Source organism: Lepisosteus oculatus, chromosome 1, assembly GCF_040954835.1.
Source record: "Lepisosteus oculatus isolate fLepOcu1 chromosome 1, fLepOcu1.hap2, whole genome shotgun sequence".
NCBI lineage: Eukaryota > Metazoa > Chordata > Actinopteri > Semionotiformes > Lepisosteidae > Lepisosteus > Lepisosteus oculatus.
This window is the reverse complement of record NC_090696.1, coordinates 20,003,353-20,286,953: the sequence shown is the minus strand read 5'-3', so window position 1 is coordinate 20,286,953 and position 283,601 is coordinate 20,003,353. Positions and strand designations below refer to the sequence as shown.

Sequence of the window (283,601 nt, the reverse complement as noted above, 5' to 3'; positions counted from 1 at the left end):
CAGAAGCCCTCCAATCATCCGATTTGAAATTTAACCTCAAACCAAAAAATATCAGTCTCAAACAATCCAAACGCGTCTCAAAACCTCTTGGAAATGTATCTTCTTTAATCATCTGTCTTCTTTAGGCAAATTTTCATTGAGGTGAAAAGTGCTGTCAAATGGTTTATACATCTGCATGCTTTTGATGCCTGGATAGGGTTAGGGTTACAAGAACCATAGATTTTTGCCCGAAGTTACACTTCTAGCTGCACTTTAAATGACAAAATGAAGAGAGTTCACCCATTAGAACAGGTATTCTTCACACTTTTCAACTGGCTCACTTTTGGGATCAAATCAATGAATGGGGCAATAGTCAGAAAGGTGCCCAAAACTGCCCGAAAACTAAAAGTGCAGATAGGTGGAAATTATCACTCATCCTAAAGATAACTGGGGGCCCACAATGCAGCGCTGATAGTAAAAAACTTCTACGTAGTGTGGGATCGCTAACCCTAACCCTAGCTAGGGTTTAAAAGTGCCCATTCCTGCAGGGTGTCTCAGAAGCCCTCCAATCATCCGATTTGAAATTTAACCTCAAACCAAAAAATATCAGTCTCACACAATCCAAACGCTTCTCAAAACCTCTTGGAAATGTATCTTCTTTAATCATCTGTCTTCTTTAGGCAAATTTTCATTGAGGTGAAAAGTGCTGTCAAATGCTAGATACATCGGCATGCTTTTGATGCCTGGCTAGGGTTAGGGTTACAAAAACCATAGAATTCTGCCCGAAGTTACACTTCTAGCTGCACTTTAAATGACAAAATGAAGAGAGTTCACCCATTAGAACAGGTATTCTTCACACTTTTCAACTGGCTCACTTTTGGGATCAAATCAATGAATGGGGCAATAGACAGAAAGGTGGCCAAAACTGCCCGAAAACTAAAGGTGCAGATAGGAGCAAATTATCACTCATCCTAAAGATAACTGGGGGCCCGCAATGCAGCGCTGATAGTAAAAAACTTCTACGTAGCATGGGATCGCTAACCCTAACCCTAGCTAGGGTTTAAAAGTGCCCATTCCTGCAGGGTGTCTCAGAAGCCCTCCAATCATCCGATTTGAAATTTAACCTCAAACCAAAAAATATCAGTCTCAAACAATCCAAACGCTTCTCAAAACCTCTTGGAAATGTATCTTCTTTAATCATCTGTCTTCTTTAGGCAAATTTTCATTGAGGTGAAAAGTGCTGTCAAATGGTTGATACATCGGCATGCTTTTGATGCCTGGATAGGGTTAGGGTTACAAGAACCATAGAATTTTGCCCGAAGTTACACTTCTAGCTGCACTTTAAATGACAAAATGAAGAGAGTTCACCCATTAGAACAGGTATTCTTCACACTTTTCAACTGGCTCACTTTTGGGATCAAATCAATGAATGGGGCAATAGTCAGAAAGGTGCCCAAAACTGCCCGAAAACTAATAGTGCAGATAAGAGCAAATTATCATTCATCCTAAAGATAACTGGGGGCCCGCAATGCAGCGCTGATAGTAAAAAACTTCTACGTAGTATGGGATCGCTAACCCTTACCCTAGCTAGGGTTTAAAAGTGCCCATTCCTGCAGGGTGTCTCAGAAGCCCTCCAATCATCCGATTTGAAATTTAACCTCAAACCAAAAAATATCAGTCTCACACAATCCAAATGCTTCTCAAAACCTCTTGGAAATGTATCTTCTTTAATCATCTGTCTTCTTCAGGCAAATTTTCATTGAGGTGAAAAGTGCTGTCAAATGGTTTATACATCGGCATGCTTTTGATGCCTGGATAGGGTTAGGGTTACAAGAACCATAGAATTTTGCCCGAAGTTACACTTCTAGCTGCACTTTAACTGACAAAATGAAGAGAGTTCACCCATTAGAATAGGTATTCTTCACACTTTTCAACTGGCTCACTTTTGGGATCAAATCAATGAATGGGGCAATAGTCAGAAAGGTGCCCAAAACTGCCCGAAAACTAAAAGCGCAGATAGGAGCAAATTATCACTCATCCTAAAGATAACTGGGGACCCACAATGCAGCGCTGATAGTAAAAAACTTCTACGTAGTATGGGATCTCTAACCCTAACCCTAGCTAGGGTTTAAAAGTGCCCATTCCTGCAGGGTGTCTCAGAAGCCCTCCAATCATCCGATTTGAAATTTAACCTCAAACCAAAAAATATCAGTCTCACACAATCCAAACGCTTCTCAAAACCTCTTAGAAATGTATCTTCTTTAATCATCTGTCTTCTTTAGGCAAATTTTCATTGAGGTGAAAAGTGCTGTCAAATGCTAGATACATCTGCATGCTTTTAATGCCTGGCTAGGGTTAGGGTTACAAGAACCATAGAATTTTGCCCGAAGTTACACTTCTAGCTGCACTTTAAATGACAAAATTAAGAGAGTTCACCAATTAGAACAGGTATTCTTCACACTTTTCAACTGGCTCACTTTTGGGATCAAATCAATGAATGGGGCAATAGTCAGAAAGGTGCCCAAAACTGCCCGAAAACTAAAAGTGCAGATAGGTGGAAATTATCACTCATCCTAAAGATAACTGGGGGCCCACAATGCAGCGCTGATAGTAAAAAACTTCTACGTAGTGTGGGATCGCTAACCCTAACCCTAGCTAGGGTTTAAAAGTGCCCATTCCTGCAGGGTGTCTCAGAAGCCCTCCAATCATCCGATTTGAAATTTAACCTCAAACCAAAAAATATCAGTCTCACACAATCCAAACGCTTCTCAAAACCTCTTGGAAATGTATCTTCTTTAATCATCTGTCTTCTTTAGGCAAATTTTCATTGAGGTGAAAAGTGCTGTCAAATGCTAGATACATCTGCATGCTTTTAATGCCTGGCTAGGGTTAGGGTTACAAGAACCATAGGATTTTGCCCGAAGTTACACTTCTAGCTGCACTTTAAATGACAAAATGAAGAGAGTTCACCCATTAGAACAGGTATTCTTCACACTTTTCATCTGGCACACTTTTGGGATCAAATCAATGAATGGGGCAATAGACAGAAAGGTGGCCAAAACTGCCCGAAAACTAAAAGTGCAGATAGGAGCAAATTATCACTCATCCTACAGATAACTGGGGGCCCACAATGCAGCGCTGATAGTAAAAAACTTCTACGTAGCATGGGATCGCTAACCCTAATCCTAGCTAGGGTTTAAAAGTGCCCATTCCTGCAGGGTGTCTCAGAAGCCCTCCAATCATCCGATTTGAAATTTAACCTCAAACCAAAAAATATCAGTCTCAAACAATCCAAACGCTTCTCAAAACCTCTTGGAAATGTATCTTCTTTAATCATCTGTCTTCTTTAGGCAAATTTTCATTGATGTGAAAAGTGCTATCAAATGGTTGATACATCGGCATGCTTTTGATGCCTGGCTAGGGTTAGGGTTACAAAAACCATAGAATTCTGCCCGAAGTTACACTTCTAGCTGCACTTTAAATGACAAAATGAAGAGAGTTCACCCATTAGAACAGGTATTCTTCACACTTTTCATCTGGCTCACTTTTGGGATCAAATCAATGAATGGGGCAATAGACAGAAAGGTGGCAAAAACTGCCCGAAAACTAAAAGTGCAGATAGGAGCAAATTATCACTCATCCTAAAGATAACTGGGGGCCCGCAATGCAGCGCTGATAGTAAAAAACTTCTACGTAGCATGGGATCGCTAACCCTAACCCTAGCTAGGGTTTAAAAGTGCCCATTCCTGCAGGGTGTCTCAGAAGCCCTCCAATCATCCGATTTGAAATTTAACCTCAAACCAAAAAATATCAGTCTCACACAATCCAAATGCTTCTCAAAACCTCTTGGAAATGTATCTTCTTTAATCATCTGTCTTCTTTAGGCAAATTTTCATTGAGGTGAAAAGTGCTGTCAAATGCTAGATACATCTGCATGCTTTTAATGCCTGGCTAGGGTTAGGGTTACAAGAACCATAGGATTTTGCCCGAAGTTACACTTCTAGCTGCACTTTAAATGACAAAATGAAGAGAGTTCACCCATTAGAACAGGTATTCTTCACACTTTTCAACTGGCTCACTTTTGGGATCAAATCAATGAATGGGGCAATAGACAGAAAGGTGCCCAAAACTGCCCGAAAACTAAAAGTGCAGATAGGAGCAAATTATCATTCATACTAAAGATAACTGGGGGCCCGCAATGCAGCGCTGATAGTAAAAAACTTCTACGTAGCATGGGATCGCTAACCCTAACCCTAGCTAGGGTTTAAAAGTGCCCATTCCTGCAGGGTGTCTCAGAAGCCCTCCAATCATCCGATTTGAAATTTAACCTCAAACCAAAAAATATCAGTCTCAAACAATCCAAACGCTTCTCAAAACCTCTTGGAAATGTATCTTCTTTAATCATCTGTCTTCTTTAGGCAAATTTTCATTGAGGTGAAAAGTGCTGTCAAATGGTTTATACATCGGCATGCTTTTGATGCCTGGATAGGGTTAGGGTTACAAGAACCATAGAATTTTGCCCGAAGTTACACTTCTAGCTGCACTTTAACTGACAAAATGAAGAGAGTTCACCCATTAGAATAGGTATTCTTCACACTTTTCAACTGGCTCACTTTTGGGATCAAATCAATGAATGGGGCAATAGTCAGAAAGGTGCCCAAAACTGCCCGAAAACTAAAAGTGCAGATAGGAGCAAATTATCACTCATCCTAAAGATAACTGGGGACCCACAATGCAGCGCTGATAGTAAAAAACTTCTACGTAGTATGGGATCTCTAACCCTAACCCTAGCTAGGGTTTAAAAGTGCCCATTCCTGCAGGGTGTCTCAGAAGCCCTCCAATCATCCGATTTGAAATTTAACCTCAAACCAAAAAATATCAGTCTCACACAATCCAAACGCTTCTCAAAACCTCTTAGAAATGTATCTTCTTTAATCATCTGTCTTCTTTAGGCAAATTTTCATTGAGGTGAAAAGTGCTGTCAAATGCTAGATACATCTGCATGCTTTTAATGCCTGGCTAGGGTTAGGGTTACAAGAACCATAGGATTTTGCCCGAAGTTACACTACTAGCTGCACTTTAAATGACAAAATGAAGAGAGTTCACCCATTAGAACAGGTATTCTTCACACTTTTCATCTGGCTCACTTTTGGGATCAAATCAATGAATGGGGCAATAGACAGAAAGGTGGCCAAAACTGCCCGAAAACTAAAAGTGCAGATAGGAGCAAATTATCATTCATACTAAAGATAACTGGGGGCCCGCAATGCAGCGCTGATAGTAAAAAACTTCTACGTAGCATGGGATCGCTAACCCTAACCCTAGCTAGGGTTTAAAAGTGCCCATTCCTGCAGGGTGTCTCAGAAGCCCTCCAATCATCCGATTTGAAATTTAACCTCAAACCAAAAAATATCAGTCTCAAACAATCCAAACGCTTCTCAAAACCTCTTGGAAATGTATCTTCTTTAATCATCTGTCTTCTTTAGGCAAATTTTCATTGAGGTGAAAAGTGCTGTCAAATGGTTGATACATCGGCATGCTTTTGATGCCTGGATAGGGTTAGGGTTACAAGAACCATAGAATTTTGCCCGAAGTTACACTTCTAGCTGCACTTTAAATGACAAAATGAAGAGAGTTCACCCATTAGAATAGGTATTCTTCACACTTTTCAACTGGCTCACTTTTGGGATCAAATCAATGAATGGGGCAATAGTCAGAAAGGTGCCCAAAACTGCCCGAAAACTAAAAGTGCAGATAGGTGGAAATTATCACTCATCCTAAAGATAACTGGGGGCCCACAATGCAGCGCTGATAGTAAAAAACTTCTACGTAGTGTGGGATCGCTAACCCTAACCCTAGCTAGGGTTTAAAAGTGCCCATTCCTGCAGGGTGTCTCAGAAGCCCTCCAATCATCCGATTTGAAATTTAACCTCAAACCAAAAAATATCAGTCTCACACAATCCAAACGCTTCTCAAAACCTCTTGGAAATGTATCTTCTTTAATCATCTGTCTTCTTTAGGCAAATTTTCATTGAGGAGAAAAGTGCTGTCAAATGCTAGATACATCTGCATGCTTTTAATGCCTGGCTAGGGTTAGGGTTACAAGAACCATAGGATTTTGCCCGAAGTTACACTTCTAGCTGCACTTTAAATGACAAAATGAAGAGAGTTCACCCATTAGAACAGGTATTCTTCACACTTTTCATCTGGCACACTTTTGGGATCAAATCAATGAATGGGGCAATAGACAGAAAGGTGGCCAAAACTGCCCGAAAACTAAAAGTGCAGATAGGAGCAAATTATCACTCATCCTAAAGATAACTGGGGGCCCGCAATGCAGCGCTGATAGTAAAAAACTTCTACGTAGCATGGGATCGCTAACCCTAACCCTATCTAGGGTTTAAAAGTGCCCATTCCTGCAGGGTGTCTCAGAAGCCCTCCAATCATCCGATTTGAAATTTAACCTCAAACCAAAAAATATCAGTCTCAAACAATCCAAACGCTTCTCAAAACCTCTTGGAAATGTATCTTCTTTAATCATCTGTCTTCTTTAGGCAAATTTTCATTGATGTGAAAAGTGCTATCAAATGGTTGATACATCGGCATGCGTTTGATGCCTGGCTAGGGTTAGGGTTACAAAAACCATAGAATTCTGCCCGAAGTTACACTTCTAGCTGCACTTTAAATGACAAAATGAAGAGAGTTCACCCATTAGAACAGGTATTCTTCACACTTTTCAACTGGCTCACTTTTGGGATCAAATCAATGAATGGGGCAATAGACAGAAAGGTGCCCAAAACTGCCCGAAAACTAAAAGTGCAGATAGGAGCAAATTATCATTCATACTAAAGATAACTGGGGGCCCGCAATGCAGCGCTGATAGTAAAAAACTTCTACGTAGTATGGGATCGCTAACCCTTACCCTAGCTAGGGTTTAAAAGTGCCCATTCCTGCAGGGTGTCTCAGAAGCCCTCCAATCATCCGATTTGAAATTTAACCTCAAACCAAAAAATATCAGACTCAAACAATCCAAATGCTTCTCAAAACCTCTTGGAAATGTATCTTCTTTAATCATCTGTCTTCTTTAGGCAAATTTTCATTGAGGTGAAAAGTGCTGTCAAATGGTTGATACATCGGCATGCTTTTGATGCCTGGATAGGGTTAGGGTTACAAGAACCATAGAATTTTGCCCGAACTTACACTTCTAGCTGCACTTTAAATGACAAAATGAAGAGAGTTCACCCATTAGAACAGGTATTCTTCACACTTTTCAACTGGCTCACTTTTGGGATCAAATCAATGAATGGGGCAATAGCCAGAAAGGTGGCCAAAACTGCCCGAAAACTAAAATTGCAGATAGGAGCAAATTGTCACTCATCCTAAAGATAACTGGGGGCCGCAATGCAGCGCTGATAGTAAAAAACTTCTACGTAGTATGGGATCGCTAACCCTAACCCTAGCTAGGGTTTAAAAGTGCCCATTCCTGCAGGGTGTCTCAGAAGCCCTCCAATCATCCGATTTGAAATTTAACCTCAAACCAAAAAATATCAGACTCAAACAATCCAAACGCTTCTCAAAACCTCTTGGAAATGTATCTTCTTTAATCATCTGTCTTCTTTAGGCAAATTTTCATTGAGGTGAAAAGTGCTGTCAAATGGTAGATACATCGGCATGCTTTTAATGCCTAGCTAGGGTTAGGGTTAAGAGAACCATAGAATATTGCCTGAAGTTACACTTCTAGCTGCACTTTAAATGACAAAATGAAGAGAGTTCACCCATCAGAACAGGGATTCTTCACACTTTTCATCTGGCTCACTTTTGCGATCAAATCAATGAATGGGGCAATAGACAGAAAGGTGGCCAAAACTGCCCGAAAACTAAAACTGCAGATAGGAGCAAATTATCAGTCATCCTAAAGATAACTGGGGGCCCGCAATGCAGCGCTCATAGTAAAAAACTTCTACGTAGTGTGGGATCGCTAACCCTAACCCTAGCTAGAGTTTAAAAGTGCCCATTCCTGCAGGGTGTCTTAGAAGCCCTCCAATCATCCGATTTGAAATTTAACCTCAAACCAAAAAATATCAGTCTCAAACAATCCAAACGCTTCTCAAAACCTCTTGGAAATGTATCTTCTTTAATCATCTGTCTTCTTTAGGCAAATTTTCATTGAGGTGAAAAGTGCTGTCAAATGGTAGATACATCGGCATGCTTTTAATGCCTGGCTAGGGTTAGGGTTACAAGAACCATCGAATTTTGCCCGAAGTTACACTTCTAGCTGCACTTTAAATGACAAAATGAAGAGAGTTCACCCATTAGAACAGGTATTCTTCACACTTTTCATCTGGCTCACTTTTGGTATCAAATCAATGAATGGGGCAATAGACAGAAAGGTGGCCAAAACTGCCCGAAAACTAAAAGTGCAGATAGGAGCAAATTATCACTCATCCTAAAGATAACTGGGGGCCCGCAATGCAGCGCTGATAGTAAAAAACTTCTACGTAGCATGGGATCGCTAACCCTAACCCTAGCTAGGGTTTAAAAGTGCCCATTCCTGTATGGTGTCTCAGAAGCCCTCCAATCATCCGATTTGAAATTTAACATAAAACCAAAAATTATCAGTCTCAAACAATCCAAACGCTTCTCAAAACCTCTTGGAAATGTATCTTCTTTAATCATCTGTCTTCTTTAGGCAAATTTTCATTGAGGTGAAAAGTGCTGTCAAATGGTAGATACATTGGCATGCTTTTAATGCCTGGCTAGGGTTAGGGTTAAGAGAACCATAGAATATTGCCCGAAGTTACACTTCTAGCTGCACTTTAAATGACAAAATGAAGAGAGTTCACCCATTAGAACAGGTATTCTTCACACTTTTCAACTGGCTCACTTTTGGGATCAAATCAATGAATGGGGCAATAGACAGAAAGGTGGCCAAAACTGCCCAAAAACTAAAAGTGCAAATAGGAGCAAATTATCACTCATCCTAAAGATAACTGGGGGCCCGCAATGCAGCGCTGATAGTAAAAAACTTCTACGTAGTGTGGGATCGCTAACCCTAACCCTAGCTAGAGTTTAAAAGTGCCCATTCCTGCAGGGTGTCTCAGAAGCCCTCCAATCATCCGATTTGAAATTTAACCTAAAACCAAAAAATATCAGTCTCAAACAATCCAAACGCTTCTCAAAACCTCTTGGAAATGTATCTTCTTTAATCATCTGTCTTCTTTAGGCAAATTTTCATTGAGTTGAAAAGTGCTGTCAAATGGTAAATACGTCGGCATACTTTTAATGCCTAGCTAGGGTTAGGGTTACAAGAACCATAGAATTTTGCCCGAACTTACACTTCTAGCTGCACTTTAAATGACAAAATGAAGAGAGTTCACCCATTAGAACAGGTATTCTTCACACTTTTCAACTGGCTCACTTTTGGGATCAAATCAATGAATGGGGCAATAGTCAGAAAGGTGCCCAAAACTGCCCGAAAACTAAAAGTGCAGATAGGAGCAAATTATCACTCATCCTAAAGATAACTGGGGGCCCGCAATGCAGCGCTGATAGTAAAAAACTTCTACGTAGTATGGGATCGCTAACCCTAACCCTAGCTAGGGTTTAAAAGTGCCCATTCCTGCATGGTGTGTCAGAAGCCCTCCAATCATCCGATTTGAAATTTAACCTCAAACCAAAAAATATCAGTCTCAAACAATCCAAACGCGTCTCAAAACCTCTTGGAAATGTATCTTCTTTAATCATCTGTCTTCTTTAGGCAAATTTTCATTGAGGTGAAAAGTGCTGTCAAATGGTTGATACATCTGCATGCTTTTAATGCCTAGCTAGAGTTAGTGTTAAGAGAACCATAGAATTTTGCCTGAAGTTACACTTCTAGCTGCACTTTAAATGACAAAATGAAGAGAGTTCACCCATTAGAATAGGTATTCTTCACACTTTTCAACTGGCTCACTTTTGGTATCAAATCAATGAATGGGGCAATAGACAGAAAGGTGGCCAAAACTGCCCGAAAACTAAAAGTGCAGATAGGAGCAAATTATCACTCATCCTAAAGTTAACTGGGGGCCCGCAATGCCGCGCTGATAGTAAAAAACTTCTACGTAGCATGGGATCGCTAACCCTAACCCTAGCTAGGGTTTAAAAGTGCCCATTCCTGCATGGTGTCTCAGAAGCCCTCCAATCATCCGATTTGAAATTTAACCTAAAACCAAAAAATATCAGTCTCAAACAATCCAAACGCTTCTCAAAACCTCTTGGAAATGTATCTTCTTTAATCATCTGTCTTCTTTAGGCAAATTTTCATTGAGGTGAAAAGTGCTGTCAAATGGTAGATACATTGGCATGCTTTTAATGCCTGTCTAGGGTTAGGGTTAAGAGAACCATAGAATATTGCCCGAAGTTACACTTCTAGCTGCACTTTAAATGACAAAATGAAGAGAGTTCACCCATTAGAACAGGTATTCTTCACACTTTTCAACTGGCTCACTTTTGGGATCAAATCAATGAATGGGGCAATAGACAGAAAGGTGGCCAAAACTGCCCAAAAACTAAAAGTGCAAATAGGAGCAAATTATCACTCATCCTAAAGATAACTGGGGGCCTGCAATGCAGCGCTGATAGTAAAAAACTTCTACGTAGTGTGGGATCGCTAACCCTAACCCTAGCTAGAGTTTAAAAGTGCCCATTCCTGCAGGGTGTCTCAGAAGCCCTCCAATCATCCGATTTGAAATTTAACCTAAAACCAAAAAATATCAGTCTCAAACAATCCAAACGCTTCTCAAAACCTCTTGGAAATGTATCTTCTTTAATCATCTGTCTTCTTTAGGCAAATTTTCATTGAGTTGAAAAGTGCTGTCAAATGGTAAATACGTCGGCATACTTTTAATGCCTAGCTAGGGTTAGGATTACAAGTACCATAGAATTTTGCCCGAAGTTACACTTCTAGCTGCACTTTAAATGACAAAATGAAGAGAGTTCACCCATTAGAACAGGTATTCTTCACACTTTTCATCTGGCTCACTTTTGGGATCAAATCAATGAATGGGGCAATAGACAGAAAGGTGGCCAAAACTGCCCGAAAACTAATAGTGCAGATAGGAGCAAATTATCACTCATCCTAAAGATAACTGGGGGCCCGCAATGCAGCGCTGATAGTAAAAAACTTCTACGTAGCATGGGATCGCTAACCCTAACCCTAGCTAGGGTTTAAAAGTGCCCATTCCTGCATGGTGTCTCAGAAGCCCTCCTATCATCCGATTTGAAATTTAACCTAAAACCAAAAAATATCAGTCTCAAACAATCCAAACGCTTCTCAAAACCTCTTGGAAATGTATCTTCTTTAATCATCTGTCTTATTTAGGCAAATTTTCATTGAGGTGAAAAGTGCTGTCAAATGGTAGATACATTGGCATGCTTTTAATGCCTGGCTAGGGTTAGGGTTAAGAGAACCATAGAATATTGCCCGAAGTTACACTTCTAGCTGCACTTTAAATGACAAAATGAAGAGAGTTCACCCTTTAGAACAGGTATTCTTCACACTTTTCATCTGGCTCACTTTTGGGATCAAATCAATGAATGGGGCAATAGACAGAAAGGTGGCCAAAACTGCCCAAAAACTAAAAGTGCAGAAAGGAGCAAATTATCACTCATCCTAAAGATTACTGGGGGCCCGCAATGCAGCGCTGATACTGTAGAAACGGAGTTTCAGAAAAAAAAATTTCAGCTAGGATCACGAAACCACTTTTTTTATGCTTGATTTGGGCCAAAAATCAAACCCTGAAAATAAAAATTCTGTAAGTAGTGTGTAACTGCTAATCTTTACCCTACCTGGGGTGTCCACTGATCATTTCCGTGAACTCTATTTGAGGTTCTCTTGGCATAGGATTTTGACATCTTCCTCAAACCAAAAAGAATGAGTGGGAGACAATCAAGACCACGGAGAGAAGCACTTGCAATTGATTGGGTTGTAATAATGATTTGTTACTCGTGTGATCCGAATGACTCAGGTTTGGAATACAACTGCCGCGTGGTGGAACAAGACATCCAGGCCTCCCAGAGTTTCAGAAAAAAAAATGTCAGCTAGGATCACGAAACCACTTTTCTAAATCTTGATTTGGGCCAAAAATCCAGCCCTGAAAATAAAAATTCTGTAAGTAGTGTGTAACCTCTAATCCTTACCCTACCTGGGGTGTCCACTGAGCATTTCTGCGAACTCTATCTAAAGTTCTCTTGGCATAGGATTTTGACATGTTCCCCAAACCAAAAAGAATGAGTGGGAAACAATCAAGACCACGGATAGAAGCACTTGCAATTGATTGGGTTGTAATAATGATTGGTTACTCGTGTGATGTGACTGACTCAGTTTTGGAATACAACTGCCGCGCAGAGGAGCAAGACATCCAGGTCTCCCGGAGTTTCAGAAAAAAACTTTTCAGCTAGGATCACTAAACCACTTTTCTTAAGCTTGATTTGGGCCAAACATCCAACCCTGAAAATAACAATTCTGTAAGTAGTGTGTAACTGCTAATCCTTACCCTACCTGGGGTGTCCACAGAGCATTTCCGCGAACTCTTTTTGAGGTTCTCTTGGCATAGGATTTTGACATGTTCCCCAAACCAAAAGGAATGAGTGGGAAACAATCAAGACCACGGATAGGAGCACTTGCAATTGATTGGGTTGTAATAATGATTGGTTGCTCGTGTGTTCCGACTGACTCAGTTTTGGAATACAACTGCCGCGTGGTGGAACTAGACATCCAGGCCACCCAGAGTTTCAGAAAAAAAAATTTCAGCTAGGATCATGAAACCTCTTGTCTTAAACCTGACTTGGGCCCCAAATCCAACCCTGAGATTTAAAATTCTGTAAGTAGTGTGGAAATGTTGATTCTTACCCTACCTGGAGTGTCCACTGGGTATTTCCGCGAACTCTCTCTGAAGTTCTCTGGACATAGGATTTTGCCATGTTCCCCAAACCAAAAGGAATGAGTGGGAAACAATCAAGACCACGGATAGAAGCACTTGCAATTGATTGAGTTTCAATCATGCTTGGTTGCTTGTGTGATCCGACTGACTCAGTTTTGGAATACAACTGCCGCGTTGTGCACCGCGACATCCAGGCCACCCAGAGTTTTTAAAAATAATGTCAGATAACTCTAGAAAACCACCCGTCCTAAACCTGGCTTGGGCCAAAAATAACAGCACTGAGCTTAAAAATGTCTCAGTAGTGTGTGAATGCTAACCCTAACCCTACCTGGGGTTCCACCTGAGTATTTCCGCGATCTATACCTGAGCCTCTCTGGGCATCGGATTTTGACATGTTCCACAAACCTAAAGGTATGAGTAGGAAACAATCGAGAACATTGGTCTTAGCTCTTGCAATTAAATTATATTCTATAATGCTTGTTGACAACTTTTGATCCCACCGACTCAGTTTCGGCATAAAATTACTGTGCTATTTACAGAGCCATCTAGGCCCCAGTTTCTGAAAAACAAATTTCAGATAGGACTACAAAACCACCCATTCTAAACCTGACTTGGGCCCCAAAATCCAGCTCTGAGCTTTAAAATTGTCTAAATAGTGTGTGAATGCTAACCATAACCCTACCAAGTTAGCATTTCTGTTATCTATTTCTAAGCCTCTCTGGGCATCGGATTTTGAGATGTTCCCCAAACCTAAAGGTATGAGTGGGAAACAATCAAGACCTTTGATCAAAGCTCTTGCAATTAAATGAGATTCAATAATGCTTGGTGACAACTTTTAATCCCACTGACTCAGTTTCGGTATACAACTACAGCGCTGTGCACCGCGCCATCCAGGACCCAGAGAGTTTCTGAAAAAAAAAATTCAGATAAGACTACAAAACCACCCATTCTAAACCTGACTTGGGCCCCAAAATCCAGCGCTGAGCCCGATGGCTTTGGGGCCTGGTGCCATCATAAGGGAGCTCTGGTGTCTGGAGCTCCAGAGGTCAGTCAACCAAGCACCTCCGTACACACACCAGGTCTAACCTTTGTTGCCTCAGACGGCAGCATCCTGGCATGAAGATAGAAGGTGTGTGTGGCATTCTCCACCTGCAAGAGTAAGTTCCTTCAACTATCTACTCATTAGAGTATTTCAAGTGTCTAATACAGTCCATAACAATCTGTTGCAGTGAGGTCTGGGCTTCAAAGATGTTATGAGATTGGGAGAAACATCCTACAGCACTACACACAGGTTACACTGCAAAAACATCCTTCATATGCCCTACTCATTAATGCTTAAAAAAGATGGCTAAAATACTCAACTAAAATGTGATGGCGCTCTTGAGACCACATCTCAAACCAGACTGCTGCCTGGTGCTAAATTACACACAGGTCGAATGTCTGACCAGTGTTAGGGTGAGCACAGGTAGGCTTTGAAATAGTACAGGCTCAGTGACCACAGCCTGGACATAGAAACTGGACACAGACACACCTGGCTGTACAGAGAGAACAGGCTCAATGACCACAGGCTGGACATAAAAACTGGACACAGACACACCTGGCTGTACAGAGAGAACAGGCTCAATGACCACAGCCTGGACATAGAAACTGGACACAGACAAACCTGGCTGTACAGAGAGTTTGGGCTCAATGACCACAGCCCGGACATAGAAACTGGACACAGACACACCTGGCTGTACAGAGAGAACAGGCTCAATGACCACAGCCTGGACATAGAAGCTGGACACAGACAAACCTGGCTGTACAGAGAGTTTGGGCTCAATGACCACAGCCAGGACATAGAAACTGGACACAGACAAACCTGGCTGTACAGAGAGTTCAGGCTCAGTGACCACAGCCTGGACATAGAAACTGGACACAGACAGACCTGGCTGCCCAGAGAGGACAGGCTGTGCTCCCACTGCCAGCAGGAAGAGACAGAGATGCACTTTCTACTGCAGTGTGAGAAATATTTTGGGATGAGACAAACATTCTTCCCTAAAATAACAAATGTAATCCCAGAATTCCCACTCCCGCCACAATTAGAAGAGCTTCCGATCCTACTGGGTGAGGAAACTCAACAGAGCTGTAGCCCAGTATGTGACCTTCTGTCACAGAAGCCTGAATGAGCCACCTTCTGCTGCACTGCTGTTGTGATAAATATAAAGACACCAGGGTTTTATCTCTCCCCAGACTAAAAACTCACTTCCTTGAAATCGCTGTCCTCGCAGCCTGTACAATGATAAGGCTAGCCCTCAGCATAGACGAGGAAAGGATCAGTATGGACCCTGTACCCAAACTCCGTGGAACTACAGCCATTCCCAGTGTGTAACAGGGGCCCAGTTTAATCTGTTTTTCTTTTGCATAGTCATAAAATATTGATTTAAAAGTAAAAATATTGACGCAAATATAAAATATTCACTTGTCAGTGTTGTTTCTTTTTACTTCCATTTATTATCTGCTTTTCTCTTTCATTTTTGTCGATACAGCGACTGAAATTTGGTATTTGAGAACTACCGTTCTGGATCAGAAGTCATTTTGCAGGCCCGTGATTGGCAACCGTTCCTGTTTGTATCCAGGGGCCGATTTCGGTTGCATGATTAAATGCAACTTACGCGACACCTGCTCCTGTCAATAAACCCCCTCCTGTTAAGTTGTTTAGTTTTTATGGACCTTCCCTTTCTTTCGCTGTTCCGTCTTCTGGGCGACGTTGGTTTGACCCTGCTGGGGATCGTCTGTATTAATCGGAATGTGTTACCATCATCCGGCCAGCAGGGGTCGCACTGAATCCCGATACCAGCTTTCCTACCTAATCTCTTCACCGTCGTTGAGCGCGGCGTCCCTCTGCGGTTGACAGCCCCTGCTTACACAGGCAGGTAAGTAAAACGAAGTTTGTATTTTAAATTTCAGTTAGATATCATATATGGGTTACATTTTTTTTCGATGTCCGGTTTCTAAAGACTCTTAGAATCGCATTGCCAAGCACATTATCATCTAGTTTCTAATTCTAATAATTGTCCTCATAAGATAACGAGAAAAAAAACGTGAGACATATTGGTCTATAATTACATGGTTTGGGTATGTCAGCCTTTTTATGGATGGCAGCTACATGAACAATTTTGCAGTCGGTGGGTATCACCCCTGTCTCGAGACAGCTGGAAGAGTTTCGTTAACCATCTGCAAAGCATCTCGAATTTCCTCAAGGACGACTGGTAGAGAGCCATCAGGCCCAGTGGGTGTGTTTGTCTGTAAGTCTGCCTCTTCTAGGAGAAATACCGTCAGTACGGAACTGTGTCCCTCCTCAGCTGCAGGTGCGCTGTCAGTTTCTTCCTTTGTGAACACTTGAGTGAAACATTAATTTAATACATCGGCCAGCCCCCTACAGGCATCCCCATGATCCCATTACAATCTGAGACTCTGCATTTCATTCTTTATTGCTCTTCTGCTGCTCTAGTACTGAAAGAAAAAATATTTTGGCTTCCACTGCAAACTTCCTTCCTCTCTCTTAGCCTCCACAGTGACCCATGCTTGCAGTTCATCATGCTTTTTTTCCCTCCAGCTGGATGAGTCTGTAAAGCACCCTCTTTCTCTGCGTGGTTCTGGGTTGATTTGATAAATTGTTTGGGCCCCCTGCTTTCTAGCCTTTGATTTCTGACTCTCTCATTTTGCTTTCCTGCCCGGGCCCAGGAGGGGGCGCCACACCGGCCCTGTGTCCTGGGACCCTGACACTGAGGTGGAGTTGGGGGAGGGGGGACAGGAATTGGGTACCTTTCCCAGAGCCTTACTGACTTTCTGTCTTTCTGTGTGCAGGAACCCATCTCTGACACAACAGCTCTTTTAAGAACACGAGAACAGTCACAAACAAGAGAGGTCTGCCCAGCCCGTTTCTTGAAAGAAGCCAGGGTATCGGCTTCAACCACATGGCTGTGTAGGTTGTTCCAGATTCCCACAGGCTTTTGTGCAAAGAGGTTCCAAGAGGCCTTCTGTTCTTGTTTCAAATTGACTTCCACATAGTTTCCACTTGTGAACTCGAGTTCATGTTTCACTGCCGATTGTGAAGACGTCCGCTGCATTGACTTTGTTAGTGCCTTTGAAGATTTAAATACTTGTGTCAGATTGCCTTTGTACAAGGCTAAAAAGGTTCATTTTCTTCAGCCTGTCAGTGCAGGAGACTCCCTTCAGACTAAAGAGTGTCAGTTCCTTCAGTTTGTCAGTGAAGGACATTCCCTTCAGACTAAAAAGAGTCAGTTCCTTCAGCCTGTCAGTGCAGGACACTCCCTTCAGACTAAAGAGACTCAGTTCCTCCAGCCTCTCAGTGTACGACACTCCCTTCAGGCTAAAGAGACTCAGTTCCTTTAGCCTGTCAGTATAGGACACTCCCTTCAGTTTCTTTAGCCTCTCAGTGCAGGATATTCCCTTTAAGCCCCAGAATGAATCTGGTTGCTGTTTCCAGACCCTAGAGCAGCAATAACTTTTCTGTAACATGGTGACCAAAAGTGTTTGCAATATTCTGAATGAGGCCTCACTGGTGTGTTATACAGCGTTAACACAACACCTCTTGTTTTAAACCCTGTGCTTTTAACAATAGATCACAGAATTTTGTTTGCCTTTTTTAATTCCTTCCTCCATAGTGTCTACAAGATGTAAATGATGTGTCAACACAAATGCTTCATATGTCCTGCGGGGCTCTGTGTTGTCTGAAGTGGTCGGGCCCCATGGTTTCTTTGCTCATCCTCACTCCTGAAGAGTGAGCTGTGCTGGATCAGCCTGGACTGGTCTGGTCTGGCTCAGCTGGGCTCGCCTCAGACCCAAGGCCCATCTGTGTGGACCAGTTCTCACCCCTAGCTGCTTCCCAGTGGGGCAGTAGTCCAGAATATGCAGTATCTCGCTGCTATTGTGATGACAATGATAATAAAAGCAAAGATTTTCAACACTGTCGTTTTCCCATCTTTGTTTAGCGCCGCTGCCCCTGTCCTTGTGAATTTGTGTTGTTTCGCCTGCGGTCCATGTTCACAAGCACATTTCAGTTTGGAAAGGAGTTCCTGTTTGAATGTGTTAAACCAGCTGCTTCTAGGCAAAGCTGTGGGTTGAATGACTAGGAAATATTCTCACACACTTCACAGCCCAGGCTCTGCTTTAACGGCTTGAAGGCCAAGTGTTGTGGGTGGGATTTCCAGCCATTTTCTAACCACTTCTTCCAATTCTTGGGCGCGGCAGAGCCAGAGCCTGTCCCAGCAAGCATTGGGCAGAAGGCAGGGTACACCCTGGATGGGATGCCATTCCGCCGCACGGCAGAGAGACACAAACACACACACTCACACCAGGGTCAGTTTCCCCAGAAGCTATTCGACCTACCAGCATGTCATTGGACTGTGTGAGGAAATCAGAGAACCTGTAAAAAAGCCATGTGAAAATGGGGAGAACACGCAGTCTTCACACAGAAACCACCCCAGGTCCAGAATTGAACCCAGGGTCCCAGTGCTGCTAGGCAGCAATGCTAACAACTATTGCTATTGCTATTTGGTTTTGCTAAACCAACTACTGGATCCTGTGTGTCCTCAAAACTTTATTCCAGTAGTTGTTTTAGATTCAATGACTGCGACAGATGAAATATGTACAGAGTATTGGACAAGATTTGACTAGCTGAGGGAACTGCAAGGAATGAGCCATGCAGCTGCTGCTGGGGTGTAGATGCGGGTCGGGAGAGATAGGCAAAGGGAAGTCTTGGGTGCGAGATTAGGATTTAACCTTCCCCACCGGCACACTGTGTGCTGAGAATTATATATGCCCACCCATATAAGGGAAAAAAGGAGGGAATAACAGGTCTGATATTATATGTCCTGTATCTGTATGGGCACCCTACATGAGACTGGCTACAGTCCAACAACATGCATGTTTTATTCTGTTCAGTACTGGTTCCACTGGCACCAAGCCCCCCCTCCTCTCATGAGGAAGAGATGAGTAGCCGGCGATTTAGAGTAGCCAGTCTGCTGACGGCCTGTGAGCTGGGGCTGGAGCTGTGAGCTGCGTGTGTAATATTCCTTGAAAATATTAATCTGAATAAATAGTATTTTTCCTGATTCTCATGGTTGTGTGGATTTTCTCCTGTGCTCCCAGCAATGTTTCCAAATGTTCCCGACGGATTATTCCGTCTTGAGTCCTGCACAGGATATGCCTGTAATGGGAGATGGAGTACCTCAGGAAGGAAACTCCATTTCAGAGACTGGAGACTGGACCCCCCACCCCCTTCCTCAGCACCAGCCATGTCCTGTTCCCCCATTCAAATCACTGCAGAGAAATGCACAGCCACCAAGCGTCAGTCTGCGTTATTCTGGAAGCAGATCTTCTCCCACCCACTGCCTGGACCAGACCGATCCAAGGATCTGCATCCTGTTGAAAACTAGGGGAAACATGCAGTTCTGTTCCCTGCACACTGTTAACTTCTCTTTACAGCCTCAGATGAAGGAGATCCTGTTATAATGGGTTTTAATTGGACTCTTCAGCAGGTTTTATAGGTCTCTTTAAATCTTCAACTTCTTAAGAAAATGGAAAGGATACAACTTGTCCAATTAAGCATATAATAAGTTTAGGTAATTGAGCATTCAGTTGGAAAGAAATCCAAAGGGCAGCAGTGAGGTGATGGGATCGAGCTCTCCAGTGTCAGCAGTGAGGATCACTGCAGTGAGGTGATGGGATTGAGCTCTCCAGTGTCAGCAGTGAGGATCACTGCGGTGAGGTGATGGGATCGAGCTCTCCAGTGTCAGCAGTGAGGATCACTGCGGTGAGGTGATGGGATCGAGCTCTCCAGTGTCAGCAGTGAGGATCACTGCGGTGAGGTGATGGGATCGAGCTCTCCAGTGTCAGCAGTGAGGATCACTGCGGTGAGGTGATGGGATCGAGCTCTCCAGTGTCAGCAGTGAGGATCACTGCGGTGAGGTGATGGGATCGAGCTCTCCAGTGTCAGCAGTGAGGATCACTGCGGTGAGGTGATGGGATCGAGCTCTCCAGTGTCAGCAGTGAGGATCACTGCGGTGAGGTGATGGGATCGAGCTCTCCAGTGTCAGCAGTGAGGATCACTGCGGTGAGGTGATGGGATCGAGCTCTCCAGTGTCAGCAGTGAGGATCACTGCGGTGAGGTGATGGGATCGAGCTCTCCAGTGTCAGCAGTGAGGATCACTGCGGTGAGGTGATGGGATCGAGCTCTCCAGTGTCAGCAGTGAGGATCACTGCGGTGAGGTGATGGGATTGAGCTCTCCAGTCTCAGCAGTGAGGATCACTGCGGTGAGGTGATGGGATTGAGCTCTCCAGTCTCAGCAGTGAGGATCACTGCGGTGAGGTGATGGGATTGAGCTCTCCAGTGTCAGCAGTGAGGATCACTGCGGTGAGGTGATGGGATTGAGCTCTCCAGTGTCAGCAGTGAGGATCACTGCGGTGAGGTGATGGGATTGAGCTCTCCAGTGTCAGCAGTGAGGATCACTGCGGTGAGGTGATGGGATTGGGTTTTCAGGTATTTTTTTATATTTATATTTAAAAGGACACTAAAGTTATTCAGACCTGGGGAGAGAGGGGGGGTTCCTAATAGTGTTTTTAGAGCTTTTTGAAACACAGAGCCCCGTGCATATTTAAAGAAGGGTGTTCTTTGAGGAGGCTTTTTCGGCTTCGTAGGAACTGTAATCTAAAAAGGAAAAGGCTCCCTCAACAGGAGACTTTCAGCGCTCTCTGTGTCTCTATCTCCCCTGAACAAACTTACACATACGCACTCACACACAAATGTGCGCACGCGCACGCACACACACTCGCGCACACACACACACTCGCGCACACACACACTCGCGCACACACACCAGGCCTCACAGCTGCGCCTGTGCTTTGGAGAGAGGCCAGCAGTTACGCAAGATCCCTGGGATTTCATACAATATTAAAGACACGGCTTCCGTATTCACAAGAACAGGATACAGATCAGGGGAAAAGAAGGCGTGTGTGTGTGTGTGTTTTTAAAGGGGGAGGGGGGTGCTTCGGAGGGAAGAAACAAACAAGCAAACAAACACATTTGGGCTTCTGGGGCAGAAACGACAAGCTCTCCGTGGCCATCCGCCATGAAGAGACGGAGAGGGGGGCATCTTGGAGCAGGTTCCAGGACAGAGGTGCTGCTCCCTCCTCCCATTTGGCTTCAGTCTGTCCGATGTGGCCTCTGTGGAGCCCTTCCGTCTGGCAGTGAGCGCCCTCTCCACAGACCACGCTAGAATCGCCACAAAGGATTGTGGGAGTCAGGAAGAAGCTGCCCAGCCTCTGAAGCTGGTACCCTGCTTTCTGTCAAGAAGCAGGTGGATGAGATCTACTGATCGGTTAGATACTGATTACCAGACGTGCCAGATGGGCTGAATGGTTCCTCTAGTTTGTGACCTGACTTTAGGTTCTTAAATTGCAGATTCCCACTGTACTCATGCCGTTTCTCTACTGTTGCACACTGTGCAATGCTCCCATAAATCCCATGGCATTCCCACCTCTGAAACGGAGAACTGCCCAGTCCCACCAAAACTGCATGCCTTTTTGGGAGGAAAGTGGACTCAAACCCGGGACACCTGCAGCACGCTGCTGTTACCCTGCACGCCCACACGCTTGCTGACCTGCTGGGTTTCTAGGGACCTGAATGGAGACGAAGACCTGGAAGGTGTGAGAAATCCAGACCGATCAAGTCTGCAGCTGATTCCATGAAGTCCAACACTGCACTGCATGTTGTATCCACTCCTAAAAGGAGCTTCTCAATTAGCATTTAGTCAGAATAACAGGTTCATTAACTTTACAGGCCCCTTGGCTTCTGGCCCACATTAGTGTTAAGAATTTAAGGTCATAGGTGGCATGGATATTACAGGACAAAGGGGTTCCCAGCCCCACTCCTGCCCCACTTCTGGCAGTTTGTTACTTAATTGAACTAACGGGTTGCTCAACCGGAACCTTAGCACATTTTTTTTCCCTCTCATAGACAGACTTCCTGAGTTGCATGAGGAATACAACAGTGCAAAAGCACTTCATATAGACGTTTAAGAGCTGAAAACAAACCTTTCAAACTCCTGTTTTGGGGGTCAGTTAAGGGTTTTATCATGTACCCCGGCTGAATGGAAAGGGGTCAACAGGCCCAAGATTGGGAACCCCTGCTGGAGAGGCATTCAAAAGAAGGCAGCGGGATGAACACTCAACCACACCTCTAACAGAATGGGGATAAATACAAAGTTTTTAGACGTCAATGCACTCTCAGGAGGTTGGACTGCCAGAGGACCCCGGCCACCCTTGCCAAGGAAAGCGGCCGGAAGCGGAGTGGGCGGATCACACGCGCCGCGCCGCCCCGCCTGGCTCCGACCTCGAGATCTGGGCTCGAGGGGGTGGTGCGCGCGCGTGTGCCGGTGCAGGAGGAGAAGGCACCAGCAGTGGTGACGGGGGGGGGAGCGTTGCCGAGACGGACACGGACTTCTCGCGAGGCTTTGGCCAGAGGGGAGAGTGTCGGATTCCAGAGAGCGAGCGCGAGCGAGGGAGAGAGAGTGGGGCTGCTGGGGTGAGTTTGTAAACATTCCGTTACTGGTGTCCACACGACCCCCCCCCCCCCCGCCGCCACCCCAGGCTGAGACCGGGAGAAACGGGCGCCGTGAGCGTCGCTGGGTAGGTTTTGTTTTTATTTTTAGTGAGGTGTGCGGGTTAACAGACTTGTTGGCGTGTCTGCGTGAGTGTATTTGTTTTTCTAACACCCCCCTCCACCCGCCTCCTCCTTCTTTTCTCCCCTCCAAGTCGCCACCGACTCACACGCATCCTCCCCTCCGGTCCTGTACTCGACCGCTGCTGCCGGTAGGGGTCTGGAGCGGAGTGTGCGGCCGGGCTGTCACTGAACGGGGGCCGGCTTGCGGGTCCCGTTGGTACCAGTGGGAGATTGGGGCTGTGATCGCCAGTCTGCCAGACTCCTTTACCGAGAGAGGCCTGCTCGGGTGACGCTCGCTCTCCGGACTGGTGGAAAGGGGGAAATTCCAACCCTTCACTGGCAGCTCAGTCGACCAATCAGGACCAACTGTCAGGTTCTGTTGACAGCTCTAGGACCAATGATCGAGGAGGGCCCTCCTGATTGATTTGTGTGTGACCAATCGGTTTGCACCGAGGGGCGGGTACTGGCGGGAAGGGGCAGGGTCAAGCTAGTCTATGCTTGTTTCTTGTAGACGGCCACAAAGTACGAATCGGTGGTGTTTCGCTATTCGTTTATTATTATAATTTCTTAGTTAAGGATTTGCATGATAAAGTTTTTCCGTATAGTAGATTCAAGACCAGTTCTTAAAGGGACAGCGAAGTAAGTGGTTTGTTACTTTAATCTTCTCTGGGGCAAACTTGTGCAGGGAAGCATGCATTTCGGTGCACAGAGTGTCACATTTTACAGGAAAGTGCTTCGCATAACAAACGTGCTTTAAAAGTTGATTGGAATTGGATGAGCACGAAGGCAGGTCTGTATTTGGGAAATGTGTTTTAAGACGTAAATAAGCCTGCATCACGTTTAACTTCAGGCAGGAGAGCGATTAATCTTAAAGTTAAGAGAAGATGGGCCTGTGCATTGGACTAGGGCTTTGGTCCTAATGTTTTTCTTTTAGAAATCACTTGAAATGAGCTGCCCTCCCCTGTAAATTACTTTTCATAACGCAATTTTAGTTTTCGCTGACTGTTTTTATAGTCTGAGCGAGGTGGAAATCTTTCTATTAACTTGCTACTTGGAGTAACTTGGACGTTTAACGGGATTCATCCGATAGTATATAGCAGCTTTTGATTAGTTGTGAACATGTGAAATCAGGCTGTCGTGCTGTTTTATCATCTAGCTTTTGTAGTTCCTGTTTGATGGGAGGATCAAGTCTGGAGCCTTCACTTAGGCCACGAGAGACGTATATCAATATATCATGTTCTGTCGGTAACAAATTACCAGTCTGTCATTATACTGTATCCATCTATCTGCCTGTCTGTGTGATCCTGTCTCTAGCCTCATCGTTTGTCTGCTCTTCCTGTCTGTATCACTGCATAACCACACTACCATTACCCACCCATCTACACAAGCAGGCAGCTGGATCTGATCTTTATGTTGTCTGTCTGTGTCCTGTCACTGAGGACAGTGTGTTCTGCTTGGCTATTGTGTACGCCCTGTGGGTTGAGGGCTGCTTAGGGCCTCCCGGAGTCACTGTGCAGGTTAAGGACCTGGCAGACTGATACCCTACCAGCAGCTGCTGTGATTGTGGCGGTGAGGAAGGCTGCAAGTACATTGAAGCCATGGATTAAGAGCGAGAAAGATGTGGAGCTTGAACTGGACTTGGGTCTCCTGACTGTCTTGTCTGGGGAGCGGGAAAAGGAACTCCTTTAACGATTCTAAGAGTTTGATATAAACGCCCACGCATAACCATGGCCATCCTCCCCTACCCGAAAATAGAACCACTGTCATAACTGGTGAGTTGTTTTTTTGGTCTCTCGGGCACGTAGGAGATGCAAGATGTAAACTGACTCAAAACAAAAGAGGTAAACTACACTTCCACGTCCTGTTTGTTGCCAGCTGGCTTCGTTGTGGAAATAAAATCGCTAACATTCCAGACAACACTCCTTCACCTCTGCACTTAAAATGTGAAAACAATCATTAAGAAGACCAGGGGTAGTTTTTTTTTATGGGGTGGGGGGAGGGTGTTACAATTCTCAATTGAGCCCCCCACCATCCCAAATTACGGTTTAACAGGACTCCTAAGAGTATCTCCAGGCTGGAGTACAGTAAATATCGAATGTAAAGAATGTGCTCTGCTCCTCAGAAGTTGTTAAAAGCCTTTTTCTGGCATAGTGCCAGCTGGTATTGTCCAACCATCTTTTTAATCCGGAGAATGTGAGCTGTGTGTGCTTTTTTATGTTGTTTTATCAGTCCTTGTTATTTTAACTCGAAAACTGAAATTTTGAAGTTGTCATTGCCCAAATTCAGAATCCATGTGTCCATCCCTTTCCTATCTGGTTCATCCTGTTCAGGTTTGTGGAAGTGCTGGAGCCTATCCCGGCATGCAGCGGGCACAAGAGGGGATGCACCCTGGATGGGACACGACACAAGTCCATCGCAGGACACAAACGCACACACTCACGCTAGGCCAAATTTCCCAGACAGGCAGCACCCCCTGTTCGGAATTGGACCCAGGGCCCCAGCAGTGCTAAGCATCGTCATGCCTAGAGCAGAATCTGCCTCCAGAATCCTGTTGGCATTCTTTCTCCATAGTAAAAGCCAATATTTTCAAGCCTATTTCTCTAGTAGTTGGTGTGGCCATATTTTGTTCTTTTTGCAGCGGCAGCTGTTAGTGTGAGTGAGGTGCTGGCAGCGATGCGAACCCGTGTGGGTAGAGACGTGAAAGAGCACACCTTCAAGGCGTGTGGCCTAGGAGAGAAGCTGCTCTAGTGAAATCGCACACCTCTGATTACAGCAGCTGCCGTGGGCTTGAACTGTGCTCTTTCGTATTGGACCTCAGTGAAAGCAATATACTCTTCACTACATCACAGTCAGTTATATCTACCCTGAATGTGTGATGTGTAGTCTCTGTTCTTGGAGAACCCCAATCCAGTAGGGTTTATAGGTCACCTTTCGTCATTTCTGATTCAGTTTCTAAAGAGGTTATTGATCAGCTGGACAATTAATTTGAACTCTGTTGTTTGGAATTTCACGGCTATTCAGAGTTGTTCCAGGTGATAGAAGTCATCTGCTTAATTGATCACGAATGTCTTGTTCTGAGTCTTTAGAACCCGCGCGTGTCTCTAAAGAGTAGGAAGGGTAGGAAGGTGGTCCAGTGGTTAGCCTTGCTGCTGCTTAGCGCTGGGTCCCCGGGTTCACATCCGGACCTGGGGTGCTATCTGCGATGCGTTTGTATGTCCTCGCTGTGTTTCCTCTTGGTGCTGATGTTTCCTCCTACAGTCTGAAGACATGCTGGTATTGTTCCAATTTTAGTGTATGTGCTGCCAAAGAGGTGCTGATAGGTTAGTTGGGTTTTGGGAAAATTGTGAATTTGTGTGTACCCTGTGATAGACTGGTGTCCCATCCAGGGTGTACCCTGCCCTGTGCCCACTGTTTGCTGGATAGGCTCTGGCACTCCCATGACCGCGTATTGCATAAAAAGGTTCTAAAATGGATGGATGGATTTTAATGGTTATGTGTGAAACATTCTGGCTTGGATTCTTCTAGGATCCTTCCTCAGGAGACCTCTAAGAGGAAATGCACACACAAGACATTTTCAGGCGACATAAGGAAGTTTCTGCACGTGTTCCAGCCTACTGCAGTCCACACCTTCGGAAAAACCAGCAGATTAGTTATGCTAAGTAACATCTTTTTTTTGTGTAGCTGGAAAGTTTAAAAACCAGAGTTACTGAAGCCCTTCTACCCCTGCTTTCAGACTCCAGATCTGTTTTGCTTCTAGATCCTCGATTTCTGAGTTCAGGTGATTGTGCATACCAGTGATCACTACCTCCTGACAGGCGGGATGTTGGAGGAGATGTGGTGCACACATGCTTTTGTCCTTATACAACTTATACATGCCAATTCACCTCACTCTTACTGGAGAGCAGATTGCTGGTTGTCTGTTTAACAGTCCCTACTCACAAGTGACAAATGCAGAGAGAGAATGATTGAGGATGTAGCTCTTGAATCTTTCTAGTAAGTAAAAGGGAACATTAAGTGTGAGCATTCGTAGTGGACAAGGGTGTTTACAATAGTCAATTACTGAGACCTGCTTGACGTTAGATGCACTTTCATGTTTTTCTTTTACTAAGGTTTTCCTTGCAGAAGGAAAGTGTTGACCTGCATTTTCCAAACACATTTGATATCCCGGTGGCTTTGGTTTGGAGACCTCAGGACACAGTCATTAAGCATCATAGACAAACTGTACAGTATGGAGCTCTAACAGTGAGGGGCTGAACACACTATGTTTTCAGACTTTAGTGCAGCAGAATTTAATGCTGCAGCCCAGAACTCTAACACTGAGGAAATGAACATCCTGCAGCTTGGTATTGTATCAGACCTACTGAACGCACTGCAACTTGACACTCTTAAGCACGTGGCTACTGAACACATTGTAGCCCAGCACTCCATTCTGTTAGCTACTGAACACACTACAGCCCAGCACACCATCCACCACAGAATTATTGAACGTACTGTAGCCCAGCACACCATTTTGTGAGCGACTGAACACACTACAGCCCAGCACACCGTCCACCACAGAACTAATGAACACATTACAGCCCAGCGCTCTTGCACTAAGCTACTGAACACACTGCAGGCCATCTTTTCTTTCTTTTTTTTCCTTCTGCCTTCCCCTTGTTCCCATCTCTCTGGCTCCCTCCCTCCCTGTAGCGAGCAGAGTTCCAGCTCATTCCTGGCGAGAACACGATCTATTAATACAGACTGTTTAGTCAGTTTCCTAGCAGGCTGTCTCAAACACTGGGAGCCAGGGTGGCGGACCGCAGCTGGGTCTGTGCAGTGCAGGGGAGCGACCGTGCAGGGCTGTGAAGATACACCTGCTGACCAGGAGTGATCCAAGTTTACATGAGAGGACTTTAACCAGGACTGGGTTAAAATTACATTGTACATTTCTGAAGAAAATGTTGTGAAATGAAAACTATAATAACACTTCAGCGACTTTTACATTTGATTTTAGATGTTGGGAGGCATACTGTAATTACGGTTTTATGTTGTTGAAGCAGTGACCCCCGTTACTTAATCAACTTCTCATTTCTTCTCCAGATACAGACAGTTTCCATACCACCCCTCCTTCCCCTCCGTTTCCTGGAACAAATTTAAATTCTTGCCATCGTTAAGTGTGTTGTGTCTAAATAGAACAGCAGGTTCCTTTTACCAGATTTGGGTGCCCTTTTGGCATGGATGTGCTTGGTGTTTCATTCTGTTTAGGTCCTAATACTCTGGGACAAGTGGAGCTTTGGCTGGTTCTTGGGGGTGTTTAGTTTGTCATGGCTGTAGAGTGTAGCTACTGTAGTTCTCACTGCTCCCAGTTGTGCTCTCTTTACAGCATAACAGCAGTGCTGTTCCTACATTTTGGGGGTGGTAATGAGTGCATTTCAAACCACAGTGTAAAAAAACTACCACACACACGGTGGTATGTACAGCCTCCAATTTACATCTCGTAAGTTTCAACGTCATTTTTGCCGTCATTTGTCTTGAGATCCAGAATGAGGCAGTTAAACTTCCGGCGATGTGAAAGCAGCCCTATTACATTATAAACATGCTTTAGACCAAGTGGTGAACTACATTAAATTAAAATGTTTTCATGAAAACTGACACATTCAAGGCAATGTTTTTTTAGATACTTGATCTTAAGTATTGCAAATTAAAAGAGCAGCCTGCCAAACAGCTAATATATAGTCATATTTATTTTCAAAGTGTGCAGAAGTGCTCTGTCATTTACATTGTAGTGATTTTGTGGTAAATTTAATCTAAAAGAAAAGTTCTAGCAGGTCTTGTATTTTTGTAGGACTTGCTGCACCATTACCAGTGCCGTCATCGAACAGCTGATTTGAATGAGTGTCATTGAACTGTATTCAATATATCAACTTTGAGATGGATTTTCTGACAAATACTACTTGTTAACTCCGCGTGCAGATCACCTTGGAACATTTCTAGGGTGAAATGTCTGCTGCACAACCTGTACTTATTCATTCGTATGTCATGCTGAATCTCATTGAGAAACTTATCGATGGGACAGGTTTATTACCCATCTCTTGGCTAGTTCAATATCCCTTGGAAAAGGAAACAGTTTGACGCTCTGCTGATGGGATCCCCTGTTTTGTGTCACCTTTATGTTTTGAACAGCCAAACGCTTGACAGTAAGGAATCATTTAAAATATATACATAAGTTCAAAAAAGAATTAATGCTGTTAAGAAGCCATGTTTCTCATTTAATTACAGCCACTAGTGAGCCACAGGGACTTTTGCTTCCCAATTCACGCGAACTCTCACTCTCACACTCACCCATGGCCAGACTAGCAGTTTCTTGTCTGCCAGCAACAGCATGGCAACCAAGTACTTTCACAAAGTTCTGCAATATCATTTATTTAATTTATTTTGTTACCAAGATTTAATACCCTGAGAAACTGGGACTGTAGTTCCCCTTTAATTGAAGAGGTGTATACAAAGATCGTAGGACCGTGGACTTGATAGGCCTGGAAGCATCCTAATATAGTTGCCGGGCAGCACATGTACGTGTGTGTCCATATGCATGCTCTAAGTGTGTTGCTGACATGCGGGTTCCCTGCCACTTGGCCACTTCGCTCACGTGTTTTCAGATCTTGAGCAATGCCTCCTCACACCGGGTTGCTGGGGGTGGCTGATGAAACTTTAATGCTCTCTTTCCCTCCTCCTGGTAGTGATTTAAATTTAATAACCCTTTATTTAAAAAAATAATTGCTGTTTTTCTCAAGTGGAGCATTTCAGGTTTAAGAAGACCCGTTTGAAAACGGGAATAAGAATGCGGGGGTGCAGGAAAGGAGAAGAGTCATTTTTGTAAAGCGCCAGAGATGCTGAGCCAGCGGTAGTGCGTCATGGCAGAGATCCAGAGTTGTAACCTACAAACTCCATTGGCTTCTGGATATTTAATAAGATGTGCACGCTGGCGGATCTGGGATATTGATTTATAATGCCACGATCTCCAATCGCAGTCAACTGGATCTAAAAGCTGAGGTCTGTAACAGGTTTTATAGTAACTACAGCTCCATAAAACCTATAAAAGCTACAGCCCATCAGGTTTTATAGGCAGAAGATCACATTCATCTTGGCTAATTAAGCCAGTTATAACCTCAATTAAGTAATTAGAATGGAGTCTGGTAATCCATGGCCTTGAAATCCCTGTTCTAAACAAAAGAAAAAATACAAAAAGCTGAATTCTGTTTTTAAAATGTTTTTAGAGCATTTCAATATAGAAGAGGAGGTCATTTTCTGGATTGTCATGGAAATCAACATTGTACTTGGTGATAGAGGAAGGCTGGTTAGAGCTGAGAGAGGGAGGGAGGCAGGCAGGCCGGGTGGGCCAGTGGTTAGAGCTGAGAGAGAGAGGGAGGCAGGCTGTGTGGGCCCGCAGTTAGAGGTGAGACAGGGAGGGAGGCAGGCAGGCTGTGTGGGCCAGTGGTTAGAGCTGAGAGAGAGAGGGAGGCAGGCTGTGTGGGCCCGCAGTTAGAGGTGAGACAGGGAGGGAGGCAGGCAGGCTGTGTGGGCCAGCAGTTAGAGGTGAGACAGGGAGGGAGGGAGGCAGGCTGTGTGGGCCAGCAGTTAGAGGTGAGACAGGGAGGGAGCCAGGCTGTGTGGGCCAGCGGCAGGCAGGCCGGGTGGGCCAGCGGTTAGAGCTGAGAGAGGGAGGGAGGGAGGCAGGCCGGGTGGGCCAGCGGTTAGAGCTGAGAGAGGGAGGGAGGGAGGCAGGCCGGGTGGGCCAGCGGTTAGAGCTGAGAGAGAGAGAGAGGGAGGGAGGGAGGCAGGCCGGGTGGGCCAGCAGTTAGAGCTGAGAGAGAGAGGGAGGGAGGGAGGCAGGCCGGGTGGGCCAGCAGTTAGAGCTGAGAGAGGGAGGGAGGGAGGCAGGCCGGGTGGGCCAGCAGTTAGAGCTGAGAGAGAGAGGGAGGGAGGCAGGCCGGGTGGGCCAGCAGTTAGAGCTGAGAGAGAGAGGGAGGGAGGGAGGGAGGGAGGCAGGCCGGGTGGGCCAGCGGTTAGAGCTGAGAGAGAGAGAGAGGGAGGGAGGGAGGCAGGCAGGCCGGGTGGGCCAGCAGTTAGAGCTGAGAGTTGCTAGGTTGAGTACTGACTGAGGCTACTGGTTAGAGCTGGTAAACTGAGGGAGCTGGAGGCAGTGTGAGCTGCTGGCTTGAGCTGAGGGACTGGGAGCCAGTGACCGTGTAACAGTGCCCGCTGAGGTGTTAACGAGCTCTTGGCTGGGCACGTCAGCGGGCTGCAGCTGGTGCTGATTGGCTGGCGAAGGTGCGTAGCGGGAGGGGAGCATCACCAGGGAGACCTCGACAGCAGCCTTTTCTTCCTGCTGGTTTATTTTTACACACTGCCTCCTCTCTGTGCGGCTGCCGGTACAACTTGAGGCATCTCCATACTTTGTCACAACAGTGTCTCAGGCTGGGTTTTTTATTTAATACAAAAATGTTCTCTTCTCCTTTCCCCCAGTTACACTGCAGTCTGCTTGCAAGAATGGGGGACGACCGGCCTTTCGTGTGCAATGCCCCTGGTTGTGGGCAGGTAAGTGTGCTTCTTTTTCACTTTCTTTTCCTGATTAATAGTTATGATAAGTGTTTTCATTGTCACTAATTACGCTACTGATAGTGACCTTGGAGTCAGTGTGTGGTACAGCAGGCATATGAGTCTCACTCCTGATTCTGAAACTGGAGCAAATTCTGGCCTGGGGTTCGGTTCTGGCTCTCCGTAGTAGTCTTCATCTTGGGCTTATAGAGATCAAACTAATAAGTGATTTTCAGTGGATACGTTTTGTGGGTTTTGTTGTTTCAGAGCTTAAAGTGTTGTGGTGGTGGGTGCTACTGCCTGCATTAGTGCATTTTCCTTGGATGATGGATTTCTAAAGCAGTTGTACTGCATCCTTTTTTGTATTCTTTGTAACCATGTTAAAGCTCAGCGGAAGAAAATCAAAATACACTCAACTTCTGCTGCAGGGCCTGAGTCCTGCCTTTCTTGCAGACGGCAAGCTATCTGACAAAGGTCAGCTCAGATACGGCTGATTAAATGCTTTTAGACTTGGAACTTGTTGTCGATCACAACCAGTTTTTTTTGTCGGTGCACGTACTAAACATTTTTTTAACACCTGTGCGCTGTCAGTAAAAAAAGTTGTCAAAGGTCATGACTGCAAGAGCTAGCAGGGTTGCTGTTGAAAGAATCTGCCCTGCACGCAAACCTTTTTTTCCTGTTACTTTGCTCATAGCTGATGGCTTTAGAACTCTTCGTTTGCTTGAGTTGTGGTGAAACAAAATCAGCCATGAAGCCAGACGGACACTATAGATATTAGTTCAGAACAGTAGCCTATGCTTTTAAATCAATTTTCCTGCCATTGCGGGTGTTAGGAGTAAACTGCCCAGCTGTGCTTCTGAAGCAGATTGCCAAGGGTCCTGCAAGAGATGACTGGACAAGATTTATGGATCAATAAGATACTAGAAAGCAAATGAGCCAGACAGGCCAAGTGACCTCTCCTGGTTTGTAAAGCTTTCTAATGTTTTCTACATCGGGGTTTCCTGAGACGGTGTTAAGTGATGGTAGACTCTGGTGTGTCATTAACTGACATGTGAAGACTAATTGGTGATAGACTTCCCACTTTTATCTTTGCCCACCTGAGTTAAGAATGAGCTCTGTCTCTTACTGAGCGGATGGAAAAGCTCTTCTGGGTTGTGCAGCTATTGCTGCTGTGTTTTAGTGCTTTCTAAAAATACCCCCCCACACACACACACACTTCAGTGTTTACACTTTCTCGCTTGCAGAACTGTAGCTCATGTTGTGCCAGAAATAGCTTGGAGATGTGCAAGTGTGGTGCGCGCCTGCTCCCCTCCTCTTCCTCGCTTGCTGTGCTTCTTCAGTTTAACCTGCAGCCTGTCTTCTCAGCCAAGGGGGGCCTTTGTGTCAGTTTCCAGCCCTGGTTGATACCCCTGAAATGACCTTAAAACACAACAAGAAACAGTTAGGTGCATTCTTGACATCACCTACTGTAGTAGGATTTACATTGCTGTGATTTTAGATTACTTACCAGATTTCAGTGCCTTCTGACTTAATTATTCTAGTTCATTTTAACATGGGAGTTTGCCATTGTTTAGACAAAAATGCCATTGATTATTATTTGCATGGGAAGGCATATGTTTAAGATGTACAGTACCCTCCATGCGTATTGGGACAGTGAAGTCAAAATTGCCATTTTGCTGTATGCTCAAAACGATTTGGATTTGAGGTGACTGAGGCAAAAGTACAGCATGTCACCGTTTATTTCTGGGTGTTTCAGCGCTTGTGTGTGATACCATTTTAGAATAATAGTACTTTTTATGGTCAATACCCCTATTTTAGCTGAGTAAAAGTATTGGGACAATTGGTCGCCAGGTTTTTCTTATCAGGTTGATGTTTCCTGTTGCACCGATTCTGCACATTAAAGAGCTGTGAGTGTGTAGTGTTGATTTAGCCTTCACTCTTCCCCTTGCTGTCGGCCTTTAGAGGCTGTTGGCCTAAACCAACATGGAGACCAGAGAGCTGTCTGTGAAAGAAAGCAAGCAATTTGGATGCTGAAAGAAAAGAAGAATTCAACCAGAACCACAGCACAGAAACTGGGCATAGCAAAATCAGCAATCTGGAATATCTTGAAATGGAAAAGAACACTGTTGTGCTTAGCAAAAAGCAACAACCGGGTCAGCCAGGGAAAACAACTGCAGTTGATGATAGAAAAATTATCAGAGCTGTGACGAAAAACTCTAAAACAACTTTTGATGAAATTGCCAGCAATCGCCACTGTGCAGGGGTGAGAGTATCACAATCTACTTTTCCCAGCAGACTTCAACAGCAGGATTATAAAGGCTGCACCACAAGATGCAAACCTCTCATCAGCACCCAAAATAGAAAGGCCAGGTTACAATTTGCTGGAAAGTACAGAGAGGAGCCAGTAGAGTTCTGGAACAAAGTGCTGTAGACAGATGGGACAGATGTCTACGAGAGTGATGGCAAGGTGCAAGTGTGGAGACCAGAACAAAGGGCAGACGATCCGAAGCCCATAGTCCCACTTCCCTGTGAGCGTGCTGGAGGTGGTGTGGGGGCTTGGGCATGCAGGCCGCCCCTGGAACTGTCTCACTCGCCTTTATTGACGACGTAACCAGTGATTGTAGCGGCAGAATGACTTCACAACTGTGTAGAAACATCCTGTCTGCCTGTGACAAAAAACTGCCTCCACACTCATTGGCCTGCACTTCCTAACACAGCACGACAGTGACCCAAAACACACTGCCGATGCCACCAAGGAGATCATCAGGAGAGAAACAGAGGAGAGTCTTAGACTGGCCATGTCAGGCTCCCCATTCACATCCAATCAAGCGTACATTTCACTTGCGGAACTGAAGTCCAAAAGCCCCTAAAACAAACAGCAAAGGCTTGGCAAAGCATCTCGAATCAACACACCCGGAGTTTGGTGATGTCACTAGTGTTGCAGGATTGATGCAGTTATTGTGTCCAAAGGATTTGTAACTAAATACTAAGTTTTATACTGCTTTGAGTTAATTTGTCCCAATATGTACGCTCACCTAAAATGGGGGAATGGACCACAAAAAGTGGTATTCTTCTAAAACTGTACAACATAGAAGCACAGAAATACCCAGAAATAAAAGGTAGCACGCTGTACTTGCCCCATAGTCATCTTTATAATTAATAACAGGGAATCTTAAGCAGGATCCGAGTTACTTATTAGTAATAAGTGATTAATTTCAATTCCATCCATCAGAAGGTAAGATAGATTTTGCTCAAAGGCCCTCAGTGTGAATTTTGCAGGTAGTTGGGCTTTGGCTGAGTAGTTCCAGAATAGCCCCTTCAAGATTCACCCAGATTGATAAGAGTGTTTGAAGACCTCAGAGAGCTGGTGTCCTTGCTGAATTCTTGTCAGTGCTGAGTCCCTTTCAAGGAACAGATTGATACATCTTTCTATCAAACGCCCCCCTTCACCCCCAAAATAAAACGGAGATGACCTCAGCACAGCATTGGACTTTGTTAAGGAACTTCTTTACTGGGGAAGCAGGGATCAGAGTCTGCTGTTACAGCAAACGTCCCTGATTTCCGATTTGTGATTGTGGTTAGCATTACTGTCTTGCAGCGCTGAGGCTCTGGGTTCAATTCCAGACCTTGGATGCTGTCTGCATGGAGCTTGTATGTTCTCCCTGTGTTCCTGTGAGCTTCCTTTGGGTGTTTTCCTCCCACCATCCAAAAACATTGCTGGTGGGTTAATTGGCTTCTGGGGAAAAATTAGCTCTAATGTGAGTGTGTGTGACTCTCTGGCCTACAATGTACCAGTGTTCTGTCCTGAACCAATAGGTTCCAGCTCCCCTGAGACCCTGAATTATCAGAAGCAGTTAGAAAATGGATGGATGGGTGTATTTTAATACAATAATAGTCAAGAAACTGTTTGTTAGAATCTGGTCGTGTTTGGGCATTTCTATGATATCCGAATCATATGATCTCCGGAAGACCTTTATGGATCATGACTGGAAGAAGGTTCAAAGGAGCAGATGTGGACTTCCAGTGCCCTCCTGGGGGATTCTTGATCCAGTATTGTCTGTTCTTTGTTTCTAAAACATTATAACACTCACTTTGTCAGATGCCCTAATAATGTTTGGAAGTGCATTCCAGTTTCCAGGTGCATAGACACAGAAGCAGGGGACAAGCCATATCAAACTTGGGAAGTCAGAAGTAAGATTTTCCAATTCAATTCTGGACTTGAAGCCAGGGAATTGACTCACGAAGAGAAGTAATATGACCATTGGACCGTACTTATGTTGTTAATGCTTAGAACAGTTACAAATGAGCCCATCTGGTGTGTTTGGCTCCAAGTAGGTAATTGATCTGTGGGCTTTATCAGCAGGTTTCTTGGAAGATGCCAAGGTATCGGCTTCAACAACATAGTTGGGCAGCTTGTTACAGACTCCCGCAACCCCGATAATGATTCTAGTTTCAGACTTTTGAAGAAGCTTTGGGTCAAAGGCAGTCATAGAAACCACGGGAAAGGGGACATGACAGCAAGCCAAGCATACATGAAATTTCACAGATGTGGACTTTCGCTAAAATGAGCACTGCTTTTGCCCTGCTGTTCAGCGCAGTGCTTTAATTAGATTTTTAAGTTTTGTTTTTGCCATCGCCCTGATGTCTTGCAGAGGTTTACAAACGAAGACCACCTGGCTGTCCACAAACACAAGCACGAGATGACCCTGAAGTTCGGTCCTGCCAGAACAGATTCTGTCATCATTGCAGGTGAGTTAAAGTGGGTTGGGGGCACTGGAGAAAGGCAGCTGGGCTGCGGATGACGCACATCTTTTCCCCACTGTTGTATTTATTCCATATATTAGTATAACTTTTCATCCACAAAGGGTATTGTTATAATCATGTACATTTATTATTTGCTGATGATTAATTGCATTGATATAGCCCCTTTCATCCCAATGAGTCCCAAGTGCTTCACACAAAGAGAGAGATGCACCACGTCTGCCACTGAAGTACTGAAGTGTGTCCCACCTGGGTGTCCGCCTGGGGTAGCCCCTCTGCACAGCCTCTCGGGGCAGGAGAGAGAAGTTGTCGCACCTTCTGAATGAAGGCTTAACTAGGGAGAACAGACTGGAATTTAGCCAGGACGCTGGGATTAACACTCCTACTCTTCTGAATAGTGCCATGGCGACCTTTTTAAACTTTTTAAAATTTATTTAATGAACAGTTTTCATGTCAATTATATAGAGGTGTAGCTTTTTTATTCCCCTAAAACTAAAAAACTAAAGAAACTATTCTTTAGTTTACAATTACATTTTTTAGAGCTGTTTACGTTGTGCTTACAGAGACGTGATCAAATACAGAAACATTTTCCCTTCAAATGTACTGGTGTCATGGCAGACTTGTCTAATGATTTGTTTAATCATTTTGAAAAACACAATGACGCAGTAAGATTTACACAGAAATATTACAGCATTTTCCTTCACATAGTGAAATCAGGTCTTAATGGGGACGTCGTTTTTTTCATTTGTTAAAGGTTTCTGACTGTAGATTGAGAATGTTATCTTTTCTCATTCACAGTATCAGTCCACTGTTCAGTTGCTGTAGGTTCTGTAATGCACCATTTTCATGTGAGTGCTTTTTAACTAGCAGCTAGATGAACTCTCAATATACAGTATATCTGCCTTTTGGTTTAATGTCGATCACCCAAAAAGTTTCCCAAATACTTAACTGAGAATTCAAAAGATATACTTAAGTTTGCTAACTTATTAAAGGTTATGTGTATAAACTGCCAATGCCATTGTATCCATGGGCAGGTCCATAATATGTGAGAGATATTTGCTACCTGCTCTCAGTATAACCTCCAACACTGTGTTCACCCACTTATAGGGAACGTCAGCTGGGTTTAGACCGTAGTGAGAGAGGTTAGTTTTGCCCTTCTCATGATGTATTGTTGCAGTAGAAATCTTACTCGATATTAGAGGAACAGCACATTCATGCTTTTAGTTAAGTGTCTGTGCTTGGATGAGGAGAAAATAGCGCAGAGCTGCCACCTGTGGGATTCTGACTTAGAGAGCCTCTAAGTCTAACTGCCCCTTTTCTTTAACTTGTATTTTGGGGCTGATTTAAAAAAAAGAATCAAGATTATGAGCAGAAGACTCTCCCTATATGTAACCCTGTGGAGCTTTGCCCTGGGGACCTGTCATGACCCAGAAGTCAAGTCCACGCCTCAGTTTGCCTTCTCAGGCAGCAGTATGGTGCAGTGACAGGGGCCCTGGTCTCAGCACTGGAAAGCTCTGGATTCAGGTCCCAGGTGGTCAAACTGCTGTCGTACCTTGCTCAAGTGGACATCACTCGGATTCCTCCCAGTATAATGCCCAGCGGTGTAAATGGGTACAGCAGTTGTTTTGGATAAAAGTGTTAGCCAAATAGTAAACCAGGTGTCTCCGTTCCCTATACTGGGATGTTAGTTTGACAACTGTGGTCCAGAGGTCTAGGAGAAAAGAGCAGCCTTCAGATCCACCAACAGGCTGAGCTGATTGGTGCTGAAGGGTGAATAACATCATGTCAGTGGTGTTCTCGCCTCTTACAGTCTGAATAGTTAACTACAATCTGTATTACTGAACAATTGGAAAATTAAGTGATCTAACTGTATATCTCTCTCATGGCCTAAAGGCTGTTTCCATACCGTCTTCTTCTGCCTCCCCAGACCAGACCCCCACTCCCACGCGTTTCCTGAAGAACTGCGAGGAGGTGGGGCTCTTCAACGAGCTGGCCAGCTCCTTCGAGCAGGAGTTCCGCAAGGTCGTGGAGGACGAGGAGGACAAGCGTGGCAAGCCCCTGGTGAGGCGGGCAGCGGCGGGGGGCGGGGGGGGGGTACTGTTTATTCACCCCCTTTTGTTTTTTCAAAACTCCCTTCCTCATTGATCCACCGCTGTTATAGCTCCTAGTCTGTTTTGATTGGTGTCAGCGGCTGCATACTCCGAGTTTGAAAGCAGTTCCAGTCAGTGCCATGCCACAGAGACAAATGGGAATCTGATTTCTCTGAAAGTGACTGAAGGATCGAAAGTTTTTTAAAATGGGGTTGTCAGGAGAACTGCATGGTCCCGCTTGCAAAAGTGATAGCATTGGAGGGCTGGCTGAGCTCTTTGGCCCAGACGTTGCTGGGTTGAACCTAGGTCATGTCACTGGACTGCTGTTCCCCTACTGTGATTTCCCAAGTGGCATCAATCCTATACAAGCTCAAGAGGGAGTGAAGTATGCTTCCTCTGATGTTTTCTCTTGTAAGAGCTGTTGTCTTTTGTCATGCCTCATTCTCTCCTGAGATGGAATGGGGATTGTCATTGGGCAGTTATGTAATAAGTATTTGGTGATTCTAGATTTTGATATTGAATAAAGTGCAGGGATGGAAAGCCAGAGAGGAAGATCTACATCCAGGGGTTAACTAGTTCAGGGGGGTCCTGTGTCCTTTATAAATAACATTTAAATCAGTAAATGAAAATTCATTCCCATAAACCCCGTAAAGTTACATAAACTTTGCCAATAGATTTTGCCAAGTTTGTGAGCGTCGATTATTTTTCTTTGAGTACAGCTGGCCAGCTCCCAGCCTGGTGCCCTGGACATGACTTTGACGCCCCCTTCAGAGGTTAAAGTCAAAGAGGAGGAGCCTGTGGAGGTTGACTCCTCTCCTCCGAGCAGTCCTGACAGTATGTCCTCCAGCATGTCTGACTACAAGGAGCCGCAGGTGAGAGAGGTTTGACCGTTCGTCTTCGGCCATGTTCTTCCCCTAGTTTTGCAGTCGGGCTTACAGAGGCTTGTCTTACTTCCAGATCAGCATTGACTCTGGAAATAACATTACACACAAACCAAGCTAAAACAGCAAACGTGGTGGTACCTGGTAGTTAAGCCTTGCGCATTGTACAGGACCTCCTTGAGCAACTGCGAAGGTGGGTAGTGGTAAAATCCATGATCCAGTATATTTTAGCTACACAGGAGTTACGCAGAAAAGATGAATTGTTAGACTTAACCCTACATGGGTCCACCATTGTGTTTGCTTGTGGGCTGGAGAGAGGTTAGCGATGCTATGTGGTGTTTGATTGCATGAAACTGCAAGGCAATTGACTACAGCGTAACCTTACTACATTGCCTTTGTCCACTCTCCCTAGGAGAATCCCCCCAAGCCGGCAGTCAGTTCTGCCCCCACCCCCACCATCGTGCGTCCAGGCTCGCTGCCCCTGCACCTGGGCTACGAGGCCCTGCAGCCCACCCTGCCTTCGCCCACCTCTGTCATCACACAGGCGCCCCCCTCCAATCGGCAGCTCGGGTCAGTGCTCCAGGCGTCTTCTGCTTATCGTGCCCAGTGCTAAGTCAGGGAACCGCTGAACATCGGACAGACATTGGCAGCAAGGCGGTATTGGCTTTAGAAATGCAGGCAGCATACAAAAGGAAAACTGTATTTCTGTATCTTTGTCTCTTCATGGCAGTATATAAAAGTCTGATTACAAAAGCAATTGCATTTGGGATTCCCTAAGTGGCAGTGCGCAGCCATACGAGTGCCTACAGGAGGTAGGGCCAGGAGTAGAAGGCCAGACCAGACTCTCTTGGCTCCTATCAAATCTGCAACTTCTGCAGCTTGCCAGGCACCTGCAGGCGTGCAGTGGCGCCAGATGGCGCTAGCTCCCTGTCACGCATGGTGGAGCTAGTGGAGCTAGTGGCCTGCCAGATGGCAAGTGGCAGGCGAGCGTGTCGGAGGAGTGCGTCCACTCCACGCATCATTCTCTCCAGAATCGTTGGCGGAGAGCCACGTGAAAAGAAAACAGTTTGCAATTCCTGTCTGGGTGGGTATGTAATAAGAAAATTAAAAAAGTGTTCATGAAAAGCCAGTCTCTCTGGACCGCTGGTGAGCTCATTTTCTTTTGTACGGAGAGTGCAGTTTGCTCACTATTTTTGCGGACAAGAGTAACATGTTCATGAAGGAGACAGCTTGCGGGCGTAACAGGCTCAGTGCTCGGAAAGAGCTACAGAAGGGAAGTCTCCCCTCTGAAATCCAGACAGTACCGAGCTCTGCCATAGCAGAGCACCGGTGTCTTGGTGTAGGGGAGTTATCCTCTGACCAGGGAGAGGCGGTGTGCGTGCTTGGGGCCCGTGAATGACAGGGATTGAATCCTGACAAGGGCAAGGAAGAGCTGTGCTCTTTATATGTTTCGAGTCCCACGGTGGCAAGAAAACAAGCAAAAGGAAAACTTGATAACTTGCTACTAATGTGTGCCTTAATGTTGTCTTATTATTCAGTTTGTTCTATCTTTTTTGCAGTTGTGCAGTAGCCTTGACACATTCTTCATTCAATGATACGTCTGCATTACTGCCTGTAATCAGGGCCACTCCCTCAGACTGTAACCTGTCTCTCATTCCTCCCTCTCTCTTGCCCTTGCTCCCTCTCTCTTTTTCTCCCTGTTTTTGGTCACCTATGACTTTTCTATTGCTTTCTCCTTTCCATTCTATGTATCTCTTTCCTGGCTTTCTCTCACCCTCTCCAGGTCTCCCACGGGCCCCTACCCAGTACTGATGCACCTACCCAATGGTCAGGCAGTGCCAGTCCTTCCTGGGCCCCCTGTGCAGATGCCCTCGGTCATTTCTGTAAGTGTCCTGGGCAGCGGCAGCTGTCTACATACCTTAGTTCTCTGACACGGCAACACACTAAGAGTATGGTGCTGTATAAGATAAACCTTGAACTGGGACTGAAGAACTACACAGTTTGCAAATGAAGGAATGAAGGGAAACTGTCTGGCTCATCCAGCTTTTTTGGCTGTGGTTGTCGCTTTCACAGCATTGATGGCAGCTTGTTTCACTCTTCCTCAACCCTTTGTGTACAGAACGCATTAAGTTGTAAATGCGCAACCCCATACTTCATATCGTATGGTTTTTGTTTCGCTGTTACGTCTGCACCTGTCATGACAGGCCATTTATGCCTGGAAATGTATCTGGTCGCTCTTCTCTGGGCTGCAGAGGATTTTGTTTGCAACATGATGACCAAATTGTACTTTTTAGATTTAATAAATTGTACAATTATAGCTTCATAAGCTTCATTATATGAAGTATATATATATACAGTATATAATTATAGCTTCATTATAGCTTTATAACGTTCTGATAGCCATTTTTTTATGTAAATAACGTGTCAGCATAACTACTATGTTTCTCGGAGACGTGGGGATAAAGGGCCTTCCTGACGTAAGATCAAGGAATCCATCATCCAGGAATCAGTCACAGTCTGCATATCCTGGGTTTCAACCCCAGCTGTCATTCCTGCTGGCTGTAGCTAATGTTAGATACCATGATTTGTGGCATTGAAGATTAGATGACTGGAATGCATTACAAACCATATCATTTGAAAGTGGTTTTAACTTTAAACTGATGTGGTAATAATGCTGTGTCTGTATCTGTGTGGCTGTGCAGCTGGCCAGGCCGGTGTCTATGGTGCCCAACATTCCTGGGATCCCCGGCCCTCCCCTGGGTAGTAGCAGTGGCTCATCCTCACCCTCCGGCCACATCCAGCACTCCGAGGCCAAGATGGTGAGCAGCTCAACTGCAGCAACCTAGGGGCGGTGGATTCCAATGTAACCTTGCGTTTGTGATAACGAATTCAGAATAGTCAGCTCCCTCATACCAGCTTGTCTGGACGTATTGCAGCTCCATTCTTTGTTATTTTCAGTGTTACTCTTGGATCTCTCTGTAACTTGTCCCCAGAGGCTGAAGGCGGCGCTGTCCCAGCAAGCCCCCATGGCCCCGAACGGAGGGGGCATGGCCATGGGTTCCAGCCCCATGGTTCCCCAGAGACAGGAGCAGAGCCAGCTTTTAGTGCAGCACCCTGATGCGCCATCTCCTGCACAGCCTCAGGTAGAGGGCACACGCTGTACATTCACCCAGTACACACAGAACCTGGCTCACTGCACAGCCTCAGCTAGAGAGCACACTCTGTACATTCACCCAGTACACACAGAACCTGGAGCATTGCACAAGCTTAATGAAAGTATCATAAAAGATACACTTGCCCAGTACACACACACGCTGGAGCACTGCACAGGTGTACTGAGAGTAACACACTCACGGTACATACACACTGGAGTACCCTAACGTGCCTTCTGTCACACAGTCATTGGCACACCAACAGGCAGTGTACTGTACCCTCTCTCTGTAAATCTACACGCAGCTTCTCGTGTATGTGCTGCAACACAGTCTTCACCTCCTCTGCACATCCTCAGGTATCGCAGTGCCCTTGGCTCAGTAGACACACACCAGACACACCTTATAACTGTCTCGCACAACACTGCAGATCCTTGAGACCTTCTGTCCTGCTTCCAGGTGGGCTGACCCTCACTCACTCCGTTCTGTCCACCCCCCCCCCCCCATGCAGGTGTCCCCCGCCCAGCCCACAGGTGGGCGCCGGCGGCGGGCAGCGGACGACGACCCCGACGAGAGGAGGCAGCGCTTCCTGGAGAGAAACCGGGCTGCTGCTTCCCGCTGCCGCCAGAAACGCAAATTGTGGGTCAACTCCTTGGAGAAGAAGGCGGAGGAGCTGACCTCCATGAACGTCTCTCTGTCTGTGAGTCTGGCCCCCTTTCCCCCTTTGAACATAGTGTGGGGGGGGAGTTTTGTCAAGTGATGTCTTTTAGCAAAAGGTTTTGTGCTAGAGTGTTTTCACTTTCCTGAAGCGGTTAAGTTACATGAAGAGGTTTAACCACAAATCAGAAGGAGTTAGTGACGCTATTTCTATGGATTATTTTTTATGCATTATTGCTACATGTATATACCTGTGTGTGAACGGTACATTGCAATCCTGTCTCAGGCTAACTACATAATTGCTTATAGATATTAATTCTCCTGAGCTATTATATTTAGGAAACTAACTCTAGCTACAAGTAAATGCACACTAAATCTAATTCATTGTTCTAAATCTAATTTAACCTGGCTTCCATCCACTTTCTAACCACTTCTTCCAATACAGGGTTGGGGGGGTAGCTGCAGCCTATCCGGGCAAGCAGCAGACACAAGACAGGGTACACCCTGGACAGGACACAGTCCATCGCAGGGCCGACAGACACAGATGCACATGCTCACACCAGGGCCAATTTTCCCAGAAGCCAATGAACCTGCCAGCATGTCGTCAGGCTGTTGGAGGAAACCCACACAAAAATGGGGAGAACATACAAACTCCATGCAGATAGCACCCCAGGCAGTGAACCCAGGGCCCCAGCATTGTGAGCAGTGCTAGCCACTTCTCCACTGTGCTGCCCTTAATCTTGACTTTATTTAGTTAATTCCTATGGGTAAAGCCTCCCGCTTTAAGTCGCTGGTCAAAGTTTATGCCCTTGGGGTCCTGAACCTTACATACTTTCATTTGTCTTATGGTGAAAATGTTCCTTTATATGTCATTTCCCTACCAGTTGCGACTTTCTGGTCCTTAACCCCGATGTATAATGGGGACCGCCAGTACTAGCAACTAAAGAGCACAGTGAGTGCATTGGTCTCCTCCTTTGTAAGGTTTGTTAAGGTGCGCTCACACCACATGCAGCATGGGTTCACAGGTTCTTCCTTCCAGTAGTGATTGGATGAGAACGTATTAATATTCATGCCCAATCGTCAGTGGGACAACGATTAACAACTGACCAAACTGGAACAGTGTTCCCTCTGCAGTGAACGTAAAATTGTTTGACTTGTGTGTCTAAGAACTAAATATTAAAGCAGTTTCATGAAAATGCCTTGTTAATGGGAAAGTTAAACAATTGCTCCTTTAACATACTTTTCTTCATGGATATTTTCTAAATAGGATTTCTACTGCTGCTTTTACTACTATTAAAACTGTAGTTCTAATCTAAAATAACCAACAAAAACCTGATTTCAGTATAGTCTGAGTTACAGTGACAGCCTGTTAGTCTCAATGCAATCGGATTGTGCTTATGCTGCGATTAATTAGCCATGTTCCGTTTTCTTTGCATCAGAATGAGGTGTCGTTGTTGCGGAATGAAGTGGCCCATCTAAAGCAACTGCTCTTGGCTCACAAGGACTGCCCTGTCACCACCCTACAAAAGAAGAATGCTTACTTAGGTGAGAGAGGCAGGAGATGAGCTGGATTTTGTTGTGATGTGAGGTCAGGGGTGTTGTTGTGGTCTTCTGACCTCACTGCCCCTGTCTGGGGTTGTCCTTCCCCTTGTCCTGGAGAGCCTACGTCTAGTTAAGTTTTCATAGGTCATCTGTTTCTGAATCCTGGGAACACCTGTAAGTTATTGATGCATTAAGCAAGCCATGTATTATTTTAGGAGATCACTGGTGCTTTAGGGCTGAGAGGCACGAAGGCTTAAATGCTCTCAAAATAAGTTAATTCAACAAATCACCTGCTTAGCTGATCACATTGTTCCAAACCTTTGAAACCTGGTGATTTCGTCGTAATCTGTAAAACCTGCTGGATTGAGGCTCTCCAGTACCAGTATAGAACACCTCTGACCTGTGTAATTATTATAATTCATATACGGCATTCTACAACTTGAAATAGATTTTGCGTAATCTTCAGAGAAACTAACAGATGATGATAAACTGTCTATAAGTATGTGAATGCCTGCCTGTCCTTTGGTTTGTCAGATTTTTTATTCTTCTGGCTGTCCTTTCCAGTGAGCTCACTGTGTCCATTTTTCTGTCCGTCCAGTGGGAGAGGAGAGCCCTAAGGACCCCTCGGAGCCTACAGGCTCCCCTGCCCCGGTCATCCAGCACAGCTCTCTGTCCTCCAGCCCAGCTGCTCAACCCAATGGGCTGAGTGCACGCGCCGCGGCCGAGGCGGTGGCCATGTCTGTGCTGGCGGGCATGGGCAGCCAGCGGGCCGAGCCTAACCCCGCCCACGTCATCATGGCCCCACAGTCGCAGCCTGCTGCCAGATGATGACCGCAACCCTGCTGATAACATCAGAGCCTAGAACTAACCAATGGCCAGAGACCTGAGGAGGGCTAGAGGGTAGAGGAAGTGCCCAGATTATTTTTTTTTCCTCACTATCCCTCCTCTGCTCTCCACCTTACACCCCAGTGCTGTAACATCCTATCCCATCCCTGGCCTGGAGCACAGCGGCAACTGGGAATGAACTGGGACAACTGTGGAGATTCCTGTTAGTGTTGCCATAAACATCTGGGACTGGACTCTTTATCCCTCCTACTGATCCCCGACCTCTGACCCCTCCTCACCTGTTCTTACTAGACCGTACAGCTGTATCACTCCCCCTGCGCAGCATGTACCGAACATCGTACCGTTATACATGGATCCGCAGGCGCACATACACAAGTTTTTTGTCTGATTTGCTGCGGATCTTCCCTTTCTTGTCTCCCGTGATGCCGGTACCATCGCAAACCTTCACAGACTGTTCATGTCCCAGGCATTGTGTACGTAACTCCGAAATGCAGATTGCCCTTCAGCATCTGGCACCTCTTACAGCACACAGCATCCCTGTTTTTTATTGCAGGAGTCCTTCCAAAATGAGGTGCTATGTTTTGTTGTTTAGTGTTTGTTTCTCTTTATTTACTATGCAGGACGTTGCCATTAACAGCCACCACCGCTGCCACCTCTTTTGTCTTCAGTTACAGCTGTTCTAGCCAAGCTCCTCGTAAGCTGCAGACTGGGCAGTCCTCCTGTTCTGAAGGGTTGGGTTGACAATCGGATTTGTTCTGTGCAAGGAAGGATTGAAGACCAGAAGAAATGAATACAAAAAAATACATCACAGATGGGGATCTTAAGCACTGGGCAGCTCCCTGCATGCACACGCTGGAGCCGAGTGTAACGTGCTCTTGTTGTCGTTGGCACACACCTCACTGCCTCCTCTCCATTAAGAAACCCCAGCCTGGGGCGTGCAGGGGGGAGGAGGAGAAGGCAGACTCGCAGATCCTTGGGTCCTCCTGTGTCTTGGAAGTCGTTGTGGTGAACCATGACCTGACTTTTAAGAAAAGCGTTTTTCTTAACTGATCAAAACGGTTTAATTTACTTCCTTTTTTACCCTGTTAACCGTTTTTAACCCTGTTTAATCCTGGCTCCCTGAGAAAGACGACAATCTCCTGTTTTTGATTTTGATTCTTACCCTGATCCCTTACCAGTGGTTTCACAGACCACTAATCTTGAACAAAGTAATATTATTCCGCGTAAACTAATTTAGGAGTATAGCTAATCTTGGTCCGTTGAACCAGCCCTTAACTTAATATTGCCGTAGTCTAATTGTGTACGGTTACTGGGTTCTCTCTGGCCTCTTTGAGGGTTTGAAGTTCTTTGCTATGGCTGCACAGGGCCAGGAGTAGTGACCTGCAGTGGCTGTGGACAGACGCGGGAGATTTGTGCTGGTGCCGGGGGTTGGAACAGCCGTGTCACAGTGCACATGTGTATGCATCTTGAGATGAACGGTTACAGCCAGTCAGCACAAGTGCCCAGGGATTTTGTTTTCTTTTGTGATCAATGCGCTGCCTCCCTGTGGTCATTTTTTTTGTTTGTTTTCTACCTGATGACATGCGTGAATGTACAGTTTGGTTCTTTGTTGTTCTTACTTTTTTAATTTAGAATTACCCATTATCTTTTTGTTCCACGTGCTGAATCTGGAATAGCCAGTTGAGTGTGTTTTGGGACCTTGACCTCTGTGACTGCACACAGGGTAGTGCATGCAGACTCCTCCCACCCGCTCACGTTCCAGCTACTTGTCCTTATCACATTGCAGACAGCACAGTACCGTACCTTGGGCTCAGTACAGACTGGAGGGGAGGCACGTCCCTCACCCACAGCACAGTACCGTACCTTGGGCTCAGTACAGACTGGAGGGGAGGCACGTCCCTCACCCACAGCACAGTACCGTACCTTGGGCTCAGTACAGACTGGAGGGAAGGCATGACCCTCACACACAGCACAGCCCCGAACCAGTGGTTTGGTACAGATTGGAGGGGAAGCTTGTTCCTCACAGATAGCGCTGCTTGCCTGCAATCACTCAGGAGTCCGCAGGGCTAGCCGTGTCACTGAGGAGCCCAGGCCAAATGATCCCACCCACAGCTAAATGTGCGCTGCTGTGTGAGGAATCCCGGTCACAGAGTCCCAGCTAGTGATGTACGGTAGTCCAGGGTTGAGCCCGCGATCATAAAACTCAGCCTGTGCTCAAGATAGTGCCTTTACCAGTTATGCCCCTCAGGAGGCCCCTTCATGTCTTTATGGACTGCAAGTTATATATACACACAGGGTTCAGATAAGTGGCAAGCAGGATTTTATGAAATCCAAGGCTCTTTTGCCTGCAGCTGAACTGTTGTAAACCTGCTTTCACCCCCCCCGGACTTCAGTGTCAGAGATCAGCTTTAGCACACAAATGTTTTACTTCCTTAGGTCTTTTTTGCAGACTAGATTATGAAGATTGTTTGAGCCCCCTGTGTAGATGTACATAAATACACAAGAAAGGCATTAAAAACGCAACGCATGCAATCATTTTCCACTTCAATGCCTTTTGGTATAGAAACACGGAGCCTTGCCAGTTCTGCATCCATACTGATGGTATGGATATCTCTGTCTGGCCTTCTCTGATGCACAGTGCCCAGTGTGCCTGGGATACTGGGCACTGGTGTGTTTGTGCTTGCTGCGTTTCCTTCTTGGCTTTGGGTTTTCCACGTTGAGGCTACTCAGTGTGGCTGATGACCGTACTATTCTATAGACGAATGCAGTTCAGGTGCAGGCTTCTCTGCACTGCATATTTGCTATGTTTTAGCCAAGGGAGCAGAGCTACTCTGTGTCGCCACTCCCCCCTCCACACCGTTAACATTGACAGTGGCCCCCAGCATCACCTCTGCAGCAGCTGTATAAAAAAACGTTTCGCCTTAAAATGTAAAATCACACGTGTGCCTGTTGATCCTGTCAGTCTTGAGAGACCAGGCTATAGCCCTTTGGAGTGGCAAGAATGGGTTAATAGCTTGCTCCTATTATACCAGTTGAAGTCAATCTAATCGGATTTCATCCCTCGCCTTTTTTTTTGGTGCTTGAAACGTTTCCCAGCAATGTTTAAAAAGGACCACAGCCACTGTTGCTGTTCTTCATTGTCATCAATGTCTGCTAGCTGGCATGTTTCAGCAGGGTTTAGTGACACAGGGCGTTATTTTACAAGCCTGGTATTTGCCTGAGTCCGTAGGGGTTTTAAAACAAGTTTTAAAATGAAGAAAATGTTGCAGCTGTCAAAGCACTTAGTTTGAAATGGCATTTATGTACCTTTCCACTGTAGGCCTGGCATTTTAACAATTACTGCGGAGTTGCAATAGGCCCCCAGCAGATCAGACAATAGTAAAACAATACTGCTTTACTTAAGCATTTTCTAGCTCATCATTTAGATGCTGACATAGTGATACAGTTAGTAAAAATAATTTGATCCTAGTTTATTATTTCTTCCTTCCCCCCTCCCTCAGTTCGAGAAAGAGTCCACTCAGTGGTTTTTGAGCTTAGTTCTGTGGAGGTTCAGAATGAGAAATACATCAAAAAATGTTTTGGTTGAAGTCCAGAAGGTTGTTAGTGCCTGAATTATTGTGGCACAAGATATTCGTGTGACATTGTTCTGCTGGTTTAACTACTTTAAGTAGTGTGTTTGTATGGCTTAGGTTAAAAAATGTATATCTCTGTCTGGGAAAAAAATGGCACATTTATCTGAAATATATTCAGATTTTTTGTTAGACTTTTTTGGTTTCAAATTTTAAGAAGTCCTTGTACCTCTGCCACTTCTTATACTTGATTTGCCCTGCTACAAGTAGAAGTCAAGCTTTTCTGTGCCTCGCACTTTGTGCTTGTGAATCAAGGATGAGTTGGTTCCTGCTCAAATGCGTTTGCCGTTGGACTGGCATTGCTGTTCCCCAAGTCTCCCTTGTCTGGAGTGCCCCCTTCCCCCCACTGACAACTACACATGGGACAGTAGTCACTGGCACCCCATCTGTTCCCTGAAACCTCTGTATTGTAGTCTTGGAAAAAATGAGAAAAACAAAGAATATTTCATTCAGCTTTCATATTAGCAACTGTCATTGGCACTTTTATTTTTATTTGCTTTTGTTAGGATGATACCAACACACTTAGAATAAAATGCTTTGCTGATGTATTTTTGGTTAAGATAGAACTGCATTTTTTAAAAGATGAACTTGCAATTAATTTGTTAATTTCCTAGGTTCATAATGTATCTGTGACTGTTAAATTGTAATTATTTTTAAATACTAATAAGTCTTTTGATGTTTTTTTCTTGGCCCGTTGGGTTCTGCAGGCAGTCGTGACCTTCTCTTTCACAAGTCTGTGTTGCCCTGTGATACACTTCAATATCTTATTTATTATGCAATTAATTTCAAGGGAGAACAAAAACCCAAGAGGTTTTCGGGCGTATTGATGCCCAACAAGTTTGTAATACTGTATATACCCCCCAATCAACCCCCCATTACATTAATAATCAGAAAAATTTAATAATTGATGCAAATACCATCTAATATACTGTTAGTGTACAAAACTATTTTGTGTGTAAGTGGCTTTCCCCCCTGTCTGGTCTTGTAATTTTAGACATTTTCAATGTATTGTACATATGTGTACTATATATATCTTTTTTTCTCATGTATGCTGAAGTGAAATACTATCAACACTTACCGTGCTGCAGTTTTAATTAAAAGAGAAGAAAAAACAAGTTGCAGTTTATTAGAAATTGGCACTTTGTGATTTATTTTTTTCAGAAGAAAATGGATATTTCTCCGAATAGAATTTGGTTCAAACGTGTGTAAATGTTTTTTTTTTTAATTTAAGATACTGAATTGGAAATAGAGCAGAAAACGTGATTTATGTTTTTCGCAGAGGGATTCCCGTGAACCTGCTGGGCAGTGCTGATAGCCTTCTGCAACAAGGACTCTCCACATAACAGTGCTGACGGCAATTGGCTTCAGTCAGCCAGCGTGTCCTATGTGCGCCATACAGCAGCAGCAGCTTCTGTGGATGAGGGGTATAGTTCAAGAATGTTCACAACCAAGAGGACATTCTGCCCATCCAGCCGATGTGTTAGTAGTTTATTGTACCAAGGGTCTCATCTACAGTAGGTGTTCTTAAAGCCAGGGTATCGGCTTCAACCACCTGGCTGGGTAGCTTGTTCCACACTCGCCACCCTTTTTGTGAAGAAGTGCTGTCTGTTTTCAGTTTTAAACACAGTTCCCCACAGTGCTCACTGATGTTCTGGTTCAGGTTTCATTGATTATAAAGAAGTCTGCTGAGTTAACTTTCTCTGTGCTCTTTGAGGATTTTGGATACTTCAATCAAGTCCCTTCGTTGTCTTCCCTGTTTAAGGCTATTTTGTGCTCAGAATGGTGCCCTGTTGCAGCGTTGGCTGTGATCTGGCCAGCGAGAGATGTCTCAGTCCTCCAGCTAATGCTCATTGTACCTCAGTTTGTTTGGCACCTCGCTTGTAAGATAAGGTCACATCCTCCTCCTCAGAAGCTGAATTTTCCTGCAGGGAGAAACACTCTGGCTCTGATGCCAAAAGTGCCTGTGAGTGTTCGTGATCGAATCCCAGCAGGAGCAGGGCTGTCCTTGTTACTCTAACTCTGCTGTAGGTGTGGTGGGATTGGAAGCTTGTGTACCAATGGTAGCTCTGATGGAGATGCGAGGCTCATAGTGGTCAATTTGATTAACATTTGCTTGATTACATGTGGGTTTTTCATACAGCGATTTACCATTTTCTTCTGTAAGTGACATTTGTAGGGTGACAAATGTTGAAAAGCTGATTCTACAAACAGGATTTCCTTGCTTTGAGCCATGAAGGTCAGGTGACCCACTGGTCGTGCGGCCAGTCCTTGAGTAAGTGGTTTTGTTTAGCTGCCCGGGCGCTGTGTGGATTACTGGGTGCTAGGAGACCCTTGGAGACGGTGAATCAAATGCCATCTGGGGACAAATTGCTCATGTAAAACTTGGCAAATTCTGCTGTTGCTTTGGAGCGAAGAGGCTTTGTTGTTCTAACAGCTGACAGCAGATCACTTTCCCATGCAGTGCCTTGAGGACCAGCGCATTTGCTTGCTGCGTGTTCAGGGACTTGAGTTCTGACCTGCTGCTGGACAGGTCAGAAGTCACAAACACCTTGGTGCTTCTGAGGGCTTCTCGAGGTATGTGATCCAGCAGGCCTTGGGGGGTATGGGGGGCTACCAGCTGCATGTGTCACAGAGAGTGCAGGTTGAGCTTGGTAGCTTAGCTACTGTTGCTTGCGGATCTGCCAAGTTGTTGCACCCAATTGACAGGGTGCCTTACGACGGTGACATTCAGAGATGTTTTCATCCTCCTGTAGGCACTGAGTCTCCTGTAAGATGCTGGGAATCTCCCAGTGCCTCAAAAGAAGTGATCTTTGGGTGCCACTAGGTCCTCATTTTCCCTTATGTAGTGGACCATGGGCACTGTACCTTTTAAAATAATTTGATACACAAAGTTGAAAGCCAGGCTGCATTATTTGCATAATAGAAGAGGTGTTAGTGGGGCCAGCGGGGGGCGCTCACCCTGCGGTCCATGTGGGTCCTAATGCCCCAGTATAGTGACGGGGACACTATACTGTAAACAGGCGCCGTCCTTCGGATGAGACGTAAAACCGAGGTCCTGACTCTCTGTGGTCATTAAAAATCCCAGGGTGCTTCTCGAAAAGAGTAGGGGTGTAACCCCGGCGTCCTGGCCAAATCTCCCATTGGCCCTTACCAATCATGGCCTCCTAATAATCCCCATCTATGAATTGGCTTCATTACTCTGCTCTACCCCCCACTGATAGCTGATCTGTGGTGAGCGTTCTGGCGAACTATGGCTGCCGTCGCATCTTCCAGGTGGATGCTGCACATTGGTGGTGGTGGTGGAGGGGAGTCCCCATTACCTGTAAAGCGCTTTGAGTGGAGTGTCCAGAAAAAGCGCTATATAAGTGTAAGCAATTATTATTATTATTATTATTATTATTATTATTATTATTATTATTATTTGTAATTCTACTGATGGCTTTTATCCAGACCAATTTATTTGTACCCGTTTATACAGCCAGGTGTTTCATGGGAGCAATCTGAGTGAAGCAGCCTGCTCAGCGGTACAGCAGCTGTGCCCCCCCATCTAGGCATGGAACCTGGGACCCTCCAGTCTGCACCCTTACCACTACTCCTATTTCTGCCTACGAGTGATGTTTGGATAGAAACCTTTGTGTTCTCAGATGTGTTTTCTGCTTGTTTTGTAGTTTAGAAAGAGTAGGAAAGCTCCTGATCCATTTTGGGCGGAAAATAAAAAAGTTACATCCCACTTCCAGCTGTTCATGTTGTCTGGCAATAGATGCCGGACTATTTTTTTTTTTCAGAGACAGAATCGCAGTGTTCCTCTTTGCTTCAGTGTTTTATTCTGCCAGCTGAGGGCAGGAGAGGGACAGTTTGAGTTTGTTTTCAGTCTCCAAGGGAAACAGCTGCAGTAGTCTGCAAGGCTCGGCCTCAACTTGAATTGTGGGATTTGTAGTTTCTGAGTTTGTGTGTGCTGTGCAGAGGCTCCCATGGTTAGAAATTAGGTGCAATGTAAAACTTTTAATCCTAAAGGCCCTAGAGGCCCTGCATCATCTTCCACTGAACTGTTGCCTCCACCTCAGTTTTGCAAGGCTGCATTTCTGCACCAGCAGCCCCACTGATCAGTAGCCAGTGGGTAAGGAGGGAGAAATTTCCTCAGCAATTGAATGAAGGAAGAACTTTCGGGACATCCCAGAAACGGGGTTAACACCTCTTTTCTTGTGAACAATAATATGAGATCTTTAGTTACCAAATAATCAGTACCTGTTTTACACTTCATCTGAAGGACAGCACCTGCTTTAGTACAGTTTCCTCTATCACTATCCTGGGGCATTGGATTAGAGATTCTGGTCCAGAGCAAAGAGCCCCACCTACTGGTCCACCACCAGCATACTCAACAGCAGGCCTGGCTTTGTTAGTCTTGTAATGCCTTGAAGGCAACTTTGAATTGGGTCCAGCTGTGCTTGTAGCGTTTTGCATTTTATAATTTCATGTGCAACCCAATTGAAATTATTTGATGTTGGTTTTGTGTTTTATTACAAAATGGTAACATAATGGGGTCAGTAATGCACCATAGTTTAAGAAGCAAAGTTCACAACCAGTCCACTCACTGCAGTCAGGGCATTAGCAGGAACAAAGACACTGTTAGTACTGCTGCTTTGCAACACAGGGTTCAGTTTCTAGGGTGCTGTCTGTGTGGAGTCTGCGTGTTCTCCCTGTTTTTGTGTGGGTTTCCTCCCATCCACGTTGTGCGCTGCCCTCTGGCTGTTGCTCGCTGGGATAGACTCTGGGTCCCCCGTCCCCCTGAATTGGATTAAGCAGTTAGAAGGTGGAAGGAGGGGCACTGAAACTGCAAACTACTTTCAATTGCTGAGGCAATTTCTCCCTCCTCCCTTTCATCATCGCAACAGTGACAGCAAGTGAAAAGCATCCCGTGCATCACTCACACCGTCACTGGGTGAAAAACTGGGGGCTCCCACTGTGTCATGTGTTGGCCTCTGAATGGAGCAGGAGAACCCTGGGAAAGACGAGCGCTGTGCAACTCGAGGACCTGAACTGTCCACCTGTCCAATTCCCTTCTTCTGGCCTGGTCCAACATCAACCCTGCGCCTGCAGGCCTCCATTCCAGCGGCACGCCTGCAGCTCCAGGGCTAACTCGGGATTTAATTGGTCTGTGGGCTGGTTTAGACTTTTAAATGGTTTTCTTGGGACAGTTGTGTCTGTCAAAAAGTACAACACAACTCTTTAAAACTACAGTTCAAAGGTACAGTTTCCAACAACTGCAGCACACAGCCACACCTCAACCTGCTGCCCAGTGTTTCTGGCTGCACAGATCAGTTGATGAAGAACGGACACAGGTTTTTTTTAATGTTTAATGTTTCTTTATTAGCCCTATACAATTTCTTGCATTAGGAATGCGTCTTTTCGCATACCCCAGCTTTTCTCCAGGGAGACACAGACACAGAGACAGGGAGAGAAGCTTGGGGTCAGAGCGCAGGGTCTGCCATTGTACGGCGCCCCTGGAGCAGTTGGGGTTAAGGGCCTTGCCCAATGTAGGATTCCTCTGCCGGCCGCGGGATTTGAACCGGCAACCTTCCGGTCACAGGCGCAGATCCTTAGCCACAGAGCCACCGCTCCGCCCGTGAGGGACAGTTCCTCAGCCAGGCACACAGCAGGTAGTGGCATTGTATAGGACACACCACCAACAGGGTGTCCTGTGAAATTGTGTTGTATTGTCTTTATACATGAGTGACGCTGTCCCGGGGATGTCCACAGTGGGTGAGTGAGACGTCGTATCTGACACACCCACAGGAGGGAGTGACACTGTATTGCGCACACCTTTAGGTGGGTCACACGTCAACAAAAAGGGCATGTCCGATTTAGTGACACGATTGCTTCGTTTTGCAGGTTGAAATGTTTCTGCTTCTGAAACCGGCAATAATGACGCATCCTATTTCGCCTTTTAAGAACTGAAAACAATTGTACACATCCCTCTCAAATAGAAAGCTGAAATCTCAGTTGTAGCAACAACCAGAGGACAAGGACCAGGACTGCTTTGGCCAAGTCCTTTCACGTAAGGCTGTGGTCATGGTCGTCAGGGGCGATAAACCTGCAAGCTGGGCAGAGGAGGTGACGGAAGTCTGTTTCATTCGCCGGTTCAGCCACGCACCGAGAGGGTTTATTCCTTCAACCGGCGGGAGGCGACGTGGGGTCGCGTCGGGCGGTTCCTATTATTTGGGCCGTGGGGTGAAGAGAATGGGGATGGAGAGAAAGCGCGCTGAACCCCCCGGGGCCGCCAGGGGGCAGCACCGAGCGGCCGGGCAGGCGGCGGTCACGTGACGGGAATCGCTGGCGAGTTGCTCTCTCAGTATGGCGGAGCGAGACTAGGTGCACGGATGGCTTTTAATTCCCGTTCCGCGTCGTGAAGAAAGGACTTCTGTCATCATTTTTTTTTTCCTATCGTGTTTTGTTTTGTTTTTTTGCCGTGTTCAATTATTGTTTGTGACGGGCGCGAGTGCTGTCGGTATCCGTGGAAGGGGGATGGCGGACCGCGGTGTGGATCTCTCGGCTCTGCCCAAAGACGTGAAGGACCAGCTGGCCGAACTGGACCTGGAGCTGTCGGAAGGTAGGAGCCGAACCGGACACATCCCCGACCTGCCAAACGCCCCTGTGTCTCGGCAGGGGTGTCTAACGGTGTATTCCCCGGCGTCGCTTTTGTTTCGCCTTGACACTGGTTTTTGTATTTATTCGTGTTTTGTTTATAAGAAATCCGGGTCGTCTGGTGAACCGGGGTGACACTAACGTACACAGCGAGTCGGATTTGGTCTCGCTGTTGTAAATAAATGTATAAAATGACACACAAAGTTACAGAGGTGTTATTGCACGGTACCGTGTCGTACTCATCTTTAATTATCCTGGCCCCTTAACTCCTCTTACTCCCCCTCCCAGATTGTTCTCAAGTAACCTGTGTTATTCGAAATATTAATACTAAAATATTACAATGTGATTGAGGCTGTCTGCGGTGCAAACGGCGACGTGCGCTGTGCCAGACGCCGCATTAACTTTCCGCTGTTGGGCTGTGGGTAGATTATCTCGTCTCTTTATTATTCGCAGCCGAGGTCGTTTTCGTGGGCTTTCGCCGGCCGCCGCGTTAATAATCGGTAGTTCGTGTTTCTCGGGGGTCGTTTCGCGACAGGCCCGGCTGCCGGCTGGCTTGTCGACGGTTTTGACTTGCAAACGTGCCCCGGCTGGCTTCGAACTCGCAGCTACGGGCGGCGCGACGGACGACTCCGCCGTTTCGCTAACTTTGTGCCTGAACTTGCGGGACCGGGGAAAGCGGGTGGGATCTGGGATCTGGGATCGGGGATCTCCGATCTCCCCCCCCCCCTGTGATTTGAAGGTCTTGCGGGCTGGCACGGCGGGTGGTGGGGGGGTGTTGTAGGTGTGTCGCACCCACGTCACCTCCCGGATCCGTGTGCCGGCAGCGTGGGTCGGAGCTCTCGCGTGTGCTCCCGTCACGTCTCCGATGCACGGCTATCTCCGCGGCCCGTGGGTGCTGGGATAGGGACGGCAGCGTGCGAGGGAGTTTTTGTGTTGCGGGATAGTGGGTCCCGGACTGACCCACCGAGGGAGTCGCTCAGGCCGTGTCTCGGGCGAGCGACACCCGTCACCGACTCCCCCTCGGGTCAGGTCTGCGCGGAACGGGCCGGGCCTGGCGCTGTGCCCTGTGTGTGGAGCAGATCGGGCCTGGACATTGCGGTGCAGGAGATGAGGTGCAGAGAGACCAGCCTCCTCCTCCGGCCCCCAACCTCCACCAACAGCGTTTTTTACAATGTTTTGTTCTTTTTCCGGAGGGGCGCAAGCGAGGGTTTGTCCTTCAGGTAAGGTTCGGGTCACCTTGCCGGGCGAGAGGCTTGCTGGCTCCCAGCCCGATCTCAGGGGTGTTCAGGAGCCCTAGAGGGCCAGTGAGGGTCAGAGCAGCTGGGCGCCCTGTGTGGAGTTTGCACGTGCCTCTTCGCCCACCCCTGCGTTTCAGTGGGATGGCTTTCCTTTGGGCCCCCCGGTCTCCTTCCACCTCCCGGGACAAGCTGGCCAGCCTGACCGGAGTCTCTGCATTGTGCCACTGTGTGCACGGCTGCCTGCTTAGTGTCCGGGGAGCCGTCAAGACCGTCTCCTGGGATGCCACGCCAGGAAGCCGCATCTTTCTGGATGGATTCAGTAATCCGTTCAGCCATTTTCGACTCCGCTTTGCCCTGCACAGGGTTGTGGGGGAGCTGGAGCCTATCTCAGCAAGGAACGGGTACAAGGCAGGGTACACCCTGGATAGGACGCCAGTCCATCGCAGGACACATACACACACCAGGGCCAGTTTTCCCAGAGACCGCCATCATGTCTTTGGACTGTGGGAGGAAATTGGAGCACCTGAATGAACCCTACATGAACACAGGAGAACATGCAAACTCCACACAGACAGCGCCTCAGGAATTGAACCTGGTCCCCAGCGCTGCGAGGTTGAGTGGAAGTAATACTCGTTCTGCTTGCTCTGCGCTGTCTGTGTAGAAAAGCCTCAGAAAAGGTGTGTGTGCGAGCAGTGGAGCAGCGTGTCCCCCAGGGTGGTTTACAGACACAACCGCCTCTCTCAGGCAGCCCCGCTGCTGGGGCGAAGCGTCAAGGCTTCAGATCTGTCGTCTTCTTCGAGAAGAGCCACTGTGCCCTGTGCTGGACACACCGACCTGCTTCTCATGTGGACTGACGGTGTCAATAGTTCAGTGTGGGAGGGTAAGAATTGTTCAATTGGCGTCACCCAAAATGTATTAAAAAACAGCGTTTCATGAAGGGCCGTCAGTTTCCAGAGTTTGACAGCCGCGGATAAGAGAGAGTTCTGCTGGGATTTCATTGCGTGCCCCGGAGAGGTGCCTGCAGTATTGAGCCCGCCGCCTGGCCGCTGTGCGCCGTGCCTGGGCAGAGAGATTGCCTGCTCAGCGCTTTCTGCTCCGGCCTGCTCAACGCCCCCCCCCCCTCACCCCGGGCAGCAGCCTACTTCTGCGCTAAAGCCGCGACACAATGAGAGCCTTTCAGCTCACTTGGACCGCTCGACGTCACATCGCCACCGGCGCTCGGCCCGCGGATGTCGAGACTCTGAGGAACAAAGGCTCGGAGAATAGAATACAGTGTGTGTCTCCGGCGGCGCTCCAGTGTCTCCAGTGTCTTCATCCACCAGCGTGAGATCACCTGCCCACCCCCTCTCCCCAGCGCCGATTCCATATAAAACATGCTCCTCCGGGACATTCGTGAACGAGCCCTAGATTGGCCGGATTATGACTTCAGTGCCGAGATTTCACAGTGCCGGCGCCTGTCTTCTGTAGATCCGGCGGCGTAACGGCGTCGTTAATTGCCAGTTAATTAGTCAACGAGCCGGGAGTGAAGGTGAAGCCTGGATTGGAGCGGATGTGGGGGGAGCTGGTGTTGAAGTATCTCCGCTCGGTGAGAGTTGCAGTTATTGCTTAGGAATGACCAGATAAAGATAAGTCTTGTCCTAAGAATGTGAGATGTTAAAATATCACGTGCCTGGGAAGTCGAAATTAAATTCCTAATTTCCCGGCTCTCGGCTGAAGTCCAGAGGCTTACCTCATCCCCGAGGGAAGCAGGATGTGTGTGTTTCTGGAGGAGTCTGTTGCCAGTTGTTGGCAAGAGGGCCCCCCAGTGCTGCGCAGCTATCAGCTGGTGCTGGCCGCCCCCTGAGCTCTGGTGCTCTTCAGCTCTTGTTGCCCCAGGCGACTAATGGCTGACCCGTTCCGCAGAGTCAGTCCTCCCATCCTGTTTCATGCCGCTGCTCCCTGACTCGCGGGGGGCGCGCCCACTGCTGTTGCTTCGCAGATTAAAAGCAGGGCTGTGTTTTTTCAAGGGGAAATGTGTCACTGTTATAAAATAAAACAGGAGGTTCGAACCCCCCCTCCGCTAACGCGGCTGTCGGGCAGTGGTCGCAGAGCTCCCACCTGGACTGCCGGCTGAGAGAGGCGACTCTGCGCCCACGGCGTGGCTCGGCACTTTGTTCCCCCCAGCCTGGCGCTCTGTCCCGGGTTCAGGTTACTCTGGGCTTCCCCGGCAGTGGATCTGGCCCTGGCCTGTGTGGGCAGCTAATTTAGATCTTCCCTGTAAGTTTTCCTTGAACTACAGAAAGTTCCCAGAACTACAGAAATCCTTGCAGCACGGGCTGGCGCTTCACCCGGATCATCATCGGCAGTGCCGGCTGGCCTGCGTGCGTGCGGAAGATCCCTGCACAGCTGCCAGTCCGCACTGTACCGATCACATCCCGACTGGGCGGGTGGCAGGGCGGATTCCTGCCAGCTCGTTGTAGTGTCAACACTGCCACGCCACATTCCCGGCTCGTGTTCCGCCCGAGCGGACAAGAGCTGGGATTCCCGTGTTCCTGCGGTGTCTGGAGGCTGCAGTCTGGCGACAGCGCAGAAAATCCCCTGCAGATGCTGCACGCCGGCCAGCAGCAGCAGCAGCATCGCAGCGCTGGCGTTCGGAGACGGCCCTTGCTTCTGCTCGGTCGTTTTTGTTATTTAGAGGGCTCATCTTTCAATTAAAAATTCTTTGACGCAGCGTAAATGCAGAAAAAATTGCCGTTAGCCTTTTCAGTTCATGCTGCATCTTTGGCCTGGGATGCGGAGTGTCCGAACGGAACAGACTCTGCCCGGAGTCTTATTGGAAGGTTGCCATCGCGCAGTTACAGGCGCATGTGTGATGGTGAAGCTTGGCTCTGGGGGTTCTGCACAAACGGGGCTGGTTTCCTCTTATTTTCACCGCTTGCGTGGCAGGTGGGGGCCAGGCTCTGCCCCAGGGATAGAACTGCCCTGCTCCAGTGTTTGCAGAGCTGAGGGCTGTGCATAGCTCTGGTTTTGTAGGTATTTTACTGGTTTCCTTGTGTTTCCAACGTCTGCAGAGTTGAGACGGGTGGTCGACTCGCGTTTAACTCCTCGAGTGGGCAGGAAACCTGCAGGGACCACTGGCTGGCCTGCGTACCGGAGCTGCGTACTGCCGCCCTGCTGGACGGACATGAAACTGCACCCAAGGGCGCATTCTGCAACTGGTCCTGGGTTTGACTCAAAGGGCTGTGCGGCATCTGTTTTTTTTTGTTTTCTTGTCCTGTGAACTGGTGGATAGCTGTTAGTTTTCAAGGTCAGGGATCCTCACACCACGAGCTCAAGATCCGAAGGCAGGTTCTGCACAGGAAGGGGCTGTTCAGCTGTTCGTCTTGCTTGTGGCTGCCAAGAAATCTCAGCCCGGACTAGCTCTGTGACACAATCAATGAAGCCATATTATTTAGCGCTCCGTTTGTGTCATTGAAAGTAGCATTTGTGCTTCTTTCATTTGCGAGACATAGCACCTTATTTTTTGGGGGATGTGATGTCTCTCGCCCCCCAGAACGGCGCAGGAGAATCAAACCGATCTCGTTCGTTTGTGCTCCGTCTGTGCTGGATTGTGGCGTCTGAGGTATTGAGGTGTTCTTTTTGGGGGGGGGGTCACTTGTAGCTGTTGCAGAGGGGCTAATTGACGTCGCACCCCAAAGAAACAAGGTAGTGTATCTCGGGAACGAGAGCAGTGCAAGCCGACGCTGGCGGATGTGGAGGGTTTTAGTGTTTGTGCTGTTTGCCGGCGGGGGCAGCTTGGCAGAGCTCTGCCTACTTGCTGCTCCGGGAGGGCAGCAGGTGTCTGCCGGTTTCGACAAAGCGAGACCGCTGACGGTGAGAGGACGAGCCATGGCTTATGCACCAGGTACTCTGCGTCCACAGGGAAAGGACGGGCGCGGGTGTTGGCCTCCAGAAGCCCCAAAGAAATCCGCGGTCTTTTTCATTGAAACGCTGATCCCTAGGATCTGGAGTCCTGGGGAACCCCAGTCCTTCTTCATCTGTTTTTCTTTGGCTTCTCATCGGGATGCTGTTCTCTGACTCCTGTCCCAGTGAGATGACAGCAAAACGTGACTCTGCGGTTACATAATGCCCCTGGGCTCCCAGGCCCTGCTGCTCGTGAATTGTTAATAAGGGCTCCTGGACTGAGGCCGCATGGCCTTCCCTGCGCTTCTTAAGGGAGCCTGAATAATTAACACTAAAAGGTACTGGCGCTGACGGACATGTCTCTTTCAAACGATCCACAGGGAGATGGGTAAATACTCCCAACGCGCAGTAGCTCTGTTATTTCCAGGTTTTCCCACCTGCGAGGCTCTGCAATAAAGAAGCCAAAAGACGTTCTGCTTAATAACTAATAATTCCTTATGCTGACACAGGGCTTTTCTGGACACGCCACTCGAAGAGCTGTATAGGTAATGGGGATCCCCTCCACCACCACCAATGTGCAGCCCCACCTGGATGACGCACCAGTCTGCTCACCACACATCAGCTATCAGTGGGGAGGAGAGCAGAGTAATGTAGCCAATTCATAGAGGGGGATTATTAGGAGGCCATGATTGGTAAGGGCCAATGGGAAATTTGGCCAGGGCACCGGGGTTACACCCCTACTCTTTCCAAGAGACACCCTGGGAGTTCTAATGACCACAGTGTCAGGACCTTTTTTATTGTTTTATTTCTCATCCGAAGGACATCACCTTTTTATAGTATAGTGTACCTGTCACTATACTGGGGCACTAGGACCCACACAAAGAGCACCCCCTGCTGGCCCCACTATCACCTCTTCCAGCAGCAACCTTAGTTTCTCCCAGGAGGTCTCCCATCCAGGTACTGGCCAGGCTCACACCTGCTGAGCGTCAGTGGGCTGCCAGCCGTGAGCTGCAGGGTGATACAGCTGCTGTTGAAGAGGAGCACAGGAAAGTGTCCAGGCGACAGGGACCCCCATTCCAGCCCATTCTACTCAGTTTGGTTGCCACCAGGATCTCGCCAGGCTGACTGACTCTTGAAAAGATCCCGGGGAGGCGGCACTCTCTAAGCAAATGTATTCAAGATAAGCAGTCGGGCTCGGTGCCGGCCTGTGTACTGGAGCAGCCCTGCAGCTGGTCACATCGGGCCTGGGTCGGGACTGCTCTGCAGCGGGAGTCTCTGCCCGCGGAGGAGGCTGTTCAAAGGTTTCCGCGCGGCGGGACTTCATCTGGAGAGTGACTCTGATTTCCAGATACGCTGACCTTTACCCTCACGTCGCGCCTCTCCGCTGTGTGTGTTTAATCCTGGTGGAGGAGAGCCAGCCCCCCCGCCCCGCGGCGCGTGTGTGGTCGCCGCGGGGGGGCCGCGCTGGGTCAGGGGAGAGCGAGGGCAGTCGCTGCGCCTGTCCGCCAGGCTCCTGCTGGGCGCCAGATCTCTGAGGCGTGCGGGCGGGCCGCGAGATTGCTGCCTCGAGTGGTGGTTTTTATTGTGGTGGAAGTTGGCGCAGTGACTGTTTTCGAGAGATCTCCCCCTGCACAGCTGCCGTCGCTCAGTCAGAGTGTCATCGTCGGCCGGTCTGGCGCGTTCAGGGCAGCTCTGTCTGTGATCAGCAGCCACAGCAGGGCGGCTTTCGTCGAACTCCACGGGCCTGGTCTGAACTACCCCCCCCACCCCCCACCCCTCCTGACGTAATGATTCCCCCTGATCGACGTCTGGAAACTTGACCCGGAGTGTCTTCATGAGGAGCCCAGCCCTGTGTCACAGTGACCCACTTCTGACAGCCGGCTCTCGGGGAAACTCGAGACGCCTGTGAAATTGCACAAGCGCCAACGCGGAACTACAGCGTTCGTCCTGGGGGCGCGCCCGAGGGCCGGTTGGGATGACGAGGAAGGAAACAAAATCCCCCGACAGTGCTGTCGCAGACTAGACGAGGCAGGTCTGTGTCGCCCACTCCAGACGCCTCAGAGGGGCGCCAGGGGCCTCTTAATTCCTACTGCCCTGTACTGAGACCTGTCTCAGGTTTGTATTGTTCTTGTAGGATCATTATCTTGAGCCAGGAGCAGGTGCGTCCGGTGGACCGGGCAGGAGGGATGGTGGCGCAGTGGTCGGCATTGCCGCCTCTCAGTGCTGCTCCGGGGTTCAGTTCCTGGACCGGGGTGCTGTCTGTGTGGAGTTTGCGTGGGTTTCCTCTGGGTGCTCTGGTTTACTCCCACAGTCCAAAGACATGCTAATAGGTTTATTGACATCTGGGAAGGTTCGCCCTGGTGTGTTTGAATCCGTGTGCCCTGAGATGGACTGGTGTCCCGTCCAGGGTGTACCCCGCCTTGCGCCTGTCCCTTGCCAGGATAGGCTCCGGCTCCCCCTGCCCCTTCCTGAATTGGAAGAGGCGGAGAGGAAATGAATGGGTTTACGGATCAGTGCTGACATCAGAGTGAGGTTGAATGAATAAGCCGTCAGCGTTTGCCTTACCTCCTCTGTGTGTGCGGCGGAGCAGGGGCTGCTGGTGGCGCTGGCCTGCGTTGTGAGTTCGCTCTCTCCCCTGTCGAAGGCCAGTGGGTGAAGATCTCGGCAGAGCCTGTGTTTCTGTGGGCTGCAGAGCTGAGAGCGTGGAGCCGGGCTCGGGGTGTGTTCTGTGCCCTAGGCTTCCTTGGCAGCCGGCCAGCCGCTGCCTTTCCAACGGTTAGGAGTGCTGACATCAGAGGCTGGGGGAGGTTATGGCTGTGTGTGAGAGAGACTGAGAAGTGGGGGCTCTGTGCTTTTGTGTACCGGCATGTCTGTGTAATGCCACCCTAACAGGGTTCCTTTCCGCTAGCAGTGTTCTGAGCGAGAGAGGCCTTACCTCTGCCACTTGCTGCCTCGGTGCTGCAGGGAGGGTTGCGGCAGTGAGCCAGGGTGTTAGAGAATCAGGCTCGGCCAGGAAGAGGGTGTCTCTCGACCCTGATGGCGCAGATGTGGCTGGTTTGACCCTGGCCAGGTGGCAGAGCCTTGCCGCAGGCGGGGTCAGGAGGGGACGGCCAGGATCTTCCCAGCCCTCAGCCGAACGGCGGCTGCTGGACCTGTCGCCCGCAGCGACGTCGACAGGCGGGCGCGTCCTGCTCCCCGGGCGCTGCCGGGACCCCGGGCCTCCAACCAGACAGGCGGCAATTCCAAGCTGGGCGCGTGTGCGTCACCATTAACAAAAATAAAAGAGTGGCGGTTCCTAAGGGATCGGGCACAGCGGCAGCGTGGGATTCTGGGGGGGAAAGCCGCCAAAGGAAGAGGGAAAGAATGAGCGGCCTGGATACGAGGCAGCTGCTCTGACCCTGGAGATATTGCTACTGTGGTCCTGGCTCTGGCCGCGACGGCAGGGTTGTGGCGAGAGAGCCTGTCGGCCTCTTGGTGGGCACCTCTGCCCCCCCCCGCCGTACCGCGAGCCCAGAAGAGCCGCGCTCGGTCGCGCCGCCGCTGTGCTGTTTCCTGCAGAGGCGCTTTGGAAACAGTCAGGGGGCGCGGGGTCTGCAGGAGGGGTCTGCTGCTGTAGATTTGTCTGTTATCGTTAACAGCAGCGGCTGTAATCGCAGCACTAGAAGTGCCATTGGGATAGTGAAGGAACAAGTAAAGGTTTATTCTGTGCTGAAAAGACAACGCTTCGGCTGCAGAGCCTTCTTTGGGTGGGGGTTTTCTTTTCAGCAATGGAATAAACCTATTACTCGTTCCTTTGCAGTCCACGCATGCTGCCGCAGCTACACACCTGAACCAGTTGGGTAGTGACCGTGAAGATTAAGCGAGATACTGCAGATTAACTTTATACTCGCTGGTAAGTTGGGAGCCAGATATGTCTTCTGGGTTTTAGGGAGTGCTCTCGTATAAATAACCAGAATTATATTAAAGCTCGCGAGCACTGATCGATACATCTCCCAGCTGCCACTGCTGGCGAAAAGAGTCAGATTTATCCGCGTGGTTGTGATCGTTACATAACCGGCCGCACGCCCTAAAGCGTGATGGGAATGCTGGGCCCTGCAGCAGTGCAGATGTGCAGTAGGAGTGCAGTAAAACTCCCGTGGAAACTGCAGTGTTACCTGGCCAGATTTCTTGTACCGAGCTGTCATCGCTGTTAGGAACTCCCTGCAGTTACTGACGGAATAAAAGCTTTCCACTGTTTCAACATCTAAAAAAACTAGACAAGCTGCTCCCTGCGTGTGGAGTCAGGTCTTTGTCTATTGGGCCCTTGTACTGTGAATGAAGTTCCTTCAAGTGGAATCTCTCCTCTTAACCCAGGTGCTCCTGTTGAGTCGGACTGTTATTGATGAGTGTGTGTGACAGAGAGAGTGGAGAAGCAGGAACATCCGCAAAATTCCTGGAACAAAGAAGCCTTTGTCCCAGCGGGGCGACTGTGCGTGAGAGTGCAGCGTACTGTCTGACACTGCTGTACTGGGCTGTGATGTTCTGTACTCCCTCACAATACTGTACTCTCCTGCAGTGTGCTATAAGTCAGTGTGCTGTTGCTTGACCACAGTGCTCTCCACTCTCACAGTACTCTGCTTTCCTGTAATTGAGTAGGAATTTCAGTGAACTGTATCACTAATGTACTACGCTGTGACATACTGCACTATCACACTATACGGTACTCTCCTGCAGTTTAGTGTAAGTCACTGTGCTGTCTCATACTGCTATACTTTGTTGCAGTGTTTCACTTTTACAATAGCGTCCTCCTGTAGCGAAATATTAATCGCAGTGTACCGGCTCTGACTACTGTGCTTTACTGCAGTGCTCTCCGCTCTCACAGTACTCTGTTTCCCTGTAATTGAGTATAAATGGCAGTGAACTTTACCACTGCTGTACTAGGCTGTGATGGTGTGTACTATCACACACTCATGTGCTGTAGTTCAGTCTACATTGCAACTGTTGCCCAGAATTGCTGAGCTGGTCTGTACTGTAGCATGTACTGTACATTTGAAATTTTAGCCCCATTAACTCTTCAGTGCTCTGTGCTATGATGTAGTGCATTATTCTTTAGCCAGCTGCAGTGTACTGTAATTCGCACCCGGCTTGCTGCAGTGCTCTGTGCCAGGATGTTGTTTACTGTCTTGGAGCTGCGTGCTCTGAGCTGCGCCTGCTCAGGTGAGTCACGCTGCCTTGTGCGAGACAAGCCAGCATGCCTGAGTCATGCAGCAGGCAGAGTAACCTGCTGACAGGTTGGGTGGAGCAGCAGCCCCTGTTCTGTGCTCGGAGTGTGTGTGGCTGTTGGTTTTTCCATTCCTGTGCTGTGTTGACATGACTGCCAGCGTTCTGGTAGGAGGGCCGCTGTAGAGATTTACTGCGAGGGGGGAGGGGGAGGAGGTGGGGATCGGGTGGGAGTGACAGCCTTCACAAAACCTCTGCTCTCTGAGGTGCTTTCTGACTGCACAGCTGCCTGCATGTGGATAGAAATGTAGAGATGTCACCGAGCTAGAGGAATCAGTACGAAAGAGAAAAATCCTGAGAATAAGTTCAGATGCTGCCCACCTTTGAGAGTTTGAGCAAAACGGAAAACAAGCTCCCTGTGAATCCCTGTGTGTGGAGCAGGTCCTGTTTCCCAGGCTGGGGTGTTGTGGGGAATGGGAGGGAGGATCCCGTATCCTGCAGGACGTGGGGATCCGCCTGGCCTGTGTCGGGACGGGCGGAGAATCCGGGGGGGGGGGGGGCGTTTCCTGCCCCCGAGGAGATACCTGGGCTGTCACGGGCGGGGGATGGGAGACCGTGCCGGTTAAACCCGAAACCCCAAATCCTCCTGAAGATTACAGGGCTGGCTCACTGAGCGCCCCCCCCACTGGTGTTGAGTTTCGCCTGTGTCTCTTGGCCGCCGGTCTCGCATTCCCAGCCCTCCGCTCGGTTTCTGCTGACGGAGCAGGTGGGGCTGATGCCTTGGGATCCCAGGCAGGTAGATCCTTGAGATCCGTTCCGGGGTTTGCTCTGCCACGGCCCCTCCGCCCCCAGGTGCCGAGCCTCCTGGCGCTCCGGCCTTCAGAAGAGACGTCGCACCCGGGTCCCGTTGGCTCTGTTGACGTGGGGGGGGGGGGGGGTGTACGGCACATGGAAGTGTGTGTGAACTGATCACAGCGCTTGTGAGCCCCAGCTGCAGGCTCTTGTACTGATTGCACTGATGAGTCAGGGATGGGGCCGCTTGTCAGATTTCGCCCCTCTCCTTCCTGCTTTGTGCAGCTGGTGTCAGCCTGTACGCAGGGGCCCTGCAGCTCGGAGAACCTGGAGTGGATCACACGCCTACGCGGTTGGGTAGCGATGTGTTTGGGCGCCGCGCCCATGGAAGTGGCCCCTGATCATGGTGCCCTCTAGCCCTCGTTTCGTGCCTGCAGTGGGCTTCAGACAGCACTGAAACCCCTCTTCACTGTGGCGGTGGCTCCTGCTGCGCGACGACGTGCTTCTGTGCCGGTTCTAGGGGTGTTGATGGCTGTGAAGGTGAGGCGGGGTTCAGGCGGTATCGGATGTGAGCAGGAGGTCACTTTAGTGGGTACCTGTGTCCCGTAGGCAGAATGCAGTTCAAATCGGAACGGGTCAAGTCGAAACGTTCTTCTCGGCCTCTCGTGAAGTGACCCCGGGTTGCCCTTTGTTTTAAAGATGTGCAGAATCAAGGTTGAGGCTGATATGACAGCGCTGCTGATGGCGAGGCTAAACCCGTCCCTGTTCACAGAGCTTTTGTCTCCGTGGTGACATCGTCTCGGGAGCTGTGGGCGCCGTTCTGGACGCCCGGCTGGACGGTTGAGGTTTTCAGTCCTGGGTGGAGGGGGGGCACAGCTGCCCCCCCAGCCACCCTTGAGCCAGGTTCTTCACCAACTCAGATTGACTTAACTGTCCTTCCAGTGCACCACACATACTATGAAGTACTGATACACTTGGCACAGCCATCACCTAGTGCTGTACTGCTTTGTTCTGGTATTTTAAGATGATGTCCATTCCTTTCAAATGCAATTGACAGTTACTGCATCGTGATTAGATGTCGACTGAGTAAATATTACTCCTTGCCTTCTGATTATGGCATGTTTTTTAGCATTATTACATTATTTAAGAAATACGGTAGTTATGATTTTTAGGTACTGCATAAATCACTCTTCTATTGAAAAGAACATTGTCTGGACACCTCATTCAATGCATGAGCAACAGCCCACAGCTCCCTGTATGAGTGCTCTGTTTCTGTACCTTGGCTACAACGAAGCCACTTCCCTTTGTAGCTCCTTGCCTGGAGATCAGGCTTGCTTAGTGGTTTTTAGCGTAGAACTAAAACTATTTTTCACATCATGTCAGCGAAACACAGGGCTTGTGCTACAGGTGTTAGAAAAAGAGGAACTTGTTCCCCCCCCACCCCCCCCCCCTTCTGATAGGCTTGAAGCGGTAGAAAAGACCGAATAAGGCGAGCAGTCACAAGACATTTGCATTGCCTTCAACTAAACTGCTGTGCCGTTGGAAGAACATGCAAGCTCCACGCAGATAGCACCCCAGGAATTGATCCCAGGACCCCAACACTGCGAGGTAGCAATGCTGACCACTGTGCCACCCATTAATTACTTGGTTAAAAAATCTCCTGCTGATATAATTGCCCAGTTAGGCGGTTAGGTAGACCGGCGGTGGCTCAGCAGCTGACGGCGCTCCGAAGGGTGTGGGAGGAGCTGGGAGGAGTGTGCACACAGGCCTTGCGGACTCACTTCCCTCTCAGACTGGGTCTGTGACATCATCGGCGAGGGGCTCTGCGATTGGATAGAGGCGGAGGGGCGGGTGAGACCGATACATTAGCACTGCTGGCCGGACACATGGTCTTGGCGGACTGAACCCAGCCCAAACCCGTGTAGGTTTGGTCCCTGTGCCCTGCGGGAGAAAGGGGGAACAGTGACGGCCAAGGCCAGCCCACTACTAAACTAAGAGCTGTCTTTCGTCTCTGGGGCGGGGGCAGTGGGACAGGTTACTGCTCTCCCCGAAGGAAGAATCACAGAGGCCGGTGTCACGAAGTGAACAGTGGATCCGGGTCGGAAAGAAGGAGAGAAATTGGATTCCCAAGTCCATAAGGAGGGAGACTTCACTCCCTCCTTGGTATCGGACCTTCTCTTCGCTGTTCTTCCTGCTCTCTCTCCGAGATCCCAGGATATCTCTGCAGGCGCTGGCCGGCTCCCTCTCTCTGTCAGCTGCGAGCAGGAATGCGGTGTGAGTTTAAAGCCCCGTGAATAATTTACTGCCAGTTTTGTTCCAGGGCTGCTCGTTTTGTGCCGCAGTTTCCCATTACCGGCCCGGAGAGAGGGAGCCGGGCACTGTCCCAGCATGGCCGCTCTCTCAGTGGGGAGGAGAGAGCCCTGACCCCAGGCTGCTCCTCTCCTCTCCCTCTCCCTCCCGGCTCCAGGCTGCTGCTCTCCTTTCCCCCCCCCCCCCACACACACACACTGGGGGCGCAAGAGCCCTTCCTGGGGCTTGAGCCATGCCCAATTTTATACGATAGTAAATCATCGCACACACCTCGCACTCCCCTCCCCTCACCGCAGCGCGTGGGGATGGGCAGCTTCCACACCGGAGGCTAATCAGGGCTGCGCTTTAAAGATCCCCGTGCGCCCGCAGACGGCGTTCAAGCCGAGAACCGAAGGTGTTCCCAAGCCAGCTACACAACTGATAGCTCTCAGCTACGAGAGGATTAATTCTTCTCATTAAGAAACGATTCTCTCAACAACCAGAGAAGAGTCGCCTTCCCCGAAGACTACACACCAGCATGCCGCGCAGGAATAAGAGGCAGCACCCCGTCGAATCCGACTCCATCACATTGTGTCATTTTACATGTGTTCTGAATATGACCGCAGTATACAAAAGAAATTATTCTCTGTTTCGTGCTGCAGTTATGATCTGTCTGAGGTTTTAAGGACTGACCTACCTCAGCAATTCAGGGTCAGGGGTGCGAGAAGCTCTTTGAGAACCCAATGGCTGCAGGCTGCGGTGCGGGTGATGAACCACTGCAGCTCAGTCAGAAAGGCAGGTAGCTCAGAGAGGTGAGCCCCTGGCTGTTGGGCATTAACACAGCATCGCTCTGCACGAGGCCCTGCGTCATGTACGAATTTCCCACGCTCCACTGCCCCTCCTTTGTTGAGTCCACCCCCACGGTCCCAGAGCTCTCCTAATGGACTTCTCACTTCGGGCTAAAAATAAAGGGCTGGAAATCTTTTCTAGCGAGTACCTAGGCTGCCAACTGGCACAACAAGTGGTGTTTTATTTTGGGGCTGGCACAGACCAGGCTCTGAAAAACTGCCTGGCTGTGGCAGTCTGTCTCACCAGCTCCAGGCTGCTCCTCTCCCTCCCAGCTCCAGGCTGCTCCTCTCCTTTTCCCTCTCCCTCCCAACTCCAGGCTGCTCCTCTCCCTCTCCCTCCCAGCTTCTGTGCTGCTCCTCTCCCTCCCAGCTCCAGGCTGCTCCTCTGCCCCCTCTTCAGTGCTGCCACTGTGAGATGGTATTCCTCTGGAAATAGGCTGGCCTGTACAGTCCAGACAGCACCTGTCCAGGTTGGGGCTGTCCTTAGTGGACTGCGACTGGGGAATGAATCCGTGTGCAGATGTGCGCAGCTGTGAGCTGGTACAGCAGGAAAGGGTGCTAAGTGGTGGTGGTATGTGGTGGGTGAGGGGATATCGGTGTTGGGTCTGTCCTAGATCTGTGCTTTCTGGGCAGTGGTGCCCACAGGCTCGCAGGGACATCACTGAGAGCTCTCCTGTGAGACGCCACAGAGCGTGTGTGATGGTGAACCTTGTTCCCTGCGGGAAAAGGATTCCCGTGGGTAAACATCAGAGCCCCTAAACCTGATGTCCTGATATCAAGCTGACTATTGTCGCTTTCTGCTTTGTTTGCCCTAATTAGTTTTCCAGGATATTGAGACTAAATAGTAGGGAGTAAGTAATTGCTGGTAGGAAGAAATGGTGTGGGGAATTAATTACTCTGCAATTTGGGAGTTTCTGTCGCATTGGTTTGTGCTCTTTTGTTGTGAGGAGGAGAGAGGGTTGGGTGGCAGAGGGAGAATTAGTTGTCAAGAGGGCTTTGTGTAGAGGCAGCTCCGGCTTCTGTATAGTGCCTTTTATCACAGTAGAGGCCGCCATAGCTCCACACTGATCTCATTCCTCTGGCTACCTCCCTATCCACAATGTTCCCTGATCCCTAACTCTGTCCGAAAGCTTCACAATAGTGCTGTGTCCTTTCCAGTCCCAGACTCTTATTTCCAGCCCTAAGCCCCTAAGCTAACTCCCAGTTCAGACTGGCCAGGTGCTGCAGTACAGGAGGAGACACTGCTCCAGGAACTGTGTGGCAGCTGTTGTAATGGACTGGAGGCTTCAAGGACGCATTTCATTGATCTACATTCATTCCAAAGCTTTTCAGAAGAATTCAGGCGCAACGTCCTTGCATACCTTTTTGCATGTGCTCTCACGTGGTTTGTGGCCGAGTAGAATCCATGTAGAAATGCTCTCGTCTCCATGGGATGCCGCGGGGAAACCTCATCCTGCACGAACCGGATGGAGAATCTGTTCCCAGTCCCTGCCCCCTCTGGCTCCTGCGGTCACTTGGGATTTCCCATGGAGTGCTGCCTTCTCCTCCTCTGGGGATGCGCTGGACTGGATGTGCCAACAACACGGTTTAATCTGGGATTTGTGGGAAATCGGAACAGTTTCAGATTATGATATGACACAGTGACTGGGGGAAAAAATCAAATGAGAGTTTTGAACTACAGGAGCTCTCCTCGTTGTCCAGCTTCAGTCGTTTCTGTCTGCGCTGAGTTTGTTGACCTTGATTTGCAGTCCTGGTGCTGCAGTGTAGTTAAGAGGCTCCAGAGCTGGAATGAATCACCTGGGATTTTGGAGGTTTAGCCATTCTGCTGTTTACTGTGGTTTACAGCTTTCACCATGATTTCACAGGGCTTTGTGGCACTTTTAAGATAAGATCACTTTATTGGCCATATACAATTTCTTGCATTGTGTCGCATACCCCAGCTTGCTCTCCATGCGACACACAGACAGGGAGAGAAGCTTGGGGTCAGAGTGCAGGGTCAGCCATTTATACGGCTCCCCTGGAGCAGTTGGGGTTAAGGGCCTTGCTCAGGGGCCCAGCGAAGTAGGATTCCTCTGCCGGCCACAGGATTTGAACCGGCAACCTTCCAGCCACAGGCGCAGATCCTTAGCCACAGAGCCACCACTCCACCCCAGTGCTTGCCTTAATCATACTGGGGTGTACTACAGTGTGCTGAAGTTTTCCCCACGATTTCACTGAGCTTTTCTTCACTTGATTATGCTTCCTCCTTTATCTTACTGGGTTTTACTCCAGTGTGCTGCAGTTTTTCCCATAATTTCCCTGAATTTAGCTGCTCCCTGCTGTGCTTCCCCCATGCTCCTGCTGGGTTTGACTACAGTGTGCTGTAGCTTTTCCCATGATTTCACCGGGCTGTGCTGCACTTGCACTCCAGTGGACCTCAGTAAGGTTTTAGGAGGCAGGAGTCTTGGGAGCCCTTGAGCTGCAGTTGCGCTGCGGGCTGTGCCCCAGCTGTGCTGTTACGAGAAAGGGGGGGCGCCCCCTTTGCGGACCTAATCTGCTGCAGATTGATTACAGCACGCTATCGGTCTGCTCTAATTGCGGATAAGCGCGCTTGGCTGAGTGCGTGGGATTAGGCAGCATCTTGGCAGCATGCTCTCGAGTTTCTTAGCCTGGCAGGAGGCTGACAGTGCAGGGCCTCTGCAGAGCTGGAGAGAGCGGAGTTCATCGGTCAGGGGAGCTACAAGGGGGACTGTGGGGACCCACCAGGTCCGAACCGCAAGTCTGGCTTGTCCCATCTTCATCTCCCCTGCTCTTCGACGCCTGGCGCACGGTCACCAGCAAGAAGAGGCCGTTCGGTCCATCTGGCCCGTTTTGGTAATTAGTAATTAGTTTGGTAATTTGGTAATCTTGAAAGAAACCAGGGTAGGGGCAGCTTGTTCCACACTCCCACCACTCTGAGTAAAGAATCTGCTTTCAGATTCAATCTGCTCTCTTTTTTTTAATGCACTTCCCTGGAGTGTCCACTCGTGTCTTCTGGTTGGTGTTTCGTTGTCAGGGCCCTTGAGGGTTTTGACAAGCTCTTCAACGGGATGGGTTTAAAACGTGCGCTCGTGTTGTCCTCGTGTTTGTGTTAAAGGCAGTTATTGTAGTTGGGCCTGAGAGGGAGCCTGTTGCCTTTATCCCGCATGGGGGTCTGGGGAGACCACTGTCATCCTCGGGGGCACTGCAACCCCATTAAAGAAATCTTCAGTCTGGGGTTGATGGGGGGACACCTTGAATTGTTCCTCCGTCTGCACGGAGAGCTGTGCCAGGGTGGGGACTGCAGGGGAGGCCGTTTTAGAGCTGAAAAGGCTTCATCGTTCCCTTGTACAACGAGATGCATCTTGTAACAAGAGGAGCAGCAGTGATGTTAAGCCTTTCTTTTCCTTTTTCCTGCAAGAGTGTGTGGTTGTTGTCCGCTCTTTTTATGGTGTACACGTTCCAAAATATTAGGAACCCACCCCCACACGCGTTCTGAGCGCGCCGCGGGGTCTTTGTCCGTGTCTGTGTGTTTGGGATAGTCTGTCCTATCCTGGGACCCAGCCCAGCGAGGCCAGTCTGGGCGAATTGATCGCGCTGCTGTGCCGGAGGCTGTGTCCAGCTGGGAATGTGGGTCACTGGCAGTGAAGGCACTGGAGACGAGCGCGGATACCTCCTGCCCTGTGCTGCGCTGTGGGCAGACTGCCCCGCGAGGCTGGGGAAGGTGCACGAGTTCCTGTCTACTTGACAGGCCCGGACCTTACAATAGGGTGCGTGTACTGTATTTAACAACTTCTAATTCAACGACAATTCAACAGTGTCAGCTGTTATATGCTGTGCAGCAGGTTTTAACTACAGTGCACCCTTCCTATGGTGTCCCTTCCATCTGTTTTCTAACCTCTTCTTCCAGTTCAGGCTCAGGGGAGAGCTGGAGTTTATCCCAGTAAGCAAGGGACTCCAGTCCATCACGGGGCACACAGACGCTCACACTCGCACCAGGGCCTGATTTCCCAGAAACCGATACACCTACCAGCATGTCTTTGGACTGTGGGAGGAAACCCTTGCAAATATGGGGAGAACATACAAACTCCACCCAGACAGCACCCCGGGTCTGGAATTGAACTCGGGGCTGCAAGGCAATAATGCTAACCACTGCCTTATCGCATCCATATTGTAAAATAACAAAATGATGCATTCTAAACATAATGTTTTATTCAAAACCTGAATATGCAAACTGAAGACCTCCAAGGGTAAGTTGTAGTAAATGTCAACCGAACTAAAAAGAAAAAATGGAAATATGTCAATACGTATATGTGAGGTATTTGGTGATATCACATTTTTCTGCTTTTACAGCTGCAGTTCTTTTTGGGTGAGTCTTTTGCCCATTTGTCTTTGCATGTTTGTTCAGACTCACTCAGTTTGCTTGGGGATTACTCATGGACAACATTTTTTAGTCTTTCCACAGATTCTCAATAAGATTCAAGTCAGGACTTGACTGGATACTCAATCACTATTATTCATAAGCTACTCCAGAGCAGCTCTGGCCTTGTGCTTCAGCTCATCGTCCTGCTGGAGGGTGAGGTTTTGTCCCAGTTTTAGGTTTGAAGCAGGTTTTCTCCTACACTTTGCCAGTACTTTGGTCCATCTGTGTTCCCCTCAGCCTTGACAAGCTTCCCAGTCCCTGCTGATGCAAAGAATAACTGGAACAAAATGCTTCTTCCACCATGCTTGGACACGTCTAATTTTGTCTTCTCCTCGCACAAAACCTTTTGCTGGGTTTGCTGTATCACTTACAGTAGGTGCATTGTTGCAAATCTCACATGGGCTCTGAGATTGTTTCAGTGTCATACAAGCCCCCCTTTGTGCAGTGACCAGGATGGTCCTGACCCATGAACATGTTCTCCCCTCCCGGCCACTGAGCTGTGTGGCTCTTTCAAAGCCGCTGCTGGCTTCACGCTGGCGTCCCTCACCAGTCACTGTCCTCCTGGCCCAGCAGCTCAGTTTGAAGGCGCAGCCTGGTCAGCACAGTATGGGTGCCTCCCACTTCTTCATGATCGATTTCCCCATGCTCCGATAAACACATGTTAAGGGTCTTTGAAATGTTTTTATACTCCTCTGCCGAGCCCCTTAGCCTATATGGTTACATGGTGTTCTTACTGGGGTGTATTTTTTCTGAAATCATGTGGACCGCTATTACTACACGCAGACAAGAGGGCACTCAACTAATTGTGTGGCTCCTTAAGTTAATTTTGTGTACCTCAATTAATTTTGATTTTCCACAGGTCTGAATATTTACGCAGTCATGCCTTTTCAGTTTTTTTCCCATATTATCTGCTTGCTTCTTTGTTTTTTAATTGCGGGGTAGGTTGTGTCAGTCAATTAATTGCCACTTCAAAATGTCATGTCCCTATACCTGTCATGAACGTAAGCTTTTAAACAATGAAATCTTTAAACAAAGATTTTTGCAAGGTACTATTTATGCACTTAACACCTGGTGTGTAGTGACACAGTATACCAGCTGCATATATATATATATTGTACCCCTGGTGTAGGGACTGTGGGCACTGCACACCTGCTGTGTGTGTATTGTACCCCTGGTGGAGGTACTGCTGGCACTGCACACCTGCTGTGTGTACAGTATACTGTACACCTTATATCCAGTAAAATCAGTGAGAGTCTTCATCTCTTTTTATTTTGTGCTGATGTTGAAAATCAGGATCTGAAACTGAGTTTTAAGCAACCCCCCCTGCACCCCGCACCCCTTGTATCTATCTCCCAGTGTGTGGGTGCAGCACAGCTTAGCCAGCCGCCCTCTCCCACTCGGCTGGTTCCTGGACTGGACTGCACGGCTCACACTCTGGTCTGTGGAGGATCAGGCCTGAGTCACCGAAGCCCAAGAGCCAGCCTCCTCCCACACTGCCCCCCTCACCCCAGCCCCAGCAGTGACTCACTGGCAGACTCGCAAAGCCGTGGGGGGGAGGATGGGGCGGTAGGGGGTCACCGATGCATCACCCCTCTCCAGCTGGGCCCCTATTACTCAAGCACTTTACAGTCACACAGATAAACAGTTCTGCAACTGCCCGGGACAGACACGCGTACTGACACCCCCTGCCCTTCTGAGACAGGGGGGCACACTCCAGTGCAGCGGCTGACTGGAGGGGTACAGCAGCCAGGGGTCCCCCCATGGCTGTCTGGCTCGGGAGAGGTCGCACAGCTGGGGGGTTCTGTGGGCGACGTGCAGCAGGATCCCCCCGAGCCAAAGTTCCTTTAAATCCCTCTTGAAGATGCTCTTCACAAAACATCACAGGCTTTTTAACCTGGGCCGTCAGAACAAGAAGACTGTCGCTGATTCGAGGAAGACCAGTCATGCTTGTTCTGCAGAGAGCGGCTAGCTGATTTTAAAACCAAGGCATGGCTCTGCTCTTGTATTGCAAGTAGATTATGCTTCTCTGTTTCCTCCTGCTTGCCAGTTTCCAGCCCTGGCAGTCTGCGCAGCAAGGCTGTGCCAGTCCGACAGGTCGCAGGGCTGTAGATGTGACTGTCAGGCTGCCAGAGAGACAAAGGGGGCTCTCAGCCTTCCGGGCAGTGCCAGTGTGTGGCTGGGCCCCGCAGCACCACCAGCACAGATCCTCCTCTGTGCTCCGGCCCCTTAATGACAATGCCCCCCTCCCTCCCCCAGCTCCCGAGTGCAGCCAGGGGACCCCTCTGCCCGCCAGCCTGTGCGCCCGCTGTCAATGTCAATGACGGGGCTGACTACTGCGGTCGGGCCTGCTGGCTCTCGGACACAATGTCCTCTTGTGCTCCAGCAGGCTGTTCGGCTGTGAGGGAGCTGCAGTCGGGGCCCAGCTGGGCCTCCTTTTATTCTTCAAGGGCTCAGTTTCCTCCTCGCCGCAGACTCGAGGCGGAGAGGTGCTCGCACAGTAGGAGGAGGATCAGTAACGTGCTGTCCCCCCGGTGTCCGGAAACGGGCTCGCTCATGCCTCCGATACCCCTGGAAACAGTCAGCCACGCTCACTTCATCCGGGGCCGGTGTTCCCCACTTTCAAACGTACAGCCTGTCCTGTGTCCCGTACGGGTCTCGGCCTCAGCCCCATGGAGACCGACACTGGCCAGCTGGGCAGCTTGCCCAGAGTACAGAATTGGGGGGGGTAAGTAACTTCCATGAAGGAGCCTGTGGTTGTCATGGAGATGTGGTGCCATCTGTGACCTGCCCCCCCCAGTGTGATCGCCACACAGGGTCCTGCTGGTGGTGGAGTGGGGGGCTTGAAGCTTGAGGAGGTGGGCACCTAACACTGCACAGGCAGCGAGAGAGGAAATGAGCAACGAGACCGGGCTGGGCTGGGGGGTTGCAGGCAGTTTGCAGGAAGTAGGGGGGTGGGTGTCTGTGAGCCGGTGAACTGTGCTGTGCTTCTGCTATTTTTGTGTGTGTCTGTGCATTTCTGTCTTTGCATTTTTTGATTTTGAAATCATCCCCTTGTCACGTGACTTAGAAACCCCCACACACACGATGCCTGTAGGAAGAATTCCCTTGAGAAAGATCCTTTAAAGCATGTTGCGAGTTGGAGAAGCTAGCGGTTGGGGCACTGTGGGTTTGATCTGGTCTCCTCTGACCTGCCTGGTTAATTCTCACCATTGAACTTCTGGCAGATTTCGTTCTCGTGAGTATCATGACTTTATAAGGCTGCGTCTGCAAAAGCCGCAAGGACAAAAAATGTTGGCTGGGACTTCTTCAGCATCCTCTTCCAGAGCCAGGCGGGGGGGATGGGGAGAGAGCACCCCCATGCAGCCTGGTTTCTGGGGGAGCCCTGTGGGGGATTTTATAAACCCCCCCCCCCAGTCTGCTGTGAGATGTCTCCCTGCCCAGGCACTTGGCTGACGGCCTGTGTTCTCCTCCTGCTTCCAGGTGACATCACGCAGAAGGGCTACGAGAAGAAGAGGGCCAAGCTGCTGGCACCCTACATCCCTCAGACACCTGGTAAGGCCTGACCCCTCCCTCCCTCATCCTCTCCTTCTCCCTGCCTCGGTCTCCACGCGGCTCGGTCTCTAACTCTCCCTCTGTGTCTGTGTCCTGCCTGCCTCTCTCTCCCTCTCCCTGTCTTTCTCCCCCTCCCACGCCTCCCTGCCTCTGTCCCGCGCTCCCGTCTCGCGGCCCCTTTCCCCCACAGCTCTTTCCAGTCGCAGCCCCAGTCAGAAGAGCTGTAAGAACGACAGACGTCGGAGGTCTTGCCACAGTCCTGCCAGACACAAACAGTCATTAACCACGTGTAAAGAACAAACACAAAGTGCCAGCGAGTTACAGTTGAAAACTTAAAAAAAAAAGGTATGGCTAGATAACGCCAAGCTTGGCAGGGAAACAGCAGGACCCATGAATCCATCAGCGGATTCCCTCTGTCCCCCTGCTGAAAGACCAGTGCACTCTCCTTCCCCACTCATGCTTTTCTCTCTGCTTTTCCAACCCCCAAGCTTTTGTCTGTCTCCCACTCCCAAGGGTGGGTGTCAGATGATCCCTGCGCTCAGCTAGCCCAGCCGGCTTGGGGGCGGAAGTGCTGGTCACAGAGGAGCAGAGAGCGAGCCGCCGATTCCCAGCATTTTTAAACCCCAGCCCTGTGGGGGGGGTGGGCTGAGATCCTGTTACACTGCGGAGTGACACGAGGATCAGCTGTCACAAGTGGGATCTTGGCTCGCGGAATCATGGATAGAGAGGGAGGGAAAAGGGAAGAGGGAGTTGAAGACAAAGCAGAGATGAGAAATCTGGGGGCTGTTGTGTAGGTTTGATTTGCAGGGCATGGCTGACCTCTAGTGGTGGACCAGGAAAGTGCAACAGCTAACAGCTAACTGCGGTTCCCATTCCCTGGTCCTTGGGGACCCCTGTGTCTGCTGGTGTTCATTCCTGCTCGGGTTTAAATCCATCCATCCACTTTCTAACCGCTTTATCCAGTACAGGGTTGCGGGGGAGCCTGAGCCTATCCCAGCAAGCAAAGGGTGCAAGGCAGGGTACACCCTGGACAGGACGGCAGTCCATTGCAGAGCAGACACACACACTAACACTCACACACTCACACCAGGGACAATTTCCACAGCAACCAAATACCCTACCACCATGTCTTTGAACTGTGGGAAGAACCCGAAGCACCTGAGGAAACCCAGACAAGCACAGGGGAGAACATGCAGATTCCATACGGATAGTGCCCATGGGCTGGAATTGAGCCCAGGGCCCGCAGTGCTGACCAGTGTGCCATCATGTCACCCTTGGCTTTCCTTCTCCACCAGCCTGTTTCTTTCCTGGCGCCTGAAAGAGGGCACCTCTGGACCTAAGCAGGCAGCACAGCGCTGGTACCATTTACAGGTCTGACCCCCCCCCCCCCCCCAAAGTTTCAGGAGCTCCAGTTGAGCTCAGAAACCACCCCAGGGAGAAAACTAAACTTGGCTGGAGTTAAAACCGGAGGAGGGGTGAGCCTTCCTTTTTTGTCAAGTCTTCTTTAGAGACTCAGACTGGTATAACCATCAGGAACAAGAGGAGCGGTTTTGCTGCGTCATTCCAGCGAGGCTGCTGCTCAGATGTGACCACGGAGGGGCGGGCGCGCTGAAACATTTAAATCAGTGCTGGCACTACAGGAAACCACAACAGCGCAGTTTGAGAAGACAGGGCTGCGGTGCACAGCGACAGAGCAGGAAGAGAGCTGCGCGTGGGGGTCCCAGGCGAGGCATGGGAACGGGCTGGGACAGCCGGCGTGGGACTCGGTGTGCACTCGGCCTGGGCTGTGTCCTGATCCAGCTGCAGCCGGGACGCCCCAGGCGGGCCAGGCTTTGCTCGAATTAAATGGGAGAGGGGTTGGAGTAGCCTTGGCTTGCAGTGCAATAGTGCCTCCTACAGGTGCACAGGCACCCATGAGCTGCATTGCGACCGGTCAGAACTGCATCAGTCTTATGGTGATGCCTCAGCTCTGCTGCTGGCACTGTGGGACTAGGTGCCTCTTGTTCTAGGGCTGCCCCCCCCCCCACCTACCCCAACAAAGCACCTGCCTCAGGGGTACAAACAGTGGCACCTTTGGAGAGGGCTTCATTAAAAAATTGTACAAAACGTGATTCAGAAGAAACTGCAGCATTGAATAAATTGTGAAACCTTTCTGCTGCTCTTGTTAACAATTACACTTTCCTGGTAGGAGGACCCACTCCCCACAAGGGCTCGTGCAGGTATTGTATCTTTATTTGGCAAAGAGGACAGCTCCAGTCTCTTGGGGCCTCGCTGTGGTGTAAGCTCCTGAGGACAGTCAGTAAGGTCTTGACACCTGGTGCTGCTCGCTCCCTTTGAAAATGAGACGGGAGCCCAAACACTGTACAGTGACTCAGCCCTTGAGTTACAGAGCCACGTGGGAGAGATGCGATGGCGTGAGCCTACGCATGGTTACGAAAAGATTTGGGGATGGGCGGAAAAAACCCCAGTCCCTCCCGCTCCCTTCCACCGTCCTCTTTCAGATGCATGGTTAATGCTCTCTGCTTTCCTGTTGTTTTATTTTCCCCTGTCGGGTGACATCATCACAGGGAGTTGATCTTGGGGGGGGCTGGTCCCTGGGGCCAGGGCAGCGTGGGCCCGCTGGACGCCCTGCACTCGGGAACACGGCATCAGCTTCGGACCGTTAAAGCATCGGACACCCATTCCGGCATTCCAGCTTTGCGGCTCTGTTGGTAGCGGAATGTGGCTGAGAGCTCGCAGGGGTGGCAGTGCAGCAGGACGATGACAGTCTCTCTGATTCAGGCTGACGCATGCTCGTGGTCGGACGTCCGCCCCGGCAGTGGAAAACCCCTTGTGTCCCAAGGGGAAACTAGAGCAAGTGTCTGTGCCTTCTGGCCAGGCTGGAGGCCGCGCTGAAAGCGAGGAGGACAGTTGGACTTTCAGCTGGAATTCCCGGTCCACTACGCCAAGCTCTCCGGCGGTGACCCCTGCGCTACCCGCTCTGGAGAGAACGAGGCGCAGAGCTGGACGCGGCGCCCAGCATCTCAGCCAGCAGGAACCTCAGGCTGACCACTAGGAGGTGCTGCCATCTTCAGATTCAGACTCAACGAGCTTTAATAACGGCAACAATGATTTATAAAGCGCCTTTCCAACCCCAGCGAAGCTGTACATGGTGAGGAAGAAAATGAAGATGAGTACCAAAAAAGTAAAAGGAAAATAAAATAAGAATATACAGGTTTATATGCAAAGAATGTGGGGCAATCAGACACAGGCCCTAATGAGAGGTTTGCGTTTGGATTTGAAGAGACTCAAAACATTTCTCATACAATTTTTTTCCTCAGTCTGAGGAAAGGGATTCCATAACAAAAAGCAGTGGCAGAAAAAGAGCACAGTCACCAAAAGTCACCGTGAGCAAAGGCTTAGATTCAGCGGGGCCCGCAGCAGGGAGTGTAAATATGGGGGAGGGCAGAGATGCGTGATGGAGCCACATTTTATAAAGCCTTAAAAATCAGTAACAAGATCTTATATTGAATACGTGACTTTAGAGGCAGCCAATATAGAGACTTAGGTGTAGGAGTGATATGCTACCAACTCTCTGGTGTGAGTTAAAAGTCTAGCTTCTGAGTTTTAAACGTATTGCAACACTGAGATAGTGTAGCCAGAGCAGAAGCAATTGACACGACGGTTACAGTGCAAACATGTAAATGGACAGTTATGTGCATCACGTGAAACATTGAGTGACAGACTCACTGTTCCTCAGGGTGGGACAGGAGATCACACACTGTATTATTATTATTGAGAGACAGGCTCACTGTTCCTCAGTGTGGGACAGGAGATCACATACTGTATTATTATTATTATTAAGTGACAGGCTCACTGTTCCTCAGGGTGGGACAGGAGATCACATACTGTATTATTATTATTATTATTATTATTATTATTATTAAGTGACAGGCTCACTGTTCCTCAGGGTGGGACAAGAGATCACACACTGTATTATTATTATTGAGTGACAGGCTCACTGTTCCTCAGGGTGGGACAAGAGATCACACACTGTATTATTATTCAGTGACAGGCTCACTGTTCTCAGGGTGGGACAGGAGATCACACACTGTATTATTATTATTTATTATTATTTTTATTATTATTATTATTATTATTATTATTAAGTGACAGGCTCACTGTTGCTCAGGGTGGGAAAGTGGATCACACACTGTATTATTATTATTATTATTATTATTATTATTATTGAGTGATAGGCTCACTGTTCCTCAGGGTGGCACAGGAGAGAACACACTGTATTATTATTATTGAGTGATAGGCTCACTGTTCCTCAGGGTGGGACAGGAGATCACACACTGTATTATTTTTATTGAGTGACAGGCTCACTGTTCCTCAGGGTGGGACAGGAGATCACACACTGTATAATTATTATTATTATTGAGAGACAGGCTCACTGTTCCTCAGGGTGGGACAGGAGATCACACACTGTATTATTATTATTGAGAGAGAGGCTCAATGTTCCTCAGGGTGGGACAGGAGATCACACACTGTATAATTATTATTATTATTGAGAGACAGGCTCACTGTTCCTCAGGGTGGGACAGGAGATCACACTGTATTATTTTTATTGAGTGACAGGCTCACTGTTCCTCAGGGTGGGACAGGAGATCACACACTGTATTATTATTATTGAGTGACAGGCTCACTGTTCCTCAGGGTGGGACAGGAGATCACGCACTGTATTATTATTATTAAGTGACAGGCTCACTGTTCCCCAGGGTGGGACAGGAGATCACACACTGTATTATTATTATTGAGAGACAGGCTCACTGTTCCTCAGGGTGGGACAGGAGATCACACACTGTATTATTATTATTGAGAGACAGGCTCACTGTTCCTCAGGGTGGGACAGGAGATCACACACTGTATTATTTTTATTGAGTGACAGGCTCACTGTTCCTCAGGGTGGGACAGGAGATCACACACTGTATTATTATTATTGAGAGACAGGCTCACTGTTCCTCAGGGTGGGACAGGAGATCACACACTGTATTATTTTTATTGAGTGACAGGCTCACTGTTCCTCAGGGTGGGACAGGAGATCACACACTGTATTATTATTATTGAGTGACAGGCTCACTGTTCCTCAGGGTGGGACAGGAGATCACACACTGTATTATTATTGAGAGACAGGCTCACTGTTCCTCAGGGTGGGACAGGAGAGAACACAGGGCTGCAGCTCCAGTGAGATTACCCGCCTCAGCAGGCTCGTGAGCTGTTTGATCGTTCAGGGGTTCCTGGGGTGCAGGTGGTTAGTGATATGAGCAGGAGTCCGACATGCTTGTGTGTACAGACGCTCCAGCCTTAACTGTGTGGGCCCCCCAACTTCCCTGGGTGCAAGAACTAGGCACTCATAGGGTTTTGAGAACCCATTTGGTGTTAAGGAAAGGACTATGAAAAGAGAGTTTTAAGAATGAAAATGTTGGGATTAGTTTGGGTGTTGCCTACCAGGAACTTTCGCAACTTCCGCCTCTGACGTGCTGAAGTGATGACGTCACGAGTCATTTCGCCGTTTTTTTTTCCGTCATTAAAGCTTCAGCCCCAGGGAATAAAAAAACGCGCAGTGGAGGCTCTGGTACTGCTTTGAAGGTTTATCGTACAAGAATATGGATTCTGAAAATGCTGCGGCGAGACAACTTTAAACATGTTTAAAGGGGACATGGAGGAGAGGCTGTAGATTGGTCCAGCCGGCAGATATAATTATTTTAAATAAAACGTACTTGTTCTTGAAGACAGCGAGCCGTGCTGAAGGATTTCGAGCTGCGGTTACGCCGGCCATTTAATCCGACCCTTCCATCGCCGAGTCGTCAGGCCGGCGGGAGCCTCTCTTTTGATCTTCTGTTGCCCCTGGAAACCGGGGCTGCGGTCTTCTGGTTCGCGGTGATGTAATCGATGACCTCATCGCGCGGGGCGAGGGAAGGATTGGTCTGTGGAGCGGGCTCGTGTTTGGAAGCGCTTCAGGTGTAGCCCTGCCGGCTGCGTCTCTGTGTGATACGTAAAGGTACGGCGGAGCTAGGAAGTAATTAAAATAAAAAAGGCTTGATTTTGAGTGCGGTGTCTGAGCCGAGAGAGACACGTGTAGGTGTGTCTCTGGCAGTCCCTTCTGCGGCTCAAAGGTTGTGTGTGTTCCTTTGCGGCGGCGAAGTTTGTTTGTTGTGCGGTCGTTTCCGGCCGTGACTCGGGGTCGCTCCGGCGGGGAGCAGCTCGCTTGAGCCGGGAGCACGCCGGCGTTTGCAAGAGTTCAGTGCCGGCCGGGCGACAGCGCGGAACTTGAGCCGAGGGCCGGGCCGGAGAGTCGCCATCGGCGGTGGCCCCTCCGTGGCGTTTATCTGAAAGCCAGGGACGCGGAGACACAGCCTTGAGGTGTGTGTGCAACGTGTGTTTTGTCACAGGCTGTTTCTTCGTAGTTGAACGCCTCTGGGCTGATGTTAACTCGGGGAGATGAAATGCTGGGCTTACTGTTCGTGTCTTTGAGAAAACACGACTGACGCGACTTGCACTCGTTCGCTTCTTTATCGGTGTTTTACTGGAGTATCTCTCTTAAGGCATGTTAGGGATAAGTGCCTGCTAGGTCTGGCAGTTAATAGTTAATTGCTCCAAGGATCCCACTGTTTCTTGAAAGAGGCCAGGCTGTTGTCTACAACTACATGGCTGGGTAGCTTGTTCCACGTCCCCACCACCCTTTGTGTACAGATGTGCTTTGTTCTTCATTGTGTTTACATACTCTTCCACCTAGTTTAGACTTGTGTCCTAATGTGTGTGTGTGTGTTCACTGCTCACTCTGAAGAAGTCAGCTGATCAGGGATTTTGAGGGTTTTGCACACCGGGATCGGTAGCCGGTTGAATTGATGTCAAGCCGAGCGCTGGCTGGCTGGCTGGCTGCTCTGCCATATACTTATACATATACTGACATATACTTTCTCTGAGAAAGTATATGTCAATATTTTATAATATGTCTTTGTTGTAAATGTCTGTAACATGTCTGTAGATTTTATTTTACTTCTATTTTTTGTTTTGTTCTATGTTAATTTTATTATTTTTATTTGCTTTGGCAACACTGATTGTACCTATCGGTCATGCTAATAAAGCACCTTGAATTGAATTGAATTGAAAGCAGCAGGGGTCCCAGGCGGCGAGGTGCCTGTCTGGGCAGGGAGCCCCCTGCTGTGTGTGGCACAGCCGCCCGGCCTGGTCCCCCACCCCCATCCCGACTGCCGCCTGCAGGCCTGGTGTCTCCGCTTTCCGGGAGACTTCACAGGTGACCTTTGGGCTCTTTGATCCAGGCCTGCGAGCACACGGAGCCTCTCCGGCTGTGAGGGCTTAGAGAGCGCCAACCCCCAGACGAGCCCTGCGGCTCCAGCGTGCAGCACGCAGGCAGTTAGACCCGCGCCCTAAACCAGCCCTCACCTGCACGCACCCCCTTTCCTTAATTCACTCCGCAATCCGGACAACCACACCACCACAAAGTGAATGGATGCAAGTCATTTTTGTTGTACAAATGCTCGTCGCGATAGGTCCTGGAAGGGATGTTGCTCTCCTGTTATAACGTACGCAAAGTGAACACAGTAATAACGGCGGCAGTGACTGGCAGGCCTACACAGTTGCCTTGAAGAGGACGGCCAAGTCAGATGGGGCAGTGAAGAGGCTCTTTAAAAAAAAAAACACAGGCCTGGCCGATGCGCCCTCCCGGCCGCAGTCATAGTGCGCCTTTGCAAATCCACCTCTGAAAAGAGCCGTGGATCTGCTCGCCTGGGAGGAATGAAAAAAACAGTCGGCAAAACGGGCATCTGTGGGGGAAACAAACCCCCACCCCACCCCCGACCGCAGGGGCACGGGCGAGCTGGAGGAGCTCGGGCGGGCTGATGGATGAGGGGCTGCAGGGGCTGGCGTTCGGCTGCCTGCTCGGAGAGAGAGAGGGCAGCCCGACCTTGCGGAGGGAAGGAAGGAGGCGAAACAGCGTGGAGAGCTGAGCTGGCAGAGACGCCTTCCATTCTCCGAGCTCTGACTACAGCCTTTAACTGAGCCCTCACAAACCCATCACCACGAAAATAGGACAGCATTCAAGCGCAGGCACAAAGTAAGGCTGTTAGTGGGCCTGTGTGTCTGCGGTCTTCATGTCTCTCTGACACTGCATGGGCCTTTAGAAGGCTGGTATCTGTAAGGGCACGTGGTAACCTTCTACACTAATGTGACGCACACCTCGGTATGTAAAAAAAAAGGTTAATTTTTGTCATGGTGGGTAAAAGTCTGATGAATGGTAACGGTTTTCCTGAGGTGAGGCTGTTCTGCAGGTTTGGGTGCGAGTCGGGGGCTCGGAGTAAAGCCCGGAACAGAATCGTGCTTCAGTGCCCCACGGGGGGGGGGGGGACTCGCTCGCGACCCTGGGGGTGGCCTGGTGTGACGTGCCTCTGATTGTCTCCCCACAGGGGTGGAGCCGGGCCTGCAGAGCGACCAGCGGAACCAGGGGCCCAGTCCGGCGCCGGCCTCGTCTTCGAGGTACCACCGCTCACGCTCGGGGGGCACCAGGGATGACCGCTACCGGTCAGGTGAGTCTGCTGGCGAGGGCGGGGAAGGAGGAGGGGGCTGTGGGACAGCAGGAAAGGCGGTGAAGGTGGCGGTGGGGGGGGGGGATTGTCTGTGATCACAATAGAGGGGGAGGACGGGAGGGCAGGACTGCGGTGAGACAGGGATGCAGGAGTGAAAGGCAGGGACACGGAGGAGGTGGGGAAGAGGAGAGAGAGTCAGCGAGGAGGGGGAGTGAGCGAAGTGGGGTTGTGACGCAGGGGATTCTGGGCGGTTCCCAGCAGGCTGCGTTCACAGGCCCTTGCACTCCTGATGGAGTAAAGTCTGCACACACGGCCGGGCGCTGCTGTCGCGACGTGCTCCTGAAAGGTGCTGACGGAGTGTCTTAGCTGCCCATTGTGCCCCCTCTGGCAGGCAGGGAGTGCTGCGTGTGCAGGCTGAGCTGCTGTCGCGCTCTCTCTCTCTCCGATGAATCTGTGCTGCTGAACAACTTACCTACAGACACAGGAAGCTGCAGGAAACCACAGCAGGCGGCGCTGAGCAGAGCTGGGCCTCCGCTCTATCTCTGCGCTTTTGTCTGTTGCATGGTGCTGCTGTGCCGGGGGCTCGACTCGGGCGCCTTCCCTGCACTCCCTGGAGTTGGGGGAGGGTGTTTGGCGGGGGTCTGGGGGAAGGTGGCGGCGACCACAGTGAAGATTCTCAGGACAGGCCCTCTAATCTGCCCGGGAGGAGGATGTGAAATTGTGACTCGTTCCTGTTTCCTGTTTGCTGCTGGTGCTCGGCGCAGGTAGTAGCAGGCACGCTCCGCTCGGCTTGTGTCGCTGTCGTGGTGTGTGGATGGGAGCTGGGGGGGATGGGGCAGGGGTGGGTTTGAGCTCCCAGAGTGGACGATTGTGAAACTGCGCCGCTGTAAAGTCTCGCCTGGCTCTTAGTAACCCCGCTCCTAGCACAGGAAAAGGAGGACTTGTGATAAACGTGTCCAGCTGAGCGTTTTCACGTCACTTTAGAGAGGGGCAAGGAGTCATTTCAGGAGTCAAAAACGGATAGCTTGCGGAGGGAACACCCCCTTCCCTTCCCGCCACTCATATTGATGGGCTGGGGGAGCCCTGATCGTGCCAGACGCTGTTCTCTGCTCCCCCCTCCTCTCTCACGCGCACGCTTGGCGCTAAATCTGCCCTCCTGGGTGGCGGCAGCAGCGAGTCCCCTGGGGAGTCCAGGCAGATCCGCGGAGCTGCAGTGGGGGTGACAGGTGGGAACGGTGCGTTCTGCTCCGGATCTGGAGAGGGTGCTGTCCCAGCCTTGCACGTCGGGCCTGCCTGCACCTGTACGGGAGTGATGCGGGGCTGTTCCGAGGCGTGAAGGATACCGTGGGGATCACAGTAGAGCACCGAGAGGTGTGCCGAAGCAGGGTCCAGTCTCTGTGAATCCCCGGGAGCAGGCAAAGTCAATCTACAGGATCAGGATGGGAAAAGCGTTTGTGGAGGTTAGCATGGTGTTCGAAGAGGGTTGATGTTCACTGGCAAGCCTTAACTCTTTTTCGAGGCTGGGTCAAAAAGTGTGAAACTCTTTTTGAGAGGTTTCAGTAGGGTTGTGAGGATGTCTTCCCATCCCAGTGCAGAGCTTTCTTTTTACAGAAGAAGTGTGAGAAGACTGGGCTCCGTTTCTTCAGTGTTTTTATAAATAGTCGAAGGTGAGACTGCTTTCTTTTTAAATGTTAACTTGGAAGCTTTCTTACCGATAGGTACGGGTGACACTCCTGACTCAGGAACTTCAAAGACCATTTGCGATTTGCCAAACTTCAGATCACTGGGGCAGCCCTTCCTGGTGTTTTGCCTCTGGACATTCCCAAACTTCCTCAGCTTTCCCCAGGAGATGCCTCTACTTTTCCTATGCTTTTATTTCTGCCCCCTCAACTCTTCCTCCTCCCTTTCCCTTTCGCTCCCAGGCTCTCGTTTCCCCACTCTTATGCCAGTGTCCCTTTGTCTCCGCAGACATCCACACAGAAGCAGTTCAGGCAGCGCTGGCCAAGCACAAGGAGCAGAAGATGGCACTGCCCATGCCCACCAAGCGGCGTTCCACGTTCGTTCAGTCCCCCGTCGACACCTGCACCCCCCCAGGTCAGTGACTCAGCTTCAGAGTTATGCCTGCCCATCTCTTGAATTGATGAATTGCTAGCCAGCCTGATCAATTTCGCAGTTACTTAGATGGTTGTATTACAGCGGCGTGGTGGGAGTGGATTGGAAGTTCAGCTCCCTTTTTTCTGCTCCGGGGTGCCTTGGCCTGCAGGATATTCTGCATGTCATCCTGCTGACCTAAGCTTGGGAAAACCTGAACCCAGCTCCTGGAGATCTCCGACATCTCACTGACTCACCCACAGTCTTCCCGTGTCAACAGTTATAATTTTTGACATCTATTTTGCGGCTGCCTTCTTTCAGAAGCAGAGATGGAAAGGATTAACAGTGCTGAAATGAATCTCGCAGAATCTTGTCCAGGAGTCAAGGGGTGGGTGTCGTGGGCAGGGACGGAGGGGTGATGGCCTTATTCGGGATGTGGGATGCGGGACCATTGGTGAGCTGCACTCTCTGTCAGCTGGTGTCCGGGGTAGAACTGCCAGCTGGCCGAGCAGGTAGCAGTACTTCCTGCGGTAGCTGGAGTGATTAGTGTCAATCCTCCAGCAGTGGAACCGCAGAGCAGCGGTCGTGTAAGGCAGTGGTCTGGGTGCGTGCGGCGCTCACGGAGAAGGGGACTGCGGGCTGATGCAGGCCCCTGCTGCCTGACCTGACGCCCTCTCTCTCTCCCCCTTCCCCGCGGTCTCGCAGACACCTCCTCGGCGTCGGAAGACGAGGGCTCCTTGCGCAGGCAGGCGGCTCTCGCAGCGGCGCTGACCCAGGGCCTGCAGAACGCGGACTGCTGGATCAACCGCTCGGTCCAGGGCTCCAGCACCTCCTCGTCCGCCTCCTCCACGCTGTCCCACGGCGAGACCAAGACGCAGGGCGCTGCGCTGGCCGACGTGCTGGCTCACACACGCCTGGGTACGAGCCCCTTCAGCTTCCTCTCTTCTTCGACACCTCCCCGCCCCTCCCCTGCTGCCAAATTCACAGACTGCGGTCTCCAGCCCCACACCCATTACCCCCGGAATCCTCCTCGGTTCTTTTTCTCCTGACCACATCCCTCTGACTCCCTGTTCTCCCAGTTAGTCTGTTAGCCCCTCTGCCTCCTTCCCACTCTCTCCCTCTCTCTGTCCCCGGGGTGTCGAGTGTTACACAGACAGCTTTTCTGCAACGTTCACCTTTAAGAACGTGAGAGAGGCTAGATCTTTGTTTGGAACCTGCTTGCTAGTAGCTGACTGATCCAAGGGTCTCGCCCAGACATTTCCTGAAAGAACCCAGGGTGTCGTCTTCAACAGCATGGTTGGGCAGCCTGTTAAGGACTCGGCCATCATTGCAATTTTCCTCAGTTTCCATTGGTTTTCTCTGGTACGAGTTTCACAGCTGACTCTGTAGAAGTGCAGTGGGTTGGCATGGCCAGGGATTGTGAATCATGACATCAAGTGCTCTTGCTGCCTTCTGCCCTCAGGGGTGGAGACATCCACCATATTTCATAATTAAAATCATATCACCTTTCAACTGTTATAACTTAAAGCAGTTCAGGATAATTCTATCATCACGTCAATAAAGGGTTCGTTTGCTGTAGCTGAGAGGGGGGCTGGAGCAGAACCCGGCAGGTGTGTGGGCTCCCGGACCAGGAGTGGGACCCCCTGCTGTAGGACACTCTTTCTGGCCCAGTGTTGTACTCGGTCTCTCCTTTCTGGACCCGCTCCAGAGCAGCAGTGTCCTTTCTGGAAAGCGGTGCTCAGAATGGTGTATTATTCAGATCGAGGTCTTGGTGATGCAGAGAGCTTCTCCTAATGCGCGTGACTGCAAATTGAGGATAAAGCCGTCTCAGTCTTGCAGTCCAGGCACCGGCCTGCCTGCTTTGCAGAATAATGCCTTTGGATGCTGTCTGTGGTATTGTTAGCAATCTGCGCTGTAATGTTTGTGAAAGGAGTTGTTCTATTTATACAGACAATGCAGAAACGGGCACAGACGCAGTGTTCCCTCACTGTGAGGGAGGAACAGGCTCTTCAGATTTAGATCAGTACATGGGGAGAATCTGCCTGGCTTGGACTGCTTTATTTTGAGCAATAGGATTTTAGTGGCTCAGGGCCTGTACAGTCCTCGGGAGTGGCTAAAATCTTGCCCAGCGGTGGTGTTGGCACTGACTATTTTGGACCTTTTTAGTTAAAAACAAAACAAAGGATGGCAGTCCTGGATCGATCTGCTACCAGACACGCAAGGCTGTTGGAACCTTTCTTATTTTCTGAAAGATAAGTGTCACAGGAATTACGAGAATTGGATTGAAGGTACAGATTGTGCTTTTTTTTTTATTAAATCAAAGATTAATTGAAGCTAACGTTGACGCGGTGCTTGAGGCATTAGCGACTGCAGGGCAGGTTGAGCAGGAAGAAAGCAGGAATTGTCCTGCCAGCAGGCCTGACCGAACTGAGGTCTCTCCCTCCGCGTGTTTTGTCCAGACAACGCCAGCGCCCCCCCGGACGTCACCTCCTCCTCCTCTGCAGCCCCGGAGCGGTCGTCCCGCGTGGACCTGCCCCCTGCGGTGGCCGTCAGGGGCATGAGCCGGGGCCAGAGCCGCTCCAGCATGATGGACACAGCTGACGGTGAGTTCGGTGCGTCCGGTAGGTGCCTGTGTGCCTGCCTCCATACGGCAGGACTCCCACCAGGCCGCGGGTTTTACCCCTCTGCTGTGCAAACCAGTATACAGAGCTTGGGTTGATGTGCCCGTGTAGCGTTTGGAGATCATGTTGAGTCCTCCTGCAGCTGCAGAAGTGTGAGCTGGAGCTGCTGCGCAGTGGCAGGGCGATGCGCATCCCCCTGCTGCACACCTCTGCAGGGCAGAATGCGTGGCTGCAGGGAAGGAGATCTTGACTCCCATTGTGGAGCGGTTTGGTCCCGTTGTGTAGCGGTTTGATTCATTTTAAGGCTTTATTTCTTTGTCAGTTATGCTCACCAGAATATGCTAATCACCAAAATATTAGGAACCCGCACCGCGCAGTGCATTGGTGTTGGTGTCGCGCCAGCAAGTCAATAATGTGTTAACCAGGACAGGCCGTGATTTATTTACGGGGGCTCTGGAGTGGTGGGAACCCAACCCATCGCATCTGTCAAGTGGAATTGGCTTGATCGACACTGGTGTCCGGGGATGGAAATGTGCATCTCGCTGGTTCCTGCAGTTTCCGACAGAATAGAGATCTGGGGCTTTGTTGTGGTCAGGAAGAGTGATGGACGTCTGTCCTCTGTTCCTCAAACCCAGCCTCCCACTACCCCCCGCTGGAGTCTCTTCATCTGACTGGGGCTGGGAGAGGGGTGCTAATATTGTGTCGAGTGAGCAGAGGTCTAATTGTATCACGCTTTGAACCGTGGGGCTGGTGGTAAAGGGAAGTGGCAAATTCGATGGGGAAACTTTCCGTGTTGTGTAACCTGTTGTGACTCTCCCCGTTGTGTAATGCTGACAGCAGGCTGTGGAATTACTTGTGACCTTCAGCAGTATGGTCGATTACTAGTCAAAGGTGCCGTAAAGGTAATTAGACAATAGAAAAATAATTTATAATCTGATATGTAATTAAAATACAATTTAACTCGGTGCAGGTGAGCAATGGTTAGCAATACTGCCTCAGAGCACTGGGGTCCTGGGTTCAATTCTGGGTTGGGCTGCTACCTGTGTGGAGTGTGCATGGTTCTCCCTGTGTCCACATGGGTCTCTCCCACAGTCCAGAGGCATGCTGGCAGGTTAACTGGCTTCTGGGAAAACGGGCCCTGGTGTGAGTCTGTGTCTCTGTGTGCCCTGTGTTGGACTGGCGTCCTGTCCAGGGTGCGCCCGTTGCTTGGTGGGACAGGCTCTGGCTCTCGACCCTGAATTGGGTGAAGCGGATCACCCATCTGACATGTAATTAAAATATTTTTTAACTCATTAAGATCCACTTAAGATATTATACCATTCTGAGCTTCATAGTGGGAGCCAGCTGAGCGGAGTGGAAAGTGCCCAGGCAGAGTGGACCGGGGCAGTTCACCGAGTCTCGGGCAGGTGTGACACTGACCCTGACAGGCCCTGCTCTCCTCTGTGCCCAGGCGTCCCAGTGAGCAGCCGGGTGTCCACCAAGATCCAGCAGCTCCTCAACACGCTGAAACGGCCCAAGAGACCCCCGCTGAAGGAGTTCTTCGTGGACGACTTTGAGGAGATCGTGGAGGGTGAGTGTCTGCATTGACTAGCACCCTCTTCGGGCTCAGTGTGTGTTGCATTTTATACCCTTAAACCTCAGTGCTTCTGACAGTGTGTATCTTCTCAAAACAGGGGTAAGATAAAAATGATTGTTCATTAAAAATGTGGAAAATATTTGTATCTCTTTTCCACATCAGCATGTGTTTGCGATTTGTGACCTGCTGTACCAAACCCAGGTTAATTCTCAGACAGCTTGCTTTTATTCCTGCAAATATATCCTTGCAATTACATCTGGACTTTGTAAGGATGCTTGTACAAGAGTAGAAAGTCACTGTATTGGCTTTAGTTCTTGAGGTTCTCCAAAATCCATAGTGAACACTGAAGATAATGATCACTAAATCCTCTGACTGTTTGCATGGATCTGGATTCTGCTGTGCCAAATCCTTAGATACATTGGATATAGGAGCCAGGATCCCTGTGTGAAGAGCACCAGGAATTCTCTCCAGGCCCCCGCTGGTGCTGGATCTGTTCTCAGTCCTGTGACTGGGGCTGATGCAGCTCAGGCTGGGTGAGGAGTCATTCAGCACCTTCAAGTCTCTCTGACCAGCGTCTCTCAAGCACTGCCCGGCAGCTCAAGGACAACCGGACACGAGCAGCCAGCAGGAAGGGCTGTAGGGGCTGCTCTGTCACACTGACCAGTCTAGCGTGGTGACCAGCTGTCAGGGGCTCCTGGTCAGTCAGCAGGAGCTCCTCAACCCCACAGAGCTGAAAGAACACTTTTTACACGACAGGACACAGAGGTGTCAGGATCAGCTGCTGGACTGAAACGCAGTGCCTGCAGGTTCAATAGATCAGGACTGAATTGTTTGTGTATGAAGAGCAAAGCAATGGAGGATATCTGAGACTTTTACACAGGACTGTAGAAATAGATATGTGAAGAGGCCAGGCTACCTGGGCAGTACCTGGTGTTATTTCAAATCTCACCGTGGATTGTTGCAGACACTGATCCTCATCACGTCTGTTAACAGTGCATTTAAAACTCAGAACAGGAGCCATTTCTGCATGCGAAGTTTTGCCCGAGTCGGCAACAAGCCATTTAGCGTTGTTGTAGCCGACAGCTTGCTGTCTTTCAAAGAAAGGCTAAACGAGATCCTGGGATTAACTAGCTCCTGGAAAACCAAATGAGTTCGATGCCCCGAATGACCTGCTCTGGTTTGTCCCGTTTATTTAGTTCTTGTGTCCTTCCCCCCCCCCCCCCAACAGTGCCGCAGCCCGACCCCAATCAGCCCAAGCCGGAGGGCCGGCAGATTATCCCGGTGAAGGGGGAGCCCCTGGGTGTGGTCAGCAACTGGCCTCCTGCCCTGCAGGCGGCGCTGCAGCGCTGGGGAACCACACAGCCCAAAAGCCCCGCCCTGACTGCCCTGGATGTCACTGGCAAGCCCCTCTACACACTGACCTACGGTGAGTGCCGTGCTGATCTCCGAATGGGCACGACCAGGATTTTCCTTCTGGTCCGCTCTTCTCTGTGTCCGATCTCGGAATCCGTCTGCGCAAACTTCCAGGCCTGCTTCACTGGAGCAGACTGAAACGATTTTCTTTTGTGCTTCTCTCTGCCATGAGTTGTTGTTCTTAGTCGTATGCAAAGCGACTTTAATGAAAAGAGTAATATTTGCTTGTTTGCCTAAATAGACCAGAGTTGTTATCTCATGAGAGCAAAGAACTATCCCTCGGTTGTGTTTTTTAACTCCTCTGACTGTCTGCAGAATCCGAGTAGAGGTTTCACTTAGTTCTAACACGTCTCTCTGTCTCGTGTCTTTTTTGCATCCCCGTCTTTTCATCTGCGTGATGTGTGCGTCTGAACCTGTGCTTTTCTGTCTCCGTCTCGCTCTCTTCCTGCCTGTTGGCCCCTCTTTCTCTTTGTGCGTCTGTGTATCCCTCCCCCCCTCTGCTCACTCTCCTGTCTGTGTGTCTCTGTACTCGTGCCCTGTCGGCCTGCAGGGAAGCTGTGGACCCGGAGCCTGAAGCTGGCCTACACCCTCCTCAACAAGCTGGGCACCAAGAACGAGCCCGTCCTCAAACCGGGCGACAGGGTGAGAGAGCAGATTTATGCCAGCCCCCCTGGCACACTTAGAGGTTCCAGTTCATTTAGGACCTGTTGCTCACTCTGCAACTGCTAATAATTTGTTAATGCTGAGCTCTAGATGACCTGTCTTCATGTGCAGAATCTGTTTTAAAATAAGCACCTGTTTTATATGAACTGTTGTAGAATGTAGATATAATGGATGAGTAGTTGGATCCCTTTGACACATTGTGCTGTTTTGACAGCATACCCTGTCTTTTCCCTGCCATGTGATGTTCGTGCTGTAGGTGGCGCTGGTGTACCCCAACAGCGACCCTGGGATGTTCATGGTTGCATTCTATGGCTGTCTGCTGGCAGAAGTCATACCTGTGCCCATAGAGGTCCCCCTGTCACGGAAGGTAACGGGCTCCCCTCCAGCTGCACCTGGCTGGGACAGCGGGGTGGGGGTGAAGGGTATCGGGTATCGGAGGAGATGTGGGTGTTTGAGGAATATGGGGGGACATCTGGGGTAACTGATGGGTATGGGATGGTGTGGATGTGGAGGATATCGGGGTATCTGAAGGATACCTGAAGGATGTGAGTGTGAAGGGTTATCTGGTGGATTGGAGGCTGTTTGGGGGAATTTTGGGTAGTGGATGGTGCAGATTGAAGGGTATCTGCAGAAGTGGAAGTGATATCGGGGGTATCGGAGGATTTCAGAGGGGGAAAAAAACAGAGAAGCTCTGTTCAGAGGGTGGAGAGTATTTGCGGAAAGCTTAGGGTGTCGGGGAGGGGTGATTTGGAGAGATCTGAGGGGTGTGTTTTGTGGTATTTTGCACCTGTTCTCACTGTGGTCTCTTCCCCCAGGATGCAGGCAGCCAGCAGATTGGCTTCCTCCTTGGCAGCTGTGGGGTGAACCTGGCGCTGACCAGCGAGGTCTGCCTCAAGGGGCTGCCCAAGACGCAGAACGGCGAGATTGTGCAGTTCAAAGGTCAGCGCAACTTTGACTGTCGCTCTTGGGGTGCTCAGGATCTGTATTGTAAGAAAAATACATGCCAGCGAGTCGATTTTGGCAGTCAAGTGGGGGGGGGGTCTCTGTTTCCATGGGCTCTGATTGGCGTCTGATTGACCCCCAGGTTGGCCGCGGCTGAAGTGGGTGGTCACCGACTCCAAGTACTTGACCAAGCCGTCCAAAGACTGGCAGCCGCACATCCCCACGGCCAACACCGACCCCGCCTACATCGAGGTAAGAGCCGTGGGCATTCTGGCTTCCTGTTCTTCCTTTCAGGAGCAATTCTCCCCTTTCCAGTTTTGAGCTGTTGTGTGTTTAAGTGGCTCTTCCTGGTATCCCCTGTGTGGTCTGCGACTCAATTCGAGATCTGAACGTAAGATTGGCTGCTTTTCAACTACAGCTCACCGATAAGGAAAACTTTTCTCCTCTTAAACTTTTTGGGTTTTTGGATCTAAAGCTTTGTAGATGGTTGTAAGATTGTAGATGTGAGAACCCAGATGGATGAGGGTGGTATTACTTCCAAATATCTTTAATGTTTCAGAGCCTGAGCAGTGTTTTCAATGGTCTTCTCAGGCCTGCTGCCAGCAGGGCTCATTGCTGATCCAGACACGAGTGCAGCCCACGGTGTTAGTGGTGGGTAGAGTGTGGGACTGCTGTCGCTCACAAGATACCAGTGCTGGTGGAGTTGGTGTGGGAAGCATTCGGCTCTGCTTCAGCAGGGAAAGGCCCTGCCCCCCGCTCTGTGAGGGGAGGGCCCCACCTCACCCTCCAGAGATGCATCTGAGCTGGGGGGTTGAATGCAAACTGGTCTTGAGCCTCCTGTACCTTCCCTGCCTCCTTCCCTTTTGTTTGTCTGCGGAGTGAGTTCTGCCCCACACAGTTTTACATGGGGCTTCAATCACCTTCTGTAGCACCCCCCAGACACACAAGCAACCCCTGATTCCCCTCTCCCACCCTGCAGTGCTAGACCCTGAGGGGTGACGGGTGTCTGTGCCCGTCGTCCCTCGCCTCCCCTCTCCCACCAGGGACCTGCGTGTTTCATCTGTGTCGTTGTGTTTGACAGTACAAAGCCAGCAAGGAGGGGAGCGTGATGGGGGTGGCGGTGTCCCGGATCGCCATGCTGACGCACTGCCAGGCCCTCACCCAGGCCTGCAACTACTCCGAAGGTGAGACCTCGACAAGCGACTGGTCCTGACATCTGCCCCTCTCTGCCCTCCAGTCGGCTCTCAAGCGCTAGTCTCTCTTCTTCTAAGCCCCCCTCCCCAGTCCACGTTACGCCAGACCAGTGTGCACTGTTTGGCCGATGCTCTGGTGTGTGATCATACAGAACCGCAGCCTTTTTTTCCCCTGCAGTTCATTGATTTAGGTTTGTGTCGCATCAGAAACCCCACCCCATTGTAGCGAGATGCCCTGATAGGCTTAATAAGCTCTTTCTTTTCTATTGCAGGAGAAACGTTGGTCAATGTCTTGGACTTCAAGAAGGACATGGGCTTGTGGCATGCTGTGCTCACTGTAAGCTGGTAGAAGTCTCGCAGGTGTTGGTTTGGCTAATGAGATATGCTGGATAAACCCTGTGGTTTGTGTGATGGGGGAGGGTTTGCCAGACGGAACAAGACAGGAAGTCATCTTTATAAGTGATGCTGTCGGCACGTCCTGACGCTCTTTGAAAAAGCATAGGCAAGACCTAACAAACACAGCTTTGCAAATCGCCTCGGGTGTACCTTTTTGCCTCTGCACTGTGAATTAGCATTTAAATCCTTTCGAAATCTTTTTTTGTAAAAAAGAACTTGTAGCGTTTCTTAGGGTGCCCTTCTTGTCCGAGGATTGCAGAAGGACCGCGGCTTCCCTTAATCTTTTCCCTGTGTGTTTCCAGAGTGTCATGAACAGGATCCACACTGTGGGTGTCCCCTACGCCGTCATGAAGGCCTGCCCGCTCTCCTGGGTCCAGAGAGTCCACTCCCACAAGGGTGAGAGCCTGCTGGGTGCATGGTGCCTCTCCTGTACAGAGCCCTGTCCTCCCCGCTGGACGCTGCATGCCGCCTCTCCTGTACAGAGCCCTGTCCTCTCCCGCTGGACACCCTGCTGCAGGGACCAATGTGTATCTCGTGTCCTCCGAGCAGTGTGGGGTCTGTTGTTCCCCTGGTTTTTTAATGCAAAAGCTTGGAGAGAAACCCGCTCTTGTTCGTAGTGCAAGCCTTTGCTGTGTTCTTTGCAGCTGTTGTTACCTCTGATAGAGGCCCATGCCATGTTCACAGAGAGAAAGCCTGCAGCAACACTAAGCACAAAACGGAGTAGGCTCAAGCACAGCTCAGCCTTGGTGCATTATATGTGGCCTGATGCAGATGCTTCTGCAGGGGGCTCGTATTTGTAAAATCCAGAAAGAGGTAGACTAGCATATAGGGCTAGCATGTAGCATATATACAAAAATGTATAAACCTTGTAACCAGAACAACATTGTTTTGTGTTGTGATAAACAGTATATGGACTGCCAAGGTGATTTCCTCCATTTTGTTGTCCTAGCAGAGTGACCCAGAGGCAGAAAGTGGCCTTGTCTTCTCTTTTCTTCTGTCCCTCTCTCAATGACCGGTCTGTCCTCTCGCCCTCCCCCCCAGCCCGTGTCGCTCTGGTGAAGTGCAGAGACCTACACTGGGCCATGATGGCCCACCGGGACCAGAGAGACACCAGCCTGTCTTCGCTGCGCATGCTCATCGTGGCGGACGGAGCCAATCCCTGTGAGTCTTGCCGTGTCTCTGTCACTCCCCCCGCAGCTCTGTCTGGCCAGGCCCACTCCTCTTATCCCCTCTTCTCCTGCACACCTTCTCCTTGACCTGCCGCTTCTGGTACTACTCCCTGAGCTTGTTACAATTCCTCCGACTGTCACCCGAACTTCTGTCGCCGAGTCTGCTTGTGCCCTCATTGAAGGTGCGCGTGGTTCAGCATCTCCTCTGTCTGTCAGGGTCGGTGTCGTCCTGCGACGCCTTCCTCAACGTCTTCCAGAGCCAGGGCCTGAAGCCGGAGGTCATCTGCCCCTGTGCGTCCTCCCCCGAGGCGCTCACCGTCGCCATCCGCAGGTACTGTTTTGAAGCGTCGGCAGGAGGTCAGAGGAGGAGTGGGAGTGATCTGGCTGGCTGCTCGGGGTGTTATGCCAGCTGTATGCCCAGGCGTTGCCATACTGGAGAGTTCGAACAGGCTGTTCCTCTCCCTTTCCAGGCCAGGTGTCCCTGGGGCTCCGCTCCCGGCGCGAGCCATCCTGTCGATGAGCGGGCTGAGCTACAGTGTGATCCGGGTCAACACCGAGGACAAGAACTCGGCCCTGACGGTGCAGGACGTGGGTCATGTCATGCCGGGCGGTGAGTGAGCTGGGGGTGCCAGGCAGAGTGACGAGACGCCAGAGACAGATGGGAGTGGGGAGATCGGGTGACGGACGGACACGGATAAATGTAGAGGGAAAGTCGGAGAGCGAGATCTAGGGATCTTAACTGCTCAGACACTGATTAATACATCTTTTTAATGGGCGAAATACCTCGGCAGCATTAGGAAGATGAAGGTTTTAAATCGTGGACAGGCATCTCTACTCCTCAAGTGACTAGTTCCCTTCTAGGTGTCAGGAAACCGGGGTGACTTCTCAGTCACATAATTTGAAGTCAGAGCTGGAAAGGAAGTCTTAGGACCCTGTGACTCTTGGGGGTTCAAGTTAAATTGCTTGCATTTATGAAGTACCTTCATTCTAAGCTCGTTATAGGGGGAGACCCATTTCACTCACCACCGAAGTGCAGGTACACCTGGGTGACGCACAGCAGATCAGGGCCAGGAGAGAGAAATTACTTCATCACTTTACCATGTGGATTATACGGGGGGACTTTAGGGAGGCCTGGTCGTACATGCCCAGAGATGGATTTACACAGGGCACCTGGGTTAACGCTCTTTCTCTTTCCCTGTTGTTTTTCTTTGGAATCAGGGGAGAGCTCCACCTAGTGGTCCCTCTTCTCCACCTATAGCAGCACCCTGGTTTTCCTCCGAGATCTCCCATCCCAGCGCTGACCTGGCTGATGCAGCCGCCTTCCCCTGGGCTGTAATGTAACTAACCCTCTGGCTGTCTCTCGCAGCTCTCATGTGCATCGTGAAACCAGACGGCCCGCCGCAGCTGTGCAAGACGGATGAGATCGGGGAGATCTGCGTCAACTCGCGTGCCGGGGGCACCATGTACTACGGCCTGCCTGGCGTCACCAAAAACACCTTTGAGGTTTGCATTCCTTGGCTGCTGTTATCAACCGACCTAAACCTGACCAACTTGGTACCCCGGCCCCTTTCATCGCTTGAACCCCTCTGCCCCACCAGGCATTGGGCAGTGCAGACCTGCAGCTTGGTCAGTCCCAGCCTGGTTGAGTTTTCCCACTGCTGACCAGCTGTCTCTCTCCCTCTTTCCATGCCCAGGTGATTCCCGTCAACTCCAGTGGCGCTCCAGTTGGAGATATCCCTTTTGTCCGCTCAGGGCTGCTGGGCTTCGTGGGGCCGGTGAGTATAAGACAGAAGAGGGGCGCTTGCTTCGAGTGTGTGGTGTGACCGTACCTTGTGTACCTGTAGGGGGCGCTGCCAGTCTGTAAGTGTGTGAGGGGAGCTTGCTCATGAGTGTGTGTGAATGCATGAGTGAGTGTGTGGTGTAACAGTACCTGTGAACCTGTAGGGGTGCTATCCTTCTGACCCCGTTTGTACCCCTCCTCACCGTGGTGCTCAGGGCAGCCTGGTGTTCGTGGTGGGCAGGATGGAGGGGCTGCTGATGGTGAGCGGCCGCCGTCACAATGCAGATGACCTTGTCGCCACGGCGCTGGCGGTGGAGCCAGTGAAGACCGTGTACCGGGGGAGGTGAGGAGCCGCGTAAATATCTGACGAATCCCCTCCCTGGGACGCCGGGGTGTGTGGGTTCTCCTTACAGAAGGGCTCCCATGCACTTGATGAGCTTCGTCACAGCCTCCTTGCCGAGATGTTTTGCACCTGTCCTGGATTTGAAATCACTTGTACATCGTGCCATGACATTTTTAAAAAGAAATAAGATAGTACAGGGGGTTGAAGTAATCTGGTTTTGTGGTTGGGTTACGTTAGTGGAGCTCAGCTGGAAGTGAAACCAGAAGTCACGGGTTTCAGGGATCAGAAACAAGACATCATGGCCTCTGTTCCAGTTTTCCACTGGAGCACATCCTGTGTCCGCTTTGGCCAGGTTTGTGTTCCGTACTGCAGGAGATCCTAATCCTGGGCCTGGAAACCCAGCACACCTGCTGGGCTTTGTTCCACCTGAGTGCTCGGGTAAATAATTCCACCCTTAACAGACCTCTTCATTTTTAATTCCATAATTCCATTTCATTTCCTAAGACTGCAGGAAGTCACGTTTTTTTAACTACTGCGTTTCTTAAGGAACTTAACATCTCCCCATTTTGCAAATAAAAATTGTAACTAAAGCACTCAGCTGCAGTGAAAACCAGGTGGGACCCCCACATGTCACCAGGTCCGGGATTGGGAACCCCTGCTTTCGTGGACTGTGCTTGCCTGCTGGCCATACCAGTCTGCATGACTGCATGACTCGGTTGAACCAGTCTCTTGACCCAATAGGCCAGTGGTTCTGAACCTGGGGCGCACACACCTCGTGAGGGGTGCAAGATGCCCTTCCTGGAGGTGCAAGACAGGCCCTATTTATAAGGTAAATCATAGAAAACAAGTGCTCAGGCACATGAGCGCAGCTTCTTTGTTTCGTAAAACGTATAAAGTGTGTGTAATGTCTCACGTATCTCTTTCACACTAGAGTAACGATCTGTCTCACATTTAAAGAACTGACCTGCTTCAGCGATTTGTAATCTGGGGTGGGGGGACATATTCTGAGCACCAGTAGGGTGCGGACTGCAGTGCAGGTCAAGAATCGCTGGGTTAGACAGGGCTGTTTTCGGACAGGGGCGTGATGGCCCTCTATCCCGTTTCGGTTCGTTCGGATGGCACCTCCCTGACCCTGTGCGCCCCCCCCCCCCCCCCCCCCTGCAGGATCGTGGTGTTCGGCGTGACGGTGTTCTACGACGAGCGGATTGTGGTCGTGGCCGAGCAGCGCCCCGACGCCAGCGAGGAGGACAGCTTCCAGTGGATGAGCCGCGTCCTGCAGGTGAGCCCCTGAGCCGGACGGGAGACTCCTCCCGGGATCCCAGGCTGCTGGCCCGACTCGCAGAGCCCCGCCCGTGTCTTCTCGGGTCTGTGCTCAGCTGTGTGCGGGAGGTCTCCTGTTCCCCTTACTTCCCACTCGTGTCCCCAGGTTCCTGCTGCACTGTTGCCCATGAAGAAGCTGGATGGGTTGGCTTTGTCAGGGCCTTTAAGGAATTTAATACTTGGATCAAGTCCCCCTATAATCTACTGATTTCAGGACTAAAAAGATTCGGTTCGTTTAGCCTGTGAGAGACCGTTCCTCTGTGATCGTTGCATGTCGCGGGGCTCAGTGTTTGTGTTTCTTTTGGAACCCTCCAGGCCATAGACAGCATACACCAAGTGGGCCTGTACTGCCTGGCGTTGGTGCCAGCCAACACGCTTCCCAAGACGCCCCTGGGTGGCATCCACGTCTCCGAGACCAAGCAGCACTTCCTGGATGGCACGCTGCACCCCTGTAACATCCTGATGTGCCCCCATACTTGCGTCACCAACCTCCCCAAACCACGACAGAAACAGCCAGGTGTGTCCATCCTCTTGGATGCTGCAAAATATTCCTCTCCCTCCCCCACTTAACACCTCCTAGAGACAGCCATGGCTGACACATTCATGACAGCCTCCATCTCCCCTCAGACGCACAGCCAGGACCAGCACCCCGCCTCCTCACCCAGACACACAGCCTCATTCTCCCCCTCCCTTTCAGACACAGCCACACTCCACCCTAAACACGCAGAGCCATGTGAACCCCACTTCCACATTCCGCCAGGACAACCCCTCTCTCCAGGAGCAAAGAGTAGTGGTTGGAGCTCTGGATTTCTGGCCTTGAGAGTTTGTGGTCCGGTCCCAGCTGGGACGTTGCTGCTGCGCCCAAACGAAGGCCCTGATGCACACGGGGGGGGGAGACTCAAAACCCTCCTTCCAGACACTGCCCCAAACACCAGGCCAGTTTCCACCAGAGTAACGGGTGTCGCTCTCTCGCTCTCCCCCCCAGCGGGTGTGGGGCCGGCCTCCGTCATGCTGGGGAATCTGGTTGCCGGGAAGCGGGTGGCACAGGCGGCCGGGCGGGACCTGGGGCTGATCGAGGACCAGGACCTCGTGAGGAAGGTAAGACAGGAGCCCAGCAGTGAGTTACACAGTCACTTAGAGTGCTGTCCCTAATGGCGGGTCAGGCTGCGCTTTTTAAAGACGCAGCTTAGTTCTGATTTAATGCCTTTGTTGATGAGGGTTTATGCTATGCCGTTCGATGTTGTACAATGCTATTAACTGTTGCAACCCAAGACAATGCATTTATTGAAGATAATGATGCAGCTTGGGGGAGGGATTGGCTTTAAGAATATTGCTCGTCGCTCTCCAGGGCTCCTGGTGTTCACCCCCCCCTCCCAACTCGGTGTACACAATTTAAACAGACCGTCTCAGCCAAGCCCTCCAGGACAGAGGGTACACACTGCACCCACTACTCCAGGGTGGTCCCCCAAGCCTTAACCCCTTAAACGCTGGCCTGTTCTTCACCTGTGCTGTGATTGTCTGGGTTCCACAGCTACAGCGTCTGTGGCCGCGGTCGCATGTTCTTGTCCTCTAGAGTTGAGCCGTAGCGCACACCTGCAAAATTTGAGAAGAGACCCCGATGCAGTTTTCCACCGGCCCAACTGCCTGTCGGTCATTTCCGGATTGACTTTGTAATGTCTGCTCCTGGGTAAGGTGGGCCAAAGCAGCAGATCAGTGAGCTTTAGCAGGTGGTGAGCGGGCTGGCTGGGGATCCAGGCCAGCGTGGCAACAGACAGCACACCGTCCAGCGGCGTGGTGCAGCGCGGCAAGGGTCCAATCCAGGAAGACACGGCAGCACAGCACAAGAAGATTCCAGGCCGATGTTGTAGACCGAAACAAGCATGGTCCAGGCCAAGTAAAACAGAGGAGCGTAACATTCGCGGGGGCAACTCTGGAGCAGCTCAGTCAGAGCCCTGTGCCAGAGCTGAGAACGCTGGCATAGTGGCCTTTAAATAGCCTGGTTCACCTGAGACAGCCCAATCGTAATAGCACACAGGTGACTCAGGCTTTCCATCTAATTGCATGTCCATGGCAACCTGCAGCAGTGATGGGAGAGACGGGGTGTGGCCAGCTGCCATGGAAATGCTCACTGGCTCCGCCCCCCAGGGAAGGGGAGTGAGCGTGGCAGACTTCCTTTAAGAAAACAAAATCCTTGTTATTTCGAGTCATAGGTGGAATAACGTCTACCCGTTTCTCAGACCGGTTATAAAATCTCGGTAACAAAATAAATTCATTGACATTATAGTAAACATTACAAATTCCGAATTCAGCACAAAATCATGAACTTTGTGAAAGTACCCATGTGAAAATCACCATTTTGTGGCAAACTTGCATTTGAGTGCCGAGATGTAGCCCTTCCTGCTCACTAATTTCCATAATGACTAATGAAATGTGATGTACCAGCAAATAATACAGGTTGTGCATCAGACATTTCACCCCAGAAATGTTCCAATGTGATCTACATGCAGAGTTAACAAGTAGAATTTGTTGCCAAAACTTTCTCAAAATCGAGTGCAGTATTTCTATTGGGTTAGAAGAAATGAATGCAGTAGCCTTCTTGTTTACAATGTAATAAGGCCGCACACGTCAGTTGTGTTGCCTCGTTCTGAATCGCAGAACAGGGAGATTTGGTCTAGTTTGTGGTGGAAATTTGAGGTTTTACAAGTTACTGTGTACATTTTACTTTTATTGTGGTTTGAAGTGATTCTCTGTCTAACCCAGAAATATTAAAATAGCGTCGTAGTTCCTCTTTAGGGGGGTTTAAGGCACAGATGAAAGCAGACTGTCTACACTGTTTTCTTTTACTGATGAGGGCTTGTTTCTGTTCCTTTTTTTAATTATTTTGGGATTCTTTGTATCGCGGGACCTAGCTGTGTATGTGGCCGACACTGATGGTAAGGACCTGGAGCGACTGTCATCTGCTGCTTCTGTAGAATGTGTTGCTACGTGACAAGCCCATCGCCACGTCAGTGTTCGCAAGGACAAATCACACCCCATGAGCTACATAGTAAATCAGCCTGCTCGTTTTATTGAGAATGCGCAGTGGAGTAACTGATTGAGTGAGGCTGTGCATGGTTTCGTGGGCAACGTAGACCGTTTGCATGGCAGCTTATTGTTCAACTTCTCCGTTTTGTTTTTGCTTGAAATTGGATGTCTTTTCCATTGTTTCTTTACAAACCCACTTCCATGTTGCAGTTTTTGTGTTACGACAGCTCAGCATGGATGGTCAAAGGGTTCTGGACAACGAACACAGTCAGACTTTAATGGTGCAGCGTTAATGTATGTAGAAGCAGTGATCTGGATCTTTTTGATGGGGGGTTGGGCACCACCCCCACCCCCTAGACTAAACGGGCATTTGTCATCCTGCTACAACACATTCGCTGCTAGGCAGAGATGGTTCCCTTGTGGTTGCTGTATTGTGAGTGTGGTGAGTGTCGGTTCCCCTCCTCCCTCCTTTCAACAACCCCTCCTCTTCTTCCTATTCCTCCTTCAGTTCAAGGTAAATATTTACAGGCACCACATGAGACACATTATTTGAGAAGGTCAGTCACTGTCCCTCAGAATGTGACAGGAGATCACATATTGGGCTGCCTGGTCTGCTGAGTTCCTCCTCCCTCTCCCAGTAAGATTGGGAGCTGTTTTGTAGTGGGAGGTCTGGGAATCCTGGGATTAGGTTTATTTTAGGGAAGAATGTTTGTCTAATCCCAGAGTGTTTCTCACAGTCTTGAATCCGTGGAATTACTGGGAGTGGGATGGGGCTACATCTGAGGGGAGCAGTGATTCCACCTGCCCCCGTCTTCACATAGATGTGTCAATGATGAGGTAACCCTGTTCTAGGCTGTCTAGCTCCAGATGTTGGAGTCCATTGGTTCCATCTGACCTTTTTGTTTTTGTAATGTGTCCTGCCCAGGCAAGAGGCTCAATTAAGTAATTAGCAGTCAGTGAGGTAATGAAATTATTGGGGTCCACTTTCTGTGATGTAAGGAAACATTGGTGTCGGGCTGCCCAGGGTAGGTCAACAGGTCCTGTGTTAAGAATCCCATTGACTTTACTGGCGGATTGGAGTAGAAGGCGGGATGTTGTACCTCTGGTTTATTTTCTAAACTTGCGCTGAGCAAGCACGAGTTAGGTGGGCAAACCGGTGCCGATGAGCGCGGCGAGAAGCTGGATTTCAGAGGCAGCTGGCTGTTTGTGATGGAAGCTCTGGACCTGCCCTGCTGGAGGGCAGGGTTATCATTCTCTTTATTCCCCCCAAAAATACCCCTGTGAGGAGGAATGCGGTTCCTCGGTGATAGCTCACTATGGTACATCAACAGTGCCTTTCCTGTGTTTCCAGACTCCCTGCTGGAGCAGCATCCTGTCCAAACCCCAGACCCATTGGGGCTGATCTTTTTTAATGAAGAACCGCTGTCTCCTCACCTGCCTCTCCTGCCACCCTGTGTTGCCCTGTTGCACCTCCAGCCCCTGGTGGCTGAGATGAGGAGCTGTGGAGCGGTGGTACTCATCCCTCGGCCTCTTCATGACTCTCCCTCTCTCCATCCCTGCAGCACCAGTACCTCTCGGAGGCTTTGCAGTGGAGAGCTCACACTGATCCCGACCACATTCTCTTTGTGCTCCTCAACGCCAAGGTACTCCCCTTAAATACACGGCCTGTGCTATGCACACTGCCACTGATGCCATACCTGGACACACTGCTGTTGACACTGCACACTGCCTTCCATACACTGTACACACTGCTGTCTGCACACCTGGACAGCCTTCTCTCTGTACACTACACACCTGGACACACTGCTGTCTTTACACTGTACACTACTTTCCATACACTGTACACACTGCTGCCTGCACACCTAGACACCCTTCTATCTTTACACTACACACATGGACAAAGTACCTTCTGTACATTGTGCCAGTCTCTGTCTCTGGCCCAGTGCTGTGTCCAGCCTTGATCAGAGCTGACCCGGTAGTGTCTGTAACTGGCTGAACCAGTAACATTGCTTCCTCAGCTCAGCCACAGACACCTCTATATGAACAAACTTGTCTGTGCCCACCCTCTGGCTTCCTGTCTCAGTCTCTCCTTCCTCTCTCTTTCCGTCTCCACCACTGTCCCTCTCTCCCTCGCTCAGGGAGCGGCGGTCAGTACGGCCACCTGTGTCCAGCTGCACAAGCGCGCGGAGAAGATCGCAGCAGCCCTGATGGAGAGGGGCAGCATCAACACTGGAGACAACGTGGTGCTGCTGTACCCTCCTGGTACGTCTCCCCACCTCCTGCCGGCCTGCGCCCTCACTGTTCAGCCCCCCCAGAGACATCCACGTGACCCCGAGCAGGTGGCCCGAGGGCTGGGGGGTTTCTCAGCTCAGCCGCCCCCCCAACTTGGTGTGCACCCCTGGGCCCATCGTTGGACCTCCTCGTGCCCCGTGGCCGTGGGGGTGCGCACACCGAGGCCTTCTCTTCGTGCAGGCGCGTAGAATAGCGAGGTGCTCTAGTGGGGGAGGGGGTGCTGCTCCTGCCCTCAGCCTTGAGGGGGCGTAGAGATCTGGGGGTGAGGGAGATGAGCGGCGGAAGGACGCTTCCCTGCAAGAATTTTCCCCTCTCATCTTCATCCCCTCTCTGGGCCTGACTCTCTTGTGCTCTCCCTCTCCTCCAGGCATCGACCTCATCGCCTCCTTCTATGGCTGCTTGTACGCCGGCTGTATCCCGGTGACGGTGCGCCCACCCCACCCCCAGAACCTGGCCGCCACCCTGCCGACCGTGCGCATGATCATCGACGTGAGTGTGCCCGCCGGCCCGCGCCTGTGTCCTGTGTGGGCGTGGAGTTGGCGCTGCTCCCGATACACAGATTGGCATCCATAAACACGTGCGGGTTCAGATACGTTTAATGATGTCATTCACATAATTTTGACGTTCTGTCCTTGTTCGTCAAGGTGCGATCTGCCTGTTGCACCTCACCCGCTGCTGCTGCTACTGCCACAAGCAGCATGTGAAAATGCCTGTAGTGACCGATGTGGTCATGAGCAAGTTGGAGCTGGATGGATGGTTGCCGGTGGAACAGGCAGGACTCGGATTGCGAAATAGTGGCCAACGCAGTCTCAAAGCTCTCTGGGCTGTGTTTGCAAAAGCGCGTGGACCCATGTCTAGTGATGATCCCCCCCCCCCCTCTCGTGCTCGCCCCTCCCCTACTCCATCCCTTGGTCACCCTCTCCCTCTCTCCGGCAGGTCAGCAAGGCCGCCTGCATCTTGACCACCCAGATCCTGATGAAGACCCTGCGATCCAAGGAAGCTGCCGCTGCCGTGAACATCAAGACCTGGCCCACGATCATCGACACAGGTCAGCCTGCTGCCCAGGGCTGTGGGGCTCGGTCTCCATCTCCTTCTGCCTTTTTTTCCTGCACGTGAAGGTGTGCTGGGTGGGTAGTTGGGCACGAATTGCAGTCTGTACTTAGCAAAGCTGGGTGGGCCCTTGTGAAGTATAGTGAAAATATTCAGCAGAGGACGATCTAGTACATGTGACTGTTTGATTGAAACAGGAGCTCTTTTCTGGTCTTGCTTGCAAACATTACTCCGATCGTTCTGTAACGGTATGTTAATCTCTCGCTCTGTTTCTCCACAAGACGATCTTCCCCGGCGACGCCCGCCCCAGATTTACAGACCCCCCACAGCCGAGATGATGGCCTACCTGGACTTCAGCGTGTCTACCACCGGCATGCTGACTGGAGTCAAGGTACCGCTGTCTGCACATCAGAGGCACTCTGCTCTCTCTCTCTCACACCCCCCTCCTCTCTCCTGATCCCCCTTTGACCTGCAGTCACCATCTCACTCTTCCTCTCTCCTCCCCTCCCCCATCTCTGTCCTGCCTGGTGTGTCCAGATCTCCCACGCCGCGGTCAGTGCGCTGTGCCGTTCCATCAAGCTGCAGTGCGAGCTGTACTCCTCGCGGCAGATCGCCATCTGTCTGGACCCCTACTGCGGCCTGGGCTTCGTGCTCTGGTGCCTGTGCAGGTAACAAGCCCCAGCCGACTGACACGGCCACGCACATCTGTGCTCCTCTTCCTCTTTCACTCCCCCAGACTCCAGACGGGGCGGACGCAGAGCAAAAGAATGGTCTCTGCGCTCTTCTCCTGGCTACGCCCTGTGTAGTTCCACACTGAGAGTCGCTCTTTCACAAGTTACAGTCTTTGTGGAGGCTATTTCTCAAATGCAGTCCACACACAGGGTAAAGGTTATTACATATTTTAAATGCCACCAATATCCAGTGTATCAAAGCGCAGTACGAATAACACTGCAAATCACAGAGAATGAATAAGATCTGTAAAGCAGTGCCATCATTTTAAAACCGATTTATCATGGCAAAACTAAAAGTGCTAACTGCGTTTTTGTGAAGACAAAATTTTGATGCTGCAATTACAACACAAAACATGCCTAAATGAAGGGGGGGTGCTGAATATGTGTGTGTCTTCTACGTGGTGTCTGTGTGAGAGATCTGGTCAACTGGGCATTTTAATGCACTTTCGGCAGTGTCTACGCGGGACACCAGTCCATCCTTATCCCCCCGATGGAGCTGGAGGGGAACCTGGCGCTGTGGCTCTCCACGCTCAGCCAGCACCGCATCCGGGACACCTTCTGCTCCTACTCTGTCATGGAGATGTGCACGAAGGGCCTGGGCACCCAGACGGAGTCTCTGAAGGTCAGCAGCTGCTCTGTTGCGCGTTACTTCGCCACTACTTGCACCCGTGAGGCCCCCTGGAGCTGATGAGCATCCTAGATATGAGCCGTTTCACAGCCTCCCAGATTCTTGCACCCTCATCTGAATCTCGCTCTCTTGCCCCTCTGCCTCATCCCTCCAGGCCCGGGGGGTGAACCTCTCCTGTGTGCGGAGCTGCGTGGTTGTGGCCGAGGAGCGCCCCCGACTGGTGCTGAGCCAGTCCTTCTCCAAGCTCTTCAAGGACCTGGGCCTGTCTCCCCGCGCCGTCAGCACCTCCTTCGGGTCCCGGGTCAACCTGGCCATCTGCCTGCAGGTCAGCTGAGGGGGCGTCGGCATGACCTTGTTCGTGACATAAATGAAACGAGCACCAGACGCTGCTGTTATTTCTGCTCTCGTGCTTCCTTTATACATCACTAGGCCTCACCTGAATCTCACATGAGCATTCAGGGGTGAAAATATGCAAAGATTTGCAAAATCAAGGGGGAGAACACTTTTTCATGGAACTGTACATGATAGAGGGCACTTTACACTTTCTAAGATATGTAATAGTAGCATCAGATGCTATGAGAGGGACCGTGATTTACAGAGACCTTTGTAAGTACACTGCACTGTACGGAGAGGACTATGTGTAGAGGCCCTGTCAGCTTGTAGGGACTATACAAACCCAGTGTGTTTAGAATTGGGAACTATACTCTATACTCAATAATACTCAGGGCCAGAATACTCTGTACGGGGACACTACTGTATAGGTGCTTTGTATTTGCATAGGGATGCTTTATCCGAGGTGTGAAATTAAAGCACGGTAAGGGAATTCTGTCTTAGTCCACTAAAGTGCACTGTGCACAGGAGAGGAAGTATTCCAGGTTGTGCACAGGACCCTACAGAGTCTGAATTGCTGACACCTCTCTCCGTCTGTGGGCACAGGGCACGACTGGGCCGGACCCCTCCACTGTGTATGTGGATATGAAGTCACTGAGGCATGACAGGTACGTCCACCCCTTCCCCCCCCTGTCCTGGGAAACCACACACTCCACTCCAGGCTGCAGGACCTGGGGATTGGAGCTCAGGAGTGCAGCTGGTGTTTGTGTGTTTGTGTGTTTGTGTGTTTGTGTGTTTGTGTGTTTGTGTGTTTGTGTGTGTACACTGCCTACCCCTAGTCCTAGAGCACTGCAGCCCAGTTCATCTTACAGGTCACCCAACATCCCCTGTTTCTCATGACTGGGACCATGCTGTATGTACCATACACCCTTAGTATATATATTCATGGAATATTGCACTAGTGTTGTAAAAATATGTAAAGGAGTCTTGTACAGGCTCTTAAAGGTGTGCTCACCTAATCTGCTGATCTTTCTTTCTGTCTTTCTTTCTCTCTCATTACTGATCCCCTCCCACCTCCCCACCCCTCTCTCTTCTGTCTCCAGGGTCCGTCTGGTGGAGAGGGGAGCCCCTCAGAGCCTGCCCCTCACAGAGTCTGGGACGGTAAGTCTGCAAGATCCGCTGTCCGTGCTGCCCCCCCGATTCCTCACACATGCAAGGCCTCACGGTCCTTCTGTCTGCGTCTGTCTTCTGCAGATCCTGCCTGGCGTGAGGGTGGTGATCGTGAACACGGAGACCCGCGGCCCGGTGGGGGATTCCCACCTGGGGGAGGTGAGACGGGGATGCACTTGTGGGAGGTGGGGGCACAGGGAAACGCCTGGGGGTCCTGGGGGAGGGTGTGGAGGCAGGCTGGCTTTGTGTTGAGGCAGACCACACAAACACTTTCCTGTGGCTACTGTAGGATTATTAGTCTCGCTTAATGCCAGAAGGGATGGTGGGATCTGTCTGGTCATGAATTTCCCTAGCAATCACCATATACTAAAACCTTCTCTCCATCACCTCCCTTTCTCAAATTCAAAAAGCTTTATTGGCATGACCGCAGAATTAGTGTTGCCAATTTAGAAACAATTAATGCAACATTTACAGACCTTTTCAGTAAAAACAAAAACAGCATTAGACATCAACCGACAACACATAAACATTATTGACTTTTAATATACACATTGACTCAAGGTCTTCCAGTTTGGCTAAGGATTTTCTAGCTCTGTTGGGATGCTTTTTTATGCAACTCAGTTTGATCGTAGCCTTATACATAACAAAGGACACACCCTAGACTTAATAATTGCAAATGACTATTTTGTCTCCCATTGCTCTGCCCTTGATCTAGGCCTCTCTGACCACTTAGCTATTCTTTTCAATCTGGAATTACCCGTTTCTAACACTTCCCCCTCACGCTCTGTAAATTTCCGCAACTGGCGTTCAATTGATCAGCCTAGGTTAGCTAATTCTGTTCTCTCCTCCTTATCTTGTTTCTCTTCCTCTGACCCTCTAGAGGACAAAATACATTTGCTTAATCGCGCTCCTTTATCTACCCTTGACACCTTTGCTCCTTTAAAAACTCGCACCATCTCTTTTTCTTTCTCCGCCCCTGGTACACTGACCATCTTCAGTCTACAAAGGCAGTGTCCCGGAAACTTGAGCGTAGGTGGCATCTTTCTGGCCTAAATAAACATTATCAGGCTTTTGGAAAGATTACTTGTCTGAATATAAGGATACGATAGAGTTTGCTAGATCTGCCTACTTCTGTCACATCATTGAAAATTACCATAACAACCCCAGGCATCTTTTCTCCACCATCAACAGACTGCTCAAGCCAAACTGCCCCACCACATTACCTGCCTCATCGCAACTCTGCAACACATTCTTAGATTTCTTTAGCTCAAAGATCGACCGCATCCGGCATCACATTCTCTCCATAACTCATATCATTCCCACACCTCTTCTCTGCTTGTCGAACTTTTCTGGTTCCCTTCTCTCCAACTTCTTCCAACTTCCAACTTCTACTCTAGTCCTGGAGCCCTCGCACTGGCTTTCTGCCAGGTTTCTAGTTGACTTCAAAATACTCATGCTCACCTATAAGGCTCTGCTTGCCTTGGCACCTCAGTACCTGTCTGAGCTATTATTGCCCTGCTCCACATCTCGCAACCTTCACTCTAATTCTGGTCTCCTAACTGTCCCCTGAGCCCATCTATATTCTATGGGTGACAGGGCCTTCTCCTGTGATGCCCCCAATCTCTGGAGTTCACTCCCCAAGGATATGGGAGAGTCACCTTCTCTAAACTCCTTCAAATCCAGACTGAAAACCTTCTTTAGTAGAGCCTTTACTTAACTGGTTACATCCCTTACCCCTCTGCTACTGTATTTAGTTACCCCCATCTACTGTCTTCTCTGTGTATTCTCATTGTGTTTATCTTGTGTATTTTTATTGTTTATTTTTAATTGTTGTTGTTGCTGTTCCCATTCTGTAAAGGACTTTGAGAAGCCACCTTTTAAAGGTGCCATATAAAATAAAGTTTATTATTATTATTGGAGAGGTTCATTCTCTTATCGTCAGGCTGAGACAGGAGATCACATACTGGGCTGCTGCTCTCTTGAATTTCCTCACTGGTCTGACTCTGGCAGGAGTAGGAATTCTGGGAGAACTTCCCACAATGCAGCTCTGTCTCTGCTCCTTTCTCTGTGCCAGATCTGGGTGAACAGCCCCCACAGCGCCAGTGGTTACTACACGATCTACGGGGATGAGAGCCTGCAGGCTGACCACTTCAACACCAGGCTGAGTTTCGGGGACACCCAGACACTGTGGGCGCGCACAGGGTACCTGGGCTTCGTCAGGAGGACCGAGCTGCTGGATGCCAGTGGAGGTCAGCTTGAACACAGTGGTCAATTATTAACCATTTTTCATTGATGTCACACAATCAGTCTATACATGCTCACCAAATAATCAGTGGCTGCAAGTCAGTCTGTATGATGTCACTTGTTACCTGTAAAGTGCTTTGAGTGGAGTGTCCAGAAAAGCACTATATAAGTGTAAGCAATTATTAATTGTTGTTACTTGCATTCTGACTAATCGTTTATTATAACTGAAGTCCACCGTATGACTGAAGCCTGTCCTGTGTGTGTCAGATCGCCATGATGCGCTCTTTGTGGTGGGCTCTCTGGATGAGACACTGGAACTGCGTGGGCTGAGGTACCACCCCATTGACATCGAGACCTCTGTGTCCCGCGCTCACCGCAGCATCGCCGAGAGGTGAGGGGGCACGCTGCACTATGAATCCGTCAGGTCCCCAGTCCAGCATACTGGTGCTGTTTTTTTTTCCTGCTCTCAATGCAGACTGTCTGGTTTGCTTCATCTTTATGCTTCTTAGACTCTCTCAGATCCCCCATCACTCTCTCTGGCTTCGTCTCACTCTGATCCCCCATCACTCTCTCACTCTCTCTCTGTGGCTTCGAATTCAAACAGCTTTATTGGCACATCAGGTAAATTACAGTGTTGCTAAGGGGTACTACATCTGCATACATTTACAATACAAATACATCATAGGACATTTGCCTAGAACACCCACAACATATAGACCATTATTCACAGAGCAGTTTACTCTTTACTGTGACCAGAGAGTGCGTACTGAGCTGCTGCTGTCTCACTCTGATCCCCGTCACTCTCTGTCTCGTACCCATCTCTTGCCTGTCTGCCTCTGACCCTCACTGTGCTTCTCCACCCCTCCCCCCCCCCTCCCCCCCAGTGCGGTGTTCACCTGGACCAATCTGCTGGTGGTGGTGTCGGAGCTGTGCGGCTCGGAGCAGGAGGCGCTGGACCTGGTGCCGCTGGTGACCAACGTGGTCCTGGAGGAGCACCACCTGATCGTGGGCGTGGTGGTGGTGGTCGACCCGGGCGTCATCCCCATCAACTCCCGTGGGGAGAAGCAGCGCATGCACCTGCGAGACAGCTTCTTGGCCGACCAGCTCGACCCCATCTACGTGGCCTACAACATGTAGAGCACCCCCACCCCATCACCAGCCACTGAAGCACTGCAGCTGGGTGTACCTGTACACACCTGGGTACACCTGTACTTACCTTGGCACACCCGGGTATACCTGGACATACTCTGGCACACCTGGGTACACTTGGAAGACCCTGGATCCCGTCTGCTGCACCTCAGTTTGGTGCACCAGATTCTGGGACTTGCTCCTGAAGACTTTGGCTGGGGAGGGAATTCTTGGGTTTGGAGCTAGGAGCATCCAAGAGGAAGGGAAGCATCTCGGATTATTTGGCACAGGCTATCTGTGGCAGTTGATCTTCTTGATATCCCACTTCCTTCCCGAGTCTCCTCCTCTCCTTCCCAGAGACAGGATTTTATTTGTTTTTTTTATATTTTAAAATTTAACTTAATTTTTTTTTGTATACGTGTATATAAATAATTATGACTTTCCCTGCTTGACCTCTTTTCCTCCAGCCCCATGTTCTTCTGGGGTCCGAAGGGGGGATTGCTAGGGCTTTAGGGGTGTTGTGCACCCTGTGTGGGACCTCTCAGATGTTTCTGTGGAGACTGGGGAGCTGGAGGAGTCCCCTGACACAGCCATGGGGCTGCCTGCCGCCCATGGAGAAGGGCTTCACTGTCCACAACTGCACAAGGAGGAGCATTGGTTTGGGACAGACAGGAAATGCGATTATAGTTTCAAAATCTGAGATCTTGTCTTGGAGTTCCTGTTGCCCTCCTTCAGCTGTCAGCGTTGTATTTCATCTCCCCAAACCCAGCTGTGACCGGAGGGCTGGTCAAGGGCTCTTTCCACGGTCGTCGTCCTGGCCGTATATTTACCATCAGTCCGCTCGGTCTGCCATGGGGCGATTGCTGTGAGTCTGTCGCCAGACAGCGGTGGCGGCCGGCGCTTTTCAGAATGGGATCCCGCCGCCCGGGGATTCTGGCCTCTCCCCAGAGAGAGGCTCCGACACCAGTCGGTTTAAATGATACGCCCCTCCTGCTGGAGGTAAGGATGCAGGGCGCTGCAGTGATGAACTCTGTCCTCCTCCTCTTAGTTCACACCAGTTCGGCCTTGTTATCCCCATCCCTGCCAGTCTGTGTCCATGGTGCAGGGGGGCGGGATGGCACTGGAATTGAATGGCAACCCTCCCCCCCCTCCACTCTATGCCAGTATTGAGACCACTCTCATTCACAGTGCCCCCACTGGCCTGACAGTGTACACGCACTGGCTACACCTGCTACCTAAACTGAGATTTATTTTTTTTTATTATTTTTACTTTGCAAAACTCCGATGATGTATTCTGTTTGAGTACTGGTGCAAATAAATCACATGCGGCGTCCACACGTATACAGATCTGTACGTATATGTGAGACTGTGCACGTGTGTAGATGTGCATGCGGTGTTAAGTGAGGAAATCCGAAAATCTCATTTCAAGACATGGGACAACTTGTTGCCTTACAAACCTGTGGAACTTTTTTTTTATTGACATTTCATGTTACAGTGTGTTTCTGACCAATTGGAGGAGATGGAGGTCAGACAAATTGTGAGGGGGTCAGGGGTCAAGGGTCAGACTGGCCTGAGCTGTGGCTCCTGTGTCATGTTACAGGACTGATTTATTTTTTCCCATGTTCATTTTAAATTTAGTTTTTTTTTAACTTGACTCTGGACTGGTATCACTGTTCGTACTCGATAGTCACTGTTTGAATCTCTTATTTAAAGGCCAGAACCTCATCTTTCATTACAGAGATAAATTATATTAAAACTTTATTTTATAGAGATAACTGTACAGTTTTAACTAGAGACTTTGACGGAGAATATGGCTCTTTTCACATTTTTGTTCTGTAAAAACAAATCCAAGATTAATATTAATAAAGCTCTGATATAATTGGCTGTTTCATTTCACCTAAGAGCTTAAAACAGACATTTTCTGTTGTAATAAGTATTTCATTTTGTTTATTGTTCTTTTAATTATAGGAAATGGACTATTTTTATTTTTCAGGGACAACCTCCTGCAGTTCAGATAAATCTGCAGGATGGGTTTTATTTTTAGGTGCTATAAGTAATTGTTTTCTCCGTACCGGCAAGAACGGATAAAAGCACTGAAACCTCAAAGGAGCAGGGCGGGCTCGAACCATTCTCACAAGCCCCACTGATCCCCGCTCTTCTACGCTGAAAACTGCGGTGTTGTTTCCCTTCTCCACTGGTGCTTCCCTCTGTTCATTCCGAGTCTCCTGCCGTGGAGAAGCCCCAGGCCTGCTTCCTGATGGCAGCGTTCCTGTGCTTGGAGTTGGGAGTCTCCGTCAAATCGGAGTGCACTTCTCCAGATGATGCCCTCGGACTTGACCTAACTCTTGGGGAGTTTAGATCTGCCCAGGTCTGGCTCTCATAGGAGGTGCTACATGTAGGATGACCCCTGCTCTTTTATTAGCTAGAATGAGGGCTGGAGAACAAAAGCTTATTTTTATTTCACAGGGAGTAAGTGAAGACCTAAAAGAAGTCCCAAGTCCGCTTGCTGGGACCCCAGTGCCTTCAGACCTCCACTACAAATGGACTGTCATCAGTGTAATTCAGCAAAATAATTTGCGGGCTTAAACTTGACACACTTTCAACTGCTGAGAATTTCAGTTGGCACTTAACTCCAAATCCACTTAGTTATCTTTCATCTCTTCACACTTGAAAACGGGTTAGGGGGCCTAATTTTCAAATTATGTATTCACTTAAGGAGACCAATTAAGTAACTGGATGGAGATTAGAAGCACATGGTAACGCTTGCGTGCTCTCTGGCCCTGATGCTTGTGGGATGGACTGTTAGAGCTGCCCTGGGTGTGCGCGCACTGTGGGGTTTGATACAGTCTGGCAGCATCCTTGTGGCCTTTTAGAGTCTCTTAGTTTTGAGATGACGTAAAATGGTTAGTCATTTCCTTATATGAGACTGGAGTTCTGGCCAAGTCTTAAGTTTTCAACTTTGGGAAACCTGTATGGAGTCTCACTGCTGCTGCCCTGGGTCTGAGCTTATGGGCTGTTTTCCTCCTAAAGGTCCAGCTAGAATTCTGATCGCTTATTTAAACACAGGTGGAATCCCATTTCATTTTTTTTTGCTGGACTTCCAGTTTTTGGTTAGCAGATTGGGACGGTACAGTGCTATGAACACATTACTGCAGTGACGACGCTCCCTTAAAGTCCGGGCGGTGGAGAAGTCTGCTGCTGTGGAGGAGCCAGGCCCCTGCGGCATCACAGTTCACCGCTGTCTAGCAAGAGGCGCCATGGGGCTTGAATCCCACACTAGAGTGCCAGCACCTTCCAGAAGGGGCAGGGCCTGGTGGAGCCACAGTGGTCAGGTGACAAGGTGTGGCCAAGTAGGAATCGGTCAGAAGAATTGGGAACCAAGGTTCCTTCCTGTGGCCCCTTGAGCATCACCATTGGCCCCCGACATGGTCGGTACGGGCCTGCCCAGCGCTTTTCAGGCCCCACCGCTGCCCCACCCTTGCAGAAACATTGTGGAGGAGAGCTTGCTTGTTCCTGTTTATCCCTGCAGTCGGATTTTCCTGTTGTGACAGCCCCTCAACTGCCGGCCAGAGGACCTCTGCCCTCCCTTGTGATTAGCTTAACTGCGCCACTGTATGCTCTGCATAGTCAAGAAAGCTGTCTGGAGCCGAGATTCTTCTTGACCAGCATCACTTGCCCCAGACTTCCATTCCCTGTTTTTTGGGGGTGGTCTTGAGTCCTCTTTTAATCTAACTCCCTCACGTCCCAGATAGACTGGAATACTATGGTGTCCTCTTTCTCCTGTTCCTTTACATAGCTTGCACAGTGACCTCTGTGAACCCTGACCTCTGACACCATCACAGGGTGCTCCTACATCATTAGGGATGCGTCTGTACAGTTAATCTAAAAATGTAACACGGGGGTTTGTAAATGTTTTCATTTGTTTCATATAGGTATTGAGAATGTTTAATTATAATAATGAAGATAATTCTGTTTTTTTTTAGTGGCAACTGAAACAATGTTGGCTCATGGGTTTTTCTGATGGCTTTGTAGAATAATACTGAGATTATAAAAAAAAGGTCTTGTTTTGTTGTTTTTTAATCTGTGTTCTCTGTGTGTATACGTGGGTCTTGTAATATAGTCACTGTATAATAAGAAGATTTGAAGATATATGTTTAAAAAGACAGGCATTTAATTTAATGTTTGGTGATCAATAGGACTGCAGTCCTAGAAAATGGATCATTTATGGATCTGGAGCCAGATTTATCTTTTTCATCATACAGACCCATTTCTTCTGTAGGCACTGCCTTCAACCTTATTCTCTGGGACTGTGGCTACTGAGTTCAGTCTGGACTAGAATTATGTTCTCCATCTGTATCTTTGAAGAGCTAGTGGCATGGTTATTTGGTACCATTGTGATGGTGTTCATATGGACTCATTGAATGTTAAACACAACCTTTGTTCTGAGGTGATGCAAAACACTGAGCACAAAATGGAGGAGGCACAAACAGCCACTGTCTGGACTGTTCAGCTTGTGTAGCAGCAGGCAGGGCCAGATGCAGACGCTCAGGCAGGAAGGCTGATGTTTAAATTATGACCTGAAACACTGGGGACGCTGGACAGTTCTGCTGTGTTTGGGGTTGTTCGGGTGGGAGTGTGTGTGTGTGCGCGCAAAGTCTAAAAAGGCAGTTTCTACATTGATAGGAACACTGTAGAGCAGGGCTTTGCATTACTAGAGGGCCAGTGTTGGAACAGCTGTTAATTTGATCTAATTAAGCCAATAACGACCGGATCTACAGTTCTTCAGCGGAGCAGAATCACTGTCCCTCCAGGACTGCACAGCCCTGCTGTGTTGATCACCTGTGGTTCTGCAGCACACTTCAAACACAAGGTCAATTGGAAACAGTGGCAGGGTTTGTGATTATAAAACATCTGTATGGTCTACAAAACAATCTGGAACCTGGCTTCCTTTCTCATCGCAAATGCACAAGCCTGGTGTAGTCAAATGGCAATATTTCCTGTTTTACTGGTGGTTTTGTGGACTTGCCGGTGAATCCACTCTCGTTTGTTCTTGTGAATGCAGCTTCAACGACTATGCAATAACTGCAGATTCTCTCACCGAGTCTTCGCACAGGGGGAGGATGTAGCTTCAGCAGACGAAAAAATAAATTGTTTATCAGTAACAAATCTGTTTGTCTAGACGAGCTATTTAAATTGCATGTCACGTCTGCCAGAAAGCACGTATATTCTCATTGCCGTTCATGGTCTTAGTTAAGCATTCTTGCTATGCTACATGTAAACAGTTCTTGTTGGTAACCCTTCTGATTTATTAATGTGTTGAAATCGCATTTAAGTCTCGTTGGCATTTTTAGAAACCGTTTCTTTTCCTCCCCTCTTTTTTTCCCAATTTGTACATCCGTGATAATTACTGTTTTCTATCTCGATCACATAAATAAAATAAAAAGGCTTTATTTTGCAGCCCTGTGTTTCGGTGCGTTGCTGTTTTTTGGGCAGCTGTGTTCGGCTTTTTAATTTGTGGTTTTACTGCGATTTCCTCCATTTGGAGGTGTTCCTCTGAGAGCTCGGCTTTCTGGCTTCCGTCAAAATATATTTTACTTTGCAGAAACTACAAACATCTGAAAAGAAATACAAAGGGGGTAATATTGTAATAGCCCAGCCAGCAGCGACACAGAGAAGACTACAGCACCGCGATTTGTTCCTGCCTGGAATTAAAGAAGAAACCGATATCTATTCGAAAGCCAGGACGTTAAGAGTGGGGGCTTCACTTATTTCGGATCTGACGTTGCTGAAGTAGTCAGTGGGATATTAGTATTGTTTCTTTGTTATAAAGTAAAAGATAGACTTCCCCTGTGTCCAGACAGGTAACACTCGTGACACCTTTGCTGCTGAAAGCACACAGGCAAAAGCAAAAAGCAAAAAGCAAAACAGACTTCCGGTACTTGACCAAACTACTTCCTGTCATTTCTCCGTCTTAATATGGGCAGGGCACTGGCTTGTTTTTATTCTGTTACTAAATATAAAAAACAGTGAGAAAATAATATAAAAACAAACAAAAGTGCAATAGGCAAAGGCTGATTCAGTTATTTTTAATCTATCTATGCAAAACACAATTCAGGGTCAGAACAGGTACATCTACACTGACCAGGACCGCTCCGTGAGGTCTCCCGGTGTTAAAAATAAATAAAAAAACAACAACAAAAAAGGGTCTCCCGGGGTTGTCAGGGTAACCGCTGCTTCCACAGCCCCCGACTGTCTCCGCGGTGCGCGAGCAGGCGGAAGTCGAGTTCGCGCGGGGAGCGAAGGGAGTTTTTAAATCTTCAGGTGCGTCGACCGCAACAACGGCCGCTGTTCTCGAAAGCCCTCAAGAAAGAGAGGAAATAAACTAAAGACGCTCTGACTCGTTTCGTTCCAAGCGTTTGAATTAACTGATGCTCAGAGATTTTTTTAAAAGAAATATCTGAATGTATGTTACTGATTTTTCATAGTCTCCAACATAAAGCGCTTCACTTCCAGGAAGCTGACCCATTGAAGAGCAGCACCACCTGGGTGACACAGACCAGCGTGGGAGAGAGTGTTGCTCCAGGGGGTTAGAGGGGACTGTACTGCCCATGGAGGAATTTAGCCAGGATACGGGGACAAAAAAACACCGATCTGTATTAAATTCGTCAGGACCAGCCTGCTGCACAGCATTTACCCGAGCAGAATTAACACTGAACAAGGAAGGGGGGAATACCGATGGCTATCGAGGTCTGGGTGCCTTAGAGGGTGTCGGGCTAGCTTTACATCCGAATGATGGCAGGTCCCACCGCAAACACGTCTCCTTACTGGGGCGCTGGCTAGGAAATTCTGGTCTACCGGGAGAGAGTGGCACAACCCCTCTTCATCAAACGCTACACAAAGCGGCAGGGGTCCCGTCAGCGATGTAGCGTATTAACCCTCACAGTGTTAACAATAACACCAGGGGCAGGGTGTGTCTGTCTGCTCCTGTAAGTCATTTGCAAAGCGTCGCCGAGAAATGCAAGTGTAGTACTTAAAGTTGCGGGGAAAGCTATGTGTGCAGATCAGTGTCAAAAAAGCCAAATGCAGACGTAACATTAGCTGATAACAAGAAATAGCTGTGTCAGGCTATATCGGTTTTCCTGGGGAAAAAAAGCTGGAATCCACCCATGAATGTACTGAAATGTCTGTATATGTGAATAGACAGGATTTATTATGTAATTCCAGGGCTGTACAGTAAATCTCATTTGCTATTTTAGCACAACCCCAAAACAATAGAGAGGGAATGGAGTAAACAGCTAGCGCAGTTAGCTCCGTATCTTTGCCTCCAGACACCCACATTTTTGAGGAAGATGACACGAATAATACGATTATTTCAGTCGGTACAATTGCCCGGAGTGAGCGGGCTGCCTCGATGCGCGCTCCCGATCTCACAGGAACGCGCTGTCCCCGAGCCCTGTCACTCACCCCCCCCTTCCTCCCCTCCGACCAATCAGGAGGCGCAATCGAGTAATCACGTGCCCCGCTAGTGGGCGGGTACTCGACTTCCCCCCCTCCCCGGTTTTCCTTTGAAAAAAAAGCGTGTTTTTTATTTTTTTTATTGACAAGATAGATTTAAAAATAATAACAAAAACAGCGGCGTGCGAGCTTCCCTCCTACCCCGGTACTCGGATATATGCTATCCCCGTCTCTATCTAGAAGAAGAGTCCGCACCGAGGCGCTGAAGCGAGGGCGACTTGCCGAGGTAAAGTGTCGTTGTTCGCGGACGGCGGCCGTGTTGTCTTCGCCGCTCCGCCACAGTAATGGCGTCTCTCCTCCCCGACTCTCGACCGCTGTCGGAGGGGAAGGTGTATTAATGGCTCCCCGTATCGCTGACGTCTGTTGACGCGGTCATTTGCGTGCTTGGTGACTTGGGTTTGTGCTGAAAGAGCTCTGAATAAACACTGAACACCGACGGGGGGAAATATGCGGACGGTTGTTGAGGCTGCGGAGGAGGGGGGAGACGGAGGAGTCGAGATTTGGGTGTCTTAGCTGATTTTAAGGAAACGAGACGCGACTTTTCTTTTTAAATAACATTCGATACGCGGGGTTTTAAAAGATCAGATCTTGCACGAAAACAATTGAAGTGCATTTATTGCGGCTCCACGTAGGAAAAGGCGGATTATTTTTACTATTTTAAAAAGCCTGTATTTCACAAACCTGTCCCTTTTGTAAACCGTAGCGGTCGCATAATTGCACGAATTTCTGTGGCGGGTTTTTAACAGCAATAATGCATATTGGTGCTTGATCCATGGCCGTATAAGGCGAAAGCCTTAGAGCATCTTCGCATATCAATGCGTTGTATTTGCTGCTGGAAAAAAGTGCATTTTGGAGGGAAGACCGTTTTATTAAATTTGACTTTCAACAGGGATTTTGTCGTTTGTTTGAATTTTGTTACTGAGGATTCAGATTAAAGTGAACACCGCCCGGAAGACGCTGGGTGCAGACAATGTTATGCAATCTGAGGATCTGGAGTAAATTTAAATCACTGCAGCAGTAGTAGTGTGATTCTGTAGGGGCTGTTACAATATGTATTTTATTTTTAAGGTTTCATAGCTCTCGGGCCTGGAAAGTACGTGGTGTGATTTTAAGAAATGATATTTTTAGCTGCTCAAGGTTGGGAGTCAGAAAGGGATGTGGGATGTGGAATATTGGAATAGGTTGGGGAAAATATTGGCCAGGGCATAATGTGTATCCTGCCAGATGTGTAGGTCGTGTCTTGAGCTTGCTGTAGGCTTTAAATGTGTTTTATATAACCTGGCCTAGTTCTAGCTGAAATTGTGTATTACGTCTCTTAAGCAGTGCTGGAATGAATATTTCACCGTCGAAAAACGGTATCTAGAAAATGTAGACGTTTAGACCTTAGAAATTAAACATTGTGGTCCCTAAGCCCCTGTCTTCAGAAGAGCAGGGTCCTCTGTTAGTTGAAATGTATGTGCTCTCTCCAGATGGGTTTATTTCTTGTGTCATACCTGATCAAGAAAGAATTGTTATAACACTGATCCAAGTGCCTCCTCCAGTCTTTTTCATGGCGTCTTCAAGCTCGGTTTCCCTTCATTTCGTTGTAGCTTGTGCTTTTGTTGTGTGTGCTGTGCTTGTCATGTATGGAGACCTTCTTTTCCTTTGGCCAGCTTTTTAAAAGTTTTAAAAGTCCACCCAACAACTGTCCTCCCTGTTGGTCGTAATACGGAGTCCGTATTACACCCCGAACTGGGGTGTTAAGTTTGGTCTGCTTGCCTCATCTTAAAATTCTGGACGTTTGTCGTGTCAAGGTAAAAGTTACATAGGAGGTTTGGAGTGGGCGAGTGTTGTCAATTGAAAGCGCTCTCCTTTATTTGTGCTGGGGAAAAACAGGATTTTATCTCGGCCAAGAAAAAGAATTCCATCCTATCCCAAAGCAGTGGTTTGATTTTAAGACAGGACAGCATAGATTAGCAGTGTGTTGGGAAAAGCCATGCAAGTGGTCATCTTTTCCCCTATTTAAAGGTAGGCCAGGATTCCACATTGTCCTGGCTCCGAGGTGTCCCTTGGTTTATGTCTGAAAAGGCTTCAGATCCAGAGGAACACACACTCCCATTGCACTGCATTCGAGGTTTTCCCTGCAACTGAGATCTTTTCCATTCAGCAACACAAGCTTCAGAAGAGTGAATTCCAGGTTGCTCCCTTGCTGGGAGTCGGAATATATAGATTTGTACTGGTCAGTACCTGGATGCTGTCAGTACCCTGCAGTCAGTGTGGGTCCTGGGCGGAGCAGTGGCTCTGTGGCTAAGGATCTGCTCCTGTGACTGGTAGGTTGCCGGTTCAAATCCTGCAGAGGCCGGCAGAGGAATCCTACTCCGTTGGGCCCCTGAGCAAGGCCCTTAACCCTAACTGCTCCAGGGGCGCCTTACAATGGCAGACCCTGCGCTCTGACCCCAAGCTTCTCTCCCTGTCTGTGTGTCTGTGTCTCCATGGAGAAAAGCTGGGGTATGCGAAAAGACGAATTCCTAATGCAAGAAATTGTATAGGGCTAATAAAGATACATTTTATTATTATTATTATTAATGCCCCAGTATAGTGACAGGGACGATATACTGTAAAAAGGTGATGTCCTTCGGATGAGACGTAAAACCGAGGTCCTGAATCTCTGTGGTCATTAAAAATCCCAGTGCGTTTCTCGAAAAGAGTAGGGGTTTTGCCCTGGGATCCAGGCCAAATTTCCCATTGGTCCTTACCAGTCATGGCCTCCTAATAATCCCCATCTATGAATTGGCTTCATTACTCTGCTCTCCTCCCCACTGATAGTTGATGTGTGGTGAGCGTTCTGGCGCACTATGGCTGCCGTCGCATCATCCAGGTGGGGCTGCACATTGGTGGTGGTAGAGGGGAGTCCCCATTACCTGTAAAGTGCTTTGAGTGGAGTGTCCAGAAAAGGCGCTATATATGTGTAAGCAATTATTATTATTTGTTTCTGTTTGTACATCCATCTCTGCAGCTGGTAAATCTTGGAAGTGGATCTAACTGCCTTGCAATAGGAGCCCGATCTGTTTCTCTGAAATCCCAAGATAACAGCCTGTTTCCATTTCTAGGGGCTGTCTTCCTTCCTTTATTGTCTCATGTGGGATGTGTTTTTTGCAGACAGGTGAAAATATGCACACGTGACAATACATTTAACACCACATGACCCCATTATCCCATTAACAAATAAAAAACATATGTGTCTAAGATTAAAAAAGAAGTCAGAGTGTGGAAATAATCCTCACAGGCCAAAATAGATAACAATCCTGGGTTGTGAGGGGAATGGATACATTAGACACATTGAAGACTGAACAATAGTTTTCTTGTATAAATTGAGCTGTGAGAAGGAAACATGGCAGTCGAAGTCAGTGGAGCCCTGATGGAAGGAGCTCAGAGCACTGTGCAGGGTGTGGTCATAACGCTCAATACTTCTATTGATCTTCCACAATAGTTTTTTGCTGTAGACGTTTTCCAACCATAGCGATTGCTCTTTGAGTAGCTTTGAGTTTTCTGGAATGTACTTGAAGTAAATATGACAGTCAAAGTTCACATTTTTTAAATGTCTTTGTCTTTTGGTACTTGGGTTTAGGGATCCATAAATCTGTAGTGTGGGTCAGATCCAGGGTGTGACCTACAGATTCTTTATGGCAGAGTTGAAACATAATTCTCCATACAGTATTTTTCACCAGCAGCCCCTGTACTGTGATGCTGTACACCTATACATCATGAACATGGTTACTCATGACCACTTGATGTGTATATTTAAAGGTATAATGTTTCTGTTAAGAGTGAGACAGTGGTTGGCATTGCTGCCTCGCAGTGCTGGGGCCCTGGGATCAGTTCCTGGGGTGCTGTCTGTTTGTATGTACTACCCTTGTTGGCGTGGGTTTTCTCCCACAGTCCACAAATATGCTGTCAGGTTAATTGGCTTCCGGGAACACTGGCCCAGGTGTGTGTGTGTGCCCTGCGGTGGACTGCTGTCCTGTCCAGGGTGGACCCTGCCTTGTGGCTGTTGCTTGCTGGGATAGACTCCAGCTCCCCCGTGACCCTGAATTGGATGAAGTGGATAGAAGATGGATCGATGGTTCTGTTTAGGTGGTACAGCTGTCTGTATTGTGTGCTTCTAATTGCAGGCCACAGTTTCTGCCAGAGCCGCTATTGTCTGAGTCAAGGCACTGCCTTGCTGGAGAGAAGCGTGCGTGTCTGAACACCTCTTACAAGTCTGAGTCTACCTGTGTTGCTCAGGTGTATTGTTGATGATGTCTCTGAGCACGATCTCGCCCTGAAAGGACAGGCACAGACGGCGTGTCTGTCTCTGCTCACTCTCCTTCGGGCATGCCTCCGCGACAGACTTGTAGGAAATGGCAAAAAGTCTTTATTCTGCCTTTATTCCCAACATTTCCTATAAGAGCACAGACGGAGGTCTCAGACTGAAAAAGAGGCTTTGTCCTGCCACAGAAGGCACCTTTGGACATTAAAGCCCACTGTCAGGCAGGTAAGGGGATGAAAAGTAATGACACAGGTGAGTGGTTCCAAAAACTGCTTCAATATAATTTTCTGCAGGCTAGTCTAGTCTAGTGCAGTTTCTGATTGGGGAAAAAGATCTCGGCCTGCGTGTGTCACATGTTGCCAGTCAGGAGCCAAGTCCAGGGTTTGGAGTTGGGGAGTGTGCAGACAGGGGCGGGATGTACCAGTCCTCGTACTGCCCTCTGTGCCTTGGCTGGAGCAGGCCTGAGTGTGTCAGGATGGTGAACAGGTGAAGCCCTGGGGCCCTCTGGGCTTCTGTCTGGAACATGGGACAATCTACACGGTCTCCTCTTATTTCTCACCTCTCTGACCTGCCTGGTCAGTAGTAGCCAATTGAGACGAGAATCTCCTCCAGCTGTGTCTCGAAAGAAGACAGGATATCGGCTGTAACAATGGGACTAGGTATCGTGTTCCATACCCCTGCATGTGTTTGTGTAAAGAAGTAGTACCTTTGCTCATGAGTACACCAGCAGAATCTCGCCCAATATTCGAATCTGTGACTGTCAGTTTGGGAGTCAGGAGCACTAACCGTGACTCCACGCTGCGGTGTTGGTTGGCTTGTGAGTGTTGAGGACTTTTAGTGGTGGTGTTCTGTTTTAAGAAGACCTGCTCGCTCAGAACCCACTCCACTCCTCTTTCCTTACAGAGTTCTCCTCCAGCCTGCACCTTATCAACAGCAGCTGTGTAGCAGTTAAAGTTTTGTGTTGTGTTGTGGCACTGAGCCGGCAGTGGCTTGTGCTGGCTTGCGTACCTCTGTGGTGCGGCCCGACCCGACCTGGTGGTCAGAGGGAGAGAGCTGGCGAGAGGCAGCTGTGATCCTCCCCCCCCCCCCCCCGTGATCTCAGCAAGGAAGAATCAGTGAGTCATCCGTTTCCACAGGGCTGCTTGTGATGATATCGTTTTCTTAGCAACCAGCCCCCAGCAAGTGCCAAAACAAGACAGAGAAGGGAGCAGGGCAAGGGGGGCTGTATGTGTTTGTGTGGGGGGGTCATGTTCCGTTCCCTCAGTGCTGCAGCGTCTCTGTCCATTGCAGAATCAGAGCAGAAAATAAGCGTGTAAAAAGGGCAGAATTCCCATGCTTTCAGATGAATTCCCGACTTCCACAGCATCACGGTGCTGGGTCCGTCGTGAAGCTGCCAGACACAAAGGAGAAACTGTATCCTAATCACTATCCTAGACATCAGATACGCATCGGAGACACCTGGCTCTCCTGCTGTGTCTCAGGGAAGAGGGGTTTTTGGGGTTTAACGTCGGTCAAGCTTTTCCTTCCGCGGCTGTCCATCACTGAGGTGCCAGCTGGGTCCATGCCACCACCTGGCAGATGGTTATGTCTCGCACTCACGCCACACTCTCTGTCTTCGTGTCTCTGTCTCCTTTGCAGTGACGATGGAGGAGGTGCAGCAGAGCAGTAATGGCACAGAAACGCAGACTGTTACCATCCCAACCACCATCAGCGCCTCCCAGATCTCGCAGATTGCCCAGCAGGTGAGGACGCGTTCGTGACGGGCTGTCCTCGCCTAGATCGTGACTCTGGAGCGGTGGGCGTAGAGAGGTCTGGGGAGGAGGATCTCTGAAGACCTCATCCTAACGTGCTACAAGTGCCAGAGCTGTTTGTCTTGATGGTCTAGCCAGTGTGAAGTAGGGAACAGTAAATGAACTAAATGCGACACCAAGGCAGGTCCCCACTAATACAGATGTCCAGCCTGTGTGAGTGCATTGGGGGGAGAGGTCACTGTACACTCCCAGCCGGCACTCGCTCTCGGAATCCTCGTCGCAAGCTGGTTTTTGCTGGAATAGTTCCCTGGCCCTTGGGTAAGGTGGGCAGAAACAAGCAAGGCGTGGTGCAGCTCACAGAGTGCACGCGGTAATGCCCGCTATGGAACACACAGCGACTGAAAGATAGCTGTCCCTGTGTTGGGGTTCAAGGCACGGGAAGATAGTTCCTAGTCTGTGGAGACAGTAGTTAGCCCAGGAGCCAGGGTCCTAATTTCAAAATCGAGTCAGCATGGAGTGCAGTCTATTGATCTTGCAGTTCAACCTTTAATATTATTTCTAAGGTTTGTGTATTAAGCGTGCATTGTAGACGATTACAAATGGGTGGATGCCATTCGGTAGGTCTTACCTGTTTAATTAATAATGGTGGAGGGGGTTAAAACATGGGTCTAGGAAATGTGACCGTTTCCTTGACACAAGAGCGGGGCAGGAGAGCGAGAGATCACACCTGTCTTCCTTGTGCTGGCCGCCACGCCCACCTCCCAGACCTGGAACTCAGCTTCTCAACCTTAACATGTCACTATAGTTAAGGAAACATTACCAAGTCATGGAAAAAAAAACAATACTTGTGATGGCAATAATTATAATGCTTGGCATTTGTATAGCGCGTTTCATCCCCAGGGACCCCAAGGTGCTTCACGTATAGGAGGGGACCCACCTCATCCCCCACTGAGGAGCAGCTCCAGGGGGAGGAGAGAGAAACTGCTGCTCCAGGGGGAGTCAGGGAGCTTTAGAGAGAGCAGACTGAACAGCCCCGTATTTAGCCAGGACCTGGGGTTAACCCCTACACTGTACAGGACAGCTACATTGAGTATATTGTATGTATAGATGTATCTTTATCCCCTACTTCTGCTGGCTGTGGTTGGTCTTATTGTAAGCCCTCTGCGGTACAGTTTCATATCCTCTCTGTTTGTTTTCAGCATGGTTGCACAGTTGGTAGTAAATGGTTGTGGTCAGTGGTTCCACCAGTTAGATGGTGGAAATAACAGCACCGAAGTGTGAGAGGGCGTTCTGACGGAAGTGCTGGAAGTGCCCTGGTATCATTGCTTCACACAGGAAATCGGAAACGTTTTGGCGACTCATATATCTGCAACTCGCTGCTGACTGTCTTAAAAATGGCCAGACTTATTTTCCCGTTGGACATGAAATGTTCCCCAAATCGCCCCTTGTGACTCTAAATGTAGAGGCAGACTTGCTACGTGGCATCACTGCACGCTGGCAGGCAGGCAGGCAGGCATGCGAGCAGGCCGGCAGAAGGGTCGGGCGCCCTGGCAGGGGGAGTGGTCAGCAAGCCTGCCGTGGGCATGCCGGCGCACGGCGTCCTGGCGCAGGCCCAGGCCCAGGCTAACCCAGCCCGCGGGGGCTGTGCTTGTGTGTGCAGATGTCTCTGGGCGGCTCTCCGGTGACGGTGGTGCAGCTCCCCGGGGGACAGTTCCAGGTGCAGGGGGTCATCCAGTCCGCGCAGTCCTCCGTCATCCAGGCGCCCCAGGTACAGACCGTGCAGGTATGGACTCGGAAGGGCAGCCGATTGTCGCTCCCCTACAGCCTCAGGCTTGGCAGGCAGTCTGCGTTCGCCTTTTGGTTCCCTTTCACTTTATCTCCTTTAAGACTGTTCTTTCAAACCCAAGCCCCCCCTTTCGGCACTCATCCCACAGCCCAGAGTATTCCCAGCTCTCTCTGTCCCAGGGCTCACAGATGACGGACAGTGACGACTCCCAGGAATCCTCAGACAGCGCCGCCTCGTCCCAGAAATCACGGGAGCTGCTGGCCAGGCGTCCATCGTACAGGTAACGCTCCCAGCATCCTTCACATGCACTCTGGAGTTGTTGAGGTGCTTTGGATACTTCTCCAAGCGCTGTTTGAACAGTGGGTGGAACAGTCCCTTTTTGCCAACATAATAGGTGATAATTCCAGTTCCCTGTGTAAATTCTAGTTCCAGCTTTTTTGGCTTGGTATGCCAGACATTTTGCCTCTGATTTCTCTACCCATGTAATATTTTACTGAATCTCAGCCTGCTATGTAGCTGATGGCTATTACTGCAGTGTGGGGCATTGGCCAGGGTTCTGGACTCCTAACTGAAAGGTTGCGGGTTCGAGTCCCAGGTGGGGCAAACCCGTTGTACCCATGAGCAAGGCTCTTCCCTCGAGATGCTTCAGTAAAGTGCCCAGCAGTGCAAACAGATACAAATATAATTCACTTTGGACAAAAGCTTTATGTGAATTAATAATCTAATCTGTATCAGACTGTTGTCACGGGTGATGACAACTTGAAAAGAAACTGCATCCTACTACATATAGTCTGTGGGAAATCCGAAGATGTTTAAACATGGAGAAGAAGAGACTTATATGTTAAATATCACCGGTTTGTGTTCTGCTGGAAGAGCAGTGGAAGTGTCTCCTATTCCTTTTTTCCACGAACTTTGGAATTGCTGATTGTCTTTTTGTCACAGCGACAGCCGCTGTATCCAGACAGGGAGAATGAGGAAGTGAAGACAAGGCTTCTCTGACTGGCACATCTGTCAATCCAGTCATCTTAGATCGAGTCACGGGCACTGGAGAGACAGACAGGAGGGTCACCTCCAATTGAAGCAGAGGCACATCCCTCCTTGATATTTCCAGACATCTGCAGGCACTTAGGAAGTTGCCGGGAATCAAGAAAGCCCTAGCTAGAAAGTACCAGCCCTTCCCAGTTGCAGTTGGCCAGCGACGTGACCTGGGCTTGAGCCCTCAAAGTCTGCATTGTCGAGGTCAGGCTGCACTTGGACTGAGTGATATTACTGGTTACTTGCCACACATGAGCCCCAATCTCGAACGTTTCTGAAGACAGCTGTGAAGTGTCTTCTACAGAAAGCTGCAGATACTTACTGTAGACTAGTTTAAACATGGAGTAGTTTTCAGTTATATAATGGTACAGTGCTCCACAAATGCCTCATCCAGTCCCATATAGTGCATTTTTTTACAATTACCTTTATAAAATGGCACAGTGAGACAGGGGGAAAAACATCTGTGAGCTGAAGCACTGTTTTTACTTTTGCACAGGGTGTTGCCATCCCTGAGTACTTAACATACATGTTCTTAGTTGTTAAGTGCACGAATAAAGCTTTCAGATCACGATCTGCAGAGAACAAACATGCTAGGTCATAGCCAAATAAGGAAGGCCGTGTCTGTCACCCTGCAAGGTGGCCTCGGCGTGTCTCAAGGTCGTTGCACAGCGGAGGAGACTCGGTTCACTCCTGCAGCCCAGACCGCTTAACTGCCCAGACACTGCAGCAGAGGCTTATAGACCGGTGCTTGCTTTTTGCTTTCAATTATAAAAATGGGAATTTTGCCTATTTTACTGCATTTTATTAATTACATTTTAATTGGTATAAAGCAGGTTTAAAGCTTGATTTTCTTGAAATTATTTGATTGCGTAATTTATAAATTAGGAAGACTGGGTTAAGTTTATTTCCTGATGTTATGGTAAATGCAACGTTAACCTATAAATAACGTCTGTTACTATTGAGAACCTGTTTTTCAAACACAGCCTTTTTAAAAACATTGTTCATTGCCAAACACCCTTGCCAGCAAGCTGGGCAGGGCTTCAAAAATGTCTTCTGAGGCAGATAACTGTTCTCCGCAGCCTGTGCTGGTTCGTCTTTGCTGCACTGGCGCCAGTCCTGTGCTGTACGGGCATGTCGGGAATGGGCCTGAAACACTGCAGTTCCCAGGCTTGCATGATGCAGTACTTGCTGCTGCTACTGAGTAGATAGTGTCTGGGGTCCCCAGTGCTGGGCCTGGAGCTCCACTCACCTGCAGGGGTTTGTTCCAGCTGAGCTCTGTTGCACAACTGGAACTTTAACTGACTTAATGACAGGAGTGAGTTGAACTGTTCGGCTGCGTTCAGCTCTTAAACAAGCTGGACGTCTCTTACCTGTTGCACTACGTGTGGAAAATGAAGGGCAGCGCGATGGCGCAGTGGTTAGTTTGCATCGCTGCCTCGCAGAGCTGAGGCCCCGGGGTCAGTTCCTGGGCTGCTGTCTGTGTGGAGTTTGTATGTTCTCCCCCATGTTCATGTGGGTTTCCTCCGGGTACTGCGGTTTCCTCCCATGGTCCAGAGACATGCTTGCAGGTTAATTGGCTTCTGGGAAAACTGGCCCTGGTGTGAGTGTGTGCCCTATAATGGACTGGCCTGTTGTCTGCCTGGATAGGCTCCTGTAGCCCTGAATTGGAAGAAGCGATTAGAAAATGGATGGATGCATTCTAGAAGTTGCCTAAAACACCAAACTTCTGAGTACGCCAAACTTTTTCAAGTAGAAAAATATACTTGCACAGGTTCCCAACCAGAAACGTAATTAGTTTAATTAAGGCTTCAGTTAGGCAATTAAGATTTAGGAATGAAACGAGCAGGTGTGTGGCCACACCTGGGAGCCTTGAGCTGTTAGACTGGGCAGGAGAAGCAGGCGGGGCTCACAGACTCTCCTCTCTTCTGCAGGAAGATTTTGAACGACCTGTCGTCAGAAGAAGTGGCATCCCGTAACGAGGGAGAAGAGGACAACCCTTCCTCTTCGGCCATGACAACCATGACAGTGCCCACGCCCATCTACCAGACCAGCACCGGCCAGTACAGTAAGGCACCCCAGCGCTGGGTCCCACCTCTCAACGCAGCATGACAGCAGCTCCTTCAGACATCTGCACGCGTCTTCTCTTTGTTTAATAACCCGCTGTTCCCCAGCATGTTGAAGTGGGGAAAAAAAGCTTTCCATACTTTTGCTGAGGTCTGTTTTTTTATATATTTGATCTCATTTGTGGCTTCTGTTCCACTGCAACATCTTAACTACCTGTTTAACAAATTAATGACTTAACTGGTCATAGTAACCTCCCTTCTCAAGCCTTGATGATGATGACCAGTCAGACCTGCAGGATATGAGCCTAGCACATCTGCCACCACACCTGCACTGTTGGTCTGAGTCGTGCTGTTCAACGGGTGAGGGTTACAGCAGTGTGTGCCTTTGCCATTACTTTTCAGTTGCAATCGCGCCCAACGGAACCATTCAGCTGGCCAGCCCCGGGGCAGATGGCATGCAGGGCTTGCAGACGCTGACCATGACCAACTCCGGCACAGCGCAGCAGGGCACCACCATCCTGCAGTACGCACAGACGCCCGATGGGCAGCAGATCCTGGTGCCCAGCAACCAGGTGGTCGTACAGAGTGAGTGAGATGAAACATGCCGACAGTCTCAAGAGACCAAGGAAGGGTATTCCACATACATTGCAGCCAACATCTCCATTCTGCACTTCAACTTTTAATGAGACACGAGGTGCTTAAAGAATCTGAAAATGGGGCTGTTTGTTTTCCCTTGTCTGTTCTGAGAGCTGAAATATGAGTTGTTTTCAACCACATTATGCACATGTTCAACACTTTCTGGCTATCACGTTTGAACATCACCTGAAATAGTTACAGTTAAACTATTACAGTTACTTCACTTGTAAAAAAACGGTCTAATTTTTTTTCTCATTAATACCTGAGCAGCGGTCTTGTTTGGCTTTTCCCATGTTTCTAAGCAGGAGAATAGAGTGCCATTATGTCCCTAATTTAGATGCATACATTTGCAAGACCTCACTACCACATAATTCCTCTTTCAGCCTTTTTATTTTTGCCAGCTTAGGACAGGTGGAGTGTGAACAGAGGGTGTTTTAGCCTTGAGTGCTTGTCCAGTTGTCAGTGGGACATTGATCTGTGGACAGCGCCAGGGCAGCTCTTATGTCTCTTTCAGGCTGTTTTTTTCTGTGGCTATAGTGCCGCACTGTGGTTCTGGCAGAGCTCTGAGTGCTGTCTCCTGTGCTTGTAAGGTGCCGGGGGAGACATGCAGACCTACCAGATTCGCACCACACCCACCACCACCTCCCTGCCCCAGACCGTTGTCATGACATCACCAGTGAGCATCTCCTCTCAGAGCACCAAGACAGATGACCCCCAGATGAAGAGAGAGATCCGGCTAGCAAAGAACAGGTGAGCCTGAGCGACCCCACATAGCCCTAGTCCTAGACTACATTAATCTATTCCTGGGATGCTATCTGTGTGAAGTTCTGTATCTTCTCCCCGAGTTTGCATGTGTTTCCTCCCACAGTCCAAAGACATACTGGTAGGATAATTGGCTTGTGGGGAAATTGGCTCTGGTGTGAGTGTGCGTTCTGTGATGCACTAGTGTCCTCTCCAGGGTTACCCTGCCTTGCGCCTTTTGCTTGCCAGGATAGGCTCAGGGTCCGCAGCAGCCCTGAATTGGATGAAACGGATAGAAAATGGATGGATGGTGTAGTCCAAAAGTAATGTCTTCTCAGTTGAGATCTTAGTTGCTCCATGTGCTGGCCGTGGAGCCTTCTTCAGGTGTGCGACAGTCTCGACCAAGGAAGGGTATTCCACATACATTGCAGCCAACATCTCCATTCTGCACTTCAACTTTTAATGAGACACGAGGTGCTTTAAGAATCTGAAAATGGGGCTGTTGGTTTTCCCTTGTCTGTTCTGAGAGCTGAAATATGAGTTGTTTTCAACCACATTATGCATTATGTTCAACACTTTCTGGTTATTACGTTTGAACATCACCTGAAATAGTTACAGTTACACTATTACAGTTACTTCACTTTTAAAAAAACACAATGAGTCTAATTTTTTTTCTCATTCATACTTGAGCAGCGGTCTTGTTGGCTGACGCAGCTACCCACCTGAACTACTTAAGATACCTAGGTCTTATAAATCTGTAGAGGTACTGACATGGCTGAGCTTCATTTGTGTTTTTGATGATTTACCTTCTAAAAAAATCAGAAAGGGTGCTTTGCGGCCTTGGGGGGTGAGCGCCCCAGGTTCAGAACCACTGCACTAGGAGATGTGTTGATTGCAGGGCCTGGGGCTGTGTGGCTCGGCTCTTGATGCTGTCAATGGTGACTCCAGGTTTCTTTTCCCTCTGCCCCCGCAGGGAAGCTGCCCGCGAGTGCCGCAGGAAGAAGAAAGAGTACGTGAAGTGTCTGGAGAACCGCGTGGCTGTGCTGGAGAACCAGAACAAAACGCTCATTGAGGAGCTGAAGACATTGAAAGACCTTTACTGTGTGAAAACAGGGTAACGTGGCCCGGCCCAGCTCGCCAGCAGCCCTCCGTACGGACTCACATTTGGGGAATGGGAACATTTTTTATTTCCTTTTTTTTAAAAAAATTTACTTTCTCTGAATTTTTAAAAAAGGTTATGAGCAAGAAAAAGAAAAGAAACCCACAAGTTTAGCTTTTCCATTTTTTTTCCCAAGCATTTATAACTTTTAATAAAAGAGAGACAGTTATGTTAAGAAGACGTTCCTGAAAACTGACTTGGCATCTCTTTACCAAGACGCTGTGGATAAATGCAATACAGCCTCCCTGTCTCCAACCCCTTTTTTCACACCAAACCTGGAATAGTGAATTGGATGATTTTTTTAACAATAATGTAACAGTGGTAAAACCATGACGGCTGTTTTGTGATCTCCGATACCGTTGTTTTTTGTGCATATTATGTATTCGTAATTCATGTCTGCCTTTTATGTAAGTAAACCTTTTGCATTTTTTCCTTTTCATATTGAGGAAATGTTACAGAGACCACCCCCACTGCTCCTCTCCTTTCCATCCAGCTGTGTTGCTGTGAGTGTGAAGGGGGGAGCTGGAAAAGAGGATAACCCCTTTCTTAAGCCGGGTTGTTACTGGGACAATCGTATCAGGGAACATTACTGTGGCTAAATTTTGGGGTTCATATTTATTTGGATTGAATAAACCTGTCATTTATTTGGTAAGTGAATCGAAATAAATATTTTTCCAGCCTTGTTTACTTTCTGGTATACTTGTACTGTCTGCTATACTGATACTTTGTACTTCTCTACAATTTTTCACTAAGTCTACATTTTCTTAAACGGATAAAAAAATGCAGAAAAAAGTCTGAGAACTTGCCTGACTGCACACTTCTGTTCTAGTTCTAGTAACAAAAGTTTTACACTCCATGCTTAGTGTGAAAGTTGTTGGCAGAGTGTAACCTCTGTTAATAGGTCTCCAGCATTTGCACAAAGCTTACCAATCAACATCAACATGTTGCACATTTAAATAGGATATTGAACTGTGTGTATGGTGGAATGGGAGTCTAATGACTTCTTTCCTCGGTGGATGGAACAAATTGTTGAAAGGAATAGCGCATCAGCTATAAGGCGAGTGGACAGCACAGTTCTTTAAATCCCTCTGGGTCTCTCTGATGGTGTTGGATCCCCCAAACTTTCCAAGTCGCTTATTGACCATGAAGCTGTGACTGTGACTTGACCTGAATTGTTTGGTGAAGTAACACAAAGGTAGGTTTCCCATACCTCAGGAACACTTGTAATTAGGTCCAGGAACTGGCCAAGATTTTGAAAGTCATAATTTCAGAATCTAAACAATTAAGATGTGAAAATGAATCCAGACATTACCCAGGTGCATTGTCAGACTTCCAGCAATGGGACATTACTCCCTCTGATTCAGTATAAATCTCCAGGACCAAGATGCAGCTCTGGTACTGAAAATTGTTTGTATTTCATAAGTTTATGTTGTTAATATAGTTTGTAATTTTGCATTTCTAATTCTGTTCTGAATCCAGGTTTTTGTTTTGTGGTGTTCACTCTCGTACAAAGTCATCTATAAACTGACCTGCTTTGTCTCATCTTGCTGACACACTGTTCATCTTTACTTGTCTATGTGGTATTCAAATCCAGTTTTTTAAAGATCCCCATTATGAAAGCTTAGCTATAGGCATGGTCTTAGATAAATATAGTTTATTTCCTCGGTTTCTCTGAGAAACTAGTTTTGCATGTGGGGGGCTATATGCTCAGGTTAGTACACAGGCAGCAGTGAGGACAAAGAGAGACAGAATAAGAGGGTCAGTGGGTGCTGTGCTTGGAGAGGTGTCCACTCCGATGATGTCGTTAACCCAGTAGTAGTAGTGGCTGACGCGAGTGTAGACCGATGGCTGCTGCTTCTGTCCACATCCTATTCCGAAACTCCTGATCCCATAGGCGTAAAACCGCTTGTCAAGCGGAGTTCTGCATTGGAATGGGCTTCCATGGTCACCCTGCATCGAACCACAATGCCTTTTTACTGGAGCTTCACTATTAATACTGCACTCGCTGGCCAAAAGATTAGGAACCACCACTGAATCATTCAGGAAACTGAGCAGCTGGAGTAGCCTGTTGTTGGAAGTATTCCACAGTGTTGGGTATTTGTGCAGATCACTCCCCATCCCATTCATCTGGTTGACGTTCAGGGGATGTTGGGAAGAGGGGTAATGTTACATGCATTGTCTTTTGGTTTCAACTCAAAGGGGTTTGAAAGGTGGGAAATATTTTTGTGGATAACTGCCTGCCCTGAGAGAGTCTCTTTATCTGAATGGGGTTCTTAATATCATGGCCAGCAGCTATGTTATTCGTACCAGGAGTATTCTTTAGACATTGTCTAGCTACTACAAGCTCTGGTGCCCGTTTGTGTCCTTGATGGCAGATTTACATCTATATGCGGTAGGTTATAGTAGTTTTACAACTGTTCTAAGTCACAGTGCCTCTTTAAATTATTGTTTCCCCACCCACCTATCAAATACAGAAAGATTTATGCCTTTAAACCTCTTCTGGGTGTCTTTACCTCACATGCGCTCACTTTGGCATCCATGCTTCCTGCACAGAACATCTCTGGCGTCACTTGTAAATTAAGCCACTGAGCATAGTTACAAATGTGTGTCAAAATGACTTCTCCCACGGCCTCCTGGAGTATACCATAAGTCCCTGTTTTGGGAAAAATAAAAAGTTTTTTTTTACCTGCAATATTAATACAAGCTAGCTTAGAACTTGTTTTACTCTAGTTCAGGCACAAATTCAAATCATGCAAATGTCGGTGTATTTCATGGAAGCTGTAAATACGATGAAAATATGTTTACATCTGATCCAATCACTTGCTCAAAGGCACAAGTGGTGTTTCACACCACCCAGAGGAAAGGTGCACCTGCCTCAACGGTTATATCTGGTTAGGAGCTCTGGACACATTGCTGTTCTATCTCTGAGGGGGCTGGGTTAGGCCCACCTGCATCAACAGATACCAGCCCTGCTGGAGAATTCATATACAGCAGACCACTGTCTGATCTGAAGGTTGACAGGCCTTAAGATCCCGTATTGCTTAATGATACGGAACGAGTTTGGAGCTTAGGGCACCCATGAGTTCAGCTCGTAAAACAATGTTAAACTGATTACACAAGGATTATTCAGCCCTTCCTCAAAACAGGAAAGAAATATTTCCACACTTGGATAAATGGCGGTGCTTCTCTGTCTGGGTTGTGTAGAGTGTGCGCAAGCATTAACAGGCTTTCAGCTTCTTAAAAAGCCTAGCTTGGCACTAGGTTGCATTTTCACTGATGAAGTCAAGAACTGATCTAGTGAAAATGGTTAAGAACTCGGGGTGCAAGGTAAGCCTTAAGGTAAGGCAAGGTAAGATCACAGTTCTCCTGCACCTGAGATGCGAGGAATCCATTTAAATACGGGTTACCAGCGGTGGGACGTGAGGACCAAGCTGAGCAGGTGTTCTAGGTTTCTTTAAGTCAACAGCTTTAATTAATCAATTTAACACTGGACTCATCTGAAGCTTGTACAACATTTCAATAACCAGCAGGAAGGTGATGTGGGGACTGAAGGTGTGGGCATGGTTAGCCCATTCTTATGTAACTAAATGCCCAGGGTGAGGGGAGTGTGGCACTGCTGAGGTCCTGCAGTGAAAGTGGGCACAATATATCCCAATGTAAGGCCCGTGCCAGTGCTCAGCAGTCAGTGAAACCTACCGTTTTCCTGCAGTCCGAAGCCGGTAAAGTGACAGTACTCCAGGTGGTGTTGTTCATCTGCAGTGGTGGGCAGGCAGACGGGCTTCACGTGGTCGTTGATCTCAGCTGGCGTCCTCAGCTTCAGCAGCGCAATGTCATTCTGGTGCGTTATGGGGTTATACTCATTATGTATGATGATCTTGGCCACGCCAAGCTCTTGGGTATAGTTATTGCTGTCGGTATGTGCATTTGTCACCCCAGCTTTGATCAGTATTGTTTCAGGGTTTCTGTGGCAGAGAGATTGGGAGAAGCATTATTACTATTATTATTCAGCATCAATATCTGAAACTGCACATACTATTTTTTTCTAGTGCTAATGGGTGATCACCACATAATTCCTATGCCTTGTTATTGATTTGTACCAGTTATCATGGCATACCTGACTTTCCTGTAATTTACTCCACTTAACTGAGCCTTTAGTATAGTCATCCAGATTGAATGTCAGTGTGGAGCAGTGATCAGGGTTCTCAGCTGCTAACGGAAAGAAGGGTTATGGGTTCATGGCCCATGCAGAGCCCAGCTGTTGCACACCTGAGCAACATGCTGTAGCAAAATGTCTAGTCTGTATGCTATGCACTATAACTGGATACATGTAAGCTTCTCTGGATCAGAGTTTCATTCAAAAAATAGTTTTTTGTTTGATTTATTGCAACTTACATTTTTGCATTCTGCCAATGCCCAGCAAAACTGAGCTTTAATTGCTAGTTTTTAGTTTTTAAACTTTTCTTGTTGCAAAATGATAAGATCTCTAAAGCCATGAAACACTTCTTCCTGAGCCTGCACTGAACCTCAGGAGAGCCTCCTCTAGGTATAGTAGGTGCTACAGGCACCCTGAAACACCTGCTTCTCAAGAGTGCGAACAAGCCATTTGTTCAACAGAGGAAACTGTCCTTGAGGGCAGTTATACTCCATATGATCTCAGTAAATTAAATGTCTTCACTACCTGGTGAGAATTCAGTCATTGTACTGCCCTGCAGTAGCCCTGCTGTAGCCAGGGCCGGCCCTTGGCTTAGGCCAGCTAGGTGACTGCCTAGGGCCCCGAGGTCACCAGGGGGCCCCTCAATGTGCAACGGCATTTTTTTTTATCAGCACATCAAAATGTGAGCCAGAAATATCCCTTCAGTGGTACTATCTGTTGCTTTTTTGCTAATAGCTGGCTTATAGCTGTGTGTATTATAATAGCTGTGAATCTAAGCGTGGCAGTTTATTCCACTGTCAGTGTAGTAAATGACTCATCTTCGTTGTAAGAGGACAATGTCAGTGTGGTTGCAGCTGCGTGCCAGCCTGCAGTGGCAGAGCTCTACTCACCCAGAGTAGGGTGCAGAGACACAGCGCGCTGCCGTCATGACCCACTGCTTGTCGACGATGGAGCCGCCGCAGTAATGATAGTAGCCAAAGGAGTCGTTGACGTGTTCCTGGATCGACACCACCCAAGGCCACTGGCCTCGATTCACGGAACTTCCCCCGTAGATCCGAGTGCTCGGGCCCACGTTCGCCTTCGTCCTCTCCCCGCACTCCACTGGGCAAGCACAGAAAGACAAGGCCTGCCATTCATAAACTGCCTTTTTTGCGAAAAACATAAGACGTTTTTTCCTGTCCTACGTTACCTTACAATTAGAAGTGAAGAGTGGGCTTGCTTTTTTAACATGGCTCCAGAGGTCAGTACAGGCAGTGACGTTCTGCGGACCCAGACAATTCCCTGACCCATTAAGATGTCTGAGGAGACTGCTCCCCCCGACAAGAAAGCAAACCACAAGCGATCACTCCGGGCTGTAGCTAGAAAGAAGTTTTTCTCCCTGCCGACACCACCTTCTGCGTCAGGCATGTCATCCTGAACCCGCCGAGCTGCTGGGCCACACCAGCAGAAAAAGGCACCAGTCGATCCAGCCTTGCCAAACCTTTCCTCAGGTAAAGGCCAGATCACAGAGCCGTGTGCTTTACACTTTGTATTGACGTTACAGGAGCTACTGAAGGTGAACGTGAAGCTACTGAACCTCTGAACGAGACCCTGCATAAGTCAGCAGAAACAAATACATCCACTGATATTCACACATATAGTTACCAGGTTTGTGACTATTGTCGAGTCATCTGCGTGATCACAAATACAACAGCAACCTTCTAAACTGTTTCCAGTTCCTGAATCTTTGACTTGTCCATAACCATTTGTTCTAGTAGGTAGAATCTGGGCAAACATAATCATCCGCAAGCAGACCAACTCCAACCTTAAAATAACTTTTAAATGTTGCTCAGGCAGAAAACACACAGTGTCAAACAGTACTTGGAAGCGTAGTTACAATGCACTCCTTACTAAAAGGCAAAATCACCCTATCCACCAAACTATCCACCAAACTATCCTGAAGTGTTTCAGACAAATGTTTGTTAATTCATCTACACATCAATCCACTGAACAGACTGGATTAAGCAACTGACAGCCACACATAATGTGGCTATGAAATTCTATTTAAATAACTTACTTATTCAAACATTCATATATACATAAATATAATCTGTCAGCAGCACATCACCCTGCAACTCATGAATGGCAGCCCACTGAAGCTCAGCAGGTGTGAGCCTGGTCAGTACCTGGGAAAAACTAAGGTTGCTGCTGGAAGAGGTGTTAGTGGGGCCAGCAGGGCGCACTCACCCTGTGGTCCATGTGGGTCCTAATAGTGACGGGGACACTCTACTGTAAAAAGGTGCTGTCCTTCAGATGAGACGTAAAACCGAGGTCCTGACTCTCTGTGGTCATTAAAAATCCCAGGGCGTTTCTCGAGAAGAGTAGGGGTGTTACTCTGGTGTCTTGGCCAAATTTCCCATTGGCCCTTACCAATCATGGCCTCCTAATAATCCGCACATAGGAATTGGCTTCATTACTCTGCTCTCCACCCCACTGATAGCTGATGTGTGGTGAGCAGACTGGCACGTCATCCAGGTGGGGCTGCACATTGGTGGTGGTGGAGGGGAGTCCCCATTACCTGTAAAGCACTTTGATTGGAGTGTGCAGTTCAGGGTCTCAGAGAAGCCGGAGCCTATCCCAGCAGACGCCAGTCCATCACAGTGCACACACACACACACACACACACACACACACACACACACACACACACACACACACACACACACACACCAGGGTCAACTGTCTCAGAAGCCAATTGACTTTCCAGGGAGGGAACAGGAGAGCCCTGTGGAGGCCCACATGAACATGGGGAGATCTCCTCCATGTAGATCGCATTCAGGATCTGTGCCTGTGGCTGGAAGGTTGCCAGTTCAAATCCCGCGGCCGCCAGAGGAATCCTACTCTGTTGGGCCCCTGAGCGAGGCCCTTAACCCCAACTGCTCCAGGGGTGCTGTCCCTGTGCTCTGCCCCCAAGCTTCTCTCCCTGTCTGTGTGTCTCAGGGAGAGCAAGCTGGGGTATGTGAAAAGACAAATTCCTAATGCAAGAAATTGTATATGGCTGATAAAGTGATCTTATCTTATCACCCCAGGTCTGAAACTGAACCTAGAGCCCATTGAATTCCTGCGCTATGGTGCCGCCACCCAAGAGAACCGAAAACTAGATTTTAAATGAAATGTCAGAACTACATTTTCAGGCCGCTAGATGGAGGCATAAGACCGAACACAAGTCTATGTTACTGCCAGAACCAAGCAACACGCAGAAACAGTCACCGAGACTTTCTGGAATTCTTACCAGAAATGATGATAACAAGGTGAAATACCCTTAACGTTAAAGCCATTGCCGGAATATATTATTATTTTATGACAACGGCTCCATGGTTTGATTAGGCTTCATAAACATGCCCCTACAGGCGGCCTAGACTGTGGCAATATATTAAATCAAATCAAATTAAATATAAAAAAATTAAAAATGTATTAGTATTAAAATTGACCATTTCTTGTTCGCAACTATTCGATTTATTGCAAGAGAAAGGCGGCGGTTATAAATTACAGCCACAGATCAGATTAAAGCCTCCGTATCTTACATCAACTAATGTTAGAATAATTCTATATAACAACAGCTACCACTATTGCTACTACTACTTATAATAATAATAATAATAATAATAATAATAATAATAATAATAATAATACACAGAAATAACTATGGGATACTGATATTGGAACAGACATCTTGACGAGTGACCGTCACAAGGCCGGTCGCTGTGGTCAACTACGAGCACATCTAACCGCGAAGCCGAGTGTTTTCTGGGCCGCCCTCGGAGAAAGTAGGCAGTGATTACACTTGCGGTCGAGCTGGGACATCTCCAGGTAGGCCATGCACATGAAGCCGACGATGACCACCAGGAACAGCAGGACTAAGACCTTCAGCTTCATGGCGCCGGACCGCCGAGGAGCCGCGCGAGCCTGTCCCAACGGTCAACCCGCTGCACGCGTCGCCCCTCCGCTCGCGCTTCTCTTGTTCTTAAGTGAACCTGCTTCGTTTTCCGTTTGTTATTTTCTTCGTATATTTATACGTACCTAAATCGTGTCTTTTCCACCGTTAAAATTAAAAACTTAAAAACAAAGTGAATAATTAATTTTTCGGTACCGTGGAATCGATTTTTTGTTCGTTTTCTCTCCAAAGAAATGTTAGTTTACTTGACCTGTTCATTGTTTTAACACAGCTTAAGTCGCTCTTATTTGGAGTACTTTCCGAACCCTTAATAATTAGAATATTAATAACCAAATAAATAATAAACTGCATTCACAGTGGACATAGCGAAACGACAGAAGTAGCCCACTGCCAATCAGATATATACTCTACGTATTAGCCTTGGATATCAGAACTGCATATTAATAATACATTTTATAATGCTTTTTAATACAGAAATACTGTATAGCGTTGTATAATTAAAATTCGTTATATATTTTTTTCTAGTTTCTAGAAAACTAAATGGTAGCAATTAGAGATACTGCTGGTGATTTCAAAATCATTGCGCCATATTACACAAGAATCCTGTTAAAGTTCAAAAGCTGACGCGCATTCCCTTTTCATGAAACTCCCGCAGCTCCGCGAATCAACCCCCGTTAAAGTGGTTCTGTTCAGAGGACCGTGTCTCGACGCCTGTGCTGAGATCGTCGCCCGGCGCGGCGCCGTGGAAGCGCCTCCAAGGTGGAACCAAAGGCGCAGGTGATGCGGGTCTGGGAGACCGGATTGTGGGGCGCACGTGTTTAAGCGCAGCTGTTTTCTTCTGTACAGATCGCCCAGTTTATACGCAAGTGGGGGAAACTTTTATTTAATGTGCACCAGGAAAAATAATGTACAATTTTTTTTTAAAGCTCAAAGGGTTGGGAGTCTGGTTTAAGCTACTAAACTAGGGTGACCATATTTTAGTTTTCAAAAAAGGGATGGGGATGGGGGGGGGGGAGAGATAATCGACATTCGAAACATGCCTCCAAAGCAATGAATCTTTATTACTTTTCCCAATCAAAAAATCAATTTAAACTCTCTAGTTTTTTTATTAAACTTCTTAGTAAGCTTTTGAAGAAGTTGCAGGGTTGCTATTTCCCTTCCATAATGGCAAAGATAGCCCTATTTTAAATATATTTTTTTCATTTTAACACAACAAAAGTCTTAACATCTGAGGAAAAAAAGAAGACATCATAACAGGAGAGGTCCTCATTGGTTACAAAAACGATTAATTTTAACAAATCATTTTGAAATATAATTAAAGAAGTTACACATTATTATTTCTCATGGCCATAAAACAGGCGCACACACACAAAAACCCTTTTCATGCTACGCTGCTGACAAGTTCAAAACATCTACCAGTAAAGCATGGAACGAATGAAAATATGTAGCCTATGTTTTTTAACACAGTCTGAGTAACGAGCGAAACAAAATCCCGGACACATTTTTGGAATTTTATAAATCCCAGTCGGACCTATATTTTAGGTCTCAAAAAGAGGACGTCTGGCCACCCTAACAAAGCCATGTTGAAGATCTGAATGCCTCCGTATGGATGAAATTATTAGGTGGTTTCTCATTTGTAACCCGTCTCTTGGTGTGTGTTAATAACACAGAGAAGAGTGAGGGTACGTTTGGGGGCGACAGTGCGATGGCAGTACATTCTGTATACCGGGAGGTTGGAGGTTCGCCATCTAAGGTGGACGGTGAGACAAGTGTGGCAGTTTCGTTTTCACCCCAGAAAGAAGCAGACAAAGGCGGTGAATGCAAACAGGTTTAATTGCCGCGCCGGTCTGGCAGGACGGAGCAGGGAGCTCAGGCTCCCAGCAGGGGCAGGGCTGCGCTCAGCAGCAGGGGAACGGCCAGCAGGGGCAGGGAGAGCCGGCCGCGGGCGGAGGCGCCCCTGGCCTCCACCTCCCGGATCCAGCGGTAGTAGAGGCTGGCGCGGGTGTACACCCCGGGCTTCTTCTCCACCGCGCAGCCCTGGCCGAAGCTGGTGATCCCGAAGAGGTAGAAGCGCTGCAGGGTGCTGTTGAAGCACTGCAGGGGGCCCCCGCTGTCCGCCTGGCGGAACAGACACCCCGCGCCGAGGGAACACAGAAACCAGCCGCAATGTTAACACTTCAGTGTGGTGTGCAGCTGCTGACACAGAGGCTTCTATTAACTGGCAACACTCTCTCATCGCTGGTGGCTTTGTGCTGTGAGGGTGTGCGCACAAACCCACCGCTTCCAAAACCGAAACCTGTGAAGTGCGAGCTCACCTCAGGAAGAAGCTGTTCATGTGAGAGGATAGAGCAGGTCACCCATCGCCAAATTGCTCATCATACGAGTCCTCTGATTTTACACACTACTGGCTTGGGGGAAAAAATCCCCTGTGGCACACGGGTTAGAATCGCTGTCTTGCAGCGCAGGGGACCTGGGTTCAATTCCTGGAGTGCTATCTGCGTGGAGTTTGCATGTTCCCCCCATGTCCGTGTGGGTTTCCTCCCCCAGCACCCGCCACGTTGGGCTAACGTACCTGGCAGGCGTCGATGCCCCCGGTCTCGTGCCCAGCGCACTGCATGTTCTCGGTCAGGCTCTGATTGTACCAGTCCGGCTGGTTGCAGGTCTCTCTGGGGATGAGGTTGACCTCGGCCTCCTGCAGAGTGTCCGCTCTCTCCCCTGCAGAGTGTGAGGAGCAGCAAAGGTCACGTCAGGGATCCCCACAGCCGGCCTTAGTACGAGCCTCCTGGGTTTTCATTCTGGCTGAGGTTTTGATGACTTAATTAGCCTCCTCAGTCGGTGTATCGCGTGCGGCAGGACTGGGAGAGAGACTGACCTCCCCATGACGTGGTCCCCCAGCCGCTGATGAAGCACGGCGTCAGGCCCGCCTCCTCGCTCGCGCCCCTCAGCAGGCACACCGGCTGCACGTAGTCGGTGAAGTTGACAGGGGAGCACAGCTTGAGCAGGGCCACGTCGTTGTCGCCGTTTTTGGTGTTGAACAGGCTGTGGCGGAAGATGTGGGTCACAGTGCGGTTCTGTGTGTTTTCGTCGCTGGTTTTCCACACCTGCAGCCCAGCTATGACCCTCAGCTTCGATGGATCGCTGTGGGAGAGAGAGGGAGCCGAGAGCTTGCAAGAGTTATTCCACCTGGCCAGTCATCTAAGTGTCTGTTTAAACCTGGTGAGGTCGGGCCGCAGTGATACAAGCTTTAGTAGGTTTGTCTTGAAAACGCGGTCCGAGTCGAATTGTGCTAGGATTCACACGACGCTTCAATCCTGTGAATGATTTGATCTTACACACTACTGGTTCGGGGAAAGGGTGTTACTGTGACGGTACTGTGACACCCTTCACATTGGCTAGAATCGCTGCCTCCCAATGCAGGGGACCTGGTTCAATTCCTGGGGTGCTATCTGTAAAGAGTTTGCTTGTTCTCCCCATGCCCATGTGTGTTTCCTCCCAAAGACCCTGAACTTGGCTAAGTCTGGGTGTCTGTGTGTCCCGTGATGGACTGGAGTACTGTGACGTCTTTTTTTAGTCTTTTTCTCTATTCGAGATGTACAGCGCCCTTGGGTTTTTGAAAGACACTTTATAAATAAAAGTTATTATTATTATTATTATTATTATTATTATTATTATTATTATTATTATTATGCAATTAACCCATTGTTGGCCAGGATAGGCCCTGGTTCCCCCATGATCCTGACACTGGACGCATGGTCTTGGTAAAAAGTGTGTTCTTTGAATGGAGCACTCAAGAATTCCTTTGGGATGCATATCAGGCCCTTGCTTCCCTCCAGGTCCTGAGCTGCCCCTCTCTGCTCTCTGTCGGCCACAAGCCCAGGAGGAGTGGAAATTGTGGCTGATCCTACACCCCAGAACCTTTAGAGCCGTTCCAGGTGGGTCCCAGACCTCTAGCACTAATCCCTACGGGCTGTACTCACGTCTTGGGGCCGAAGCAGTGGGCTGACGTGACGACCCACTGCCTGTCAATGATCGATCCCCCGCAGAAGTGAGAGAAGCCGCTGGGCTCGGCGAGCTGGACGCTGACCTGCCACGGCCACGCCCCCGGCGCCGCGTCCTTCCCCCCCACCACGCGGGAGCTCTGCGGGGCCTCCACCAGGGGCCTCAGGCCACACACTTAGAGAGAGCACAAACGGCTGTGAGGTATGTACAGGTATGTGCACAAAGCAGGAATCCCTAATACGTACTGTATATTACTTTACCTATCTCAGGGATTGTATGATATATTAGTATAGCATTTCAATACATATTCATCCATATATTCAATTCCTGGGGTGCTGTCTGTGTGGAGTTTGCATGTTCTATCCATGTTCATGTGGGTTTCCTCTGGGTGCTCCAGTTTCCTCCCACAGTCCAAAGACATGCTGGCAAGTTAACTGGATTCTGGGAAACATTGTCCCTGGTGTTTGTCCTGTGATGGAGTGGCGTGCTGTCCAGGGTTTTGTGTTCAAATTGATTAGGATACAAACATCGGATGTAAACGGTTTTCAAATCTTTTCCTGTATAGTTTGAGTTTGAGTTCATCACTGAAAGAGTGATTTTTTGTTCAGCAGAGCTGTATTAGATAAAAACAAGATAACCCTAACAGAACTTTGGAAGAATAGCACTACGTACATTCAGTAACACTTTACTATGATTCATTCATAAGGAAAGGGGGAGATCTGATGAATATCTGATGAATATACACACTTCACGGGAAACTGTTGAATGACGTCATAGGTAATTACATTAGACAGGGTTTCAAACTCATTTCCTGGAAGCCCTAGTATCTTCTGGGTTGTGTTCCAGCCCAAGCTGTCAATGAAACAATTAACCAAATGAATGTGTTATATACGGAATTTTTTCACGAAGTTTTTTCCGTTGATAGCTCAATACACTTTATCACTGGAAACCCCGGAGATGCCTTTGATTGGCTCTTTGGAGAGTAGATCGCTTTGATTGGCTGAGCAGCAAAAGGCGGGCTTTCACGCCGTGGCCTCGAGCTCTAACACCGGTGTCTTTTCTTAACTCGGGATTCGAAAAACGCGCCGGTTTGATTTACCTCGACGGTGTTCAAAAACAAATACATTTATGAAACGTTTTTAGCACGAAGTTGATCCTTAAGCTCTAAGAGAAAAATCTCTATTTTTTTTTCAAAAAAGAATTAGTGGTAAAATCGGCAATTCATGTGCTTTGAGGTGGGTCAAGTCGCCTCGGAAGGTGGTAGATAACGGTCACCGGGTCCTGAAAAGGGGGTTCGGAAGAAGATCAACTGTCGCGGGGGGGGGAATCTTACTGATATTTTCCTGTGCCCGAGTCCCTGTCGCCAGCAGGCAAACACCAGTGAAGAGAAAGATGAAGAGCCGAGCAGAAGCCATGGTTTTCTGAGCCGACTATCAGGTGAGAGATGCGGTCTCCTCCGATACTGACCCGGGCTCGAAGAACTCAGACTGTTTAACCCCGGGGGTTATGACGCGAGGAGGCGTGTACCCGCGCGACTGGAGGAAAGTTTTGATTTAAAAGCTCTTTTTGGTAAGTAGGGGTCAGCTGAGCTGGGTCAGCTGTCTGTCTGACAGCTCAGTACAGCGCCAAGAGCGGGGCTTCCTCCCAGCTGCGCTTCGCCGTCTCCTTCCCTGTGGGTTTGTGCGCCTGCCGGGTTAGTAATAAAGCACACAGACATGGCAAGGAGCAGCTAGCCTGTAATCCTGACCGGACGTTTTAAGCAGGAGAGAAAGAAAATCGACGTTCCACGAAAAAAGATCAATATAACGTAGGAAAAAACGAATGTGACGTAACCACTCGATGTAAGTCGTACCGCCATCTTGCCTGGAGTGGGGTCAATATAGTAATTATACACTAATAATATAGTGATTTTATTTTTGTGTGCATAAATGAAGTCCCGTCTTTATTACAAAAAAATATTTTTTTGGAAAGATGACACTTCAGGTCAGGTATGATCACAGAAAAAAATACATTCAATTAAAGTTTGCACAAGCAAGTTAATCAGTTTAAAGGCATCATTTATAGCCCTGGTGTTTAAGAGCTGAGCTGGAATTAAAACTGGCAGATTCTTGGGGGTCCCCCAGAACCAGAAACCGTGTGTTAGAACAATGACACTAGTGTTGAGTGCCTTTGGCACCCATTCTTTCAAAGTTTGCAAGTCGCCTAAGCTACGTGTTTAAAAACCAGCCAAATGTGGCATTGCAAGGTGTTTATAGGACCTTATTCTAAAGCCTCTTTGCTCTAGATTTCTGAAATAATTCTCAGAATAATCCCCAGATCAACAGCCTCCTACTAACCCTGTGATATTGCTCACCAATCCCTTCACAACTAGTTCTAATTTAATCATCATCATCATCATTTATCTATTTATCTGCAACAGGTGCAACACAGGGTAAACCCTGGAAAGGACGCCATTCCATTACAGGGCACATAGACACAAGCACACACACTCACACCAGGGTCAGTTTTCGCAGAAGCCAAGTAACCTGCATGTCTTTGGACTGTGAGAGGAAACTGGAGCACCCAGAGGAAATCCACATGAACAAGGGGAGAAGATACAAACTCCACACAGACCACTGAGTGTTGCATTTCTGTATGATATCAAAATAAATTATATTATGAAGCAACAGTGAAGCGGCAGCAGTGAGGAGGGGTGGTTAGGCAGCAGTGTGGAGAGATGGTGAGGCAGCAGTGAGGAGGGGTGGTGAGGCAGCAGTGTGGAGGGGTGGTGAGGCAGTGTGGAGGGATGGTGAGGCAGCAGTGTGGAGGGGTGATGAGGCAGCAGTGTGGGGGGGTGGTGAGGCAGCAGTGTGGAGAGATGGTGAGGCAGCAGTGTGGAGGGATGGTGAGGCGGCAGTGTGGAGAGATGGTGAGGCAGCAGTGTGGAGAGATGGTGAGGCGGCAGTGTGGAGGGGTGGTGAGGCAGCAATGAGGAGGGGTGGTGAGGCGGCAGTGTGGAGGGGTGGTGAGGCAGTGTGGAGGGATGGTGAGACAGCAGTGTGGAGGGGTGGTGAGGCAGTGTGGAGGGGTGGTGAGACAGCAGTGTGGAGGGGTGGTGAGGCGGCAGTGTGGAGGGGTGGTGAGGCGGCAGTGTGGAGGGGTGGTGAGGCAGCAATGAGGAGGGGTGGTGAGGCGGCAGTGTGGAGGGGTGGTGAGGCAGTGTGGAGGGATGGTGAGACAGCAGTGTGGAGGGGTGGTGAGGCAGTGTGGAGGGGTGGTGAGACAGCAGTGTGGAGGGGTGGTGAGGCGGCAGTGTGGAGGGGTGGTGAGGCGGCAGTGTGGAGGGGTGGTGAGGCAGCAATGAGGAGGGGTGGTGAGGCGGCAGTGTGGAGGGGTGGTGAGGCAACAGTGTGGAGGGGTGGTGAGGCAGTGAGGAGGGTGGTGAGGCAACAGTGTGGAGGGGTCGTGAGGCAGTGTGGAAAAATTTATATCAAAATCAACTTTAAAAAAAATCAATTTAAAACTAAAGTCATGCAGTTTTTCCCCCTTTCCCTATGTCAGTGATGTCTGAAGATGGACTTTGCTGTCTATGGGTCCTATAATGCTGTCTGTTGCTCAAAGTAGCAGGATTTGCTGTGGCAGGTTAAGACCAATGCCTTGAACTGAGACAAAGCCTTTCAGTACTGTGGCTTCTTGGGCCCTGGGAGGTTCGGTTCTGATGTTGTCTGGAATTTGAACTTAGGACTCACACCTCCTTACCTCCTTACAGAGCCACCCTCCCCCAGTATTAATTTTTCTTGCTTTCTCTTTTCATTCATTCATAATTCATTTGCTAAGAGGTTTGCAAAGTAGCCTATGCGGGCTGAATGGGAGAGGATGTGCCTCCTCTGCAGAAAGGACAGCGTTTCGCTGGGAATTTAAATGCTGCTAAGCAGCAGTGACCCTTACCCTTTCCTTACCCAAGGTCTGCAGGCTTTTAGAGAAGCACTGATCTAAATATTGGACTCCTTTGTCTTAGATGAGTTAATTCAGTACAAAATCTTAACTACTATTTGTGCAGTTCAGTACATTTTATTATTCACAAGTGAATTAATAACTATATTTCAGCAAATGTTTAATTTTGAAACAATAGTTAAATAAACAGTATTTATTACATATAACAAAGGAATGGAGAAACGTTATTTGCAGATAATAATCAGGTAATAATTCTGCATGCCCACAGTTGTATTCAAGAGTTACAGTTTGCAGATGGCCCAGGCTTCTCAAAGCAGACGGGATACACACTGGTCCACTGCAGTGCCAGTTAAGCTAAACGGCATACGTTCAGATGGTGGTAGGAAACCGGAGCACCCAGACAGAACCCCCATGGCCATAGGGAAAACATGCACATGTAATGTGTGACAGATGCTGTGTACCAAACACAAGAGCACAGCACTGAGGCAGCAGTGCTAACTGCCACATCACACTGCTGCACACAGCTGTACTGTTATTCATTTAAATTGGGCTCAACTCATTGGATTCCTTCTCTAATTCATCTTTCACTTTCAAAGCCTCTATGTTTTTAATGCTGTGTATTCTTCAGCCTGGTCATTTTGTCTGTATTGTGCATAATCCCTCATCTATTTGAAAAATAATTCTTCCCAACCTGACTTCCTGTTAATAAGGCTATCTTTCCCCGCCTGCTCCCCAGTGTTTTTCTGCAGACTGTGACTCTGTTGTCAGCTGGCCCTTGGGGCTGTGACAGTTCTGTAAGATGGCGTCACATGGGATTGTATTTGTCCTGAATCTAGGTACTGTATATGTCAATTAAGCTCTCACCATTTCTCAACACTAAAAACCGCTCTGTAAAGAGTCTCCCAATTTCTTTGTGCAAATAAAAAGTCAATATTAGCAGCTAAGCACAACTGGTTCAAACGTCAAATTTAGCTCTTCCCACCTGATGAACCCTAATCAGGCTGCTTTGACCTTAATTCTTTCCACTAATTCATCGCGGCTGCTTGCACTTGCGACTGCTTGCAAAACATGGCATAACCATGAGCGATGATCCTTGCTGGACATAGTTAGGCAAAATAAAGATCATGTGGGCTTATCCAACCTATGACTGGCCTTACAGCTTTTGACTCAAGTGCCCATATCTATTAAGATGTGAGTCCTTGATCAAGTCCCCATTCAAAAAGCTCCATTTGAGTGAAAATGGGTCGAAATGACACATGGCTCTGCTTGGTCCTGAGTCCTTGTTGCAGTATGTAAGCGCCTGTCTTAGGTTATTCTCCCACATAGAGAGGGGTATATAGAGATGCGACTTAACCTTGACAGCATATCTTCAGACGGTGATGGAAAACTGGACCTTGGAAAGGGGAAGATGAATTGGATGAAGGAAGCTAATGGGTTGTGTCCCAGTAAGTAAATAACAATACAGCTGTGGGCGGCACAGTGGCGTGGTAGGTAGATGTACCTCACACTGCAGCTCTTTGTTCCCATTGCCTAGCAGACCTGCAAAAACACCACTGCAGGGCAGAGATGGGCCAAGAATGTAGTGCCAAGGGGTGGCTGCAAGTGGTCCTCAAGCAGACCTCCAGCAGTACAATTAACCACTGATTGCCAGCCCATGAGCATCTTTAACTCAATTGATGTTTTTAACTTAGAATCTGCAGTTTAGGGCAACATGGTGGCACAGTGGCTAGCATTGCTGTCTCGTAGCACTGGGACCCTGGGTTCAATTCTTAATTTGGCGTGTTCTCTGGAGTTTGTATTTCCTTCCTGTGTTTGCGTGGGTTTCCTTCAGGTGCTCCAGTTTCCTCCCACAGTCCAAAGACATGTTAGTAGATTAATTGGCTTCTGGTTAGCACTGGTGTGAGTGTGTGTGTCTTCCTGGTGTGATAGACTAGTGTCCCATCCAGGGTATACCCTCCGTTGTGGCCATTGTGGACAATATTGCCTCCGACTCCCCCTAAACTCTGTATTTGAAGAAGGGGATAGAAGATGAATAGATGTCCAGTTTGAGGGACCACTGCTTATGCCTCCATGGGCTGTATGTGGCACTCAAAGCTCAGGTTGTCCATCAATAGTTTAAGAGGTTGTCTCTGGTCCATCTTGTAGCTTTGACTGATCAGATCTCAGAAGCTCTGCAAGGCTGAGTCTGTCACCGCTTGGATGGGAGACTACAAAGGGAAAACAAGTCGCTACTGTAAAAGGTGTTGGTGGATCTGGATCAGAATTTCAAAATCAATACCTCCAGTATGGTGACCAGGCACAGTACACTGTATGAGGTGTGGTCTATAGGATGAGAAGTTGCACTGAGATCCTGACTACTTGGTCATTAAAGAGCTCAGGGCTCTGTTTGTAAGAGTAGGATACACAAACAGCCCTGGTGTCCTGCCTTAATTACACTCTAGGTGGTACAGTCTGGCCTCTCTAAAGTTCCCACTTAATCCACCCGGAGCAGCAGCGTCTCTCTTCTCCCCCTGAGCTGCTGTGCAGTGGGGCTGCTGTGTGTTGCGCAGGTGGTGCTGCTCTTCAGTGCTGGAAGTAGTGGGTCCCCTCCTGTATACAAAGCCCTTTGAGATCATCATCAATCACACTACCAGTTCACCAACTGAGAACTGGATAATGCAAAAGGGCTCTTAAGGCACAGGGCTGTGGAGGAAAGCACAGCTGCTTAGCAGCTCCATTGTTTGAATCTGGGCTGGGGGGCCTGTCTGTGTGAAGTTTGCATGTTTCCCCGTCTCTGTGAGATTTTTCTCTGACTGCTCTGGTTTATACCAAGTGTTTAAAAAAAACCCTGGATAGGTGTGAATTAGCTAGACTATATAATCTCTTTCTCCTCGGCTCTGCAATGGGCAGGCATTCTGTCTAAGGAACATTCCAAGGCTCAAGTGAATGTCATACACTGAAACACTGAAGAAATGGAGCCTTCTTAATCTCGAACAGCGAATATTTTGAGGAGACCTGACACGAGTATTGAAAACCCTTAAAGGCTCCTATCGAGTCAACCCAGCAGATGTCTTCAGAATGAGCAGTAAAGCAAGAGCTTGAGGACACAAGAGGAAACTATGGAAGTGCATTTAAAACTGAGGTGGCACTTCTCTATACAAAGGGTTTTGGATGTAGATATCTTGGTTTCTTTCAAGAAACGACTGGATGAGATCCTTGAATTAATAAGCTACTAATGACCAGAAGGGCAGAATGACTCCTCATTTTTAAACTTTCTGATGTTCTTTTGAGGGAGTTTTTCCCATTTTCAGAACTTGTCTTTCTGCTAATGGATGGCTGGAGTATGAAGATGAGTTTTAATTACATCCAGTTTTCTAAGTAAATGTATTTAATTATAAGGATTCCATGTTCATGGTTGGGTGTTTTTCACCACTCTGTGGGAGAAGGCCCTGGGCACTGTATATATTTCTATGTAGGAGTTGGTTTGGAACTTTGTTTAGGACACCCACTCATGACTGTTCCTGCTCAGCGTGGAGCTTGTCCCCGCTGCCTCTGGGTTCAAGCTTCTCAGCACCTGAACCTTTCCTGCATTGCACTGGCATCATCTCAGTGACAGGTAGTGGACATAGTGTGTTGGATTCTTACTCTTCCTTACAGTGGTTTTGATAAATACAAAATAGTTTCTACCCAACTGTGTATCTTACCTTTGTTTATAAAGGTACATATAGCCATTTATCCATTTTCTTTAATGCTTTATCACAAGGCAACAACAGTGACAAGGCAGGGTACACCTTGGACAGGATGCGAGTCCATCACAGGTCACACAGACACATTCACACACTCACAGCAGGGTCAGTTTTCCCAGAAGCTATTTAACCCACCAGCATGTCTTTGGACTGTGGGAGGAAACTGGGGAATGTATGCAAACATGGGGAGAACATACAAACTCCACACAGATAGCACCTCGGGAATTGAACCCAGGACCCCAGCGCCGTGAGGCACCATGGCCAACCAACCACTGTGTCACTGGTTCACACAGGTACATACATGTATAGAAATCAATCTTTCTGCCAGCCTTGGTTTTGTATTCGTTCTTTTTATTGAAGTAATATTCCTGTGGACAAATCTACGGTCCCTAGCCGCTTTAAACAAGGCATTTGCCGACGCTCCCTAACATTTTGCTGAGAGTCATCAATTATGCAGGGTAACAGCACGCACTGGGAAGGAAGATAGGAGCAACAATATGGCGACAACCGCAGTTTCTCCTGAATCTTTTCGACATCTGCAGTCCAGCGACGCCGTTCTGGATTTCTGTTAACACTTCAAAAGTAAGTAAACCTCCTCTTTTGTCAAACGGCTGGGGATTTTTCGCCTCTAGGCGCCTTTTCTGCGGCGTCTAAAACATTTCTAGCAATGCCGCAGAGCAGTTTTCTGTCCAGCTCGTTTTTTGCCTGCATTTCCAATAGGCTGGCTGCCACAGCTTTAACAGCTATGCATATGGAATTTCGCACATCAAGAAAAAAAAACACACATCTCTCATTTCACACCCCCCGCGCGATGTCGGGTGAGGGAATTGATGTCTTGGGTTGGAAAATGCAGAAAATAGTCAAACCGGGGTGTTGGCCTGAGGTAGGACGGTATGTAATTTCGCGGTGCTGAAATGTGAAATTTACGCATACCTTGGGTTTGGGGGTCGGTGATTTCGAGGGGGGGGTTGTGCTTGTCATACGTTCACCTTTTGGAAGAAATTCATGGGAGGTGAAAATCAACCAGAGGCGGTTTCTTTCTTGTGAAAATCGGGGTTACCTGTGTGGAAACTGACGAACCTCATTGCCACGAAATATCTTTAGACCAGTAATGAAGTCCTGTACCAGCGCCTCCCCCTCCCCTCTCCTCCCTCACATCTCTGCTGTGGCTTCTATTGTAGGAAATAAATGCGTTTGAAAGTCTTAGCGTTTTACAGTGGGAATGCCGCCCTCCTTCTAAAAATAAGCGCTTTAAAAACCTCTTCGGTACGTCGATCCGACTGGACCTTGCTGCCATGCACGTTGATGCTGAGGGTGGTGTGGGCATTACGGGTGTGGTACGTCCACTACAGTGGTATGTGGAAAAGCAGATCGTTTCCTAATTAGCACCGGGATACCGGGACGCCGCGAGCGAGAGGGGGCTTGTTATGCGCATCGGGCTTTGCCCGGCTTGTAAATCTGTATCCAGCGGTGGCTGTAACTGCGTGTGATCGAGATTGACTGGTGTTCGGGACGGAGCACCTGAAACATCCGGACACCCCCACTGCAGTATTTCTCCGAGCCTGTGGCCCGCACGCTGGAGTGGTTGTGTGTGTGTGCGCGCGCGCGTGTGTATGCATGTATGGTCGACGCATGTACGGCTGAGCGTGTGCGTGTGTGAAATCTATAGATCTCCACGCGTGTCTTAATGCACTTGAAGGTGACAGCTTTCTGTTCACGAAATGCATTGTTCTGTGGTTGGCGAATGGCTGTTTTGCATTGCGTTCTCGTTAACGGTGGCTGTTATTTTTGTTTTTGTCATACCTGTGTTTGACATCCGCATTCAGGCCAGTACTGCTTTCCTGCCGTGATTGAAGTATATTAACAGACACAGACAGTGCGTGTCGGTGTGACAGGTGCACTAAAAGTATTAAACTGCACTTGCCCTGTCCAAAACAATCATTATCGGAAACATCCCGGTTGGATTGTATTCAACATAGTTACTCAACTACGAAAATAAATGCAGGAATGATCGATCCTTCGTGGACGCTGGTGATGTGCCCTGTAGTTTTTTTTTTAATCAGATCTGCGTTTGACATATTGAGATGATGAAATTTGTGTACATGGATATTCTACAAGCGAAAAGCAAAAGCCGTCGTCGGCTCCTCTCCAGCGGTCGGTCGGTCGGTCTCCAGTGCGTGTCGTGCCTGCTGTGCCGCTGCGTGTAGGTGAGCTGCTTCCCTCCGCGTGCTTCTGTCTGTGACTGTTATGTAATCCGTGCCCGGTGTTCGGGGATCCAGAAGAAACGGGAGGAAAAAAAAAACGCCAGGCGCGCCGTTTCAGAGGGCAAAATCACCATTGCCAGTAACTGCCCGTCCCAGCTGCAAACCGGTGATCCGGAGCTAAATGAAAAGCGTGACAGTGGCGGATTTCCATTGTATTTACCCCTCTTACCGGTGTCGTACGGCTAACGGGGTCCATCTGTGAATTACATGAAGCAATTCAGGTTTGTTAGTGGAATTCGCCTGGCGGTTGAGGGGGGCGGGGGAGTGCGGTCGCCTTGGAATATATTATTAATTGAAGAGGGTGCTTTTATCCCAAGCGATCATTCCTTGGAATCATTTATACAAGAGCATACCTTGCTGAAGCTGGTATTGAAGTACCTCGTTCTAATGGCGAAACAGCAGTGTCTCCCACCGGGATATCAGCACATAGCTTTCCAGTGACGAATTCAGAACCACAAGTTGATTTTTTCCAAGCTGCAGCCGAGAAGACACTTTGACTTTCTCCTGTACGCTGGAAAGGGCGAATCCGATCTTCCTGCGGCCTGCTGGGGTTCCTTCGTCCGACTGCAGATCTGTATCCTCGCCGTGTGTCTCCATTACTCAGACATGTAACGCGCCTCCGATTTCTCTCTGTAGTAAGCCCCAGATTCCGCTCATCCGTCATACCTTACCCCAACGCCAGCATCCCTCGCCAGTGTCCGTCCCAGCCGCTGCCTTGCCCCCCACTCCACTCCCTTCTCGGCCCAGTCGGAGAAACGTGCTGGAGTCAATAGGAAAGGGCAGGCGCAGTTTGTGCGTGCGGAGGACTGCAGGGAGTCTGCCCGGCCTCCGCCAGCCTGCTTGTGGTGCTGAAACGGACAGCGCCGGAGCAGCGGGCCGGCCTGCCGGAGGTCTCGCTGTCTCCTCAGTCAGCGATGGTGTCCCCCGTTTTCAAATAAATAATGGAAACCGCTGTTACAAAAAAAAGTTGTGATTTGTATTTAAATATGCGATTCGCTCGCCTGCCGATCCGACAAGTTTAAAATATCGTGAAACTGGTGCAAATGTGCCTGCGAAACTTAATCTCATCACTTCAGAGGAAAGCATTGAGGGAAATATGAACAATGAGCAGCTTTTAAGGCGGGACGCTTGTGTCAGTCGACTCAGAAAAGACCATCGCGAGTACGAGAGCTCCTTTGTGCTGATGGGAACAGTTCTTTGGTATTGATTTTTATTCAGTCCCATTTACGTCTCCTCACACAGACGACAGGTGTGTTTCTGCGTTCATGTTCATGTTGTAAAACAGATGCATCTTTGCTGCCTTTGAAAACGGGTAAACTAAGCAGCAGGGTGTTCAGGTTTGTGGAATGTATGCGTGCTGTTACCTATTGCTTTCGTTTATGCGAGTGACTTTTCCTCAGAGATAGTGGGGAGATCTGTTGTATCCACGATGTTGACGTTTTTATACATCTGAGCTGGTTGAGCTGAAGACAGCGCTAAGAGATGCTTGACAATGGACAAAATATTGATGGGGCACGGATCCGCATTCGCGCCTGGAAAACGAAGCGACAAGCCTGCTCGACTTGCAGTTTTACGTTTTCATATTCTAATTTCTTATTAGAGCGGTGCGGTCGGGCTCCCACCTGGCGGCGCACGTGCTTGCTCATTGATCAGGCCCCTGCTGACGTTGCACACTTAGTGACTTGACTGGCCTCGGGAAAATACACCCTGAGCGACACAGCAAGGGGAACGGCGGGGGTGAGGAGCTCGGGGAGAAGATGAGGAAAGTCCTTTTCTTTTTAGAAGCTCCGACCCCCATTTCTCAGGAGGTGGGGAGGGGTGACGGGGGATCTGTGTCGTGACTACAGGAGTGTGGATTGTGCGTTTTTCCGCAGGGGGTTGGGGGACACACAGGGGCTGGATTCCCGCACAGGAGGGCCGCTGCAATCGGAAACAGGGGTCCGCCTGAATAGCGAATAAGAATAATAACAACAACAACCCAGGTATTGATCAGGAAGGCTGACTGTCATTGGACGAAAATGGGTGATTTGGATATTGTAGAATGTGGAAAAGACGTGTGATGTTTTAGCGGAAAGTACCGATCGGAGCAGAAACGAGAGCATGCTGGGCGGTGCAGACGGTTTCTCGGTTCGGTAAGGGGGCTCAGATTGCAGCAGGTGTGCTGTCTTGTGACAACCTGTTTTAAAAGTCGTTCGCGCATTGTCGACGAGCTCTCCTGCCCCTTAGTATATTTTGTCCTGGGTTTCCCAGCTGGTCCGGCCGGAGCAGCGTTTCTCCCTGTTTGTTCCAGGGATCGGCTCTGTAAAGTAAAAATCTCCCTCCTAACTCTCCACTCAGGCTGTATCTCCCACCTTTGCGAGAAAAGTCTTTACCCGGTAGTGATTCTCAAGGAACTTGCGGGGACCAGTCAGCATGGCGTCGGTCAGGGTTTGGAGGAAACGTGGGTCTAGATGTTATCTGACAGTGTCCAGCACACCGCGATGTTCCCTGCGAGGTGACGGCCCTTGTCTGTGGCCGCAGGGCTCTCTAGTCCCAGAGCCAGTGTCCGCTGATTGACCACGGCTGGCTCCTCTTTCCGCACACGCTTGAAGAGGCGTGACGGATGAAACGGGTCCTGTTTTTCTGTTTACTGTTCGGCTTGGGATCAACGTCTGCACGTTCCTCTTAAGCCTCTTGAAGCACAAATGCCAAAGTGGAATAAGCAGCAGAGAAACACCTACGTGTCCGTTCTCGGACAGTTTCTCTCACAGCCTTCGCTGAAATCGGCTCCACGTGGATTCAGATAGTGGCCAGCTAGTCCCGTGTTAAAGTAACAGCTAGGCGTTTCAGTGACTGAACTCTGACTTTCTGACGCTGTGTTAGAAAGAACGTTTTGAACGCCACACCGAGCTGACCTTGTGGGAGACTTTTCAACATGTTCTTGTGTGATCAGGCCGCCGTCACCATCGGTTCTCTGAGTTTCAACGCAAAGTGGTGCGAATCACAAAATCTTCCAGAGTGGTTTCCGAACCATTCTTCCTTGAGTCGACACTGCTTTCCCTCTTTAAATATTTGCTGTTGGCAACTGAACCGTTCTTTTCCGAAATTGCTTAGTTCAGGTAGTTTGTACGGAAGTACACTCGTTTTCTGATGTTGTTGCCTTAAGTGTTTTGCATGTTAGTCGGTTCAGGTCTTTATTCTTATTTTTAAATTCAATTTATTTTTAAACCGTTTTTGTTTCTCTCGAACAAAAAAAATACTCATATTATCATGTTGGTAACGCCTGAATAGAATAATGATTTAGGAGGCGTCTCTGCTGCTCGATATGTATTATGTATTATTAAACTATTTCCATTTTCTTGGTCAGATTGGTGGCATTTTTTGGAAATGGTATACTGTATTTGTTTGTCTTCCGAATGAAACAAGATACCGTGGAAAGTATAAAAAGGGTTTAACATGCTAAAAGGTTCCGAGGTTTGTTAATTGCGCTAGTTTGTAAGATTTTAAAAGTCGGTCAAATGTTGGTTTGTCGTTTTGTACAGTTTTTACGTACATTATTACATATAGTGCGATATTTTCTTTATTTTTTTTCTTTGAATTTTTCGCAAGAATAATATGATTTCTGAAGGAATGTCTTGCCTTCACGATTTCCTACTGGATTTTAGTTTAGGCAGAATAATTTAACCTGCAATACAAAATGAATTCGTTCATAAAATATTTCATTGTCATCCGGCTATTCGTCTCTTTCCCATTTAATCTCGAACATTATACAATCGTTTTATTATTTATTACTTAAACACCGCTATCCTTCAATGTTGTGGCGACATTCTGGCGTGGAAACGCGCAGTCATATGTCGTAAAACGTACAAATCAGAAACTTCAAATGATCTGGAAAGCAAAACACGCTAGACAGTAAGTTGCTATTCGGCGTTTATCAAAACACTCTAACGCCCCTATCAAGGAACACACAAAAATACTTCGCTTTTACAAGAGCCCTCGGTGTCTGCCTGCATTTCAAAAGCAATTATTTCATTGTTGGCAAGGGCGTTTGTTGAGCAGATGCCTTTATCCTCGGCGACTTGCGATTCACGCGTTAAATTTACCTCTGGTCGGCAGCGTGGGCTTGATACAGCAAGATAATAAATGGAGTAATATCGCATGGCGAAATAAGTACTACGTAGGTCCGAGCTTCAGGAGTAACCAAGGTGCCCTATAGAGCTCGGTCATATGCTTACGATTGGTGTCGTTTATGTGTGCTTTAGCGAATTTCACACGGTATATTTACCGTGTATATAAAGTGGCATAAAATGCTCGTATATTTATAAATAAAATATTAATTTTTATTGATTCTTGATTGCTATTGTTAAAATAATTCAGATGATATAAAAAGTATAATGTGTGTGTATATATATAGTGTATGTACTGTGAATCTCATATAATAGTGTGTTTTGGGGATGAGAAGAACTGTTATTTCACGGCCCTTGGACGATAACAGACCCCCCGAGCACTCCGCCAGCCCAGGACCTGCTTTGGGGAGAACAAAACGGAGCTCCCGCGCCCGTATTTCTCGTCTCACTTAAGAACATGATTTGTTTTCATACACGGGTAGTGTGTGGTACACAGTGGAAATTTCAATGTGAACGTTTGATGAATGTTTGAAGTTTTAGCGTTTCTTTGCGACGACCTTCCTGGCAAGCGGTCGCGCTACGGTCTCGCAGCCCCATACCGACGGCAGCCTGTTGCCAGGGTCAGCCTCACCACCTCGCCTTGGGGTGGTGGTGAGGCAGCAGTGAGGAGGGGTGGTGAGGCGGCAGTGAGGAGGGGTGGTGAGGCAACAGTGTGGAGGGGTGGTGAGGCAGCAGTGTGGAGGGGTGGTGAGGCAGCAGTGTGGAGGGGTGGTGAGGCAGTGAGGAGGGGTGGTGAGGCAGTGAGGAGGGGTGGTGAGGCAGTGAGGCAGCAGTGAGGAGGGGTGGTGAGGCAGCAGTGAGGAGGGGTGGTGAGGCAGCAGTGAGGAGGGGTGGTGAGGCAACAGTGTGGAGGGGTGGTGAGGCAGCAGTGTGGAGGGGTGGTGAGGCAGTGAGGAGGGGTGGTGAGGCAGTGAGGCAGCAGTGAGGAGGGGTGGTGAGGCAGCAGTGAGGAGGGGTGGTGAGGCAACAGTGTGGAGGGGTGGTGAGGCAGCAGTGTGGAGGGGTGGTGAGGCAGTGAGGAGGGGTGGTGAGGCAGCAGTGAGGAGGGGTGGTGAGGCAGCAGTGAGGAGGGGTGGTGAGGCAGCAGTGAGGAGGGGTGGTGAGGCAACAGTGTGGAGGGGTGGTGAGGCAGCAGTGTGGAGGGGTGGTGAGGCAGTGAGGAGGGGTGGTGAGGCAGCATTGTGGAGGGATGGTGAGGCAGCAGGTCAATAGGGAGACTCTGGCTCTTAATCCTGTGCTGCTGAGCCCTTCAGCAAGATTCCTCACTCAGGTGATTCTTTAAAATTCCCAGCTGTGTAAATAGGTACAAATTTAAGTCACTTTGGACTGTAAGTCACTTTCTTGTCGGAGGGTACAGAGACTGGTGGCACAGTGGCGCAGTGGTTACCAATGCTGCTTCACAGCACTGGGGCCCTGGGTTCAATCCATGTTTGCGTGTTTTCTCCATGTGCTATGGTTTCCTCCCACAGTCCAAGAACATGCTGGTAGGTTGACTGTCTCACTGGTGTGAGTGTGATGGACTGGAGTCCTGTCCGGGGTGTTACCCACCTTGTGCCGGTTGCTTGCCGGGATGGGCTCCGGCTCCCCCTGCTTGCCCCCTCACCGATGTCTGCGTGCTTGGTGCCATGAGGTGTGGTGAAGGGTTTCTGTGTTAACAGTGCAAATCGGGTTCTGTGGGGGAGGAGGCTTTTCAGCACTTTCTGTGCCGATTCATCTCTGTAATTGCTTTCCTGCAGCGTGCACGGGCATTGGTGGAAATTCTTCCCAAGCATTTCCCTCGTGCGAAAGTGCTCCCCCCACCCTCTTCTGTCTCTCTGGAAAAGGGAGCAAAAAATCCCAGTCGTATGCCGCAGCAGTTGTTTTGCCCTCATCTTCAAACGCAGAGCCGATTCTGCTCAGGAGCACGTGAAGACGAGCAGAGACAGCGAGCGGAAGTCTGATCTTTCCCCATGTCTTTCTGATGTTCTGAAGAGGCTTTGTCTGCATGGATCTGGGTTGGAGCCCACACCATATCAGTTGCTCTGCTGAAATACTTCCACAAATACTAGGGGTATGGGGGGAAGGATTTTCAGTAGGTTTTAAAAATGCCTGTTTATGAGGGTGGAAGGGCAGATTTTTCCCTAATTTTGTAAGAAAAGGTTCTTTCTCTTCACCTTTGGTAGCACAGTGCTGTAGAGATCCTGTGAACAGAGGGCTGACCCTGTAGACAAACTGTTTCTCTCTCTGTATGGGAAAAACAGTGCTGAGTGGGTGTATTTCCATTCAGCTGGGACCACTGGTGTCCACGTGTCATTTTACGTGGGTCAGAATAATTGCTCAAAGTCCAGACCTGAGCCACAGCAGCTCATCAGGCCAGATCTCATCCTGGTTTTTATTGCGTGAAGTGGACTGGTGAGCATGTGACACCCACCACCACCAATGTGCAGCATCCATTAATGAGTCCAAAGACTCACCTTCTGTGCTGTATTGCTCCTAATAATTAGTATATCAAGCACTTGGAACCTGACTTTGGGACAGATAAGATGGCAATATGTGCATACGCCAGGGCTCTGCTTTGAACCAGCAGTATACTTCCATGAGAAATTGGGTTTTGAACCATCATAAAGAGATCTGTAGATGATTCTGGATACTAAGGTTTCTGGTTTCGAAGAAGAGCACCAAGGGCAGGGAAATCATTCCCAAATGTAATTGTCCTAATGGTCCTGCGTACCATCAACTCACCCAAGGGCTCTTGGTCCTGGTGACCCCCAGACCCACTGGTATTGATTCCATCTGAGGTCTGTTTCTTAACTGAATCCTTCATGAGCCTGGTATCAGGATTAATTTCAGGTAGTTCTTTTCAGTACCTGAACAGATGTGAGGCTGCCTTTTAACTCTTGCTTTTGATTGCAGATTTAAGATGTCCAACTTTTGAGTCAGAAGCAAAAGCTTGCATAGGTTTCAATACAGCAATTTTTCAGTTTAATTGTGTAGCTCAGTTGACATTAAGAACAGCCCAGCACTGGTCCTGAGCTCGACAGGATCTAAAGATTGGGCTCACCTGTAAGCTGTTGATGAATCAGTCAGATCCTCTGTTCAATTATAAGAACTCTAAGAGGTCTTAGATTTTAGTGCTAAAAAATGTGTGTTTTTTAAATTAAGAAATTGCCTGTTTAATTGATCACAGTGGAAATGTTCCATATCTTTAAAAATTGGTGGTTTTATGGTACAGGACCTTTAGGACCAGCGCTAGGGATCCCTCTCTTCCTTTGTATGAGCAGAAAACAAGTTAAGGGCTAGGGTTTAATGATATGCTAGTGCAGTGAAGGGTCCGATCATGACATTGTTAGCTGAGCCGAAATACTTCTTCCTGTAGGACTGATGACCCTGTGTCTCTCTCCCCTGTCTCCCCCCCGTGCAGAGCTGGCTGTCCTGGATGGTACCTAACTAAAGAGGAAGTTGCTGCAGGATGAAAACATGGCTGCACACCTTCTCGCACCGCCAGGACCTGACAGCTTCCGCAAGTTTACCCCGGAATCTTTGGCTAACATTGAGAAGCGCATCACCGAGGAGAAGGCCAAAAAGCCTCCTAAGCCCGACAGCAGTCACCGTGACGACGACGATGAGAACAAGCCCTCCCCCAACAGCGACCTGGAGGCAGGCCGCAGCCTGCCCTTTATCTACGGTGATGTTCCTTCGGGTATGGTGGCGGTACCACTGGAGGACTTGGACCCTTATTATATGAATCAGAAAGTGAGTGCGCCCCTCCTTAACCCTGGTACCCCTATCCCCTTTCACTGATCCACTGTTCCCCGACTTCTCAGTCTGCAGACAACCCCTATCCCTTTCCCCCCACCCTTCCCCCCCAGCCCCCAATCCACACCACCACCTATAACACCTCCGAAAACAGGAGAGGAGGAGGAGGAAGGGGACACACTGTCAGCTCTTGGTTTGCGCCCCTTCCTGAAGAAAGAATGTGGGGGTGGGGGGGGTCCCCATGGCTTGTCCTGATGGGTTGTGCTGCTGGGGCGGAGAGTTGCATTCCAGGGATTGGTTTTATCAGTGTGTTCATTCCTTTATTGATCCACACATGTGGTGGGTTGTAGATAACAGAGCACCACTCCCACGTGGGGGATCCGCAGTGCTGCAGGCTGTGAGGTGCGGGGGGAAATTTCTTACGCCCTGAGCAGGTGCCTGGAGGAAGTGGTGAGCTGAGGAGATGCTCCGGAATTAATTGAAGACTGGTTGGGGGGAGGGATGGAAATGGAAATGATTTTGTGGCCTCTAAACTGGATCTGAGCAGCATGCATTCAGCACTGCTATCACCGTTCATGCTGAAGTGCTCAAATCTTTAAATCAGGTTCCTTTTAATTATGAGTGGCCGTGCGATAGAGTGGGTAAACAGAATTCGTTCAGTAAAAGGGCCTGAGTTAAACTCGGAGACCAGAGGTAGCAGGGATTGTTGTGCCATTTTTAGCCACGTGATAACGCTTTTGATCCAAGGTGGGGTTTTGGGATCTTGGCCTAGAACATGGGGAGGAATGTCTTATGTTGGAAATGGAGAATTTGTATTTTTGTGGTCTTATCTGAATAAGCAGCATTGCTAGTTTACCTAAATCCCTGAAACTAGCTGCATAAAATACCTTCAGTTTTAAGTATGAAACTGGCAGAAACCTTTTCTCATATCTAGAGGTTTGACTCCGCTTTTCCACTTCAGAAGCCAGTAATTCATTTGTCCATTCAGCACTTTATTCATCGGTTTTACAAATTATGGTCACTTCTAACATCCACTTGTTTGATGGGAAGCTAATAATCCCGGCCTTGAGTCCCACTTGGTAATGATCTACATGTTAAGGTAACAGTAGGAGGAGCCTTGTTCAAGCTTGCCCGGGTCACAGCACTGGGTGTGATGGGGTGTTTTGTACTGGGGTATTGAAAAGGAAGACTAAGTGGAGTTTTGTGCTGTCTTATGCAACTAGGCAATGATACCGAACTCCATTCCTTGAGTTCTGTAGGTGGGGATGGATAAGATACAGAGTTACAACAATCCTACTAATGCAGGGATCTCAATTCATGGTCTGGCAGAGCCCCATTAGTAGTAGTATTTGGAGCTTATCCTGAAGGATCCCAAAACACTTTATATAATTTATACGCACATAAATGAGCATCCCCACCTGGGAGACACACAGCAGCAATTAATGCATCAGCAACCCCACTGTACAGCAAATCAGGTGAGAGAGATTCCACCAGGTGCTTAAGTCTTACAGATCACCCTAAATCTTAATTTTGGGAGCGTGTGAAAGTCAATCAGAACTAAGATGTTTATTTTCAGATGTGTACTGGAAAACTGTAATTTGACAAATCGCCTGCCATTTTATGAGGAAGCCATTTGCTTTCCGTCCTGAACTAACTGATGTAAAGGTTCCTTATAAAAACTGCTGACTCAGGGCTCCTGTGGAGCCAGACTGGGGCCCCTGTGCTAAAGGAAAAGGCCATGTGGCTCTGTAGGGCAGAATCCAGGCAGGGGAGATGAGCAGGGAAGATGGGCCTGTGAAGGCAGGTTACGATGGCAGAGTCGTTTCCCAGAGCCTTACTCAAGGAGCAGATCCTGACAGCAGATTCCCAGAATTCCATGAAATCCAAAAACCAAGGAAATCCAAAAATCCAGATTAAACTGGGATTTTCACATATTCATATGCTTGTTCTTTTTCTGTGGCCTTTGTGGTCTTGATTTTAAAAAAATGACGGTTTGAAAAAAGGCTTGAATATAGGTTTCACTAGTTCATACAGTGGTGTCCTGTGAAACAAAATGGAGTGGGGGACATTTCTCAGGGCTATGTTGGCAATGCTCAGTGAGTGCATGGGTGTCCCACATTGCATCTCTATTACAGTGAAGGGAGACAGACTTCCAGTGCCGAGCAGTTGAACACATTTCAGTGTTCCAGAGCTGATTTCATACAAATTTTCAAGATCAATAAAAAAAATCAATATTAACTTCCCCCTTCTGTCTATGTCAGTGTAATCCATATGTAAACAAGTGTGAAATAACAAAACCTGGAACAGATCTTTCTGCTATGCAGTGGGAGTCTTGTCTACTTTTATATTCTTGACTTTTGACATCCATGTTGTAGAGGTATATCAAATGCATGTTACACTGGATTTAATGCTCCTGTGAATGGGTTTTAAAGTGAGTGGTTTCCACTTTAGTAAGACTAGATCAGTGTTAAGGATGAGGTGCACCACATTCTTTACAGGATTATACTGTTGATATCTCAGCGATTTTTTTACATAACTTGATTTTCAGTCCCTTTTATAGGGAAAACTGGCCTGTTCACGTGAGTTTGACACTGGAAAATTCTGATGTGTGTAATATACTGTACATTTGTGGACTGGATACGTGAAGCATCTTTCCTCCATTTCCTATTTGGGCAGCGGAGCATGCAAGCCTTCACAGAGAAAACCTCAGCTCTTGTCTAGTCTTGCCGTTGGATCCAATTGCGTTGTGCCGTGCAGGAACGGTGCCTTTCTGGAAAATTGATATGCTCTGCTCCCAGCCTCAGCCTGTAATCCATCCAGCTCCTCGATAGAGGGTCTCGTCATTGAGTGTGTGTGGGGGGGCCGACCCAAAAGAACATGACAAAGGTTACAGACAAGGAATCACTTCGCCCTTCTGGATCATTTGGTCATAAGTGGTCAGTTGATCCAAGGATCTCGTCCAATCATTTCTTATAATAAACCAGGATATTGACTTTAACAACATGGATTGGATAGGTTGTTCCCTACTTCCCTACAGCTTTAAATGGCACTTCCATTTAATTTCCACATGTGTCCCCTGATTCTTACTTCACTGTTGATATTGAAGAAATCCGCTGGGTTGACTCTCAATTATTTCTATCCTTGTATCAAGTGCCCTTGTAGTCCTCTCAGTTCAAGACTAAAGAAGTTGAGTTGAGCCTGTCAGTTTCGGGCCCTTCTTTCAGACTAAAGAGACTCGGTTCCTCCAGCCTGTCAGTGCAGGACACGCCCTTTAGACTAAAGAGACTCAGTTCCTCCAGCCTGTCAGTGTGGAACACTCCCTTCAGACTAAAGAGACTCAGTTCCCTCAGACTGTCAGTGTGGGACACTCCCTTCAGACTAAAGAGACTCAGCTTCTCCACCCTGTCAGTGCGGGACACTCCCTTTAAGCCCCAGAATGTATTTGGTGGCTCTTCTCTGGACTAATTCCAGAGCAGTAACATATTTTCTTTAATATGGTGACCAAACTGTACACAATGCTCTAAACTAAGCCACACTAGTGTGTAATACACTTTTAACACAACATTCCTAAGTTTTCAATTCTATTATATATCCTACCATTTTGTTTGCCTTTTTTAACTTCTCTACATTGTCTAGAAGAAGTTTGTGATGTGTCAACACAAACACCTTTTCTTAAGTATCCTCTTCTAGATGAGCTTTTCCCTAATTGTAAGTATAGTTAATTTTTACTGCCTTCATGCAAGACCATGCACTTGTCTAGATTATGAGTTATCTACCAGGTGTTTGCCCTGTCCTGACTTTTATCAACAAGTTGATTTCATGCTCCCCTAAGGGGTCAAAGTGTCGACTGTGTCTTGTCAGCCTGCTCAGGTTTTGTACCAAAATGGAGCAGGGGAATATAGCTAAACTGAAAACAAAATCTCTTTGGCTGCCGATGAAAAGATAGCATGTCACCTCTTTCCACGCTAGGACGTAAGGAAGTACAACTATTTGCATGCGTGAAGAGTTTTTAAAAAGATTGTTACAAGATCCGTCTGCACCTTTTGTTTCCGAGTGAATTAGACAGTTTGTTAAATAAAGTGGGGGCTCCTTCGTGGCTCAACCGTTAAAGGTGTTTTACTGGTGATAATGGGTTTGTATCTAAATCACGTCACCAGCCCACTGTGACTGGGATTTCTGAATCAGTGGCGCACAGTTGGCTGAGTGCCACTAGTGTAGAGGGAACATTTGACCAGGCTCTCTCAACTCTAAGCAATACAGAGGCCCCTACGGACTCCTGGGTGCTTTTTCACTTTCATCGGCGCTAATTCACCAGTACGGGCTGGGCTGCTTGTGCAGTGTGAAAAGACAAGTGGCTCGATGTCACGCTGAAGGTAAGCCGGGAGGAGGAGTCCGCCTGTACTTCTTCACTCTTCCCTGGGTGTGATCACAGGATCGCAGCTGAGAGAGAAAGCTACAAACTGGGTGGGTAGAACAAAAATTATCAACAATTCTGGATGTTTAAAAACGCATGTGTGTACCCGAGCAGACAGCGGATTCTGGCACAGCTGTATCAGATTAAGCCCCCAAGCTTAGGTCCTTCCCACAGGTCTTGTGCTCCTGTTCGTTAAAATGAATATCGGCCCGGCACCAGAGCCGACACCTTCTGAGCCATATGTGTGACAAATCCAATCATCTGCTCTCGATGCATGACTTAGCAGTGCAATATGGTTGCTGTTTGATTCGCACTGCAGATTGATTTCTGCAAAATTTACAGAGCACACGGGTCCACCCAGGCAGTATGCAGAAATGCAAATATTTATTTGTTGTTTCCAGATTTGTATTTGGCTGTTTGTGTTTGAATTGTCGTGCAATCCTGGCAAGCTACATCTGGGTTTTAATGTCTTGTACTCTAACAGGCCTAGATTGAAGCTACATGTTAAAAAATATCTGTTTTCATTCCTGGAAAATGGCCACAGCTGTTTCTTTTAGTTTGTTAGCATTGGATAAGAAAACCCTTTCAACTTGCCTAAGCAATTGATTTTTGGTACAGTGCCCTTTGATGCCCTTTAACTTTTGCTAATTGTACATATTAAGGCATTTCATAGGTTTGGAGCAGAGGTCCAAATATGTAAATGATTGGGAGTTCAGTGGTTTGGATCACATGTTATTGAGAGGATCATACTATTGCAGGCCAATAGAGGTGATCCAGAAGACAACGAGTTTTCTCGTTGGGCAGGATATGGAAGGAGGGATGGCTTCATTGCGAGGAGTACGTGGGTAAAGATGTGCTGTATGGCAAGGAAGATCAAATAGACCCTTAGAAAAAAGGTGACTGTTCTACTGTTCTCCACCACCTTCTGTCAGGCTGTCCGGAGTCCTGGAGTCCTGGAGTTTGTGAAAGCAGGATTTTGCACTGCCGATTTCCTTAAAATGGCAAAACCATTTAAAATCTTGCAGGACCCTCTGCTGGTTGCAGAGATAGACTTCTCCTCCCTGCTGGAGGCTTTAACTTTCACGTCAGGTTTTGACCTTGAGGAGCTCTGCTGGGTGGGGGGGCTGTTTTCTGCTTGCTCACAGGACACGAAGTGCTGGCCTCGCCTGGCTGGTGGGTGTGTCGTAGTCCCCAACCCGGACCAGAGCCCCCTCCTCTCACAGAGCAGTTCAAAATACAATGGGGGGGCTACTGAGGTCTGAGTCAACCTGTGCCGGCGAGCTCCCACTCCCGCTGCCTCCCTGGGCAGCGGATGAGTTACGCAATCCGTCCTGGTTTTCTTCCTGCCGGCTTGTTAGGACAAGGCTGATCCGCTTCTCTGCGGCTGAGCTGCGCCACAGACCCGCCAGTCGCTCTGCATTCCAGTGTCCAGCGGGGTTCAAAACGCAAACCAGACAGAGAGAGGATGCAGGAAGACAGGAGAAAGGATGGAACGCTGTATTTCCCAATGCAACCTCCACCTTTCCTTGCTCTCCCTCTGTAAGCAGCGTTGCAGCTCCTGGGGGACCCATAGCAGCGAGATTGCTTTTGTTTAGGTTCAATCAGCATTTCTCAGCCTTCCTCTGCTCCTCCCTCTGATCCCCCTCTTCATCTCTCTCTTTCAGCTAGCTTGCGCCAGCAGTGAAACCTGATTGTGGCCGTCATGCATTTGTTAGAGAGGAGGAAGGATGAATAAAAAAAACTGCAGTGTTGCAGTTCTGATGTCCCTAGTGGGAAACGAGCAGAACATTTTTAACTGCCTGGAGCCATTAGCCTGGAACTGCCTCCAATGGGCAAGTGCAGTATAATGTACTACAAGGGGGATATACTGTATTATAGGTAGTAGAGCTGGCTGTAGCCCTACCCAGTCCTGTCCAGTGTCCAGGACTGGCAGGCCCATCAGTAACCCCTGTAAGAGTAAGAATGAGGCAGCATTGGTCAGTGTTAGATAGGTGTCAAAATGAGCAGCTGGTTCAGTTTCCCCTTGCTTGTTCTGCTCATTCATCATAAGGATCAGGAAGGGGGAGAGGGAATGACATAGCAGCAGATGGCTCCAATGCCCTCCCCCCAGCACCCCCAGTCCTTTCGTTAAATGGCTGTGGCACTGCTGACGGTCTGGTACATGGCCAGGAGCCAGCGCGTATCTCTTTGGCACGTCGGTCTCTGGCTGTGCAGGACTGAGGGGTGACTGTACCTGGTGGGCACACCTCTTTGGACTCTGCAGGCCACCACTCTTGCAGTGGGCATGAAGTCGCGCTCCCCTCCTCTGGCTTTTTTGTCTAGTCTTTTCCGTTCCTCGGGTTGTTCGATTAACTGGGACAACTCATATTTTCTCTCTGTCTGAAAATGTTTTTGAACTTTAGTACTGGGGCCCCTTTAGAATATTCTTCTTTGAAAAATGACTGTTTTAATTGTCCACAAGGGAGCAGTGTTAGTAAAACAAGAAGTCAGTCAATCAATCAGTTTTATTCTTGTATGTAGCTTTTCAGTACAGAGCATTCTCAAGGCACTTCACATAAATTATACAATAAAAGGTGGACTGCCATGCTGTATGCCATGCACACTTGTGTTGAGTGTAGCGCTAGCTGCCACTGCTGGGATTCAGTTCTATTTGCTCCTGGGCTCTGACCACACCACTCTCTACATTGCCTCACAGTGGACACAGTGCAGCTCTCTACACAGTGGACAAATACACTGCACAAAAATACCAGGTCCTGTGACCTGGCAGAATATTGCACATTTCAGGTTTCACCTTTGTGTTTTGGACGGCACAGTGGTGCAGTGGATAGCATTGCTGCCTTGCAGCTCTAGCTCCCTGGGTTCAATCCTCGTGGTTCTATCTGTGTGGAGTTTGTATCTTCTCCCCGTATTTTTGTGGTTTTCCTGAGGGTGCTCAGGTTTCTTCCCACAGTCCAAAGACATGCTGGTGGGTTAATTGGCTTCTGGGAAAATTGGCCCTGTTGTGTTTGTGCCCTGTTGTCTTCTGTGATGGACTGGTGTCTCTTCCAGGGTGTACCCTGCCCTGCGCCCATTGCTTGCTGTGATAGGTTCTGGCTCCTCCGTGACCCTGTACTGGAAAAAGCCATTAGAAAATAGGTGGATGTAACTCGCTGAGCAAACTGATTATATTCACACTCTTGCTCTCACACGCTCGTGTCACGGTTTACACAAACAACATTTACACAACAAAACAGTAAGTGTTCAGGGCCAAGAATACAGGTTAGTCTTCAGAAAGCTATCCGTGTGGTTTTCTTTCTAATTGAAGAAAACATTTCTGCCTTTTTGGTGCATAGAATATCTTCCCTGTCCCTCCTTGCACACAGCAAGCATGTCTTTATATACAGAAGACGTTTAGGGCTACTGAACCAGTGAATCATCTAATTCACTCCATTGCACAATTTTGCCACAGCCAGCTCTTTAATTATTTAATTGGTAATCATCAGGATCAATGTATCAATGAAGGAGCTGGTTAGATCAAAGTAAAGCAAGAATTGGAAGGGCCTCAAGCTGAGTAGCCCTGGTTTATATATCACTGTGTGTTACAGCTCTGTGTGAGTATTGGAACTCTGCATGTGGAACACCTGGCATCTGGAATCTGGTGTTTTTTAGTTTTTTAATTGTAACGGCACTGCTTGAACCTGAGTGAAAGCAGCATTGCAGGGCAGTAAGAAAACCCAAGTGCACGCAGAGCAGGTGAGCGGACAGGGAGGCTAGAGGTGTTAGCAGGCAGACAGACACAATCCAGAGGAAGTTCCAGAAACATACTTAAAAAAATAAAGCTCATTTGAAACAAAACAAAGCTCTTAGCCGGGAGATCCACAAAACATGGAGTTTGTGGCACGCAACCCCATTGAAGGGTTGTAATACCAGGACTGCCCACTAGAGGTCGTGTAGCATCAAAGGCTTGTAGTTCCCCACAGCAAATAGTTTGACCTGTAGTCAGTGATGGTATAATTGGGCATTTAGTGTGTGTTCATTTTCACATGGGGCTTATTATTGGCTTTAGTTTTGTATGCGAGGGTGTGAATACTTCTGGGGAACAGTTTGCAAGTATAGATGAAGTTTGGAGTCACAGTAAGAGGAGTAGTACTGTAGCTGGTGGAACAGAGGACAAAGAGGTGGGTGTAGTATGGGTAGTAGTAGTTCTGGGGTGGAGGTAGCCACCCTTCCAGAAGCTCCTGTTTATTTTGTAGAAGTCTGATGTATTTGGAAGCTGGTTTGTTATAGCTTCTTTAAAAACAAAGCCACAAAATCTCCTGTACTTTTGAAAAACAGATGTGTGTTGTGTGGGCCCCTGAACCATGCTATAAAACAGGAGGGGAGCTGAGCCCCTTGAGGTACAAATCTGTGTGATGTGTCCTTGTCTGTGGCCTGATCCATAAGCTCCCCCATCTCAATGAGCTATTTCATCAAAACTGTCCTCAGTGCCAGGTTGGAGGAACTACGGAGCAGAGGTTAGCCAGGCTGTGGCAGAAGCAGTAGTGCCCCCTCTCCTTTGCTTTTCTCTTTCAGGAAAAAAGCCAGTTGCTCACTGTTTCTCTCCATTCTATGTCATGTGCCTCAGTACTTAACTGAGTTGGAGTTCTCAACTAGCTGCGTCTCGAAAGAAGCCAGGATACAATATAGGCTGGGCGTACTCCCAGGGTCCTTTGCATAAGGAAGTGCCTCCTGGTCTTGTTCTTTCCAGTGACCATTTTCAACATTAGAACCCTTTGTGAACATATTGTCCTTCTGCCCCCCAGGGTTCCTGGAGTTGCAGCAGCGAGCAGCTTCTCAGTCCTAACCAGGGGTTAATGCAGCACCACCTCGTAAGAGCACCATATCACTCTGGCAAATGCATGTGGATCTCATTAAACATTTATGCAAATTGCCATGTTTTATTTAAACAAGTATGAGGTTATCTGCTTACACATGCAAGCAGTCCCCTTTTCTCTCTCTCTCTTTTGCCAATTTGAGATAAATGTTTTTTGCCCCTTTAGGCAGATACCCTGTCCAACACAATGTTTTGAAACTATTTCTGTTGAGTAAAAATACAGTTTTCACTAATGGAGTTTGTAACAAGTTTGTGAGGAAGGTTAGGTCCTAGTCTCGCCTACTTCTGCTCTCTTATGTACATATGCATCTCGCCTCCTGTCTCTTTGCGCATTTCAGTCACACCCCATCTGCTCCCTTGTGGAAGTGAGGTTGGGAGACCCCTTACAGTCAGGCTACCCTCTTCTCTGCTGGGAGAGCTACACCAAATGAGCTCTAATATATTTGTCCCTCTATCACATTCATTAGTAACCGTGCCTTAGAGTAGTTCGGTTAGATCCCAATTTCCCAAAGTGAATCTTCACCTAAGGACAAGAATTAACTAAACGATTCATGATTCAAGCTCAAATCTTTAAAATGGCGTTGCACTGAGCGAGCGCAGCAGTCCAGCAGTATTTCTGGGTCTCCAACTCATCAGTAGCTTCGGATCTGTGTGGAGGAGAGTTATTCTTGTCTTGTTTAGCTTCTGTTGAGCCTGGTCAGCTGTAACATTGTTACCTGCGGTACAAACCTGTAAAGCTCTCTGTGGCAAACTGTGGTGAAGGGGGCTAGAGTAAATAAAAAAACTGATTGATTAACTGAACCAGTTCAGCATTTAACACATTCCTAGAGAGATGATAATCAGATAAAAGTCATGCACATAGCACATGCTTGATTGCTGACCAGTGAGGCTTTGAGTCCGGAGTGTGGGAAGTGGAAAAGAGAGTGTCAGCGATGGGGCGCTAGAGCGTTGTGATCACCACGCTGATGACACTGTTCTCCTTCTCCACCTGGATTGTAATAGTGCACAAGCATCCTTCCTCCTCCAGCGCACACGCATAGCAGGACAATTGTCATTATTGATCTGTGAAATCCAAACTCAGGCCCGGAGCCGCCTGCCAGCTAGGCACTCGAGCAGGGGAGCTCGGAGAGAGAGGGAAGGGAAGGGGGGAGACCCTACAGGACATCGCGAGTCCTGGAACACAGCTCTTACCTAACAGGCTGCCAGGGGAAACCTAAGGGCTGCAGTCGTACGATCAGAATGTTGTTTCCAATCCATTTCCGGTTCAGAATCGGATTCATCCAATGGACACGGTCCTGGAAATCCATTTTTTGAGGGCACAATCTCCCTGCTGGGTGCTTTTTGTTAGTATGTTTTAGGAAAAGATGTTCTAAAACTATAGAGATTTGCTTTGGTTTTATTAAAAGTGGTGTCTTTCAGCTGACACAGGTGGCCTCTGTCCTGACAGACTATTTTATGTGATGTCTCACTTACTCAGGCATTGACTGACGAAGAGGGAAACCCTAGCGCTTGTTTATTTGACCTTGGTTACACACCTATGTGGGGGTGTGAATTTGTAGGCTTGTTGGTTCCTGTCTAAGGCTGAGCCAAGAGGTTTAGCTACACTATACGGCTGTATCATAACCTGGAGTTAATCTGTTCAGAAAATAAACAGATTTATTTGGCTTTGTATTATACTACAGTACCTTACAGCATTCTGTTTAGTGCCAGTGGCCAAGTATGGGGCTCTTTGTGCTTGTGATTTGCCTAATGAAAATATTCTCTGACTGTTGCACTTTCTGTAATACTGGTGTTAAACTGAAAACAGGCCTAGAGCTGTGCTCCACTGGCGTTGAGGACCCAGCTGGAAGCTGCATGGAATGTCAATAATACGGAGAACAGGAGGCACTTTTTTACCCAAACAGTGTGGCACAGTCTGTCCAGCCATGTTGATGAAGCTGAAAATTTAAAGAAGCGGCAGGTTGAGAACCCCAGATCAATTCGCTGCTAACTCCAAATGGGCCAGATGGGCCGAGTGGCCTCCTCTCTGATAAGAGCAGTTTTTGACCCAATCTTATTAAAAAAACACAGGACATACAATGGGTAGAAACAGAGAGAAGTGGGCATATCTGTGCTTAGGAGGCCCTGGGACAGAGCAGCAACAGACAGGAGATACCTCTGCTTCTTCCAGAGCCTGGCTGACCCCTGTGCCATTGTTTTCCCAGCCTGGCTGTGAGGACAGTGTGTCCAGGGGCTGTTTTTGATGGCATAGCTCATCGAGACTGCCCAGCCATGTTGTTGAAGCTCATACCCTGGTTTCTTTCAAGAAATGGCTGGATGAGATCCTCAGATCAATAGAGAGCTGTTATTGTTCAGAAGGACTGAAGGGCCTCCTGTCGTCTGTGACTGTTTGTCTGTGGGTCATTATACACGAGCCTGGTTGTGTTTTATACACAAATGTGCAGTCTCTTAAGAGCCAGACGTATTACTCCTTCATTGCACATTCCTGTTTAACGGCTCCCAGACAGCTGCCTCCTCTGTCTGACTTTCTCCTGTGCGGGTTGCGGTTCTGGATCTGCTGCAGGCTTCTGCGGGGGTTATCATTAAAGGGCATGATGTTGTGTGTGAGCTGTGGGGATCCCCAACATTGAAGTGAGGCGGTGGGGACTGCCCCCCTCAATCCCATTCAATCAGCAGTCTGTTTCTGTGGCCGGCTGCAGCAGCTGATTAAGTGCTGTGATGCGCAGCAGCCATTTGTCAGTGAATGAACTGGGAGGCGTTAACCCACGGCTCAGAATTGGGGGTGCTGAAGCTGCAGGAACAGCGGGGTTCATGCCACCTGTCCTAGAGAGAGCCGGGCCCCCAGCTTCCCCCAGGCTCTCAGGTAGTACCAAAGGAGAGGAACATGCAGCCTTTGGAAGTTGTTATGCTTTTTACAAAACTGTATTTAAAAACAAAAGCGTATTTTCCAATTCTCCAAGCTCCAACTTATGTTGCAAAAGAAACGTCTCAGGAAATTAATTCAGGTCTAGAATACATTTTTTACAAGCACTTGTATGAGGAATTATCATCAATCTTGCCACATGTCCCCGGGGGGGTTTAACACGCCCAGGAGGTGCTTGTCTGCGCGTGAGATCTCCCTGCGCCAGCCGGCTGCGGGATGCTCGCTGAAGGTCGGACGGAGGACGAGCTCAGTCGACAGTAGAAAAATGAACGTCTGGAAGCGGAATTCGGCTGGGACCCCGTCTCTCTTCCCTGTCCGTTGGCTCAGGCCTGTGCCTCTGGAGCTGTGCGCCTTCCTCCGGCACACTGTGGTGATTTTTTAAGAGTTTTGCCGTGAAACGGAAAAGAAAAAAGGATGATTGGAAATCCTCGATCCACTAAATCATCTGCCAACTCATCAGCTCCAAATGAATTTCAGTCTTTTATTAAAAAGCTGGATAAGCCTGACCCTCGCGTGCCCCTGCAGTTCTGCATTTCAGGGCCGAGACCTTTCACTTCTCCCTCCCTTGTTTTCCAGAGAATGATCTCTGGGGATGAGAGGGGGACTGGGGAGTGGCTGGAAAGAACCCCAATCACCCCCACAGTAATCTTACTTCATAAAATGTTTTCAGATTTTAAAACAGGTGGTGATTTTAAAATGATCTATACAGCTTTTTTGCTTAAAATGCATAACTGTTTAACACCTTAATGTAATGTGAAAAGACAGAAGTGTGACTGGGTCATTCACTTTCTGAAATCTCAGCTGGATTGAGGCCCAGATACCTCAGTGTAACTGGAGGACTGGCTGGGGGACACAGAGGGTTAACTCAAGGCGTTAGGACTCGGGGGGTGAGCCAAAGCAGTCTTGGCTGTCTCAAGCAGAGACTTTCACAGAGACAGCCCCAGAGCTGCCACTTTCTAAAAGCTGCTTGGTAACAGATTTTTGTGCTCATTTTTCATTTCTCTGTTGGTGTACTGTTAGGGAATTCCATGCTGTTGTCTTATGGTTTGGATTAAATAACAGATATTTACAGCCAAGATTGCCTGGGAAGACTGCACTGGGAATGACATCATCGCTGTGCCGCCTGGAGCACACAGGTGCCCGCTTACGGATGCTTTTCTAAAGCCATGTGCACAATTGGTTAGCGTCCCTGCAGCGATACTTTTCCTTGTAGCCTTCAAGACCTTGTTTTTAGATGGTGTGCCCTCACCGGGATGGGACATTGGGGAATTTATGCTGGAGATGAAACATCAGGGTCCATGCTTGACTTCATGGGCAGAGCTGCAGGAAACACAAATTCATGCATTTGAGTTGCTTTTCCTTGGCGTTCCACAAGATTGCCAGAGGAGAGCGTGTGTGTTTCCTTGTCTGTGGGCAATCTGACAGGGCCCTCCGGTTCTGCAGTCATGTAAAAGTCACTGTAGAACTGAAAGGAGTTCTGCATTTGTTTAATTTCCTGTTTGTCAAATTCAGTTCTGAAAATGTTATGCCTTCCTCTCGAATAGTTTTTCTTTCACTTCCCCCCAAACTTTGTAAATTAGGCTAAATGGCCTTGAAGCTGTGCTTCAGTAAAAAAGCATTAATCTTCTCAGTCGGTGTTCCCAGCCCACTCCTGGAAAGCACCGCCCGCTGCAGAGTCAGTGTTTCCTGCAGCTCTGGTCTGGTCGCTGGCGCGAGGTGGGCAGAGTGGAAGACACGTAAAATAGCAAAGAAGCTTCCCTGCGTTCTTGCATTTTCAACACCAGTTTCTGCTCTCAGCCTTACAGGATCCTCTCCTCCTGTGGACTGTGGCTGGCTTTTGCATCGCCCCATGCACACGGCCTGAAACCAGCACTCCCCCCCTTCTCCCCAAAGACCATCTTCATTTTCCCAAACCGTTTCCCATGGCAATCAGTAAAGATAAAAAAGCCATTTTAACATCCCGGCTGCAGAAGGTATTGGTCCCCTGTCTGAGATGAAGTTGGAGAGCATCATTTGGTCTAATGATGTCTTGTGAACTCAATCCCAGTGATCTCAATTACAAAACACTCATTCTAGCAATGAGCAATAACTCTTGTAATCTAGTCATTGAATTTACCCCTACAGGCTTCCAAAGCTTACGTCTGCAATTGTCTGTATCCTGTTTTGTCTTGTAATTGAATCATGTGTGCACAAACCCAAAAGAAAATGTTCTGCATGATAAGATGACAGGCGTGCCACCTGTGTACTGCGAGCACTGGATGCCACATAAGGCCTGAGACAGTGCAGAACACACATATGATCACAAAGCCTCCTCATCTGACTGGTACGTTTCCCAGCCCTGTATACCTGCTGTTTCCATTTTTAATTTTCTCTAATTTTTCCCCCTGATGCAAAAAGTGGCATGCATGAGAATTTAAGTACGTGTTGCGCTCTGAATTGCTGCTTCTGCAATTCTGTTTAACCCCTCTCTCTCTTTCTCTCTCTCCACAGACGTTTATAGTGATAAACAAAGGGAAAACAATCTTCCGCTTTAGTGCCACGCCTGCCTTGTACTGTATAAGTCCTTTTAATCTACTTAGGCGAATAGCTATTAAAATTTTGATACATTCATATCCTTTCAAATGGTGCAGAAGACCGGAAGATGAATTAGTTTAGGTCCTTCTCAAATTTCCTTTTGTTGCAATAGTGTTCGCAGTATGATATATTTGCATTGTGTTTTTAGAGCTGTCTGTCTCCTTGCCACCTGTCCTTGACGACATCAAATCCAACACAGGGGTGTCCAGTCCTGGTTCTGGAGGGCCGGTCAGTTGTCTACAAGTTTTCAGAGTCTCTTCAAAGCAGTAGCATCTAAAGAGCTGGGAGAAACTGTTCAACTGGTACGATTGATCCAATAAGCTGATGGAGCTCATTAAGAGCTGAGTTGAAATGTAAACCTGTAGAGACGCTGACCATCCGGGACCAGGGTTGCCATTCCCTAGTGTAGGATTTGGTAATTTTGGTGATGTGCAGGACATGTTGTAAGAAGACAGCTCTAAGAAACACTCAAATGCATCAAACTGTAAACAGTTCTGGGGTACAATTTGTTTTTTTTGGGGGGGGGGATTGTTCTTTTTAATACAGTTGATATCTTATGTGATCCTCGAAGAGATGTTCCATTTCAAGAGCAGCATTAATAAGAGCAGTATGACTGACTAGTGATGAAGATGATAGCCTAAGAATCCTGTGTGATGAGCTAATGAATGACCTCAAGCATTTAAGTGCTTCTGTCTGGTAGGATATTTGTGTTTTTGCATGGGTAGCCCACAGTTCAACAGTCCTTAACTTGTCTCTCATCAAGACTACAAAATCATGCAATGTGTAATAATCTACACCAAAAGAGATGGGCAGCTCCAGTCTTTGAGGGCCTGGAGAACTGAACTGCAGGCTGTACAGGTGCTTCTCTTTTTGTAATCAAACAGTAGTGATCTGACTTTTTAAGCCGATTATCTGAATAAGTAGATAAGATCTGAGGTAGAATTAAAAACTGAAGACCACGTGACCATTGAAAACTGGAGTTGCCCATTTCTGAGATATACATGCAGTATATATCTAGTTTTATTATATGCATCAAATCCTTGCATTATATTAAATTAGTGACACTAATGATGCACTTAACGTTATGCTCAATTAGACCAGGGCTGCTCACATCTGGTCTGGAGGTCCATTGTGTGCAGGTTTTCTTGGCCTCTTTAAAGCAGCAGCACTCAAAGAGCTCCTCAGTGGGTTCGTTAAGCCAGTAACGACCTCATTTAGCTGGTTAAGAGCTGAGCTGAAATGAAAGCCAGCAGACAGAAGCAGTATTGGGCACCCATGATTAGACAATAAGGGAATTTGGATAAAATGCCCATCTTGGCCTCAAGGAAACCAATCGGCCATAAGTCAGTGCACTGGGATTTTGGGGACAGCAGGAGAGGTTAATTACAGAGCCTCTTCTGTGGAAATGCATAGCTCCTGGAAGCAGCTGCAGTTACCAAGGAGGGTCCTAATCTGGATGTGTAAGGAGTACGGCACAGTGGGAGCAGTTCTATCTGTCCCCACACTTTAGCGCACAAATTTCAGATGGGATGAGTCGGATACCACTACTTCATAAACTTTGCTGAAATCAATCTGGTGAATATGCCAAGCTTCCTCCTTTTAAAACTGTAACCTTGCAACTGCCTGATAGAGATTCCCAATGCTGGATTGAGAGATTCATACAATATCGTCATTATTATAAAATTGTCTGGAGACAGTTTTCATTTTATGCTCTCTTGATATTGTTTTTAATAGATCTTTGGAAGCTGATTTTCTGATCAAAAGTAATAATTATAATTAATTATAACAAAGTACGTAGTGCCTGACATATGTTTTTATTACAGATTATATCCTCCCTGATGTGTTTTTACTTTAGTCTTTAGCTGTATTTTAGATGGCAGTTTATCTTTAGCCTTTTTTGTAAAAGCCCCAGTTAATGAACTTACTTCTTAGTCCACTCTAAAAGACGATGATAATGTTGGCTTGGCTGGTGTGAGAAACGTCCTTTAGCATGAATTGTGTTTTAGTGACTGTGGCTAAAAAGGAGACTTCAAGGCTCTGGGATCATGGTACCAGCTGACAACAACTGTACTTCTGCAATAAATCATTTGTTTGAGCAGGAGGCAAGATGGGAGGACTGAAGAACTGTGGGTGTCCCATTTGTAGTTCAAAAGCACAAAAGTCTTGAGGATTAACGGTAGGAATAGGAAATTTAAATCTGCAATGGGGTGTAAGATTTTTTTAGTTTACTTACCTTCATAAGGTATTTGGAAGTTAGAATTTCTTGCTTTTCTTGCTTTTCTCTGATTTTCGAAAGGAAAGGGGAGGGAGTGTCTTCTGTTTTGCCAGTCAAGTCCTAAAAGCTTCCTTAACCGACTTTTCCTTACAGTATTCAGCATGATCATTATGTGTACAATTTTGACCAACTGTGTATTCATGACTTTTAGCAATCCTCCAGAATGGTCGAAACAAGTAGAGTAAGTATGTCTTCACATCAGAGCATGCTTACCTTTTACATACGTTCTGGTTTCTCAGGGCTGGCACAAAATGTGTGCCGTATATCTGTGTTCTCCAGTCCTGGTCCTGGAGGGTTCCAGTTCAGTATGTTTTATGTTTCGCCCTAAATTGCCTGTTTTTGAAATTCAGTTACCTAAATTGCCTGTTTATAAATGGCCAGTTTTTATTTTTTTAATTCTTATAACTACTTGTGAGTGGTTATAAGATCATTTAAACAAGTAAAATGTGCAATGACAGGACTGTGGTTTTCGAGAATTGAAGTGTATTCAGTTTGTTCCAGACTATCTGGCTTATTATAACACATTTTGTGCTTAATGGATCACTATTAGTTTGTCCTGTCTTTGGAAATCGTATTATAAGTTTTATAACCTTAACGTGTGTTACAGAGTTAAAGTGGTTATCTACAGTATAAAACCCCCTGGGAATGGGTATGTTTCAGGACAGGTGCTGGAGACACTTGCTATATGGCCCTTAACATTTCCTAGGAACACATTTATACCTTGCATGATTCTAAGACAAGTGTGCCAGGTTCGAATGTACCTGATCACCAAGTGGTACTTGACCCAGGGAAGTCATGCTTTAAATCTATATGATGTGCTAGGATGACAACTCTAGAGCAGGGTAGGCAGCTCCAGACTTCTTAGGACTTAGTTCATTTAGCATCTGATAAAAAAAAACTTTTAAACAAAGAGGTGATTTCACTTATCCAGTTATTTAATTTGGTTAATTATGAGCTGGGGCAAAATGAAAAGCAGTGTCTGTGCCACAGGAGGACTGGGGTTGCCTGTCCCTGGTCTAGAATACTGCAGTGGGTTCCAGTCACTATAGATTAGGGTTGGGTAAGCTTCAGAACTTGAGGAGGAGTCCTGTAGTTATTCTTTCAATGAGCAAGTGGTTTGTAGCCCAATTACTTGACATATGTAATGTAGATCAGAGGTGGGATACAGACCATAGCATCCTGTTGTCCTGGAGTTGGACTGGAGTTGCCTGTCCCTGCCATATAACAAAACCCAAATGACCGCCTGTGCAGGTCATATCTGGGTGCAGCTCTTATGGGTAAAGGAGTCTTCAGGCTTGACCGTTAGTTCAGAGATCCACCAGTGCATGCATTGTGAGCAAACTGAGCAGGATTTCTCTTGCAGTCTTAAGATTAATTCCAGTTTATCAGTTCAGTGGACTGTGTGGTTAGAGAGGAGGCGTGATTTAAGTATGCAGTCGTGCTCTTGCCTGTTTCCTGACACTAAATAGGCCATGCCGGTTCTTCTCCTGTTTTGCAGGTACACCTTCACTGGTATTTATACTTTCGAATCAATTGTAAAAATCCTTGCTCGAGGATTCTGTATAGACGGGTTCACGTTCCTCCGAGATCCATGGAATTGGCTGGATTTCAGTGTCATTTCTATGGCGTAAGTATCCTCTGAATGCCTGCTTTCTTTTAGTTCTGATTAACTTTGGAAAATGAACAGTGCAGAAGGGAGGCCTTTGATTAACTCAACCATCCTGTATTTTGGAGACCTAGATAGTCTAGACTTTGCTGGTTCCAATCTGGGCTATGTGATTACCCAATGGGGACTGGAATTCCCTAAATAGTGGTGCACTACCAGCTGAGCATGGCTAAGGATGGGTGGGCTTGAGTCTGCTGGCCTATCTTCCTGTTGCTGTGCTACACTCCCCCTGTTGCTTTCCAGGAGCTCATGAACTTGGGTTGTGATCCAGTTGATGTTGCTGATACTGCCTTGGGTGCTGTAGGACTCAAAATATAAAATAATCAGGATGATTCTGTGCATAATTTAGAGAGATAAAAAATGGAAAGGACAGCACAGTGGTGCAGAGGTTAGCATCGCTGCCTCGCATTGCTGAGGCCCTGAGTTCAACTCTGGCGCTTGGGTGCTATCTGAGTGGAGTTTGGATGGGTTTCATCCAGGTGCTCCAGTTTCTACCCAGAGTCCAAAGACATGCTAGTAGGGTAATTAACTTCTCAAAAATTGGCCCTGGTGTGAGTGTCTCTGTGTCATCCCCTTCACAGCGTATCCTGGCTTGCACCCGTTGCTTGTTGGGATAGGCTCCAGCTCCTCCACGACCCTGTATTGAATAAGCAGTTAGGAAATGAATGGAAAACTGTTTCTCCTGCAGTTTCTGATGTACAAAGGTGCTTGCAGACACATGGTCAGTGTCTCCCAAGCACCTCGGAACCTCAGTTCTTCTCTATCTTTATGTCATATTACATTTTAAGACCTTGTATTTCAATTGAATCTTCAGTCTGCATGATGAGGCTTCGTCTCAGTTTATCCTAATTCATTCTCCTTTGTGCATTTGCCGATGTGGGTATGTTTGTACTGATTTAAAGCAAAAAAGCTCAACCGGTCCAGTCCAGCTTCCAGCTTCCAGCTTCCAGCTTCCAGCTTCCATTCATCTCTCTACTTCCTACTTCACACTTTTCCCTCCGCGCGATCCAGGCTCTGCAGAATCTGTATACTGAAAAATTAAGAGATGAAAAACAGCTGATCACTTGATTGAAATAAGTGCTCAGTTCACCTGGTCCCAGGTGCAGGCTGCACGAAACACTTTGTGTTAAGTGATATACATTACCTTTCCCTTATATCCCTTTAAGATATGATATTTCCCTTAACAAGGCTTTGAAGTTCGGTGTGTTAAGCAACACCCTCAAGCACATGGAGCCCCTAATGGGGGATTAAATTATAGGTGTTTCTTGTAAACTGGTCACAGGTTCTTAGCAGTATGGCCTCCTCGTGAGAAGATTCCTCTTCTTAAGAGCAACAAGATCCTACTACATGTGTGTGCGTGTGAATTTGTGTGTGTATTGTGTGTATTGTGTGTGTGTGTATTGCTAAGATTGTGGTTGATTTTGGGCTTCCAAACATTTTTGTAGGAATTTGCATGTTAATTTTGAATGTATTTGCAAAGGTCCTTATGTGTGCACATACTGTATATTGTATTTCCATCCTTAGATTTACTTACTGTAATTCTTTCCTCAAAAACAGAACATTTGGAAACTGCAACTGAAATTATTATGACTTTACAAGTAAAATCTTCTGATTCTCTCCAAGCTTCAAGAAATGTACCAAGCATGACATATTTATAACCTAACAGAGCACTGAATCTTCAAAATAAGAACATTCTTTGTTTTAGATAATTAATCGTTATGATATTCATATTGTAGAATAGAACATAAGTAAAATGTACAAAAGGTTTAAGAAATGCAGACACACCGAGGACCTCTGTTCTGGGAGGTTAGGGTGGTGCTTTTGTCATAAGGAAAATCTCTCCCTAACTGTGAAAATGGTACAAAAATGCACATTTCATCACAGCAAAAATTTGTTTTCAGAAATCAAGGGATGAGTGTATATTTGTTTTTCCAGCAGGAACTGACAGACCTGTGATCCGCTAGCTGGTATGCCGGCGATCTGATTTTAGCTTGGGCGTGAATCAGCCCCATCTGTTTGCCTGATTGTGTCACATTGCTTCCTAGTCGGTGCACAGAGAGCCCCCAGGGTGAAGGCTGCAGGGCTGTGTGTCGCTCACCTGCTCTCTCCTGTTCAAGGACCCTCTCACCTCCCACGCACACCCTTCTTTCCAGGCACCTGCCGCCTCTTTACACCGCTAGGGGCGGCTGGAGAAGACCTCTGCCGGTGCAAAAACCGTTTCGGTGTGGGTCTTCCTCATTGGTACAGCAATGAAGGACGTGTGAGGGTGTGAGTGGGGATGTTGATTCCTGTACAGGGGTGATGGCAGTGCTGAGAAGGGTGAGGAGGACAAGGGCATTTTTAACAAAAAAATAAAAAACTGACGTCATGAGATTTTAAAATCGGAGTTGCCGATTGGTTCCAATAGCAGTGAGGTCTGTTTTTTTTTACCTAAATGTAAGCCCTTTCACCGTTCCAGCCCTTGGTGTCCCTCTGGGAAACAAGCCTGGGGAAAGGGCAATGTCTGTTCCTTTATTTCTTGTGCACATTGGCCGTATTCCCTTTCCCTTCTCCAGCAGTTGCATTGTCTTCATTAGCCAGGCAGCTCTTGTTTTCTCTTAAAACTGTTTCTTTGTTGTTCACTACAAGTAACTTTGATTTGATTCTGCAGGTATGTAACAGAGTTTGTAAACCTAGGCAATGTCTCAGCTCTGCGCACGTTCAGAGTGTTGAGGGCTTTGAAAACTATTTCTGTAATCCCAGGTAAGACAGCAGTGGGGGGAGAAGGGTCGGTGTTAGGTGTGTTTGGTTGTTTTTGTTTCTTTTTTCGATGGGTAGGCTCTGTGAGTGCCGTTTCCTCCTGGTCGGTGGTGTTGTGCTCCCGTCTCTGGCGTGTTGGTTTTGTCATCGTGTTTGTGTGTGATCCTCCCTTATTTTCAGATATGTCACAGAGTTTGTGGACCTCGGAAATGTGTCCGCGCTGAGAACGTTCCGAGTTCTCCGAGCATTGAAAACTATCTCTGTCATTCCAGGTGAGAGACAATTTAAACACTAAGGCTGATCTGTATCTTTTTTTTTTAATTATTAATATTATTTCAATTTTGTTTTACTCCTTGAAACTAGGTTTTGTTTTTGGTTTTCTGAAAAAAAAATATTTATTTTTAAACAATTCTCAAAAATGGTACCAATACATTTTTGATAGGCTTCGCAGTCTAATTTGAGTCTCAAGGTTCTGCTCAGTTTCTCCCAATCACCCCCAGTATAAATAAAATGAAATAGAATTCAAGTAAAAATGTAGGCGGATGTGTGAATATGCAGAATAATTCTTCATTGAGGATTTAAAAAAGTATAACACATCCAGCAGCAGATACTGGCTTTAGCAGTTTCTAACGTTCTGGCCAGTTCTTGCACATGTAGTAAAAAAAAGAGAGAGAAACATGTGAACATAAATGAACTTGTATTCAGGTATGACCTAAGGATTAAACAGTGCACACTTTGTTAGTTTACATCTGAGGCGCAGAAGCCTGCAGCCTTTGCTCATCCTGTAAGTGAATTCTGGAACCTGATGATCTGCCAAGCTAGGATGGAGTGACCTTGACATAATCAAATACAGCCCTCTGGAGAATCAATAGGGGAGTTTTGCCCCAAGATGAAAACTCTGTAGTATTTAAAATGTCTCTATGATGAGACATGCTTAGACCTGAAGGTGTCAGTTTTCATGTCTTCCTGCTCTGCCAGGTTAGCTAACAGAGCTATCAGAGGTTTCGGTTTGCTTGCAACGACACCCATAGGTTTTCTCTTATATGAGGCTGGATCTGTTCTTATCCAGCTGATGGCAAATCACTGTAAACTCTAGGAATGCATTCAGCACAGGGAATTGTGCTAACACCTCGCTTACTTGCTGAGAGTGCTTCATGTTTCTGTACTGCTTGAGGTTCGCCTCCTTACACACTTGCAGTGGTAAGACTTTTGTACTGGATTAGTTATAATTAAGAGGTCAGCTGGAACACAAAAATACCTTTTTTATACCCTTGGACTGTAAAAAAAACCTGTTAACAAGACTTTCTGACCTTTGACTTTATTTTCTCTGTTATTAAAATAATTGTATTTGTTTGGCACTTTTCACTCAAATGGATCCCAAACCACTTGAGACATAGAGAGGGACCCACTTTACCTTTCACTGGAGCTCAGCCACACCTGGGTGAAACACTGCAGCATTTCTGCACCAGCAGATCGTGGGGAGGAGTGAGAAACCGCATCACCAGTGAAACTAAGCAGGAACGTTCGGGAGGGAAGATAGAAGCCCAGAATGCAATTTACTTATGAGACCAAGGATGCCCCTACTTTTATGAACAGTGCCATGGGATTTTTAATGACCAAGTACTCAGACCCTCAATTTATAGTGTCGCATGAAGGATGGCTCCTTCTATAGTACAGAGTTCCCAGTCACCATGCAGGGGCATTGTTCTGATTCAGAGAGGAGCGCCTCCTACAGGTCCACCAGTAACCACTTAAACCAGCAACCTGGTTTTCCTCAGAGGTCTCCCTTCACAGAACTGATCATGCCTTTCTTACCTTTTTAACTTCTACTCCCCTTCCTTCCTTGCACTTCCTGCTACAAGAAACAGACTTGATTTAATTCCCTAATAAACATGTCAAAGATGTAAAGAGCTGAGTGCCTTCAGCTCTTATTAGAAAAGGGTAGTGCAGCATAAGCAGTTTTGAAATCAATATCACAAGCAGCCAAATTCCAAAACCCTGAACAAGAAATAAAACAAAAAACAAGAACATTTTAAGATCTGTTTAACTTCTGGATAGAGGGATGAAATTACAGCTTAAAAAAGGATTCAGCCCTTGTGAAAAAATGAGCTCGGGTTGGGTAGGAATATGCACGCTTACACCCATGCACTCCTCCAGATGAAAATGGCATACCATTTAGTGAGATCCAGAGGAACATCCTTTATTATTTATTCACGAAGACTGCCAAGCCTAGATTGTGAACACATTTTATGCTGCATGGTGCTTTCCAACAGTCACTTGCTTTTATTATTACATTGGCTAAGAGCTCAGCCGACAGATGGTTTCTTTTTTTGATTTTTGATTTTTTCTTGATTTTTTAAAATTAATTTGTTTTAAACAAACACGGAGGATTTTTTACATCCTACCTGAAAATTCAAAACAAGAGTGCCATTGTAGCAACTGTCATGCTCCACTCGCTAAAAAAAACAGTGAAGCCTGGGGATGGAAAAAACTGATATTCGTTTGCGTGCATTTCCACCTTCAGATCTTGACTGTTTTGCTTAAAGGGTGGAAATTATTCTGCGTTGATGGGAGATGGTGTGGAAGCCTTAGGGAAAAAACACATTGGATCCTACTAGCTGTGGTTCCCTAAAGCCACAGCAGATCCTACTGTCTGTGGTTCCCTAAAGCCATATCGGATCCTACTGTCTGTGGTTCTCTAAAGCCAGCGCGGATCCTACTGTCTGTGGTTCCCTAAAGCCACAGTGGATCCTAGTATCTCTGCTTCCCTAAAGCAACAGAGGATCCGAGTATCTATGGTTCCCTAAAGCAACAGAGGATCTGAGTATCTATGGTTCCCTAAAGCAACAGCAGATCCTACTATCAGTGGATCCCTAAAGCCACATCGGATCCTACTGTCTGTGGTTCCCTAAAGCCACAGCAGATCCTACTATCAGTGGATCCATAAAACCACATCGGATCCTACTGTCTGTGGTTCCCTGAAGCCACAGTGGATCCTAGTATCTATTCTTCCCTAAAGCAACAGCGGATCCAAGTATCTATGGTTCCCTAAAGCCACATTGGATCCTACTGTCTGTGGTTCCCTAAAGCCACAGTGGATCCTAGTATCTATTCTTCCCTAAAGCAACAGCAGATCTGAGTATCTATGGTTCCCTTAAGCCACAGCAGATCCTACTATCAGTGGATCCATAAAGCCACAGCAGATCCTACTATCAGTGGTTCCCTAAAGCCACAGCAGATCCTACTATCAGTGGATCCATAAAGAAACAGCAGATCCTATTGTCTGTGGTTCCCTAAAGCCACAGCGGATGCTAGTATCTGTGGTTCCTAAAACAGAGCGGATCCTACTATCTGTGGTTCCCTAAAGCCACAGCAGATCCTACTATCAGTGGATCCCTAAAGCCACAGCAGATCCTACTATCAGTGGATCCATAAAGCAACAGCAGATCCTATTGTCTGTGGTTCCCTAAAGTCACAGTGGATGCTAGTATCTGTGGTTCCTAAATCACCACAGATCCTACTATCTGTGGTTCCCTTAAGCCACAGCAGATCCTACTATTTGTGGTTCCCTAAAGTCACAACAGATCCTACTATCAGTGGATCCCTAAAGCCACACCAGATCCTTCTATCAGTGGATCCCTAAAGCCACAGTGGATCCTACTATCTGTGGTTCCCTAAAGCCACAGCAGATCCTACTATCTGTCATTCCTTAAAGCCACAGAAGATCCTACTATCAGTAGATCTGTAAAGCCACATTAGATCCTACTATCTGTGGTTCCCTAAAGCCACAGCAGATCCTTCTATCAGTAGATCCCTAAAGCCACAGCAGATCCTACTATCAGTTGATCCGTAAAGCCACACTAGATCCTACTATCTGTGGTTCCCTAAAGCCAAGGTGCATCCTACTATCAGTGGATCCCTAAAGCCACAGCGGATCCTACTATTGGTGGATCCCAAAAGGCACAGCGGATCCTACTATCAGTGGATCCATAAAGCCACAGCAGATCCTACTATCTGTGGTTCCCTAAAGCCACAGCAGATCCTTCTATCAGTGGATCCCTAAAACCACAGTGGATCCTACTATCGGTGGATCCCAAAAGGCACAGCAGATCCTACTATCTATGGTTCCCTAAAGCCACAGCGGATGCTAGTATCTGTGGTTCCTAAGACACAGTTGATCCTACTATCTGTGGTTCCCTAAAGCCACAGCAGATCCTACTATCAGTGGATCCCTAAAGCCACAGCAGATCCTACTATCAGTGGATCCCTAAAGCCACAGTGGATCCTACTATCTGTGATTCCCTAAATCACCATGGATCTTAATATCTGTGGCTCCCTAAAGCACAGCAGTTCCTAGTATCTGTGGCTCCCTAAAGCTCCCCTTTGGTAATTCCAGTAGTACCCACTCACTGCATTTCTGTCTGTGCCAGGCTGCCAGTGTTTGATTCCAGACCCTTGAGAGCAGTGATTCCAGTTGTCAGAGCCAGACTTGAGTGTCTGATACATTTACTGACCCTCTTCCTATGAGAAGAGGTCCTAAGAGATGAGGCATCAGGGCTTCACGTTTTCACCCCGAGAATGACATTGTGTCTCAAACATTGACTGGTCTTCCTGGGTTTTTAAGGAAGGAAGGGCAGTTTGATGACTCTGGCCTGAGCCGCACAGCGAGCGCTGTGCGTCCGTCTGCAGCTCCTATTGTTTACTGCAGACTAGCATGCTGCCAAGCCCTTTTCGGGTCTGAAATCTCGGCCCCTCTCTCTGTAAAGGAGAGATTTTGTTTCGGATGGTGCATACTCCCCGGTTCCGCAGCCTCCTCTTCAGGCTATCGGCCTACTCGCTCTCCTGGCCTGTGTCTTCTGCTGTTCTGCGCGTGGCCTGCCGGGGGCACTGGCCCTGGTGTTTCCTTTTCCATTTCCTGAACTTCAGTTTTGGTTGAACAAGGGTGGCAGGGGTGAGAGGAAGATGACAAGGAAAAAAAGAAAAAAATATATGTTTTCTCAAAAGCTCCAGAGGGAGTACAAGTCAAATCTTTCTTTTCAGCCTTGGAGTTTAAATGACCTGCATGCAGTTCCATCTCCCTGCTTGTCCTCCTGCTCCCAGTCCTCTAGTTTTGCTCATTGTTGTGATGCTATATTATTTCCTGATGAATGTTTAATTAAAATCCACATCATTAGGAGCCCTTCCACAGTTTCCTCTGTCTTGAGTGCAAGTCTGGAGGCAAGGGGGGGGGGTATTAATAGCATCTAATTCTTATAGTTTTAAAATCCAACATGTATATAGTACATTAAAGTGAAATTTGTAAAGAATAAATAAAACAGCCTACCTTAATTGTGCATTATGTCAAAGTCATTTTGAAAGGTAGTGTCAAACGTACTGCCTTCAAAGTTTCCTTTTTGACTGTTTTCAGAAATCTGGCACTCAGGAATTTACAGTAATGTCACTTCTGAAAATCACAATCTCCAGATAGGGGGAAAGCATGATGGAATGGCTCTTAAACTTTGTTCTCTGTTCTCTGGAAATGTGAAAAATAATCATGTTGATTTAAAAAATGGTTTAAATTTTGAAGAGTTTCACAGTAAAGTTACATGGGTTTCATTTTTAGCTAGGACTACATGTATATGTGTGAAAGGGGAATTTTACTTTCCCTTTTAATGCATCCTGAATTTCTACTTAATACTTCTTCAGTTTATTGATGGAGCAGATCAGTTCGGCAGCACATATACTAAAATTGCAGTATTAGCACTGATTAGGGTGGACCCCGTGGACTGACCACAAATTTGTTCAAGTGTTTCAAAGCGGGGGGAGTCGGGAACAAGCTACCCACCCACATGGTTGAAGCTGATACCCTGGTTTCCTTCAGGAAAAGGCTTTATGATATCCTTGAATCAATCATCTGCTAACACACAGGTGGGCCAAATGGCCTCCTCTCGTTTGTAACTTTTCTTGTGTTCATTCCAATTTAGAGATAATTTGCCCTGCCTCTGTATTCTAATAAGGTCTGTGGTAACCAGTCACAGTAAATGAGGAGGAGTTATTGCAGAACAGGGCTGTGTCTACCTTTTAAATAGATAATAATTAATAATAATTACTCACACTTATATAGCGCTTTTCTGGACACTCCACTCAAAGCACTTTACAGGTAATGGGGACTCCCCTCCACCACCACCAATGTACAGCATCCACCTGGATGGAGGATAGATGGAGTATTTACATGTGAAGAAGCAATTGGCTATTAGACCATTTGAATTAGTGTCATGCCGTAACAAGGGTATCCTGAAACACATTGGTAAATCACATACAGATTTGTCCAAAAAATACTGGGCAATGATAAAAGGCAATCCTCACCTATTACTGAACAAAACATCAGGGCAACATTACTCATTTAGATACCTATGTGCTGCGAGTAAATTAAACATACTGTAGTTAAATTGTTATATCGCCACTTAATGATTTGAGCTTGTATCAAAACTATTTTTTCTGTTATAGAGGGTTTCCGAAGAAAGAGAAGTATTAATAATTTTTTAGGGAAGGGGAGTGAGTGTAATATTTTATGTAAAACTGTAACCCAATTGAATGATTTTCTGTCTGCTAGAAGTGATGACTTTCCTCAAAAAGCAATTAGAGTTATTGCAATTACTGTCATTATGCTTTAGATTTTGTTACTGATGCTCTTTAGATCTGTTGTGGAAATGTCTCCTTTGTTAAGAACTTAAAAACGGTTAAAAACTTCAGCCCATTTAGCCCTTTTGATAGTCAGTAGCTAATTGATTCAATGATCTTATCCAGGCTTCTCTTGAAAGAAGCCAAGATATCGGCTTCAACAACATGGCTGAGCAGGTAGTTCCAGACTCACAGATTCTTTGGGTTTAAGATATGCCTCCTATTCTTGGTTTAAAATGCACTTTCACATAGTTTCCCCTTGAGTTCTCTGCTTTGTGTTTCACTGTTGATTCTAAAAAGAAATCCCCTAGGTGGAACATTTCTGTGATGATTATGAATACTTGTATCAGATCCCCACATAGACTTATCTGTTCAAAAATAAAAAGGTTCAGTTCCTCTAACCTTTCAGTGTAGGACATTTCCTTCAGACTATAGAGAGTCAGTTCCTTCAGCCTGTCAGTGTAGGACACTCCCTTCAGACTAAAGAGACTCAGTTTCTTCAGCCTGTCAGTGTGGGACACTCCCTTCAGACTGAATAGACTCAGTTCCTTCAGCCTGTCAGTGTGGGACACTCCCTCCAGACTAAAGAGACTGTTTCCGGCTGTCAGTGTAAGCCCTTAATCCTTAAGACCTGGGATGTATCTAGTTACACTTCTCTGGAATGCTTCCATGGTACTATTGCTCCAGTGCTGCAGTGGTTTCAGGTTTTTCTTTCTTGTGAACCACCACCCCCAACCAAAGTCTCCAAGGAAAAATAATGAGAATCCTCCCTCATTTCTTATTTATCTTATTTATCAGACCAGAAAACAGAGCTAAAGAGATTCAGACTTTACCCTGCAAAGTGGCTGGATAATTTCTTGGGTTTAGCCAGTTGCAGGCTGTTTTATGGGGCCTTCAGCAGGTGCAGCGTAAAGCCTGCTACCTGCATGAAGGTGTGATGTTTGAAGATACGATGGCATTTCTGCTTTGTAAATGTGCCATGTTAAAGCACTAGGGGCTTGGAAATGCTGGGAGAGATCACAGCACTGTACCATACGAGCCTCGTCTGCACCGCTGCATCTCACGTTTGTCCGTATTGTTTTGAGCTTAGATGATGAGAATTAGAATTATTCTTATATGACTCTATGTGGTCCACCTCCTGTTTAATTTTTTCCCCTTATAAGAAGAATATAAAATTGCTATTATAACCGTAGTGATTGGCAATCAGAGGTTAGTGACAGCCCTGCAATGTTGTGCCTGCCTTCCATTGCTCTGTGGTCCTTGGCAATAGTCTACTGTTTTCCTCTGTCTCTTTGTTGCCACCCTGCAGGCCTGAAGACCATTGTAGGTGCACTGATCCAGTCAGTGAAGAAGCTGTCAGACGTGATGATCCTGACCGTGTTCTGTCTCAGTGTTTTCGCCCTCATCGGCCTGCAGCTGTTCATGGGGAACCTGCGGCAGAAGTGTGTCTTCTGGCCCATCAACACCACCGGGCTGTACCTGAGCAACGGGAGCCAGGGCTTTGACTGGCGCGAGTACATCATGAATGACAGTGAGTCCCGCCCGCACCCTCTCCCCTGCTGAACTGCCTGCTGGTTTAGTCCTTTGGGGCTCTTGTAGCCCGCACGCCTGCTTCCCACAGTTAGCGTTTGGATGAGATCCTCAGATCAGTAACCAACTGGCACTCACTTCACCTTGATTGCCCTTGTTTGACCCAAGGAATCTCGCTATTGAAGGAGTCCACATTCCTGACCGGACAGGGTCCAGTCCCGGTTGACTTCAGTAGAAAGCAACTATTTTCACTCTTGTGTGATGTATTTCCTATGTCCAGATGTCCATAAGTGAGAGCCTGATGTCAGTTAAGTGTTTTTTGGGATAGGATGGGTTCAAGAGAGCCTTTGCTTTTGCCTTTGCCTTTTGCCTTTGCTGTCTTTGCTTTTGCAGTACCTAGCAACAAGTGAAAACTGGACACAGCTTTCCAGTAAAGGAACTGGGTGAAAACATGGTGCACGATCTTGATTTTTATTATACCATGTTAGTACACCAAATCAGTAGGTTACTCAGGAACCACCAGGCCTTTATTGATTCATACTATTAATACTATTTTTATTTCTTATTTCCAGCAAATTTTTACTTTGTGCCTGGACAAATAGACGCTCTGCTGTGTGGAAACAGCTCTGATTCTGGGTGAGTTGTTCACTGAGATCTTTACAGACCCTTCAGTTTTCTCAGCTTTAAACAAAACACATGCCAGAATTCACCGTGCCTTCATCAAAGCCTTCAAAGACTAAAGTGATCATAAATTTTCAATGTAGTGGGGATTCCTTCAATGTTTATTAGATGCTTAATGTTTATGCTTATTATTCTTCAGTATATTGAGGAGAAAGATGGGGGGTTAATAGGTCAATGATTTCGTCATCACTTGTTTGCTCAAGATCGCTGCTGTTTGCAGCAAACCCTGAAATGGATTGAAGCTGATTTTTAACAGGAGTCCTAATTTCTCTTAGTCAAAACATACCTCTTCTCTCCATCCAGTCGCTGTCCTGAGGGATACACCTGCATGAAGGCTGGGAAGAACCCAAATTATGGCTACACCAGCTTCGACACCTTCGGATGGGCCTTCCTGGCTCTGTTCCGGCTCATGACCCAGGATTTCTGGGAGAACTTGTACCAGCTGGTGAGTCCATTGGGAGGTTATATCTATCGATATAAACCGCACATCAGAAGAAGGTTATGTTTTATGGCAGCAGCAGGTTCACAGAGTTACCATTTGTAAAATTAGTCTTTAATGTTTCAGGTGGATTGGCATTTTATGGAACAGACATGAGATGGCTAATTCTTCATGCTGATTAACATGCGTCATCAACAGAGCCAATCAGCAATAGTCTACTGTGAAAGTCACAGGCTAGTAGTGTCTGAGGCCACTGCTGGAATGAATACAAGCTGTATCACTGTGACTCATGCTTTGCACCAGGTTGCAGATGCTGTGTTTTGGGATTCTAGCCCATTCCTCTTGTAAGTCCTGGACAAGCAATGTCTGTTTACTGGTGTCCGAGCCCTAGATGCCACACATCATTCCACAGATGTTCAATGGGGGCTCAAGTCTGGCATGTGGGGTGTCCCAGCCGGCAACAAGACATCATTATGCAAGCAGCACTAAAACGTATGTTGTCCGGCTGGAACATGTCAGTGAACTGGTAGTCATGTCAGAATGAGCCCCCGGAGGGGCAGCACTGATGAATTGTCAGGGATTCATTAGTATAGTGCCATGCAGTCGTGTTGCCGTCAGTCAGTACAGGTGGAGCTCTTTAGGGACTAGTTAGGTCTGCCCAGAATATCAAACTCCACTGATCATGGTAAGGTAACCCACTCATTACCTGGCCTAACATTGACAGACACGTTAGAAACTGCCATTGAGCGACAGTGTACTGACTTACTCTGGCCACCCACATAAATATGGCATGACATTCTCTTGATAAGCTGAAGTTATTTGATCCCTTCTGTGTTTTTCTTAATTTTCACCAGGTGTGACTTTTCAACAGGTTAAATAACAAATGACCTCTCTCCACAATGGGGATTGCCCCCCAACGCCATGCCCCGTGCCAACCCTCTCACCACAAGGAGAGCCCTGCCATGCCCCGCACAAACCCTGTCATATCATGCTCATAGCAACTGCTGGGCAGCAGCTGATGTCTGGATAGCAGGATAGCAGATGAGATCCCCTGTGAGGATGTGAGCTGTGTTGTTGTGTCCTTGAGCACCATATGCAGTTCTGCAGTCATCCCAGCTGTGTTATCAACTAACTGATGGGGGTTTAAACTCAGAAGGGTAGATGGAGGTTGAGAATTGGTTTTGGTGTTTTGAACCAGGCAGGCTTCATTATTGCTTAAAGTATTGCCGATGGGCGTGCTTTTCACGGAGGTTTTACTGGCAAGAGTAGTTTTTTTTTGTGAAGTGGGGGAAGAGTGTTCCTCTTGTTACAGGGTCATGGTGGGTTGCATTTAAAAAACAAAGTGCACAGTGCACTGCAGCATATTGCATTTGCAAACTCCCTCAGCCTCCCTCCCTTCACCCTCCCTCATGCTGCCTGCAGATCACATTTATAATTGATAGATGCGTCCGAGAGAATTACTCTCCCCTCTCTGTGAAAGGAACCACAGTTAAACGCAGCTGGAGCTGCCACCTGGTGAGAGCCTGCCTTGAACACTGGTGCCACCCTGAATTAACTGCAGGAACTGGAGCAAAGCTGCAGATTGTTGTGAAACAATGGACGAGGACGAGTGTCACTCTTGCCAGCGCAGCATGCAAAGGCACAAACAGGGCTCTGATGAAATCAATCTTTTTATTTCCTAAAGGGAAACTCCTGTTAACAAGTTGTGGCTGCTGTCACCCTGTGTGACATCATTTGTGAGAATTTTGAGATCAGGTGATCACTATCTCTGATAGCTGCAGACCAAGAAATGAGACCGACAATGCTTTTTTTCAGTTTAATTTGTTGTTCACAGGCTTAAATGCATAGTGCCTCTCTAATAGGCTTCAGAGAAAGTGCCCTGTTTTCATTATTCCTCACAATGAGCTGCGAGGGAGTCTCACTATCTCCTGTTATCGTGGGAAGATTATTAACTTAGAGCAGACTGTTACAGCAGGAGATGTACAAGTTCACTTATAGAGGAGGCTTTCTACCCATTAGGGAAAGCCTTGTCTATATACGTTCAATTTAATTACACTGCAACATTGACTGGATCTTGAGAAAAAATATATCTGCCTGTATATATCTGGACAAGGTTGACTGCAGTAAGAAAGTCGAACCCTCTGGGTCTTCTTCTGGGTCAGCAGTGAAATACAAACTCTAGAACCTTCTCATTGGCAGCCTCTCTCATCTTCCCGTGTCTCAGACTCTGAGGGCTGCTGGGAAGACCTACATGATCTTCTTTGTGCTGGTCATCTTCGTGGGCTCCTTCTACCTGGTCAACCTCATTCTGGCTGTGGTCGCCATGGCCTACGAGGAGCAGAACCAGGCGACGCTGGAGGAGGCGGAGCAGAAGGAAGCAGAGTTTAAAGCCATGTTGGAGCAGCTGAAGAAGCAGCAGGAAGATGCCCAGGTCAGCTGACTTTCCTTCTTCTTTCCCCATTTTCTCCAAGGATGTTATCTATAGCAAGGAATGTTATCTAGATAGATTGGAAATGTCAGTGTAGACCAGGTGATGGGCGTATGAGTGAAACTGAAGGACTGTAGCAACTGTAGGAACTATAAAACATGAACAGTGTTGTAGTAAGGAAGACATTTAAGGGAGCTCAGGGGGCACCCTGGTGATGTGCATGTCTTGCAGTTGTGCTGTGTTGCCACCTGCATGGCAGACTTTTTCATAGAACTGAATGTGCCCCACCGTGACCATCTCTCTCCCCCTACCCCAGGCGGCTGCCATGGCAACGTCAGCGGGCACGGTGTCGGAGGATGCGGTTGAGGACGACGGTGGGGGGCACATGTCCCGCAGCTCCTCGGAGATCTCCAAGCTCAGCTCCAAGAGCGCCAAGGAGCGCCGCAACCGCAAGAAGAAGTGGCGGCAGAAGGAGCGGGGCGAGGAGAAGGGAGACAGCGAGAAGTTTGTGAAGTCCGAGTCTGGTGACAGCATCAAGAGGAAGTTCCGGTTCCCTGGGGACAACCGGCTGGGCAGGAAGTCGTCAATCATGAACCAGGTGGGGCTGTGGGGGTTGGCCCCAGCTGGTGGGGGGGGAGCGGTTTGGACACAAGTGCAAGGTATGAAACTGGGGCCTCCCGAGGGGCTCGAACAGTAAAGTGACTTGTCTGATGAAAGTTAGGGCTCTGTGATCATGGGTTCGAGTCTGGATTCCCCGACTGGAGCTGAGCAATCAGATGCATGCCTCCGAGGATTGGGTGGGAATGGTTAGCTAGGGCTCTGTCGGATTACAGCACAACCCTTTGGCGTCCTGGGCTATCGGTGAGAGACACACCTCTCATCCAGTGGGCATCAGTTCAAGCTTCCTCACTCTGGGGGCTGAGGTGAGGCTTGGCTCATGGGCTGGAGCCAAGCCCTCAAACATACGTTTGCCTATTTCAACATCAGGTGAGCAGAACAAAATAAATAACTGGTGATTATTACATTCAATTTAAAACATATTACAAACAAAAAAGGTGTGAAACAGTATGTTGAGTTCAGTTAAAATCCTTTGATACATGCAGAAAACCTTTGGTTTTTAAACTTAGAACTTATGTGCTAGTGGTTCTTTTCAGAAGTAATTTCTTGCAGGTAAACAACACTGTGCACAGAGACTTAGAGAGCTGCCCCTTGATTTATCTTCACTATTATTTTAAGTCCTTTTCTCTGGATTAGAGTAAAGCACTGCTAGTAGCTAATTGCTCACTGTAATAGAAAGCAAGCACTAGTAGTAATGATTGCAAGTGTAGGCCAAGCCTGAGAGGGGTTTTTGGCTTTTGGTGAATCTGTTTTGTAGAACTATCATTAGAGATGCAAACTAGATAAAGTTATTGCTACAGGACTTAATAAGCAGCTCTTGCTGCTGTTACCTCAGCTTTGTCTGAGAGTCCAGGAGCCAGGTTTCTTCTGTGTTGTACAGGCAGCGAGAGTGAGGTGGGCTTTCACTGTGAATAATTAATAAGGCCACCATGAATCTTTCAAAGGATGCTGAGAGCAATGTCTTTCAGTCTCTTTCTATCGTTGTTCTTATGGTCAACCCTGTCGGACACAGGAATGAGCTTCCAGTAGCACAGAAATGTCTGAAGCAGAGGGCAGAACACTGCTGTATTCCAGCTGAGATCTTAATAGCTTGAAAGAGTTCATTTGCTTAAACATATAGTTCACCCACCCCCTCAAAGTTACATGCAGTAAATGACTGAAATATGAACTACTTTCAAAGTGCAATGACTTGCCAAATCATCCAACTCATCACTGGAGAGCCCCAATCCAGTTTGTCCTATAGGCCACCTTAAATCACCCATTTCTAAAGAGGGGGAACACGTGTAAGCTATTCATTAAACAAGTAATTTGTTCTCTGTAACTGGCACTCTAGTGTTTGAGGTCTTCAGATTTGTTTTCCAAATGATCCCTATATTGATTAATTTAAGATCTTGCTTGATGAATTAAAGTCCAAACTTTCAAACATGGTGATTTAATGGTACCTCTAAAACCCGCTGGGTTGGGTTTTCTCCAGGCCTGGAATTTGGAGGTCTGTGTTTTCATGGCTAAAAAAGCCCTGAATTAATGTCAAATGTCTTGATTTAGGACTAACGGACAACAGTTTGAAGAAGCTGTGCACACATCGTCTTTGCTCCTTTGGTTCTGAAGGATGAAGGTGTCACTATAAGATGGACAGACGTTTCTCAGTTTTAGTGTATCTCTGTCATTTCCTCTACCTGCCAGCTTCAGCACCTTCCCCCTAGTCTCCTATTTCCTTTACCCCTGCTCCTGCCTGCTGTGTTCTGCCAGATGGATGATCTCGGTGGGAGCAGTGGAGTAATCTGTTCCTGTCCAGCTTGCCACATGGGACCTCTTCCCTGGGCTCTGGACCCTGGGCTCACAACTTCCCTGCTTTGCATGCAACTCCGAACAGCAGACAGGATGTTAGCATTCCCAGACGCTAGCAGTGATATAAATAGCTTAAGCTTGTTGTGCCAAGAATCTGATTCTCCTGGGGAGTGCAGGCTTTGGTACAGTGCGGGCACTGCCAACCTGTGCCCTCCTCTGCGTCCTTGCACTTTCATCGCCAGCCCCTACTGCCTGGTGGCTCAGTGTACAACATGTCAAGATGGCACCTACAGCTGAGCGGTTTCTTTACCAGACTAAACAACTGATTGATTGGACCCTGTAGCACCTCCTCTCAGGACCCTGGAGAGGCTCTGTGTTTTGGCGCTTTGTCATCTGCTGTTTGCCAACCTGAATGCAAGTTATTTACTGGCTGTTTTTAAGGGTTCTTGGCCCTCCACTTTTGAAATAACTTTAAACTGGGTCATGTCACCGGCCAACTATGATCCAGGATTCTCTGAGTGGTGCTGTGCAATCGGTTAAGCACCTCCGGGGGTTGGGTGGGAACGGTTAGCCACAGATCTGTCAGATCACAGCGTCCCCTTTGGCCTCCCGGGCACTTGCAGTCAGTGCGGTGCAGTCAGCGAGAGACGCAGCTCTCCCCCAGTCAGCGAGTGTCTCAAAGGCTGGGGGGGAAGACATCTTGAGGTTCCTCACTCTCCCCCACTGGAGGGTAATTCTTTCAAATGCTTTCTCCAAAACCCTTCTCTCTCTCGCCCATCCAATCTGCTTCCTGCCCCGATCCCTCTTCCCTCCCCCTGCAGTCCCTCCTCAGCATCCCCGGCTCGCCCTTCCTCTCGCGCCACAACAGCCGCAGCAGCATCTTCAGCTTCAAGGGCCGCTCCAAGGACGCTGGCTCGGAGAACGAGTTCGCCGATGACGAGCACAGCACCGTGGAGGAGAGCGAGGAGCGCCGCGGCTCCCTCTTCATCCCCGTGCGCCGCAACAGCTACAGCGGGTACAGCCAGGGCAGCCGCTCGTCCCGCATCAACCCGCTGCTGCCGCACGGCGTCAAGAGGAACAGCACGGTCGACTGCAACGGCGTGGTCTCGCTCATCGGGGGCCCCGGGCCCAACATCCCTGGCGGACGGCTTCTGCCTGAGGTGATAATAGATAAGGCAGCTACTGACGACAGTGTAAGGACGTCAATGAGTAGATCAGTCTAGGCATGGCAGTCTCCTTCTTCTTCTTCCTCCTCTCCTTTCAACTCTTTCTTCCTTCTTCGAGTGTCCCGGCTGACCTTCGGGACCCTGTTCTTTATGTATGCTGCCCTCCCTGGTTCGGACACAAAGTACAATTTAAAGAGGAAAAAAAAGAAAAACAAGAGCTAGGCATGCATGTATCTGTGCAGAGTCCAGGCCCCCCGAAACCGGGCAGCCCTGACAGAGATGATCACATGTGCCACGCAACGCCAACCACAAGACCGAGCAGACCCAAACACGGCCATGACTGGCGTCGCTTGGCCTTGTGTGTCACGCAGAGGCTGATATCTATACTGCAGGCGCAGTAGTGATGCAGGGACACTTGGCCAGTGGAGGCGCTCAGTCTCATATAGCAAGGCTCTGCATCTGTATGTGTGCCTAGCTTTTTTGTTTGCCTGAATGAATTCCTACCTGGTGCTGTTGTGTTTTTCAATATGTATCCAGCAATCCATGTTTGAGCAAGGTCTGCTGTCCTGTGAGGTTATGTATAAGAAGCTCAAGTAGGTAGCTGCGTCAGCATGTTTAGGGTGCAAAGGAACAGGTAAAGGTTTATTCACTGCTGAGAGGAAATGAAAATAGAATAGTTTCTGGTCCTGACACCTGAAGAAAGCTCCACAGCAAACGTTGCATCTCTTTTCTTTTCCTTTCACCATGGAATAAACCTTTACCTGTTCCTCTAAAATATAAGGAGTCTGTGTGTGGGTGGGTGGTGTACCTGGTACCAGGGGGTGTACTTGTACATGCACTGAGGCAAAGCCATGCAGGTTCCAACAGGAATATAGGATGTGTTTCTTCTTTCAAAGCAGAGGATGCAGGTGGTATGTCTGGGATGTCTTGTGGACCTGTGTGTGTGTGTGTGTGTGTGTGTGTGTGTGTGTGTGTGTGTGTGTGTGTGTTTTGATGGAAAGGGAGGAATGCTGTTCAGGAATAGGTGCTGCCCTGCAGAGTTAGAACCACCAGTACCAGATGACACCGAGTCAGGAGTGGGTTCTGTAAGAGACTGAGGTGCTTCCATCCCTGGAGATTCCTGCGGGGATGCATGCTCCCAAGTGTTTGAAATACAGGCCCTGGATGTTTAAAAACTCACAGCACCAGGAGGGTTTTTTTCTGGGCAAAGCCTGATTGATTGATTTAGATGCGTTTCCTCTCATCTTCCATCCCTCTCTTTGCCCGTGTAATGAGAATGATGCCCCATCTTGCTCCCTCTCTCCCTCTGAACAGACTCACATCCCTCTTCCTTTCGGAACAGTGGCTTGGAATTTTGCATGGAAAAATCCAGTCAGTTTTCTTTTCGGCAACTCTGAACCTGAGTCCTGGTGGTTTTTCCCTTGTTTTGTGTTGTGTTTAGATTATTATTCCCGACACATACTAAAGGGTTTTCTTGTATATACAGCAGGGCTGTCTTAAACGCATTCATTGACAAGAATTATTTCAGCTACACTTGCTACAGTAAGATGAATGAATTATAAATTTTGCTAGACATATCGCTGAAACATAAATTAGTATATAAACAGCTTACCACTATTTCATATAGGAGTCAAAAGTTATGATCTCAACTCCTGTATATATAGAGAGCTAAATCTGGTCTTCTTTGTTTGTAGTCATTCATTCATGATGATATTAGCTGTCTTTTGCCACCCATCTACATGATGATAACAGTGCTGTCATTCTGTACCAGCAGCCCTACTACACAGTAAAGAGGAGAGAGAGATTTCTTCACTAGCTGAATTAAGAATGGATGTTGTACCAGTTCAGAGTGGAATTTAGTCAGGACACTGAGATTAAAACCCCTACTTTTACAAGCAATGCCCTGCAATCTTCAGTGACAATGCAGTCGGGACCTTTGCTTAAATATCTCATCTGCATCAGAACAACAGCATCTCCTACAGCATAGTGTCTCCTGTCACCAGACTGGGACATTGGTTGGGGACTTCTTTACCAAAGGGAGTAGCACCATCTGCTGGTACCCCAACATTACTTAGAGCAGCAATCTGTTGTTTCCCTAGAACTGACCAAACACAGCTTCTGATGTCTGACCAGATCAGGCTGCAAGATGGGATGCTGTTGCTAAATGCAGCCTGATCTGGTCAGATGTTTTCTCAGCTGCAGTGTACATCCAGCCCATTTTCTGCTTCCCAGAGGAGTAACTCCAAGAAGGGAAATACACCTTTAGCTCACAAGTGATAAAATATTTATTGGAGAGGCAGGGATGATGGTACTACCGCAGGGTCTGCGTGAAGATATTGCTGAGATCAAGGATGCAGACTCTGAGAGCAAAGGTAGATTATATTAGACTAAGCTTTGCAGTCCAGATCTTACCTGCTTGGTTTCAGGTTGTGCCATCCGTGGATTGAGGTTGTGGTTACCTAGGCAGGAGCATCCGGCAGGCTGAGATCTTGTGGTCTTGGTCAGCTAACCTATAGTGGCAACCTGATGGGTACAAGGTTGTTGATATCCAGAAAGAGTGCCCACTGGACGGTCAGACCAGAACATGACAGCCCAAGTCAAGTGTGTGTTAACGTAGCAATGCACAACTGCATTCAATAGAAGCAAACAAATTGATCTTCTAAACTTCAACACAAACCCCACGGCCCGTCAGACTGAGCTTTCAGCACATGTACACTGGAAAACTGAAACTGTTTCTGGTTTTAAAGTACCTTCCTGGAAATTCAAAGCCATTGTTTTTTTCTTTCTTAAAGGATCAGTATCAAAAATATTTTTCCTTTTACTCTTCCTTCTCTATCTTTCTTGCCTCCTCTTTCAGTTTCAGTCTTTTTCAAGCAACTTGTAGAAAAAACCTTTTTTTAGTGACTCTTCTCCATTCAGTTAGCATGTTAGTTTGACTTCCTTATACTTCTGTACGTCCTGCTGTGGTGTGTTTCTAGTCGTGTCGTGTGGTGGATGTATTTATTTTATCCTGTGCATGGCGATGCATGCAGAATCTTAGCCCCACGCTGCCAACCCCCTCCCTCCAGGGCCCTTACCCCCATGTTAGCAGCTTCAGTGGAGTCGGGGACTGGGAATGGGACTGAGTTTGAGGAGAAGCTGAGTGAGGAGAGCAAGTGTCTGTAGAAGTGCTTGGAAGCTGGTTTCTGGATTTAGCCTGACAACATCCTAATCTGATTGTACAACATGACGTAGAGCAGTTACCTCTCAAGGCTGGTCTGTCTGATACATTAGCTTCTGGGGCCACGGGACCCATGGGGCCACTTAGAAATCGCAGTGTGGATCTGTTGCAGTTTTGTGGATTCTAGAAAAGATGGAGCAGCAGGTGGTATGGCTCTCAACTCCTAGAACCTAGTTTCGATTCCAAATCTTGACATCTGTCCTGAATTGGGGCTGCCTTCATTGTGGAGTTTGCATGTTCTCATGGTGTCCTGCTTTCCTCACACTTCCCAAAGAAACACTGGCTAGGCTGGATGAGCTATTCTAAACAGCCTCTTTCTCTGTCGACCTGCAATGAATTGCCCTTACCCAGATGGCCTTTCTTTGCTGTCTCCATGTTGTGACGGAGGGCAGGTGTTAAAGAGCAACTGGATGCCGACTCTGAAACAACTGCCAGTTCCACATTGCATGGAAATACACTAAGGAAGATTGATTTTGATTTTTTTAGACAATAGATTAGGAAAAAAAGGAATCCCTCTTTTCTAGGTCTTGAGTCTAGCAGGGGAGAAAGTTGTCTTACAGGTTGAAATATGTGATTCACATGGGCCTGTGCTGTGCTGGTTCTTATCAGACACTTCCTGTTGAAAACAGTGTAGCAGGTTGTTAAAGAGGTGTTGCTGCAGGCACACCTGGGGATCAGACAGCAGGTTCTGTTATGGTTCTGGAAACCTCAGGTCTGGTCTTGCGGTATCACAAGGCTACAAAAGACCTTCTGGTCTGTGAATAATTTGCACATGGCTTTTTGTGTTTCCTGCAGACTTCTGAATGAAAACCGTTATATCTCCCATGTTCATGGTCTATCCCTTTGTCTTCCTCCGTCCAGTCTGTTTGTTTCAGCCTCGCTATGCCTCTTTGCTTCCCTGCACCCGATCCATGCTGTGGTAATATACAATGTCAGTGATATGGATATCCACCCCTTACCCACACTGGCTTTGTTTGGTTCCTTTGCTGTTGTGTGTGTGTGTGTGAGGGAGTGGGTTGATGGCTCTAGACTGGTGGTGAGCTCCCTGTACTATGTGTGCCTTCATCTCCACGGTTCTCACTGCCTGTTACTTCCCCCCACAGCCCACCACAGAGGTGGAAGTGAAGAAGAAACACTCAGCGTCCCTCATGGTGTCTGTGGACCAGCTGAACACCTCCTACGGACGCAAGGACCGGGCCAACAGCATCATGAGCGTCATCACCAACACGCTTGTGGAGGGTACCTCTTCTGTTACTTCTCCTTTTCCCTCTTCCTCTGAGGGATCAGTTTTAATTTTTGTTCAGTTTGCCAAAGTTCAAATCAAGCTTTCATTTGACATAAAAGTCACCGGGTCACAATGAAATACCGCAGAGGCTGGGGCGTGTCCAGAGCAGGAGTCAGGGACCGAGACGTGGCTCCATTGGTTCTGGTTTGCTGGTTCCAGCACATTGGGTTGGAGAGTCAACCAGTGCAGCGCTGGTGCTGCACTATGCTTTTCGTGCATTCCCCGTCAGATTTGAAGCTGTGTTTTTCAAGAAATTTTTTTCAAGAAGTTTAACTCATGTTGTTTGTTGAGCTAAGATGCAGGAAGTGGTGATTCTAGGTGTCTAGAAATAGCCACCCGGATCCTCCTCATCCTTCCCATACTGTTATAGCATGCTAGTTCTCAGTCCTGCCACCTTGGTGGCATTTTGCTCATCTGTCTAACCACTGTGCGGCGGGGCCGCCCTTCTCTTTTGCAGAACTGGAGGAGTCTCAGCGCAAGTGCCCGCCATGCTGGTACAAGTTTGCCAACACCTTCCTGATCTGGGAGTGCTGCCCGCTGTGGGTGAAGATCAAGGAGATCACCAACCTGATTGTGATGGATCCCTTTGTGGACCTGGCCATCACCATCTGCATCGTGCTCAACACCCTCTTTATGGCCATGGAGCACTACCCCATGACAGAACAATTCGAGCACGTCCTGTCTGTGGGCAACCTGGTGTGTACAGGGGGTGGGGTTGGGGCGTGGTTTAGGGGAGGGGAGGGGAAGTGGTCCATGGGGGGGCGGGGTCAGCTGGCAACATCCTGAGTGTTCCAGGGAGGTGGAGGGGCCAGGGGCATCTTTTGATTCATTATTCTATCCCGAAGCCAGGGCAGCCTGTGACAGCATAGTTCGAGAAGGGAGCTATGGGGAGCTAAGGGAGCATAGGCTGCAAATGAACAAGTAAAGGTTTATTCCATGCTGAAAAGAAACAGAATCCTGGAAAAGAAGTTCTGAAAAGAAACACATAATCACACTTGAAGAAGGCTCCACAGATGAAACGCTGTGTTTCTCTTCTTCTCTTTTCAGCATGGAATAAACTTTTACCTGTGACAGGATATATTTCACTTTCACCAACTGGCACCAAGGATCTCACTTTTGCTTTATTTAATTTTAAGGTTTCACAACTGAAATGTTTTCTTCTTCCTGCTTTTCAGAGTATAATTTAGCCTTTGCTTTTTCCTTTTTGCACACAACAGAGGCTGATGCACTCTACACCCAAACCTCTGTTGCACCTTTTGAACCCCTAACCTCTATGCATCTAATTTAGGATGCATGCAGAAATCCTGTGTTTTATTACACACTTTGAGAATGATTCCATCCTTGTTAAAATTACCCTGATTGTCGGAGCTAAGTTTTATCCTCAGGCATTTGTGTTTTATGTTGAGAATTCCTTGTTCAGGAAGAAGAAAACAATGTGTTTTTCCAGCTATCAAGGACTAATTGTCTGAGAAAAGGAGCGCTTTTCTGATTAACATATTAGTAGTAGGGTGGCACAGTGGTGCCATGGTTAGCATTGCTGACTCGCAGCACTGGTTCCCTGGGTCCAGTATGAGTTTGTATGTTCTCTTTGTCCATGTGGGTTTCCTCCGGGTGCTCTGGTTTTCTCCTACAGTCCAAATACATGCAGGAAGGTTAATTGGATTCTGGAAAAACAGGTCCAGATGTGTGCTCTGCAATGGACTGGTGTCTCATCCAGGGTGTATCCTGCCTGCCTTGTCCCCGTTGCTTGCTGGGGTAGGCTCTGGATGCCCGCAACTCTATTGGATAAAGCGGTTAGGAAAAGGATGGATATAAATTTGAGGAGAAAATACAGGGCAGCTGGTTTCTACTTTTACTCAGGTCTGTGTTTCACTGTTGATCCTGAAGGACTCCTTTTTTGTGAAAAACCTTTTAGGATTTTGAATATTTTCTATGGATTCTCTTGGTCTTCACTGTTCTAGACTCAGGAATGAGATTGTGAAACAAAACAAAACAGAACATCATTTTGTTTACCAATTCTTGAGTATATTTTCATTCACAGCTGAAGATATAATAATGTATGTGTTACTTATTTTATGCACCTTTCTTGTAGTGGGTATATCAAGTGTTTATTATAATGGGATGTGTTTCAGGAATATGTGGAAATTTGCATCAGTACATCTTTATGAAATAAACAGCAAAATATATTCTATAAAAACAGCTCTTAAATCCACACACTTCCTTACAAGGACAATGTGTATTTTTGTTGAGTTTGGGGATTAACAATTGCATATTGTCTATTGTATTCCAAGTATGTCCCTCTCTCTGAGCTTTGTGTTTGGAGCAGAATGTGAATTTTACATTGTCTCTTGTGTTGGCCTCTAGTCTCGATGCTAGATTTGTCTTATTTGTCTCACTGAGCTGAAGGTTGAGTGAATCAATAAGTGAATCATCTGGGGACTCGTAAATTGATGCCCTTGATTGACCGAAAAGATTCATTCAAGAAAAATGAATCAGTCGTGAAGCGCACAGTTCTGTTTGCCAGTGTGATCTGTAGTTAAGTGAAGGTGTTATATTTTAAATGGTCGCGTGGCCTAGAACATTTTGTGTGCGGGAATTTAGAGGTTACAGTGTAGCCACACAAGTGTGCAGCTAAGAGGGAATACAGGACGTCACTGTGCTGATTTCTTTGTCTCTGTCATTTTTTTCACATTGCAGGTATTCACAGGGATCTTCACAGCGGAGATGATGGCCAAACTTATCGCCATGGACCCCTACTACTACTTCCAAGAGGGCTGGAACATCTTTGATGGCTTCATCGTCAGCTTGAGTTTGATGGAGCTAGGACTGGCCAATGTGGAGGGGCTGTCTGTGCTGAGATCCTTCCGATTGGTAAATAAAATGAAACTCCTGGCTCCACTAAACCCCCTGATTTTCTTAGTTTTCTGATGGAACTGTGGTATGGTGGTTAATACTGCTGCCTTGCAACTCTGGTCCTGGGGTCCATTCTGGACTGAGGATCCTTCTGTGTAGAGTTTGCATATTTTAATCTCCTTAGCAATTAGTAGTAAATATCGGTTTTCCTGCATTTTACCATGCTCTTCTAATTTGTGTATTACACTGTGGCTGAAAAAGCAACCGCTGCCCTATAGCCCAAGCTGTTATTGAGATTACTTGATTTCTCCCAGCATACACACTGTGAGCTGGATTTGGTTGTGGATTCACCACTAAGGAGGACATGGATGAGAAATTTGGAACAGACAGCCTGAGGTCAGCGTTCAGCATGAATAGAAGTGGAACTGAGTGTACACTCCATTCTCAACTTGTGAACGGGTACTGTTCCAAAGCCCCATTCAGAACACGTGTCGTTCTTGAGTCGAAACAATGCGACTGAAAGTGATATCCCATTTCATTTCAAGGCTTATCACCATTCTTATTTCAGGATCTTATACATTTTGATCACTTTTTTCATGGAGTCACGGTGGAAAAGTCAAGTGTTACAGTTGACAAAACCACGGAGCCACTGAGTGAGCGACTCTCTGTAACCTGCAGCTTTATGCTGTACTCTTCTGCGATAGTAGTGATAGTAGTGAGCGAGCCATAGTCATTGTTCATACATTCCCAGCTATTCCACCATGTGGAATCCTTATTATTTCTAACAGAGACCAGTTCGTGCTCATATGTCTGGGCTGTTTGCATCTCAAGATCCCAGTATACTCTTGTTTTCTTGTATGCTCTGTCCCTCCCCAGAGAGGAATTGATTGACCTGTGGAAACCTTCCATTCATCCATTTTCTAGCAACTTCATCCAATTCAGGATCACAGGGGAGCCAAAGTCTATCCCAGCATGCAATGGGTGCAAGGCATGATATATCCTGGACAGGACCCTAGTCCGTCGCAGAGCACACACAAACACAAACACACACTCATACCTGTGCCGAATAACCTGCTAGCATGTCTTTGGACTTTGGGAGGAAACCAGAGCACCCGGAGAAAACCCACATGAACACAAACTCCACACAGATTGTACCACAGATTCAGAATTGAACCCAGGGCCTCAGCGCTATAAGACAGCAATGTTAACCACTGCATCACTGTGCCACCCACCTGTGGAAACCATCTTTGGAAATTGGTAAATTGCAAAATCAGTCTTGTGGTTGTTTTTAATTTTGGATTGATAGTTTCTGCTTTGTAACACTGTGTATTTGATCTATGAATACTTGTCTTTAGGAAGGTGACTGAGCTGTTTTGAATATACAATGGAACAGTTTTGAGTCCTCTTGTTTATTTAGTGAAGTCTGAAGTTCTTGGTTACAGCCGATCATTTATCAGGTTCTTTTTTATTAATTTCAATGACGGTGTTGTTTTTGTTATGTACTTCCCAATCAGTAGTCTGTTCTTGGACAGAATGTTAATCAAAATTCTTCAAGCCACTAATATCTGTTTCATCACCTTTCCTTTATCCCTTCCTCACTTCCTCCTCTTCCACTCTCCTTTCCTTATTGCATCTATCATCCCATCTCCTTCCTTTCACACTCTCTCTCACCCCACTCCCAGCTGAGAGTGTTCAAGCTGGCCAAGTCATGGCCCACCCTAAACATGCTGATCAAGATCATTGGAAACTCGGTGGGAGCCCTGGGGAACCTGACCCTGGTGCTGGCTATCATCGTCTTCATCTTTGCTGTGGTGGGGATGCAGCTCTTCGGCAAGAGCTACAAGGACTGTGTGTGCAAGATCGCCGCAGACTGCGAGCTGCCACGCTGGCACATGAACGACTTCTTCCACTCCTTCCTGATCGTCTTCCGGGTGCTGTGCGGCGAGTGGATCGAGACCATGTGGGACTGCATGGAGGTGGCCGGGCAGGCCATGTGCCTCATTGTCTTCATGATGGTCATGGTCATCGGCAACCTGGTGGTGAGAGACTCTTGCTTGACTTGTACTTTGCAATTTTTTAGCAATACCAAAAAGAATTCTTCTGCTCACAGTTTATCCAAACTTGATTGTGGAGAGCCACAGGGGCTTCTGATTTTAATTCAAACTTGATTCTGTTACTTAACTGAACGGCTCTCCAGGTCAGTGCTCTAAACTGGAAGTATGTCCCACTATTGACCGATGTGTGAATGAAACTGCTATCCAGTGGAGGCGTTTTTTTTCCCCTGTCCGTTAATTGTGACACTACGGATCAAGAGGAGATGGCCAATGGCAGGGTGAGGGATTTTCTAATCCCAGTGAAAACAGCTGTCTCCTCGGGATCGGGGGCTGCTGGGAGTGCTATGCATGCACATGGGAGAAGGTCAGGCGCTGCCCTCTTGCGTCTTGTCGTTTCTATTTAGCTCCTCTGCGCCTCTCAGCTGCTCTTTCCTCCATGCCTGGTTCCTCATCCCTTTTTCCATTCTCCAGGTGCTCAACCTGTTCCTGGCCCTGCTGCTGAGCTCATTCAGCGCGGACAACCTGGCGGCCACTGATGACGATGGGGAGATGAACAACCTGCAGATCTCCGTCATCCGCATCAAGAAGGGCATCACCTGGGTGAAGGCCAAGGTCCGGGTCTTCGCCACCACCTACCTGAAGAAGAAAGTGACCGACGAGGTAAAGCCTCTGGATGACATGTACGACAAGAAGCTGAACTGCATTGCCAATCACACCGGCGCTGACATCAACCGCGAGATGGACTTCCAGAAGAACGGCAACGGCACCACCAGCGGCATTGGCAGCAGCGTGGGCAAGTACATGATCGACGAGGACCGCATGTCCTTCATCCACAACCCCAACCTGACCGTGCGCGTGCCCATCGCCGTGGGCGAGTCCGACTTCGAGAACCTCAACACGGAGGACTTCAGCAGCGAATCGGACATCGAGGGCAGCAAGGAGGTGAGAAGGGGTGTAATTAGTTCACAATCACCTTTCCATTGGTTCCAGCATGATGATCCCCTTTGCATTGTTTCAAGAGTGTAATTATGTGAAAATGCACAAATCTCTTGCACACTGCACTTGCTGTTGTTTCCACAATATTAGAATTTAATATATAACCTAATGTAGTTTTCACGTACCTGCTGGAACAGCAGTATATGTATATTTTTATTATTTCATAAAGTAGTGGGTTTCTGAAGCCTCTCTTAAAACAATGAAAAAAAGCTTTGCATATAATAATAATAATAATAATAATAATTGCTTACACTTATATAGCGCTTTTCTGGACACTCCACTCAAAGCACTTTACAGGTAATGGGGACTCCCCTCCACCACCACCAATGTGCAGCATCCACCTGGATGATGCGACGGCAGCCATAGTGCGCCAAAACGCTCACCACACATCAACTATCAGTGGGGAGGAGAGCAGAGTAATGTAGCCAATTCATAGAGGGGGATTATTAGGAGGCCATGATTGGTAAGGGCCAATTGGAAATTTGGCCAGGACACCGGGGTTATACCCCTACTCTTTTCGAGAAGCGCCCTGGGATTTTTAATGACCACAGAGAGTCAGGAAAATCTCCACCATTTGAGTAGCAAACAACCTGCCATGGTCCTAATCAAGCAGCTTGTTGGTTTAGTTAAGGATTCATGAGAGTCAAGAGCTCAGCTGCAGTGAAGACCAGCAGGTGTGGGGTCCCCCCAGGGACCGGGATTTGGAACCCTTGAGCTTCATTACAGTTTGAGCTGTGTTGAAGGGGGCCGATATCCTTGTAGTTCTTTTTACAAAGCAGAATGGATCTGTGTGCAACAGGAGCGCTCCTTCTTTAAACTTTGGGAACTCTGACTTCCCGCTTCTCATTCCTCCTCAGTTGTCGCATTGGCTGCTCTGGGATTTTCGCTTGTCCTTTGCTTTATGGTCACTGGACAGAGCTGGATACCCCGTGGGAATTTCATCCTTCAAAGGGCTTTTTACAGACTAGCACCCGGAGTGTAGATTCCACTTACACAGACCAGCAGGCAAAGAAGCCTGGTATTTCAGTGTCTTGTGCTTGCTAGTCCATTTCAGGGAAAGGGTGCAGAGCAAGATCCATCAACTAGGGCGGGAATGCTGGGTAATTTATCTACACACTGCAGATAGCTGTGGATCTGTGAAGATTCCTGTGGCCCGCCCAGCTCCAATGGGACTGTTGCAGGCCTTCTGTAAAACTGCCAGAGAAATGGTCCATGATATCATCATGGAACTGGAGCTAGTGTGTTCTGGTGTGTTTTGACAGCTGTGGGCCTCTCACATTTGTCCCATGTGGTTTTTAAAATGGTGCCACTCCGAACTGAGAGTGCGAAGCCTCTACCAGCTGCCTGGAAGGCCAGTTGTCTGTGCAGAGAGGTGGTGAAACATATCTGGCAGCTATGCAGTGCTGATTTTTTATTCCATTTAGTTGGTTGTTTTTTGAATGAGTGCTTATTCTGAGATGTGGTCTCTGCTTTGTGGATGCTCCCCAGCATTAGGCAGTATCAGAATGCAGGCTGTGGCTCTAGCTGCCGGTAGTAATTTGTGGGCTAGAAATGTATTTAATTGAGGTGGGGGAGAGTGGCTTTGAGGTGTATCGATTTGCCTAGCGAGAGGATTTATTTCATTGGCTGTTTTTTGTAGTTTCTCCTGTATTCGCACATTCAGCTCCCTGATGCTGCAGATAATTTCTTCTCTCTTTTATTCTTGCTAATGCAAATTATGAGCGAATGTGGAAATGGTTTTGAGAGTATTTTAGATTGCAGAAGGGAGAAAAATTAGGTATTTTCCCAGGGTGCTTCCAGGCTGCTGCTGTTGCCATCAGAAAGGGCATTGATGGGTTTAACAGGAATCTAAGCAGAGAACCCACAAAGGAGAAGGTGATGGAGGGGAGAGAGGACTGAAACGCTGCTCACACACACTGCTGTATAGAGAGAAGCAGGGCGAGTCCAGAAATGCTTCATTAAGCAGGTGATGTGTCAGTGATGCTGGGTGCGCAGCTGGAAGAGAGGGGAAATAAATAGTGGAGAAATCTGAACAAACCTTATGTCTCTGTGAACATGTGCCTCCGAGCCGGCACGCAGGCCACCTTCACCCAGACTGGGGGGTGTGGAGCCTACCTGTGGCACATGCCCTGCTGGGGCCAGTCTCTCCTGCAGCTCTGGTGTCCACCAGCTGGTGCGACAAGAAGGGAGCTGGCGGGTCTCCACCAATCATGATGCCCAAAGCTAAGGCTGGCATAAATCTGGGTTGTGAAGGCAGCGGTCAGGCCAGTCAGAAGGCAGATATCTTGTGCTTAGGCTGCTGGGAAGGAGCTGGATTGTTGGGGCCAATGCAGGCAGCTGGGCAGTTAGGCAGGTGCTGCACTTCTTTGGCAGATGAAGAGGGTTCCCCTCCTATACATAGGATCCTCTGGGACAAAAAGGCCATACGGATACACGCACTTATTCATTGGGCCACTCTGAGTGCTCATTCAAGACTCCGGGACACCTTATGCCTTGAGTAAACAGATTTCCACTCTGCTTGCAATGATGGGAGAGGGGGAGGGTTCTGCTCGCCTCCCTCCCCCTCCCCCTCCTCCTCCTCTTATCTTCCTGCTGCAGGCCTGCTTGCAGAGTGATGCACTGGTGGCGACTGGAAAACTAACCCTGCCAAATCACACACTTTCCTGCCTCGCAAACAAGATCAGAACAAAACATAGGGAGCATAAGGGAGAGCATAGGGAGATACCTTTGGTTGTAACAGATGTGCTTTTTTATTTTCATTTTATTTTTAAAAATCTCAATCATAAGGAATAGTCTTTATTTTAGCAACAATGCTGGTTTTCAACCTACCTCTATAAAAATATATTAATCTCAGTGCACTTTATGTACACGATGCCTATACGGTGTGCATATCATCCGGGTACAGCATATTTCGGGATACATTCCTGGCCGTGTGCAGCTCCCGGCTTTGGGTTTGTGCCTTAGGCCACTCCCTGTCTCCTCCACGCAGTGGTGCAGAGTGCTGTGCGCCGATTCTGAAGCACTGCAGCCTCTGAGTGCAGCTCCTCTCAGAGATCACAGCCTGGTTTATCTCCATCTCCCTGCTCAATAAATCATGAGGCTCTGACTCGGCAGCCCTGCTATTTACTTCAGCAGCTGCCGGGTAGTGTTTTCTATATCCTTGCATCATCCGTACATAATTCCAGCTGTGACCTGTACAGAGTGCACAGACTCGGCACGTTTGCGCCATGTAAGCATTTGTGTTAGAAAAGGCGCTGTCAGAGTTTTTTTTTTTACCAAGTTCATGAGATGAGACAAAAAAAGCAACTGTAAACAGAGCTGTGAACCCAGTGGCTCTGTTTCCCTTTCCAGAAAGATGGCGGATCTTGGAATGCTTTAAGGAACGTACACTGGGCTGACTCTCAGAGCTCATGATGCACAGCTGTTTAATCCATTTCTGGTTTCACAAGTTGCACAAACTGATAATTGTATCAACGAAGGGGGGAAAAAAGTATGATTTTTTTACTTCCATGTCTCAGTCAGCAGAAGACAATGCTAACAGGTTCCTGTTGTTGTGGTCAGAAATAGGGAGCCTGCATGATGGCTTAAACTGCTGTGCATTTGGAGTCTAACACCAAGCAGCCCCAACAGCCTGAGCATTGTTTTAACTTCCTTATTGTTCTCCAGCTGGACGACACCAGCTCCTCAGAAGGAAGCACCATTGACATCAAGCCAGAGGTAGAGGAGGTTGCTGTAGTGGAGCAGCCAGAGGAGTATGTGGATCCTGAGGCTTGCTTCACAGAGGGTAAGCCTGAACATACCAGTCAGGGGCTCAGCTCAGGCGACCTTCTCCTGAGCAAGGTAGGGTTTATAGTACACCAGGACAGGGCTGACTTCCCAAGACAAGCAGATGTTTTCATGTCACGTCAGAAATTATATGGATTTAAAACATGTTGAACTGACCTCTGCTGCCAGCTCCATGGGTTCTGTGTGCTGAAGCCCCCTCTGTGTTTTTGCTGCTCTCACAGCAACTCGGTGCTGCTCTCACAGGGTGCGGCACTTCAGATCTTAAAACACCCTGGCAGCCTGATGGTGCAGCACATCCTGGACTGGTAGTTGGGGGTGGCTCCTCCAAATATGGAGAACTTGAACTCAAGACATCTCCTTTGAAGTGGCAGTACAACATCATGCTGATGTAGGGATACAAGAAGTCACAGCACAGTTCAACAAAAGTTTGAAACAAATGTAATTTGGTACAAAAAAGGCTCTATTCCAAAGAACACTCACAAAGTGCATCTTCCTGTAATGGACTACATTACAGGGGGTTTGGAATCTGAGTACAGCCCCATTCTCCCTCTGATATTACCATATTCAGGAGTGATCACTGCAAATTCATATAACATCACTTTATTAACCCTTTACAATTTCTTGCATTAGGAATTTGTCTTTTCACATACCCCAGCTTGCTCTCCATGAGACACACAGATTTGGCGGGATTTGAACCAGCAACCTTCCAGCCACAGGCATAGAGCCTTAGCCACAGAGCCACCACTCCACTCCAATATGAAGCTATGCATAGATTTCCACCCATGGCACAAGATTATCCCCTCCTTTCAGTTATTCTGAAATGTCACATACTGTACAGCAGATGTCCGTGTTCCTGCAAAGAGCAAATGTAGAATGACCCCAGATCAAATTCTGCACTGACCTGGAAGTCAGAGTGCAGGCGTGTGAGGACTGAGCCCCTGAGCCCGTTGTGCTCTCCGGCAGGCTGCATCGCACGCTTCAAGTGCTGCGACGTGAGCATTACGGAGGGCTGGGGGAAGTACTGGTGGTTCCTGAGGAAGACCTGCTACCTGATTGTGGAGCACAACTGGTTCGAGACCTTCATCATCTTCATGATCCTGCTCAGCAGTGGCGCTCTGGTAGGTCGCCGGGCAAGTGTGGTGCATGCCTGCGTGTCAAAAAACAATAACCCACACCTTCACAACACCCTTCTGTATACTTCTTACAATTGAAAATTATTATCTTTAAGTAATTTGCAACTTTCAATTCTGTTTTTACAACTTTGCACAGACTATTTGTGAAACACCATACATCTTCAAATACAGTCAGATTTCTCAGTCGTCTGCAGTACGATAAATTAATTGTAAGATGACCCTGCTCTTCACCAGCCCCTCACACATCCACACTACCTCCACAGACCCTGAGTCCTCAATCTTATTTTTCCAGGTCTTGTAAAATTGCTAGTTGGGCCTGGTCTAACAGAATGTGAGCAAACGTTATCTGTTGAGTATGATTTTAAACTGTAAACTGTACCCCTTCCATTCTCCTTGAATAAAGCAACACCTGTACTTGATTGTTATTGATACAACAGATAACCGAAACACTTGAAGAATGCTTCATAGCCAAAATATTTTTCTTCTTTCCCTTCAAGAGTTACAAAAGAACACAATATATTATTTAAGCATAATTAAAAGAGTGGGTCTCTAGTCCAATATAATTTTCAATAGCTGCGTTAGATCCCCAAAAATGCAAGAGAGAAATAACTGACGTCCATGGTGTACCCTGTCTTGTACCCATTGCTTGCTGAGATAGGCTCTGACTCTGTGACCCTGAATTGGAAGAAGTGGTAAGAAAATGTACAGAAGGCTGGACTCAGTTAGTTTGACCGAATTCAGGAAGCTGAGAGGAGGGCAGCCTGACTCTAAGGAGGAGGCTGACTGAATCCTTCTCACTTCTGTGAGGAATGAGCCAGGGAGCTGCTGCAAGGGAGCAGATGGGATGTAGAAGAAATACGCGAAGGGATACCCAGGATGTGAGATGTACATGTACATAAGGAAAGCAGAAGTATGCAAGCTAAGGACCTCACCTGAACTTCTATTACAAACTCCAATTGTTCCAAACAAATTTGCCAGTATAAGAAAATATTAATGTAATGATCGGCTTTACAATTCACACAGAAAAGCTAATTTTGGGGAGAAGATCCAGATGATTATTAGTAAATTAAACCAGTTTTCTGCTGACTATTAATTCTTGACATTAGTTGTAAATGTTGTATTTTTTCATATAAGAGTCATTAACATTGTGTGACATTTTGTGTATATATGTATTTCTAAACACACTCCTGTTTAGACGGAAACTTGCTATGAGGTAGCTTGTTATGAAGGCCAAGAGGTTGCAAGGGCAGCTGTGTGCTTTTCCTGTGGGAAAGGCCCTCTCTCCCAGAGTAAAGTGAAGCATGGGAGTGTAATCCGTATCTGCTCAGGATATGTAATATGATGGACCTTAATGGATAGTGAAGAGGGTTAATGCACTGGCCTTTCACCCTCGAATCGGGCGTAGGGTGCAACTGCTCTCATAACTGCAGTTCTGCCTCTCCTGGGGGCTCAGCACACTTTTTTAAAGTAAAATGCACTCAAGAATCATTTTGTGTTCCTATTACCCAGTTAGTGATTATATTTTTTGCCAATCACTGATGTGGCTGTTATGGGAATTCACCACCCAATCCAACAGTAGGTATGGAGATTACTGTAGAAAAATGTACAGTAGGACAGACATGCTGTAAAAGAGGTGAATAAGAACAGCACAGTAAGTTGGTCATGTTAGAATGGCAGTCAGGCAGCAGTGTGGTGCTGTGCTTAGGGTTCTGGACTATATAGTAGGTCTATATAGTATATAGTAGGTTGGAGGTTTGAATCCAAAGAGAGATGTTGTACTTTTGAGCAAGGTACGTCACCCAAAATTGCTCCAGTAAAATGTTTAATTACATATGATCATGATAGTGCAAAGATGTCACTTTGGATAACATCATTTTCCACAGTGACTTATATTTGATAACAGTTTGGATAATGGCGACATACATTAGTTAAATAAGTTATTAAAAACAATAGGAGGCTACAGTAACACTACAGAAAATAGTACAGACAAAACACCCCAGTAATAACATAACTATAGTCAAAGTACAGGAAATAGTCATGTGACCGCTGGGAGATATAGTCACAGTACAGTAAATGAAATACAAAATCAATCTCAATCAAGTAGTCAAGTTTAAAAATAAATATATAAATGTGTTTCTTCCCCTCTCTCCTCCCCCAGGCATTTGAAGACATTTACATTGAGCAGAGGAAGACCATTCGTACCATCCTGGAGTACGCTGATAAGGTCTTCACCTACATCTTCATCCTGGAGATGCTGCTGAAGTGGGTGGCCTACGGTTTCGTCAAGTACTTCACCAACGCCTGGTGCTGGCTGGACTTCTTCATTGTCGACGTATGTACCCCCTTTTTTATCCATGATGCCAAACATGTGCTTCCATCTCCTCCAAAAACCTGTGCTGTAGTCCCTGCCGTCCCAGGACCCAGTATCCTATGGGGGGATCCAGGCCAGTTCAGTCCTTGAAAAACAGCTGTTACTAATGTCACTAAAATACTCCACTGATCTCTTACCAGTGTTGATAATGTAATTAAGTAAGTGGAGAGATTGTACTGGAATGGATGCACCCTGAACAGGTTTATTGTCTCTTTCCATACCAAGAGCTCTGTGCTGCAGGCGGTTCAGAAAGCCTGTCTTCCAGGCTCTCGTGACAAAATAAAAGTGGTGTTTCAGCATCAGTTTTACTGCTAAATCCCTGATCAATTCCTAGTTTTTTGAGAGCAGACTGAGGGCTTCTTCACTGCCTTTAAAGGTCAGTGGTCTCTCTCCGGAGAGCTACAGGTTTTTTTTTTCTGAAGGGTTCCATGTTCCTGAAATGAACCACTTATTTAATAAATGAGACAAATGAAATTGGATCCATCACAGATTGAAGATTTCTCTCAGGCGGCATGGTCTGGGCCTCCGCTGGAGTCGTATGACAGATAGTGCATAACTCTCTCATCACCAAGACCCAGCTCATGAGGGAAGCCCACAAGCAACAGGAAAAATGAACAAAACAGATGCCGAAACTGAGATGCTTCCAAATGTTATATTCCCCATCCCTTGTGGATCTGCTGTGTTATCATGAAAACTGTATGCATGCAAGTTACTCAGATAGGAATAGAGCGAGAATACACAGCTCCAGTCCTGCAGGTTCCTTACTGGTACCAGCTGACCTCCTAATTACCTAATTGAACTCGTTAGTTGCTCAGTTGGATGAACTGAAGCCTCTCCTTGTACATGGAAGGCTTTAGATAATAATAATGTAATAATAATAATAATGTAATCATGTAATAAAGAGGATTAAGAAGGAACTATAGAACCTGATGGACTGCCCTCTAGGACTGGAATTGGGACCCTTGCTATAGAGAAGCTATAGACAGACAGATTGATAGATAGCTGGATGAGGAGACTGACCTTTGAGTGGAATGTTCGGTCCTGCTGTGCTTTGACAGAGCCGATATGGGTGGGGTCTTTATCCTGGTGTTCCTGATAGTGAGGTGCTTTGCTGAGATTTTGGGGTTCCAAAGGACTAAATCTGTCCTGCAAAACTCCCTGTGCCCTAGTAATCCTGTATCTGTAGAGGAGGGAAACATCAGGGGTGCACTGGACACTGGACCCCCCTCTCTCCCCCAGGAGAATTGACCTGTGGACATTCTCCTTGCAGATAAAAGTTGACGTTGACTGGCTGCTCTGTTGCTCAGTGCTCTTGGTATGATAAGACACCCGGATCAGAATACCTGGCAGTATGGTGGGACTACTCTCTGAGAGCTTGGGTTTTACTCCCAAACTGGTGTGACAGTGGTACTGACCTAGCAAGCACAGCACAGAAAGGGCACCCACAATCGTACTCATCGCAGCCAGGTTTTGTTTTCTGTGTTGTAGTTCAGTTTATGCATGTTATTCCATTAGCTATACAAGAAACACATGCTTACGAGCTGAGTCCAGCTGAGCCTCCAGTGGCCGTACTGCAAATTTATTTCTATTATTGTCCTTTTTAATCAGCCACTCATTCTGAAATGGAACAGGGTGTCATTGTGGCTAAAATAGGGCTCTGTGTTAAAGATACTTTTTGACACCATTACATTATAATTAGCAATTATGATGGTTATTTTTTAAATTTGTTACAGTTAGCGCTTTACTTTGATATTTCAGTGTCCATGAAATATCAAAGTAAAGCGCTATCAGAAGCATCCCCGCAACTGTAAAAGCAGTTGTTACATAAGGGGTTTTGCTATTGGGTTTGCCAGGTCTTCAATATGTTAAACTGCCCCAGTGCTGCTCTTGCCCCTGTCTGTACCACTCTGACACCTGTTGCCATGAGGACCTCTGGGTGCAGGTGGTCTTACTGCAAAATAGGGTGTGGCCTGGCTGGGCTGGACACGTGGCACACTAAGGGTCATCCGCAAACAGCATGAAGGCAAAGGGTTTGGAGGGCAGGATCCCCTGAAATAGGGCTTCTTAGCTTGCAGCCTTTCCCAACTACTCCATTGCTGCACTTTGATACTGTCAGCTCCTTAATTCCTGTATTGGTCCCCAATTAAATAATTATGGAACTGGTTGAAGCCAAAAGGTGTGATGGAGTGGACTAGGGGGGACACAAGTTGGAGACAAGTACCCCTAAAGTTTTGATTTTCAAAAAAGACTTAAACTCAGCAATGCAATCTGTTTAGGTTTTTTGATACAGTAATAGCAAAATAGCATATTATGAGCCATAATATTTTTTCTTTCTTCACTCCACTACACAGTAAAGCCTCTTTTTTAATTTAGTTTCTGAGACAAGTAGGGTTTCTAAGAGTAGTTGCTATTCTTTGGAGATCAGATCTCTTTACTGTAGAGCTCAAGTTCTGCTGAGATCTAGAGTAAACCACATTGTGATTTTGTGATTTATAGTTTAGCAAAAATAGTTCCCCCCCCTCCTTCTGTCAGTCCACCTTGTACTTAACATTTTATTTGTTCATTGGATCTCTAGAGTACCGTTTGTCCCATTTGCTCCAGATCTATGTTAATTCAATGAGAGCCAGGAGAAGCAGACTACAGTAGGGTCTCTCGGGGCTGACTTCCAGGATCCCAACCACTTCTGAAAGTGCTCTCTCTGGCCAGCAGTGTAAAGGCTGATCTGCTTTAAATAAAGCACAAGATTAAATTTAGATTCACAGCTATACAGCAGGCGGAGTCCTTGCACGTTAAGCTGAGGGGGAAAAGACCCTTTTATTTCCATATGTTAAAAAGTGGATAGCATGCAAATTGAGCCTTTTACAACCCACCTCCTCTTCCTTTCCTATGCCTCCTGGAAGTTAATGTTGTTTACGGATAACCCTAGGTGCCATGTCAAAGGCACACTGGTGCACTAGAGGGCAGTGATGATCAGAGGTTTGTGTTCTGCTGCTGCTGTGTGCTGGGGTGTTAAATGGCAGCTTTGAAGAGGTGAAATTGTAGCATTACCCTCCTAAACAAGATTCCTTCATTATTTTTCTACAGTTGAAGGAGCGATAAACTGTCTTTGATTCTCGCACAGTAAAAGTGTTATGCAGTGATATCAAGCTAAACAGCAAAAAAGACGGATTAAAGACGGATTGGATTTCTTTGGAGGGAAGATCTTGTGCTCAGGTGTGCCACATCTCTGCAGAAATACACTGAACTCAGCAGAGCGAGAGAGAAGTGCTTGTCATGTCAGACTGCCTTCTACTCATCAGGTGTCGCCCAGCCCTCCAGAAACTCAGCTGACGTCGAAGCAGGACTCTGGCTGTACAGCTGATTTGAGACCACTCTGGATTTACCAGCTGCAGGGCTCCTGTGTGCAATGCCTGATCGTTTCCCACACTATCAAGAGCCACTGGACCAGGAGCCCTGCAGCTGGAGCAACCTGGAAAGTGTCTCACTGCTGGGCAGTGGGAGTCCTGTTTCCATCCCTGGTTCCGTGCCTCCGGTGTGCAGCTGTGTTTGCGGTGTCTGTGACAATGTTCTAACCTGTGATGGTGGTGAAAGTGCTGTTGTTCAGGTGTTGGATTTCACTGACTTGATTTCATGACTCTCATCCATGTTGTTCTTGTGTACCAGTTTTCTTATATCGTTGAAACTGAACAGCTTAATAGAAAACGCTGCCTGTTTCCTCACCCTGGGCCCCAATGTTCCCAATGCTACCACCTCATCCAGCGTTGCAGATAAGCGACTGCTCTGTCTGTTTAAAAAACCCCAGCCTATAATCACGCAGCCCAATTAAATGTCAAGAAAGAAAATAATAAGAATCAGGGCAATTAATTAATTAGAAGCCTTAATTATATATAATCGAGGTGCTTTCTGTGTGGAATTTGCATGTCCTCCTGTTCTTGTGGGTTTTCTTTTATTGCTCAGGCTTCCTCCCACCTTCCAAAATCATGCTGGCTGCCTTATCTGGCATCTCTAAATTGTCCCCCTGTGTGTGCGTGTCCTGCAATGGACTGGTGTCCTGTCTGGGGTGCCCCCATGCTTCCAGTCTACTGCAGCCCTCAGCATGGACATCTTATCCAGCAAGTCGAGGCATCTGCAGCTGCTGTGATGTTGGCGTTTCCTGGGGGACGTCAGCCCCCCTACTTGCAAGGTGACAGGCCCTGGGTGGTCAGGCAGCGTTTGGCAGCTTCAGGAAGCCTGACCTCAGCCGTGGGCGCGGGAGAGCGAGAGCAGGCTCGCGGTGCTTGGCGCAAGGGCGCGCAGGTGTTTTCTGGCACCGTTTCCAAGTGATGCAGGAGGCTTCTTTTCTCTCTGCTCTAACCTTGACCCTAACTAATCCCCTTTTGACAGTGTCCAGTGCGTTCTTGCTTCCGACAAAACCCCAGGGAGGGGGAGTATCCGATGGGCGAGGGATTGTTGTGAAATGGGGTTCTAAAGATCTCCTGTCAGTTATTACCTTGAAGATAAATGTATATGTAATTTCTTGAGTATTGTAAGAATTTTGAGCACCACCCATAGCGGAGCACAAGACAGTTCCCTCCCAGCAGATCCCACATTTACTACTGAGTAAAGAGGAGCTGCAGATCCACTGTCTGGTCTTGCAGTTTTCTCACCCCAGAGGACAGATTGAGACATACAGCCCTGGAAATCAGTAGGTCCAAATTCAGTGTTCTAGAACTGGGAACCAGCATTCTGTAGCAGTCTGGTCCATTTCAGGTGTTACAAGCAGCCAACTGTTGAATACAAGCCACCCCACACTGACCTGGCCATGAACGTTCTCCTGGTGGAAAAGTCTGCTTTACTGATTCTTTGGTGAAAATTCCACAACAGCAATGCAGCTGATATGGATAAACATTTATCCACAAATGTTTATAAACCAAATAAGGATAAGATTTGCATTGCAGTTGGACTCTGCTTTCTGTCGCAGCAGTTCTGCTTGCTCACTGAACTGAAATCTCCAGGCAATGGAGGTTGGAGGTCAGAGGTCGGGGGTTAGGGGTAGGGTGTTGGGGACGTGACGGAGGGCAGGGAGGTGTCCGTCCTCAAGCTGACAAGACAGAGCTGTTCTTGTCTCGTTATTAAAGAAGCCATTTGCTGGGTCAGACAAGGTGCCTATGTGCCCGTGATCCTTCACCGTGAAGATGGTGTCGGGGAGGGCTTTTGTCAAGAAGGGCAGCACAGAAATGGGGCCGGAGAGGACTGAGGTAGCCCAGTCTGGACTGATGGCTGCTTAGATGGCAGGTTCAAATTCATCACTGACCCACCCAGATCAATAGGAAGATTATGTGGACACAGTTTATGTCTGTTTATCCCTGTTATTTAACCTGGATCCATATCTTCTAAACAAGCATTTTCTAAATGTCCTCGGTCCGGCTTTACCAATTTCACTTATCAAACCTTGGAACTTGGTGCTGAGTTGTGCCTTGTGACAGTAAGTCTTTTAAGCCCATTTCACAACAAATCCTGACCCAGGGAGCAAGCTGACGCTTTATTGACCTTCACAGGTCCTCTCTCAAAGAGGACTGAGAGACCCACCTACACCTTATCCCCAGTCCCCTGTTCCTGTCCTTTCCTCCTCTTCCTTCATCCCCCCTCCCATCATCCTCCTTCGAATCAGCCACAGCAAGGGGTGAAGGGAAACATTTTTTTGAAGACCAGTGCTGGAATGGTAGGGGAATACATTTCCTGGTTTGTGATGCTTGGAGAGCCATACATAAAAAAAGTGAGACCCTTCTACCCATCTCCCCCACAAAACCTTTCCTGCACAACCTGGTGACTTTGTTTTGTTTGCACAGAAATATTGTGGGAAACATGTAACTGACGGTAAGTTAGTCGTTGGATCCTTCCTTACTGCTTAATTAACAAAAAAATGTTTAATTGTTCATTGTGCTTTTGCTGCTGCTAGCTGATGGTGGTTTTCACAGGCTGGTACAGGTTGGAGTGGAGGGGGTTAATACGCACAGGAGTTCGCCATGGTTAGGCAAGCACGTGCCGTTGTTTGTGTGTGCGTGTTTCTGCATGTTTGTGTGTGTCATTCATTCCTAATGTGCCTCATTCTCCCAGTTCACCCTGCATTGTCCTTGTGTGGAAGAGCATCAGTCATAATTACACTGTTAATCATGAAAGGAGTGGTTGGCTGTCTGTGAAATTATGTTTTAAAAGCCAGGATGTGCAGTCGATCCATGCAACGAGCGATCTAAGCCCGTGCTGCAGTGTAATGGTGACTGAATGTCGTATTTTGGGAAGAATATAATTTATAAATTGTCATGTTACATTAAGTAGCCAATCACTGCAGTACTGCTGGATCCTGCTGTATTGATCTAAACCATTGTTTTCCTTACCCAGCACATCTTACTGAAGGGGCAATCATTTGCTTTTCTCTGGTCAGGTGGCTTTAATCGCATTTTGTTTCATCGTTCATCTTGCTGTGAGTTGGCTCAACATCAGCTAGACAGACTAGCCATATGACCCAAGATTGAACCTGTGGCATTCGGGCCACATGACTCAGTAATTGTACATACTGTACAGTATATAAGTTTGTTTTGCTTTCCCTAAAAGATCTTACAAAGACAAAGATACTTAGAAGTATGTAGGACGAAGTCAGCATCTACAGCTTAACAAATTTTGGTAAGTGGCCCATCTAGCTCAAAGATACTCAACAGTCCTGGAGAGAAATATGAATTGTACCCTGTCCATCAAATAATTCTTGAAGTAAAATAACAAAATTAACATGGTGGACCAGATAACATCATGAGGTTTGTGATTGCTGGTTGCAATCTTAAGGTGGAATGACAGCAGGGAGACACTGAGTTCACTGAAAAACTTCCCACTGAAAAGTCACAGGAGTAACTTTTCCAGATATCCATGGCGTTCCATGAATATCTGTGCACCGGGGCCTGGGATTCTGAGACTGCAGTGAGTGCCTCTTCATTGAGATGGGAGCCAGTCAAGAAAAAGACCACAGGTCCTGCACTTGGCTGGGAATAGGAAAATAATTGTGTGTGTTTATGAAAGATGAACCAGGACACAGTGTCATGATGTTTCCTTTTTTGAAGAAAGCCTTATGCAAAAAGCCTCCTGTGTGTCTATTAAATGAGGTTGAGGAAGCTGCTTTTACCGGTCGCATTGTACTCTGTGTTTTTGCAGACCCTGGGGTGTGTGTGTATGTGTGTGCTTGCGTGCTGGAGTCCTGTGGGTTATAAAGCTGTAGAAACTAGTTTGATTCCTGGGAGTCAGATTTTTGGGATCGGAACTGGTGCTGATTAGATTGAAGTAGCTCCCACTGACCACCCTGCATTATAAGGAGGAGGAGAAAAGACATCATGCATCTAACATTTTTTTTACCCTCAACTGTCCTGATTTCAAAAGCACATGTAATTGAAACAATGCTACTGTACTTTCTGAGATTTCCAATCTACATCTTTCCCTTTCACACACTCGTATGAACACCTACAGCATAGCTCTGTCTATTGGCAAAATCCACACAGTTCAGCACAATCTAATCCAAAGCCACTTATGGGCTTAAAACCTTATGAGCTGATCAGATGCTGTCTGACTCCTAATAGTGCTGGAGTGTGGTTAATGGGTCAATGGATTAATGTAGTTCTGGTTCCAGGTTTGTTTCCAAAATTTCAGATTAGGCTTCCACCAACCAGACAAGAATCACAGGTCATTTATCTTGCAAACAAGGCAGATAAATACAACATATACTGTATATATAATCAAAATGCAACAAGGATTACCTTCCCTTAGTATTTTCCTTCTCTTACACAACTATTGCTCCGTGTCTGTACCTGAAATGTTGATGAATGGAGGATAGAAACCCTAGGACACACGGAGTCAGACAATATATATAGGAACAAGTAAAGGTTTATTTCATGCTGAAAAGAGAAGAAAATAAGGGCTCCACAGCCGAAACGTTATGTTTCTTTTCTTCTCTTTTCATCATGGAATAAACCTTTACTCGTTCCTTTGCAGTCTACGCAGCTCCCTACTTGAATAAATATAGAGAGAGAGAATTTCTGACAGATATGTGTAGCCTCCTGACAAAACTCTTTAGACTGTGGTGATGTCACTAAGACATGCTGTAAAGAATGGCCATTCAGGACACCGCCCTTCCCATTCCATTGCCCTCAGTGATTGTTGCATTCTGATAAATAACGCTTTGGTAACGAGAGAGCTGACTCTCAGACAGAAGGGATTCGATCATGAATACCATACCCACTGCAGGATTTAGACACATCCACATTGGCTGTTTGATTAGCTAGTTTACTTTATGTACCTAATCCACAGATTAGATCAAAGGCTGCAATTGAATGCATTTTGAAGAGGCTTTTGTTTTGCTCTGCCATGATTCAATCACTAAAAATGTGCTCTGTTACCATTGTAAAGGTATAAAAAATACACAAAGCTCTGTTCAGGAGTGTCCATCCCGGGTCTTGGTGGGGTCAGTGTGCCTGCAGATTTTCAAGGTTTGTTAAAACAGCAGCACCTGAAGAGCTGGTTAGTGGTCCAGTTAAGCCAGTACCCTGCTATCTTAGCTCATTATGAGCCGCTTTGGAGTGAAAACACTCAGACACTGGGCCCTACAGGCCTGGGCTTGGATACCCCTGCTCTTGCTCTCTGACTTGATCATTTTCCAGGAAGTGTTGGAATCAAACCCTGGAACCGGAATCTGGGAGCGGAGGGGTGGCCAGGAGACAAGATAGAGGGCATTTTGGTTGGTGTAGTGGGTGTGTGGAGAGAGGATGGTGTCTGTATGGAATTTTTTTGCTTTGCTTTTTTTGTTTGGATCTCTCCGATGGATGACCAGTACAGATCTCATGACCTTGCCTTTTCAGAGCTCTGGGAGGAGGCGGCTGAGGGCACCCACAGGCTGGCTCAGGGGTGCCATGCCCTATATAGGGAGCTCCAAGTGGGCAGGCTGAGGCTGAAGGTGAAAACTACCCCAAGATTGTACAACTGTAGATAAAGGCGGAATCTTTATTCTTCTTCAGGCCGCCCCATCCTTGGTTTCACCCCAAACCAGCTCACCACTGTCCTGTTTAGGAATGTACCCCTCTGTCCCGGCCACTCAAGTTGCGTTATAAATATCTTCTTATTATCATTAATGGTATGAGGTACTGTGTGACATTTTGGGGGTAAATGGCTTTGTCATGTCCATTAGGTCTGAGAAACTTGCAGAAGTTGCCGGTCCTGTCTGCCCACGCTTTGGCTAGGCTCTGTAAAGGCACAGGACACCTGATCACACTCAGGCCACACATATGGCAGCACGTTCCCGTTGTGTCATAGTGAGCTGTTCCTCTGCCTCCAGCTGATTACTGCACAGAGCTGGGTCACTGCCTGTTGAATATGGGCATTATCGTTTAAAACTGAAGCTCTAAACTACAGAAAAATGGGATCTTGTCTAATCTTCTTAATTTGAGAGTTTCGCTGGGCAGCCCAGTGCCTTTTTTTCAAAGTTATGCTCTCAAGTCAACTGAGAAAGAGTTAATGCTTTCTAAGGTGTTATCAAGATGATGTTTTAAAGGATGCATCTGGTCTGTAAGTACTACACAGAAACTGCAGAATGTATTCCTGTGGTGCTTGATGCACTTTCTGAATTTCTCCAATTAATTAGGCTGAAACAAAAAGACTCTTCTAGCAAATAGATTTGATCCAATTCCATGTAGACCAGTGGTGAGCGGTTCTGGACTTGAAGTTATTGATCCACCACCCCCTGAAAACAGGGCATTGGTAATGTAATTCGTTCAGTTTATCAAATACCCTGTCAGGCGCAGAGAATAAAGTGTAGTTCACCAGCAGCAGGGTGTTGCTCTACTGACACAAGAAGCAGGTTTGTGTTCATCCAGCTGCTGTCAGAGTGGTTAAATATGCACCCCATACCTGAGCAGATTAAGCATTCATTTGATTAAGCCATGCACACACAATCACTTATAAATAATTCTGCAAATGCACGAGTTAAATGGAATTTTGAAAATGGCTAATGCTTTATTTAAGAGGCTACAGATGACACTAAGTATTTAACAAGCTTTTATGAAGTATGCATTATGGCAGCATGCAGGTGAACTGCACATAGTTGTTAGAAGTAGTAGAGTCACTGGCACTCATTTAATGCCCCTGTCAAAGAGAATTTAGCAATTGAATTAGTTAATCTGCAGCAAAACCTGAAATCACAACTGAAACAAATGGTGAATGAATTTGGGTTCCTGCTTCTTCATTTAAATATATGACTGATTTTTTGCTAGGAATGAAATTGCAATAAAGATTCCGCCTTTTGTTAGACTTCTCCTCCCTTTTCTGTGACTTCTGGTCAGCTTCAGGTGTTGTGTACTTGCGGTGTATTTACCGAGTAATGTTGGTGGCTGGTTGAAGGTGTTCATGGATCTCTTTCCTGTCCCTGTAAAACTAACTAAGCCCCGCCTCCGGAGGTCCTCGCTGCCGGCACACAGACTGAACGCCAGAGCTCCCGAATTTCTCTTTCTTTAGGGAATGCTGGATCAAGGTATCCAGGAGTCAGCCAACCCAAGTCTTAGAGAGCCCCTGCCCAACAGGATTTATAGGTCACCCTCTAATGATCAGTAAGCAAAAATCTATGATGAGTCCATGTTTTTATTTAGATTCTGATCAATTTTCTCTGTATGGTGAGGCTGCAGGCAGGGCCTAGACAGTTGCCTAGTTATCTGAACTTCCAGGTTCCAGTCCATTCTGCTGCTGAGTGTGGTTTGACCCAGACAGCCCTTCAATGAAGACACCTGATGGAATTGGAAGCTGTAATGCCTCCTAGTTCTGCTTCTGGCGATTTCAGTCTCTGATGATTTTCATTCCAGTTTAGCTCTGCCTTGGTTTAATGTTTAATCGTTGTGGAATGTTTTCTGTTCGGAGTTACTCAAGCTCAGATACTCGACTCACCAGGAGTAGGAGCTGAGAAGCCCCCACAACAGCTTGAATTACCCCCTCAATATTCACCTTAAAGTGAGAGGGATTTGTAAAAGAACTGGGCGTTGGTGTACTCATTAGAGCCAAACACTTAGAGATCAATAATACCCTGACTAAAGGGAGAGAGTTCCTTTATCTTAAGGCTAAGATGCATAATTTTAAAAGGGCTCTATACCAGGGGTCATTTGTCTAATAATTGCCTGTCTTCTGTAAGGTATTCTGCTGTTCTTTTCTAACTCACAGCTGTTGCACTGTATACTGTAGATAAATTAGGCTTGACTGAGCATCTTTTGTAAATAACTACTATGTACCCAGCCTGGAGTCGGTTTACAAAATAACTAAAAGCTTCTCTGCTTATTGCACTGATTTTGCTTTCTTCGTTTTTAAGTAACCCTCTAGTACTGTTACCCCCTCAGACAAGGGAGCTGAATCATTACTGATCACAGCTTTAGTGGGTCTAGGAACTGGTCACAGGCTAGTCTGTGGGCCGCGCAGCGAGGCTGGGAGGCTGCTCTGGTTTCTCAATGTTCCAGTGTTGCCCAATAACAGTAGCTAGCCACCCCCCTCCTTCCTCCTCCTCCTACCTCCCCACCTCTTGTGTGACTGTGCCCTTCCCCTGATTTCTCAACAGTCTGTGAAAAGCTTGTGAGTGGCACGATGACATGTACATATTTACCTGTATTCTTTCTCATAGGTACCTTTAATTTGTCTGTCTTAAATTAAATGGGATTTTATGCTTCAGCCGAGCTGGGCGAACTTGGAGAGGCTGTGTTGTAGAAGGGCCAGGGTAAGGTTCTTGTAGTCTGTTGGGCTTATTCTTTCCCTTCCACAGGGTCACCCCTCCACCCCTTCCTGCCCTTGCCCCGCCCCTTCCAGTCCCGCCCCTTCCCCCACCCCTCCCCCACCCTCCTTCCTCCATTGGGAGTCGCCCTGTGTGCCTCCCCTCTCCTTTCTCTCCTCCCCTTTCGTTGAAAATCTTATGCCTCTCTCTCTCTGTTTTTCTCTCTCTCTCTCAACCACTCGTTTCTTTTCCCAGGTGTTTCGTCAAGTAAGGCAGCTGGGCTTTCGTGCCACGTCTCCACCTGCGCATAAAATAAAAAAAAGAAACTGGGGCCAACGTAAATAAAAAAATGGATATACATCACGTACTGAACATGACCGTATATATCTCTGTATATACATATATAATAAGTTTTATATATGTATATATGTGTGTAACTCAAATTTCTCCCCCCATACTAGGGTCTCTCTTCTCTTTTTTACCTCTAACATTTTGGATCCTTTCTTGCTTCTCTGTTTCTGTATAGGTGTCTATAGTCAGCCTTATAGCTAATGCCCTGGGCTACTCCGATCTAGGGCCCATTAAATCTCTCAGGACACTAAGGGCATTGAGACCCCTCAGAGCCTTGTCACGTTTTGAAGGGATGAGGGTAAGATCCAAAGTTAAACAGCTGACCCTTCTGCATGCCTATTGAACAGTTTAAGCATGCTAGAACTGATCCAGAAAACACAACAAAAGAAGAAATAAATAACGATGTCAAGAACGATGACAACGGGACATGAAAACCAAATTTGAAAAAGAAATCTTGCTCCCTTACGCACATGCACATGCTGTTCCATTATATGTTGCGAGACAAAGTCATGATGCAGCTGGAGAGTTTTGGTCAGTCCAAGATTAGTGCTATAGTAGTTGTTTTTTTTTAAATAAGCCACGTGCTGTGCGCAGTCCTGTTTTGTGCTCACACTTCGGAACAAATCTCACTTCTCGTTTTCTAAAACCCTCTCATTCGGACCTCAGGCTTGTTATTCTTGCAATAACAGTCAAAGCAAAGACACAAATTTGAAGGAACTGGAGAAAACACAACCAACCAATGTTGCAAAGCTGCCTCATCACATTACAAAAAAAAACTCTTATGGCTTTAATGATTTTAAATTGGTCGCGAAACTTTAAAAGAAAAACAAAAGATTTGTCATTCAAATCTCAACACACATGCCATTTTGTAGAAGGCTGAGTAAACTGGCTGTTCTTCATTTGGCCTGGTTTTTATCCACAAATGCTTTTTCTTAGAAGGCTTTAATCAAAACCCGGCCCCCCACCCATTAACCTCCACCTGTCACGCCTCTGACTGTATCTTGTACAGAGAACCACCAGTTGCAAAGATCTACGATCAGACAGGCCAACAGAAAAGCCAATGGCTGCACCACCAGTCAAGCACATGTAATCCAATTCTGACTGTTCAGGAGCTCCAGCAGAGGGAAGACATCTTGTCCTTTGAAGGAGCATCACAAAATGAATTAAAAAAATTCATACCCAACATGCATTGCTTTTTGAGCAGTTGGTTCCTTACATTCGTAAGTCAAACCAAACTAGTAGCAAACTAGAATTATTTGTTTTTTCAAACACTATCCTTCAAAGGTTAAAGCATTCTGATTCCTACCTCCGATTCCCAAAGGAATAGCCCTCCTTATCCTATCTTAATTTATCCTATCCTGTCCTGTCTTATGCTATCCCATGTGGGCCCGTATGGACTTGATGTCCCCTGTTTCGTAATCTGCTTGTGTCTGGTCGTTCTCACTCTAGTCCTGTGGCAGGACTGGTGCCACGTCTCATAGTTCTTGAGCTTCTCCCCTCTCCCCTTCGCCCCCTCCCCCCACCCTCCCCCACTTGCTGCAGCAGTGTGCGGCGCCCCACGTTTCCCTCCTCCTCCTCCTCCACCCCCACCCCCTCCCTGTCCCGTCACCTTCCACGCCAGCCACAAGCTTGCACAGGGCCCAGCAGATCCGCTGAGCCGCCCTGCTGCACTGAAGAGCATAAAACTTTGTTGTTCGCCCAGGATCTGGATAGGGGTTTGAAAATATTACCACGCCAAACCCTCCTCTCTGCTGTGGAGTTTGGATAGAGAATGATCTCCTAAGCTTCCTGGATGAGCTGCTATTTTCCACTGCGTTGGGTTATTCTGTCTGTGCAATTAGCTGTGCATTTTGGACACAGTCATCCTCAGCTGTTAAGAGGTTTAGAACAAAAGCAGTTAAGAACAAAACAGTTGTTTTAAGGCTTTTTTATTATTAAAGATGCGGAGGCTTAGGAGATCTTCAGGCTGTCTGCTACCAAGGCAATATTTTCTTTCTACATTAATGGAAAAATAACAAGAGCTACTGCTGCTTCCTAAGAGCACATTCTTGCTTTGCGTTAAAGGTGCTTTGCATTGAAATGGAAGCAAAATCTTGTGTCTTTGAGACAAGAGTTTGTTTCATTTTCCCAGAAGAGCAGGGCTGATTTTGATCTCCTTAAAGGTTCAGGAGGGGAGCTGGCCTAGGGGTGTTTAGGCAGGTGACACAACTGTCTGGGTTCTGTGGGACTTTTTTGACACGATGAAATGATTAATCTCCCCCTCTCAAAAAATGACAAAACTAGTTTTAACTCAATTATATACTTTGATGCTGTAAGATGTACATTTGCAAGGTTATTGCATATGTTTAACATGTTTGACAAGATTGTAGCTGTTAGCTAATTAACCCTTTACCTCATATCCTGTGGCACAGTGGTTTGAAGGAAAGCACTGCTGCCTCATAGCTGCATGGTCCTAGGTTAAATTCTGGCCTAGGATGCCTGTATGTGTGGAATTTACATGCTCTCCCTGAGGTTGTGTGGGTTTTCTTTGGGTGCTCTTTCTCTGGGTGTCCTCCCAAAGATGTGCAATTAGGCAAGGCTTGACTGACTACTCTCTACTGTCCTTTCCACATTGCACTGTGGTGAGGGTGAGGGCCGAGTGTTCCTAATTGCATCTTGTGCCCTCTGCGTCCAAGGAGAAGTTCAGATAAATATGACCCTCATCCAGAAGAGCCATACTCTGATGATGGATTTGATGGATGTTGGATCACAGCTCCATTGTCTCATTGAGATATTTTTTCATCAATATGACCAGTTTATCCTTGCACATAGGTCAGTTTCTATGGAATGGCAGCTATCCTAGGATGAGCCATCCTTTCTGATGGTTTAGATAAAGAAAAGAACCTGAAGTTCACTGTCACTGTTCAAAAGGCTTCCTCAATCCCGCGGGCACTGGGTGAGAGAGCCCCTGGCCTCACTGTCGTTCAGAAAAAGGGGGGTCATGGGGACTTTTGATTACAAACTGGGGATGCCTGGCCAGCGTAAGGATGCACCCACACTCCCAGCAAGTCCTGAGACAGGCCATACCACTCAACAGCCAAGATTAATTATATAGCACGTTATGATATATAATATAAGGTACAACTATGGAATTGAACCCTAAGCCCTGGAGCTGCAAGGCAACAGTGCTTTCCTCTGAACACTGGGCCACAGGATGACTTAAAGGGTTGATTAATTAACAGCCATAATCTAATGTCCATTATGTAGATCAGATACATGTGTACAGATACATTTGACACTGCCAACAGGTGTCAAGACAGGCTAAACCTCTCGATTGCCAGTTACATTCTTCAGCTACGGAAACACTTCAGCTCTAAAAAGAAAGATTATTACATTTGTGTAATCTTATATGTTTTCACAGTCAGGATCATGGTTTTCAGTTCATGTTGTCTGCTGAAGACCTTGATCTAGTTAGAGATTCACATGAAGGAAAGTTATGTTTTGGGGCCATTTTCTGTTGTTTTGGGGTTCTTTTTTACAGCGACCTTGCCAGGGTGAGGTTGGTGGAAGAGTTGAAACAGTGTTGTCATTCTTTGGGGGTTTGAAAAGAACTTAAAAGTGTGAAAGGTTCCCCGACTGAACCCTTGTCTGTAGCAAGAGGGTGAAGGAGGTCTAGTGAGGGGTTCAGAAGGGCTATTAAAAACGTTTGGTTTAAGAAACAGCTTGACAAGACAGTTCCTTTGCTGAATTTTTCCATTTATTTTTTGTTTTGTTTTTGTGGGATCTAGATTTTTTAAATTCAAGTCTAAAAATGAATCACTTAATTGAGAGCACACTATTTTATAGAGCGAAAGCTGTCACTTTCAGACAGAGGCTTTAAAATGTTGGCTTTTAAAGGCACTGCTTAAGGTAGTTTATCGATCACATTCCAATGACAGGTCTCTGTTCAGGAACGCTCTGTAGACTGGTGCTGCAGACAGGACACTGAGGACACAGGGCTCTGATGGCACAGCTTATCCTTGGTCCAAAAATGTAGGCATGTTCCTCTACAGCTTGAATCATTTGGCTAGAATTCTGTAATATCATGCTCACTGACTATTGTTCAAACTGCCATTGACACCTGCTACTTGCTTTGTCAGAGGTCAGGGGAGTTTCTGCATTTTAGGTGAAGACTATCGGTGAAATTCCAAAATCTGAAACACCCTCCAATCCCTTCATTTGATCACAATAGCAGAAACATGTCTTAAAACAAAAGGGGCAACTGTGGTGTTTGCTCCAGAAGCAGAAGAGTTTTGAATTGCTAAGTGCTCACTGAGGCTGGCTAAAGGACATTTCTTCTGTACAGACAAAACAAAGGCGAATGTTGGAGTCTACATCCTGATCCCTAAAGACTTTGTTAAACTCAAACATATATATGGAGCAGAATTGTATTCATCTGGAGTGCAGAAGATTTCATGGGGCCTTGATTCAGGCATTCAAAATCTTGAAGGATGCTAGCCAGGTCAAATACAGAAACCTTTTCACGATGAGCAACCCTATTAGGACACAAGTGGAAATGAACTTTTGGAATACTCGGGACAGGAAATCGAAGACCTTACACAAAGGGTGCTGGGAGTCTGGAATCAGCTCACTTGCTGTGCCCTTGAAGAGGATTCAATGGATTCATTTAAGAAGCAGCTTGGTGGAGTTTTGGGATTCTTTAGCTAATAGCAGCCAAACAATCAAGATGGAACCAGTTTCCCCATTTATGTCCATGTGCTTGGTGCATTAAACAGGTTAAAATAAGCAAATTAGTGCAAACACAAAGGCCCAAGTCATATAACGGTATTTTTTGCTTGGAAAAAATATAACCAGTACTATTTTGTGCTGAAGCCCGACCCTTTAGGTTACATTAGCAAAATTATTTATCGTGGGGAAATTTGATCTTGCACATGTCATGACATTGCCACTTTGCAGCTGTGAAATTTTTGGTTATGACTTTTTTTTTCAATCTTGCCAGCAAAACTGCTAAATTAGCTAGGAGAAGCTTATTATTTCTGACCTTTGGAAATGCTCAGGAACAAGTTATGTGTATATCTGTACAGCTGCAGTTCTTGAAATACAACTTCCATGGGAGACCTTGCGTAGCTATTTTATTACCATTGAAAGCCAAAGTGGTTCTCTGGATTTTCCCCATTGCGGATCTTCCTTCAGTTCTTCTGGAAAGGCATCTCTGCACAATTAATTTATTTTTCTGAGTGCATGCATCCAGGTGTGACTACTGGGCTGACCTGGGCTTCTGAAGTGCTTGTGCTCCCGCAGAAAAGGTGCAAAGTGCAGTTTCCCAGTTGCCACCCCAGTGGGTCGACATTTATGTGACAGTTGTTGTAAGAAGGTGCCTGATTGTTTGCCTGTAGTAATATGTATGTTGCCTAAAGAGAAATTCCCGAATGGTTTACTTAATAGATGAACCTTTTAATTCTGTTAGGATAGAAATGTATATTTAATTATTATTCTTTTTGGTTTGTAATCTCCCCATGTCCAAAGTACCCTGCTACATTTGATTTGTGGGGAAGGTCACTCCTGCCCATTTCAGCTAGCTGGGCCCCATTTTTTTACTGTCAGGGCTCCAGTGTTCCCAGTGTCCTGAAATCAGCATGGTGAACTGCCCTCCTCTCTCATGAGCGTGAAACAGGACTCGCTAAGAGCACTGACACCCCCCCGACTTTCAAACACAGGACAGGACTCACACTGACACCCCTCTAACTTTCAAACACAGGACAGGACTCCAACTGACAGCATACTGTCCTTCAAACACAGGGCAGGACTCAAACTGACACCATACTGTCCTACAAACACAGGACAGGACTCACACTGACAGAATACTGTCCTTCAAACACAGGACAGGACTCACACTGACAGAATACTGTCCTTCAAACACAGGACAGGACTCTCACTGACACCATACTTTCTTTCAAACACAGGACAGGACTCACACTGACACCCCCTTGACTTTCAAACACAGGACAGGACTCCCACTGACACCCCCTTGACTTTCAAACACAGGACAGGACTCACACTGACACCCCCTTGACTTTCAAACACAGGACAGGACTCCCACTGACACCATACTGTCCTACAAACACAGGACAGGACTCAGGCACTCACATAATACACATACATAGCTACATACATAACTCATGCTCCACTGAGCCAGCCAAAGTTTAGGTTCGAGCTTTCTGTAAACTGAAGGTGATGCGGAGAGGGTCTCAAAAACATGCTTCAGGATATTGTCCTCTGTTCTGCTGAAAGGAGACGTATTGCTCTTTGTTAATCCATTGAGTTTGCAGGGGTATTTGGTACTCTCCTTGAGATAGCACAACAAAGCCATGTAACACGCATGAATTATTCAATCGCCGATGCACATTATGCACTTTTTAAAGCCATTTTCCCCTCTTTTTAATATATATTTAACTATATATATAGTGTGTATATATAGTTTTTAATTGTGACTTCTAATATGGCTAGATTGCACTCCAGTAAGAGCTGGGCTCTCTTTGCAATAGAGAAGAGGTTGTTAATTTCTGTAGAAATTCTGCCTGTTGGTCCACAGCTGTACTTAAGGAATGAACAACTTGTAGAAAAAGCTCTTTTCTCAAGTGTATCGCCTGTTCCAAGCAAGGAGAAAAGGAGCTTCCAATATCATTCCAACTGTGAGACACTGGTCCTCCAGATAGCAGGGGAGCTGACCTGGCAGAATTTGAATCTGAGCTATGTTGCTCTTTCAGTCTAAATGCCCCTGAGGGTTTTACAACCCCCCCCCCCCAAATTATGGCTTTAGATCTGCATATCTGGCAACATCATTGTTGCCAGGAGGCTGCTTTTAAAATCTTTTTGAGCTGCTGAAACTTTTTTTAACTCCAGTGGCTTCAGATATTCAAAATAAAAAGAAACTGACCTGTTTCAAATGCTCAGAGAATCCCCAACCAAGTCCTGCTCCAGTACGCCTCCTACCTTGAATGGGGGCGGGGGGGGGAATATGGCTTTATGGTATTGGGCCTGCAAAAGACACGCATGCTCAGCTGTCTGCCTGAGAGCTGTTGATCGGCCTGCATAAGTACTAATACTGAGCAGTCCACTGTCCACCGAAGTCATTGCTACCTGTGTCAGAGGGAAGGGGAGAGTGCAGGGATGGTGGGAGGTGGGCGTGGGGGTCAGAACCTCTCAAATTGCTTCTGCTTTCCATTGCAGTGTTTGAAGTGGGAAGGGGTGGTTGGAAGGGGTGGGGGCTACATACAGGTATGATCGAATGACATTGGTTTCACACCCCCCTCCCATGAACAAACAGGGAGATTCACTCCCTTCGGCGGCTCTGTGTGTAAGGAGAGGCAGACCGCAGCCCGATTTAGGAATCGGAGGACCGAAAACGATATGGCAGAAGTGATTCCCGCAAGGCTTTCGCTTCCCATGTTTTGTGGAGACTGGGTGTCTGTTTCGTGCGTAGAGCCGAGCAGGTACAGGAGACGATTTTATCCGAGCCAGCAGGGGAAAACAAATTTGGCTGAATTTGATTCCGGGAAAAGACTGGAGTCTGGGAGGGTGGGAGGTCCCTCCTTCACTGCAGTGTAGCAACCAGTAACCAAAAGAGCTAATAAACAGGTAGACTACCTGGGTTCGAGTGTAGGACTGTCATCAGAGCTGTGTGGCTCAGGTGCTCGGAGGTTTACCTGGGACACCAGCCAGGATCTGTGCTCCCGCCACCTGGTACTGGCGATCCTGGAGAACACTCCTTACTCCTTATAGTTCCTCCCCAAGACTGCACCAGGCAGGGCGCCGACAGCATGCATGATCTGAAGCCTCTAGAGGCAGCGCTGTGGTCATGCAGACTCGGATCTGGAATGAGATCCTTGAGCCAGTGCGAGGAATCCTGCCCTTCGGTATTCCGATGGTGAACCTTCTCCTTCTCTACAGACTGCTTCTTCTAAGCATTAAAACAGCTTTCCTGAGCTTAATGCCAATGCTGCATTGAATGATCAGGGGTGGTGCAACAGGGGGCACTGGTTGAACTATAAGCAGTCCTGCGTGTTTAGGAGTGATGATCCTACTTTAATAGGCCTGTAATGAAGGGGGTGCAGTGAAGTGCAGAGTGCATACGGGTATGTAGCTGTTCTCCACTGTGGTGTGAATGGGGGGGGTGTCCCAAGTCTGGCTGTGTCTGACGCTGTGCTGCCCTGTCTCTCTCCGTCTGGTTTAGGTGGTAGTCAACGCACTGGTGGGTGCCATCCCTTCCATTATGAATGTGTTGCTGGTTTGCCTCATCTTTTGGCTGATTTTCAGTATCATGGGGGTCAACTTGTTTGCGGGAAAGTACTACTACTGCTACAATGAGACCGCTGAGGAATACTTCGATTTCAAGACGGTCAACAACAAAACAGAGTGCGAGAACCTCATTCAACAGAACTTCACTGAGGTGCGGTGGAAGAACGTCAAGATCAACTTCGACAATGTGGGAGCCGGCTACCTGGCTCTGCTGCAAGTGGTGAGAGCTCCCCACCTCTGTACCCCACTCCTTTAGTAATCCCTCACTATACAAGCTCAGTTTGATCCTTGAAAATTGCTTGTAAGGCGATAACTTATATAACGGAAAATAAATTCCTATTACTTCCCATGTTGTGATCTCTGGTTCCAGAACTCACAAATGATATGTTTAACACCCAGACCTAAAATACAGCACAGATCAGTACCTAAGTATGAAAACAATAACTAGTCATTCCTGGTTAATTATTTGAGTAATGTGCTTAAAGTCATTAACCGATGCATAAACAATAGGTGGGAAAGCAATAACCAGTTTTTAGGTGTTACCAGTATTTTATTACTCCCTTCTATATGAGATATCCTTCTTATTTATGGTACAGTAGCTACCTTAATGCAGTTATTTGCAAATGCACAAACATTAGTTTATACCTGTAAACTAATAAACATTAGTTTATAGCCTTTATTATAAAAAATGAATTGTAATAAAAAGTAACATCCTCATTCAAGAAGATTAGAGAAGAAAATGAATATCTGCATTTTTTTACAGGAACCCAGCTTGGAAGAGTGAAAATCTGCTTGTTCAATGAAAACAATGATTAAATAATAACATAAAGGCCGTCAACCTTCCAGTCACAGGCACAGATCCTTAGCCACAGTGCCACCGACATTAACTCCTGCTTGTGTTTCCCTGACAGGCTACTTTTAAAGGGTGGATGGACATCATGTATGCAGCAGTGGATTCCAGGAAGGTAAGAAGTGTTACAAATTCTTTTTCCTTTCTGTCACGGAATACTTGACCAAGACTGGGGCAACCCTGTCCTGCAGGGCTGGTATGTGTCCGCTGGGTGTCCAGTCCTGGTCCTGGGGGGGTCAGTGTGTCCGCTGGGTGTCCAGTCCTGGCCCTGGGGGGTCAGTGTGTCTGCAGGGTGCCTTGAGGATACACTGACCCCTCAGGATGAGGACCGGACAACCCTGCAGACTCACTGACCCCCAAGCACCAGGACTGGACACCCTGTAGACTCACTGACCCCCCATGACCAGGACTGGACACCCCATAGACACACTGACCACCCAGGACCAGGACTGGAGACAACTGGATTAGAAGTTTCTTATGACTTGTGAAATAAGGATTCATTCCTGAGATTTTGCATCAGTGTTGGGTTAGTGGCCAGTTAAGCAAAACCTTTTAAGTAGCTATGCTTGAGCTGCACACTTGGGCTCATCAGGTGGCAGAGGATACCCTCATAAGGGGTTGTGAGAGGAAAGGGCTTCCTGCAGTACTAAGCTGTATGGTGAAAGCAGACCCGGTTGCTCACAGTGTTTCCTTTCTTGTCCACAGGTGGAGGAGCAGCCCATCTACGAAGACAACATCTACATGTACATCTACTTTGTCATCTTCATCATCTTTGGCTCCTTCTTCACCCTGAACCTCTTCATCGGTGTCATCATCGACAACTTCAACCAGCAGAAGAAAAAGATAAGCCTTGCTTTCTTTTCCTCCCCCTGTTATAAGGCTTTATTGCAGTGTTGCAGAAAGCAGCGCTATAAAGCTGTGCGTTCATTGGACATCAGCAATCTCAGGCCCTGAGTAGCCAGTAGGAGTTCCCTTCTCCCATTCTGTGATTCTGTCGATTTTCTAAAAGCAATCAGGCTTTGGGGCACATGGACTGCACTTCTTATGTAATGATCACCACAGAGTTGACAGAATCCTTATAGGTTACTGATGAGAGGAGGCCATTCAGCCCATCTGGCCTGATTGGTAATAAGTAATTATTTGATCCCAGAATCTCATCCTGCCATTTCTTGAATGAAGCAGAAATATCGGCTTCAAACACTTGGCTGGGCAGCTTGTTCCAGACTACCACACCCCTCTGTGCTTCCTTAACTCCTAGCTGGATGTGAAAGTCCAAAGTACAAGGAGCAGGGCAGCAGGAGCCCACTGTGCACACAGGCTGTAGTAGAAGGGAACTGGCAGAAAAAGGAAAAGGAGAAGCACAAGCCAAGGGACCAAAGCTGCAAATTTTCTCCACAAACTGCAGATTAAGTCAAAACACAGCTCATTGGTTGATAGCTTCTTGCATTTATCCAATGGGAACCTGCCATTAGCTTCTGGCATTGGTGGACCAGTCATAGGTTTCATGTAATGTGGTCCTTGCTGTGGGGGAGGATCTAGGCATTTGGGCATCATACAGTATATTATGAGCCAGGGAGTTGAGAAAACACAGCTTGGTCACCTCCAGGTCAATTTGATGATAGTTTCTCCATTAGCACCAAGGGAGTATAAGATTATAACCAGTTTCCTCTGATTTCTCCTATACTTTGGGGGCCAGGATATTTTCATGACTGAAGAGCAAAAGAAATACTACAATGCCATGAAGAAGCTGGGGTCCAAGAAGCCACAGAAACCCATCCCCAGACCTCTGGTATGTCCCTGCTGCTGTGACCCCACCCCCAACTTCAGGTTTCATTATAACACTACTTTTCTTAATAATTAAACATAGTGAACAGAACACAAGTAACACAAACGGCATACGCACTCTACGCTCCCCAGCTCACTTCAGCTGTGTTTGTTAAAAGGTGCTCCTCTGCACTCACCCCACATGGACCACAGTGACTGCCCTGTGATTAGGGATTTAATCCCAAGGAGCCACAGAGCAGAGAAGAACAAGGAGTGCAAGGTGGTGGGCGATGGGTGTAGTATGAGCTTGTACTAAAGATCTGATTCAGTCTGGGTCCTCAACAAGACCTTCAATAAGACTTTCCTGGGGAACCCCAGTCCAGTTGGTTTTGTAGGTCAACAGTTTCTGATTGAACCTGAAGTAAAGAAGTGATCTGTTCATTTTAGTGAACTCTGGTCCTTAATGGCTTTAGGATACTCAGATTTTGGTCCACAGTCATGTTTAAATTAATTTTACAAATCATATGCTTAATTGTATTTAAAAATGTCCATGTCTTTACAATATAGTGATCTGATAATGGTCTATAACACCTGCTGGGTTGGGGCTATCCAGGATCAGGTTTGATGGCCCTCTGGATTAGGTGTTGGGGGAGATCTCTAATGGACCAGGTTTAACTGCTCATTAACTGCTCTTCAGTGGCTAGACTTGGAAACAGCTGTCTTTAAGAGCAGTTAAATCAATGAATGATTCAGTTAACCCATGGCCTGCAGAATGGGAAAGATGAAATTGACAATGAAAGGTCTTGACGTCACCATCTTTTCTTCTTGTGCTCTTCCCCCCCACTACCCCACCTCCCAGAACAAGATCCAGGGGATGGTGTTTGACTTCGTCACGCAGCAGGTCTTCGACATCTCCATCATGATTCTCATCTGCCTCAACATGGTCACCATGATGGTGGAGACGGACGACCAGAGCAAGGAGATGGAGAACATCCTCTACTGGATCAACTTCATCTTCATCATTATCTTCACCACGGAGTTTGTTCTCAAGCTCTTCGCTCTCAGGCACTACTACTTCACCATTGGCTGGAACATCTTCGATGTTGTGGTGGTCATTCTATCCATTGTGGGTGAGGAGCACTGTCACGCTAATTTACCCACCCTTGCCCATCTCTTTCTGTGACATCATGCTGCTCCCCAGTGCCAGCAGCGTAATCCAACCCTAATTAAAGGCAAAATAACTTTACTTCCTAAAAACAAAAGTCACTCGTGGTAAAACACACTCCTCTCTGGACCTTGTCATCACACATGATTATGGACTCAAAAACCATGCCCCTATTTCTATTTAAAGATCTTCGATTTATCCATTTTCTATCAGCTACCTAGTACAAAATTGCAGGGGATCCAGAACCTATCTCAGCATGCAGCAGGCACAAGGCAGGAAACAATCTGGACAGGACGCCAGTCCATCACAGGTCACACAGATACAATCAATTTTCCCATTGAAACTACCAGCATGTCTTTGGACTGTGCAAGGAAACCAGAACACCTGAAAGAGAAAAACACATGAACATGTGTGTCCTTTAGTCTGTAAGCCCTTTTTTCTGTATATAAGTAGAATGTACATCATAGATGAAATCGTTTGTTTCCATGCACTTCCTTTGCTTGGGGATTGAGTGGAAAGCTCTGTCAGCGTGTGTTAGCTGCAAAGGAACAAGTAAAGGTTAATTCCACACTGGAAGGTAGCAAGACTACTTTTCAGTACTGAATTAACTTGTTCTTTTTCTGTGTCCATGTTTGTAGTGGGCACTGATTATAGCACAAGATTTGCAGTGTGATTAAAGTGACTCTCTAACTGTCCTTCACTCTCTTACCCCCATCTTTGCAGGGATGTTCCTGGCGGACCTGATCGAGAAGTACTTTGTCTCCCCTACGCTGTTCAGGGTGATCCGACTGGCCCGAATTGGCCGTATCCTTCGCTTGATCAAGGGGGCCAAGGGGATCAGGACTCTGCTGTTCGCTCTGATGATGTCCCTGCCAGCCCTGTTCAACATCGGCCTCCTTCTCTTCCTCGTCATGTTTATTTTCTCCATCTTCGGCATGTCCAACTTCGCCTATGTGAAGAAGGGAGGTGGCATCGATGACATGTTCAACTTCGAGACCTTCGGCAACAGCATGATCTGCCTGTTCATGATCACCACCTCCGCAGGCTGGGACGGCCTCCTGCTGCCTATCCTGAACCGGCCCCCCGACTGCACTCTGGACAAGGAGCACCCGGGCAGCCAGGTCCGGGGGGATTGTGGCAACCCTTCGGTGGGCATCTTCTTCTTCGTCATGTACATCATCATCTCCTTCCTCATCGTGGTCAACATGTACATCGCCATCATCCTGGAGAACTTCAGCGTGGCCACAGAGGAGAGCGCCGAGCCACTGAGCGAGGATGACTTTGAGACCTTCTACGAGATCTGGGAGAAGTTCGACCCCGACGCCTCGCAGTTCATCGCCTACGCCAAACTCTCGGACTTTGCGGACACCCTAGAGCACCCGCTGAGGGTGCCCAAGCCCAACACCATTGAGCTGATCGCCATGGACCTGCCTATGGTCAGTGGGGACCGCATCCACTGCCTGGACATCCTGTTCGCCTTCACAAAACGTGTTTTGGGCGACAGCGGGGAGCTGGACATCCTGCGGCAGCAGATGGAGGAGCGCTTTGTGGCGTCCAACCCCTCCAAGGTGTCGTACGAGCCGATCACCACCACGCTGCGGCGCAAGCAGGAAGAGGTGTCGGCCATCGTCATCCAGCGCGCCTACCGGCGCTACCTGGTGAAGCGGGGCTTTGTGTGCAAGCGAGGGCCGGGGACAAACAAGCTGGAGAACGGGGGGACCAATCAAGAGAAGGAGGGCACGCCCTCCACTGCATCCCTCCCCTCCTACGACAGCGTGACGAAACCCGACAAGGAGAAACAGGAGGAGCACGAGGGGCGGGGCAGGAAAGAGAAGGGCAGAAACCAAAAAGATGTCAGGGAATCTAAGTGTTAGGATCTAATAATAAAATACTACTACTAATAACAATAATAAAGCAAAATTAGATGAAACTTTCAAACAAGCAAATCAAATGTACAGATTATTTCATTTGCAAGTAACGAAACCCACACAAAATTGTTTACAGACTTCACCGATGTATCAATGCAGAAGAAGCAGCCCCGTTTCTTACAGCTTTGAAGACACTTAACTCGATTTAAACCAAACATAATCAGCTTACTGTGTGACATTGTTGCATCAAGACTTGAGGTTTTGAAACCGATTCTAATGCGACGGGAACGGGAGAGGAAATCCTCGCCTCAGCTGACGGCGGACTGCATTTTTCTCGGGGGGGAAATCGCAGGAGAGAAACGGGGAAGAGATGAGAATGAAACAGGACTCCCGATTGCCCGTGGGAATTGGGATTGCGCCGCGTGGCAAAAACGAGGGAGAGGCAGGGGGGAAAAAAAACAATCCAATCTGGGATTTTCCCAAAGGAAACGGAGCTGCCGGTGGGGGGAGGGGGGCACGTACAGTAAACTTCCAAAGCAAGTCTGAAGGATTTTATCTATCTCGTTTTCCTCATGCGTCGGGGAAAACGGTAAAAGGAACCACATAGGACGAAAAACGAGAACCCAGAACTATCTCAAAAAGGGGGTTTGTTTGTCCCTGGTGAATATTATTGCATCTTTACATTATTTGAGTGGCAAAAAAAACAAAAACAGAAAAAAACATTTAACATTTAGCCCATGTCACAAGTCTTCTCATCGTATCTTTGTTATACCTGCATAAAAAAATTACAAAAGAAATTTTCTACATGGGCTTTCACATTGATTGGGAAAGGGGGGGTCAATCAGGGTTTTGACTTGGGCTGAAGGGGACTTGCTCAGACCGATTTCCAAAAAAAACTAATTGTGCTCGTTCAATGCATAGAAATGACTTGCATGGAGGCATGCTTTAATCAGGAATCATGCATGAGTAACCATAATCCACAAGACACTAATATGCAGACCACAACAGTGGCTTGACCATAAGTTTGAGGCTGTCCACTGAAAAAAATTAAGAAATATAGTAAAAAAATATCAATTATTATAATAATACACGATATTGGGGGAAGAACCTAATATATATCCTGCCCTTCACAAATAATATCCAACTTACAGATCTTTCATTCAAAGCCTCATTAGAGTTTTTGCAGTAAGAGGAGGTTGTAATCATTCAGTAGCTGATGTTCTGATGTTTGAGTATACCAACATTGTGGCACATTAAAAAAAACAAAAAATGACAAAAAAGACAAGTACCAAGATTTCGCTGCTCTGGATTTTGTGAATGGGGGAAGCAGCCGGGGGGGTTGGGGGAGGGGGAGAGGGAGGGGGGTTGATTGGTGTTGTATGTTGATGAGGAAACGACAAAGTAAAAAGGCAAAGCAAACCCTGTACAACAGACACCCTGGGCTTTAGAAACTGCTCATTTGTATCCTGCAATATGATGTTTTGCTGACTTTTGACCTGAGGTCTGTCTGTCTCCTGGTTGTTGCTGTTTGAGAGGAGGCCCTCAGCTGGTGCTGGGGCAGGGGTTCGAGGGGAGGGCGCTGCTGATGTTTTTGTTTTACCCTCTTCCAAGGTGCTGCAGTCAGGCTGGAGTAAGGCAACAGTGCCGGGATGTGCGTGCTGTGAGCAGGAGCTGTTGCCTGTTTTTTGTCTACTCCTTTCCTGCTCTCGTGTTTATTTCACATTGCTCCCCACCCCACCCCCACCCGCTGTGCCCATCCAGATCCCAGTCTGGCAGTGTCGTAACCTGGACGCCGCGCCGGATTCTATGCTTCAGTAGCCATGGTGTCCTTTCAGTGCAATTTCATTTTTATTTACAGTCGCGGTTGGTTTTAATCTTGAAGCATTTCGGCAAAAAGAAAATAACAGGACCGTACAAATGTCAAAAGGAGAAGAAGAGGGAGAGCACAGGTTTGTCAGAGTGGAAAGCAGGCTTGTGAAGATACGGATCGGAGGAGATGGAGGAAAAGCCAATTGCCATCCGATTCCTCGTCTCCTGGTGTCGTCATGCAGTAGCTGGACATGAGGCTCCTGGATGGGCTCCAGGAAATCAATCCCGAGTTTGGGAGAGAAAGGGGCAGGTTGGGTTATTCTTGCTTCAAGAGAACAATGCAATACACAATGCAATCTTACAGCTCCTTCCATGGAAGGTTGAACAGGAGGCTTTTTTTCCCAGTCTTCCTGTTGGGAAATGAAGAAACAAAGGGCCAAATAGCAGATTTTTCATGCCTGCTTGTGAAGCTCATCAATGGGTGCTGGCCTGCACTGAGGGTCCCAACAGCAGATCTCAATGTGTGAGTGCATGAGGGCACAAAAAAGTCATGGTCATTCTTCCAGGAGTGATTAAAGAGGTTCAGTGTCAGCCAGTGCCTTGCAAGCCAGAACTAGTTTGAAGACAATTCCAAGTGGGTTTGGTAGCGTATGCAACAGCCCCAGCACTGGAGTTGTGTGCTTTTAGACACGAAGGAAGGGAGAAAATGGATCTGGCATAAAGGAGTGATAGAAGGGATAAATTGCCAAAATTAGAGTTTTGACTCCCAAGACTCCTCCAGAAGCACCTGGAGAAGCTGTTTTGTGAGAGCCTGTGTCTGTGCTGGTCAGCGTAAGCTACAGAGCTCTCGGGTTATAACTAGTACAATCTGTGATATTTTTATAATGGGTTCTCTCGAAAACTCTGGAGGGATGATGCCAAATACAGAGTACCTGGCCGTGTCTTCCATGTTTTGTATGGACAAATGCTCACGAGAGCTTTCGGCTGCACTTCCTGTGGCGTGCCAATCGGAAAAACTGCCCACTTCCGGCCGGGGGGCGTGGCGGCTCTGGAGTTCTTTGATCCAGCTGTTGCATGACGTCTCCAAACTAGTGTTGCTCATTAATTTGTACCAAATAAACTAACGAAGAACCGTTCCAAACGCCGTCTGACTTTCCCGTGCCCATCTGGGACACAGCGTGTAAAAACACATTCGTCCATAAGCAACATAAAACTAAATATATGTACAGTGCAGGCTATATTGTAAACGGCACAAAAAAAACGCTGAAAAGTTAAGGATGAACTTTTTAAGAGACTGCTATAAATAATGTAATATATTTTTATTTTATCAGCATGCGTTTTTTGTAAATACAGAAATAAAAAATATTACTACTACAGTACTAGTATTACTCTGATAATTAAAAATAGAATGGCTTCCAGCTGATGCCCTGGTCACATCTGTTCATTTTTTTCGTCATCTTATTGTGAGACACTGTCCAACACTATAGAGGGGAAACGAAAAAAAGTCTGTATGAACACCTTCCCCTCATCCCCACCCTGCGTCGGAGAGGAAGAGGCCCTGCAGACAAAGGCGTTGGTGCTTTCTCACGTGCAGTGCACCCGACTCATCATCTGTTTGTCCCTGCACGGGCCAGTTAATGGGACACCCCCCTAGCCCCCGCCCGCGAGAATTGCACTATTTTGCACAGCTTTTGTACGTGATGTCATCTCCTCCTCCCCCTCAAAATAAAAAAATCACCCACCTGGACCCACTAAACCTAATTTTATCTGCTGGTGCCCCCCAAATCCTACTCCTTTGCTTACCCACCCACTCCCCAGCCCTGACCCTCTGCCCCCATTCCGTGCCAGCAAGCTTCCTCCTTGTGTTCATCTTGCTCTTGGCACAGTTTTCCCCCAACAGCCTGTGCCTTTATCTGCTTTTCGCCAACTTCAGACCCCAACAAACCGCGGGAGCCAATATACGGAGCACAAATGTGACTTAGGGGTCCTGACATTGACCACAATTAGAGGTGTCCGCAATACTGCCTGAGTAGAAACAAAGAGAAAATGCTCAATGGTAAAACTAACATGCAATGTGTTTCTGCACTCTTGTGTGTTCCAGTCACCTGGCTTTCGAGACAGCAGCTTGCCTTTCAGCTTTCATCTGATTTACAACGACATCTGTTGATTTATTTTTGTATGGATATTTCTTTATTGGATCTATTTAGTTTATTTTTGTAGCATGATGGAAATGCTATTTTTGTTTTTTTCCCCGCTGAAAAATAACAGAAAAATGCTTTTTTCATTGTTGTTATCATTTGCCACTAAAAGTAAAAAAATAAAAAATAAAGTAGGAGAAAAGACATACAACGTGTTGCACCAACACCGGACTCTTAGTAAGATCTTCTGAAAGATTGTCTTCATTTGAGCACGAACTTTTTTCTTAATAAAGCAGCCTTCCAGTTACGCCTTGTGTGGGGTTTATTGCTGAGGCACGAGGGAGGACAGGGCGTCCCTCTTGCTTCCTTGTCACACTGTTCTTGCGGACAGACGCTGGCTTGGACCAGACAGGCTGCCATGCTGGGCCAGGCCATGCTGGGAATGGGTTCCTGTGCCCAAGCTGTGCATGCTCCAGTCTGCTTGGGTGGCCGGGGCCAGCCGCCGACAAATTTTGGTCTCTTCTCCTTTGAGCTGGACAAAACGAAGTGGAAAGAAGAGGGGGTGCATCTCACCCAGCCCCAAGCCAAGACTTCTCAACTGCAGTGTCTCCTTTCCCGGCCCTGTGACTTACCACTTGGCTTTTTTCATTTTGCGGGAGGTCTTGTTTCAATATCCAGGGCGTTTTGTAAGAGGGGCGAGATCTGACCCGCAACAGGGGCATCTGTCGCAGGTGTGGTACAGTATACGAGTTCTTGATTCAGACGGTGGCTCAGTACTGGGGCTGGAGAGCTCTCAGCAGTCCTGCAGCTGTCTGAGGTCAGCACCTCAAGCAAGTCTATAAGTCCAGCGTTGTCCAGTCAGGAGTGTGACCAACTCTGGGTGGAAGAAAACATTTCTTTTTTACTTCCTACGTGATCTCAAATTTACTGATGTGTTTCACTGGTCATTTTATAAAACACTTACACCCAGTCTACAGCTGGATATTGAGATGGAATGATTTGTGTGAATTCCCTTGCTCAAAGGTATATCAACAGTGTTGAATCTGGGTTTTTGATCTCACAACCTTCTCCTTACGAATCCAAAACTATAGCCACTGCTCCACATTGCTGCCAGGAAATGTGGGCATGTAGAAAGAAGTGTTTCTTTTTTCTTTCTCTATGATCTCTCATCTGTCCAATGCAGCCATTTATGGCACTTTTAGAAGCGGTTTTGGATCTTAGGAAAGCAGTGGTTTATAAGGTGGCTTATTAGGCCCTGCTTGAGGTGGATCTGTCCAGGTTGGGAATCAAGATGTCCTTGTCCAGGGAGAATGGACACATTCAATCTAAGCCAAACTTTTGCATTAGGATACACAAAATCAAGAGCCATCTGCATGAAACAAGTTACATTTCCTCTTGTGTTTTTTTTTTAGATATCCGTGAGACTTAAGCGCTTTAAGCAAAACTGCTGTTAAATGCTGTTACATTTAACACTCCAGTCTGCACCTTTGTTAAGGCCACAGGATCTGTTTTTAATACTACAGTCTGTACCCTCGTTAAGACCACAGGATCTGTATTTAATACTGCAGTCTGTACCCTCGTTAAGGCCACAGGATCTGTATTTAATACTACAGTCTGTACCCTCGTTAAGACCACAGGATCTGTATTTAATACTGCAGTCTGTACCCTCGTTAAGACCACAGGATCTGTATTTAATACTGCAGTCTGTACCTTCGTTAAGACCACAGGATCTGTATTTAATTCTGCAGTCTGTACCTTCGTTAAGGCCACAGGATCTGTATTTAATACTGCAGTCTGTACCCTTGTTAAGACCACAGGATCTGTATTTAATACTGCAGTCTGTACCTTCGTTAAGACCACAGGATCTGTATTTAATACTGCAGTCTGTACCCTCGTTAAGTTCACAGGATCTGTATTTAATACTGCAGTCTGTACCCTCGTTAAGACCACAGGATCTGTATTTAATACTGCAGTCTGTACCCTCGTTAAGGGCACAGGATCTGTATTTAATACTGCAGTCTGTACCCTCGTTAAGACCACAGGATCTGTATTTAAACTGCAGTCTGTACCCTCGTTAAGACCACAGGATCTGTATTTAATACTGCAGTCTGTACCTTTGTTAAGACCGCAGGATCTTAAGTCTGTACCTTCGTTATGGGATCAGGACCTTTGTCTAATACTGAAGGTGTTTCACACAGTTCCCTCTGAGTTCTCATTAGACCAGAGTTAAATGAGATTAAACTTTTTTTGCATCAAACCCAAATCCCCACATGACTGTTGAATAATGTATGACTGCTGGGAGCTAGATTGCCCTTTTTCTGTCTTGGGACAGAATTTGACCAAATTTATGGCCGAATAAATACCTGTTTTTTTGTATAGGGTAGCACAATGCCATTTAATCTGTCTCAGCTCTTGAGTCTAAATTGTTTGCCTCTCTGTTCTGTCTCTGACTGTTGCAGAAGATGAGTGGGGATTTACAGTTCAAGGTTCTACCCATGCCTCTTGACTGGTGCAGTTTCCATGATGAGCTTGTATTACACCAGAGTAAAGGGAGGGAGGAAGGGATTACAATTGTCAGTGTGTCTGGTTCTCTGGAAAGTTACTTTCTTCCTGCAGAAAAACGAGCTTGGAGCTCAGTGACCTTCAGGGTCTGTGTGGGGAGGGGGTGCAAGGTAACTCTGAAAGGGACCTTCCCTGAGGCACAAACGCACCTCCAGCTTGTTACAGCCTGCTGTCTGTCCATGTAAAGCAGGGATGGACAAGGTGTGGTTTTCATCCCACTGCTGATCTTAATTACTTAAAGCTTAATCAGTGGTTAACTGGAAAAGCACCTGTAAAGCCTGCAGTCCTCTGGCCCTTTAGGACAGGAGCTGCCAACTGAGCTCTCTCTTGCCCACTCAACAACACGATTCTACACAAAACAAACCCGAACGGTCAGTTATTAAACAGTGAGCAGACCAAATATCTACCTGCTGGCTGACCTAAAGCTCTTCCTTGGTAAAGGTTACACTGCTTCACTTTACCATGCCAGGCCTCCCCACTTCTGGGGTGGTTCAGTGCTGAAATGGGGTCAGTGTGTCTGCAGGGTGTCCAGTCCTGGGGGGGTCAGTGTGTCTACAGGGTGTCCAGTCCTGGGGGGTCAGTGTGTCTGCAGGGTGTCCAGTCCTGGTCCTGGGGGGGGGCAGTGTGTCTGCAGGGTGTCCAGTCCTGGTCCTGGGGGATCAGTTTGTCTGCAGGGTGTCCAGTCCTGGTCCTGGGGGGGTCAGTGTGTCTGCAGGGTGTCTAGTCCTGGTCCTGGGGGGTCAGTGTGTCTGCAGGGTGTCCAGTCCTGGGTGGTCAGTGTGTCTGCAGGGTGTCCAGTCCTGGTCCTGGGGGGTCAGTGTGTCTGCAGGGTGTCCAGTCCTGGTCCTGGGGGGTCAGTTTGTCTGCAGGGTGTCCAGTCCTGGTCCTGGGGGGTCAGCGTGTCTGCAGGGTGTCCAGTCCTGGGGGGTCAGTGTGTCTGCAGGGTATTCAGTCTGGTTGTGGGAGGGTCAGTGTGTCTGCAGAAAGACAATGATAGGCTTGAAAACCCCAGACACAGGCCTTCCTCACTATGTGAAAAAAGGTGAGCCTTGTTCCCCGTCGGTATGTCTGGTGTGTGTGTCTATTATAATTGTCATAACTGATTAAAGAAATCCGGTTCAACACTGCTGGCCTCATCACGTTATGCCTTAACATGCATAAAAAGCGTTTTCTGTTCCAGAATATAGTTACTGTTACATCCCTTTTTAGAGGTCAAATAAAATTCTTAGGTCAATTAAGGGGTTTCATCAAACAAGAGAGCTCAACTGCTGGGAAGAACTGTGTTTTGGGTTTCTTGTGGCAGTGGCAGGTATGGGCTCCTGTTATTAAACATGGATACACACAGCTGCTGGGCACTGCATACATTTCACACTGATCTTGTCTCTTCCTCCTTCTTTTCAATGGAATGCATTAAGGTGGCACAGTGGGTGCTCCAGTTTACACCCACATCCAGACATACTGGTGGGTTAATCGGCCCTGATGTGAGTGTGGCTGTGTCTGAGTGTGTGTGTCCTGTAATGGACTAGTGTCCCATTCAGAGTGTACCCTGCCTTGCCCCCATTGCTTGCTGGGATAGGCTCCTGTTCCCGCATGATCCTCTACTGGATAAAGGGGATAGGAAACACATGGATGGATATCCCCGGACTGCAGTCTGTGTGCAAGGGGAGGGCACTTGTCAAGCCAGTGACTTTCACTGGGACCAGAAACAGGGGAGGTGATGTCTGCACAGCAGAAGAATCCAGGTGCAAGACTGGTGCCCCAGGCCTCAGCTGTGAATCAGCATTTCTCTTGCCCCAGGAGCCTGGTCCACTTGTTGCTGACCCCCCTCCCATTAGATATTCACCTGCCTCCTTTCTCACAGCATCCACCCCCACTCTGTCCCTCTTCATGGGCTCTTTCCACTCTCCCTCCTCCCCCTCTTCATCCTCCTCTGTCTCTGTGTCCTCAGCGTCTCCCCTCTCCCCCCTCTCCTCCCCTTGCCACTCCCATCTCTCCCCTCCCCCTGCCCCCCCCTCTCCCCATGCCCCTCCCCTCTCTCCTCCCCTTCCCCCTCCCCTCCCCCTGCTACTCCCCTCTCTCTCCTGCCCCTCCCCTCTCTCTCCTCCCTGTCCCTTCAGTCTCTCTCCTCCCCCTGCCCCTGTCTTCTCTCTCCTCCCTCTGTCCCTCCTCTCTCCTCTCCACTCTCTGTCTCACCCCAGTCCCTACCCTCTCTCTCCTCTCTCCTCCCCCTGCCCCTCCACTCTCTCTCCTCTTTCTGTCCCTCCGCTCTCCTCTTTCTGACCTCCCTGTGTCTCTCCTCTCTCCTCTCTCTGTCTCACCCCAGTCCCTTCCCTCTCTCTCCTCTCCCAGCCCCTGTCTCCTCTCTCTTCCCCCTGCCCCTCCACTCTCTCTCCTCTCTCTGTCCCTCCTCTCTCCTCTTTCTGACCTCCCTGTGTCTCTCCTCTCTCTGTCTCACCCCAGTCCCTACCCTCTCTCTCCTCTCTCCTCCCCCTGTTCCTCCTCTCTTCTCTCTATCCTCCCACTGTCCCTACTCTCTTTCCTCCTCCCTCCTCCTCTGTGTGTCCTCCCCTGTCTCTCTCCTCTTCCTCTGTTCTTCAGCCTCCCCTCCCCCCTACTCTCTGAAATGGTGGAGGGGTACTGAGAGAGGGAGCACTGCAGTGCAGATGAATTCATGCAGCAGGAGAGGCTGAGTCAGCAGCTCACACACAGCCCTGGCCACAGAATACATCAATGAGCTCCCAGTGAGTGAGTGTGTGTGTGTGGATGTGTGGAGGAAGTGAAGAGGTGGGATTCTGAGAGTGTGCAGCTCTCAAAAAGCCTAAGAAACTGTCTTGTTCTTTACATGTTTTCTAATTCCTGGGGAAATCCTTGTTCTTTTTCATTTTGAAGCAAATTGCCAAGACGATGCCTTATAAAGTGTGTGACTTTCGCTGCTATATAATGGAATACCTCCTTGTCCCTGCATCACAGGCAAAACACAGCCAGCATCAGGAAACCAGACTCCGCTGTGTTTGGGTTTCCAGGCCAGTGCACATCTTTATCAATGTTCACTGCAGCACCTGGGCTAAGCAGTTTAGAAACTGATTATAAAACCTAAAGGAGGTCATTTGGCTCATCTAGCCTGTTTAGTAGTTAGTAGTTAATTGATCTGAGGATCTCATCCACCTGTTTTATGAAAGCGGCCAGGATACTGGCTTTAATAGCATGACTGAGCAGCCTGTTCCATACTCCTACATCCCTTTGTGTAAAGACATGCCTTCTCTTCTCAGTTTTAAATGCACCTTTATGTAAGTTTTGGCTGTGTCCCCTAGTTAAAACTTACAAAAACTCCTGGGCTGGCTTTATCTGACTGTATCTGGTCCCTCTTCTCTGGATACTCTAGAGCAGCAATACATTTCTGTGTCATGGTGACCAAAATTGTACACAATGTTCTAAATGTGCACAGTACAATCATTTACATCTCTTGATTTAAATCCTCTGTGATGGACTGGCATCCTGTCCAGGGTGTACCCTGCCTTCCATAGGGAATGGATGGGTGGATGAACACAAACAATGAGAAAAAATATTAATTTTGGCTTCTTTCAATGAAATTTAATTAAGCCTCAGTCCTGCCAGCAAGTAGGCAGTCAATCAGACTCTCGAGGCAGGGCTTGATGAAGACCACAGCACTTACCCAGGTGAGCTGTGTGTTTGTGCAGTGTGAGTCAGCACCCTGCTGCTGACATTCTGCCCAGGCTCCAGTCCTGGTGCATGCGGGGCTTTCCCTAAGAAGACAACCAATCCGAGGATTGGGATCCTAATTAAAAAGCGACTGAGATTCTGGAGGACACTGGTTAGTTAGGCAGCCTGCCTGGGTCCAGACACAGGAGAGAACAATTCCTGAAGCAGACTGAGGTGGGAGATTAATGGTCATGTCTTCACCCTATCTTCACGACAGGAGCCTGGGATTGCACCATGGAGACACAGGCTCTACCTCCCTCTACAGCTCAACACTGTCAATTAACCTTTACACCTTTAAACCTTTTATATAGTGCATTTTCACAGTAACCTATTCCAATGACAGAATGTAACATGATGTAACTGAGAGATAAGAAGCTCACTCTAAAAACTAGACATTCTCAAAGGCAGGGACACAGGTTAACGTGACCGTTTTTAAAAAACATATCAGCTATGTATTTTAGAAACATTTGATTTTAACCTAAATTTCAGATAACAGAACACAAGGATTTCCCTTCAAATGTAAAGTACCCTTCTTCTGATTCTTCATTAACCCCCATGGAGCCAGTCGAACTTTGACATTGATTAGATCTGGGGTCCACAAGTCTGGTTCTTAATGGAGGTGTCTTTAAATCATCAGGAGCTTCAGATCAGTGCAGGAGGGTAAAAGGGTCTAATTAAACATTAATTAAGCTTGTCTGACCCTTTTTGCGAGGTCTTACTTATGAGGAGTATCATCTGGTTCCTCTTCCAGCTGAGATCCATTACAAAGTGAGTCTAATTATTTCATTAAATGCAGAACTGTAATACTACTCGCCAGGCTCTGATGTGTTTTATAGGTCACTGTTTCTTTAATGAAGTAGCCTTTTTGAGTAGTAGTTTGAAGTAGCCAACCGTAAAAGAACCTGAAGTCATTTGACTTCGTCATGACTGGAAAGCAAGGTGCTCATTGTCTTCTCTTTCACTTCTCATTTCTCCCTTTGTGTACGCGCTCATCTACTGCACCCATTGCCCCTAAATACTGTACAGTACTCGACAACTGTTCATCGCTGACTTACGTCTGATGTCATCGGCGCCGTTCATTGGCTGTTGTGTGCCGCCAGTCACGTGAGAGCTAACTCTGCATGGTATTAAAGGTGTGCTTGTGCTAACAAATAGGCTTGCAAGACCTTGTGGGCAGCAGAACAGCCGACAATGTGGGAAGAGGGGAGACTGATGTGTATATACTGTACAGTACAATGCTTCTGAGGGACACAAAACTTAGTATCAGGCATGCGACAAAAATCTGGGACATTTAATGCCCTTGGAAGTATTACAGATTTCCTGGGACAGCTACCTTAAAGAGAGAACGATCCTGGCAACACCTGGATAGGGGCTAACCTTAATCTGCACTCCCTGGAGGGCTCAAAGCCAGTGACTGTAAAGCAATGAGACAGTCCTGGAACATTGGTAGAGGTCTTGACTGGAATATTGAGAGTGGAAGCAGGAAGGAAGGAATGAGAGGAGAGGTACTGTGTTCCAGGAAACAGAGAGGAGATTATGAAGCGTGCAAAACAAGCATCTCTGCTTTTTATTTTTTAGATTGTGCTGAAGCAGCAACGGAGATGTCCAATCTGCAAAAAAGGGAGCGATGCCTAGTGCCACCTTGTGGACAGTTATTAAAACTACAACTAAAGCCTGCCCTGCTGGCTACTGCTAAGGACAAATCATTAACCCCTCAATCTCCAGTTCTGCAGAAACACTGAAGGCTACCCATCCTGAGTCCTAATGAAATTGACAATCAACTGAAAATATGTCAACTACATATTGTCCTGGGTCTGCTGTTAGCACTGTAAACCAGGGCACTCTTTGAGAGGGCAGAGAGGATGGAGACTTACAGGATGCGTCAGCTATATTGATCAGCATTAAATATTGATAGTTATTAATCTGGAAACATGGTGGTGGAGTGGGGAGGACAGGAAGTGTACAACCATACAGTAATGTCAGTAATGCACTGTACTTTAATCCATACCATCTATAGACGTATTGATTTTCCAAACTCTTGCACAGCTCAGAGCATTATAGACCAGAGCAGGAGACCAGCGAACTGCACCAGAGGTTACAAAGAGGGACGCTGCTGTGGCTGCCAAGGCTCGGGTTCGAGCTGGGAGGCAATCTGCTTACAACTTCATTTTTAAGAGGGGGATAACAATATCCAAGACCCGAAGAAGCTGTGAAGAATTAAAAAACAATGGATGTTAAAAAACATAAAAAATGACAGAATCCTTGTAGCTATCAGAACACGCTGCATGCAGGAACTCGATCTCTTCGGTTTCTCTGCGCAAGACACCTGACAGGGGATCTGAAGGGGGTTTGGGGAATTTAAAGGGAAGAAACAAGGCAGATCCTTGACCTGATTCAGTTATTCCAGAACCTCAAGGGCGCTGACAAAGACAACCCAGCAAACGTCTTCAGAATAAACACAAGCTGAAGGACACGAGCAGAAACTACTGTACATGGAAGTACAATTAAAACCGAGAATAGGAGCCATGTTGTTGAAGCTAATACTCTGGATTATTTTGAGAAACAGATGGAGGAGAGATCCTCCGACGGCAGGCGGAGCGACGCGCCGGTTGGAGTATTTTCTCGGTCGCATTTAATGGCAACGTCAGCTCAAAGATTTGGTTCAAACCACCAAATGGAGACGGGCGTGCCGACAAGCAGACCCTGCTGATGCGGGATTAACACTAGGATGAGAGAGAGAGAGAGATCCTGCAATTAGGACAAGAGGCATGTCTTTGCACAAAGGGTGGTGGGAGTGTGGAACAAGCTGCCCAGCCAGTTGCTGAGGCCAATAGCCTGGCTCCTTTCAAGAAAATGAGAGCGGGAGGCAGTTCATTACGCAATGGGTGGGGGGAGCCTGGAACAAGCAGCTCAGCCATGCTATCACAGCTGGGATGAGATCCTCAGATCAATTAACTACTAACTACCAAGCAGGCCAGATGGGCCAAATGACCAGCATCTTAATGTGTGCTGTTAGCTGCACAGAAGCAGAGTTTATGCAGGCACTGAATCTCACAATAACAACGAATAATACCCACACTCTAGCAGGAATATTACGAACTAAGCCCAGTGCCATTTTCTTTCTACTAAGGTCACATTGAGATCTGCGATGATCCACGCTCCAACCTATCTCTGCAGTTTCATATAGTTGGTCAAACAATTTGACACCACGTAGCTGTTCCGTTACAATATCACGTATCAGTTACATTTGGATACGTTTTGGTTAAAATTATTTTCACCAAAACCCTGCGCCTTCACCTGAAATCCTCAATATTGTGGGAACGCCATAAATCCCCCTTTCTCTAGATAGAGGGCGGTGGAAAATGTGAGAGAACTCTTCGCAGAATTCTAATCCCCTAACCTTATATTAAATTATAAACATTAAGCATCGCTTTAAAGCGCAGGAGTGATAATTTGCTCCTACCTGACTTTTTTTCGGAGAATTTTGGCTGCCTTTGGTGCGTTTTGCAGCGCTCGGGAACGGCATTCTAAAACGGAGTCGGATCAAAAGTTGTAAGAAAACTTTTTTCTACTGAAGACTGAATTTCCAAGACCGTTTTTCAATGGTTTTGATGGTTTTAGACGTGCACTTCTTGATTTAAAGAACATTTGCATTTGGAGGGCTTCGGAGACAGATTGCAGGATTGGTCTGTTGAAGCCCTAGCTAGGGTTAGGGTTAGCATCCCCACACTACTAAGACATTGTATTTTTCGGAGACTCTCGGCTGCCTCTGTGGTGTACGGCGTCAGCGATCACGTGGCGGCGCCCTCGAGAGGGGTTCGCGAGCCGTCGCGGTTTGGCGCTTTCTGACTGCTGATGTTCACAGCGGCGGAGGCGAGAGGACTCCGATCGTTAGCCTCTGTCTCTGATATTTAACTGTGGTTTTGCTTATATTCGTGCGCGGGAATGGCGTACGGGCTCCGTCCTCAGTTCCCGCCCAGAGAGACCGGCCGCTCTGCTCCGCCCGCACCTCTTGCCGTCGTCCCTGATATAGAGGCCGCTGGCCTGGAGTGGTTTGAAACGCTAGCTGCGGAGTCAGGTACGAAAAAACGAAATAAAAAAAAGTATAAACCACTCGGTAGCTTGGCGTGAAACAGACGCAGATGTCGTGGAATGATACGTCGGCCATGGCATTAAAGCCAGTTCCCTCTCTGAGCCACGTCTGTATATTACAACAGCGGTGTGGAGGGAATGGAATGGTCATGGTGCAAAACGGATCTTATGGAGCAGGGAAATGGCCGTCTTTATATATCGCTTTGCAGTCTTAACGTCTGAACATACCGTACTAACTTACACTTACATTAAAACGGCCCGACAGATCTAACGGGGATTTGCGGCCCCGCGCCAGCCGGTAGGTGGCGTTCGCGTTGCCGTGGTGACCGGCCCCCGTGAAGCGCACACCGGAAGAGGAGAGGCTCGAGCCGGGCTCGCGCGGGGCCGCGGCAAGGTGAAGCCCGACTGCTGAAACGTTAGTTCTAGGTTGCCAAAGCAATTCTGAAGAGCTGCTGTGTTCTTTCTCCGCAAAAATCCTTAAATGGAACTGATTGAAAAGGGGGATGGCAAAGAATTGAAGAAAAATCGGGTGTGGCAGGGACAGGAGACGGTACAGGATTGAAGGCGTTCTAACACCGTGCTCTTGCATTTATACGCAGGGCAAAGCGCAGACCAGGGAGTACCTTTGTCTCCTCTTCGTGGGGCACCAGTGCCAGAGATCACCCTCAGTTCTCCCTACACCAGTAAGTCTTTCTGCAAAATAAAGTGCAGGGGTCCCTGGAGTATTTGGGCATTCTAGCTTTTCTGCTATCTCATTCATTTCCTCTGTCTCTTTAAAAGAAGATTAATTTCCTCGCTGACGCCTCAAGAACGCATTAGGTAAAAAACAATGTGGATAATGTTTGTTTAGTCCATTGATTCCCAGTCCTGGTCCTGGTGCCCCTCACACCTGCTAATTTTCATTTCACTCACCTTCAGGAGATCACTGAAGCCTCACTTGATCTACAGTAAGAAGTTGCTTCGCTGGAGCATTTGCCTTTTGTTTCTACTCACAAGCTTGAGATTTTATGTCATTTACAGAATACGACAGTTAAGAGCTCCAACATGTTTAAGAGCCGAGAACCAGCAGTTCAGAAGAATCTCATCATTATCAAGTCAGTGGAGGGTTTGACTGTGTAACTGAGGGCTCGGCTGGAACACAAACCAGCAGGTGTGTGGGTCACCAGGACTGGGAACTACTGGTTTAGACCATAATAAAGTTTACAAAGGTTCAAACGTACTAAATGACACCAAGACATGGCCGCCTGCATGTCATGATGCTTAAGGTGCCTGGAAATCCTAGAGGTGGGTTTGGCTTCGCTTTCTCAGTCCGAGCTGCTGGTCTCTGCGTGGCTCCATGCACACATGGGTGTAAATTCGAACTGGACATACAAGTGTCCATGTGGTGGTAGTTGCTGTGGGTGTTGTTGTGCAAGGCTTTGTGTGGAACTGAAGAGAAGCCTGCTCAATAATGGCTCCTTGCCCCACAGTCTCCAGGCCTCAGGACCACCTTATTCAGAGAGGCCATAACAATGGTTGTGTGACAGTGTGTAGTCACAGTTGCCGTGGCGACCACTGGTAAAAACTCAACACCCCCGGTGAGGGGACAGAAGCACCAGTGTGAGGTTAGCAAGGTCCAAAACTAATGCAACAAGAGTGGAAAAAATAAACACAGGCCACACAGGGGTGCGGCCTCCCCCCGCCTGCCGCTGGCACACCCCGGTGTGGTGAGAGGCTAAAGAGGAGTCTTCACCTTGTTCTCGGGTCTGAGCTTCCAGGGAATTGCTCACACGAATCGTCCAGATCAACAGAGGAACACGGGGCTTGAGTAAAATCTTACCGGGGTGGGTTAGCTTTTAATACACGTACAAGACGTCTTCTGCAGCCGCGGGCCAGATGACCTTGTGTGTGTGGTCCCTTCAAATCGAACCCTGCTGCAGCATGGCCCTCGGGCGCCAGGATCGGGGGACACTTCAGCAAGCAGCTCTAGTGGTGTTGATTACAGTATTTTCACACAGCACCACTCTGAGCCACAACAGACGCAGTTTGGAAGCTCTCATGTTCCCAGACCCCCTAGATCAGCAGTTTTGAAGTGGTTGTTACTTGCATTTTCTTCTGTGCAACACTATGAAGTAGGCAGTTTTTCTTTCAATATCCAACAGTCCTTTCTCTTTAACACAAAACTTGAACACATTGTGTTACCTTTACAGCATGCGTAGCTGTGAGCTGTTTTGAATTTAGAGAAGCTGCTCTTGTGGGATAGCCAGTTTTTGGAACAGCTGTTGCGAGCCCTGTGGCTGTGCCGGGGGAGTGAGGAAGTGCAGGCAGACTGCTCCTTTAAGCCATCAAGCAGGCGCCGTGGCTCCCTACCAGCGGATCTGCACATGGGTCACCAAGAGAGCCCTGCCGACTGTCCTCAGCCAGTTGTGCACTGCCTCTTGGGGCATCCTGGTTAGTGCCAGCGAGCGACATGGCCCAGGCTGGAACCGGTGATCGCAGAGCTTGCCGTGTGCCCCGTACTGGCTGAGCCACTCTGGAGGCCCTCTGAATGCTTTTTAATGGTGCAATTGCTCCATCTGCTGGGCTGCCAAGGGACTTGCAGACTGGAGTAACAAACGCAGCAGCACCAGCTGCGCCACAGTAACTGATGTGACAGTTTGAGAAGGCACGGTGAAAGCTGGTTAGGCTCGTTTAACTCCCTCTTCTAGTGTGAGAGGTGGAAAAACAGACATGGGACAGGCCAAGCAACATATAACGGACCATTCTAAATAAGGTGGCACCTGAGGCCTGGAAACTGTGGGTCAAGGAGCCATTATTCAGCAAGCTTCTCTTCAGTTTCACATAGAGCTTTACACAACAACACCCAACGGCATGATATGGTCATTCTTATATCAAATTCTAATTTCACACCCATGTATGCATGTGGTATTCCTAACCCTTTACCTAATTGGTGAATAAATAATTCACCTCAAGTGATCCTATGCTGTACAAGTATAAGCAGCCTCACGTAGAAGGTCAGATGAAGTCTCTCAGGCCCAACCTGCCACACATGGAACTTATTTACAGATGTGTTTCATTGTGAAATCTGAGACTCACAAGAAAAAAAAACATATGATTCCTCTTTGGGAGCCCCTGCTGCTCTTTGTTTCCATTGCTAACTAAAAGATTGGGTGGATAACCACTTACTAAATGTTAAAGAATCCATAAACCATTTTGTCCTCTTCCAAGCTGGCCTAACTGTGGTTGCCATACTCTTTTAAAGGGGAACTGCTGTCAGTTTCTCAGACCAGTTATTAAATCTCAGAGAACAAATACGTTAATTGATGGTATTGCAAAATTTGTCCAATTCTGAATTTGAAAACCACAACTTTGTGAAAGTACCGTATTGTCCGATGTTGTCGCACACCGCTGGTCTTGCCAGCAAGAGCAAGAGTTTGAAAGAATTGTGATATGAAGCAGTCCTTCCTGCTCACTAGTCACCATAATGTCTAATGTACTGCAAGAAAATCTGAGAAAATAAGTACAAGATGTGCAACATTGCAGTTCCCCTCCAAACTCCAAGAGATAGCCGTGATTTCAAGTCACTCAACCTGGGGTTACAGCCTGTCAGCCTTTCTCCTTCTGATTGCCTACTTTGAAATGTTGTCTCCTGTCCCCTGTTTACATGGAAGGAGGACTACAAACTTAAGCTAAGATATAGAGTGTACATGTTTAACACACTTCATTACACACTCTCTTTTCTATATTTGCCCCATGTTCTGACACAGTAGATTTGTGTTTTGTAATTGATGTTATGCCAGTTTTAAATCAAGAAAGGTTTCAGATTAGAGGAAGCCATTCAGACCATCTTACTTGTCTGGTTGCTGTATTTCCAAGCCAAGGAACAATGTAACTCTGATTAGTTAAACAGGTGTCGTGTTCAATTTGGTCATTTAGAGCTCACGTGAAACAAAAATCAGAATTTCCTTTAGCCCACCAGAGTCAGAGTTCCCTATGTTGAAACACCCATCCATTTTCTAATGTCAGAGTAACAGGGGCGCTGGAGCCTGTCCCAGCAATCCCAGCAAGCAATGGGCACAAGGCAGGGTCCATCCCGAATGGGGCGTCAGTCCATTGCAGGGCACACAGACACTCACACTCACACCAGGGTTAATTTTCCCAGAAGCCAGTTAACCTGCCAGCATGTCTCTGGACCAGAGCACAGAGGAAACCCACATAGACACAGGGAGAACACACAAACTCCATGCAGAGAGCAGCCAGGAATTGAACCCAAGGCCCCAGCACTAACCCTAACCATGCCGCCCATGTCAAAACATTAAGTGTTCCTAATCTTTAAACTACGGGTAATGTCAGATTACATACAAAAACAACTGGCCTGGGGCTCTCCGTGACCAGAAGGATCCCTGCTTATAAGATAGAAGAAATAGGGAGCGAGCATAAGTCTTCCAGGGTAAGCTTTTCAGAAGATGTGCCAGGAATGTGAGCAGATTGCTTTCTTTTTCTGTTTTCCCTGTCAGGTTTCTCTGTGCCCTCCACACCGGTTCAGCCCGTTCCAAGGATGGCCCAGAGCCTCGAGGATGGCTTGTATCTGGGAAGCCCGCTGTGCCACAGCACCCCCTCCCCTCCAGGTATCTTTCCTGCAGCCTTCTTTTTAACATAAGTATTTAATGCTACATGTGTAGCATTGATTGCTGCTTTGCCACACTGGGACCCAGTGTTCAATTCCAGATATGGAGTTTGAATGTTCTTCTTGTATTCAGGCGGGTTTCCTCCCACGTTCCAAAGACATGCTGGTGGGTTTTTTGGCAAAAGTGGCCCTGGTGTGAGTGTCCTTCAATGGATTGGGCTTAACTTGTGTGTGCTGGACAAAGTGGCCAACTGTATTATACAGAGAATATTCATACACGGAGAACCAGCTCCAATCTCATTGTTGTCTTGCGTCATAATGTTTGATATTTTGGCAAGACTTTAATATGATTTGCAGTTATTGAAAAAAAGTCAAATACTTCAGTTTGCTCAACAGATTCTATGCGTACTGTATATCTTGGATTTTCCAGGAAGAGTAACTCGAGACAGCAACAAACCAATTTTTACTAAAAGTAGTGCAGGCATGTGTTTAGTTCACTGAGAGCTTAGCTGCAGTGGAAGACAGTTTTTTGGCACTGTGACTAGGGGAAAACCTTTAATGTGTCTACAGGGGTGAGGAGCATATTGGGAGGGAACATGTATCATGAGCTAAAAATTAATTTACATAAATCAATGGCAAGGCTTGCATTTCAGTATTGTTTAAGTCGTTATATTTATGTTTAAACATTTTGTGGTGCTGACAGTAAGAACGTTTTCACTTTAAATGACACTTGAAGATGGCGGTTCTTTCTTTTAAAACAAGGTTAATGTGATATACTATATCACATTGCAGCCAGCTCTAAATGGAAATTAAGATGATATCATGTTTGAAAAAGTTTGAACTTTTTGGGTTTAAGGGTGTACCCACAGCCAGGCTGCAGGGTGTAGCCACAGTGGTTTAGCATCCATCATCCCATTGAGTGTGTGGAGCTGACAGCGACTGCCCTTAATCTCTGCTGGCTAGGTCAGACGGTGCCCGCCTCCCGGTTCAGGCACACCCCAGAGGGTGGCCACAGAAAGAAAAAGCAGCCTCTCGCAGGACCGCGGGAAGAGTGAGCCCATTCTCGTTTGGTAAGTGCAGCGGCCCTTTGTTTCATCTGGCTTGCAGCATTTCATACAGCAGGTTTTACAGCATTTGCTCTGTGTGGCTGTGAGGAAACACACACCTTTTGCTTGGTGCGGGTAAGAGCAGAGTGACATTGGAACCACTCTAGAGGCACGAGAGGAAGTTGCATTGTAGCTAGAGACAGGGCTGGTTTTCCCAGACCAAGCCGAACTGTGTAGCTCCGAGCACACTGGCCTGTGGGCACTCTCGTGTCCTCAGTGTTGACTCTGGGACCACTCCGGCCCTGTGGGCATTATCGTGTCCCCAGTGTTGACTCTGGGACCACACTGGCCTGTGGGCACTGTCGTGTCCCCAATGTTGACTCTGGGACCACACTGGCCTGTGGACACTGTCGTGTCCCCAGTGTTGACTCTGGGACCACACCAGGCCTGTGGGCATTATCGTGTCCCCAATGTTGACTCTGGGACCTCACCAGGCCTGTGGGCACTGTCGTGTCCCCAGTGTTGACTCTGGGACCTCACCAGGCCTGTGGGCACTGTCGTGTCCCCAGTGTTGACTCTGGGACCTCACCAGGCCTGTGGGCACTGTCGTGTCCCCAGTATTAACTCTGGGACCACACTGGGCTTGTGGGCACTGTCGTGTCCCCAGTGTTGACTCTGGGACCTCACCAGGCCTGTGGGCACTGTCGTGTCCCCAGTATTAACTCTGGGACCACACTGGGCTTGTGGGCACTGACGTGTCCCCAGTATTAACTCTGGGACCTCACCAGGCCTGTGGGCACTGTCGTGTCCCCAGTGTTGACTCTAGGACCACACTGGCCTGTGGGCACTGTCGTGTCCCCAGTGTTGACTCTGGGACCACACTGGGTTTGTGAGTGAAATGACAGTAGTGCTGCTCCAAGCACTTCTCTTTCAATTCAAAGTAGACACAGTCTTGGTGTGTGTATATGTGTATTTAATTGCTTGATTTTAATTTTTAAGCAGTAATTAGTGTAAATCCAGTACAAGGGCAGCTTTGTTATAATACAGGCTTCAGTCTATGTTTGGCACGGGGACGGCTGGCAGTGTTACCACGTGCTCGCTGCTGTGCAGGTTCCTGTGTTACTGCCATGTGTCCAGGGCCTGGACTGTGTACCTGCAGAACGAGTGAGGAAACAGCCAGTCAGCGTACAAAACTGCTAAAGCAGTATAACCGTTTTTCCTGAAAGAAAATCAAGAAACAATTTACTGGACATCTCACAGTTGTAGTTAAGCTCTCTCTCCATCATCACTTTTGGTGTTTGGCTTAGTCTCCATTATTGTGCGTTGTATTGTTCTTATGACTTCACTCTGCTTTCACCATTCAGTGCCACAATGAACTATTCTGAAGTGTGAAGGTCACAAATTCTGACCTTGTTGTGATCGAAATAGTATTGTCAACTGGGCTGACATTGTCTAGACCAGCAATTTATTTATTAAGGCTTATCAATGTTTCTTCCTGTGATGTGCTGAGGCCCCTCCCTCTCTGCTGGGGCGACTGGGGAGGGCACAGGACAAGACGGGTGAAACGCTGCACCTCTGACAGGACCAGGGGTAAGGGCAGCTGGGAGTGGCTTGTCCTTTGCTGGGGCAGCCCAGGAGGGAAGTGGTCAGAACAGAGCAGAACTGGTCTCATTTATCTTGCCCACCCGCACAGTGCTTGCTTTGACCAATCACTGCTCAAACCTTAAGGCACCCTTAAGAAACAGATGTATGTTAGCAATTGATGTGTCAGTAAACCTTATCTAAGGCGTGGAGAACCAATATTTGTGTGTGCTAGCCTACTGTATAGCGCTGAAGATTCTTTAATGTCATTGTTATTCTGAGTCCTTCTGTGCTAGTTGCAATTTGCTCTGGTGGCGGATTTTGCAAATGTGTGCCTGTTTGTGCATATCAAAAGCTCGACCTTCACCTTTGTCGTTTTGTGCCAGTTTGGAGCCAGTGCACAAAGTCCTTGGCTTTGATCCTGTCCAGGTACCTGGTGAAGTCGCTGGAGAAGGTTCCCTCTGAGTGCCTTTTGAAGTTGGAGACCACTTCCTGGTCCCTTTTGGTCTTGTAGGTGTGCCATCTGAAGACAGACATGCCTGTCAGAACTGGGGTTATGGGGTTAGATGTTCAGTGTTCGCATTGCATTCAGACACACTGTATGAGTACTAGTCTTGACAATCGTATCATAAAACATAAGATTACTTCTGACCGAAATGTGTGAAAGACCAATAGTTTAGCAGTTCAGTAGAGGCAAACCTACAAAACAGTCAATGACTTATGATCTACGGGTTCAGAGAGTAATGGAGTGTAATTACCAGTAACCAACAATAGATGGTGAACTTGGCTTTGGCATGAACAGTGTGCTTGTGTTTGAAGAAATTTCAGCACCTTTTTTGTAGTATACAGTATATTGAAATGGCTGAAGGTCAATCACTGAGTTCTGCACATCTTGTGAATGATCGAACGTTCAAAAGCACTATGACCCTTACTGTACTAGCCTGCTTGGGTGTTCTCAGAGTCAAAATATGCTAATTGAAACAGTTAATCAAATTAGCAATGTTATGAGGAGGGAATGCTATAGTAATATGTTTTATAAACTAGTCTGCAAGAAGTGAAGGCAGATTTCATCTGACCCAGCTCATTTCTTAAATGATCAAGAGTTTGTTTCCCTCAAGTCACCAATTTCAGTCTTTCCCTCAGTAAAAGAAAATATATTTTTCTAGTTTTGTTCCTACAGTACTACAGTAAGGCTGTTGAATTCTTAATGTTCATGGATTTTTCAGGTGTGTAGTGGGTAAGCAAAAAATGACACAACACAAACTGAAGAGAGTGCACAAACACAAAACGGCAACACAAACAAAAGAGAGTGCACAAATAAAATTGTGTTCAAAATGGAAATAGGTTCTCACAACAGTCATGACATCTGTTTTTGAGAAGACAGCGCTGAGTGCTTCATCAAGTCTGATAAAATATTTTTTCTACTAGGTTTGACTTGCCTGCATATTTGATTTAACACGTTTCCTGTTGGATGCAGACCAATGACATCTTTCCTGTTGCTTTTGGTCTCTGAAATGTATGAACTGGGAAAGTGTGGAAGTATTCCCTTGATCTAGCAGAAAAAAGAAAGGTTATAAAATACTTCTTTCATGCTATTTAGTGTCAGTAGTTAACGCTGCGGATTATACCACACCTGCACAACAAACTGAGATCGCTTTATTGATCCCTGTAGCCCCTTCAAGGTTTTAACGAAGAAGAAATCCTATGTATTTCCAGTAATATGGGCAAAAAGAATGGTTTTCACCAAGCTGCCCTCCACAAAATGGACAGAACATCCTACTGTCATGGTATTTTTTAAAGATTTTAGAAACTTCCCACAAACATCTCGTCAAGAACTCAACCCGTGCGCTCCACTCAGCGCTGCCCTCTCACCTGACAACAGATGCCGTGTCCATTGTGGGAAACTATTTCCATCTGTTGGTGCACTCTTTTTTTTGTGTGTCGCTGTTTTTTGTTGGCACACTCTTTTTTGTTTTTTTTGTGAACTCATTTTTGTTTATGTTTTGCCATTCTGGGACACCGTACTGTACGTATGTCCTGCATGTGTGTATACTAATGGCACAACCGTGAATGATTCTTAAGTGAACGAAATGAATAAAGTTCAGATTAATGACTCTAGAGACCTGTGATGGTCTGAAATCCCATCCAGGTTGTTTTCTGCCGTATATTTCCCGAAGCACTTCGGAGCTCTGTGACTCTCCCTAGGAATAAACAGCTCCCTGATGATGGATGGATAGCGCCTCTGTGACTTGGAACTATTTCCAGTGACAGCTATATTGGTGGTGCAGTCCACCAACAAATATTGCTTAAGCAGATTACCTTTTTAAAGTCATTTATGTTCAGGGTATGTTTAATGTCATTTAAGCATGAGCTGCTTTTAAACACGAGAGGCGTTTAAAACTCCACAGCAAGCAGCTCGATCCATTTCGGGTTTTTCAAGTTGCATGCTACGGCTTGTACTGATGAAGCAAAAAGTGATGAATATGGATTTAACACAGCATTTTTCTTTGTAAGCACAGACAAACTTTAACAAACTAGAAATATTATCCCTAAGGTCTGACTTCCACAACAGCCTGCAAAACCTGGAGGCTGACGTGCTTTCCTGAGCTGTGACAACAGTGTGGTAAACATGACAATGAGACAGATATTTGCTCCTGCATGGGTATTTTCAAGCTCTGAGTGTGACAATTAGCAGTGGTGCCAGTCTGATATCTGCCAGTAGCACGAGTGTGTGTCTGCAAGTACCTTGTCTCACTGGCTGAGTCCTCTACCAGGATCTCCCAGCTGGGCAAGGAGAGGAGCAGGACCAGCAGTCCCACTGCCACGCGGCTCTGCGCTCCTGTCATCTGTCCGTCTGAAAAACATGTGATTGCCAAGAAAACAGACCTGTTCATTAACTGGTCCACTCACTATAATCAATAAGCACAATTTCCTATCAGTTTAGTGTAATTACTGATCCCAGTGCCTGTCCTCTTTAAACAAAGTTGAGTGTTTTTCTCTCACATGAGAAAACATGCAATTGATGGGAAGGTATGGTATATTCTATTATCATGATTAAGAATAGAAATTAACAGTTTTGCCCTATATACTGTATATATTTACACATATTTACACTTCAGCATAATGTTACCTGTAGTACAGTATGTAGATCTTAGTCAGCACCTGTTCCTCTGCTACTGCACCAGTCTTCTTGTCTTACAGACTCTTTGCTTGTTGGTTTTGTGCCTGATTTGATTCCTGTCAAAAGGAAGGTCCTATTAATTTTCATATGATCCAGGATTGTCCCAGGACTGTGGAACAGGATTTTTTTTCCCTTTGTATTCTAACTGAAAGGTTGTGAGGTCTGTACATTTGTTGAGTCTTAAAAAGTTAAAACCACAGATTCTTGAATGAGTGAAGCGGCTTGTCTGGCAGGTGTATTTTTCTGCAGACTCAAAAAGTAGTAGAGAAGCAAAAACATTTTTGTGGTCACATTTTGCTGAAACTCACATTATACTTTAGCTGAGGTTCCAAATCGGTCACCAAATCAGAATAGCAGGCACTCCAGTCCTGGCAGCTCCTCGTTGATATGCCTGATGAGCCCGAGCTTTTAACCTGGTGTACTTTTCAGTGCTACAGATGCCTTTGTGTTTCCCTGTCAAATGAACTCAAGCTTTCAGAGAAACAAAATGCCTTGTTTCAAAATACTATCAACTTCACAAAAGGCACGTTTGTCTTTTATTCTCAAGTTTAATATTTATGCATGCTGAGCTGTTTGTAATAAACTGTTCACTGGATTTTTTTTATCAATGTGCTTTACAGTGATTTACAGTTTATTTGAAATTTCAGATAGTGATAAAATTAATTAAAAAGTAACGACCTTACCTTACGACTAGTCTCGGAGATCTTGCAGGATGCGCCCTTTTCTCCAGCGCAGTGCTGTTCCACGAAGACTTCACTAATTCACGCAGGTACTGCGTTACCCATACGATACGTCCCTGTGGCTGTAACCATACAGTATGACAGCAGCGCGAAAGACAGGTCTGTGTCTTTATTTCACGGCTGCCTCTTAATTTCAGATTTAGAACTGTCAGTCTTACCTCCTCTCCAAGTGGGGCTGTGCGGGTGATTGCATAGAGTTTTAACAAGGCCTGTCAGCCTTTAAAGGTGACCAACACCTGCCGACTGACAGGTAGGTCACCCCCTTTCCTTTGCAGCTCCGATTGAGTGTGGTGATTCACGCGTCTCATTATAGCCAGAGCAGTGGTTGCAACAGACAGGCTTCACGGTGACTGCGGGGCCAGTTACAGTGTTAGTCACCGCTAGTCAGAGGTTTTGAGTTTTCATTCTGTTTCCTCCACAACAGGAAGCTTAAACTTCATCTGGTGACTTTTTTATTTAAAACCCCTGCTGTTCTTCTGGAGCGTCATGCCTGGAGTGAGTGAACTTGCACTAGGGGGTGGTAAAGAGACACTGTGGTCGAACTAGAGTTTTCGCCTTGCTGGCAAAATAGTGCAGTAACACCATGTTTAAACTTGTTGGAAAATGGTCGGTGGGAGTAATGTAGTCTAAAAGAAGCAGTATACAACTTAAGCGTTTGAAATGAAAATAAAACATCCTGACATCAGTCACATATTTTGCAATTTGGCATCCATGTGAACTTGTAACTAGTATAGTCTGTATCTCAACACAAATCCAATAAATCTCTGCTCATTTCGAAACCGGGTGAGCTGCTTTTCACTTGGCATGGCAGTCTCCAAGGACTTCCCTCAGCAGCCCCTCAGACTGTGCAGGTGAACCTGAACACTCCTACCACAGCCTCTTCAACTCACGTCAGTCCTGCGGTTTATTACAGTCAACAAGTTTTCCATTTTCCCCAGCAGTTGAACAGTTAATCCTCTTCAGAGGAATCGGAGATGTACGTAATACTCACAAGTACTACGTCTAAAATTGTTGCAGGTAATAAATCATTCCTGAACCTGGACCACAATGAATTTTCACTCAATAGGCATCTAGTGATGATTCAATGATTGGTAACTACTGTTTCACCCTTAATGCCTTGTCAGAGTTTGAGCCGGTCGAAACCGTCTGAACTCTGAATCAGGGCTTCAAAGAGCAGGAAGGGTGGAATTTCAGTGAGCACTCCCAGAGAAGAGACTCACAGAGAAAGACTGGAATAGTGTCTTGCAGTATATAAGCACCTCTTACATTTTCAACACAAAAACACAAACCCAAGCCATAAAGGGTTAAAAAAAGGCTAGGTGGTTAACTTAAACTTTAAACACATAAAGTATGTAGTTTGATCTGCTTTACTGTGGAGATAAGGTTTTCTTTTTGTCAGAACTTTAGATAGTTAACACATCACAGTGCACATGATGTTTAAAGTTGTCTTATCATTAACTGGAAATCACATTCTTCTGCAATCAGTTACTCTTTCTGCACTCATTTCTTGGGAACTCTCATTATAATTATTGACTGTTCTGTTCTTCATTGAATGTAAGCTTCCCTGGGGGTGGAAGCAGATTTGACATTTTTTGGGGGGTTTCCATTAATGTTATTTCCATTGTGGTCATCTCCCTTTAGAGTCTGTCAGTTACTTCATTGGGAGAGTTCCCTTGACTTTTGTTGGCATTTTTATAGTAATTCATGTTTACACACAGAGCACAGACTCACAGTGTGCTCTTCTGTCTTTGAGATGTAATAGGCTGTGGGCCACTGTTCTGTGGTAATGCATACAGTAACTCTCTGAGCTTTTTATGCATTTTATTTCTGTAAATGAAGCTGTAAACTGGTTGATGTAAGGATTACATTTTGGACAGGTACAATTTTGTAAAGTAAAAGTGAAACTGGGGGTGATCTAGTACTCCTAGAGCTGTTTCTTATCTAGCTGTGTGTGCATGGCCCTCCATTAAGGACATCTTGGCTGTCCTTAAAAGCAAAAGAAACAGAAGTTGGTAAAAATGAGGTGCAATTCAAGTTTGAAAAGCTTAATCTAATTGTTCAGTCCAAATACATTTATCCAGTACCTTCCATGTAAGACACCATCTCTGAGTGCTTTAAAGTAAATGGGGAACAGATAAAGCAAAAACCGTTAAAGTGCAACAATAAACTAAGAAAATACAACATGCAATTAACAGTTCTTTTTTAGCATTAAAAGGATTCGGTCTAGGTGTTGATAAGTGACACATATGGAAGAGGGATTAAAATGTATATAAAAGTAGCTTTTAGGCTGTTAGCGGTCCGTAATCCTTATTTTCTTCAGTGCAGAGAGAGTGGAGAGCTGAGGGATGTTTCTGGTTAATGGAGTCTTATTCATCTAAAGCTCCCACCGTGCAGCCAGGCCGCTCATTAAAACTCCCACCTGCTCGCCCCGTGACGAGAGACGGGCAGTGGCTGCGACCAGGGGCCCATCGCCTGACACGGCCGGCTGTCCTGCTCCGGGCTCGTCAACTTAATTGCCCACAAAAACAAAACAAAAAAACAGGTAGACCCTGAGCCCATTGCTCCAAAGCACACGGCAGTGATGTCTATGCAATCCTGAGGTTCAGGGATGAAGAGGCTGACAGCACCAAGGCAGTCACTGCTTTCCTTCAAAAAGCCGGGCTGCAGCCGAGCTCCACGCTGTTTTTTCCCTTGTAGTTCATTTGCATTTAAGATTTGTTGAAGCTTGTTATCACCTTGGCTCAGACAGCTCCATGGACTGCGTTAGCCATAACGATACAGAATAGCCCAGGTTTAAGTTGTATGCTTTTACATTTGGGAATTTGTTTCACTGTGGTTACTTCATGAAACATATGTTACAGTGTGGCGTGCCACAACGCACTGTGGCACGGGTTGGGTTTGGTCTTCCTTAGTAAACAAGCCTTGTGTAATTTTATAAATTTGCCTTCTGTCACAAGCTCTCCAGGGTTTGCACTGGACAGAAATACAGGATTAACAGCCTGGCTTTCACAAAAGCATGTTTGCAGCAGGACTGACATCTCAGGTCAGTCCTCACTCACTGCAGGATTGTAAAGCCTTTTCTGTTACTTGATTGTACTTGCTTTTGCTCTAAATGGTATCTGATGTTTCCTGTTCTACCGGCACTCAAGTTCAAATTCAAAGAGCTTTATTGGCATGAATGATGAATTGCAGTGTTGCCAGAGCATATACAATTAACTTGACATTTAGAGTACAAACATAAAACATTAGTGTGAAACAGACTTACTGTCTGTTCCTCAGGCTGTGACAGGCGATCACACACTGGGCTGCAGCTCTTTTAAATTTCCTCCCCCAGTAGGATTGGAAGCTGTTTTGATTGTGGCAAGAATGGGGATTAGATTTATTTTGGAGAAGAATGTCTAATCCCAGAGTATTTCACACACTACAGCAGAAAGTGCATCTCTGTCTTTGCTTCTGTCAGTGGGAGCACAGCTTGTCCTCTCTGCCTTTCTGACAGTTAGGTCTGTCTGTGTCCAGTTTCTGTGTCCAGACCATGGTCACTAAGCCTGTCTTCTTTGGACAGCCATGTGTCTCTCTGTCCAGTTTGTGTCCAAGCTGTGGTCACTGAGCCTACACTTTGTCGTGGTCCTATTTATGTTTGCTGTCTCTTACTCTGGTCAGAAACTCAGCTAGCGTGTGTTGTGCTTTTAGGGTCTTGTAGCATTGAATGTGAAACTTTAATTAGCACTGGAAGTCTCCCTGGCTAAGGGTGTCTCCTAAGCAAATGAATATCAATCTTTAGCTCAGAGCCTGCCTGATTGACATGTCAGTTTTACAGATCCTGGTGCATGGATGTTTGTAGCTCTGGCTCCTGTTGGTTTTATTTGCAGAGATAAGGAAGGTGAGTTGGGTGGGGGAGGGGGGTGAGGCTGTCTTAGGGGGAGGGAGGCCTGGAGAGACAGGGTCAAGGCTCTGCTGAAGAGATAAGAACACAATTTTGTGATAGTGGGCAGAAGGGGGTGTCGGAGTAGGAGGGTATCTTCTGCAGTGCAGCAGTGATCCCAGGAACAGTCTGCTTTGAATACATGTAGCAATCAGTGTGCTGGGTGTTAATGCATAGCTGAGGGCTTCAGTCTGCACTTTAGGGGGAAAAAAGAGGTGTGGATTTGAGCGGTACAGAGTTTATCAGCCTGTAGCAGCAGCCAAGCTGCTCAGTGAAAGATTTAAAAAAATGTTGTTTGAACTGTGTGGATTTACAGTGACTTGTAAGGAATTGGTGCAGGGATGTTTCACTATTTGGATTTAGGAAAGAATTGCTTTTGTGCAAATAAAATAGTGTTGCTTCATGGCTAAGAATTTGTCAGACCTTATTCTGTCTTAGTGTCACAGTTTTGCACAGAGTGACAAATCAAAATGTGCAATTTTTCATGTGCATTTAATTATCTCCTACTGCCCCGAAGGTGTAGAAAACATTTAAAAATGCAACTTTCAATAAAATGAAGCAGATTGGTAGTTTACTCACTTGTGAGTTAAGCTTTGGTTGTTGTAAAGGCATATTTAAACTGATTTTTTTAATAAGTTGCAGCACGAATTAAAATAATTTATTTCCAAAATGCAAAATAATCCCCATCTATGAATTGGCTTAATCAATTCTGTTCTCCCCACTGAGAGCTGGTGTGTGGTGAGCGTTCTGGCGCACTATGGCTGCCATCACATCATCCAGGTGGGGCTGCACATTGTGCGGTGGTGGAGGGGATCCCCATTACCTGTAAAGCGCTTTGAGTGGAGTGTCCAGAAAAGTGCTAAGTGTAAACAATTATTATTATTAAAATAGGAAACCCCCTTTCCCTTTGTGCATCATGTTCAGATAGTTCATGGTGCACGAGGAGTGATGTGCATCATGTTCATGTTCAGACAGTTCATGGTGCACAAGGAGTGCTGCAGATCAAGGTCCTCTTCGTTCAGTGCACACATGCGACCCCTACGTGACCTTGGCTTCCCTCACTGGCTTCCAATAAAAACAGCCAATTACACCGAGACCCCCAGACACCAGCAGTGAGGCTCAAGTGTCCTTTCCAGAGTGGCTGGCTCTAAATCACTGCCTGCCTGATGAAGGACAGTGGATATGAGATCCGACTTCGGAGCTGGATCAGAGCTTCTCTGAGAAGTGTGCTTCTCCACAGCAAGACTGGCAGCAAGGGTTTCTTAGCTATTGCCAGAAAGATATCCTGATCAAATTTGAACACGTAGAATTATCAACAGTATTGTCCTGTTCTTTTTACCATGGTTTTTACTTGTCCATGGTTTTTACTTTACTTGTCCTTTGCAGTGGTTTACTGTGGTGTGGACGTGCCTTAGAAAAATCTGTTTCGATGTGTGAACGTGTTCCACAACTGCCACTTTCCAAAACCAGCTTTTAAAAAGAAAATGTATAGATCTAGTTAAGTTTAGCATAATATAGGCAATACAATTAGCCAATGGAGAGAGATAATCAGCAGATGATTTTTTCCAAATATGCTAATTTATATAAGATACGTGCTACCTGAATCTGAGGGTAAAGTATGTCTCTTCTGTTTACTCATCTAGAACCTCGTCAGCATGTAAAAACTAGCTTGCTGCTCTTAAGAGTTCTGTCATAACAAAGATACATCATACTTTGGTTTGTCTTTCAGGTTGCTAAGCTCCATTACATATTCATTGATTTTTAAGAAGATGTTTTAGAAACAAGATTATTAAGGATTTTAAACTAAATTTCCTGTAGTTAAAGTTGCTTAATTGATACTAAAAAATCTCATACCTTTACAACTGGAGTTATTTTATTATTTAATAACAAGTTCACATTACTTATAAGGAGCTGTCTTTGTACGGTGTGTCTTAGCATGTGTAGCCACGGTCCTTCAACTTTCATGTGGTCTTCATAGCTGGAGGCCAAATTTAACTTGGGTTCAAGTCAAACAAGATCTCTGTAGTTCTTCAGGCGGGAGACCCCTGGCCCCTAGTGTACACTAATGCAAAACTGGTCGTCACTGTTCCTGGACAACCTCAGCTCAGTAATTACAAAGCAGGTTTCAATAATAGACAAATATTTTCATTTATTTTGCACTTTTCATCTCAAAGGATCCAAAATCTTCCCAATTTTGCGGAACACACTTCACCCACAACTGAAGTGCAGCCCCTCCTGGATGACTTGCAGCAGAGGAAGGGAGGGGATCGGAAATACTGCACCAGGTGGATTAAGGGCGAACTGTAGGGAAGACAGACTGTACAGGACCAGAGTAGAATTTAGCCAGTATACTGGGATGAATGTCCAGAATTTCAGTGCCTTGAGATTATTGATGATAAAGTTATCAGGACCTTGGTTTAACGTCTCATTGAAAGATGCTTTTGACCAGTTAAGCCTCAAATCAAGGTTTTGACTCAAGAATGGTTTTTGGAATTCTACAGATATTACAGGGTTCTTAATTGGCATTGAATAAAGACATAACGTGACAGGTGACTTGTGTTATAACTAATTACAACTAATTAGTACATTGACGCAATTAGGACCACTAATTAGGTGAATGAACACCAGGAGATCCTGTGGCCCTGAGGAGAGAAGTCACTTCCCAGACGATGACTAAAAGAAAATTTGTGGCTTTCATGGACCCAGATTAACAACCCCAGTGCCTGGGAGATTTTTAATAAAAATACCTTGTGATAATTTTAGTAAGACTGACAAACATTCTAACATAAAGAAGCAAAAATTGGGTTTCCCCATCCTGGTCCTGGTGCCCTTAGTATCCATATGTTTTCAGTTGTGTAGAGTTGTTTATTAATTAACATCTTAATTAGACTTACAGTATTTGCTTAACTGATGCTTGTTACCATTATCACCTGCCAAAAAGCTGCAGGTTTTAAGTTATTTAAAGAGTTACCTTGAACATTCTCTTAGCAATTAAATAGCTGAGAACAAGGGGAATTGGAATTCCCCTCAGCAAAACCAGAGGTTCCACAGATTCCCGAGGAGATTCGGCAGTCAGAGAGGTGGGTATGTGGAACAGTGATGTTGAAACACCAGGGAGATGATACAGTTGGACCCTTGAGCCTCCTATCCTACCCTGCTCCAGCACGCCCAGCTGGAGAAATGGCTCCCAAAGCTGCATACTGTACGTCCATTTTCTAACTGCATCTTCCATTTCCTGCAAGCAAAGGGCACAAGACATGGTACAGCCTGGATGGGCTGCCAGTCCATCGTAGGGCATGTAGACACACATACACTCACACCACAGACCACAGACACCAGTTGGCATACCAGTCTGTTTTTGGACTGTGGAAGAAAACTGGAGCACCCAGAAGAAACCCACCGAAATATGGGGCAAACTTACAAACTCCACACACATAGCACCTCAGGTCCAGAATTGAACCCGGGCCTCAATGCTATGAGGAGCAACACTGACAACTGCTCCACCGTTCTTCCCCGTAAAGTTCCTTCCTTTTGTAAAGTCAAATTAGGCAAGTTTAGGCAGTTGCAATCAGTGGAGGTCATCTTGACTGAAAGTGTGTGCCAAAATTGAAGGATAATAAGTGAAAATACACTAAAATAACGCACGTTTGTTATTTTTGTCTTTGTAGGGACTTAATAATAATAATTGCTTACACTTATATAGCACTTTTCTGGACACTCCACTCAAAGCGCTTTACAGGTAATGGGGACTCCCTTCCACCACCACCAATGTGCAGCATCCACCTGGATGATGCGACGGCAGCCATAGTGCGCCAGAACGCTCACCACACATCAGCGATCAGTGGGGAGGAGAGCAGAGTAATGAAGCCAATTTATAGAGGGGGATTGTTAGGAGGTTTGATAAAGGCCGATGGGGAAATTTGGCCAGGATGCACCCTACTCTTTTCGAGAAACACCCTGGGATTTTTAATTACCACCTCGGTTTTACGTCTCATCCGAAGGACGGTGCCTGTTTACAGTATAGTGTCCCCGTCACTACACTGGGGCATTAGGACCCACATGAGCCACTGGGTGAGCGTCCCCTGCTGGCCCCACTAACACCTCTTCCAGCAGCAACCTTAGTTTTTCCCAGATGGTCTCCCATCCAGGTACTGACCAGGCTCACACCTGCTTAGCTTCAGTGGGTTACCAGTTGTGAGTTGGAGGGTGATATGGCTGCTATGACTATGGCTGCTATGACTTGGTTATTGACTCCCATTCAGTGTTCATTCTCCATTCTCTCCCCTGCTTAAGACTCCATTAGGGGTGGAAAACAAAAAGACCTAATCTGGACACTTTTGGATTCCAGCTGGTTTCACAAGATTCCTATTCATAGTGGGAACTCACCCCCACGTCATTTGCTGTCAGAAGCTGCTATATTTTGGGAACTATCTTCTCAAACTTTTATCTCCTCATGGATAGGTAAACTTGCCCACACACACAAGGCCCCGATTGGCCAGTAGGTGGCACTGTGACGTTATCTTTTCTCACCAGCGCTCTGGCCTCCCAGCATTTACAGAATTAATCAGCGGGCTTTATAAACACTTGTCACCGCTGAGCAGCACGTTCGCTCCATGATTTCATCGCTTTGTCAGAGCTGGAAGGCAAAGCAAATGTTTGAGGTGTAAACTTGCCTCAGAGTCTTGGCCACACACAGTGTCGAGAAAATCAATGTGTAAATAAAAAAAAAATACTTTTCTTGGCAGTTCGCATCTTTTTTTTTTGCCCCTGGTTTGACCATTATAAAGGGTGGCATAGCCCATTAAATTCCAGCTCAACCCTGCTGGTCGTACAAAATCTGGAGGGCCGGTAATTGATAGGCGTCCTCTGATGCCCTGCTATCCCTCCTCGGCACATCAGTAAAAACTAAACTGAGTTAAATAGTCAGTTAACTCAGATTGAATTTAAAACAATAAGATTGCACAGTAGTATTTCTTGTTTTCCTAACCTGCTGTTTACACTTCTTCCCCTGCAAGTAGTGGAGTGTACTGTATGTGCTTTGTGACTGCGGTCACACTTTGAGGCAGGAGAAATAAACTCGAGCTTCTCTTTTGGGTGTTGACGTCAACGTGGAAGAGGCTAGGTGAAGTGTTAGCTTGTGAGGAGTGGCTGTGTTTTTCTGTATGCAACTGTGATAATAGAGTGAAATAGCACTGGCCATGGAGGAGGAATTTTAATAACAAGCCTGCATGTATTATTCAAGCTATTTTCTTGGGTTGTTGCAGGAAGTGCGCAATGAATTTTTATTTGATATATTTTCAATTATTTACCGGTAAAAAAAACTGCAGAGGCTAGGGTCTCTGTGCAAGGGTCAGCTGCAGAAAGGGAGACATAGAATTAATCCTGGGAATAGGGAGTTTGATGCATTAATACAGCTCCACACCAATTCATATTTTATGTAACAGACATGTAATGTGATTGGTGGCAGGGCAGTTAGCACTGCTGCCTCACAGCTCTGGGGTTGGGGTTTGAGTCCTCCTGTGTGGAGTTTGCCTGTTCTCCATGTGTCTGTGTGGGTTTTCTCTTGGCACTGCATAGTCCAAAGATGTGCTTAGGTCATTAGTCTCTTACTTGGCCTCCATTATGCCTGTGTGGGTCAGTACATGTGTGCGTGCTCTGCAGTGGGCTGGAGTCATGTTCAGGGTGTAGTGCCACCTGCACCCTGTGAATGCCAGGCTGTGCTCAAACAAAAGCCACCCCCCCTTCAGGCATCGGGGTTGGTAATGTGTGATTGTTGGGGCTCAGTCGACAGATTGATTTGATTCTACAGTATATCTTGCCCTCAACTAAAAACACAGTTTAATGAACACAAGATTTACACATTTCTGTTTTGTACTTGACTAGCCAGGCAGCACACGAGGTATTAATTGAACATGGTGGGTAGCTGCGTCAGCATGCGTAGGCTGCAAAGGAACAAGTAATAGGTTTATTCCATGCTGAAAAAAAGAAGAAAGAGAACACAACGTTTCGGCCGTGAAGCCTGAAGAAGGCTCCACGGCCGAAACGTTGTGTTCTCTTTCTTCTTTTTTTCAGCATGGAATAAACCTATTACTTGTTCATTAATTGAACATGACTTCCAACCAGAGCACTTTAGCACGAGTGCATCTGTGTCTGCTAAGCCCTGATTGCACAGCCTGGGCACGTGTTTAACCTGCACTGAGCGCAAAGCAGGGTATCCTAGCGTTTTTTTGCAAACCTGATCTAGAACGACAAGCATTGCTTTCTCGAACGGTTGGGAGGAGGTCACCGTAGGTGATCTGGTCCTATCCTGGTCAGCGTCCCGGGAAACAAATATGTCTAGATTTCCAGACGCGGCTTTAGGAAACGATAAAACTCGCTGACAAATGGGGTTGTCAGAACGTTTACAAAAATGGGGAAAAAATGCTTTTCGGAGAAAGTGCAGTGGAACGCAGTTTGCGTGTACAAAGCATGGGTTCATACAGTGTGCTTCACAGGAAGGAAAGGGGGAGAAAAGCTCAAGTGATAGGATTGTTTATTTTTGCAGTATTAGGTGAATGTGCGTGTGAGAAATGTTGCCCTGTGTGCTTTTTTGTCCATTACATCCCATTCCTGAGCAGGGTGATGCAGAGTCACCCCTCCCCCTTCCTGCACCGTGAAAAGGGGACATTTTTCCAAACCTTTCTGAGCGAGAAGCCTTTCCCAGTCCTGTGAACCACACCGTCATCCGATACGCTGAAACAACGGCACTTTTAAATCTGTTTTTTATTAATTTTATTGTCCTGCCACAGCGATTTCCACACGTCTGGGGGGATAAGGAGAGCTGGAGCTCCCATCGGGAATGATGCAGAAGCGAGGGGCAAAGTTTGTGAAAGGCAGTCTATTAAAACCACTATTTAAAAGATGGAGAGCTTCTATGTTAGTCTGCAAATATTGCTGAAATACAATTATTTCACAATGAAAAACATTGATTTCAATATTTTTGTTAAAATAGTTATTAAAATGTCATCAATATGTCAGGCCCGTCAGAGGCAGTATTGCCTTGCCCTTTCTGACCTTCATGATCAGATACCTAGGATGTGGGGGGATTTTCAGACAGCTGTGCCTGTTAAGCAGTAAGCATTAATCCCTTTCTGTAACATCAGAAAAGACTTTACTGTTGTCGCTCCTTACTGGGCTCTGGTTCTAATCCTCTTGTGCTGTCTCTTCCCATTCCAGTCCGAAAGGCAATATTCCTGTGCTGGCTCTGCGCGCAGGCAGGACACACACATGTATAATCCGCTCAGTCCCCAGTTCTCACTGGAAGGCTCATGGAGGAGGACAGGTGAGGCCCGGGGCTTGGTGGCAGCCAGCAGGGATGGGGAATTGCTCCCTGATCACCTTGCTGAGCACGAGGCATGTCTGGATGCGTCGGCTGCACGCGCACACACTGCCCTGACTGGTGGAGAGGACAGCCCGTACTCGCGATCGGGTGCACCTTGAAACAGGCAGATCTGCGGTGCTGGGAGCGTGAGGTTGAGTGTATTGAGCAGTGGACAATTTCATTGATTCTCTGCCGCCACGTGAGCAGTCAACACCTTCGTGGCAATACATTATTAAGTTGCTTTTTTCATTCTGACTGCAGTGACCTACCCCCTTCATCCTGAGCTTTTTGCAGTTCGACTTTGCAAATGCATTTGTCTAATGTAGCTGGAGTCTTACTTTAATGGTCGGCATTGGTCATAGAGCTCACTAAGACAGGGTTTCCCCCACAGCCAGGCTGAGATTTCCGGGATCGAGTCCTGTCCTGTGTAGCCGAGTGGTCCAGCCTTGGTGTGGCTGAGATTGGTAAAAGGATTAACAAGCTTGTAGGAATGTGTTTGAGGCTACAGCAGGGAGGTAGAGTTTCACAGGATGCATTATATAAACCAGGCTCTTTGGAGTTTTTTAAATTAATTTCTGGTAGACCTGTTCTTGCAGATATTGCCAATTCTCAGCCCTCGCCTAGGGATCACTCTGTTTTTCCTGTCATTAGAATAACTTAATGTTCAAAATTAGACTTGAAGGAGAGCAGCTCGAGTGAGAGCAAAATGAATATTAACAAGTTGTATTTCTAGTAATACTACATGCAGTAGTTTAGTGGAAACCTGATTTTCTTTGTTTTTTGTTGCAGCATTTTAAATTGCTTTATATCTGAACTTTTGCACTGTGTTGCCTTTCAGTTCTGGTTCTCAGTTTGCTGTTCTGTTGTTCGGTCCCCTTTCTTTCCCAGAGGGAGGCAGGCATCTGGAATGGGGCTAATGAATGCAGCCCATTCTTGATGCCCTGAAACAATAGGGAGAAGGGAGAGAGCTCCAGTGATTCTCTGTCCCGGCCCAGTGAGCGCACACCGGGAAGGGGAAAGGGAGCTGGATAATAGGAGAAAAAGGGCTCCAGACATTTAAGGGGGAAGAAAAAATGGATTTTTCTTTTTCTCCTTTTATATTCCTTATGATTATCCTAGTCATCCATACGCATCCAAACGCATCAGGGAATTTGATAGCCCCAAAAAACGTTTA

General features: G+C 47.3%; 7 protein-coding genes and 2 long non-coding RNA genes across 26 annotated transcripts; 4 read left to right on the top strand and 5 right to left on the bottom strand.

Annotated features, from left to right (window-relative positions):
• Window positions 1-22,167: 22,167 nt before the first annotated feature.
• Window positions 22,168-46,176, top strand: atf7b (activating transcription factor 7b). 4 transcript variants are annotated; one of them, XM_015344260.2, is made up of 12 exons: window positions 22,168-22,488; window positions 31,129-31,200; window positions 35,853-35,949; window positions 37,889-38,022; window positions 38,771-38,923; window positions 39,345-39,502; window positions 40,716-40,815; window positions 41,635-41,751; window positions 41,926-42,075; window positions 42,593-42,781; window positions 44,178-44,283; window positions 44,879-46,176. In XM_015344260.2, exons 1-12 carry the CDS (start codon window positions 22,183-22,185, stop codon window positions 45,106-45,108), a joined length of 1,812 nt encoding a protein of 603 aa, XP_015199746.2. In that variant the 5' UTR covers window positions 22,168-22,182; the 3' UTR covers window positions 45,109-46,176. The 4 variants fall into 4 exon arrangements, with proteins under 4 accessions (XP_015199746.2, XP_015199745.1, XP_015199747.1 ...); XM_015344259.2 differs by having other exon boundaries at window positions 22,399-22,592; XM_015344261.2 differs by lacking the exon at window positions 22,168-22,488 and adding an exon at window positions 23,155-23,265.
• An 8,863-nt stretch (window positions 46,177-55,039) lies between these two features.
• On the top strand, window positions 55,040-119,766 carry dip2ba (disco-interacting protein 2 homolog Ba). 5 transcript variants are annotated; one of them, XM_015344141.2, is made up of 39 exons: window positions 55,040-55,362; window positions 77,546-77,617; window positions 86,086-86,205; window positions 88,174-88,299; window positions 89,002-89,214; window positions 90,756-90,899; window positions 92,368-92,487; window positions 93,722-93,919; window positions 94,457-94,548; window positions 94,826-94,936; window positions 95,385-95,508; window positions 95,654-95,763; window positions 96,593-96,695; window positions 96,977-97,041; window positions 97,403-97,496; window positions 98,142-98,261; window positions 98,486-98,600; window positions 98,740-98,879; window positions 99,636-99,772; window positions 99,964-100,044; window positions 100,265-100,392; window positions 101,557-101,671; window positions 102,028-102,229; window positions 102,698-102,810; window positions 104,622-104,645; window positions 106,299-106,379; window positions 106,875-106,998; window positions 107,396-107,517; window positions 107,965-108,076; window positions 108,360-108,469; window positions 108,616-108,746; window positions 109,263-109,431; window positions 109,592-109,762; window positions 110,374-110,435; window positions 110,871-110,928; window positions 111,022-111,096; window positions 113,012-113,186; window positions 113,449-113,572; window positions 114,066-119,766. In XM_015344141.2, the coding sequence occupies exons 1-39, from the start codon at window positions 55,278-55,280 to the stop codon at window positions 114,316-114,318; spliced, it is 4,719 nt and encodes a 1,572-aa protein (XP_015199627.2). In that variant the 5' UTR covers window positions 55,040-55,277; the 3' UTR covers window positions 114,319-119,766. The 5 variants fall into 5 exon arrangements, with proteins under 5 accessions (XP_015199627.2, XP_006629352.2, XP_015199628.2 ...); XM_006629289.3 differs by lacking the exon at window positions 104,622-104,645 and having other exon boundaries at window positions 55,041-55,362; XM_015344142.2 differs by lacking the exons at window positions 55,040-55,362; window positions 77,546-77,617 and adding an exon at window positions 83,578-83,660.
• On the bottom strand, window positions 69,497-83,476 carry LOC107077022 (uncharacterized). The gene is made up of 3 exons (XR_001478150.2): window positions 83,380-83,476; window positions 71,007-71,237; window positions 69,497-69,573 (listed from the first exon to the last, which is right to left on the bottom strand). It is a non-coding gene; the product is annotated as an uncharacterized lncRNA (long non-coding RNA).
• Window positions 119,767-121,851: 2,085 nt separating the features above from the next.
• atf1 (activating transcription factor 1) lies at window positions 121,852-135,970 on the top strand. 4 transcript variants are annotated; one of them, XM_015344145.2, is made up of 9 exons: window positions 124,403-126,771; window positions 127,016-127,227; window positions 127,751-127,854; window positions 129,524-129,646; window positions 129,829-129,929; window positions 132,616-132,749; window positions 133,150-133,332; window positions 133,974-134,133; window positions 135,098-135,970. In XM_015344145.2, coding segments are annotated over exons 2-9 (951 nt in total). In that variant the 5' UTR covers window positions 124,403-126,771; window positions 127,016-127,226; the 3' UTR covers window positions 135,243-135,970. The 4 variants fall into 4 exon arrangements, with proteins under 4 accessions (XP_006629348.1, XP_069043244.1, XP_015199631.1 ...); XM_006629285.3 differs by lacking the exons at window positions 124,403-126,771; window positions 127,016-127,227 and adding an exon at window positions 121,852-122,050; XM_069187143.1 differs by having other exon boundaries at window positions 124,401-127,227; window positions 129,524-129,631.
• A 950-nt stretch (window positions 135,971-136,920) lies between these two features.
• Window positions 136,921-143,710, bottom strand: LOC102689920 (chymotrypsin-like elastase family member 2A). The gene is made up of 5 exons (XM_069187136.1): window positions 143,258-143,710; window positions 140,327-140,537; window positions 138,980-139,245; window positions 137,797-137,936; window positions 136,921-137,233 (listed from the first exon to the last, which is right to left on the bottom strand). Exons 1-5 carry the CDS (start codon window positions 143,349-143,351, stop codon window positions 136,991-136,993), a joined length of 954 nt encoding a protein of 317 aa, XP_069043237.1. The 5' UTR covers window positions 143,352-143,710; the 3' UTR covers window positions 136,921-136,990.
• Window positions 143,711-145,184: 1,474 nt separating this feature from the next.
• LOC102689718 (transmembrane protease serine 12-like) lies at window positions 145,185-148,899 on the bottom strand. The gene is made up of 5 exons (XM_015344153.2): window positions 148,703-148,899; window positions 147,348-147,543; window positions 146,243-146,508; window positions 145,943-146,085; window positions 145,185-145,488 (listed from the first exon to the last, which is right to left on the bottom strand). The coding sequence occupies exons 1-5, from the start codon at window positions 148,782-148,784 to the stop codon at window positions 145,240-145,242; spliced, it is 936 nt and encodes a 311-aa protein (XP_015199639.1). The 5' UTR covers window positions 148,785-148,899; the 3' UTR covers window positions 145,185-145,239.
• An 8-nt stretch (window positions 148,900-148,907) lies between these two features.
• On the top strand, window positions 148,908-246,964 carry LOC102698474 (sodium channel protein type 8 subunit alpha). Of its 8 annotated transcripts, XM_069187081.1 has the most exons (28): window positions 148,908-149,210; window positions 155,485-155,609; window positions 164,858-165,189; window positions 179,872-179,991; window positions 182,323-182,411; window positions 183,729-183,857; window positions 186,816-186,907; window positions 194,605-194,826; window positions 195,398-195,461; window positions 195,810-195,951; window positions 198,170-198,376; window positions 198,690-198,971; window positions 201,601-201,972; window positions 206,269-206,404; window positions 206,908-207,146; window positions 209,148-209,321; window positions 210,986-211,342; window positions 211,829-212,299; window positions 216,020-216,137; window positions 217,103-217,257; window positions 219,431-219,604; window positions 231,922-232,044; window positions 239,959-240,243; window positions 240,935-240,988; window positions 241,579-241,716; window positions 242,558-242,662; window positions 243,497-243,767; window positions 244,526-246,964. In XM_069187081.1, exons 3-28 carry the CDS (start codon window positions 164,914-164,916, stop codon window positions 245,674-245,676), a joined length of 5,946 nt encoding a protein of 1,981 aa, XP_069043182.1. In that variant the 5' UTR covers window positions 148,908-149,210; window positions 155,485-155,609; window positions 164,858-164,913; the 3' UTR covers window positions 245,677-246,964. The 8 variants fall into 8 exon arrangements, with proteins under 8 accessions (XP_069043182.1, XP_069043180.1, XP_069043183.1 ...); XM_069187079.1 differs by lacking the exon at window positions 148,908-149,210 and having other exon boundaries at window positions 151,548-155,609; XM_069187082.1 differs by lacking the exons at window positions 148,908-149,210; window positions 186,816-186,907 and adding an exon at window positions 186,547-186,638 and having other exon boundaries at window positions 151,548-155,609.
• Window positions 246,965-250,408: 3,444 nt separating this feature from the next.
• On the bottom strand, window positions 250,409-259,568 carry LOC107077024 (uncharacterized). The gene is made up of 3 exons (XR_001478153.2): window positions 259,363-259,568; window positions 255,853-255,943; window positions 250,409-250,493 (listed from the first exon to the last, which is right to left on the bottom strand). It is a non-coding gene; the product is annotated as an uncharacterized lncRNA (long non-coding RNA).
• Window positions 259,569-266,613: 7,045 nt separating this feature from the next.
• On the bottom strand, window positions 266,614-274,168 carry LOC107077023 (pro-glucagon-like). Its single transcript, XM_069187073.1, has 5 exons — window positions 271,089-274,168; window positions 270,355-270,461; window positions 269,970-270,078; window positions 267,592-267,747; window positions 266,614-266,796 (listed from the first exon to the last, which is right to left on the bottom strand). The coding sequence occupies exons 3-5, from the start codon at window positions 270,068-270,070 to the stop codon at window positions 266,763-266,765; spliced, it is 291 nt and encodes a 96-aa protein (XP_069043174.1). The 5' UTR covers window positions 270,071-270,078; window positions 270,355-270,461; window positions 271,089-274,168; the 3' UTR covers window positions 266,614-266,762.
• Window positions 274,169-283,601: the final 9,433 nt, after the last annotated feature.

Excerpts from the sequence above, each read along its gene's own strand:
- LOC102689920 (XM_069187136.1), bottom strand. The coding sequence starts at position 143,351 with ATGAAGCTGAAGGTCTTAGTCCTGCTGTTCCTGGTGGTCATCGTCGGC. Across the intron at positions 139,246-140,326 it reads GTCTCTGCACCCTACTCTGG|AAACCCTGAAACAATACTGA; the intron begins GTGAGTAGAGCT and ends TCTCTGCCACAG. Across the intron at positions 137,234-137,796 it reads CCAAAGTGAGCGCATGTGAG|GGTGACCATGGAAGCCCATT; the intron begins GTAAAGACACCC and ends GGTTCGATGCAG.
- LOC102689718 (XM_015344153.2), bottom strand. The coding sequence starts at position 148,784 with ATGGCTTCTGCTCGGCTCTTCATCTTTCTCTTCACTGGTGTTTGCCTG. Across the intron at positions 146,086-146,242 it reads GGGGACCACGTCATGGGGAG|GGGAGAGAGCGGACACTCTG; the intron begins GTCAGTCTCTCT and ends CACACTCTGCAG. Across the intron at positions 145,489-145,942 it reads GGGGCATCGACGCCTGCCAG|GCGGACAGCGGGGGCCCCCT; the intron begins GTACGTTAGCCC and ends CTGTTCCGCCAG.
- atf1 (XM_015344145.2), top strand. Across the intron at positions 127,855-129,523 it reads TCTCGCAGATTGCCCAGCAG|ATGTCTCTGGGCGGCTCTCC; the intron begins GTGAGGACGCGT and ends TTGTGTGTGCAG. Across the intron at positions 133,333-133,973 it reads CAACCAGGTGGTCGTACAGA|GTGCCGGGGGAGACATGCAG; the intron begins GTGAGTGAGATG and ends TGTGCTTGTAAG.
- dip2ba (XM_015344141.2), top strand. The coding sequence starts at position 55,278 with ATGGCGGACCGCGGTGTGGATCTCTCGGCTCTGCCCAAAGACGTGAAG. Across the intron at positions 98,262-98,485 it reads GGCGGACGGAGCCAATCCCT|GGTCGGTGTCGTCCTGCGAC; the intron begins GTGAGTCTTGCC and ends TCTGTCTGTCAG. Across the intron at positions 106,380-106,874 it reads TTGTGCTCCTCAACGCCAAG|GGAGCGGCGGTCAGTACGGC; the intron begins GTACTCCCCTTA and ends TCCCTCGCTCAG.
- LOC107077023 (XM_069187073.1), bottom strand. The coding sequence starts at position 270,070 with ATGACAGGAGCGCAGAGCCGCGTGGCAGTGGGACTGCTGGTCCTGCTC. Across the intron at positions 267,748-269,969 it reads GACTCAGCCAGTGAGACAAG|ATGGCACACCTACAAGACCA; the intron begins GTACTTGCAGAC and ends GTCTGTCTTCAG. Across the intron at positions 266,797-267,591 it reads ACTGGCACAAAACGACAAAG|GTACACAGTCCAGGCCCTGG; the intron begins GTGAAGGTCGAG and ends CTCGTTCTGCAG.
- atf7b (XM_015344260.2), top strand. The coding sequence starts at position 22,183 with ATGCACTCTCAGGAGGTTGGACTGCCAGAGGACCCCGGCCACCCTTGC. Across the intron at positions 40,816-41,634 it reads AGATGCCCTCGGTCATTTCT|CTGGCCAGGCCGGTGTCTAT; the intron begins GTAAGTGTCCTG and ends GTGGCTGTGCAG. Across the intron at positions 42,076-42,592 it reads CATCTCCTGCACAGCCTCAG|GTGTCCCCCGCCCAGCCCAC; the intron begins GTAGAGGGCACA and ends CCCCCCATGCAG.
- LOC102698474 (XM_069187081.1), top strand. The coding sequence starts at position 164,914 with ATGGCTGCACACCTTCTCGCACCGCCAGGACCTGACAGCTTCCGCAAG. Across the intron at positions 240,989-241,578 it reads CAGCAGTGGATTCCAGGAAG|GTGGAGGAGCAGCCCATCTA; the intron begins GTAAGAAGTGTT and ends TCTTGTCCACAG. Across the intron at positions 241,717-242,557 it reads TCAACCAGCAGAAGAAAAAG|TTTGGGGGCCAGGATATTTT; the intron begins ATAAGCCTTGCT and ends TTTCTCCTATAC.